We start from the raw sequence: 288,358 nt of genomic DNA on the forward strand, positions 1-288,358 counted from the left end.
CTAGTCTATACTTATTCTCTCAAGTCTTTGGAAAGATGTACATATTTATATTATGTCATATGATAATAGATGTAACGTGCTATGAAGTAACAGGGGTGCCTTGCGGCAACACAGTGTGTGAACCACTGTACTGGACTAGTGGCACAAAACATTTTCAGATGGGGGTCCAGTCGCGGCCAATACATTATTTTGGGGGACCTTGCCTGACACAAAAAGGTTTGTGAACTAAAACGGCACAAAACCCAACAACATGCCACCATGGTGTACTGCATGGGTGCCCACACCTTTTTTTCTTTTTTTACTTTAGAGCTATTTTCAAAATGACCAGCTCAACAAGACCTACCCACAAACAAAATAGTTCAAAAATAGTTCAAAAATGTACCTGAAGGGGCTTTGGAATAGCGGCGCTGGCATTACATATAAGACTGGAATGGGAAATAGACGGGGGGAAATGGAATTGGTAGTTCTCTTTTTTGTTTTCCTTTTTTGTAACTTTGTAATGCTACTGACGTTTGTGTGCAACACTCTTGAAAACAAAGTATTGCATTGTGGCTGTGGGTTTGAGCTGACAGGCCCTTTTTTATGTCAATCAATCAAGCCACCTTAATTCAAGTTGGCAGATACCAAAAATAGTTTTTTCATACCTGAACTATATATTCTTAGGAGCATGTCATATGGTCTATCTAGTACCTGCACAGCCTTTGTGATCTACTAATATATCGTGATCTACCTTTTGGGTGCCCCTGGTGTACTGGTTGTACTGGTTATACACATCAGACCCCCCAACTGCGCTCTTGCTTGCGTGAAAAAGGAAGTTTGGATATGCAAAGTGAGTCACTGATTACCGCGCGTACGTCCTCTCCTGCTGCTTCCTCTCTCTGAGTCACCTCTGGATTGTGATGTAAATATGATGAGGGCACCATGAATTTAGTAGTCGTTTGTTTACCACCACAATGTTTATGGGACAAATGTTCATATCCCGTTCATTCTGCCCATTGTCGTTTCCCCCCTCCCCTTTCTTTGGCTGAGAGATAAATAGAACATGGACATATTTAATACCAATTTCTTTCCCATGTTGCTCACTAGAATCTTTTAGCTATTGTACCTATCATTGTCACACAGGATGAAACTTGATAAAAGTGGAGCACATGCGCACGCACGCACGCACGCACGCACGCACGCACACACACCAACCATTCCGAAGGTCGGCCATCTTTATCTCATTAATTCATTAATAAAAGCACACATTATCAGTGACTTGGAATATAAACTCTGTGGACGTTGGGTTAAGGGCATCCACGCCATGCATGTGGATTTCAAGTTTTATTTAATTTCAAGTGAACCTGTAACCATGTGACAATAACCCTCGGATCAGGAGCATTATACCAAATTAATCACACCTGTGGGTGCCGACGTCACTCTATAAGTGCGTCCCACACCCACACACTCTTCCTCTTTTCTTCATCCTGGTCAGTAAGAGCTTATACCAGCTTGTGATTTTGACTATCATTCCTCATTGTACTGGATGCCTGCTCTGAGCTGCCTTCTCTGTGGCACCCCCTTGGTGTACCGTGAGGCTGTATCATCATATATGTTGTTTATTGCAGGCGACGATTGTGTTCGTCGCGTGTGATACACATAACTCACGTTCCCGTTGGTGACAGCTGTGCGCTCGTTGCGCGTGAGCGTGAGTCGTGAGATATACTCACATTCCTATTTGGTAAGTGTGTATTGTGTATGTTTTCTCCCTGCAAGTATAGCATAGCCTACACTGGCAGCACTCCACACAGCACTGGAGCGGCTTCTGTTAGCCTGGCTCTGCTGTAGTTTACACTGTCGGCTACGACCGTCTTCTTCTTTGTTGGTATGCATATTGGCCTCCCGCATCTTGGACAGTGCGCTGTCGCCACCTATGGAGTGTTGTTGCAGTCAGGCTTTGCCTTGTTTAGAGGTTTTTTGTTACTGATTTTCTTGCATTTGAAGTGGTCAAACTGGCAATAGAATACATATTCAGAAGCATCTTCCATCAACATGAAAGGGATTCTTTTTCCACCGAAAAAATACTTTTAGTTACTCCACTGCGCCCTCTACCGATATTGCCAAGAGAAAACCCTCATACAGAATATTTTTCCTCCGGTGAAAAAAAATCCCTTTCTGGCCAAAAAGTACCGTTTATACGTGTGGTGGGGGGCTCAGAGTGCTTCCACTAAGGAAAGTAGGCTTTCTAATGATACACCCCGCCTTTGTATTGGTGAGAAGCAAAAACGTTATTTTTATTTACGCTAAAGACGAGAGGCTGGTCTGACATTTATGCGAGCCCCGGAAGTCATCGGTAACATTGCTCTAAATGCAACTGCATTAGAGCTATGGACCAGAGCTAGGTTAGGTGGTCGGATGGTTTGGAACACAAACAACGTTTTGACATTTTCAAGCGAAGAGATCTCCCTTTATTGCACCTGCTGACGGATATAACTCTCACATGGAAAACATTCCATGGTGTTTCTGTTCATTCACTAATAAAGTCTGGCCGGCGGCCATCCCAGAGTGCATTGCATGATGTGAATTCTTGGAATTCAAAAGGTGAGAATTCTTCCGTGTTGTCTCAGCTGGGCCTCCGCAGGAAGGCTCTGTTACTTACGCAGCCCCCACTTCCTGTATCATCATTTACACAACAGAAGAAGAAGAGAGCTGACAAGTTGCGTTTCTAAACTCTTGTCATATTAAGAACGGTGGGTGCATGCGGGTGAGCTTGTAGATCTGCCGTTTTTCAAAATATTCATACGTTTGAAAACTTCTGCACAATGACTACTTTTACCTTTTGTATGTTAACTACATTTTGATGTCCATTATGTATTCTGGACTTTTACTTATATAGAATATTTCTATACTGTGAGTACTTTTTCCACCACTGGCTGTTTCATAAGACACCTTTTCTGCTCTGCGTAAACCGAGTGTGTGTGGGAGAATACCAACGAACTCTCCTCAAAACACGCTGGTATTCCTAAACGTAACCTAAGTAAACTATGCTTAAACGGTTAAACCTAACCTTATTCCTAATCTTTACCTCAGTAAAACTGTGCCAAAACCTAACCCTATTCCTATCCCAGTAAAGCTATGCATAGCCCTAAACTTATTTCTAACCTTTTTCTCAGTTAAACAAAATAAAGAATACAAGGACCGCCGCACCAAGCGGTCGCCGGTCGGTGTGACGTCGGTGGAAAAAGCACATCTATTTAGCTCACAGCACGTCACATTGCGTCGTGTTGTGAGCTTATTGCGACCAAAGGTCGCAATTAATATTGCAATTAATATTGGCCATATTGATTGTCATCAATATTGGCCAGCAAATGCAGCAACTCTACATCTGACCTCAAACCCTTAGATCTCCATATATGGATATAGGTCAGAACATGTTCTGACATTCCATATGTTGATCCTTCCCCATCCATCCTTCCTCTTTGATGTCTCCCTTTTGACTTATACCTGTCCATTCAAATTTCAAACTCTAGACGGGCCTGCCCCAAAGTTATTAGTGCAGCCACGCCCAGCAGCCGGCAAAAACTAGATTTCTCAACAGGCACGAAAATGAAGGCCCGGCCCTACCTAGGCCTTCATCAAACCCTGTACACTCAAGAGAATAGGGACTTTAAGCAACGGCGGTTTTCAGGACGACTCCACTAGGCGGAAGTACGGCTGCTATGACGCAATCGCCGTAGCAGTCAAAATCGTTAAGCAAACAGCCGTCGGCGACGGGTTCCCACCGCTTTTTGGTTCCCATGGTGACGACGCATCTATGCAGCATGTGTCAAACATAAACACAGACATAAAAAAGAACACCCCGTCACGCGTCTGCTAACTTGCCGATAACTTGCCGATAACTTGCTTCTTACATGCGCTGGACATGATCAGCAGTGGAAAGGGAAAGGTGCTGGAGCAATCTGTGTTATTCTAAAACAGTTTTTTTTTAATGTTTATTTATTTGGGCAGTTCAGGTTATACAATACACATGAGTCATTCAATTATCGTGTCGCCCCCTTTTTTTTAAAGACAGACAAAAATATATCACCTACATTCAATACATATATAAAAAAAAAAAAAATCAAAACAAAACAATAAAGTAGAAATAAAGGGAAAAAAATGATCATTGGTTATTTTTGTATTAGTTCATTAGAGAAATACATCAGCTATACAAAGACACATCAAGCGTTTCCTTGTAATGTTTCAAAACAACATCAGTTATAGTCAGACAAACCAGCACGCAACCTCGCCCTTTTGGGTGAGGTCGTGTGCACGCATCCGCATCTCATGTCTTTTTGAGTACGGCAGTACCGCTGGGTGACCTAAAGTGGCACTGTTGAGCAGCCTAAAGGGCTACAATACAGCTGTTGAGCTTCACACTGACCTATAACAATAGCACAGTACAGTACACACACACACACACACACACACACACACACACACAGCCTGAACCGCTCAGTTCACACGGGTGTGATTTAGTTTTGGCTGATTCTACACTTGGTTGCATACTGAAAATAACTCACTGCTATTTTCAGAGCACAACACCCGAGCGCAACCATATATATTTAGTTTTAGTTTTAGTCATCAGAGCTTAGTTTTTATTTAGATTTCTTTTTTGCTTTTTGTTGGGTGGAAAAAGTTGACGAACATTTTTCATAGTTTTATTCGCCGAAATCAACACTGATCTACAGCATGTTTTTAAACGTAACGTTATCCCGTGTTTGACGGTTTAAATGTGTCTTTAGGTCAAGCATGTGTGACATCATAAGGACATACTGGAGGCCTTGCGAGCTGGCTGGCCAATCAGGGCTTGTATTGTAGAGGAAGTTGGTCTTGGTCGTAGCTTGTTAGATTTTGCTAGTTTGGGGATTTGAATCCTGAAATGTATCAGTTTTGGACCGTGTGTGTGTGTGTGTGTGTGTGTGTGTGTGTGTGTGTGTGTGTGTGTGTGTGTGTGTGTGTGTGTGTGTGTGTGTGTGTGTGTGTGTGTGTGTGTGTGTGTGTGTGTGTGTGTGTGTGTGTGTGTGTGTGTGTGTGTGTGTGTGTGTGTGTGTGTGTGTGTGTGTGTGTGTGTGTGTGTGTGTGTGTGTGTGTGTGTGTGTGTGTGTGTGTGTGTGTGTGTGTGCGCGTCCTTAAAATAGTGTTTGTTTCCGGTTGTGCCACTATCAAATCATACCAAAAGAAGTTCAACTATGTCATTGTGCAATGATTTTGTGCTGTCCATCACAGCCTCAGACAGATAGACATAAGAATTCTTCCCTTTGTCTCAGCTGGGCTCTGGGCTCTCTCCCCCCAACACGCACGCACGCACGCACGAACACATACACACAGACACACACACACACACACACACACTATACACACTTCCTGTACCATCATTTAGACCACTGTTCCCCAAAGGATACATGTCTGGGTCAAGGACCCATTTTTATAGGTCAGTAAAGTAAATATCCCCTTTTTTAATACAAATTTGGGTACTTATTTCAAAAGATTTTGAAAATGTTAAAAAAAAAGAAGAAGAAAAGAATCAAAGACATGAAACATAAAACAGACATATTAAAAAAAGAAATCTTAAGAAGTTGTGAAAATAGCCAATCTGCAAGCTCACATGCCCTGATCTTGTAGATTGACTATTTCTTCACTAGCCTGGGTCCCCTGATTCCACTAGAATTACATTTTGTTACTAGTTACTAGTTACTAGTTATTCACACTAACCACTTATAGGCCATTTGTATGTAGTTACTTTACTTCACTGCTGAGTAGCCCCATTGGACAAAGGGACTGGAAATAAGTATAGGCAGATTGCAAGCGCTTGTTGTGCCAAAGAGTACATCTGTATTGATGCCCTGGAATCCTGTCCAGTCATCGATTGTCCCTCTGCATTGCACATTTATATGTTTTTTACGCGGACAGATATGTATCTATGCGTTGTTGATTGATTAGGAGCTATTTCCGGCCATGGCAGGCTCGTTCCATTGCCATGCCATGGACTTGTTCACAGCAAAACCAACCCGCAGGACCTGAACATGGCGTTTCATGTATTGAATATCATGTTCAAACTCTTGTTCAAAGGCTGTAAGAAAAGTTGTGCCTTTTCTGATTGTTGAAATTGGGTCTTCCAGTTCATTTTTTCCCGTATTAAAATAGTCTTTAGACTATTTTAATATGGGACATTGGACTGGCTGGAACATGCAGTCACCCCTGAATCAGACACCTTTAGGCTATCCATTCTTACATAACTCCTGGGCCCGCCGTTAGCTTATATTTTTTACGTCTCTGTGGCAATTCTTTGTTATAGTCCCCCCCAAGTCTAACGTAACACAATCCACAACAATGTTATTTTTAGCCATAGAAGGTGATTGTCACGCTGTTGGATGGTGGCTGGGGTTGGTGTGAGAGTGTCCCTGTGTTCAGTGGCTCAGCGGCGGAGCTCAGCTTCCCCGGTGGTGAGAGCTGTCCTCCATGTGGCTCTGAGCTCGCATAAAATGTATTTTTGTTGACAAAAACCAACTGAAGTTTTAGTCGACTAAAATCGTATGATATTTAGTCGACTAAAACCAGGCTAACACTAAAACAGTTCAGATGACTAAAATATGTCTAAAACTAAATGAAGTTTTATTCCAAAGACTATGACTAAACTAAAATGGAACTTTGCCGCTCTGGGCATATCTGAAGCTGCTTGGCCATAGAGCTAAAAGGCTCATCTATAGTTAGTCGTACCACAGTGTGGCAAACTAGACGTAGCCAGTGGTTCCTAAACAGTGGGCCAGGACCCATTTGTGGGTCGCGGATGCATCTTTATGGGTCCATTTATCTACTTTTGTATCCTACATTTTGTTTATAATTATTATTATTTCAAAACATTCAATTTCAATAAACATTCCCAAAAATAATCTAAATTTGTCACAAATTAAAAACTGCATAACTACACATAAAAACTAAGCTATGATGACTAAATATTTGTTTGACGAATTTTGTCAACAAATAGAAACTAGAGAGATCCAGTAGAATTAAAGACAAGTCATTTTATGCTTGGTTGTAGCGCGACGCTATTTTCAGCATGCCACCAAGTGTAAAATCTGCCATTATGACACCATCAAGGCACCGCCAATTTCGTCGACTAAATTAACTAGAATTAGTTGACTAAAATCTTACGCATTTAGTTAACAAAAACTAGACTAAAGGTAAAACATTTCAGATGACTAAAATGTGACTAAAAACTAAGTGTATTCCAAAGCCTATGACTAAAACTAAATCAAAATTTGCTATCAAAATCAATACAACGCACAGGCTCGCGAGGGGTTAATGTCTTCAAAAAAGGTCATTTTGGGCCCAGGGCCATGACCGTGCCTTAAAAGTAATCAGGAAATCTCAAGAAGAGTCAACAATCGAGAGGAGCTTATTTGTCACTCACTCATTCTCTCACTCGTACAGGTGCAAGCAGCAGGGCATGTTCCGCAAGACCGTGCTTAACAGCAACCGAATATACACAAGATAATAAATGGAGAGATAGCACTGGATGAAACTAAAACAATAAAAAAAGAGATACTGTAGATAAGAAATAAGATAGACACGCACTCTAACCGTCGTTAAAAAACCTCTTAGCAGATTTTGTTTTGGGGCTGGGGGGGGGGGGGGGTATTTAGTGCAAGTAACAGTGTGAGCCAAACACTGGTGATTTACAGATTAAAAGACGCAGGTGGGGAAAAAACTCCTCCTTGAACCCTCACTGTCACAAACAATCCATTACTGGGGTGGTGTTGACCCTACTCAAACACCTGCTGCCGTATCCTAAAAAACATACAGGTGAACCGCAATCTCATTTCAATCTCCTGATTGAAATGCACAGAGGCAGTGTTCTGTGTGGAACGCCCCAAGGTTCTAAAATGTAACCTTGGGGTGTTCTAACAAGTTCTAACAAGTTATAGGGGAGGGTACAAGTGTTATAGAGCATTTTGCAGATAGTAGTCTCCACTTCCGCTTTATATTTTACTCATGATAGAGCTTCCGTTGCTCCAGACTGTATGCCGGAAGCATTTGAAAAAATCACACCCGTGTGAACTGAGTGGTGTAGGGTTTTATATAGCATGATCAGCTGTGGTCTGACGTAATGTCTGACGTAATGAAATAAGGTAAGGTATTATGTAGCCTGATCAGCTCTGATCTGACGTAATGAAATCACACCCGGATGTGATTTCACAACTGGCTTTTTCTGTGCAGAGAAAATGACCATGGTTGCTACGGTCATCCAGTTCACCCGGGTGTGATTTAATTACGTCAGAAATTATTTTGAACATAGCAACCATGCTCATTTTTTTCTGCACACAAAAGCCAGTTGTAGGAGTGGTTTACACCACTCAAAAAAGAGGACAGACACTGACAGTCTGGCAACACAAGACTATGCAGATAGACTCCTTTCATGCCATCAGGACGGTTTTATTTGAGAGTTAAATATCATCTCTCTCTCTCTCTTTGGGTAGAATCTGGGCAGGAGAGTTGAGGAGTGGAAGGATGAAGGTGAACCAGCGGATGAGCAGCTGCACAGAGCTTCACTTAGCAAGTTAGCATCTCCAATGTTTAAAAAGAATATTGTGGAGTCTAGGGACGGGATCTAGCTGAGGACCATTTAGCCCACTGTTTCCCAAACAGTGGATCGGGATCCGTCTTTGGGCTCGGGGGCCATGGCGGGACCCATCTTTGGGGCTTGTAGATCTGATATTTTGTTATTATTTTGTGTCCCGGGCAAACGTCTAACTTCTCGCGTGGGTCTCGAGCTAAAACTTTTTTTTTTTTTAAATATATGTTTATTGGTAGCAGGTTTCAACAATTTAAGTTTAGTTTGAACATACAATTTCTTTCCATTTTCTTTATCCCTCCCCCCACAGTTATCGTCATCATTAAAACAATATTAAAAAAATAACATGAATAATTGAGTACAGACACACAAAAACAACAACAAAAAAGTCCAGTCCAATCAAACAACCATGCACATTTGACCAAGTGTAAACAATAGGACACAAAAAAATAATTTAAACACAGATGACAAAAACAATATAAATAACAAAAAACAAAAATAAAATAAAATAATTACAATTATGAGTTGGGTTATTCGAGTTCAAGAGATAGTCACAAGTTATGTTAGAAAAGATTGCGTTGAATCGGAATGTTGTCATACATCACCCTCTATAATTGATATACTCCTTTATAACAATTCTATCATTATGAGAAAGCAAAAACAAACACATAGTAGGCCTATTGACTCAATTAGTCTGTCGGAAGTACTCTCAGATTCTCAAAATAGGTAATAAATGGTTGCCAGCTAGAAAATAAATTCTGTTGAACCTCTAATTGTAAACTTTATTTTTTCCAATTTTAAAAACCCCATAATATCCTTAAGCCACATAGCTATAGAAGGAGGAGTTGGGGATTTCCATCCCAACAATATTCTACGTCTTGCTATCAGTGTGGCAAATGCCACCATATTAGACTGTTTCTGGATTAGAAGTTCAAAATCTGATGGTACCCCAAAAATAGCTATGTATCTGGGGTGACGGCTCCAAACGAACCTCAAATATATCAGACAAAATCTCAATTTTTTTAGTCCAATAGTATACCAGCTTGGGGCAAGACCAGAACATGTGTGTGGGATTAGCTGGTGAGCGAGCACACATCACATTTATCATCAATTCCAGGATATATTGTGGCAAGGTTAGATTTGCAGTAATGAAGTCCATGAAAGACTTTGAATTGAATAAGGCCTAGTCTAGCACATGATGTTGATGTGTTGACTCGATCAATGAGCTAAAACTTTTGACGCGTCAGTGCCAAGCACACAGACATGGTCGTGTTTGCCCCTGGCTAGTGGTAGCTCTGGCCTATAGCGCTAGAAGGCGTTCTTTTTAACGCTATGTTACTTTTCAGCCGCTGACCGGCCCGGCACGCCCGCACACCTCCGGTAGCGCAGCCTCTGTACAGTGGTTCTCGAACTTTCATAAAAAATGTCAAGCCCCGGCCCCTATAACTCTTGACAGTGTACAAATGGAACCAAATGGACCCGTAACACACCCATGCGGAGGCATTTGGAACCCACTGGTGTAGCAGAGTGTTTCCAGTGAGCCAACATACACAATTGCAGCACACTGACTTTCATTAGCATCGGTAACACCTGTGAAGGAAGTTGGAAGAGTTATTTCCAAAATGGCGTATGTGCATAGTTCCCATATTAGATCCCAGCAGTGACTGCCTCCCCTTCGCTGACCCTCTCAGCTTTTTCAACTGTCTATAAATAATTAATTAAGTAAGTGAGTAAGTAAGAACTAAATGACATGCAAACAGTAGGCGATGGCCCACTCTACTTTCACTTGGGAGGAAGCGGATCAGAAATGGCTGGGATGGATGGGGTTTGGTGGCAGAGGGATGTGGTTGTCCAGATGTCAGACGGGTCAGCTGGATGTGGGTCATATGATTTGGATTGGGATGTGTGAGCTGACCAATAGACAGTAGAATGAGTTTTGGCCTGGGCTGAGCAGGAGGCATGGCATTAATAGAAGCTGTAGCTGTCTGGGGTCACAGAGGAGGTCGGGGAATGACGACACGCAGAATAGGGGCTTGGATGCATGTAGAATGGGCTAGACCACGGATTCTCATACACTGGATGCATATAGAATAGGCTAGAAATTATGCTCGAAACGTTTTCACGTCAAGGACCCCCAAATTGATATGCGTTTAGCTGCGGACTGCCATCTAGAAATGAAAGAATAAAATCACTTTTAACAATTTTCTAAAATGTTCAGAATAATAGCAGATGTACAAGCTTGTAGATCTGCTATTTTTGAATAATGGGATAATGGTTAAAATGGTTGTAATCCTATATTAACAATATATATCACCCGACTTTTGTTTTATATGTTTAATTCGCCGTTTTTGATAACTTTTAAGACATACATGGTTTTCCTCAGACAACCCGTGATACTTCACACGTTTGGATCACGTGACGTGACAGGAAAAAACCCACTGATGCTCGATTCGCAGGGCTTCTGGGAAATAGAGGCACAATGCAAAGTCTATGCTGGGTAATGGCCGCATCCATCTTGCTCTGTTCTCCGTTGTTGTTTGGGATCGTGGTGGTATGTTTTAAATTCCTTACTTGTACTCGTCGTAACAGAATATCTGTACATTGCAGTATTGACACTTTTTTTTTTAATATATATTTTTATTAGGTTTTTTCCATTTTAAAATACAAGACATACATGACCACAAACAAAACATAGGAAATAAAACAAGAGACAAAACGAAACAGTAAACAGAACAAGCGGAAACAAAACAAAACAGACCCTCACAAGTATCCACCCACCCTCACCCTCCCATGCCCCGGGGGAAACAGAATAAGTTACTGAGTTTGAGATTCATGCGTTCAAATAATTAAGATTAAATGCTAGCAATAGTGGAAGCAATGTAAAGAAAATAAAGTATTGACACTTTTACTTGAGTAAAAGGAATGTGAGTACTTCTTCCACCACTGTTAAAAACACACCAGGAAACACCAGGAAACACCAGGAGATCAAGCACTGGGAATATACGTGAGGAAATCAAGCACTATGAATATACACCAGGATATTAATAAGAATACAAGAATAAAATAATAATCAAATAAAAAAACGATATAGACACAGGACTGACGGGACTTGGACTCTTTCATTTCATACATTTGTATCTAAACTCTGAGCCCGAAATTAACACATGGCGATTGACAGAGCCGTGCCGGTGAACAGAATTAACCCATTCAAACTGTGAAAGCATCTGTGTCATTTTAGATTTGAACTGAGGGCATTATTTTATACTTTGGCCAATCGGCACTACGAGCCTGTACTAACGGCAGGATTTGAATTCACTGTTGCTCCACTTAACCCGTTGAGACCTGAGAGCAGATTCTACAAAAATGTCTTCTAAATCCTCAGTCGTGCTCAAACGTTTTCATGTCTAGGACCCCCAGAATGATCTGTATTTGGCCGCCGACCGCCATCTGAAAACCAGGGACAAAGAAGCAAAGATATAGGCCAGAGCTACAAGATTTGAGTGAAAACATTTGCTGTGAAAGAATTCAAAGATTTGCACACATTTTCAAGATTTTCCAAAAAATAGCAGATCTACAAGCTCGTAGTGTGGCACAAGTGCCACGTTATGAGCTTGTATATTTGCTTTTTTTCAACAGCTAAGGTTTAAAAATAATGGTTAAAAGTGGCCACTTTGTGGTTGACATACAAGTCATACAGTGTCGAGAGACTCGGTATATTGTGAGCTTGCAGATTGACTATTTTCAAACAACCGAAATGAATATACAGTAGAGATGTTCTTCTACAAAGTAACTAGTGACTAAAGTTGTCAAATAAATGTAGCGGTGTAAAAAGTACAATATTTGGATCCGAGATGTAGTGGAGTAGAAGTAAAAGTACTGAAAATTGGAAGTACAAATACCTCAAAATTGTACTCGAGTACAGTGCTTGAGTAAATGCACTGAGTTACTTTCCACCACTGGTTCCAGGGATGGCATGGGGCATGGGGCTGGGGATGGGGGTGCAGTCGGTGGTGGTCACGGGACTGTGTCACCGGCCTGGGGGTCAGCAGTGACACAGTCATCTGGGGCAGTAACGCACAAAGAAAGGCCCACATTGTCAGCCGGGCCACGGCCCCCCGAAGGGCCTGGAGAAACAGAGGGGCTACGCTTCGCAAACACTGGCCCTCCTCAGTGAGGAGGCTCTTCTGTTCATGGAAGAGCCGGGGAGAGAGAGAGAGAGAGAGAGAGAGAGAGATAGATATTTATACACCGGCAGCGTGTCACCGCTGGCTCTCCCTCTCTGTCACCCAATTTCTCCTTGATTTGTTCAAGAGTTAGCCAGTCAGTGCAGTACACGCAGGGTGGCCTGGCCTGCTTGGGTGCTAGAGAGAGTGGCCGGGGTGTCGGAGGTTCCAATAGAGAGAGTGGCCGGGGTGTCGGAGGTTCCACCACCACGGAAGGCATTAATGTCCAAAATGTTATACTTACAATTTTCACCTATAAAGATGTCATGTCCAAAATACAGATGCCATGTTGAAAAGTTGAAGTCACTGTGGACAAGAGCATCGGCTACATGTCTGAAACACGTCATGTGAAATGAGAAGGATCAGCTAGTTCAGACTAGCCAGTATTTCACACATCTTTGCATTGATTTATTTTTTTAAAGATTTGTTTTAGGCTTTTTTGGGGGCTTTTTCTGCCTTTATTGATGAGTAACAGGACAGGAAATGGGGAGAGAGACGGGGGGAAGACACGCGGCAAGGCCGTCGGGATCAGGACTCGAACCCGCGGCACGCCGTCAGGCTGGCTCAGCAGCCTAGGTGCCCAGACGGTTGAGCTAACCTCGAACACGCAACACGCTGTGGCATGCGCCTGGACCACTAGGCCACCAGGCGCCACCTTTGCATTGATTTTGAGTTCATGATCTAAGTTTTTGGTGCCCATTCTGTGTGGTCAATGTAAAATAACCTGCTTTGCCTACGTACATGAAATTCAAACGAGCCGGCCGTCTAGTGTTATCGGTGTTCCCGTTTCAGAACCTCAGTGTGTGTGTGTGTGTGTGTGTGTGCGTGCGTGTGTGCGTGCGTGCGTGCGTGCGTGCGCGCGTGTGCGCGAGCGCACCGTTTTGAAGTGTTGTTGAGCCTTAATAGACTTTTTTGTTTGGCTCCAGATTAACAAAAACCTTTGTGTCACTTGCGGAAATCAGATGACCTGCCGTCAGCTGACTGAGGAATATTCAAAGGAGGCACTATGTGTGTGTGTCTGTGTCTGTGTGTGTGTGTGTGTGTGTGTGTGTGTGTGTGTGTGTGTGTGTGTATGTGTGTGCGTGTGTGCGTGCGTGCGTGCGTGCGTGCACATTATTACATGCGTACGCATGTAATAATGTGCTTGTGTGTAACTGTATGACTTTGAAAGTGTCCATGCGTTCATATTTGTCTGCGTGCGTGTGTGTTGTGTTGTGTTGTTTTTGCGCTGTAGAATCTGATCCACTGGGAGACCAATAAGACTTCTTCTGCACAAACCACTGTCCTTTAGGTTATTTCAACTCCCTGTGGGACTATAATACACACACACACACACACGCACACGCACACACACACACACACACACACACACACACACACACACACACACACACACACACACACACACACACACACACACACACACTCTTTTCCTGCATCTCTCTCTCTCTCTCTCTCTCTCTCTCTCTGCCAGAATGGTACAACACAGTAGAATCCAGAGTGTTGAAGTGGGACTCCACCAATATTTAACATCAAATTGTGTCATTCTGTCAGTGAGGATAGTGTTAAAATGTGACTTAAAACACTTTGGGCTATTGTTTTAAGTGTTTGATAACACTGATGACAGGCCAAAATGTTCACTTCCGGTTCATTTCCAGTTGTATCAGTCTCCTGCTAGCCTAGTATCATTCAGACGTTGGCGAAGAGCGCCATCTATCGTAAACCACTCAAAAAACCATAGGATGCAATATTGCGTGCTTGGCAGTCACGCATTGGATTTGATGCGACATAATGTCAGTCAATGTGTTAGGGCAACCGGTTAGGACACGGTTCCCCAATACTACACTACAAAATAAAACAAAATGTAATATTTTAAAAAGGTTTAAAGAAATCACACCTTCAATTAAATTCAATTAAAAACTTTTCCAGTGTTTATACTTTTCCAAAGTATTTCATAAATAACATTTTAAAAATCTAATTTTCTTAAAACAATACATAAATAATAGTTGTTATACATAAAATAACTTGTGAGCTTGTAGATCTGTTGTTTTCACTAGTTTGTGTCCCGGGGCAAACGTCTTAGTTTGACTTGTGGGTCTCGAGCTCTGGAAATCGCTGGTTCTGTTTTAACGATCCGCTCGCTTGCATTTGTGAATGGCTAGGAGCCTAAAGCTGCCCGGCATACCACGCTACTTTATAATGGCTAGGAGCCTAAAGCTGCCCGGCATACCACGCTACTTTATAATGGCTAGGAGCCTAAAGCTGCCCGGCATACCACACTACTTTATAATGGCTAGGAGCCTAAAGCTGCCCTGCATACCACACTACTTTATAATGGCTAGGAGCCTAAAGCTGCCCGGCATACCACGCTACTTTATAATGGCTAGGAGCCTAAAGCTGCCCGGCATACCACGCTACTTTATAATGGCTAGGAGCCTAAAGCTGCCCGGCATACCACGCTACTTTATAATGGCTAGGAGCCTAAAGCTGCCCGGCATACCACACTACTTTATAATGGCTAGGAGCCTAAAGCTGCCCTGCATACCACACTACTTTATAATGGCTAGGAGCCTAAAGCTGCCCTGCATACCACGCTACTTTATAATGGCTAGGAGCCTAAAGCTGCCCGGCATACCACGCTACTTTATAATGGCTAGGAGCCTAAAGCTGCCCGGCATACCACGCTACTTTATAATGGCTAGGAGCCTAAAGCTGCCCGGCATACCACACTACTTTATAATGGCTAGGAGCCTAAAGCTGCCCGGCATACCACGCTACTTTATAATGGCTAGGAGCCTAAAGCTGCCCGGCATACCACGCTACTTGTCACAAGATTAGCTAACATTGCCAAAGTGTTTGTATTTTGTATCCAGAGACCAGAGGGCCTGTGAGGTTGTGTGACAACTTGAACCCAGTTGAGTCAATGAGTTGAGTCACAGGCTGACAACAACCCAACATGGCTGCGTGCGTGCGTGTGCGTGTATGTGTGTGTGTGTGTGTGTGTGTGTGTGTGTGTGTGTGTGTGTGTGTGTGTGTGTGTGTGTGTGTGTGTGCCATAGATGTAGTGGTGGAAAAAAGTACTCTTTTTTTAGTTTAAGTATCAATACCGCAATGTAGAAATATATGTTACAAGTAAAAGTATGGAATTCAAAATGTACTTGAGTGAAAGTACAAAAGTATTGGCATCTTCTGAATGTACTTAAAAGTACCAAAAGTAGAAAGTACTCATTGTGCAGAATGTCTCATTTACGATTTGTCCCATTTATGTGTCGACACATTGTGAGCTTATAGATCCGCTGTTTTCAAATGGCCGAAATGTATATAGAGCTGAAGTGGTTCATGTATGTTTTGTAATAATCAAAATAAATAATCAAAATAATAATAAAATATCTAAAAAGTAACTAAAGTTTTCAAGTAATTGTGGTGGAGTAAAAGTACAATATTTGCCTCTGAGATGTAGTGGAATAGAAGTAACAGAAAGTACAGAAAATTGGAAATACTCCAGTAAAGTAAAAGAAATACCTCAAAAGTGTACTCAAGTAAATACGATACACGTATACGACCTATGTGGAAAATAACCCAAGCTTGTAGACCGGAGCATTTTTTTTTGCTATTTTCGACATTGAGCATTTTGTGAATAATCAAAGTTCAAACTCAATAAGGCTGCTTTGCTGTGTCTGTCTGGGCCAAATGAACAGAACTGCCCTGATCCTTTTTGGACAGATAATTTCATAACCTTCATAACATTTGCCGTTTTCTTTTCTTTTTTTACTCCTGTTTCAAACATAATTGGTTCGACAAGCCTGAAAATGAAAATGCTAGTTGGATTATATTCACGTTGAGCGTTAGTCACGAGCCTCGTCGTACCACTGATCTGTAATCACAACGGTGATGAAAAAAAACAAAAAAAACGGGGCGGAAAATAAGATTTCATGTTACCCGCTTTGAGGAGAAGCTGAGATTTCGGCTATAAATAGAATTCCTTTAAAAAAAAAAGAAAGAATTTGGGTTAAAATTGTGCCGCGACCATTTTAAAGGGAGAGAGAGAGAGAGAGAGAGAGAGGGAGAGAGGGAGAGAGAGAGAGAGAGAGAGGGAGAGAGAGAGAGAGAGAGAGAGAGAGAGAGAGAGAGAGAGAGAGAGAGAGAGAGAGAGAGAGAGAGAGAGAGGGAGGGAGAGAGAGGGAGGGAGAGGGAGGGAGAGAGAGAGAGAGAGAGAGAGAGAGAGAGGAATAAGGCTGCCGGTGAATGGCGGATATCTGTGAGCCTGTAACTGTGTGCCCACACACACACACGCACACGCATGCACACACACACTTCCAGCCAGCAGTGTAAAGGCACAGACCACTGGAGGACAGGAGTGGCACTGCAGGTTCCCTGCTCAGAGATTGTGGCATGCATGGTCGTTCATAGCACACACACACACACACACACACACACACACACACACACACACACACACACACACACACACACACACACACACACACACACACACACAGTCACACACACACACTCACACACACAGCTCTCTCCCCTTTGCTACCCTCCCCGTGCTCTCTCTCTCGCTCTCTCTCTCTCCCTCCCTCTCCCAAGTAAAGCCCCCCTCCTTTCTGCTCTCCCTCGCTCCCTTTTCTTTCCTCCCCTCCTCCCCCCCCCCCCCCCCCCCCCCCCCCCCTTAGAGCTTATGTAAACTAGCTGTGGAGCCAGGGCAAGCTGAGGCTATTTTTAGCCCGGGCACTGCAGAGCAGAAAGTGGCTGTGTGGGTCACGTGTGCACAGCTGAATCAAAGGGAGTATCCCAGCACTGCGCTGTAAACAAAGGAAGGTCAGTGGCAGAAGGTGAGACACAAAACGCCTCTTTGTGGGAGTTTTTTTCTCTCTCTCCCTTCTTCTTCTTCTTTTTTTTCTCTCTTTTTTTTACTCCTCCTCTCCCTGTGGCGTGTACGTGTGCGTGCACGGCCGCATTTTAGCCCTGCGTCCTCTCGCATCTGTCTCTCACTCTCTCTCTCTCTCTCTCTCTCTCTCTCTCTCCGGCAAACGATTCGCTGACATAGAAACGCATCGGCGTGAGCACATGCACCGACTGCATGCAATACACCCATTTCCTCTAGTTGGCCAGATACGTAGCGTGCACACACACACACACACACACACACACACACACACACACACACACACACACACACACGCACACACACACACACACACGCACACACACACACACACACACACACACACAGAGCAGCCGTTTCGTTTTCCCACCACCGGCTCTGCTGTAGACGGGGAGGTGGGGGGGGGGGGGGGGGGGGCATGAGACTTGATAAAAAAAGGGTTTCTTCTTTTCTCTCTTCTCTTTTTTTCTTCTTTCCTTTTTTGCGACACGAGGAGACATTTTGCTGTCTAATCATGAGAAGGAGGACTCCCAGCCACAGCCAGCCCTCCACTTCCTCCCTGTTGCTGCCTAGCCTAGCCGGGCCTATCAGCACGCAGCCTAGCCTAGCCGGGCCTATCAGCACGCAGCCTATAGCCTAGCCGGACCTATCAGCACGCAGCCTAGCCTAGCCGGGCCTATCAGCACGCAGCCTAGCCTAGCCGGGCCTATCAGCACGCAGCCTGTTGCTGCCTAGCCTAGCCGGGCCTATCAGCACGCAGCCAACAACACACCAAGGCATGCTAAATCCATCAAACAGCACATGACCTGTTTCTGTTAGCCCCCACCGCCCCACCCCAGCCCCCACATGCATAAACAGTACGGCACGGATCCCACATTTGATGAAATGGTGCACTGTCAAGATATGATTCACTACGGAACTGACATAACTACTGTCCACACGGCCTCTATACTGTTAGCCGCTGGAGTACAAGCAGTACCTCTTGGTTATGCTAGTCATGCTGTCATCGGGATCATTCTGATGGGAGTCAAATGTATTATAGCAAAATGCTACCCGGGGGACCCGGGGGGTGGTGGTGGTGATGGTGGGGGGTCTCTGTACTACTACATCACATGAGATTCTTTAAGAGTTTTTCTCAGTGTAGTTAGCTCAGGTTGTTTAGCCTCTTCCTGTGGGCCCAGCAGCCAGCCAGCCACACCCTGGGCCAAAGGCCATGCTGGTCCACCTCCACTGGTCAAACAAGCCTCAACTTTCACCTCACGTGGAATGTGGTTGGAGGGGGGAGGGGGGGCACAGGGGGTCTATTTTTAGAAAACCTTTTTATTTTGCCCTCACAAGCACTTTGTTTACTGAGACAGTTTGAACTGTTGGTTGTATCATCAGGGCCCCGGCCTGATGACACAGTGGTTTTAGCTTTAGCAGGCTATAGCTAGCTGTACATTTTGGACTTGAGTTCAGTGCTTTGAGACACGCGGGCCTTTTGAGACATTTTGTTTTGAGTGGCAGTTATGTAACCTAGCTGTTTTAGAAGCACGGTCCCCCCCCCCCCCCCCCCAGACACACACACACACACACACACACACACACACACACACACACACACACACACACACACACACACACACACACACACACACACACACACACACACACACACACATACAAATAGGTCCAGGAACCAATGTAAAACCCAGAGGCTGCAGGGCCAAATTGTCATAAGTAGTACTGGGGACTCCTGAATGGCTGCCCTCCCTCCCACACCCTCCTGTCTAGTGAAATATATCAATTCTATCAATTTAACTCATTCGTCGCAGAGATCGTCTTTTGACGCCTTTACCTACTTGAGCCCTCGAGATCGTATTTGGACATCTTTTTGAATATAATTGATATTGACACACACACACACACACACACACACACACACACACACACACACACACACACACACACACACACACACACACACACACACACACACACACACAGTTACGTGCATACATACGGTAGTACAGATAGCACTACCGCCGATGCAGGATTGTGGTGTGTGTGTGTGTGTGTGCGTGTGCGTGTGCGTGTGTGTGTGTGTGTGTGTGTGTGTGTGCGCGTGTGCGTGTGCGCGTGGGTGCGCAGAAGGATGACCAGGCTAGTGTATGGGAGAGTCTGAGGATGGAAGGTTACAAGTACTGCCTGGCCTAGGATATGAGTGAGCGAGAGAGAGAAAGAGAGAGAGAGAGACAGAGAGAGACAGAGAGAGAGAGACAGAGAGAGAGAGAGAGAGAGCATATCGACCGACTGGGGTTGCCATGGGAACCCAGCTGCTAAAAGCAGGCAGGGTCAGTGTGGAAGAGAGCTTCTGCAAAGGGGAGCGAATGGATGCCACCTGGAGGCCAGCCTCTGTACTACACAAACAGGCAGCACACACTCAGCCAGTGGCGGTGGGCAGTCAGTCTGGCCTGCTAGAGCAATATTTGAACTACATGTTACCCCCCAAAATAATAATCATATCTGAAGTGCATGGGGACCCCCCAAAATAATCATGAACTGAGGACCCCCCAAAATAATCATATCTGAACTGCATGGAGACCCCCCCAAATAATCATATCTGAACTGCATGGAGACCCCCTAAAATAATCATGAAATGAGGACCCCCCACTCTGACAGGCACTTGGAGATTGTAGCCATTACATGTACATTGACTCGGTTCCACAGATAGTGTGAAAATAGCCGATCTACAAGCTCGCACTGCGAGATGTGAGACCCCCCCTCCAAAAAAACTAAAATGGGGATACCGACCCATAGTATTGGAACCACTGTGCTAGTGTGTCTCTTCCCCCTAGCCCTCCACCTCCCCCTCCGTCTCTCTCTCTCCCTCTCTTTCTCTCTGTCTGTCTCTCTCTCTCTCTCTCTCTCTCTCTCTCTCTCTCTCTCTCTCTCTCTCTGGCTCTCTCTAGCTTTGACGACATTTCATTCAGAGAATTGACGGCGTCATGTGACCGTGACCCAGCACAGTAACGGGAAGACAAGCCAAGTCCAAGTAGACGCTGACAAAATCCAGAGGATGTCACCATGGGCCTATGTAGCAGGCAGCCCAGTGAGCTGTCATAGGCCTATGTAGCAGGCAGCCCAGTGAGCTGTCATAGGCCTATGTAGCAGTCAGCCCAGTGAGCTGTCATAGGCCTATGTAGCAGGCAGCTGTCATAGGCCTATGTAGCAGGCAGCCCAGTGAGCTGTCATAGGCCTATGTAGCAGGCAGCCCAGTGAGCTGTCATAGGCTTATGTAGCAGGCAGCCCAGTGAGCTGTCATAGGCCTATGTAGCAGGCAGCCCAGTGAGCTGTCATAGGCCTATGTAGCAGGCAGCCCAGTGAGCTGTCATAGGCCTATGTAGCAGGCAGCTATCATAAGGCCTATGTAGCAGGCAGCTATCATAAGGCCTATGTAGCAGGCATCTCTCATAAGGCCTATGTAGCAGGCAGCTGTCATAAGGCCTATGTAGGAGGCAGTCCAGTGAGCTGTCATAGGCCTATGTAGCAGGCAGCTATCATAAGGCCTATGTAGCAGGCAGCTATCATAAGGCCTATGTAGCAGGCAGCTATCATAAGGCCTATGTAGCAGGCAGCTGTCATAAGGCCTATGTAGCAGGCAGCTATCATAAGGCCTATGTAGCAGGCAGCTATCATAAGGCCTATGTAGGAGGCAGCTATCATAAGGCCTATGTAGCAGGCAGCTATCATAAGGCCTATGTAGCAGGCAGCTATCATAAGGCCTATGTAGCAGGCAGCTCTCATAAGGCCTATGTAGCAGGCAGCTATCATAAGGCCTATGTAGCAGGCAGCTATCATAAGGCCTATGTAGCAGGCAGCTATCATAAGGCCTATGTAGCAGGCAGCTATCATAAGGCCAATGTAGGAGGCAGTCCAGTGAGCTGTGATAGGCCTATGTAGCAGGCAGCTGTCATAAGGCCTATGTAGCAGGCAGCTGTCATAAGGCCAATGTAGGAGGCAGTCCAGTGAGCTGTCATAGGCCTATGTAGCAGGCAGCTGTCATAAGGCCTATGTAGCAGGCAGCTGTCATAAGGCCTATGTAGGAAGCAGTCCAGTGAGCCCATCATCCTGATGGAAGAATGTTGTCCATCAATCTATCTTACCCGTCAACTGTCATTGTTTTATTTATTTTATACATTTTTTACCAGCAGAGTCAATATGCTAGTCTGACGAGAATTCTGATTGGCTGCCTCGTCTCTACGCAACCAGACACTTTTAATATGCCATCGTCTAAACGGTCGCACGAGCAGTGCCACCGCCATGATACCTCAGAATTATTTAGGCTAACTTATTTCAGCATAACAGTGCAGCGCAGCAAAACAGTGACACCCACTGATTTAATAACACATAGTAACACATTTGAGTCTAGGTCGAGACACTGTAACCCCGGACCCCCACGCAGACTACCGCGGTCCCCCATTTCTTCAAATACATTCCTTCCTTCAATAAAACGCCGTCCCCCTATTAATTACCGTGGGTGCCGTTGAATTAAGCAATTAAAAATACTCCTTTTTTTATTAGCCGGTTATTTTTTATTTTTAAAGTGAGCGTTACGGTACCTTGGCTCCTGTCTGCCTGTCAGCTGTCACATCAGCGTGCAGATGCCGGGCTCGTGCACAACACATTGAACACAACAACAAAGTGAACAAACTACACGTTGAAATGACATCTACCCTTAGACAGTGAGTAATGGAGGCAAGCTGTTTTACGCGTTGTGAGCTTGTAGATCAGCCTTTTTTGCAACGAACGAGACTGCACGTTAGTTGTTGCTTAAGCGACAGTCTGCTGTTTTCAACCTGAAGACACAAAGGGACAACCCAGATAGAGCTTTGAGCAACCAAAAGAGCTTCACTCTAAGTTCTTCTGACTTGTTGAAGTCTCTCTCTCTCTCTCTGTCTGTCTCTCATTGTGAATGTACCCCTTTGAGGTTATAATTGGCTTGAGTTAAATTGATCACTGTTGCACTGTTCATATAAGCTGCATTGATATTATTAGAGGACATAGCCTACCATATATTTTATTTTATTTGTATTATTTGCAGCTGAACTTGTCATTAGCCTAACTGTAGGCCTAGATACAGATATTTGAAAGTTAAATGGATGTGTTGATTTACATTTCATAGCACAATTCTGGAGATAAGGCAGCCGCTGGTAATTAACTGATAGTGAAATTGTAGATCTGCTATTTTCAAAAGATTTGTATACATTTGAATCTTCAATCTTCTTTTACTTTTGATAGTTTAAGTAATATTTTGATGCCAATACTATGTACTTACTCAAGTACATTTTGAATTCTGAACATTTACTTCTAACTTGTAACAGAGTATTTCTATAGTGCAGTATTGATGCTTTTACTTAAAGGAGCATTCAGTGATTTGAGTGATTTGGAAAACCACCCAGTCCGCCCCGGTAACAAAATGTGCACATGCACGCTCTACAGTGGGGGGAAGTGCAACAGGCCAACAGCATGTGCATCATGGCCCGCCCCCACTCGATCATGATTGGAGGAAGGCCCCTCTCATCCTGATTGGATGAAGGCTTTGCCACCCGCCACCAAAACTGAAACTAGGGTTTTTTGACCCCAGGGGCTCACTGGGGACAGGGAGGAACTCCTTATATGGTCAGCACACTCTATAGTAGGGAGGATTATCCAGAAAAAAAGAAAAAATAAGTGATATTTAGATTAAGTCAAATCACTGAATATACCTTTAAGTAAAAACCTTTGAGTACTTTTTCCATCACTGGAGTTATGCAATCCGACGTGGAGGATACTGTGTAAACTCCCACACCGTCTGATATTGCTTATTGGTTATTGGCATTTGATTAGGGGGGAAACGTGGAAGAGCTCATTTTCACTGGGTCAGCGCTTCACTTCCAAACCGGAACAATCTATCAGCCATCAGTGCTGTGGCTGTTTTATGGGACGAGGGCTTTGGAAAACCCACTCAATAACTGCTGATTGGTCTATTTTTACCTGCATTTTCTTTAAATACCACCAGGCTTGCACACACAGTGGCTGACAGCTAATCTATTAATGTTGGGTTGGATTCTTTTTTTCACTCAGAGTTAAAGTGGATTTCTTTTTTTTTTTACTTCCATAGTATGAGAATGAACCCATTAAGACCTGGAAGGCATCAGTGTCACCTTAGCTTTTAAACAACCACTTTAACCATTATTTTAAACTTGAGCTATTCATTATAATTATAAAAATAGCAGACATACAAGCATGCGTTACAAGCATAGAAATGCTTCGAATATATAATGATATATTGTTTCACAGAAACGTTTTTAACTCATATCTTTTTGCTTCTGGGGGGTCCCTGGAACAACATATTTTCAGATAGGGGTCGGCGGCCGAATACATATAATTTGGGGTCCTTGTGACATGAAATAGATTGAGAACCACTGATACAGAAACAAGATTTTCAGAAAACTGTCTGTATGATTTAGAAGATATTTGTAGAATCTGGTCATGGTACGTCTGGTACGATGATGGCCTGAAAGTAGCTGATCTACGAGCTCAACGCCGCCGCGTTGCACTGCTCACGTGCTGCTGCTTCTGCTGTTGGGAGCTTGTAGATCTGTTATTTTTGGTGCGCCGAACGAACACCGTGGCTGCACAGAATATAAATTAAGAATTAGAGTTTGGGGTGGAGAGCTACCATAAGGGATTTGTGTCGGGCTTTCATGTGCGGTTTCATGCAAGGACACACACACACGCATGCACGCAGTACGCCTGCATGCACGCACGCGCACACACACACACACACGCACACGCACACACACACACACACACACACACACACACACACACCATCTCCTCAGTGTTGGCTCACACAGAATTCGGGGGACTTGGAGGAGACTATTTTAAGCAGCAGACCCGTAATGCAACGGTCGGTGGTTAGATGCTGTGCAGAGACGAAAAGGGCATTATGATGTATTTTTACAATTTTCATACAACACCTTTCAAAAAGCAGGAGTGGACGCGGCCTGGTGGTTGAGATAAAGCAGGCCACGTTGTGTTTACACAGGGTTCGCTTTGACTTTCAGGAGTGTCTCCGTTCCTGGCTCCTATATTTAGGAAGTGCCCACTGAGCCGGTGATAGATTGTAAGATCCGTCCCGCAAAGAGAGAGAGAGAGAGAGAGAGAGAGAGAGAGGAGGAGGAAAGGATGAAAGAAGGAAAGAAAGAGAGAGCAAGCACAGTGTTCTGTCTGGGTGGAGTTTAGATGAATAACCTCCCCAGGCAGGCCCAGATCTTTCCACCAGGTGAATAGGCTATGCACACTAGAATAACCCTTCCTACTTCCAGGCCCCTTCCCTACCTCTTCAAAGGTGTTACCGATGGTACTTGAAGGCTCTGTTCCATTTAGTGTACAGTGGTTCTCAAACCTTTTTATTTATTTCAAGGACCCCCTCAACTCTGAGAGTGTACAAATGTAACCAAATGGACCGTAAGGGTCCATTTGGGTCCATTTGCACAATAGCAGCACCCTGACTCTGTTTGATCATATTTTGTTTACCTCAAATGTTTTAGTGTTAGTCTAGTTTTAGTCAACTAAATATCATACGATTTTAGTCGACTAAATCTACAGTTGATTTTGTAAAATCAACTGAAAATAGCCGATCTGCAGATGTCAAGAGATCAACACCCGAGCGCAACCGAACATAAAATTAACTCTTCTCCACTATATATTTTAGTCTAGTTTGTATTTATTGACAAAGCTTTCAGTATATTTAGTCATATAGTTTTAGTTATCATTGCTTAGCTTTTAATACGTTTTCATCAGTGAAAAAATGTAGTCGACGAAATAAAATCGTCATAGTTTAAGTCAACTAAATCAACACTGACGACAAGTTTTAAAATGGCTGCAGCTGCTGTGCAGCGCACCAGAGGCTAAAGTGAGGGCGAGGATAGCAGGCCAGGCCGCTCAAAATATGGAAACTATCGATCAGGACTCTCTCTCTCCACTGTAAATTAAAGATGGTCTACTATTTGTGAAAAGTCAAATGAGCACATGAGGCTGCATGGGCAGGCATGTTGTCACTGATGTGGAGGTTGTCTGAATGGGCAGGGGCAGGCAGGCATGTTGTCACTGATGTGGAGGTTGTCTGAATGGGCAGGGGCAGGCAGGCATGTTGTCACTGATGTGGAGGTTGTCTGAATGTCCCGTCCAGGCTTTTTCCTCCCCTTCATTCTACAGTAACATTGGCACAATATAGGCTCTATGCACACTAGAATAACTCTTCCCTACTTCCTTCACAGCTGTACCCGATGGTACTAATGAAGGCTCTGTTCCATTCAGGTCAAACAGAGTCAGGGTGCTACTATTGTGCATGTTGGCTCACTGGAAACACTCTGCTACACCAGTGGGTCACCAGTAGGAAACACTGCTACACCAGTGGGTCACCAGTAGGAAACACTCTGCTACACCAGTGGGTCACCAGTAGGAAACACTGCTACACCAGTGGGTCACCAGTAGGAAACACTGCTACACCAGTGGGTCACCAGTAGGAAACACTGCTACACCAGTGGGTCACCAGTAGGAAACACTCTGCTACACCAGTGGGTCACCAGTAGGAAACACTGCTACACCAGTGGGTCACCAGTAGGAAACACTCTGCTACACCAGTGGGTCACCAGTAGGAAACACTCTGCTACACCAGTGGGTCACCAGTAGGAAACACTGCTACACCAGTGGGTCACCAGTAGGAAACACTCTGCTACACCAGTGGGTCACCAGTAGGAAATACTCTGCTACACCAGTGGGTCACCAGTAGGAAACACTCTGCTACACCAGTGGGTCACCAGTAGGAAACACTCTGCTACACCAGTGGGTCACCAGTAGGAAACACTCTGCTACACCAGTGGGTCACCAGTAGGAAACACTCTGCTACACCAGTGGGTCACCAGTAGGAAACACTGCTACACCAGTGGGTCACCAGTAGGAAACACTCTGCTACACCAGTGGGTCACCAGTAGGAAACACTGCTACACCAGTGGGTCACCAGTAGGAAACACTCTGCTACACCAGTGGGTCACCAGTAGGAAACACTGCTACACCAGTGGGTCACCAGTAGGAAACACTCTGCTACACCAGTGGGTCACCAGTAGGAAACACTCTGCTACACCAGTGGGTCACCAGTAGGAAACACTGCTACACCAGTGGGTCACCAGTAGGAAACACTGCTACACCAGTGGGTCACCAGTAGGAAACACTGCTACACCAGTGGGTCACCAGTAGGAAACACTCTGCTACACCAGTGGGTCACCAGTAGGAAACACTGCTACACCAGTGGGTCACCAGTAGGAAACACTCTGCTACACCAGTGGGTCACCAGTAGGAAACACTGCTACACCAGTGGGTCACCAGTAGGAAACACTGCTACACCAGTGGGTCACCAGTAGGAAACACTCTGCTACACCAGTGGGTCACCAGTAGGAAACACTCTGCTACACCAGTGGGTCACCAGTAGGAAACACTGTCACCAGTAGGAAGAGTTATTCTGTGTGCATAGAGCAGTGGAGCCATTTAGGATGGACAATTGGACATAGGATTGGATTTTTTTTGAAAAGCACTACACACAAACAAATGTGATTAATCATGTATTATTGACCACTTTTCAGCACATGGGTAAAAAGTGACATAACATGAACAGCAGCCCCTGTGATGACCACAGAGTGGCCCCGTGTCACTCGACTCGTTAGGGCTATTTGTTGCAGGGTTGTTGTTGGCATGTTTTTTTGTTTTTTTGTTTTTGATTGTTTGTTTGCTTGTCACTCTCTGCAGTTGAAAGGAAATTAGCTAATGAAATGATGCCTCCCTGAACTGCTCACTCGGCAGCCTGGCCCATTTTCCGGCCATTCAGGTGTTTTTTAACTCTATCTCTACCGCTAGCTGTTAGCATAAACCCCAGCTCCAGGGGCCAGCATACACGCTCACTTTAAGAAGACAGTGTTTGCCCGCCCCCCACACACTCTCGCTACACACACTACCGCAGCATTGGAACACTCACACACTTACCTCTCATCAGAAGCGTTTACATGGCGCCATCGTCGCAGTACAAAGGCACAAATTAAATCCGAAATGTGGATGGCAGAAACTGTGAATATACTGTGAATATATTTGCAATCCCATAGTTGGAACGGTGGGGCGTTGTTATGGGAACCGGACCGCTTCCGTAGGCATCAACCATTATATAGATGGAGTCTACGTTGGGGTACATATATATACGGACTTGGGATATGACGCCACCTAGCGTCGGCGTACGTATATATACGTACCTGGGGACGGTTAATAACCCCCAAAATGAAGGGATATTTACTCCCAGTGTTTTGAAAAGCAGCAGTGCTTTAGAGTTCTGGTGGAAGGAGGAGCTGGATGACCCATGCCTTCCAGCCCAGTACTGAACGCTTTTCTGTCCTGTACTGTTCACCCCCCCCCCCCCCCCCTCCAAGTAGCAGATCTACAACCTTGTAGATTTGCTACTTCTGCTACTTTTGTGTGATGCTGTTGGTAGTATGATTTAGGGTGGAAAAAACCCACAAGAAAGTTTAGAAAATGGAGTTAAGAGGTTTCCGCCCCGGCAGACAACATTATAACCAGGGCCAAGATGAGTGTGAAAAAAAGGAGAAGGGCCGGTCCAGAAATAGTGTCCATAACAGAGGCTATACATAGCTGCTCATACTGAGTGACCCAGGAGATGACCGCTGTGTGTGTGTGTGTGCGTGTGCGTGTGCTGTGCGCGTGCGCGCGTGCGTGGCAGGCATCCCGATGCGATGCAGAGCGTCCGGAGCAGAGATGCTAAATACATAACACAACCAGGGATCAGGTTGGCATGGTGGTCTCAGGTCAATCCATTACGGGTTCCTTTTTTCTTTTGTCTTTTTTATCCCACGATTTTGCAACCCATTTTTTTCACCCAGTGTCAATTATCTATGTAATCCTGGGCGCTACACTTCCTCTGCCAACCTGAGGGGGCAGCGGACTGACCTCATCCTACGGAAGAGGACAGACTCCACTACATCTCAGAGACAATTACTGTACTTTTACTCCACTACAATTATTTGAAAACGTTAGTTACTTGTTACTTTGTAGATCTTGATTATAATACAAAATATACATTAACCACTTAAGCCCTATATACATTTGAAAATAGCCGATCTACAAGCTTGTAGATGTGCTATTTTCAAACATTTTTTATACATTTTATGCATTTGACAACTTGTGAAATGAGACATTCTACATAACGAGTACTTTTCATACTTTATTGAAATATTGAGATACAAGGTTGCCGCCCGACAGCAACGATATAAATATTTCTTAGAATTGGTTTAACAAAAGGCCTCCAGATAGGGCGAGTGAATTAAACAAACAAAAAGGACCGCAGTGCAAAGACAGGCCTTTAGACTCACTAACCAGATAGGACCACCACACGCACGCGCGCATGCGCACGCACGCACGCACGCAGGCACGCACGCACGCACGCACGCACGCACGCACGCACGCACACACACACACACACACACACACACACACACACACACACACACACACACACACACACACACACACTTCGATCCACTCGAGATCTCTTCTGGCTCACACCGCTAGCCCTGCCGACTTGACAACAGGACAAACAGAATGGAACACAAAACCTAGCAACAGAGGCATTAAATGCCAAACTAATGTGTGCCCATTACTTGCTCAGACTAGGACTCAAAACAAGAGTTACAAAGGCAGAAAAAATGGGAAAAAAGAACAAGAAAAAAACAAGCCCCAAAACCACACACCATCCATATTCTAGGGGTGGAACATTTAGCCCAAAAAAGCAGATCTATAACAAGCTCATGCCATGAGCTAATTTGGGACAAAGGGATACAGTGTAGAATGGTGGTCCTAAAAGTGGTGCCCACTGTCCGGGGACCCCCAGGGGTCCTTGCCGGGGTTCCAGGGGGTCCCCGGTAAAATTAATTTAAAGATGGAGTGCTGCGCCCCCCCTTCCCCCCAAAAAAACATGATCATCAGGTACTATGATTATACTAGGAGGAAGATCTTTTTTTCAAAAAAGTGTACAGAAAGTGTTAAAATTATGTTTGTATGTTGCCCACCCACCAGTGCATTAAGTATACCTGGTTTTCACGTTAGCACCACCCACCTGAACTTAAGCCTCGCCCACAGTTGTTGTATGATAATGGGGAGGGGTTAGGGGAGGGGTTAGGGTTATGATGTCACTAAAGTGGTGCATTTTCGATTGGGCCTTTTGAATCAAAGGCTTTCAGCTTTCAGGAAGAAACAAAAATACACAGGGAAGACATTTGAATATTATAACCACACCTTGGGGTCTATTAGACTCAGTAATGTTAACTCCATAGAAACATACAAAACAGAAAAAGTACAAAAATCATGGCACTCCATCTTTAGTACACAGCCTAGAATGAGGATGTGGCTCAAATATGAAGGGCTATCACTTCCGGGTCGGGCGGAAGTTGTCTCTTCTTCTGCGTTTTTCGCGCAATTGCCTGACACTGGCCTCTCGATCCCGCCTAACAGGAGGGAATGTGTTAACTGAAGCATTGTGCATAAATATCTGAATTAATCTTTTATTATTCTTTATTTTGTATTGCTATTTCTATTTTGATTAATTTGTATATTTTTTCCCTACATTGACTTGGTCTGACTTGGTCTTTAGTTTAGTTATGTTTCTGTTTGCCAGTTCTGTTTTTTCTGGCATTCTAGATTCTACTGTTTATTATCTTAATGTGAAGCACTTTGGGCTGCATTTTTTTGTATGAAAGGTGCTATACAAATGAAGTTATTATATATTTTTTTTTACTTTTGAGGTATTTCAAAATGTCAGTACTTGTACTTCTACTCCACTACATCTCAGAGGCAAATATAGTAGTTTTTACACCAATGCAATTATTTTGCATTTTGTGTTTCTCTGACTCCGACACCCCCCCCCCGCCCCCCAACCGTGTGTGTGTGTGTGTGTGTGTGTGTGTGTGTGTGTGTGTGTGTGTGTGTGTGTGTGTGTGTGTGTGTGTGTGTGTGTGTGTGTGTGTGTGTGTGTGTGTGTGTGTGTGTGTACGTGCGCATGCGTGCGGGAACTATATTTGGCTCTCCACTGTTCTACCAATAGTGCCGTCTGTCACATGCCAGTCAGAGTAATTATAACCTTCATCTCTTTCTTTTTTTTGGCACAAGGAAGGCTAACTAAAAATACTCCCATTGTTGCAGAGATGAGGTGAATGGTTGAAGCTATCTTCTTGTCTATGTGCCCGACGTGTGTGTCACCCATTGTATAGTGTATAGTGTTTCCCAAACGGTGGGTCGGGACTCGGGACCCATTGTGGGTCGCAGACACATTGTTAATTTGTTATGGGTCCCCCTGGTTTTTGTTTTCTACATTTGGTTTTTAATTATATTATTAATAATTATTTCAAAATATTTTCAAAAAAACATTCCAAAAAACTTTTCATGAGTAATAACAAAGTCCAATGATTTTTTTTCAGTAATCGAAGAAATTCTATAAATTACAACAAATATTTAAGAAGTAGTGAAAATAGCTTCGCGCCACGTTGTGAGCTCGTATTTTGGGTCCCTGGTAAATTTAAAATTTTGGTTCTGGGTCACGGTCGGAACCCTGCAGTGCTGTAAAGACACTAAGTACATTTACTCAAGTACTGTACTTAAAGGACAACTTTGAGGTATATACTGTATATATTTTTGAGTGGTGTAAACCACTCCTACAACTGGCTTTGTTAGTCTGTGCAGAAAGAATGAGCATGGTTGCTATGTTCACCCTGTTCACTCGGGTGTGATTTCATTATTAGTTTACGTGTCTGTCTGTCTGTCTGTGCTCAAAAAATGAGCATGGTTGCTACGGTCACCCAGTTCACCCGGGTGTGATTTCATTACGTCAGACATTACGTCAGACCACAGCTGATCAGGATATATAAGACCTTACACCACTCAGTTCACACGGGTGTGATTTTTTACTTTACTGGAGTATTTCCAATTTTCTGTACTTTTAATTTCGATTAAACGTACATTAACAGTAGTAAACACACATGCGTGCGTGCGCGCGTGCACACATATGAGACAGAGAATGTGGACTTATTTCTTTAGAACACTAATACGCTTTAATTGTGTGTTTTCTGTTTTAAATCCACTTCACAGCACAGTCAGAAGTAATTTTTGCTCCTCCTCCCTCCCAATCTGTGCTTATGAGCTAGTTAGCATTAAGATTCCCAGCAAGGGCTTTACCCTATATAACCTTATTCTGGGCCAAACATTTTTGGTGAAAATAGCCAAGCTACAAGATCTACGAAACTTGCAATTTGGCTATTTTCGGCAAAAGGGACGACGGACGTAGCACAGTATAGAGCGCCCCAAGGGACCCCCCCTCCTGATAACTAAGTATATAGGGTTTAAGTAGTTAAGGTATGTAATCCACTTCTTAGATGAAAGGGTTTACACATGTTCCAGTTGTGGTACCAAAAAAGCCACATAACCCCCCCCCACCAAGAATCTGGATTAAAGACCAGCTTTAAATATGTTCTTGAGCTGCCAGAAAACAGTGTTGCCATGTCCGCTTATTATAAGGGACCTTGGGCTTGATTTTCTGTAAAGTCGCTTGTAAATGTTGGTAGTTTGCGGTTTTTCGGGGCTTGTTTTTAAAGTGTAGTTGCTTATTTGAGCTTCCTTCCTAATGTTGTTTTTTTCAGTGGTTCAGTGGTTCTCAAACTTTTTCAGGACCCCTCCCCCCTCCAAGTATGTATTTGTCCATGGACCCCCCCATCTGAAAATATTTTGTTCCAAATGTCCCTGACGTCACTCGCTCATCCCCTGGTTCCAAGGGGTTCGCGGAGGTTTTTCCTCTACTAGACTGGTACCCGACTGTAGAGCACCGAGTTGGTAACAATGGAAGTTGGAGATCCATGCCCCACCCGGCTATGCAATACCCGTTGTACCCGTGTCAGAGTACCCGTTCCACCCACCTGTCTGTGTCCCTTTATTCCTATATATGGAGTTCTGTGTCAGGCATGCCCAAATATGGAGTGTTGTGATGTCAGAACAGGCCATAAGGAGCCTGGGCCCTGTCCAGAGCCCGGGCAGAGGCCTTTTGTGGCGGTTCTGGACAACCGTGGGTCCGACCGACTCGACACCGGGCACTACATTCCCTGTGGGGGTGTGGGCAACGTGTGTCGAATTAGAAGTCGTGGGGCGAACGGTTCTCGAGTTACGTGGATTACAGACGTTCACATGTACATATGGAGTTCTGTCAGGCATGCCCAAATATGTAGTGTTGTGATGTCAGAACAGGCCAGCTCCATATATGGACCCTGGGCAGGGGCCCTGTCCAGAGCACGGGCAGAGGCCTTTTGTGGCGGTTCTGGACAACCGTGGGTCCGACCGACTCGACACCGTGCAGTGCACTCCCTGTGGGGGCGTAGAACGTGTGTGTCGAATTTGAAGTCGGTTGGGCGAGCAGCCGTACACACGTACAGACAGACACACGGAGACATGGTACATTTATAGATAGATGGAGAATAACATGGGGTCATCTTAAAATTGTCTCTTAAGAATTGTGGTCTAAAAATAAACAAACTGTCCCGGCGATATTGTCAGGGAGGTGGCTCTGTATCGTTTACGATAGTCAGTCAGTCATATTTGATACAGTCTGTTTCTAGCAAAACTTTTAATTAATTCAGCAGTAGTAACATTAGCGTTTTCTTGCAATCAGTTGATTCTTCATATCCATATGAGTGTCCATATATCCATATTTGTTTATTTTTCAAACACAGTTCTTTCAAACAGTGCTCTATATAGCTTGCTGCTTAGCAGAAATGGAAATTATTATTATTTTTAAGATTCCAGACTCTAGTATTCAGAGATTGTGGAATAGTTGTCTGCCTACAGGAGACTAGTTTTCATAGACATGGTTGCTTATTTCTCTCGCAGAATCTGGCAACACTGCCATAAAAAAGGCTTGTGTTGTGGGAACTTACTTCCATGCTGGACTGAGGTGGATTGATCCGCCCTGGTACATACATGACATAACACTCTACACTAACTGTCCCATTAATGACAGCGTACTGTACTGTACTGTACTGTACTGTACTGTACTGTACTGTACTGTACTGTACTGTACTGTACTGTACTGTACTGTACTGTACTGTACTGTACTGTACTGTACTGTACTGTACTGCGTGCGCTCTTTACAGGTTTGTTTTATCAACTTTACAGGGTTCAAGTGGTACTGAATTTGCAGCTCAACAAAAGCTCATTCATCCTAGCGTATGACAGGACAATTTCACGACAAGTTAAAATCTCAGCGACACGTTTATTGTGACCGTTTTTTAATCACAATAACAATTAATTAACGATTATCGTTGTCCCATCCTTAGTTATAGCACCCCCCACACACACACACACACTCACACACACACACACACACACACACACACACACACACACACACACACCTAGACGATATAATAATACAGTACATGCAGGGAACGGTGATATAATATACGATAAGTCTCGATTCTAAGGAATGCGTCAACCTGTCGGCTAAAGTCGAGACCCATGTGTATATATATATATATCACGCGTATACAAAGGTACATATTACAGTGTAATTTCATAGAATATTATGTTAGTCAGCTGCAGACAGACAGTGTTTACTATTGTGGAATCTCTCTCTCTCTCTCTCTCTCCCCTGCTGTATCTCTGCAGTGGACTCCACCACCATCGTTTCCTCACAGGCTGGGCTTGTCTGCCTGCATTCTCTCCCTCCGATGAGTACCATACCGCTCTCTTTCGTCCCCTGAAAGATCCCCCCCCCCCTCCCGCCACTATTAGTATGCCTTTGTCTTGATTGATGGTCGTTATTTTGGGCACGTCATTACAGGGGGCGAAAATAGCAGGTCTACGACGTACTAGCTCATCATCACGGCGGGTTGTAAGCTTGTAGATCGGTGTTGGTCCCCCCCCCCCGACACACACACACACACACCTCTTTGGACTTGTAAAGCCTGATTTATGCGGTCGTCGCATGCCACAAATAGCAGATCTAGCTTGCAGATCTGCTATTCTTTTTTACCGGGCACGACAACCAGGCGGCACACAGCTAAAAGTGTAAATCGGGGCTTTAATTAGAAGTCGTTGCTCCCGGTTATAAGAGCGTGCCACTAAAATACCTGGGATGTAATGTATTGTAGGTGCCTCTGCTGCTGCTGCTGCAGAGAGAGAGAGAGAGAGAGAGAGAGAGAGAGAGAGAGAGAGAGAGAATTGACACACAGAGAGAGAGAGAGAGAGAGAGAGAGAGAGAGAGAGAAAGAGAGAGAGAGAATTGACACACAGAGAGAGAGAGAGAGAGAGAGAGAGAGAGAGAGAGAGAATTGACACACACAGAGAGAGAGAGAGAGAGAGAGAGAGAGAGAGAGAGAGAGAGAGAGAGCCGGCAGCAGCCGCTGCTTACTGCTGCATATGCTCTCAGTAGTGGAGGAGAGGCAGTAACAGCAAGCTGTCTAACCTCCACAATAACCGCCTTATGTAATCACTCGGCTAGAGACCCAAAAATAGCTCAGGATGAGCACACCTGCCCTCTTGTGGCCACATGCTGCTACAACTAGCAAGCAGAATTGGCACTGCTAGAAAAAATCAGACCGGTCTGAAGTGAGTGGTGCAACAGTGCCCCCTGTTGGTACTCTAAACATAGGGACATAGGGACATTGTTCCTTGGAGTGGTTGCACCAGTAAACAAAAAAAGCAGTGGTGGAAAAAGTACTTGCATGTTTTACTTAAGTAAAAGTATCAATGCTGCATTGTAGTTACAGTTAAAAGTCCGGAATTCAAAATGTACCTGAATAAAAGTCTAAAGGTATTGGTATCAAAAAGTACTTAAAGTACCTAAAGTAGAACGTACTCATAATGCAGAATGTCCCATTTCACAAGTTTTAAGATGTATAAAAAGCTTTTGAAAATAGCTCACAATGCGTCACATTGTGACACATTGTGAGCTTGTAGATTGACTATTTTCAAATGGCTGAAATGTGTATAGGGCTGAAGTGGATAATGTATGTTTAATAATAATCAAAATCTACAATGTAACTAGTCATGAACCAACTAAATGAAAAAAGCGGCACTTTCTCATGTTTATTTGCAAATGCTGACGCGTTCCGGCAGAGCCTTCTTCAGAGCATACTAAAAAGTAACTACAGTTTTCGAATAAATGTAGTGGTGTGAAAAGTACAATATATGGATCTGAAAGTAGTGGAGTGGAAATAAAAGTATTGGAAATTGGACCCTAACCCTGAAGTACAAATACATAAAAATTGGACTTAAGTACAGTACTTATAAGTAAATGTATGTAGTTACTTTCGTTTCCACCACTAAAAAAATAACTCGTTCCGAGTCTTCTTCACAGCATATATAACCTATCTGCTCCCATTATAGCTAGCAGGAGACCCCCGTAACATATTTACCCCACATCCCTGTCTAGCGTTTGGACATTTGCCATTGTCTGAAGTGTAAATGCTGAACGAACCAGGGTAGTGTTATAACAGTTCTTTCAGTCAGCTAGCTAGTAGCTACCAGGACATTTTGACCCCTTTTCCACAGGGGTTGAACCGGTTCGGTTCTTTTTTCCTGCCTAATATTAAACCAGTTCAGAGTGTTTCCACTGAAAATGAATTGGTTCAGAACCTAAAAGTTGGTTCGTAACTGGAACCAAAAAATGTCACACGAGTGTGATTTTTTTATATACTGCTTATGCATTCCTTTTGTGTCATGGCTTATGGTATAGCATTTTAAAATTACCATTATGTTCTCTGTGTCTCTTCTCTGCAGTTTCCTGGACAGAATTGACTCTGTAAGACAGAGCAACTACACCCCCACAGACCAGGTAGGTTTTTTCCCAGGTTAATTGACTTGATGTTGTTGAGTATTACCTCCAAAGGGCTTTTTGTTTTGTGTTTTACCTCAACATCCTCTATCCTTCTACCCTTTGCATTTCAGGACCTGCTGCGCTGTCGAGTGTTAACTTCAGGGATCTTTGAGACGAAATTCCAAGTAGACAAAGTGAACTTTCAGTAAGTGCTCGCTCAGGTCGCACCCTTGGCCACAAGCCACACGTGACAGGAGAGAGTCGCGTGACAGAAGACAAAACCACACGACAAAAGACAAAATGAAATGCACTGACATAAATACGTCGTAGAGGCTACATTGGCCACTCGGGCCACACGCAAATACCCCCCCCCCCCATATTAAGCAGGGTAACTTTCCATAACTCACAAAGTTCGGAAATAGGCCTCAAGCTCGCAATGTGTCGTGATGCGACGCGTTGTGAGCTTGTAGATTTGCAATTTTCCAAATATTTTAATACATTTTATACATTCGAAAACTTGTGTAACCAAGTACATTTCGACACCACAGCCCTTTTACTCAAGCAAAATGTTGAATTCCTGACTTTTTACTTGTAATCTACATTGCCGTATTGATACTTTTAAATGGTAAATGGTGCATTTATATAGCGCGTTAATCCAAAGCTCTTTACATAGATTGTGCATTACATTCACACACACGCACACACACACACGCACGCACGCACGCACGCACGCACGCACGCACGCACGCACGCACGCACGCACGCACGCACGCACGCACGCACGCACGCACGCACGCACGCACGCACACACACACACACACACACACATGGCGGGGGAAGCCATGCAAGGCACCAACCTGCACATCGGGAGCAATTAGGGGTTCAGTGTCTTGCTCAAGGACACTTCAACTTCAAAACCTCACGGTTTTCCCATCCGGCCATTCTACCGGCTACTCTACCTGAGCCACTGCCACCCCATTTTACTTAAAGTGGTGGTAAAAGTATGTTTTTTTTACGTAGCCACGTTGTTGCTGATACGTCAACAGCCAACACAGGCTTTTCTCACTGTTGAAAAACAATGGGCCAGTTCGAGACTCGAGAGTGAAACCTATGGTAAAAAGTACGCTAATTTGATTCAGTAGTCCACTATGTCAGATTCAGTAGTACAAAAAAACTGACGGCTGTGTGGGGTGAGTTTAGTGAATGATATGTACGTTGCCGGGCAACGGCAGTAGCGCATTGATACGACATCAAACTGGTGTTTTTTTTCCCCCAACCCGCACCGCAGACCAATCAGAAGCCCCGGTCGATTTCTACCTTTTACATGTCCCGCCCACCTTGAAGATAGGACCCTTTCCAGGACTGACTAGCGAAGTGACAAAACGAATCACGGAACGCAGCGAATCAGGCTGTGAACCAGGCTAGATTATTACAGCATGGTACTCACGTGGTCACATGTTGTGCAGACGTAACACGCAGCAGTCCAGAGCTGGTCAGTTTGACTCTGGGACCAGCAGGGGTTAATACGGAGCGCTGCTCGTAGCCAATGGCCATCTGAGGACATGTTGTGTAACTGCTTGATTGATGCCATAGATGAGATGTGTGACCAGTGGTGGAACGTAACTATATGTACTTAAATACTGTACTTAAGTGCAATTTTGAGGTATTTGTAGTTCACTTGAGTATTTCCAGTTCTCAATACTTTTACTTCTACTCGACTACATCTCGGATTCCAAATATTATTTTTTTACTCCAATACATTAATTTGAAAACTTTAGTTACTAGTTAATTTGTAGATTTTGATTATTATTACAAAACATACATTAACCACTTCAGCCATACAGTATATACATTAAGGCCATTTGAAAATAGCTGATCTACAAGCTCACAATGCGTTGCGATGCATTTTTTTTTTTAATTAAAAAACTAACAAAATATAGTTAAATATATATTTTTTTTGTAAATTGTAACTTTATATTCATTTATACACCTTTATATTTTTCATTTTTCATTTCATTCATGCTTTGTAATGAACAGTATTGCAACATTACATGATTGATGCGGCGCCTGCTGACGCGAGTGGTCCAGGCGGATGCCACATATAGGCTTTGGCCTGACAGCGTGTTGCGTGTTCGAGTCCCGTTCATGACGACCTTTGTTGCGTGTCTCTCCCCTTCTCTCTCTCCCTCTTTCCTGTCTATCTTCACTTGTAACTATCAATGAAGGCAAAAAGCCAAAAACAAATCTTAAAAAAAAAAACATTACATGATTGACATGAATAACATGCTGATGCTGTTTGGCTATATACTCCAAAATGAGAAACTAAATCATATAGTGTCTAGAAAAAGATAAGATATTTTTTGTTTATATTCTATAACTTAGCCATTGAGTTCTCACAATTTACAATTTAGGCATTTAGCAGAAGCTCTTAATCCAGAGCGACTTTAAGTAAGCAAGAACAAAAACACACAGATGTGTACCCAGATATTGTAGGCTATTATTGTACAACCTATAATCCTTGATGTCTGTCCCCCCTTCCCCAAATGTGTTTGGTACCCCTTTTTTTGCTATACTTTTTCCCTGCTAGGAGAGCCAAAAATCGCCTATGGCGCTGCGACACATTGTGAGCTTGTAGATTTACATTTACATTTGAAAACTTTTAATGTAAATGGTACTTTAAGTACATTTTGAAGCCAATACTTTTGTCCTTTTACTCAAGTAAATGTTGAATTCCGGTCTTTTACTTGTAAGAGATACTTTTACTTAACTAAAACATGAGTACTTTTTCCACCACTGGATGTGACCCACTTCCCTGTTCACACAGACACAGCAGTCTTTATTATGCCACCTGAATAGCCTTTGTGGCGTTTTTCTTTCTTTCTTTTTTCTTTTCTTTTTTACATCATCCCAAATGATTCACATGTAACCTCCTACAACACCACGGCTGCCCCTGGGAACATTGTGTTACTTTAACCGCTTATGCGCTACACTACATAATACTTCTTTGCCAAAAAGTAGTCACAGTAGCCGATATACAGGCATGTAGATCTGCTATTTTCAAAACAGAAATTGAAGATTCTTTTTTTTTTACTTCATGAAAGTGGTCCTTAGTGCAAGGAAATAGGAAATAGAAATGTCCCTTGACATTTCTTTAGTGTTCTTAACGGCCCTAGGTTGAGACCGTGCAGCTGTTTTGGTGAAGCAGAATTTGCCAATCGTAATTTTGCGTGTCATTTATACATTTATTTTAACCCCCTTTTCTCCCCAATTTGGTCGTTAAAACTGTTGATTCCTCCTCAGTGGCACACATTTCTGTGTTGTCACTGCTGTTTTATCCTACTGGTCCACCTGCCAGCGAGGAGCCTCCACCAGGAGGATGGATGTAGTCGGAGCCTTCGTCCTACTCCTCCCGCCCAACACTCGCCGCTGACAGGTGCCGCCCCCTCCCTGCCCGAGTAACTGTAGTGGCAAATTCCACCGTCCCCGCCCGGCTTCCCTCCCCCGAACACCGGCCAATTGTGTTCGTATAGCTAGACGGTAGTGGCTCAGGGGTAGAGTTTCCGATAGAGCGGCCGGATGGGAATCGTGTTCGATCCCGGGCTCCCCCAGAGTTAGTGTTGAAGTGTCCTTAAGCAAGACTCTGAACCTCTAATTGTTCCCGATGTGCAGGTTGGTGCCTCGCATGGTTTCCTCCGCCATCAGTGTGTGTGTGTGTGTGTGTGTGTGTGTGTGTGTGTGTGTGTGTGTGTGTGTGTGTGTGTGTGTCTGTGTCTGTGTCTGTGTCTGTGTCTGTGTGTGTGTGTGTGTAATGCACAATCTATGTAAAGCGCTTTGGATAAAAGTGCTATACCATTTATAGACACTCTACAAAGCCGGATGCAACGTGGTGATAATCTCAGATTATGTCCATAACTGTTGATATATTGAAGATACTGTGACTCACCAGGCCTTTACTTTGCCTTTAAGTTCTTCACCAGATAATTGTCTTCTTGCCATCTTTATTGTGTAAATTGTCAATTTAATTTCAGTATACTGTAGGTCTCCCTCAGTGCATTATCCATTCATACCGAAACAAAAGTAACATATAGCCAAACAATATAAACGTAGGGTAAGTGATTTCCTTTGGTTACAATACGTGTTAAAAAAACTCTATATTGTGATAGTACTCATTGCTATAGAATGTTTGTTCAATAACAGGAGACTCCATGTCTCTCCAGCTTTGTATTAACTTTATTGCTGCCGCTAGGTGGCAGCATAAGCACACCTAAGGAATGCCACCCGTCCACTCTAACTCTACGATCCTTGTTTCCTTGCCGGGTTATTCAGGGAGGCTTTTGTTATGAGCACAGTGATCAGTCGCATTAGCTCAGACCCCTTAGCTATGATTACAACCAGTTACATGTGCACAGCGAATGAGCGATGCGATACAAACTCACAAATGATTTACGATCGTCGGATGCGTGATGGCTCACCATGGACAGCGCTCGAACCTTTTGAGAATCCTGTTATAATTAAATCCGGCTCAATGGAGCTGGATTTAAAAATCCCATAGCTGGTGGGGACGGAGGCTCTCCATACTAATCGGAGTAATGCTAAAAGGTAGGTAACGATAGCCTAGCTACGTTTATAAACGTAGATAGCAGCAAAAAAGTTAAACAGAAAATGCATTTTCAGGTCGGGATACCAATTTTATCCAATCAGGATAGAGAACGCAGTCAGGATACAGATTAAACAAGTGGAATTGTACTGTAAGTGATGAATGAGCAGACAAAATTGGAACTGGAACACTATAAAAAATTATGCTGATAAATGGCTACTTTCCTGATTGGCTGAAAGTTTGTCACCTACCTGAAAATGTATTTTATGTTTATGTATAGGTTATTCAAGGTTGTGCTTTATTGTTACATCTTGTGTACAGGTACATAAGAGTAATGGGGAGACAGGGAGAGAGACAGGGAGACCCCTGTTACTGAACAAACACTCTATAGCAATGATTACTATAGGATATAGTGATTTAGCCTTTTAACATAAACCTTTTGTTTTAACCACATCACTTACCCTAACGGCTTTGTGGATTTCCATCAAAATAACTCATTGACCCATGTGTTCATTTCGCCACTCTCTCAAGCTCACATGCTTGGTGGCGTGGTGCTCTCTGTGAACACTAGAGGGCGTACTGTAGCAGTAGTTGGTGTCTGGCTATGACCTAATATTTTCTTTTTGTCTTTCTTTGCAGCATGTTTGATGTAGGAGGCCAGCGGGACGAGAGAAGAAAATGGATTCAGTGCTTTAACGGTGCGTTCTTTCCCCCCTACGTTCATGTTTTTTATACCTCTTAAACCATTTTGACCTGAGATCAGATTCTAAAAATGTCTTCTACATCCTGACAGTTTTCTGAAAAAGCTATGTTTCTATGTCAGTCGTTCTTCGATTTTTCAAAAATAGCAGACCTACAAGCTCGTAGCGCGCCACCGAGTGGCGCGCTACGAGCTTGTAGGTCTGCTATTTTTCAATAGCTAAAGCATAACGTAATGCTAACACCAAAAGGGGTTCCCGCCCAAAATGGGTTAAACCACATTATAGAACTTCAACTCTTGAGGACGTAAAATGAAACCAAATGGACCCGTAAGGGTTACGCTCTCAAGAGTTACATTATTGTTAAAAATATGCATTACTCAATTTACAAGTCTATACACTTAGAGAGAATGAAGAAGAATCATATTGGTCAACATTTGCCTGTTATCTCTCTTATGGTTGGTCAACACAGCATGGAATTGTGGACAAATTCTTATACGATAACAATGTTCTTTAGTTTTAGGTCTGGGGGGTACTTAAGTAGTAAGTACAATGTTGACGTATTTGTATATTACTGGAGCATTTCAAATTTTCAATACTTTTACTTCAACTGCATCTCGATCTCAGATCCAAATATTGTACTTTTACTAAACTACATTTATTTGAAAACTTCTACTAGTTACTTTGTAGATTTTGATTATTATCACAAAACATACATGAACAACTTCAGTCCTATATACATTTCGGCCATTTGAAAATAGCCGATCTACAAGCTTGCATCGCGACACATTGCAAGCTTGTATATCTGCTATTTTCAAAATATTTTTATACATTTGAAAACTTGACAGACATGCACATTGAGTACTTTTACTTTTGGTACATTTTAAACACCGGATTTTTACTTGTAACAGAGTATTTCTACATTGCAGTATTGATACTTTTACCCAAGTAAAAAAAACTGAGTAGCCTACTATTTCCACCACTGAGGACACATACTTTGCTAATATCGTCGCTTTTCAGTCGGAAGATACTGATGTTTTTGTTTTGTTTTTCTTTAATGTGTGTGTGTGCAGACGTCACCGCTATCATCTTTGTGGTGGCCAGCAGCAGCTACAACATGGTAATAAGGGAAGACAATAATACCAACAGGCTACGAGAAGCCCTGGATCTCTTCCGCAGTATTTGGAACAACAGGTCAGTGCAGTGATAGTTATGTCAACAATCCACTGGAGAATAGAAAAGACGGTAATAGAATGGAACATAATACAGTTGGAGTTGGTTCTTTTTAATAATTTGAGCCACGAGAGACGCCACCATGCGAGCTAAAGCGAACGAGTTGCCAACTCAAGCGAACTTCGCAACGTTCAACACGGCAACTCGCTCGCTGTAGCTTGCTTGGTGGCGTCTCTCATGGCTCAAATTCAAGCGGCTCAGCCCCCGTTCGAGATGCGACCCCCCCCCCCCCCCCCCCCTTATCAATGAACACAGCGGAGGGAAGAAAACGGGGTGGCTTCTGGGAACGGGAACTACAGTCATGCACAGAGCCTATTCCAGCGCTGCTCATCCCGTGTCTGATTCTGATGTATGCATCTCCCTCCCCTCGTTTCCTTTCCAGGTGGCTACGTACTATATTCTGATGTATGCATTTCCCTCCCCTCGTTTCCTCTCCAGGTGGCTACGTACTATATCTGATGTATGCATTTCCCTCCCCTCGTTTCCTCTCCAGGTGGCTACGTACTATATCGGTCATCTTATTCCTGAACAAGCAGGACATGCTGGCTGAGAAAGTATTAGCTGGAAAATCCAAAATTGAGGACTACTTCCCCGAATATGCTCGCTACACCATACCAAATGAAGGTGAGTGCTCCCACTGGGACTTTTTAACCACACAAATACTATTGTCCCTAATCTGGGGTGAACAACATTTGGCGAAAATGGCCGATCTACAAGCTCACATCACTTTGTGGTGCATTGTGTGTGAGCTTGTAGATCAGCTATTTTTTGCAAGAAGGTGGTGTAGGGGAGGGTTGGGGGACCCTGGTCCACTAAGTATATAGAGCTTAAGTGGTTAAAATGGCTTAGTCATTTGGATGTGATACTAGATCTTACTGCTCAATAAGCATTTTTATCTTCAATCACAAATTTAGCTTCCAACGATTATGAAAACAAGATAGTTCAGATGAAACAATCATTGTGCCACATTCCGGCTCGCAATGATGCTCTTGTTGTGTCTCATGTTATGGACCCAAAGCACCCCTTTCATTCACAGAGGTGGTGGAGCCCGCCTCCCCAAAAGCAGAATGTCACTGTCAGTTGTTAGGCTGTGGCATGTTTAGATCAACTCAAGCCAGGAAGACAGAAACAGAGGAAGGTAAAACCAAATCAGCTGCAACAGCAAGCACTGTGAAAGTTGTGTTACACGTTGGCGTGTTGTGCAGCGCACCACAAGGCAATACGATCAATTTGTTTAATCATCTGGAATTCAAATACAAAGTGGTCTATGATCAGACAATAAAGGAGCAAAACATGTAAGTGAGCAGTTGTGTTAATGTGATAATCGGGATAATGATAATTTAATCAATAATGACTGTAATAATTGTGATTATGATCTTTGCTATAATTGAGCAGCCCTACTAATCTGCACTTCTGCACATGATCTGAATCTGAGTTGTTTGTCTTTGGGTTCTTTCAGCATCCCCTGAACCTGGTGAAGACCCAAAAGTGACGAGAGCGAAGTTTTTCATTCGCGACGAGTTCCTTGTGAGTATCAGTCATGATTCATGGATTGGCTCTGTTGCAATTGACTGCCAGTATTAGTTAATTAATTCTTCTGCCAATGCCAAGGCATTTTCAGTGCTCTTATTTTGAAGGCCATTTGGTCCCGCGCCGTGAACCGGAAGTAAAAATGTTATTTTAATTCACCCGAAACGTACATTTTGTAACCACAATAATCAAGGCTTTAGTTCTGTGAATAAAGCTTGTTTAGTTATGTGCCTTGAATAAAGCTTGTTTAGTTATGTGCCTTGAATAAAGCTTGTTTTGATCAAAAACCTGAATCCGCGAATCCGAGATAAATGCATTTTTAAAAAAGCTGTTTACATGGAGGCAAACCTTTTCACTACCGGTTGATTTCCTGTTTACTCGGTTGCCTAGCAACCCAGAGCCTTTCATACGGTGGTGAACAATTTACAATTCAGGCATTTAGCAGATGCTCTTAATCCAGAGCGATTTTCAGTAAGCCAGAACAACACATGGTAAAAGGATCATAAATAAGTTAAGAACCTAACATCCGTCTAACAGTAGAATATCTGTACAATGAAACTATAAGTATAAACTATAGAATTCTAAGTCTACATAATATGCTATCTAAATTACATAATTTTAGCCTTCGTATGTGCTACGGCAAGTGCTGCAGGCGCGATTTAACTTAATCAAGAAAAATCTAAACATTACGCATTTTTCATCATTGGCAATATGGAGAGCTTTTTGACGTATTTTTTGTCACTGGCATTCAATTTAATATCATCATTTTGTCTCTCTCTCTCTCAGAGGATCAGCACTGCGAGTGGTGACGGCAGACACTACTGCTACCCTCACTTCACCTGCGCCGTCGACACCGAGAACATCAGGCGGGTGTTCAACGACTGCCGGGACATCATCCAGAGAATGCACCTGAGGCAGTACGAACTCTTGTGATGAGAGAGAGAGAGAGAGCGCCCCCTGGAGGCAAAGCCCCTCTGTGTTTTTTCACCATTCTGCATCCTCGACAACCCCCTCCTTATCACCACCACAACCCCCACCCCCCGCTGCCCTTCCCAAACAAACAAACAAACAAACTCCCGACCAACCCCCCTCCCGTTCTCCTTCCTGTCGAGGACTATGAAGTACTACTGAAGTGTGTCAAATCCTCTTCTCCTCTCCTCTTAATTTAGCTTTTCTCTGTCTTTTTCTTTTTGTAGTTTTTGTTTTTATTTTTAGGAGCTTGGTTCACCCTTCCCCCCCATTTCACCCACGTGAAGCCTAATTTACACGCCGTGGCATGACAGTGTACGACAGTGTGGGGCGGCGTGCCGACAGACAACACCGTCGTTTACGGAGTAGTATATTATATTAAGCTTAAACGGAAGGCAGGGGAACAACGTTTAGCTCTCGAATGCCTTGTTTTTGTTTTGTTTTGTCATTCCACTAAGCCTTGGGCTACCTCCTTATTCCCTCCCCCCCTCCCCCTCCTTTTGTTTTCGATCCTGATGTTGGCTTTGTGATTGGACCTGGACTGGTGGGTGTGGACATGTAAAACACACCCCCAGGACCTCAGCGTGGAGGCTGTGTGCGTGTGTGTGTGTGTGTGTGCGTGTGTGTGCATGTGTGTGTGTGTCTGTGTGTGCAAGCGTGCATGTGTGCACGTGCGTGTGTATGACCGTTAAAACAGTGAGAGGGTGGGAGCATGTGATGGTGCAAGCGGCTGCCGTATATTGTCCGTGTGTCACTTTGCCAATCGAAGCTGGCATCACCACCATGACCTTTGCCCCTCCCACCCCACCATAATGATTCCCCTGCACGCTCACACACGCACACGCACGCACGCACACACACACACACACACACACACACACACACACACACACACACACACACACACACACACACACACACGATGACGGCTTGTTAACAGTGGACACGGAGGGGCGAAACAAGCAGCGGAGATAATGAAGAGATATATACTGTAATGCACTTTGCATCAGGTTCCTTAATAACTTTGTTCTTTTGTTGGAGGAGGCATACACACAATGTAGCATCACACATATTTATTACTCTGTCACAATGTAAGCGTGCCGAGTCGCAGGTGGACCGTGAGGCGTGTGTGTGTGTGTGTGTGTGTGTGTGTGTGTGTGTGTGTGTGTGTGTGTGTGTGTGTGTGTGTGTGTGTGTGTGTGTGTGTGCACGCACGTGGGATGCACACATGTGGAGCCTAAAAAAGCCAGATCTATACTTTGTCGTACGGCAGTGAGTAAGACGGAGCATGGATTAAGCATAAGTGTGACTGTGTGTGTGTGTGCGTGCGCGTGTGTCAAGCGAGTGAGAGAGAGAGAGAGAGAGAAACGTTAAAAGAAAGAACGAAACAAAGAAAGAAAGGGACGCACACGAGAAGGAAGGAAGGACCGGTGGTGGAATCTATTGGAATGAAAGGTTTTGACGGACAAGAAGCCTCCTGTGCAAACCACCACAATCGCTGCCCGCCCGCCGCTGCTTTCCGCCTAGAAGCGTGTCTGCCAACGAAGAAAGACACCTTTTTTTTCTTTTCTTTTTCACGGGACTCGGCCACGTCTTGTTCACACAAACCATCCTTTTTAATTTAGCTCAGAAACAGTGGTTCTCAAACTTTTTTCTCCTTTCTTTTTCAAGAACCCCCCCCCATAACTCTGAGAGTGTACGAATGCAAATGAACGGACCTGTATTTACGGGTCCGTTCATTTGCATTTGTACACTCAGAGTTTACAGACCTGTAGGGGTCTATTTGGAACCCCCACAAGGAACACTGAGGGTCTCTGGACCCCCAACTTTGAGAACCACTGGCTTTGGAAGATTATTTTTTTCCTTTTTCTTATTCTTCTTGATGGGGCGGGAGAGGGGAGGGGATGGAGAGAAAAAATGTATTGGGTTTTCTTCTTTTTTTTTCCTTTTTCGGTTGAACTTGTACACTGTGCAAGGCTGATTTATCCTGTACAGACTGTAAAATGTAATATTATTTTGTACAACTTTATTGAAAGAAAAACGAATCTACTTGTAGATCTTTGTGCCTTGATTATGGCTGTACCTGTAAAAATGAGCTCAGATGTAAGTATGTTTTTGACTGCGCTGTACAGCTTGATGTCACATCTCTATCGGGCAGTGGAGGCACTGCGGCGGTAGGGGACTTTCTCTGTAGAGTTTAGTTTTTTCTGGTTTATAAAAAAAAGAAAAGAGGAAATGCTGTTTAGTAAAAAATAAAAAAATAGGGGAAAAAAATCCTACAAAACCTGTATACATTATGCAAATTAACCACTTACCTGCAGTAAGGACCACATGTTGCAGCGTCATGCCTTTTTTTCTCTTTCTTTCTTTCATTTTTATTTTATTGTTATTTTTCTCTTCCTTTTTACTTTTGAATTTCACAGCTTTAAGAAAAAAAAAAGAAAAAGAAGAAAAAAAAAGAACATTGGAAATCCATTTAAAAGTGTCCAAAATTGCAACCTGGTGTTGTTTTAATAGGAACCAACGTTTTATTTTTATTTTATTTTTTTGTTTTGTTTATTTTTTGTTTTCGATATGCTGTATGTCTGAGATGTGTACGTGCGTGTGCCCGGTGCGTATGTGTGCGCATGTGTACATAAAAACAAAACGTTAAGATTCACAGACGCATTTTTTGTGTGTGGGGCGTATGCGCACGCACTCATGCGTGCGTGCGTGTGTGTGTGTGTGTGTGTGTGTGTGTGTGTGTGTGTGTGTGTGTGTGTGTGTGTGTGTGTGTGTGTGTGTGTGTGAGCGAGCACGAGTGTCTGTTTGTGCGTAATCTTTTATAAATGTATGTACATGTAAATTTATAGGTCTATATAAATATATATGTACAATTATACATGTTTAATTATGTGTGTGGCCTAGGTGTACATACCTATGTATGTATACGGTAAATATGTATACATACACACATAGGAAAGCATGTTTTAGAATGGAGGTGAATAAATGAGAGCGTGCAATATTAGTAATTCTTTGGTCCTTTTGGAGCCATATAAAGCCTAATTTATACTTTGTCGTACGACGGTGTATAAATTAAGCGACACCCGATGGCACAGGCGCTATGAATGTGTGAGCAGCATCCAACAAGACAAAGCTATTTTCCTTGTACAAACGGCATCGAGCCTAATTCATGCTGCGTCGCACTGCGGCGTCGCGCGGCTATTCTCCACTCGAGGCGCCGCCGCGCGACAAAGTAATGGATTTGCCTTTAGTCTTTTCGTCTGCTACAGTACACAGTAAAGTCCTCAGTGTCATATTATAGAGCTGTAACTCTCTTTGAGTTACCCGTGTGAGGATTCTACTGCGTACACGTCTAAATCCCCAAAAGAGTGAAACTGATTGGAGGTGTGAAACCTTTGTTTGGCCTGGGAGGATAATTAAATGACATTTTTATTTTTCTTTAAATAAAGAGGCACATTAGAGGAATTGCTTTATTTCATATCATGGTTGTCCACCTGTTTTTGTCGGCGGTGAGCTGTGTTAGGGTGCAGTGGGATAGGATATGTTGTTGGAGTGCAAACCCGAAGTTGAAATCTTTTGTTTTTAACCCAACCATCATACATTTTGGGCCCATGACCACCCGGAAACGTCGGGTAGGATCTGGTTCAGGCCCTATGGTTCCAATAATGGTTCAGGCAGAATTTGAGAACTCTAATGTGGTGTTCAGGTGCAATAGTATACTGCAGCATGTCAGGGTGCAGTGCCAGTTTAGGATGATGTGTTTCCTGTTTGGTTCATTCACGCAGACTACTACTTTTAAACAATTCTACCAAATAGTACTGTTGATGATTCTTGTGTCTACTCACTGTGGTCGCTGATGCTGAACCACCAGCCGCCAACCCCCATGTTGGCCTGGGCTTTGACCAGGAGTCACAAGTGCAAAGGTTCATCCCCAGATGCCCTTTGAACAAGCAAAACACTGGTCCGTTGGAGCCCCCCTGAGTCGAGGCACCGCTGGCTGGAGCCGTACCCTGGCTGGAGCTGTACCCTGGTCTCTGTGAAGTTAACCATAATCTCTGCCAAAACAAGAGGGTCGAATGGGAGTTATGTTTTCATCTTATTCTGTCTGTTTAGCAACATAATTTAAGAATTGATGGTGGTTTGGAGGTTTATATGACACCCAGGTAGGGGTGTACATGTTTGTGCTGCTATTGATGACACATTGTAGGCCAGGAGAGATGAGAACACACAACACAACACAACACAACACACAGGCCCTGAAGGGCCCTTTAGGGACAAGCCCCTGGGCTGTGGCAACAGTTGAGCAAGCAAACATGTTTATACTGAGCTTTACAACAATCAGAATGTTAGAAGGAGGCACTGAAGGACTCAAGGAGGACACCCTAACACTTTATTGCTAAGGGCTAGATCAGCGAGTCTCTGGAACCCTGTCAAGGACCCCTGGGGGTCCCTGGACTCCATTTTGATCGAGAACAAGTGGGGGCGGGGCTGGACAATTAAGCCCTATCATAGTCCAGATTTGGTGAAGAGGTGGCCACCTATTCGGTGGTCACTTCGGTGGTCGCCTTAACAGAAAACTGGACTATGGATAGGCCTTTAGCATACAAATGTGTGCCAGATTACAGCTTTTTCTAAAATGAAATATCATAGGCCGCCTAACATGCTGACATTTTCACATTTCCCTCATACTACTAGCTAATGTTGGCAAGTTAGCCTGATTGCTAGCTACATGTAAACAGACTGGCCGCTCAGTCAATGTAAAGCTCTTTAAACTCAAAAGCAAAACTGTAAACTGGAACATCTGTGTCATCCACGTCGTTAGGTGGCGCTAAGAAAAAACACCACGGTTCTACTAGGTTTTTAGAGGTTCTCTTGATGGTTCTAGGAGTGCAGCGGTAGTCCACTAGATGGTGCTGTCTGATGAAGATCAGTGAGAGAGACGGTCTAGTAGTGGAATTTAGCAGCAGAATTAAACAGCAAGGTAGCTGTCTGGGACATAGGCCTGGATTATATAAAAACAACAGTGGTGGAAAAGAATACTCAAATTGTTTACTTAAGCAAAAGTATCAATACTGCAATCTGTGGGATTCAAAATGTACTTGAGTAAACGTATTGGCATCAAAATACGTAAAAGTACCTATAAAGTAAAAGTATGCCTACTTTACTTACTTATGCAGAATGTCCGAATTTTAGTATGTAGTAAAAGTTAAAATCCTTTGAAAATAGCAGATCTACAAGCTCACAATGCGTCACATTGCCTCTAGATGTTTTTGATTATCATTACAAAAACTCAACAAAATGTATCCGAAATCAGAATCCTACTTTTAATCGCCTTCGTTCCCTGTACCTAAACTATAGCCTATATCTGCTTCAATCTGGTGCGCTCACTGTGGTGCTGCATGTTGTGCCTCGCCCAAAGGTTGTTTTTGGCCTCCCTTATTTCCTCTTTCCAGGTGGGGTCCATCTCAATAATACTTTAGGAATGAGGCCCTCCTGGTCCATTCTGAGAACATAGGAGCCATCAATGTTTATAATGGTACTAGAAAACATTCATGCAACATTCATCAGCACTGGTTCCCAAACAGGGCCCCAGTGCATGCAGGATTTTTGGGGGGTCGCAGCCTGAAAAGTTTGGGAACCTTTGCACTATAGATCAGTGATACTGGAACATTTAAATTTCAAGGACCCCCATAACTCAGAGGCCCCTTTTCCAGCTTTTTTGGCCTAATATTGAACCAGCCCAGCGTGTTTCCACTGAAAATTGGTTCAGAATCCTAAAAGAATTGGTTCGGAACAGAATTCTGTGAAAGCACCGAGGTTCCAAGAATCTGGAACAGAACCAGTCCTAGAACCAAAGTTCCTTTGGTGGTATAACAGACCCCTTTTCCACCGCTTGGTTCCCAATGGGAACCGGTTCAGTTCCATGAGCCTCCAAAATTGGATGTTATTTTATGAATTGAGTGGGCAAAACCATACCTATATTAAATTGTTATCACCATGAAACTTCCCCAGTTGATTACTTACACGAAGACAATGATGTATTGTATTTTTACAACTTTTTTTAAATATGCAAATGAGGCATTATATAGGAAAATATGCAAAAAATGTAAAATATTAAAAAGCTACTACTGTGTAAGGGTTTATCATCATATATTAATTTACTTATATTTATCCTATAAACAATTTAATATAGGTATAGTTTTGCCCACTCAATTCATAATTAACATTCCAATTTTGGAGCTCTGGCTCATGGACTAAGAACCACAAAGAATTGAACCGAAAAGGGGTCTGTCTGTGCTCTGTGTACGCTCTCAGAGTTACAGTTACAGACCTCTAAGCCTAAGGGTCCATTTGGAACCTCCTTCAGGAGCCCTGAGGGTCCCTCGACTTCACTTTGAGAACCACTACACCAGGGTTCCAGGGGGTCACCTGGAAGCTTCCCCCTAAAATAGCTTTAAACTGTTCCTCATTTGGCTGGGGACCCCCTGGCTGGAACTGGAACTCCTCAGGGACACTGCTGGCCCCACTTTTGAGAACCACACTGGGTCATCATCACCGTACAATAGTACTGTGCGTGTGTTCTGTATTGTTTCCCTGCGACCAGCAGGGGGTGTCAGAGGTCAGGCTACCGTACAACCACGCCACATACCTGTTGAATATTTACAACATTAATTTGTAAGCAAGAGAGCGAGAGGGGGAGAGAGAGAGAGAGAGAGAGAGAGAGAGGAGGGTTGAGTCACTCACACTGTCGAAGAACAAAGTCAAATCTAGGTAATAAAGACCAGTCAACCACAGAGCAGGTAAAGCGGAAGGCAGGGAGGGAAGACAAGACAAGACAAGACAAGACAGGTGAAAGAAAAACACGGCCACTTCAATGTTGTTTTAATCCCTAAAAGAAAAACTGCTGTGTACGCCACCACAATGCCTCTGGGACCGTGGAAAAAGAAAAACAAGGCGAGCAAGGAGAGCTCGTCCCATCTGGTGGAGAACGACGTGCTCAGTGGTGGACACCCAGGTGGCGGTGCCTCGTCCTCGGGCTCCTCCGTCAAGTCGGCCCTCGGTATGAATGGCGCCGCCAGTGCCGGCGGACTGCCGCCTCCACCTGCCAACCTGCGGCCCAAGCTGGTGTTCCACACGCAGCTGGCCCACGGCAGCCCCACGGGAAGGATCGAGGGCTTCACCAACGTCAAGGAACTGTACTCCAAGATAGCAGACGCTTTCAGTATCAGTCCGCCCGAGGTGAGTTATTCTAACGATACGAGGAGGACAGGCTGAACAAAGTTGTTGGAACTAAAAGAAGTGCAGTTTTGACAGCTAGCTGGGGTTTGGTCGGGGTGTGTGATGATGATGGTTATTTTTGGTGTTTATTATTAATATGAAAATATGAATACTGGAGAATACTACCAGCAGGTGTTTGCATAAAGGCGCGCCCCATAAAGCACATACAAGATCATAATAAATACTAGCCTTACAAACCCAACACACTGTACACACATTGACGCATTCCTGAGTTTTTTTTAATAGTTAACCACTTAAGCCCTAGTAGCAGTAGGCTACTACTACACACTTTGTCTACGAGATCTGCTGTTTACACTGAAAATGGAAAAACAAAAACAACAAAATGATTACACTTTCGCCCATGACTTGCCCAAAATAAGGGACCCTGGGTTGAAAGTGGTTTAAATAATTAAATTAAAAAGCTCATCTCATCAGCAAACCAAATACCGGTAGGCTATTATGTGCAGGAAATAGAATGGATTGTGACATTTCATGAATCATGATCACTGATCAGATAGATCCAGGATTTATATACAATCAATTCGGACTTTTCAAGGGAGTACCCACACCTGTTGTTCAGTTCAACCTATCTGTAATCTGAACTAAAATACTAGAATAGATTTGTCCTGGCTAATGCCTAGAACTATACGCACCAAATGCTGCATGCATCATGCATGTGTGTTCACGGGGCATAACGAACTTTAATAACCAAGTGCAAGTTCACTGGCCCGGAGCTCTCCCCCTCCCCCTCTCCAGTCCTGACTTGCTTTTTGTAGGCCTACTTTTCAAAACAACCAGTGAAGAATGGTAGTGGTGGAAGAAGTACTCAAATAGTTTACTTTACTTCAAGTAAAAGTAGCAATACCACAATATAAAAATACTCTGTAAAGGCCTGTGTTCAAAATGTTAATTATTACTTGAGTGAAAACACAAAAGTATTGGCATCAAAATATAGGTTACTTAAAGTACCAAATTAAGTAAAAGTACGTAGCCTACTAAAATGTTTGAAAATAGCAGCGTTGTGAGCTTGTAGATCAGCTATTTTCAAATAGCCTATGTATAAAATAGGGCTAAAGTGGTTAATGTACTTAATAGCCTACCAAATAGGTAGCCTAATAATTGATATAGTAACTAAGGAAACTAGTAAGTTTTCAAATAATAGTAGTAGAGTAAAAGTACAATATTTGCCTCAAATTGCCTCTGAGATGTAGTGAAGTAAAAGTATTGGAAATTGGAAATAGGCCTACTCTAGTAGCCTCAATTTACAAAGAACCTAAAAAATGTGGTTCTTCCTTACTTTCCACCAGTGTGTGGTGGTGAATGGTGCTATGCTGCTTGCCCTTTGTCAAGCCTCTGAGCATGGGGACCAGATAGGCTGGCCAGACGGCCTGCTATCACCCAGAGCACTCAGAGCACAGAGGGATACGTTGATGCAGGAGCCATGGCTGGCTTGTTGCTCACTCCTCCACCTTCCCCCACACAACCAAACAATGGATTCCAGTTCCACTGTGGTGATGGGAAATCTGGGAATCAGGGCCATTTGTATTTGCCCAAGTGCAGTAAATGTGTGGGAATTTGGCATTGGTGCATGTGTGTATATTCGTAGGCTACCGGGATTGTCCGTTAGCTAATGTCAGTCACACGTGGGTCATGCCTTATACAGTAGGACCTCAAGATGTATGATGCGATTTTCCTACCCATAACTTGCGTAATAACAGATAACAGTGTACTGTGTATGTAATAAAACATTAAAAAAATATCTAGGACAGTGGTTCTCAAAGTGGAGTCCAGGAACTCTCAGGCTTTCAAATGGACCCTTGCAGGTCTGTAACTGTGAGAGTTGGGGGTCCTTGATATTAAAAGGTTTGAGATCCACTGATCTAGGAATAAAATAAATACAAATCCCATTAATTATTGTTAAAGTGCAGCTACAAGTTAGTATAAGAATCATGTAAAATTGTTGAACTAGTACAGTAAAGGTCCCTGCACACAGAGCGCGTTTTTCTGATTTTTAGCGGTGTTTCTCAATCGGTTTTCCGAAAAACGCGTCCAGTGTGCAACCACCTTTAGACTATAACAGTGGTACGACATAAACTGATGATAACTGATAGAGTCATACTCGATAGCGATGCCAGCATTTTAGCCACTATCAGCAACTTTTCTGATACTGGTATCGGTATCGGAATAACTCTACTCACAATATAGCTGCTGTCCTGTGTAGTGAAGGGCTGGTTCGGTGTAGCTATAGAACCAATCAAAGTCTTTTTGAACTGGAGAAATGATCCTGATCAGACTCTCATACCGCACTGAGGTTTTTTGAACAAAACCCCACCAGCCATATTTATCTGTGGAACTAGCTGTTCCATCACAACACGTCTAGCAATGATCATAATCACTCTCTCTGTCTAGGCTTGTTGTTCTTTCAACAGTGCATTGTGGATTAGCACATTGTGTAATTGAAGCGTTACAGGACATCTTGTTTGTTGTTGTTCTTCTTCACCAAACTATTGAGAAACGTTCTACCTTTGTTCTGAGCTGTATGTTAAGTGACATACTGTACATACCACTGGGCTTCTGGCGGCAAGCTGATTTGCCTACAGTATCCATGTAAACATACTGTAGAGCCAGGACTGATAGATAGGCAGATATATCTGCCATTGTTTGACTTTTTGGATGACACGATGAATTGAGTACATAAGACCACAATGAAAACAAGCCCCTAGGGTGTTTTGTGTTGTCCCATAGCTTGTTAAATAGTACTATTTTCAAAGTGCCAATCAATCAACCAATCAATCAATAAATCAATCTTTTTCCTTTTGTGATAACTATAGCTTGTTAAATAGCACTGTTTTAATCATCATCATCACCTTTATTTATACTCAGAAATACAGTTGAGGGCAAGCCCTCATTTTCAATGTAGCCGAGGTTACAATTCACAAATACAGTCAAAACAATACAACACAACATTAGAGGAACTTAAATGCAGAACAATCAGTAAAATAAATCAATTGAAGCAGGAGCAATCACGGTGAAAAATGTTCTGGAGCATTCCTTTGAACTGACCGAAGTATGGCAGGGAGCTCAGTTTTAAGGAGTTTTGAAGTTCATTCCACGAGGTTGGGCCATTGACAGAAAAAGCTGTCTTGCCCAACTCTGGGCAAGACAGCTTGCCCAGCATTCTAATGAATCAATCAATGAATCAGCATTTTAACCACTTCCAAACTAGTGTCCTTCTCATAGGTTTTAAAGCGTTCTAAACATATTTAAAAAATAGCAGATCTACAAGCTCACAAGGTGTCACAACTTTTTCCGATAATCAGTGGTCTACCCACTGGGGTACCCATAGAGTGACCCAAATTCGTTCAGGCTCTCTGAGTTTGTGTATTATTATTATTATTATTATTACATATTCATGGAGTGAGAGACAAACGGAGAGACAGGCAGAGATACAGTGTGATGTGATGGAGGGTGTTGTAGAATTCAACATGGTCCTCCAGAGGAAGTCCCGCACGTCCGGAGCTGTGGGCACGGCCTCATATCTGCCCTGATAACACCTCCTCCTCCAGCCGCAGTCCCCAGGGAGCCCCCTCCTTCCACAAACACCCCCACAGCACAGCACAGCACAGCATGCTCTGGAAGAACCCACGTCAACCTGGGTCACACATCCAGAAGCAGCACACAGCAGTGCTGAGATATTATCCCATTGAGACATTTTACAAATGTTTTCTGAAATCAAGTTATCAGTGGTTCTCAAACTTTTTTATGTCAAGGACCCCAAAAATGATATATATGTGCCGCCAAGCCCCAAGCATTAAGCAAAATAGCCCCAAGTTATTTTGTTCCAGGGACCCCCAGAAGCAACGATTTGAGTAAAAACGTAAGCTGTGAAAGGATATATATTAAAAGATTTGCATACGTTTTCATACCAGAAAACCATCAAGAATACCGGATCTACAAGCTTGTAGCGTGGCTATGAGCTTGTAGATCTGTGATTTTTCAACAGCTAAAGTATAAAACAATGGTTAAAGTGGTTAAAGTCTAAGGTGACACAGATGCGTTCCAGGTCAGTGTTCCATTGGAAAGGGCAAATATGGAATGGTTGGCACACCATGCCCCTGAGGCTGCTGCTTAAAACTGCTTTATAAATAAGAGTTTATAAATAGATGGATAGAGATGGCCGGCATTATTCTTTTTTACTCAAATTTAGAAGTGAATTCCGTTCAGTTCGGTTCACGCTTCTCTCTCTCTCCCCTGCAGTGCGTGCCCCCCCCTTTCTCTCTCTCTCTCTCTCTCTCTCTCTCTCTCTCTCCCTCTCTCGCGCACTTTAAAAAATCACAAGCGAGGTATAAAGTAGTTGTGTCATCAGTACATCACATGGGTATGGCCAATGATTAGCCTCCACCTCATCTTAAACCAGAGATGAGCTGGCCTGTTCCTTTATATCAATGTACAGGTTGACAACTACTTTATATCTTGCTCGTTATTTTTTTGAAGCGAGACAGAGAGATAGAGAGAGGGAGAGGGAGAGAGAGAGGGAGAAGCGTGAACTGAACGGAATTAACTTAAGTAAAAAGGCATAATGACGGCCATCTCTATCCATCTATTTATAAACTCTTATTTATAAAGCCGTTTTAAAGATGCACGTTATTATACATTCTGGAAACAGCCAGCCAATTGGGACTCTAGCAGCGCCTCGGGGGGGCGTGGTGTGCCAACCATTCCCAAATCATGCGCGTGAGCCATATTTCTTGTATTGACTGTTGGGTTTGGCGGTAGATGTTGGACTTTGGCTGATGCATCAACATGGCAACATTACTGTACAACACCTTGCAGGAACAGAACTGGCCTTCCACTTCTAATGAAAACTGGAAGATAATGTGTAACATGATCTCCAAAGTCACTCAAGTGAGCTACGAAAAGCCATAACTAGGGTTGTAAAGGGAAGGAATAGCTTAGTAACTCTTGAGTTTACCTGCATACTTTCTTATTACCCATTATGTAATGACCGGTGACGCTGATGTCTTCTTTCTATAAATGGTAAATGGTGCCTTTTTATCCATAGCGCTGTACATACCATGTGCATTACACATTCAAAGAATTTCACACATGGACAGTACGAACCTGCTCATTGGGAGCTTAGAGTATATATGAATAGAGACGGCACCCGAGTTCTCCTCCCATCCACTTGCATTAAGTTGCTCAAAAGCGCATGAGGCGATTTCACTGTGCATTCTGGGTAGGAACAGAGTGCATTCTGGGATGGATTGGGCCCAAACACATGAACGCGCTGCCGTTGACTATCATTGCAGGCATTCAGCGTTCACGTGTCATCGTGAACGTGCACAATGATAGTCAAATGATAGCCACGCTGCAATATCAAATTCGGCCACTATGTCCATTTCGCCTCAGGGTTTCATCCGGGTGCCGTCTCTATTCATATATACTCTAAGATTGGGAGCAGTTAGGGGTTCAGTGTCTTGCTCCATGACCCTTCAACACTAACCCAGTGTTGAAGGGAGCCAGCGCTCAAACTGCCGCTTGAACTCCTGTTACCTCCTGTCAAAATTAGATTACATTACAGTGCATGCATGTGAATTCGCTGTAATTATCTGTTGCTGGGCCTTTATTTAGAACTTTGTTTCATATTAAAGTCTTACGTCATTGCGTGAACAGTATGAAGCCTTTACAGTACACACTACACAGGTCAAAGTCTGCTTATTGTCCCTGCAGTCGTTTGAGGTGTGGCAGCCAGCGTGACTTTGCAACATGTCCACCTGTTCTCCCTGCTCCATAATCACTGGCCACAAGTCATTTGTTTAGATTTTGAATAGCCAAGCTGTCATCCCCTCCCTAGGCTGTGACAGAACTGCATGTTTAGAGTTTTTTCCTTCGCAAATTCCACAGGCTGGTTTTAGGCAGTGGTGCAAAGAATGGGTTAGTTAGCACCCGTTCCGATTTAAGCGCACACCCAAACATTTCTTAATTAAGCAGGAGGATTAGCTGAGGTATTACCGTCTCATTTGATGGAGACTGTCTACTGTTTGCATTATCCCTGGCTTCTACAATCACCTGAGCCCAATGCCATGGGCGTCTTAAAGGGAACAACATGCTATGCTGTGACAGAACTGCATGTTAGAGATAGTGCTTACGAGACATGGGACCATATGATTTCCATGTTGTGATTATTTTAATTTTAATTTTTTTGTATCACTATAAAACTATGGAATCATATATCCACCCATCCTTAGAAAGTCCTTAATCCTTAAAATGTACAGTGTTTTCAAATAGGGCCTATTAGCTCCCTGTTGATACAATAGTGGAAGAAAAGTAACCGCCAAAAAGGACGTGTGATAAGAGACATTTTATGCTAAGATACAAAAAGTGGCAAGAGTGCCACTATCAGTACATAGGCTACAGTGTTTCACTTGCAAAAGTTCTGGAAGTCAAACTGAAAGGAATTACAACCAGACATGTTTGAAGTTTTAAAGTGCTGCTATTTGTGTTTCTTCCAGGGCCCATAGCCTACAGTATGTCTGCACAAAACCAGGGATTACTGGAAAATATAGGCTATTGCAGATATTAAGTATAGATTACAACCTTCAAAGGAATAGTTGAGATTACATGATTTGTTATTGAAATACAAACTGAGGGTAGCACGTGGAGACTGGGGAGAGCTAAAAGGTTGTGCTGATTTAAGCTCTTTCTCAAGAAACAATAATTATCCTTTATCTCCAATAAAACACTTTTTATCATAGTAAAGAAAAGGGGACATTGTATGCTATTCAATGCAAACCAATGTTCAACTCAAGTGTGTGTGTGTGTGTGTGTGTGTGTGTGTGTGTGTGTGTGTGTGTGCGTGTGCGTGTGTGTGCGTGTGTGTGCACGCGTGTTACTGCATTATTATTATCTAGCTAGAAAGTCATTCAGAAGTTGTTATGCAACGTTATGTGAAGGAAAAATAGCGACTGCTGCCAATAATCGCCTAATTACACATGGCAAACAAGTAGAATAGATAAATAAATATTAGATGAGTGCACAATTTGGCTTTTATACTACGTCAGTGTTCTGAAACCGAGCGGTACAGTACATTCCCAGTCACAGGTTTTATAATGGGCAGACCGCTCCGCAGCTGAGAGACAGACCTCAGGTGTGGCTTAAGCCATGATTGGAATAAAAACGGGACTGATAGCGACTAAGTGGTTGTTTACCAGCAGATCAGACGGAAGGGTTGCTACGCCACAGCAGCCTTCTGAGGTCACCGGCGGGGAAGAGTTCTCATTGGCCGGCCCGCTCCGGAGAGAGGGCTGATGATGTCGCAAAGCAGGAATGGGAGCTTGACAAAACAGCTACTGTTGATAGAGAAAGAAGAGTAGGGTTCTACTCTACTCGGATAGTTGTCATCACCTGCGTGGAATGGGTGTGTTTGTGCCTCTGGACTTCTTCTTCTAACTAGTTACTTTGTAAATTTGGATTAATATTACAAAAGCTACAGTAACCACTTCAGCCCTATATACATTACGGCGGCCGGGCCATTTGAAAATAGCAGATCTATAGCTCACAATGCATCGTGATGAATTGTGAGATTGTAGATCTTCTATTTTCAAAATATTTTAAACATTTGAAAACTTTAAAATTAGTCATTCTGCATAGTGAGTACTTTTGGTACTTTAATTTTTATACCAATATATTTGTACTTTTACTCAAAGTATTTTTCTACACTGCATATTGATACTTTTCCATCACTGGTTGTCACCAAGATTCTCGTGCTGTTGTTAAAGAATTGTATGTGTGTGACATCCGCAGTCTGGTGAATGATTACAAATGAAAGTGCTGATCAGTGTCATTCCTTGTGAAGAAATGAGCCGTGTATGGTGGTGGTTAAGAGAGCTGTTTAGAGAGTTATTCAATACATGTCTTTTAATCAATAATTAAATGCACCGCTACTTCCCCTTCTTGATGCGGTGTCTGGCATGGTTGAGGTCAGCAATTCCTTTTGGTGATAACAACACTAAGCAGAGAATACTGTAGGACAGGTAAAGAATGGACAAATATAGCATTTCATTGTTAGACGTAAATCCATGACTCTGTAACAGTAAGCCACAATAAACCACTTAAGCCCTATTTTATATACTTCTAAACATTTTCAAAAACAACCGATCTACAAGTCCCAACCCATCACAAATGTGTTTTAGAACATTTAGAAAATGTTCACCTATAATGACATGCCCAAAGTAGGTAGTACTAGGGACGCCAGGTTGAAAATGTTCACCTATAATGACATGCCCAGAGTAGGGAGTACTAGGGACGCCAGGTTGAAAGAAAGTGGTTGATCCTTTGACTTCTCTTTTGTTCCTGTCATCATCAGAAGACCTGTTGAAAGGCGGTAAAATGAACAGTCGAGTGGGTTTACCCAAGGAACTGGTTCCCCAAGCTTTGTGTGATAAACACTATCTCATTACGGGCCAGGTTTCAAGGTAGTCAATTAATGTCTTTATCTCTCTAGCCTAAACTTCCCAGTACAAGGACGACAAGCCTTTTTTTGGTGTAGTGTAGGTAATCAGATTACATGTTGGTTGGTGCGGGTGTGGGGGAGGAAGGAAGGAATACAGTGACAACTTTACTTAATTCTGTTTTCCATCTGGCTCTTTCCAAGTGTATTTTCTTCCAATATGTCGTTACGCATATGACTAGTAAAAATCACACCCGTGTGAAGTAAGTGGTGCAACTCCGTGTGGGGGTCCCCGGGGTGGGGGTGGGGGGGGAAGCTCCAGACCCACAGGAACGCACCCAGGGTGCCGGCCCGATTCCGGCGAGCCGCCCCGCGTCCGAAACGGTTGAGTTACCGTGTGGGGGTCCCTCTACTGTACTGTACTGTACTGTACTGTACTGTACTGTACTGTACTGTACTGTACTGTACTGTACTGTACTGTCACTGTACTGTGCTGGCACACCCGAAATCACCATATATACAGTTAATATGTGCGTGTGTGTTTGTGTGTGTGTTAGGTTGCGCACAGGTGGTGAAAAACAACCATGCTGTTTTCGTGCTCATACCCAGACACCCAGTCACCCAGCCAGCCACCCACCCACACACAATAGTCACTTAAGGAAGTGGTTGCACCACTTAAAAATACAAGAGTTCTACATTATTGAACATGTAAATGACTGCAAAGGCCAGCAGATTGTGTGTACAGTCAAAATGCCCCACTCGTCAGTGTCACCCCTGCCTTTCTTAAGCACCCATCCACCTTACAGCAAATGACATGTGAAGCGACACTGGCGCGCAACATCTAAGTATAAATCTGGCTTAACTGCATCAATGCATCCTAGGCTGTATGGTGGTGGTGGTGGAGTGTAAATGCATGCAAAAGCCAACAGTCTTCTGGCATAATGGGGTGAGGGGAGCAGGCGGTCTACACTGCCACTCGTCCCACGTGCTCAATGCTCATGGGTAATGCCCCTCCAGAGGGGAGGGGAGGGGAGGGGAGGGGAGGGGAGGAGGAGGCGAGGCGTTCAAGGGGACTCTGGCGTGGCGAGAACAGTGGGCCTAGCCGTAGAGAGTGACCGTTCAATTACAGTCCCCCTCTTATCCTCCCTTTTCCCTTTCTCTGCTCCCCCCCCCCCCCCCCCCCCCCCCCTTTCTGTAATCCCGTTCTTTTATACTCTGGTAACCAAAGGCAACGCTGCTTGTGTCTGTGTCAGCTGGTGTGTGTGTGTGTGTGTGTGTGTGTGTGTGTGTGTGTGTGTGTGTGTGTGTGTGTGTGTGTGTGTGTGTGTGTTCGCTTGCCTGTTAGTACACAATAGGGGGCCAAATACTGCCAGGTTTTGGCTGCCTTATTATACAGTATGCTGCTCGCTTGGCGCAATGCAAAAGTCTATCCTCTTGATGAACCCGTACGGATGAATCCTCCTTTTTTATTTCTACACATGGTAAATCATGGACAGGTGTTTATTCACAAAGCCCTAGGACGGTGGTAGGGCGTTGCAATGCAAAAGGGGGGTCTGGGCCGTGGCTCAGCGGTCCAGGCACCTTGGCCGCTAGTCCGAGTCTGGCAGTGTGCCGCGGGCTCGACTCCCGATCCCGACGGCCTTTACTGCATGTCACTCCCCCATCTCTCTCCCCCATTTCCTGTCAGCCTACTGTCTGCCTCTCTATAAAAAATATTAAATAAAGGCAAAAGCCGCAAAAAAAACATTAAAAAAAATAAAAGAATGCAAAAGGGAAGCACGCACATCCAAACAATTCTGCGTGTGCGGAACAAACATATGTACAGTTTAGAAGGAAGGAAGTCCACACACCGATCTTAAACTCCCATGCCCTTTAGTAACAAACGGGTACAACGTTTCAACCCTTGTGGGTCTTTGTCAGGTATGTCATACCTGACGTTTGTAATTGTTGGATAAGATTTTGTCCACAATTCCATGCTGTATTGATGTGGCACCATTAGGAGAGACAATATGCAAACATTTATCAAAATAGCAATTGGTTTTTTTTATTAAATAATGCAATTATGTAACTTTTGAGAGCGTAAGATTAAACCCAATGGACCCATAAGGGTCCATTTGGTTTCCTTTTACACTGAATTAAATCAAATTGTAAATGAATCAAATTGTAAATCGAATCAGAAAATAAAACAAATATAAATGAAATATGTTTTCTTGATTTCTATTTGCATGATCACTCTCCTCTTGTAAATAAAACACCTTTTATTTTATTTTTTAATGTGATTAACAGGATTCCTCAAGAGTTGCTGATCGCATCTAGTGCCTAGACAAAGACAGCTGCCATACACTACACTATGTTTTATGGTCTTAAATTGATCCAACAGGGGGAAATAAAATGTATTTAATTATAGATAGATACTTAGATAGTGGTTAGTTAAGTTACACAGTGGGTTTTTTATTGTATCATGATTAGCATACAAAGACTAGTGTTGATTAACAACTTTCAACCGTATTTGCTCATTTGGGCATGGCAATATCTAGGGAAATTATTTCAAAGAATAGCAGATCCACAATGTGTTGCGATACAGTGCTGTGTTGTGACTCTGAGCTTGTAGATCTGCTATATTTGAATGAAAGTGATTGAAGGAGATAATGCAGTGTTCACCAGGCTCCTCCTGCTGGCTTTCACTGGCAATAAAGCAGTGGTGGAAAAGAATCTCCCATTTTTTACTTAAGTAAAAGTATCAATACTGCAATGTAGAAACACCCCGTTAGAAGTCAAAGTGTTGAATTCAAAATGTACTTCAGTAAAAAGTTTCCACCACTGCAATAAAGACTTAGAAATCAATCAGGCAACAAGTATATTGTTGCTGTCGGGCAGAAACCTCCATGTCCATATTCTAACATTTTGTGTTTTTCGTAAATGAATGCCCTACTTTAGTGGTTTTCATATCAAGGCACATTATTTTTTCGGCATTTGATGTGATTTAGCCTTGCAGACCCAAAACTAAAGAATAGTTTATAATCATTGGATAACATAGCATACCATGCTGTATTGATAGGAGAGATAACAGGCAAATGTTTATCAAAATAACAATTGTTTTACATTCTCACATTTTTCTTTTAAATGAAGTTATGCAAATGTTTAACAATAATTTAACTCTTGAGAGTGTAAAATGAAACCAAATGGACCCTTACTCGTCCATCTGGTTTTCATTTCAAGACAACTGGTTGAGAACCACTGCCCTACTTGATCATACTACAGCATCACCGTCACGCAAACGTATCTGTTACTTTTGATTTGTTTTCTTCTTTTTTTTTTTCCTAAAAAGTAACAGTTTTGGACATATGAGGTTTCCCCCACTACAGAGACGATAGATATCATGTTCCCAGTGATCACATTTACCACCGTCTATCACCGTCTTCTCTGCCAACATTTACCACCGTCTATCACCATGTCAGTCTATCACCATGTCAGCTCTGCCAACATTTACCACCGTCTATCACCATGTCAGTCTATCACCATGTCATCTCTGCCAACATTTACCACCGTCTATCACCATGTCAGTCTATCACCATGTCATCTCTGCCAACATTTACCACCGTCTATCACCATGTCAGTCTATCACCATGTCAGCTCTGCCAACATTTACCACCGTCTATCACCATGTCAGTCTATCACCATGTCATCTCTGCCAACATTTACCACCGTCTATCACCATGTCAGTCTATCACCATGTCAGCTCTGCCAACATTTACCACCGTCTATCACCATGTCAGTCTATCACCATGTCAGCTCTGCCAACATGTTGATCACATTTACCACCGTCTATCACCATGTCAGCTCTGCCAACATGTTGCACCGTCTATCACCATGTCAGCTCTGCCAACATGTTGCACCGTCTATCACCATGTCAGTCTATCACCATGTCAGCTCTGCCAACATTTACCACCGTCTATCACCATGTCAGCTCTGCCAACACCGCATATTTCCATTTGTGACGCAGCGCCCTATTTCAATATCAGCTGGCCTGGCACTGTAGATTTCCTTTGTTGGAGTTAGAAACCAGTCTCTACCTATATTATTATTATTCAATGAGTGACTGAATTTTATCAACAGCAATACATACACAACACCACATGACTTTGTGAAAGCAGACAGTAATACAGAACACACCGTCCTGTGTGTCCCCAGCCGGAAAGTTTTGATTAATATAATCAAAAAACGTTTTAACTCAGCGTCTATTAAGGAAATATACCGGTAGCTCATTAAACAATAAGGTGCAGAGCCAATACATCAATGTCTAGAACATGGACTAAAACACATGCACTTTAAAACACATACATGTATTTTAAAACACATGTGCTATAAAAACATACATGTACAGTATTATAGTGACATATTTGGGAAAGGAGAGGCCCTCCTTTCCTTATCTTGATGATTTCTATTTGCATGCTGATGGAGAGATCTCATCTCCTATATTAAATAAAACACTGTTGTTGTTTTTAAATCTAGCTTGGTTTTCAAGCTTTGATTGACAGTGGTTCTGAATACAGGTAGGTATTGATTTCTCATCTAATGCCTAGACAAAGGCAGCACCTATTATACACTGCACTAGATTGGCGTAGCTTGTGTGTGTGTGTGTGTGTGTGTGTGTGTGTGTGTGTGTGTGTGTGTGTGTGTGTGTGTGTGTGTGTGTGTGTGTGTGTGTGTGTGTGTGTGTGTGTGTGTGTGTGTGCGCGCGCACGCGCAAGTGTGCGTACAGTATGCATAATGCATGTTCCTTCCTGTGTGTGTGTGTGTGTGTGTGTGTGTGTGTGTGTGTGTGCAGATCCTGTTCTGCACTCTCAACACCCACAAGATCGACATGGAGAAGCTGCTGGGCGGTCAGATCGGTCTGGAGGACTTCATCTTCGCCCACGTCAAAGGGATCAGGAAGGAGGTGGAGGTGTTCAAGTCGGAGGACGCGCTGGGCCTGACCATCACTGACAACGGAGCAGGCTACGCCTTCATCAAGGTACCCACCACGCCAACCCTATTCAACTGCTATTCAACGAGAATAGCACATCTACAAGCTCACAACGTGCTGCGTTGTGGAGGAAACCTTGCAAGGCACCAACCAAAGTCGGATTCACACTATGGTTCTGGGTGTGCACTCGGGACCACTTAGACAACCAGTAAGGCTATCCAACGTTGAAGCTGCCACTACCTACTGGTGAAAAGTGGAACTGCAGCACGTTCATGGAGGTGGACGTCATGTGCGTAACGTGCGTCACCCCAGGACCTCAAATTTGACGTCCGGGCTTAACTTTCGCTCACTCAAGCCATTGAGTTATAATTATACTTCTGGCAGTCTTCCGGGTGCTTCAAAACGCCACTGAGCAACTTCCACCGGTTCGGTCTCCATCCTTTTATTACTCTATGGCTGCAGCTAGGACAAAAATCACACCTGTGTGAAGTGAGGGGCGCTCTTATCATCATACATCATCTCATTCCTGCCCAACACAAGTTGTGTCCTCACTTTTGTCTTCAATGTTTGTGTTACACAATGTTTGTGTTTACACGAACACTCAAAATTGTCCATTCATTGTCAATGGCATTTAGGTTTGCACACACACTAAAAACTGGACATAGGAGGACCCTAAATGTTCATCATTATAACTTAACTTACTTAAGACAATGTCAGGAACACCCGTGCTGCATGTTAAAAATCACCCGTGGCTTCCTGTGAGGTTAGGGTTAGGGCTTGGGTAGGGTGTTGGTACAGTATGTCTAACTAAACAGTTAAGTGGAGTGTACTCTGGTGCGGTAGAATCAATAGCCAATGTGAATCATGGCCAGCGGGGACCAGGCAATCGTATTCGGGAACAGTTCGAATCAATCGGACTCAGTGTGAATCCGCCCTAAATGTCTGCCCTGAGACTGGAGGTTGGACGTTGGAAGTGATGAAATGAAAGGTCTGGCACCGTTATTATGTATTCACATTTGTAGAATAACTTTGTTTTGATAATTATATAACATTCTTAATTCATAACAAATTCTCTAAGCACTTCTACTTTTCAGATATAATACTACACTGCTGCCTTCATGTAGGGCAAGCTATAGAACATACTACGATCAATATACAATAGATTACACTCCAAGGTGATGGGTACAGTTGGGGGGGGGGGGGGGGTGTCACAGTGTCTGCCTGTCGGGGGACTGGGGTCTTTGCGTAGGAAGCGACGCTTTAAACGCTTTCTTCTAGTACATATCAATTTGGGGGTCCTCCTCCAAGGGAAATGGAAAATGGGAGATGGGAGGGAAATGTTTGAGAACCACTGAATGATATTCTTCTTCCTACACATACGTATCATGTCCTAGTAAGTGAGCAAATGGGGGAAGGGGATCAACGTCACAATTGATTAATTTACCGCTTGTGCTTCCCCCTCTCTCTCCCCCTCTCTCTCCCTCTCTCTCTCCCTCTCTCTCCCCCTCTCTCTCTCTCTCTCTCCATCTCTCTCTCTCTCTCTCTCTCCCCCTCTCTCCCCCTCTCTCTCCCCCTCTCTCTCCCTCTCTCTCTCCCCCTCTCTCCCCCTCTCTCCCCCTCTCTCTCTCCCTCTCTCTCCCCCTCTCTCCCTCTCTCTCTCCCCCTCTCTCTCCCCCTCTCTCTCCCTCTCTCTCCCTCTCTCCAGCGCATTAAGGAGGGCAGTGTGGTGCACGGGGTGAAGGTGATCTGCGTGGGTGACCACATCGAGAGCATCAACGGTAAGAACATCGTGGGGACGCGCCACTACGAGGTGGCCCGCATGCTGAAGGAGCTGACCAAGGACAAGTCCTTCACTCTCAAACTGGTGGAGCCCATGAAGGCGTTCGGTGAGTCAACATGGGGTGTACAGGAGTAGTTCTCACGTTTTTTCATGTCAAGGACCCCCAAATTCACACGTATTATCCCACGGACCCCCCATTTGAAAATGTATGCCAATTTCAAGGAACCCCAGTTTTACAGGGGGTCCAATGGCCACGGACCCCCGAGGTTTATGAGGTTTTCCACCCGACAGAGACGATATGCAACAAACAAAATCTAAGAATTAAGCAACAGAAGATGAGGGTAGTGTGTTCACTGTGTTGTCATGAATAACATGATTCATTATGCCTCATCATGTTATTTTTGATCAGGTGATCTCTGGAATGTTATGCTAAAAATATTTTTGTTTTTGTTTTTAGGGACACACACAACCACAGTTTTAAATCAACATACAGTAATATACATTTTAGAGAAGAATAACAAAATTGTGTAATGGAGAAATTATTTTCCACAAATTGCAGTTTCAAAAGATAACATAATTGTCAGGAATGGAAAATGTCACATAACAATATCAAATATATATAACCCAGTCACAACATAAAAGTATCTCCTCAGTATCTTGTGGACAATGAAAATGGCCAACATGTACATACTGTACGTACCCTGTGACAGCACAGCAGTCATTCATATTTTGTCCTTATTGAATGATCAGAAATGCTGGAGCCCAGATCAAAGGGATCTAAACCTGCCAGTGAGAACAAGATTGGCACAGGAAGAGGGACCCTGAGACTGCGTTCCAAGGGTCCTGCTACTGTGGAGGACGTGGTAAGTGACTTCCCTTGGTCCAGCAATGCTTTTCATAGCTGCATTATGACTTTGATAGATCCATCCTTAAAAATATACATGCAGTGATAGACAATTTGCACATACACACAAGTGACTCAAATAAAGGGATATTCATGACATCTGGTAGGAATGATGATCAGCAGGCTGCCCTGAAGACATGCTTGACATAACATATATTGGTCTGTGTTTTGTTTTCTAGCCCACAGAATTTGAGGAGAAAGCGGTGAGGAAAGTGGACGATCTCTTGGAGAGCTACATGGGAATCAGAGACACTGAACTTGGTGGGTAGATTTTTGTTGCCCTCTTTTTTTCCTTCAGTTGGTTGACTAAGAACAACACTCCACAGCAGGGCCTTAGGGAGTAATTACATCAGAGACATTTACATCAGGGTACATCACCCTATGCAATATTGTGGTTTAAAGCTACAATCCATAAGATTTATGTCCTCACGTGACGGGGAGAGGTAATTGCGACTCTTTAACACCTGGGATTCGAACCGGCGTCTCCTCAAACAAGAGCTAAAATCCACCCACGGTTAAGGGAGATATTGGGCTTATGTGCGTCAGGCAGTGTTACTATTTTGTGTTCATAAGATAGCTAACATTTCCGATCATTCACTACTTATGTCATTTTTGTCAACATAGATTTGTCAATGTTGTGTTTACATTATCTTCCAAAATGTATTTATTTTGTTATTCTCGCTATGAACCACTTCCATGTTCCAGCTGCAACTATGGTTGAAGTCGGCAAAGACAAGAACAACCCAGATGAATTCGCCATGGCCCTGGACGAAGCCCTCGGAGATTTTGCCTTTCCGGACGAGTTTGTGTTCGACGTTTGGGGGGCCATAGGAGATGCCAAGCAGGGACGATTTTAAGGTTGAAGCACCCCTTTATACTGCATCATTCCCAGCATGTGCTGGGCTTTTTCTTTAGCCAACTGGACAAATTTCAACCAGCACAACAAGGAGTGCGAAGCGTGTTCTCGGGGGTAGTGCTGCACTACCTGGATCTGACAGCTTAATGCAGTGACTGTGGCGAGAGGGGGATCTAGGCTGTGTAAGGCAAGCCTGTGATATTTGTGAAATTTGGATTGCAGTTCCATCTCCGGAACTGGTCTTGGATGGTTAAAAACCTAGTAGGCCGTTGTGTTGTTTACCCCATGGAAGACCGCATTGCTACAATGGTATTCACTGTATACACGCACACTGCTGTCATCTTGCCCAAAGCACATTAATTTACACACTGGTTACAAATGGTACGCATGCAAGATCATTCATGCAGTTTTTAATCACGCTTCTTTATCTTATCTTTCTGTCTGGTAAATTTGAATATACAGTTATACACGTGATGTATGTATCACACGTTTTTATATTATGTGCAAATGCTACTGAGATTTGAGCAGCAGCATCATGTAATTAGTGTATAATTATAGTGAACATACCAATATATCTCACAGGTCAGCCTTAAAGCCTAATTCATACTTTGTTTGCAAGCTGGTGTCACATGCCCAAAATAGCCAATTTACAAGCTTTTAGATTGGCTATTTTTGGAGTTCAACACAATGTGCAGCCAAGTACAAATCAGGCAGTACAGTTGTCTTTTTATTGGTGATGATTTTGTGTCATGCTTCCATGGAAGCCCAGCCCATATGGACTTAAAGGACACTTTTACTTACATTTTACATGGTTATGGACTAGTTTTGTAGAATTCATGAATATATCTGTAAATGCTCTCATTCTGAGGGGGACAAACTTGATGTTTTATTGATGCCAGTTTATCCTGTTTTGAACTGAATGTGATTTTTAATGAATTCCCTCTTCATGCCCTTGCCTTCAATCCAGCTGGCAGTAGCTGCTGGAAGCATACTGCATATAGACGAGGCTGTCGAGTAGTTCAGTGGTTCTCAAACCTTTTCATTTCAAGGACCTCCATGGTCCATGTGGTTCCATGTGTACACTATGGAACTCTGAGGGTCCCTGGACCCCTGCTTTGAGAACCTCACTGCATTACACCAGGGCTCCACCGGGCGCGTCAGCGTCGCGTCTCCGTCACCGGCAGAGAATGTTCCCTTTTTAATCAATGAAGGGTGGCTCCACTGCCCGCGTTGCGTTGCGTGACGCGTGCATTAAAATTGAACCGGTGCGGTTTTTGACGCACGCGACGGAGACGCAACGCGTCCGGTGGAGCCCTGGCGTTAGTCTGTTGTGAAAACTTGGCATTTTGTTTTGAATGTTTTTGGCAGAGGTGTTGCCAGAACTTCAACTAACATTCCATCCTTTTAGGCTATGTTCAGAACTTCAGACTGGCAGCCCGAATCCCATTTTGGGCTATCGAGATTTGAATCAGATTGCTTTTACTGTATCAAGTCTGGACTGTACTAATCACATTTGAGCCACGTTCCGTGGCGGTTTGAAGGGAGGGAACCAAATCAGATATGTCTGCAGTCTGAACAGAGCCTGTGTGTCACGTTTGTATGTCACTTTGGAATAGAATTATAGATGCTTTTTGTCTTAATTTATTTTTTCCACAATAGATTTGATATGCTGGAAAGATTTTTTACAGTCTTGACCTTAACTTTAGCTCCAATTCCACCAGCTTCTCTCCTGTCAAAGGTGTTCTGTATATGGATACTTGTTATCCAATGCCTTGTGCACACCATCCATCAGAAGGAATTTAAATAGTGACAACACTAAGTAATGTTTCAGGTTATTACTCAACTCAAGGTACAATTGTATATTGTTTGACAATCCAGGGATCACTGATGTTATGTTGGAGAATAAAAAATTACATAACAATAGTCTGTATTATTCACAACACTGTTTACCATGAAAAGAAGATACAGAAACCACAAACCATTCAATACAACAAATTTTATTTGCATACTTGGCTGTGTACGTGTATAAAATACAGCATGTGACAAGAGACACTCCAGCGGTTTCTTGATCGCATCTTTACAGAAAGTTTAACAAGGCCATTAAAAAGAACCACCGGTTTATCACTTCACAAGCAGCAGGGAGAAAGAAAAACAAAACATGATTCATAAACCATTTTTTGAAAAGTACAGGATTCTCCCCCACCTACACCATTCTAGTAAAGTTAATACAAAATTACAATTCCCCCTTGACAGATGGGATCAGTCTCACCATTATTATAATTTCAGTACTGTAGAGGATTTGGAAGCACATTTTGTTAGTCATAAAGATAGTATTCTAACAATATGATTGAAGTACCTGAAGAAGCAGGCGTGGGTTAATATGAAATACTGCAGGAAGCTGGGCTAACTTGAGTAGTTTTACAACCTCTACAAACAGTAGGTATATAATATGGCATTATATTCAAGTACAGTACATCTCAATTGGACAGTAGTTAAGAGAAAGACAATACACAAACTGAAATTCTTAAGAGCTCTTAGTATTTTGAAATGGGAAATTCATAAAAGAGTAGATGGAATCGGTGTATTGGGTTTGTATAGCTTCACTACCTGGCAATGATACAAGTCCAAATATTGTAGCTCATTTATGTATGGTCAAACATACCTCAGTGCTCGCCTCATACTGATATTAGTGACCTGTTGATTTGTTTCATCAAGGGTAATATGACATGAACAACACAGCCATATCACTTATACGTTCTCTTTAATATAGGCAGAATCAGCTTTGTTTGCATTTTGTTCACATGCGGAAAACGTGAACGAATCACAACTTCCATTTTGCCGCTCACGGAGCAGAGTTAACAGAATTGGACCGCCATAATGGCCAGGTAGGTCTATAAACCAAAGTTACACATGACCGCTTTAAGCTGCAACGGCTCAAAGTGTTGAGTTTGAGTTGGGCTTGCCTTGGGACAGCAAAATGGACTCAACTTGAAAGCACATGAACTTCCAACTCATCTAGAAACATTATTGAAGTAAAATGAAAAAACAAAACAAAAGTGAGAGGTTTTGAAGGAAGGGGTGAAAAGGCTGACTTGGGACCAGGCTAGGATAGTGTGAAACATAGACCTTGTAGACTCCTGCCCCGTCTCTGGATCCTAAAGTTCATCCCCGCTGTGAGGCTGCCTGAACGCATCGCCCGTCAGCTTCTCCTGAGCTTCTTTCATACCGGATACAACTGAGGTGGAGGAAACCAAGGAAGTTCACATTCCAGGTAAAGCCACTTTCAACATGGTGTCCCCATCTTAGAATTTGAATTTTAGATCTATACAACTCGTAGATTGAATTGTGAACTTGGGCATCTTGTAGATGCACTTGCTATCCAATGATATTGAATAGTGAGTTCTAGACATTATTTTTGCGTAACATTTCTAACTTGGCAGATATACTAGCACACAACATGGCAAGCCTATAGTTGTATTTGTTACCTTGATCTGCATTGCTGTAAAAGTACTTGTAGTTGGGGTTCCCATTCTTGTTGGTTATCTCAGGATGGACTATGCCACTGGGATCTACAAGGAAGAAGTTAAGAGATAATTAACTATTCTAGACTACGCATGTATCACACCTCATTAAATGGCGTCACATATCTAGTGTCATGTTTTATTACTTAGTCAAACTTGCAAAACATGACATTCTGACATGATCACAACGCTGATGATGGAGAAATAAAAAGGCTATTAACCATAGACCAGAGTCCCTATTTTGGGCCAAAACTTGGCAAACAATGGCTTATCTACAAGATCACAGCATGTTGCAATGAGACACGTGAGATTGTAGATCGGCTATTTTTGGGGAAGAAGCAAAAAAGGAGAGGGCCTACCATAGACCTCTGGGGGACTCTGTTTGATTTGGATGGCTAAAAGAAATGTCTAAAAAAGAAACACTGCAAATAAGCTGGCAGACGGGGCAGCTGCACAGTCTCTCACTTGTTCCCAAACAATGTTTACAAGGAAGAGTGATAGGAGCGCCTCCTTACCAAGGAAAAGAATCCTAGGAATGTATCCGCCATCTGGGCTGAACGTCTCATCCTTGGGTTCCTCCTCGTCCTGTCGAAATAAGACACTAATGACGCTCTGAATTCCACATCCAACCACACAGTTTGTTTACTCGCAGAGCGATAAAACGATGAAAAGAAGGAAGAGAGAGACAATATTCATTTGTGCAGTAGAGATGAAAAGAACAAAGATTATTCCATTCTCAAACTAAACCAAATGAAAAGGTACAAGTACACGACACCCAAAAAGGAATGCAGTCAATTTGTGTAACATGCAAATAAATCAATAACAGCACCACACACACACACACACACACACACACACACACACACACACACACACACACACACACACACACACACACACACACACACACACACACACACACACACACACACACACACACACACACACACACACACACACACACACACACACACACACACACACACACACACACACACACACACACACACACACGATGGTCCTGTTATATCTGAACGAGACCTTTGCTGCAGCCAAATGTTCTTACTTCCAGGTTGACCATGACAAAGTTGTGGGCAAGTTCAGAGATGTCTTTGGACTCAGCAAATTTTGGCTTCAGTGCTGCGAGAAGTGCACATAATTAAGCATGTTATTATTACATTAAGCATATTGTATTTGATCTACAAGATATTTTTGTAGATCTTGTAGATCAGATGGTTCTATTTTCGCAATTTTTGAGACACAGTTGAGTTGCCAAGTATAAAACAGGGATAGTTCATTACTCGCTCCATGGAGACTTGAATTCATAGATATTTTTGGTCACATTTCTAAGCCAAAAGAGGAAAAAATAAAATATATATATAAACTGTCCCTTTAAGTAGTTAATGGTAATATCCACGGCGTCTACCAAATCCATGATAAAAACGATGTTTTGTTATCGCTACCCTATTACTAATGAATGCGACTTTTGGAATTTATGGCCATCTTGTAGAATTTGTGCATGGCTAATATTCCTCTTGTGGTATTAAGAGGGTTGACAAATAATGACTCCGTTTATGGCCCATCTTAATCTCTTTCTGGTTATGTCAATATTAATAATGGAACATTTCACCTTTGCAGGCTCCACACCAGGTCTTGTGGATGATCACCATCATAGGCAGGCCACTGTCGAAAGTAAACACATGAACAGGTTGTCACACAAACAAAGTCAATACTAGCACAGAGCCAACATACAATCTAATATCCGCACTGTGTTGGCACAACATATAGCCCTGGACATTTGGACATACAGGAGTACATAATGTAATGCTGTGTGCACAGAAACACCTGCTCTCTTTCCATGAAACAATCCTGCATTAACCATGGGAAAGAAACCTTATTTATATCGTTGCTGTCGGGCAGCGACCTCCTATCTCAATATTCTACTAGATCCTACAGCATCACAAAAGCATATAAAGTAGCAGATACCGTATGGCGTATACAAGCTTTGCGCCTAAAGATCTGTTCAATCTGAAAAGGAACAGCTTCGATGATATTAATTTCAACTATTATAATATCCTGCTCTTCCTTTACGATGTATGCAGTTGAAGGTGAGTTAATACTATGATGAGCGATTGTGATTTTAAAAAAAAAGGGAGTAGAACTGAATGGAGAACGTTTGTAGATACACAAGAGGACAGTCATTGAAAAATCAACATTGGGGAAAAGATGACCCCTGCTGTTAAGTTATAATTAAGCAGGTATTAATGAAAGGCTTTTGCAGGCTGGAATCCTCAGACAGATATTACACTATGTACCATTATCATTGAGTTAATTAAAAGCGCTACTAGCACCACCTGCAGTCTGTGATGCTCTTTACACTCGGACTAAAGACATTTGAACCAACCAATGTTTACATGCGTGCACTGACACTAATGGGGCAACTCGGCATTCTATTTTGATAGATCTTGTGGTACCAATGTGTGCTGCCTATTTTCATGCATTTTATGTTCCTTTCCCCATGCTTTTTATTCTCTTTTAAATTTACTCTTAAACTGTGAAAGCATGCATAAATAAGAAAGTCACGTTACTTTTACCTTGTATCCGTGTTGTGACAATAACATTTGACTGATTCATTGATCGAAGTACTGGACAGACTGACCATCCTTGGAGCCCTGGCCTGCTGTGACGTAGTGTAGTGTGGTGCTAAAAAGCTCATCAAATAAAGCGTCGCAGTCCCGCCCCCTTTCATGACGACGCCAGGCCCAGGAAATGAATCCCAATGCATTTTTCCCATAGACATTTCAAAAAGTATTTATTTAAAGACCTTTTAAGCATCGTACGAAGCCAACTCGAGTCGTGACAAATCATGACAACAAACACAATATTTTGGACCAAATAAATAATTACAAAGAAGAAAAACAACAAAAAGTGTTGTAACCTGCCGTTTTTTTCTATTTTCTAATTATTTGTTTGGCCCAAAACATTGTGTTTATTGTCATGATTTGTCACGACAAGAGTTGGTTTTGTCCGCGGCATAAACGTCTTTAAATAAATACTTTTTGAAAAGTCTATGAGGAAAATGAACGGGGATTTCTTTTCCGGGTCTCTCGAGGGGGCAGGACTGCGACGCTCTATAACAACAGCTACAGTCCTATCGTAAAACACAATCAGTCCTACTCACCTGGCCTCTGCTTCTTTCTTCCCATCGTCCAAGGTCCTCCAGTTGATGTTGTCTCCAAAACCTGCAGAGAGGATGAATCAATACTTTGATGATACAATGTGTGTATAGTATATAGTAAGAGAAATCTATGAAAATCTGGGAACTAAATCGTTACCAAGAAATTTCTTCACCAATGTGTTTCTAAAGGTGTCTAATAACATGTACTAAAAGTTTGAAATTCAACTCCCGTGGGAAAATTGAGTTATTAGCATAATATGTGACCATACCCATAACATCCTATATAAGGCAAAAAAGTCCAAATTTCATCATTCTTCAAGTAGCATGTGACATATGAAACTAGGGTGATTTCATGATTCTGAATCCATTCCAAGCATTAGTTTTGCACAAAAAACACTCCTTGGGAGGAAAACGGCCACACAAACGTGATGAGGTCAGCACATTTGGTCAACTGGATATGACCTAATTTAGCCCAAGGAGTGTTTTTTGTGCAAAACTAATGCTTGGAATGGATTCAGAATCATGAAATCACCCTAGTTTCATATGTCACATGCTACTTGAAGAATGATGAAATTTGGACTTTTTTGCCTTATATAGGATGTTATGGGTATGGTCACATATTATGCTAATAACTCAATTTTCCCACGGGAGTTGAATTTCAAACTTTTAGTACATGTTATTAGACACCTTTAGAAACACATTGGTGAAGACATTTCTTGGTAACGATTTAGTTCCCAGATTGGTCAAATACCTGATAAAATGCCCTTACTAATAGTAGTGCATCACACACCATTTTGCCCACTAGCTCACAGCTATTGTCCACACAAAGACTTGGTGTAGGGGGAGCAGAGTCAGCAGACCAAGTATAGAGCCAAACCAGGTCATCTAATCTAATTAATTAGTTTGCTAAGTATAGAGAGTTTAAGTGGTTAATGTAAATCTTTTAATGATTAGAAGATCTACATTAGAATCTACATTAGAATCTAATCCATTGTTAGCTCTGGTCCATAGCTCTAATGCCATCGCATTTAGAGCTATGTTACTGTCGACTTCCGGGGGGCTCGCATAAATGCAGACCAGCCTCTCCTCTGTAGCGAAAATAAAAATAATGTTTTACCTACTCACCAATACAAAGACGGGTTGTGTAATTAGAAAGCCTAATTTCCTTACTGGACCCACTTTGAGCCCCCCAGCACACGTATAAATGCACTTTTTGGCCAGAAAGGGATTTTCTTTCACCGAAGGAAAAATCTTCTCTAGGCAATATCGCTAGAGGGCACAGTGGAGTAACTAAAATTATTATTTTTTTCGGTGAAAAAGTGCATTTATGTGTGGCGGGGGTCTCAAAGTGCATCCACTAAGGAAAGTAGGCTTTCTAATTACACAACCCGTCTTTGTATTGGTGAGTAGGTAAAACATTATTTTATAGATACAGAGGAGAGGCTGGTCTGCATTTCATGCGAGGCAGGAAGCCAATCAGTTCCATAGACGTATTGCATCAGCAGCAAGAGCAGTAAGGCTATGGACCAGAGCAAATCCATTGTATGCCATTACAGGGCAATGTTACATAATGTCACTCTTTTTGTACTCTCTCCACGGCACCATGGCCCCAGGTGAAATGGAAATACAGAGCGGGCCACAAATGAACTGGGCTGGGTGAGGTTTCATGCTTGTATTGGTTTTAGATTTCTGGGTTAAGGGTGTGTCTTTTTATGTACAATGTTGCTTTGCAAATTAAGGCCCTTCCTGGGGCAAAGAGCTCTGAATGGGAAGTAACTCGATAGGAGGCAAACAACAGAAATTATGACTTTGTACTCAACTCACCTGCAATAATTTCCTAATTCAGTTCACGGCTGCCCAATTAATCGAATATTTCTCTTTTTCGTTTCACAATTACATAAGTGACTTTACTTAGTTTGCAAATGGTTGCTATCTCCATATTCTAACTTTTGGCTTTTTTTTGGCCCCTACTTGATCATACTACATTGTGTCACACAAATGCATCAAAGGCGTTTTGAGCTTGTACATCTGCTACTTTTACAAAACTAAAAAGGGACTAGCATTTTATTCATCATTGTGAAGTCCTACAATCCCGGGACCCCCAGGAGTCCATAGGGCTGGTCCAGGGGGTCCCCAAGCAAATGATTATTGGTAAGTTAATCTTCAACATTATTTACATGTAAAAGTTCAATTAAATATAACCTACAAGAACAGGTTCTGTACTTTAATCAGAGTTCCACTGTAAGTATCTCTCTATTAGCTACAGTACATAGACAGACATTAAAGGAATTCTGGACCAAATGACAGACTAGATCATCCCAAATCATGTCTAATCTAACAATAAAAAGATTGGGGTCACAAATCTAATCAACATCGTCGTCCCTGAAATTCAAAGGTTTGAGAATGGGCTGTTCAGGATGCAGGCTCTGTGATCCAGGATGTCAATGAATTACACAATAAAATCCTCAGTATTCATTTATTCATTTGTAACTCTGGGTTGAGTCTGGAAGGGTACAGATGTAATGTAACCAAACATCTGGTACCCTCTCAGAGCTGAATGATGCGATCCAGGATGTTGATGAAGAATTAAAGAGGAGAATTATTTTCTTTTCCCTTTTTTCCCCCTTCCCAAAATGGTCATCATTGCTACCCCGGTATTATTCTGAGACTCGCACAGGTGACCCAATATAACACTCAATATTAAGATAAGAATGTGCACTTTAAATATCACTTACCTCTACTTTGGTTTGCAGCTACAACCTTGTTAAAAAAGGACAGAGAAAATAAGACATGGACAGAAGACAACAAGACAATGTTGAGCCTAGAGGACTGCATCTTTTTACAATGGTAGCTTGATGCTAGCTGCTGTCTGCTGCTGCTGCAGAGCGACGAGGAAGAAGACTCCATATCCCATGGCTGGGAATGAGTAGCGCTGTGATTGGGTAGTGGGTTGCCAATAAATACAATTAACGAATGAATAAAATAAACACTATTTGAAATTATTGCGAACTTTAATTGTCAAATAATTGGTTGAAAAACAAAGATAAGGCACTGTGCCACAGTTAGCCATTATAATTAAAGCTGACCTGAAACCCCCACCCCTTTTCCCCCTCACTGTATATGTTTCCCCCCCAAATTGTTACCTCCTCTATGATGATTTCCTGATTTTAGCTATATAGAAGAGTAATAGTATATTTGTACGTCTCTAATTGTTATGATGAATTGAACATGGTGGGCCCTATTGTAAACAAGTGTAATACTTTATAGTCTATACTTGCCAGCCCATAGAGCCCCATTGTGAACCTGGGACATGTTGAGTAGGCTACACTAAGGTTTTATGTTCGAAATGTTGAGTATAGGTCCCAGCAGGTAGAAACTGCCAGATGCTAACTTGCATACATGTTGAGCAATTTTCATAATTGGCATAATATGTGACCATACCATTAACAACCTATAGAAGGCAACATTTGTCATCATGCTTTATGTGATTGATTGATTGATTGATTGATTGAAATATTTATTAACAGAAAAGCATGATGACATTTTGATTTTTTTTGCCACGGCCCAGGCCCTTCTTCTTGTTAATGGTATGGTCACATATTATGCCAATTATGAAAATTGCTCAACATATGCAAGTTAGCATCCAGCAGTTTCCAACATTTCATAAAGCTTTGTTGTACTCAACATGCCTGCATGGTTCACTTTCTGGCAAGTGGACTATTATGGTGTCGTCCACAGTTAACAGTTTTGTATTGAGTTGTGCTTGAAATGTACTGTAATTATCCATCAATCAATCAATCAAATAAACAAACTTATTCAAATATTTAACAACGAAACTAACGCTGCAGGTGCACATTCCTCGCGTTAACAGTTGTCTGCCTTGACAACCAACTAGCCAATCACAGCTGCGGCCCGTCCCGCCAGACCATGGGACCTGGAAGCTATCTTCTTCTCGTCAACCAATGAACGATGATGGCGAGGCGCTCGAGACTCGAATTTTCACAATAAAAGTATTTTGTAGTTTGTACCCTTAAACCTCTGATTTAACTACATGGGTTAATGTTATGTAAAGGGTAAAGCAACTAAAGGCGCACCCCCGGTATAAATATAAAGTGTGTGTGTGTGTGTGTGTGTGTGTGTGTGTATGTGTGTGTGTGTGTGTGTGTGTGTGTGTGTGTGTGTGTGTGTGTGTGTGTGTGTGTGTGTGTGTGTGTGTGTGTGTGTAAACGGATCTCTGTAAATAGAAATTGATTTATTGGAGAATTGTAGGTAGCCCTGACACTGGACCAGGGCTAAATTGTACACCATACATTTTGTTTTGATTGTATTGTTGCACTTTTTGCTATGGCAATGTAAACCTACCTATGTTTAGATATAGGCGTTTTGCCTTCTCATGCCAATAAAGCCCTTTGAACCCCCCCCAGTGAGCTGTGGCAAGGAAGCATGCTAGGGCCTTTACTGTTCCTAGTATATGTAAACAACATGACATCAGCTTGAAGTTGTGACTGCAACTTGTTCCTGTTTGTTATGATTAGCCCATGCACAGTACATCTTAGTCTATATACTTGAACTTGAGATACAGTGTACGTGATATGTATTGTGTACTGCCGGTACTGTAGCATACTTTATAGATAGGCTACGAGAGACATCTAGGCGACAGCAAGGTCAGCCTTGCTGCAGTAGGCACGTTCTTCTGTCTCATATCTTATTGTTACGTCATTATGATCCAGCACTATATATGTTTCCTGTTTGTGTAATGAACTTTGTGAACCTTAGCGTGATACTGTCTCGTGTCTCGTTAATTTGTTCTCCCGGGTACCCGCCGGCCACCGCCGCAGTCGCCGTACCAAAGGAATACTTCAACAGGATTGTCACACACCACCCAGCCTGCACACACTACCTGTCTGTCAGAACCAGACGAGGGTCCAGTATTTAGATTACAACACTGTTCGCAGATGACTCAGCACTGCTGGTCTCGGAAGAACAATTAACTGCAGGTTGAAAAGGCCCTCAGCTCTGAACTCGTTAGAATCTGCACCTGGCTCGCTGATAACAAACTATCTTTACACCTGGGAAAAACTGAATCCATTCTTTTTGGATCAAATAGTAATCTCAGCAAGGCAGATGGCTTCTTGGTTAGAGTGGGTGACAATATTATCACACGAAAAGATTAAATTCCTGGAGGCAAATCTTTCCGGTGATAAAAATGGCCACCAACGTAATAAAAACAGTCAACCAAAGAACAAGTTTCCTATACCGGATCTCCTCACTGGTCAACAAAAACACCTTGAAGACCCTAACAGGAGCCGATCGTACAAGGTTTCTTCGACTATGCATGCACCTCTTGGTACCACAGCAGTTCAAAGGCCCTTAAAAGAAGGCTCCAGACTTCCCAAAACAAACTGGCCAGGCTACTATACTGGGCCTCACCCCCCAAACCCACCTCACCCCTCCCCACTTTGACAGGCTGGAATGGCTTAGGGTTGACGACAGAGTACAGCATCTTGCAATGGGTCTGGTCTACAAGATTCGATACACCACTACCCTGCATGTACCTGTCTAATTAATCTAATTAACTTCCTTAATGTCAATGAAGTCCACACCCACAACACCAGAGGGAGTTCAACAAACCATCTGCAACCCAGATTCGGCACAAAATAAATTAATTTCGCTCCTATGCCACAAAAATGTGGAACGCCCTACCAACTGTCTTTAAGACAAGTGAATCCCTTGACTCCTTCAAAACTGCTCTCAAAGGGCACCTACGGACGGCTGCAATTCGAAACTGGCCCCTGTAAAATCGGAATCCCCCCACCCCTTTTTCCCCTCACTGTATATGTTTTCCCCCCTTTTTACCTCCTTTATGATGATTTCCTGTTTTTGGCTTAAGTGTATATTTGTAAGTCTCTAAATGTTATGATGAATTGAAAACGGTGGACCCTCTTGTAAACAAGTGTAATGCTTTATGTTATGGTGTCGTCCACTCACAGTTAACAGTTTTTGTATTGAGTTGTGCTTGAAATGTACTGTAATTCTGCTAATAAATTCTGTTAATAAATTCTGTTAATAAATATTTCAATCAATCAATCAAAATTGAATTGTGTGCGCATGTTTTTGTCGCCCCCTTGTGGCATTCGTACGCTCCACACGTCCGCATGACGTCACAGATTAAGCATACACCGCGTGTTGCTCCAGCTGCCTGCAGTGCTAACTAACTAACAACCCCCCCAGTGTGTGTGTGAGAAGATATAAGAACCTTTCTGCTGCTCATACACCACTGATCATCTCAGGTAAAAACAAACATTCACGTCTTTAATACTTATCGATCGTTTTATTTCTAATGATCATTTATGTGTTTTAGACGCATTTAGACGTTAAGAACGTTAGGTGGTATGGTGGCTAACTAACTAGCATTACATTAGGTGTGTGTGGCTGGCTATCTGCTAAGAGAGCTGGTGGTTGGTTTTGCTAGTTTGCTGCCTCACTTTAGCCAAAATGCTATCGTGAAGCTAGCCCCGTACTTTAATAGCAACTTTAGCTGACCCGAGCAGAGTTATAAATGTGGGTACCCTAGGGGTTTTAAACCACTGTTGTCATCATTATTTGTCTGTAACTAAAAGGACACTGTTGACACGTAATGGATTGCTAGTACTATCAGTATGGCAAGTAACAGCGAGCAAAACTCAATGTATATGGGGCTAAGCGCAATGCTTCTCATTAGCAGTCTGCTAGCGTTTCATGTTATGTGTTGTAGTTGTTAAAACAACTTGGAAGTCCTCTTTTGTGATTGTGATAGCCTCTAAACGTTGTGTTGATGATAATTTGGCCAGTAAGCTACACATGTGACTTGTCTCCCTGAAGACTTAATTCAGCCAGTCAGCTGTTTGTGGAGAGCTGTGTGTGTGTGTGTGTGAGAGAGAAGAGAGAGAGAGAGAGACAGACAGAAGGCCATTTAGCAGCTGAGTAACTAATACTAATAATCCCATCACTTCTCTTCCCTACACAGCCATGAACCAGGAGAAGCTCGCCAAACTCCAGGCCCAAGTTCGGATAGGTGGAAAGGTACAGCAACACAACCTCTTAACCAACCACAATGTTAACTAAATGCCGCAAAAACTAATACTATAAATCTGTTGCAAATAACAGGCCTGTGTTCAAAATTTGACTTGGGTAAAAGTGTTGGTAATTGCATCAAAATATACTTGCCGCAAAATTACTCAAGTTTGTAGATTGGCTATTTTTGAACAGCTGTAGTAGTAATGTATAGTTTTGTATTAATACTAATCTAATTCTGCAAAGTAACTAGTAACCTAATATTAAAAATAATCCTAGTTGAGTAAAAAGTACAATATTCAAACTTATATTAAATATACTTGAGTAAAGTTGCACTCAAGTACAGTACTTTCCACCACTGCCAACCAGTAACAACATGTTGGGGGTTGAGCAACAGGTTTATAGAGGCCCTTGCGCTAAGAACCTGATTATTTTACAGTAATACATGGCTGTTCAAGTTATGACGGCAGTTCTACATTTTGGTTCGATTGTCACTGAAGAAGACCTTCACGTTATACTCTAAAATGAGCCTTATTGTTGTTTCAATTCTCCTTTTCGGTTAAAAGGAGTTTGACGTAACGCAGCAGGTTTTCCTCCTGACCTCAGCATTCCTTTTATAGCCTGAGAGCATGACCCCTTTCAACAGTGGCTTGTGATAGTTTGCCCTTTTTTTTTTACTGGGCAGGCAATTAACCCATTCATCCACTAGATGGCACTACATGATTTCATGATGATGCGCTCCAAACGGAGAGGGCTGCGCCTGCTCTTTCTCCAATCTTTGTCCATATTTCTGTATGTATATATGTGTGTGTGTGTGTATATAAATGTGTATGTCTCACGTTTAAGGTTCATGTTTATTCAGACCTCTGAAAGGGGTGTAGGGATCACTTAAATGAGAAAAATAATGGTGTCAACAAAGCCCAACATGTTTGTAACACTGAATTCACACCACCAACAATAGCATTGTGTATACAAAATGTCTGAAACATCCACGTCACCTTCGTGTACATGCCTAGTCCACAGCACACATCTAGTTCATACCACAGCTACCATCTGGTTGGATGTCTAATTTGTCTCTTTGCAGCAGTGGAAAAAGTAGAACTTTTCTCAACTTTTCCGCATGTCTTTTTTTTTTTTGCTGGCTATACCCTCTGCCAAAATGTAATTGCTCATCACCATGGACAATGCATGGAACCTCTGTACTTTCTCAGAATGCGGAAGCAGAATACCTGGTGTGAATAATGGCAAAAATAGACCTTTTTCTGTATGTCCCCACAGAAATAACCCACCACGAAAAACAAACTTAACGGTGTCCGGTGTAATTTTCCATAGCAGATAAGAGTAGCTGATACAGGACCCGACACGACCATTTGTGGTCTCATTATGATGGACGTTGTGTGTGTATACTGATTATGCTAAAACTGGGTGGCTGTGGCTCAGGAGGTAGAGCAGGTCGTCCAATGATTCCTGGGTCGGCGGCTCGAATCCCGGCTCCTCCTGTCCATATGTCGAAGTGTCCTTGGGCAAGACACTGAACCCTACATTGCCTCCAATGAGTTGGTCGGTGTGAGCTCGCCACCATTGGTGTGTGAATGTTGGAAGTGAGGACGCTGGCGTCGACTGTTCGCCGCTTCACCTCCTAATGTATGAATGAATGAACCATTGTAAAGCGCTTTGAGCACTCGGAAAAGCGCTATAAAATGCAATTAATTGGTCTGGGATTCTACATGGGGTTTTTTTTTAATGTTTTTTTTGCGGCTTTTATATTTTTTATAGAGGGACAGACAGTAGGCTCACAGGAAATGGGGGAGAGAGATTGGGGAGTGACACGCTGTAAAGGCAGTCGGGATCGGGAGTCGAACCCGCGGCACACTGCCAGACTTGGGCTGCCGGCCAAGGTGCCTGGACCGCTGAGCCACGGCCCAGGCCTTCTACATGGGTTTTGCCTGTTTTTACTTCAGTCATCCATCTGTCTTCTTGCATTTGTGCTCTCCCAGCACTAATGTGACTGTCTATTCCATCCATCCTTAGGGAACAGCTCGTAGGAAGAAAAAGGTGGTTCACAAGACGGCAACAGCTGACGACAAGAAACTCCAGGGGTCATTGAAGAAACTGTCGGTGAACAACATTGCAGGAATAGAAGAGGTAAAGAAACGATCTGTAGAACAGATCTCATTGTGAGAAACCTGGTCGTGTTTTAGTTTTGGGCCACACAAAAAGAAAAAGTAATGTAACAATATGATGGATTACATTGATATAATTTGCTCGCTATACAATGCGTTATATTAACGAAAGCTTGAAGATTTGCTATATTCGGTGAAGATATTTGGTACAGTAGGGGGGGGGGGGAGTAGCGGATCAAGTACAGAGCCCTGTGGGACCATAGTCAAATAAGTATAGAAGGCAGTGGTAATTAAACAACTGTATAGTCGTGCACATATGAAATGCGTATTAAACAAAGATCCTATCTTTTCATATGACGTCTCTGTCGTGTGGAAACCTTACTTCATGTCTAAAACTGTTACTTTTCAGGATTCAAATAAAAAAAATGGCAAAAGTAGCAGATCTACAAGCTCAAAGCATGTTTCGAGTTTGCATATCTGCTACTTTTTATGCTTTTGGTGACACTAGTATGATCAAGTAGGTCATTCATTTAACAGAAAAAAACAAATAATATGGAGATAAGAGGACGGTATCAGCCTGACGGCAACGATGACTTAATTGGAAGTGCTTGTACTCGGGCCAAGTAGAATCACTGATGCTTCGCTCAGCCTGTTAAGAGAATGAGCTCCTTTACTCACAGGAACACCAGGTTACTTTTAATGATGCCGTTAATCATTCTACTCATTCAACCCACTTTATCATAGCTCTCAATGTACCCTTCGCAGTGCGAGGAGTTGCGAGTTTGTAGTTCGGCTATTTTCACAATATTTATCTGCTTAATCTGCCTGGGGCAATATGCATTGCAAAGGCAGATGAAGGCTGGCTATGAGAGGCTAAGTCTAAACAGCGACATTGATCTCCTTCCCCAGGTGAACATGATAAAGGACGACGGCACAGTGATCCACTTCAACAACCCCAAGGTTCAGGCCTCTCTGTCTGCAAACACCTTCGCCATCACGGGCCACGCTGAGACCAAGCAGCTGACTGAGATGCTGCCTGGCATCCTCAGCCAGCTAGGAGCCGACAGCCTCACCAGCCTGCGCAAACTGGCAGAACACTTTCCTAGGCAACGTAGGCAGACACACAAATGGAACACACACCCACACACACACACAGACCATCAGGGTTCCAGCTGGTAATGGAATTTTTGTGTCATCATAGAATTTTGAGAGAAATGGTTCTGGAAGCTGGGGCACATTCTAAACTCATGGAAATTGTGACCGTTTTTATAGGTGAAGTCATATAAGTCGCTGAATTTCAGAAATAATTTATGGGTGTCTCAAATGTATGTTGAACAACTTAAGCTCTATTGCAAGAATATCTTATCTGCCAGCTTGATGAAATGCTTTTGAGCTAAGCGTGTAGATATTTTCTCTTTTTTTTCCTTCTCTTTTTTGCCTATAATGACATCCAAAATTTGCATGCCAGGCTGACAGTCTTTAATTGTCTCCTTTGTTCATCACATGTCCACTGTTCCACAGCGAGGGTAGAAAACACTACACTATTATAATCATAGAATCCGTTTAGAAATGTTCTGAACTGAATGATTGTACACACTTGTCGATGAGAAAGCCTTAAAGTTTATGCAATGGAAATAGTTCACCACAAAAAAAAGAGAAAAAATCATTACACACCCCATGAAGTCGGTCATCAAATTATTGTCTTAGGAATGCGACAAAGATCTCCACAAATTCAAGGCTTCATGGGGGTGTGTAGTTGATGAACTTCTCCTACTCGTGAATTGTAAAAAAAAAAAAAGTGTATTTTCATATAAGGACCTGGCAGGGAACTTTGACGTAATGTGCACACATTAAAACAAATGGTAGTACAAATAGTATACTATCAAGGACATTTGATTGAGTGTATTTAACTAAAGCAAATTTTTTTCCCCTTTTTTATACATGTCAGCAATGGACATCAAAACGATCAAGGAGGATAAGGCTGAGGAGGACGATGATGATGATGTTCCAGGTAGATGAACACACAGAACATGATTTATCATTATGTTCCTGATTGTACACTTTTAGTTTGATGGATTTGTAAAAAACTAAAACATAAACATAAGGAATAGGCTTTAGAGTTTTCTAGCAATTAAAGTATAATGCACAATTCCACCAGTAATTATGAACATAACGTCTATTGCTGTCGACAGTGAATACAAGACTGATGTCAGCCTGCCTACAGCTGTGGGTATATGGATAATACATGTACAGTCTATGAACAGTGACTGTAATGAGTCAATATACAATTTATCTATCCTAACTGGGCATCATGGTTCCGTAGTGTACATTCCAGTAGTCCATGTGCCAGAGTCGAGCAAGAGTTGTTAATCTCACTAACGGAGCACAATGTATGGGGGTCAGGCCTGCTTGTGGAGCTTGATGGCTGTCGAGCTCCACAACTGTCGAGTTGCTTTGCGTTATACCGGGGGACAGGTGTCACTTTCCATAGGTAGTCGTGATCTGATTTTACAATGAATGTATTTTTTTCCATGTCACAGATCTTGTGGAGAACTTCGATGAAGCTTCTAAGAACGAAGCCAACTGATGATGCGTTGAGCGCCGCTGCAAAACATTTTCACCACTCGTGGGCTTACAAAAGGCCGGGTTTTGTTTTTCCTGTCATGGGAAATGGTTGTTATAGAAGTGCATTGCCTCACCTCTGGAGACGTCAACCACTTCAGTGTATATCCAAAACAAACAGCACACAGATAACAGTATATCAAATATAGAACTTTTGTCTTCATTTAATTAGGCTGTCATCATATTCCGAATGAGCAGGATATTATGTGCAGCTCTTGTCATTCTGAGGACCACAATTGCCTTGGAAATGCTTTCTAAGTGGTTTGAACCCAGCGCTGTTAAATGTTACTAGTATTTAATATGTTATGTTTATTAATAATACAAATAAAAGGTGATTGAATTTTCTCACATACCATAGAATTGTGTTTGTGAATTTATTAACAGTGTGGGATTTGGTATGTATCTATCTTTCTATAAGTACTATTTATACTTTGGCCATTTGAAAATAGCCGATCTTCAAGTTCACATCACCTCACATTGCAATGCGTTGTGATTGCAATGTGTTGTGATTGTAGATCAGCTATTTTCAAAAATAGCACTGACAATATTTTGGAAAGATTAAAATTTTGGAACAAATGGCCATTTCCCAATAAAGGGACTCCACTCTGTCATGGTTAAGTGGGATTAGGCCTTTGAGTAAATGTGTGATTTTAATAAATGTAATAAACATTGATAAGCACACAAGAAGGCACAGCCACTGGGGAATCCCTTCCCTGGTACAGTTCATCGAGCAGCAGGCAGCAGCATCAGACTGGGTAGACTTCATAGATGATCACGTATTTAACAGAGGTCTTCGCTCTGAACCGTTACGTAACACTAATGCCGTTTGAATTGATCGCTATCGGTGACGTGTTCACGCGTGGTCATTTGCTGCATCGCTGTCATTCACTACGACGAGCTACCGCGCAAGGAGACAAGGTTATTCATAGGCGGGTAATTAAAACTAAATATCATAAATGCCATTTGCCTCACTCCGCGGTGTTGTAACTTGTAACTATAGACACGGTGATGCTTGCGCCGCCTTTAAGACACTTGCCTGGTGTCTCTTGTCTTTTCTGCGGTGGCTGGAAGTAGCCTGGCGGTTCCCAACTCCTCCCCCCCCCCCCCCCCCAAGTGTGCCTACATCATCCCATAGCCCAGAGGGACGGCAGCGGCTTGATTCGTTGGGTTTCTGTTGCGTACTATAGCGGTTGCTTTGACAACTAAAACCAGCCAATCGCAGCGCGACAACGCCCTCCCGGGCCATGGGTTCTATGCGCTGCCTTATTTTTTTCCTGTCCATAATAAACCTTGGGGGAGGGAACGCGGAGTCCCGTCGCACCAACTCCGCCAACAGACTGGACAGCATTCTTTACTTTATCCCCACTGTACTCTCTGAGCTTGGTAGCTAGCCTAGGTGGATAGTCGCTAGGCAGGTGGGTGCTAGGTTGTTTACACGGGGGCGACGTACGGTACTCGGAAATAGCATCCAAAGGCGATTGTTTGAGTGCTCGGGATTAAGGAGGCAACACATCACCATCATGACGGATACCGACGGAGGTGTTTGGCGGTGGCACCGCGCGTAAAGATGAGGATTCCTCCGGTGAGTGAGCGCTTGGATTGGTTTATATCGTGACATGGCCATATCATATCATTGCACTGTTATTACACCGCCATTGCAAGCTGTGAATAATAAATTGAGGGTTGATCGACCCCCCCTCCCTCCCCATGGCCATGAATGATACGATAGCAGCAGGTGTTGGTTATCTGTCTCTGTGTATATGTAATTTAATATTATGGATAGAATGGTGATTCTGCATGCTCTACGGGGGGCATTTGGATTATTACAATAGTTCACATATGTTATTATTGTGACATCATCTCCAGTAGAAAACACTATGTAGCGGAGGTGGCCAGCATCAATGGTCATTTAAAATGGGGAAACAAACTGGGAAAAGTCGAATGGAAAAACGTATAACGGTGTCTCTTCTCTCGCCAAGAACAGAACAGAACAGATCTACAGTCGCATCGCGACGAATTGCTGTAGCTTGTAGATAAGTTATTTTCGGCAAGTGACACGAACAGTGTCTGGGTGTGATTGTGATGATCGGCGGGTCTGTGGCGGTGTGACTGGCCGCGAGTCAGCCACTGCTCATCGGCCAGGGAGCGCCCGCAGCACCGCTGCTGCTGCTAGTGGCTACATTGTATCCAGTGTCTGTCTCTGTAACAAAAGTGTTACTTGGATACGATCAGCGGCGCTCGTGTCTGCCCCGTTACATTGTTTCCCGTGTGTCTAGACGGCACTCGGCTTTTATCTCCCCCCCCCCCCCCTTTTTTTTTCTTTAACTATTTTGGGAAACTTGCTCGCGACCGCTCTGGTGTGATTTGGGGGAAATATTGACTTGGCGTATCAGTCAAGCTAGCAGCTAACATTAACGACACCATCTGTGTGGTGCTGCTACTCCCAACTTGGACCACAACAAAATAAATAAATACATGATCTCTGATCTGTGTTGGAGTCTACCATGCAGCTACACTAATGGAGGCAGCCGTTTCCATATGTTGCTTTCCATAGTCTACTTCTGATTCTGATGACCTCACCATACTACCTTTGATCATACAGAAGCACACAGACAGCTGCTATTGTGTTTGCATAATCCAAGAACCTACCCAGGCAACGATTTTATTTTAGGATGCGTTTGTCAATGTATAGCCTAGCTCTTATTTCCTCATGTTATGCCACACCTAATCATTTTAGGCCACAGGCCTTTACTCAAGACTTAAACTTAGATTTATGAAGTAACCGGGTCTGACTTTAGTGCTTTCTGAAGTGCCAGGTCATAAGGAATTTAAAGTCACTATAGGCAGCAGGATGTAAAGACATTTGCAGGACAGGGGGATCCTAAACTAAAGTGCCATTTCTTTCCTCAGCCCACAATAACATTCAACTTATTGACAAACAGATAACTATTGACATAACAGTCGGAAGCTCTGACTCAGCCATGGACCGTGGTGGTGCACTGGCCCTGTCCTCTTTGCAGGGCAGCCCCCATGGAATTCTGGGCCCGGCCCAATGACCACACATATATCATATCACAATTAATTTTCATAGTAGATCGGGTACACTAGGACCTAGGGACTAGGTAACCATGTGAACCATAGAGTCCCTATTATGGGCATGTCATACCTCTTAATAAGCAAACTGTTGCCAAAAACGGTAGATCTACTACTGCAGGCTCTGAGCTTGGAGATCTGGGGGGGGGGGGGGGGGGGGGGGCAAGTTCAGACACCTGACGGACCCCGGTCAAAGAATGATATAGTGTTTATATTTGATGCGATTATCAATAACATATGATTATGATGAAGGAATCTTCTGAATTCTTATATTAGTTATTTCACACATATTCCCTCATTCAGTTCGAGAGCCTGTTTGATATATATATCTCTGCCATGAATAATAACAAGACAGTAAAGCATTCAGATGATGATATATCATGGCCAAGTTTCTTACATAATGGCAACAGAAGTTGATATTAAAGTGCCTCTGAAAGTAGCTTTCAAAGCCAACAGAAAGACTTGTAGCCCGATCCAACAGGCGTCCATGGTAGTAATGCCTGTAGCTCTTGCTAAATTTATGTCTACAACAGTAACCCAGACTTCAAAGATGTAGGTTAGCGTATGCCTTCAGAAAGTATTACGCCTGTTTTCCCTGATGGGGCCTGGCAGCCTGTTTTCCCTGATGGGGCCTGGCAGCGTGGCTTTTGCTGTTTTCTTGTCTCTCAGCGTTTGGATGTAGTAGATCAAAACATGAGGCAGAGAAAGAATCCCATAATATCTTCTGACGTCTCGCTGTGAAGCAGGGAGCCTGAGAACTGCTTTGTGTGACAGAATGATGACCACTCTATTTAGCTTTCTTGGCTTCAAATCTCTGTGGATTTAAACATTTTTTATCCCCCCCGCCCCCCTTCTTGCATGTCAGAAAAATTATCGCTTTTTAAGCACCAAAGCAACCGTGACCTGCTATTTCTCTAGAGGATATTAACTTGTGGTGGCATGTTATTCTTTTACCTTTGAGATTCTTTAGTTCCTTTTTAATCGCTAGCACAGCAGTTGTTCCTCTGACATATAAAATGCAGCCTACAGTATAAGCCTTCTAGGGAAGAGTATAGGGCATTAGGTAACTTCCAGTCTTGCTCCCAGACAGTTGCATTCCCAGTGAGGGCGTAAAAGGTTACATAATACAATGTCATCCAGTCAGTCATGCATTTCTTTTTAGATTGTTAAGAAGTGATGTCAGTCAGTTCATTTTTTAAAGGGAGAGGAGGAAGTAATCATGTGTGGTTTCCTGTGTCCACCCTGTTACTGAAGCGGACAATATTCTGGAGCACGGGAGAAAAATAACAGGAAGTGAGTCTGGGAGAGGACTCGGGACACCACTTTCAACCTGGCGTCTCTCATTCTTGGCAGGGGTCATTGTCATGTTGGCAAGTTGTGATGGACATTTTCATCAGAATTCCATTTTTGCCACAGACATACAAAATGAGTGGACAATAATATTACCAGAAACGCATAAAGAGTGACCTGAATGACCATTTATTTATTTATTTTACAGGGACAATGCTCATTAATCAACACATCAGTTTTCACATCCATGTAAATGGGCCAGAGTTAGCCAGAAGCTAATTTACATCTGTAGTCCCTGTGCAGGCTCTTAAAAATGATGATAAAACTATCCATACAAAAACACATTACAATACAGTACAATACAGGATAAATATAAACATTGTACAGGAGACAGAACAACCGCAGAGTGAATTGAGAAATGACACCAGTGATAAAATAGAGCTGATAATTACTCGTAATTACAGATTTGATTTGTTTTTAGCCACCTCTTCAGGTTGAATTTGAAGGTCAAATAATTGGATGTCTCTCTTACTTCTGTAGGGAGACTGTTCCAGTGATGGGAGGCTCTAACAGAGAAGACTGTTTTACCAAACACACTACATCTGGTTGGTACTTCACAGTCCCCTCTGGTAGTTGCCCAGTCCCCTCTGGTAGTTGCCCAGTCCCCTCTGGTAGTTGCCCAGTCCCCTCTGGTAGTTGCCCAGTCCCCTCTGGTAGTTGCCCAGTCCCCTCTGGTAGTTGCCCAGTCCCCTCTGGTAGTTGCCCAGTCCCCTCTGGTAGTTGCCCAGTCCCCTCTGGTAGTTGCCCAGTCCCCTCTGGTAGTTGCCCAGTCCCCTCTGGTAGTTGCCCAGTCCCCTCTGGTAGTTGCCCTTCTTGCTCTGTCACCACTGTCCGTTCGACCTATGAACTGTTTCAGTGGTGGAGGTGCAAGTCCATTTAAGATCTTAAAAATGAGACGAGCATCTGCAAAATGTTTAAAGCTGTCAAAATTAAACAAGTTGTACTTTTGAACTATGTGCCAATGGTGGTAACGGTTGGGCTTTTGGTCAAGTGTTTGTAATATCTCTTTGTAAAGTGATTCTATGGGTTTTAAAGTTGTCTGATTTGTCTGCAACCAGGTTGTGAAACAGTACGTTACCATAACAGGTCTGTAACTCGGAGAGTGTTCAAATGGACAAGGTTCCAGTGGTTCCAGTGGTTCCAGTGGTTCCAGTGGTCCACACTCTCAGAGTTAAGGTTTTTTTGCAAATAAAAGTTTTGAGAACCACTAGTACTAGTTGGATGCCATCGTGTCGTAGTAAATAAGTGTCACATATTCTGAAAGAGACTTGGCATTCAGTAAGTGGGTCTTATGATCAAAATAAGAACATTCTAATGATGTGTAAAAAGAGAAAATAAAACATTTGCCACTGACACATTGTCCATATTGGTGGAAATTGCAAGTTTTTTGTAAAGAAGATTCAAAGATTTTCAAAAATAGCGTATCTATCTATAAGCTAATAACGAGTGGTAGTGCGACAGGTTATAGATCAGATAAGTCCTTGCTCTTTTTTAAAATAGGGCTTAAAGGGATATTTCACTTTTAAACATGACAGTTTTTAAAGTTGCTTGATTAGATATTCAGGTATTGGACTTATTTTGTTTTCAGACACGCTCCCCTTCCTATATAAAGTTAAACCTATTGTAACTTCAAATGTTAACCATGTTAGATCATGTTCTTTGGGAAAATCTCAGGAATTAAATCAAATGAAATGCAGGTAAAATTCATGAAAAAAGTAATTGAAAAAACACGTCTCCTCACGCATTAGGACAATATCAGTTACCAGAACCAAGGATGTGTAGGCCCCTACGTGTTGTGAACCAAGGATGTGTAGGCCCCTACGTGTTGTGAACCAAGGATGTGTAGGCCCCTACGTGTTGTGAACCAAGGATGTGTAGGCCCCTATGTGTTGTGAATGAATCTGACATGGTTCAAATGGAGTTTGTCGTTACAATGGATCTGTATAGATCAGGAAGGGGGCCTGTCTGATAAAATGAATACTGAATAAAGCAACTTCTATCTTCTATCTTGGGTGCTCACAAAAGCCAGAGTTGACGTTAATGTGACCTCCCAAACATGTTAGAAAGTGAAATATCCCTTTAAGTAGTTAATATCGCTTCATTCAGTTTCATTGCCATTCCTCCGTATCCAGCCAGGCATGGTTATCATATTAGCACAGCGTTGAACCATTTCATTACCATGTCTGGCTAGTGGCTACTCCATTGAAGTCTATTTCTGGTTGTGGTGAATGAATGGAGACGTCCAGTTAGCTTAAATCCAGCATGAAAATTAATCAATGGTTCGGCTCTCATTTCCCATTTAATGTTACTATTTGAACAGGCTTCAGGTCTGTATGTGCAGTAATTGCCCTCAGCGTCTGTCCATTTAATCATGTTCCATTTGTCTCCTGTAGTCAACAGTATGTTGATACTTTAAATGGTAGACCAGATGGGATTAATTAATATTTGATGGCCTTTGTAAGGACCTCTGACATTAAGCTAACTTCGTTTTTAAAGCCACGAGTGGCGTGCGGAGGCTCTTAAATGTAGCGTGCTTCCTCGAGTCATGCATGTTATTAGCAGCGATACATACTGTACATGCACGCATGTACAGTATGTACACTATGTGCTAAACACATAGGCCTATAGGTTTTATATTTTTCATTTAGACCTACACTGTTTATTTTATAATCCATCCTATCCATTGTGTGGCAGGGTAGTCTATATAGCCTATGATGTGTGATTCCCCTCATTTATACTGCATTTGCGCATATAAAAATATAAAAAATTAACCTTTCATATAGAAAACACAATTGTATTGATAATTGCTGATGGGTGGGTAACACAGGCAGCAGACATTTCCTTAATGATTAATTAAGTTTCAATTAACGATTATGAATATAAAAATAAATAGTATCCCTACATTCTACATTTAATTGAATTGCATTTAATCAATCATTAATGTATTTCGACCAGTCATTGGATGTCTTCTTGCTATTTGATCCTCCTCATCCATCAGTAGCTGAAGGATGTTGTACAGAAGCCTTTCTAGACATTGTGAAACCTTTAACAAACCGTCACAGATGGTGCCCTCCCTGCATTTGCAAATGTATACGTCTGTGACAGTGACAGACAAATGTTGCGTCACACACACACACACACACACACACACACACACACACACACACATACCTTCTTTTGAGCCTCATCCTGAGTTTACACGTCTAAAAATACAACCACTTCACTTTGACGAAAGATGCATTATTCAGTGCCTCTGCAGTGAGCAATTAAATCTTAATTAGGGAGTGACTCCTGTCCTCATGTCGGTGGTGTTGGTTTGTTTCCTTCTCACGCTGTGCGAGCTGGGGTCTGAGGAGTCGCGGTGAGTGTTAGGGGGAAATTATTTAAAGTTGAGTGAGGAGTCTGACGGGTCCGGTACTTCTTCATGCAGGCATGGCAGTTCTGGCATCTCTCTCTCTCTCTCTCTCTCTCTCTCTCTCTCTCTCTCTCTCTCTCTCTCTCTCTCTCTCTCTCTCTCTCTCTCTCTCTCTCTCTCTTATATATATATATATATATATGTACCCATCCATCGTTTTCCTCTATACATCGCCCTCTCAATGTATTGTGGTGTGTTTCACACCACAATTTTGGTAGTTTGTTTTGGTAGCCCAAAAACACCCCCGTCTACTAAAACAAACAGTGAGGGCAGTGTGTTTGTGCAGGTAAACACCACCACACTACTCATGTGGCTGATGATGACTGCTCCTACAGAGCCAGCGATGTGATGATGGGTACAAATACAAAACATTTGTGTCATGCCACTCCACCAAACATACATTAACTGCAATTGGTTTTCACCTCAAGGAGAGGAGATTTACTGAAGCAAGGGTTGAGGTCAGTGGTGGAAAGTACATGTCATGTACTCAAGTACTTTGCAATTTTGCTGAACTAGTCTGAAGTATCTCCAATATTCAATATGTATTACTTCTACACCATATAGGCAAATATTGTATTATTTTTACTTGACTACAATCATTTGAAAACTTTAGTTACTTTGTAGATTTTGAAAACAACAACACATACACTTCAGCACTATACTTTGGCTATTTGAAAATAGCAGATCTACAAGCTGACAATGTGACGTATTGTGAGCTTGTACTGTTCTATCTTCAAAAGATTTTTATACAATTTAAAACTTGTGAAATGGGACATTCTGCACAATGAGTACAGAGTATTTCTACATGGCAGTATTGATACTTTTACTTAAGAAACAAATGTTAGTAGTTCTTCAGGTCAGATGAGTTCCACTGACTCCCTGGCTGCCTGGTGTTCATGTTCCATGTTTAAGGATTAGATCAGGTGGACATAATTAACTTTAACCAGATTAGATTACAAAGTGCTTAGTATTTTTACTTTTGCTCGCTGAATGAAAAGGCTCAGTCATCCTAAGGCCCAATTCTAATGGTTTCCCCCCCACTCACCCCAGGAAGTATGTGTGTGTGTGTGTGTGTGTGTGTGTGGGGGGGGGATCTAAGAATGGTCTGTTTTTTTTTAAAACAAAGATGGCTTACAGTTAGGGAAATACCCAGGTTGGTGTTAGGTTTTTGGGTTAGAGGTAAGGTCTTGTGCATGTGCGTGTGGTAGCATTTCATTCATGTACACATCCCTTGTGTCACTCTCAGCGCATCATGGGGTCTGCCTTAGCAGATAACTAGGCTACAGATATGTTTTGGCATTAGAAACTATCCCACGAAACCGGTGTGGTTGTAAGTTACCAATGAATGGCACAGTATTGGCTCAGTGGCATACAGCATGCCACTAAATAAATGATGTCCATGCACACTGGGGTAGGGCTGTCACGATTACAAATGTAATATATAATATAAGTGAGCCTTGCCGAGCCATGAGACCCATAGGGCAGGAGCCTATCTCCTGTTTCTGTAGCGTGAGCCAGCTTGATGTACAAGTACACCCCCTGGACATGACGCTAGTTGTATGTCGCAGGGACTTACCCACAATCCAACCCTTGATGCTGAGTGCCACCACATTTTCATGACAAATCTTGGTCATGAACATCATGGCATCATGACTAAAATATCCAAAACCCCACATTACACGCAGAAATCCCAGGAAAAAGAAACAAGAAGTGTTTCCTAAACATCATTACACTAAGATCTGTTTGCAAAAGGGGTGAAGTGGCCCTTTAAGTTGACGATTAATTGTCACACAAATAATTGCGATTAACAAATGAATAGTATTTTTCTGCATTGAAGATTGGATTGTCCTGTTTGCCTTTAGGCTTCGTAATCACAAATTGCACAGGGCAGATATGACAAATAATTGTAAATATTTTTCTTTCCAATTGTTTTTACAAAATAGTTGATCTGTAAGTTTATAACGCGTTACAAAGTGACATGTTGTAAGTATGTAGATTTCTTTTAATATATATTATAAATATATGGACATTTATCAACATGGAAACGATTGACGATTGTGCAAAAATAATTGTGATCATCTCAAATAATTTGCGATTATAGGTGATTATATAATAATTGTGACAGGCCTACACTGCAACCATGTCAGTTGCTGTGTTTGGATGAAGCTATCCACCACATGATATATGATGTTTTCTTTAAAACAACTTGGCATGATAAATCCCTCTGGGGCCTGGGCTTTATCAAGTGTTAAACGGACATGTGTTGGAATGTTTGTGTTCCATACTGTGTCCTCTCCCAGGTCTGTTGTTATCTGTGTTCCATACTGTGTCCTCTCCCAGGTCTGTTGTTATCTGTGTTCCATACTGTGTCCTCTCCCAGGTCTGTTGTTATCTGTGTTCGATACTGTGTCCTCTCCCAGGTCTGTTGTTACCTGTGTTCCATACTGTGTCCTCTCCCAGGTCTGTTGTTATGTTCCATACTGTGTCCTCTCCCAGGTCTGTTGTTAACTGTGTTCCATACTGTGTCCTCTCCCAGGTCTGTTGTTACTGTGTTCCATACTGTGTCCTCTCCCAGGTCTGTTGTTATCTGTGTTCCATACTGTGTCCTCTCCCAGGTCTGTTGTTACTGTGTTCCATACTGTGTCCTCTCCCAGGTCTGTTTTTATCTGTGTTCCATACTGTGTCCTCTCCCAGGTCTGTTGTTATCTGTGTTCCATACTGTGTCCTCTCCCAGGTCTGTTGTTATCTGTGTTCCATACTGTGTCCTCTCCCAGGTCTGTTGTTACTGTGTTCCATACTGTGTCCTCTCCCAGGTCTGTTGTTATGTTCCATACTGTGTCCTCTCCCAGGTCTGTTGTTATCTGTGTTCCATACTGTGTCCTCTCCCAGGTCTGTTTTTATCTGTGTTCCATACTGTGTCCTCTCCCAGGTCTGTTGTTATCTGCTGCAAAATGACTGACTGCTGTTTACTTTACTGCACTGCTGTATTATTTATGTTCTACTTTGGCACGAGGAGAGAATGAGGTTCATGCTGTCTTGAGGTTGTAACTTTTCATTCATTCGGCCTCGTATTTATTTTCTCTGAAATACACTTGAGGGCAAGACCTTCTACTGTACTACTGCTTTGTACTCGACTGTGGCATTTGGCTCCCGTGCCCGGGGTTCCGAAAGGGGTCTCTGATATGTCACGCTTTTTTGGGGGCGTGGCTGATGATGGTTTTGTCGCTGCCTGCGTGTTAGCGCATCTGCCATCTGTTCGCTGTCTTCGCTGCGCTGTGCTGACGGCGTGGCCAGAGCTTGCATCTTAAACTAAGTGGAAAATGTGTCGACTCTGTACCTGTCCTACCAAAGCCTCCACTCTGCTCCACCATGATTGATCTTGTCCTTACGTGAGTGGCACTGAAGTCAAGATGTTTGCAGTAAGCTGGCCTTGTGTTCAGTCGTGATCGCTTGGTGCAGTCGGTGTAGTTCATCATTCTGCAGTGCTAGGTTTTAACAAACAATATTTAGGGACCAAATATCGATACTGGTGCAGTATGTATATGTCACAGTATTATTATTGGGCCACATTCTCTAAAGTTGGCTTAATTCTACAATGCAACAATATGTCTTTATGTCTGTTTTGTACACTCACTCTCAGAGTTAAATGAACACTGAGGTTATCACTGCTTATACTACTGTAAGTAAGTATCAGGGTGGAAACCAAGGGCTCTCGAGCCATGTGGCCGATAATTCAGGAGCCTATCTCCTGTTTACTTTGCGTGAGGCAGCTGGATGTACAACTACACACCCTGGAAAGCACCAACAAACATTGATGCTGAGTGCCAAGCAGGGAGGCATTGGGTACCATCTTTATAGCCTTTGGTATGACTGGGCCAGGGATCGAACCCTCAACCCACCCCCCATCTCAGGGTATTCTAACCACAAGGCCACTGAGCTGTGTGGACAATGGACGGACACACTGGCTAGAAGTGTGCTATAGAAGTGTCTATTTGTACGTCCCTAAATGTTTTGATGAATTGAACAAGGTGGATCCTCTTGTAAACAAGTGTAATGCTTAATTGGGTCGTCCACTCACAGTTAACAGTCTTTGTATTGAGTTTGTGCTTGAAATGTACTGTAATTCTGCAAACTGTTAATACATATTTCAATCAATCAATCAGAAAGCCAGTGAGAAGAAGGGCTGTTCTGTGTTCTAGTGAATGGTGTCGTTATCCCCCGCTTTGTCTCAGGTGCGGGCGCGGGGAGCGTGCCAGACTGGATGAAGTGAAGGCCGACACAGAAACCTGCAGAGGGCACAGCGCTGCCACCCGGGACCGAGGAGGACCTCTGCTCTGCGCAGGTGAGGAACAATTAAACTGAGACGCGTTAACATTCTATCACTGTCGGGCTGGAAACCTCATGTGTCCACAATGTCCCACATTGAGAACCACCGCTATAACAGGGTTGTGTCTGGAGTAGTCTACCCAAGAAATACATTTGTTTATTTCTATAGTTCTATCACAGGGTTGTCTTTGACACGTGTAGAGGCTTTAGTTTGTAAAACATTCCTTAACGTTAACGTTGAATCCAGAATCCCCAAACGAAGTAAAGACTTGATGAATGGAAGTAATCAGAGCTCCATGTAACAGCAAAACTCTATCAAAGATCCGTCCATGAAGTCCAAAACACTGCTCATATTATCATTTAGACTGTTTTTAAAGTTTTATTTAATTTGTTTCTTCTGTGGTGATATTTCAGTTGGTAGAACAGTCGTGAGTCAAAGTCAACAACGGGTTGGTAAGCGATAGAAATAAAGTAATTTCTTGGGTGAACTACTCCTTTAAGTTTGGGTATAACGGCCCTGATATGAGCTGTCTACATAAACTATTGCTGTCTTCAGCACAAACGCGCAACTTTGTATATCTCGTCTCGTAGAAGGAACTTCAACAATACTTTTGTGTATTTTGGTTGAAACTTATTTTCGTCCATTGACAACACGCATGTCGATACAAATGCAACTTTTATGAAAAGGGAAAATCCAGAGGGAAAAGCGATCATAAAAGTTTGGAGTTTCTACTGTTTTCAATCAATAAAGCCCTACTGCAATATTTAACTCCCTTAAAAATAAGTGTATGATGAAACCTCACAGCCTTCAGAATTGAAGGTGTAAAGTCTGCATCATTGACAAACTCGGCACTACAAAAGGCTTGTTGACTTGCTGACATTAAAGTGTGTGGAGTAGAGAGACAGAAGACTCTCTGGTTTACACACCGGTGGTTTTCAAACGTGGGTAATTGAAAATCTCATGGCACACCTGTATTTGTGGGGAAAATAGCCGATGTACTACAAGCTCACACACGTGATGCGTTGTGAGCTTGTAGTACAGCTAAGTAGTAAAATCTGTAGCTTAGCAGCTTGGAGCTTTACTGTAAGTATACCTTGTAATTATTATTGCGGTTTTGGAAAATGTGTGAATCGATGCAAACTGTTTCGCACACCCGGATTAAAAGTCTAAAAGCAAGTGAACGGTGAACATCAACAATAGATCTATAACCTGGCGCACACTGCCACTTGCAAGGTACAAGCAGGATGATTTTTCAATTAGAGCAACGTTCCAGTCATGCACGAGTCACGGCCTTCCTTAGGCAAGAACATGTGTGACAAATAGTGAGGCCAGGTGGTTAAAATACTGAATAGAATAGAATTTGCCTCTGTATTGGGGAAACTACTGATGTACTGAATTAAAAAAAACTATACTTTTTGAGTGGTGCAAACCACTCCAACAACTGGCTTTGTTAGTACCCGTGTGTGTTTGTGCCTCTATGGGTGAGCATGGTTGCTATGGTTAGTGTGTGATGTCACTGACATAGCTGATCAGACTATATAAGACCTTGCACCACTCAGTTCACACGGGTGTGATTTTTTTTATATACACCTGGACTTGTCTTGCGGCACTTTGGGGAGCACTGCTGTACACAATATTATGTAAATATATAGGCATGTGCAGTGGTAAGTAAGTACATGTACTCAAGTACTGTACTTTTGAGGTATTTTTCTTTACTTTACTGGAGTATTTTCAAATTTCTGTACTTTTACTTGTACTCTCAGAGGCAAATATTGTACTTTTACTCCACTACAATTATTTGAATACTTACTACTAGTTACTTTGTAGATTTTGATTATTATTACAAAACATATATATTAACCACTTCAACCCTATATTAACATTTCGGCCATTTGAAAATAGCCGATCTACAAGCTCACAATGCCTCTATGTGACGCATTGTGAGCTTGTAGATCTGCTACTTTCAAAAGATTATTATACATTTGAAAACCTTAAATGGGACATTCTGCAAGTACTTTTACTTTAGGTACTTTAAGTACATTTTCAAGCCAATACTTTTGTACTTCTACTCTTTTAATTGTAACATAGTATTTCTACATTGCATTATTGATACTTTTACTTAAGTAAAAGAATGTGAGTATTTTGTCCACCACTGGGCATCATGTGTGTTGATCTCCTCCCTGTAGGTTCACGGGGCCGCCGGCAAGGTGGGCGGGGCTTGGTGACCCATGGAGAATTACTTCCAGGCAGAGGCCTTCAACCTGGACAAGGTGCTGGACGACTTTGAGCTGAATGAAGGTGAGCACGTGCAACCACTTCATTAATACTATTATTATTTAATTAAAAAAACAAACCTCTACAAGCCCCCTAACCTTGCGTCACCAGATTTTCCACTTCGGAGGAAAGCCTGGTCTGTGTTCCTAAATCGCCCGTGTGATCTGGTCTAGGCGTGGCTTAGACAGGAGGATAAAAACAAAAAAATAATAACCTCTGCGTCGCTTTGTTTTGGTCTCCCCGCTCCCATAAAGTTATGGTCGCCCCTGTTTGTTCTTAGTCTCGCCAGTCACTACGAGTTGGAATAAAAGATGGATATACCAAACAAACTATTCCAAGAAGTACTTGTAGAGCCTTGTCGGATTCATACGCTGCAATGCCACATCAAGGCTTTTATTGGGCACGCCCAATTATGATGCAGGCAATTATTTATGGTAATTCTGATTCCGGTTTGGGGGTTCTGGCCTGATGAATATAAACTAGACTACAACATGACATAAGTTAGTTATCATCCGCTCCCGACCGGATCATAAACCCCAAATGGTATGCCTCCCAGGCTACAAGGTCCCGACATGTCACACCGCAAGCTTGGCCTTGGAGATCTGCAATTTTGGAATCATTCTCAAAAGTGCCTACTAGGGACACCAGATTGAAAGTTAACATGGCCGAAGTCTGGACTGGTGACATGATCAGTATGTTTGTTCTACAGACCATTGTAAATGTACAGACAGTTATGGACAATGAATATTGTATTATGGATATGTAACATAAGATTAGGACGATGGCAGACAGGTTTTTTTTTTTTTTTTTTTAAGCAACAAGAAGACATTGACAACAGAATATGATACGTGATTACCCTGCACTTTTTCAAAAGACGGCGGAGAGGGTTAACCATTTGTGAGCAATAAATCTTCTGTTCCCGTCTATTCCTCCAAGACATGAAATGGAGGAGGAACACATCAATCGATGTAGCTTTTGATTGATAGATCTGAACCCGTTGCTCGCTCGTTACATAAGAGCTACGGCAAGGAGAAATGATGAGCGGTGCTGAGAACGCAGGTGTGTCAGACAATCTGCGACTTTTGAGTAATATTTGCGGGAGGTAAACAAGGGTGGGAAGAGTGGGAAAAGGATTAATTGGATTAGCCGTTTCCCCTGGGCGCGTGTGGCTGCGTGTAATTGGTGCAAAGCAATAGAGTGGAGGGGATGATGCATCCCCCCTCTTCACACTTAGCCTCGGTCCCAGGCTTACTCATCTGCGAAGAGAAAAGCCTGGTCACAACCTAAGGGAGAGACGCTATTGGCGGAAGTGTCGGTCCGGAACATCCAACAAATGTATTTCCCCCGGATACGATATTATTCTGACCAATCACAACACTTGTTTCATTCACAGAGAATGTAAACTGATTTGTAAAGCATCAACGTCATTTCCTCGAGCGGTACTAACGCCAAAATCCTGCGACTTCCGCCCAAAACAAATGATAGCCTCTACAGTCTACAGCTTAGGTCTTGCCCAGCGTGCTTCACACTTCACTCTGCACTGGGGCAGGACACATGGTGTCACTCTGCACTGGGGCAGGACACATGGTGTCACTCTGCACTGGGGCAGGACACATGGTGTCACTCTGCACTGGGGCAGGACACATGGTGTCACTCTGCACTGGGGCAGGACACATGGTGTCACTCTGCACTGGGGCAGGACACATGGTGTCACTGGGGCAGGACACATGGTGTCACTGGGGCAGGACACATGGTGTCACTGGGGCAGGACACATGGTGTCACTCTGCACTGGGGCAGGACACATGGTGTCACTCTGCAGTGGGACAGGACACATGGTGTCACTCTGCACTGGGGCAGGACACATGGTGTCACTCTGCAGTGGGACAGGACACATGGTGTCACTCTGCACTGGGGCAGGACACATGGTGTCACTCTGCACTGGGGCAGGACACATGGTGTCACTCTGCACTGGGGCAGGACACATGGTGTCACTCTGCACTGGGGCAGGACACATGGTGTCACTCTGCAGTGGGACAGGACACATGGTGTCACTCTGCACTGGGGCAGGACACATGGTGTCACTCTGCACTGGGGCAGGACACATGGTGTCACTCTGCAGTGGGGCAGGACACATGGTGTCACTCTGCACTGGGGCAGGACACATGGTGTCACTCTGCACTGGGGCAGGACACATGGTGTCACTCTGCACTGGGGCAGGACACATGGTGTCACTCTGCACTGGGGCAGGACACATGGTGTCACTCTGCACTGGGGCAGGACACATGGTATTGGAGTAGAGGGGAGCATTTTCAAAGGGGGCTTCCAGGGGGTTTGTTTGTACAGTAATTGCACAGTCAGTAAACAAACATTGTGTTTGTTTGTTCCAAATGCGTCCGGTTATTCTATGGGGATGAGATTTTTCGCTGCTTCTTCAAAGGTGACCCTTGGATTGATGGCTCTACTGGGCACGCATGCACGCACGCATGCACGCACGCACGCATGCACGCACGCACGCACGCACGCACGCTACGTTACTTGACCCTCAGTGTGACTTCAGTGTGTGGATTTAGGCTGCGACTGATTATCTGTATCCTTTGCCAGAGGTCCAGCACGGCAGATTAAAGCGAGATCTATGATTATTTGCGCGGCGGTGTCGTGGGCCGCAAATAGCCGATCTAAAAGCTCACATTGCTCACAATGCTCACGGCGCTGCAGAGCGTAGTGAGCTTGTTGATCAGCTGTTTTTGCATGCTTGACTGAGGACCTGGTACAGCGTATACTCAATACAGCTTTGCGTGGATTCCAATCTGGGTAGAACAATGGTGCAGTTGTGTTTGACTTTTTGGTGTGTGTGCGTGCGTGTGTGCGTGCGTGTCTGTGTGTGAGTACTTGTTTTACTGTACTCGTGAGGATATTTGGCTCTTAAATATAGTCCATACTTGTGAGGGCCAAATATCCTCGCGAGTACAGTCTGGAATGTGAGAAATAGACACTGGGAGGACCATTTTAGTAGTCCTCACAAAATAGCTTTTATAATGGTTTAAGAGGTCTTTAGAGTTAGGTTTACAACTATGTGAAAAGATTCAGATTGGGTTTAGGATTAGGCATTGAGGTTAGGTTTAGGAGTTTAGGAGAATTATGCCAATTTATACTTACTTGAGCGACACCAAAAATAGCCGATCTACAAGCTCACAAAGCTGTGTGTGTGTGTGTGTGTGTGTGTGTGTGTGTGTGTGTGTGTGTGTGTGTGTGTGTGTGTGTGTGTGTGTGTGTGTGTGTGTGTGTGTGTGTGTGTGTGTGTGTGTGTGTGTGTGTGTGTGTGTGTGTGTGTGTGTGTGTGTGTGTGTGTGTGTGTGTGTGTGTGTGTGTGTGTGTGTGTGTGTGTGTGTGTGTGTGTGTGTGTGTGGAAGTTGTTTTAAGAATTTCCTCCCACATTCCACAGCATTCATGTGTCAGTTTGACTGATGGCCCCCAGGGGGAGCAGAACAGATTGGCCCATTTTCAGAGAACTTCCCAGTTCGTCCACAACACTTAATTTCCCAAATCGGTGCCAACCTCATTTCTCCAACCATCCCCCCCAGGACTCCAACACCCCACCTACCCTCCCTCCTGCGTCTTTAATAGCGCTCACTAAGTGAGACATGGCTTCCGTTGAAATACATGTTGTCATTGGTTTGCGACAATCTACTAATTTCTAGCGTTTCAAGTGAAGTGAGCTTTTTATGGTTGTCCATCCTTCCGTCTTGTTTCTCCGTAAATTAACGCCTATACTACAGCAAAGCCACAGAAAAGCATCAAACGTTTGCTTTTGAATTTGAGTCCTGAAAAGTAACTGTTTTGGACATATGACGTTTCCACCCCACAGAGACGATATTATACTGTATGACACGTCAAATAGTTACTAGTCTGGCGTTACCAGACTGTTGCCTCCGCCATTTAAATAGTTACTAGTCTGGCGTTACCAGACTGTTGCCTCCGCCATTTAAATAGTTACTAGTCTGGCGTTACCAGACTGTTGCCTCCGCCATTTAAATAGTTACTAGTCTGGCGTTACCAGACTGTTGCCTCCGCCATTTAAATAGTTACTAGTCTGGCGTTACCAGACTGTTGCCTCTGCCATTTAAATAGTTACTAGTCTGGCGTTACCAGACTGTTGCCTCCGCCATTTAAATAGTTACTAGTCTCGCGTTACCAGACTGTTGCCTCCGCCATTTCAATAGTTACTAGTCTGGCGTTACCAGACTGTTGCCTCCGCCATTTCAATAGTTACTAGTCTGGCGTTACCAGACTGTTGCCTCCGCCATTTAAATAGTTACTAGTCTGGCGTTACCAGACTGTTGCCTCCGCCATTTAAATAGTTACTAGTCTGGCGTTACCAGACTGTTGCCTCCGCCATTTAAATAGTTACTAGTCTGGCGTTACCAGACTGTTGCCTCCGCCATTTAAATAGTTACTAGTCTGGCGTTACCAGACTGTTGCCTCCGCCATTTAAATAGTTACTAGTCTCGCGTTACCAGACTGTTGCCTCCGCCATTTAAATAGTTACTAGTCTCGCGTTACCAGACTGTTGCCTCCGCCATTTAAATAGTTACTAGTCTCGCGTTACCAGACTGTTGCCTCCGCCATTTAAATAGTTACTAGTCTGGCGTTACCAGACTGTTGCCTCCGCCATTTAAATAGTTACTAGTCTGGCGTTACCAGACTGTTGCCTCCGCCATTTAAATAGTTACTAGTCTCGCGTTACCAGACTGTTGCCTCCGCCATTTAAATAGTTACTAGTCTGGCGTTACCAGACTGTTGCCTCCGCCATTTAAATAGTTACTAGTCTGGCGTTACCAGACTGGTAATGCCAGTTACTAGTCTGGCGTTACCAGACTGTTGCCTCCGCCATTTAAATAGTTACTAGTCTGGCGTTACCAGACTGTTGCCTCCGCCATTTAAATAGTTACTAGTCTGGCGTTACCAGACTGTTGCCTCCGCCATTTAAATAGTTACTAGTCTGGCGTTACCAGACTGTTGCCTCCGCCATTTAAATAGTTACTAGTCTGGCGTTACCAGACTGTTGCCTCCGCCATTTAAATAGTTACTAGTCTGGCGTTACCAGACTGTTGCCATTTCCAAACGCTCCGTACAGTCTGGGCCAACGGAAAAAGTCTCATGAGTATCCGGATACAGCGGAAGTGGAGCCTCCTCGCCACTTCTGTTTCGTCTTTACAGTCGCGCATATTTATCCTAATATAAATAGAAAACATCTAAGACTATAGCTTGTTGCTTAGCAGAAAAGGAAATAAAAAAAAATATTTTCGTGAACGGAAATGGCAGCTTCCGTTACTCAGCCCATGGGGGCTATAGGTCCAGACTCTATATAGCATTCGGAGATTGTGGAATAGTTGTCTGGTAACGCGAGACTATATAGTTACAGATTCAGCCACCATGCGGTATTTCTGGTTATTTATGCTTTCTATCCTTTCAAGTTATGTTTTTAGTTAGCTTTTAGTTATTTTTGTAGTACAAAAACCAAAAGGTATTTGCGGCCTTTTGACAGTCAAAAGGTTAGTCTGACAGTATTAACTAATATTTGTGAAACCTAAAAACTTCAATCTAAAACATCACAGTAGGGTTAGCGTATATTTCATCCACTCTAAGCCTGATTTTATACTGGCCTTGCACCCAAAATCCACAAGCTCACAATGTGTCGTGGTCCGACGCATTGTGAGCTTAAAGATCAGCTATTTTTGGTGCAAGACAAGACACCGGCAAGTTCAAATCAGGCGTTGCCTCCTGTTTTCTCTCCCAGATGAGACGGACTCTCCCACCACGCTCTCGGACGCCAAGTGGACCCAGATCCTGGCCCCACCGGCTCACCTGCTCTCTCTGAACCCTGCCCTGACCCACGCCGACCTGAGCCCCCAGGAGAGCAGCCCGTTGCCCCCCTTCAAAACAATCGGGGACCCCGACGGCTCGCCGGCAGGGGGCGACCCCAAACGTCTCCTCCCCGGCGGCCCCGACTCTGCCCCGTCCTGGGGCGACGAGCGATCGGCGGATGTCCACAGCCCTCCTCTCCCCCAGCCCAACATCGGAAAACTGGTGGGAACCGACGACCTTTCGCCGCCGTCTCCGGCGCCGGTGCCTGCGCCCTCCAGTGGCGTCCTGGAGAACGGCCGCCCCAGCAGCCCAGAGCTCAACGGGCTCAGCCCGGAGAGAGACGGCGGTGGCTCCTCTCCTCTTCCGGTAGGATTGTTACAATTATTACATAATCGACTAATCGCAATTATTTGAGATATCGCAATGATTTTGTCCTAATCGTCATAATCGCGATTCACAATGATGCGCGACCTGATCACATCTGATCACCCCCCAATGGGCACTGTTCTAGTAGCCTGGCTAATAAGCCAGACTCAAATCACACTGTCATGTGGTATTTGAGTCTGGAGATGCTGTGTATGGATCTTGTTTCCCGGGGGGCGGTTTCAAACATTTTCTCTTTGACACAATTGGTCAGAGCTACTGTCAGTCAAAGGTCTCAAGCATTGAACGTCTCTGTACCAAAGCCCGCCCATATTGCATACCGTGTCCCGATTGGCCACACCAGTTCTCTGGTGTAGGAAATGGGCGTACAATTGAGCCTCTCCAGACCGCAATCCGCCGGCAGGCAATTTTTTTTGCCAACGGCTGATTCGGTCTGGTTTATTAGCCAGGCTACTGTTCTATATTCAACATTCTACATCAAATACATTAAATAAATAAATTAAACACGTAAGCTTGTAGATCAGCTATTTCCAAAATTGCAGTAATTTCTTGGTATATTTCAGTTATTTGTCATATGCCCTGTGCACTTTTTTATTACGAAGCCTACAAGGCAAACAGAAATTTTACCTTGTTTCAATGCCAAAAAACAATTAGTTAATTACAATAATTTTGTCAGCCCTATCTTCCGGATGTCCAGCCCGGCGCCTCAGACCAGTGTCCCCATGGACCCACGCAGGAGGAGGAGGAGGAGGAGGAGGAGGGAGGTCTCCGAGCGGGTCACACTCACTTCACCTTCGAGGACGGGGGCGGACTGGACGAGCGGTGCCCGACACCAGAGTCGGTGACTGTGGCAAGCAGCGAGGTTCACGAAGAAAAGGCCATTCTCCTGCAAGATTCCGGTCACGGAAGACGACGACGAACGGGAACCGCGAACGCCGCCGTCGAACTAGTCCAGAACGGGGGCGGAGGAGCGGCGGCCTCGGACGTCAACGGGAACGAACAGAGCTGTATGTCTCCCGACTCGCGGCTCAAAGTGGACGAGGAGAGGATCGCCAAAGAGGGACACACAGCTGCCCAGCTCTCTGAGATGATGAAGCCCCTCCCCAACGGCGTGGTGGAGCACGAGAGACTCGACTGCAAGGCAGATGAGGAGGAGGAGGTCATCTCTCCCAGTCCTGTTCCCTCCAAAGAAGACTCTGTGACGGAGGAGAAGGAGATGGAGGAGAGCAAGCAGGAGAGCGGCGACGTGGGAGGAGGAGGTAGGCGGTGTCACGATTATTACATAATCGCAATTATTGGAGATAATCGCAATTATTTTTCGCTATAGTTTAAAAAAAAAATCTAAAATAGCAGAAATGGCAGATCTACAAGCTTGCAACACATCACTTTGTGACGTGTTGTAAGCTCACAGATTAGCTATTTCTGCTGTTTTGTACATTATTTAAACATTATTAAATGTGTCAGTGAGTGTGTATTTAAGTTGTTTGTCATATCTGCCCTGTGCAATTTGTGATTACGAAGCCTCAAAGGCAAACAGAAATACAAATTGTAACGTTCCCAATGTTTAATACAAAAAACACAATTAAATCGTTAAAGGTGTAGTGAAATGAAAAATATTTTTCACACTTTTAGACCACATCCGTGGTCATCATATGCGCATACCTAACAATGGATGCCCAAAAAATGGGTACATTTTCATTTTTGTGTATTTTTATATCAAAAGTCCATAATCGAATTTTAATTTCTTTCTGAAAACGAAAACGTACTGTGTGATGACGTGTCGAGGCCCACATCGATAAAAGCCAATTAAAATGAAGCTCACCCGTTTGATTCCCCATATCTGTGCGTCCAGCTGCTACTGATTATAGAAATCCTCTGTTTTTATTCCCATTCAAGATAACATCCAGACAGTGTATTACGGTACAGCTGGCCGACTATCTGACTTGTAAACAAACACACTCCATGCGTCCTGCGTGTAGCATAGCTACCGTACCGCCCCATCGCCTGAAGGGATGCAACGCTCTGATTGGTTCCGAAACTTCAGAGCCAGCGTTTCAAGCTGAAACTTCCTAATAAAATGCCCACCGTTTCTGTTTCACTACACCTTTAATCACAATTTGTGAGTCTGGGCTCTATGCACACAGAATAACCCTTCCTACTTCTGGGCTGCTTCCCTACTTCCTCCACAGGTGTTACCGATGATACTAATTAAGGCTCTGTTCCATTTCCAGTGAGCCAACATGCACAATAGCAGCACCCTGACTCTGTTTGACCTGAATGGAACAGAGCCTTCATTAGTATCATCGGTAACACCTGTGAAGGAAGTAGGGAAGGGTCCCAAGTTCTTTCCAAAATGGCGTGTGTGCATAGAGCCCATTAATCGCCAACCTAATCTTGTAATCGTGACAGGCCTAGGATCAGGGGTGAGCGGCGGCGTCCAAAGCAAACCGACCAACAGCAGCAGCCGCCTGCAGCCGGTCAGTGTGCCGTACGGCGGGGCGCGGCCCAAGCAGCCCGTCAGCCTCAAGCTCCAGATGCCCCGCCCCCTCTCTGGCCACCAGGTCCAGAACCACCTCAGCCCTGCACCCTCGCCGCTCGCCGGCAAGAACAAGAACTCGGAGTCGGGTCACTGTCCAGAGCTGCCGGGCCCCGCCGGGGCCGCCGGAGCCGCCGACCAGGGCGCCGCGACGAGCCGAGATGGCGTCGTGGACTCACTGTCGTGCCCGATGCCTCCTCCTCCTCCGCAGAGCCCCGACAACGACCTCCAGGCGGGCCAACAGCAGGGGGCGCTAGTGTCCAGGAAGGCGGCGATCAGCGCCCTGGGGGAGGTGGCCCCCGTGTGGGTGCCCGACTCCCAGGCACCTGTCTGCATGAAGTGTGAGCTGAAGTTTACCTTCACCAAGAGGAGACACCACTGCAGGGCCTGTGGCAAGGTCAGTGTTCTCTAAGCGGTAACCAGAGGTCCTTCAGGCCATGGGGAGGCTCCAGTGGGTCCCCGGTTTAATCCGTTCTCTTTGAAGAGAACGGATCTACAAGCTCACAACACGTTGCGCGATACGACACGTTGTGAGCTTGATACTTTCGAAAAATGCTTACAAAGGTTGTCAAACGATTAACAAACTGCGTAAACATAAGACGAAAGCAAGTGAGAACAACAAACGCATGCACGACACACCGTTGAATTAACTTCAAGGAGCAGTTTTTGGGAACTTGGGAATAAACCAGGGAACGAGTCATTGGAGTAGAGTTTGATGAATGAGGCCCATTCCATTTGAGAGCTGTGTGTGTGTGCGCGTGTGTGTGTGTAGGTATTGTAGCTTTTCTAGCCATGCTCACTGCAACAGCAGCAGCGACCAGTGTTGCCATGTCTTCTTATGAGCGACTTTGGGCTTGTTTTTGTGTAGTTGCGGGTTGAGCTATTTGGGGATTGTTTTTAATGTAGTTAATTTGGGCTTGCTTCCAATTCATTTTTATTTTTATTGTTCACAAACATTTGCATGTCAAGGCCCAATATATTTGAATATATTTTACTTTACTGAGGACTTAATTTTTTTCTTAGATCATTATGAAAATATCAGATCTACATGCTTGTAGATCGGATACTTTTTCATTAAAGTGCTCATGTGGCCGCTTCTTTTGGGCTTGTTTTCATAAGACCTGGCTGCTTATTTCCTCTCGCAAAACCTAGCAACAGCGGCGGCCGTTCCTTCCAACACAGTGCCTGAAAGCGGAGACGTGCCGCTGACACTGCACTGCTCTGGAAAGACGGCCGGACTGCTGTGAATGCTGCTTAATTTCCCCTGGTGGTAAACAAACACGTGCACTCTGCCACTTGAGCTGGGAGGAGCTGGCACAGCAATAACACTGACAGACACCAGCACCGGGCAAAGAATAGACACAGCACTCAATAACATGACTCGACTGTGTGCGGTAGTAAACCTGCAAACAAGCCGGCCATGTTGAGGTCAAGCTATTCTTCCATCAGTTAAGTCAGGGGTTCTCAACCCGTGGGTCGCGACCCCTCGGGGGGTCGCCAAATTATTTTAGGGGGTCCCCAAATTATAAAAAATAAAAATAAAAAATGATTTCAAAAAAAAGAATTATTTTCACGATTTTTCATAAATAGCAGACCTACATGCTCGTAGCGCGCCACTCGGTGGCGCGCTATGAGCTTGTAGATCTGCTATTTTTCAATAGCTAAATTATAACAATGCTTAAAACACCAAAAGGGGTTCCCGCCCAAAATGGTTTAAGGTTATTGTAGCAGTCAATTTATATTGGGGGTCGGGAGGGGGTGGGGCGGGGGTCCCGAGACATTGCCAAAGCATTTCCGGGGGTCCCCGGCCAAAAACGTTGAGAACCCCTGAGTTAAGTGGTCACTAACAGTGGTGGAAAGTAACTTAAGTTAATTTACTCAAGTACTGTATTTAAGTACAATTTTGAGGTACTTTTACTTTACTGAGGTATTTCCAATTCTCCACCACAATTATTTAAAAACATCAGTTGCTAGTTACTCTGTAGATTTGAACTATTGAAATTAGTGACATACATTAAACTCTTCAGTCCCATTTAAACTTTGGCTATCTACAAGCTCAGAGATGCGACACAATGTGAGCTTGTAGATTTTTATTTCATACACAATAGCTTGTGACATGGGACATTCTGCACAATGAGCACTTTTACTTTTGGTACTTTACGTAGGCTATATTTTGACGCCCATACTTTTGAATGAACCTCTTGAGCTCTATATTTCAAATACACTATAGTAAAAATCTACAAGATCTACAAGCTCACAACGCATCGTGTTGTTTGAGTGTTGAGCTCAGCTTGCTTTTGATTTTTTTTTGCTATTTTGGAAAATAATAAAATAAATTATATGTATTCCCTCTCAAGTTATTTTCTCATAATCAAATAAATAAATAAATTTTAATACATTTTCCACCATTGTCGCATACTGAGTTAATTAGCCATATGCAGGTGTTGGTGAAGTGCAGGATATCTATGTCCATACATAGAAACAGTTTTTTTTCTGCAAGCTTGATTAATACTCACTGTCAAACTTGTTACAAATATCTTTTTCATTTTCTGTTGAGCAAGTAAAACCATTGGTGCAAATTGGATGTTCCATATTGTTGCTTAGTCAGGTGTGTGTGTGTGTGTGTGTGTGTGTGTGTGTGTGTGTGTGTGTGTGTGTGTGTGTGTGTGTGTGTGTGTGTGTGTGTGTGTGTGTGTGTGTGTGTGTGTGTGTGTGTGTGCGTGTGCATCACATACACGGGATGACCTTTCAGTAATATGCACATTGCACCAGGACGTACAGTATAAACGTATACACGCCGTGCACACATTACTTCTTCCTCTCCTTTTCAATTTTGCTTGCCTTTTCAATCTTGTCTCTCTCTCAGGTGTTCTGTGCGGCGTGCTGTAGTCTGAAGTGCAGACTGGTGTACATGGACAGGAAGGAGGCCCGGGTCTGCGTCACGTGTCATTCTGCGCTGACCAATGGTGAGTCGCTTCACAGTCACACACAGCGGATCGTTCAGAAACTCGATACGTGAACTACGGTAGTTGGAATAACGTGTTCCTTCCATGCGCTACGTCCAACCGGGGAAACTCCCCTCTGTCAGGTGAAAAGAAGCGGCTTGGACTGCTCATGCACCGAAGGAAGCATGAGGTCAGTCCGTTGCTCTCCCCAGGTAGGCAGAGGGAGTGTAGCGCCCAGGATTACATTTGATAATTGACACTGGGTGAACAAAATGGGTTGAATGTCCGCACACGATATAGTTCTGCTCCACGTCTTTTTTATTTCAACCTAAATAGAAAGACGGGGAGCAGAACTATATTGTGTGCGGACATTCCACTTTTTTCTTCATTCAGTAATTTTTTGGGTCCAGCACCGTATTCTGAAACTGGGATGTGCATATCGTTTTCCTTCTGAACAAAATGGGTTACAATAATCACAGGATAAAATGGCAAGTAAAACAAATAAACTCAATACGTGGCTAAACCTCCCGCACATACACTAAGACATAAATGGACCATGTCATCATGAATACAGTAGCGACAGTCCACACTGAGTTCTCAGCCTTTTCAGACTTGCATTCCCGACCTACTGTATTCCAAATCCCCCTTTTCTACATCCTTTTCTTTGAAAGTTTTTGTGTTCCATGAGCCCCCTACACACCAAGTAAAGCTAATGCATTATTTTGTTTTTATTTCAATGTAATATGCTAATGAGATTTTTCCATTACATTTTTTTTTACATTTTTAATAGCTTCTAGAAGCTCGAAAATAGAAAGCGTGTTTTTTTTCTCCCTGGACCTCAATTTTGAAGCAGCTTTTTAAATCTGTGTTCTAGCCTTCAGTTTCAGATTGTGGTCCGTCTTGGATCAGTGGAACTATCGTCGTAGTATACAAGTAAGTTCTTACCAGAGTAATCTAGTAAGAGAGTAATGACACTCCCGTTGACTCTCATTGTAACAATGGAATGCGGAAGTGCTCATTCTATCTCAATGGAATAGTTCCAGCCATAGGAGCAATGTTTGGAACTATCGCCCATAGGTACCCGCTTTGCGGCGAGATCAAAGCGTGTCACCACTCTCTTACTAGATTACTCTGGTTCCTACATGGCTGTGTATCACAATGACAACGTATTATGTTAATGTTAATAAAATAAATAAATAACTGCATTTACAGCAGCTTGCCTTGGCAGGCATCTAATTATGATGCCAGTGAAATGCCAGCAGTCCATGAGAGAGAAAAAACAACAACGCCACAGTCATGAGCATGAGTCATGAATCCCAAGGACACAGCAGAACGCCTGGTGCCTTCATTATGTAGCTTCATGGCTACCGGCACCAAGGCGGCCAGTCTCACTTTGCATGGGGGGTCGGTTAGAATGCTCATCTGTCCTGCCTGCTGCTCGTTAAGCGCAAGAGCATCAGATTTGGGGCACATTTAACCTTAAATTCTGTTATTTTATGCATCATAATGTCCTCAACTCTGAATAGTTTTTTGCAGATTAATCTGATTTCATCGCAATCCATGCCCGTCCATCTACATGCGTTGTAATTTAGATAAACGTTTTACTGTTTAATGCAACCATTCATTTATTTACCAGTTGGGAATGTCGTTATTGGCGAACATTTTGCTTGGCAAGTGAAAAACTATGACAAATTAAAAACGATCACAAAGAGGAAAAATAGACAGACAGGCAGACACAATGAAGAATTTACATGAGTTGGATAAGTATGATAAACCCCTATGAATGAAAAATGTGTTTGTCCAATTCTTATTATTCAGTTTAAAACCTAAGGTGTCTCATTCCAAAAAATGGATAGATATTTCCCTAGCTATACCTTGAGCCTCTTCCACACGTGATATTATATATTCTATTAAAATACATACCCTTGAATGGACTTAGAGTATACGCTCTTTCTAGTGTCATGTCCAGGGGGTGTACTGTACATTAATCTGACTCACACAGTGTGAGTCACACTACAGAAACAGGAGATAGGCTCCTGCCCTATGGGCCTTGTGGCTATGCAAGGCTTTCTTACTCTTTAAAGGAAAGATAGACAATGTATCATGTTGATATTCAAATGTGAAATTGTATTTTTTCTGAAATTTCATTCAGTTTGTGCTTTATAAACACTTTTAAAAACAAAATATTATATTTATATTATTAACTTATTATTATTACTCTTACCGTGTCAATTTTTAGACGCATTTTTTCACATTACTCCTCCAGATTCTGTCCAAAAATTGTTACACACTATCTCTATAGTCATGTGCTCAAAGTGGATCTGTACAATATTTCATATTCCATCCCAATTGGCTAACATTGGCTTTCAAAGTTTGCAGGATTGGCGCGTTTTGAACAAAAAGCCTCAAATCATGAACGCAGCTTACAATTTACGTGAAATCTTTCACGCACTTTCCTACTAGGCTGAGGAATATATCCCACCCTTTTCATATTGGCCTGTTATAGCACCACCAACAGGTGGATTTTTGCAAAACACATTTTTGGAACAAATCATCCAATTGCCATCAAAGGCGTAAGAAGAAATATCACCCTTTTCACATTGGCCTATTATAGCGCCACCAGGAGGCCACAACCTGACCTGGCCTGGTGGAGACCTGTGCCCCAAGGGGCACTTTTTCTAGTTTCGTTCTGCTGTATAGTGTACACTACAATAAAGTTACCTTGACCTTGACCTTGAATGGAGTTTAATAGGAGAGCAATGTTCAGCCATGTAAAACATAAATGGTAACCGTCAGGTTTCTGTGTCAATTGCTAAAAATAGGACTCCTTTCCACCGTAAGATGAAGTAAAGTAGACCACTGGTTCTCAACGTGGGGTCCGGGTACCCCTAGGTGTCCTTGAGGGGGTTCCAGGGGGTCCCCAGCTAAATGTTTGGTGTACAAATGGAACCAAATAGATCTGTCTATTAAAAAAAACACATAACATGCATCACGTCCACATCCCACAATCAACACCTCTCGAACTGTGACACACTCATGGATTAAAGTTGTCAGTTTGATGTCAGTCATTTTTATAAGATTAAAGATTATTAGAAGGAATCAAACCGGCAATATACATGCTGTTTAGAAGCATCTTCCAAGAAATCCCAATGGTGTCCGATATTTCATAAAAGCAAAAGGTCAAAGCCTCAGTCTGTGATTTCTTCTAGTTGGCTTTAGAACGATTTTTGCAAACCATTTATTCACCCAGTGTCCGTTATCAAATGTAATTCTGGGCGCTACACTCCCTCTGTCAACCTGGGGAGAACAACGGACTGACCTCAAGCTTCCTTCTATGCATGAGGAGAAAAAAAAAAGGTTCAGTCATGACTCTCATGAGATGTAGTTTTAGTTTTTTCTGCCTTAACGCCTGCTCTCTTTCCCATCACCTCCTCTCCCTACACCTGCAGTTCACTCCTGGGAGAGCCAGCAGGTGAGCGGCTGCAACCAGAGCCCCAACCCCAACAACCCAGCGGAGTACTGCTCCACCATCCCGCCACTGCAGCAGGCGCAGGCCTCGGGGGCGCTCAGCTCGCCCCCGCCCACTGTCATGGTCCCCGTGGGGGTCCTCAAGACGCCTGGCTCCGAGGGTACGCAACCACCCGCCCCCACCCAATGGACGCGCCCATAAATCCAATTACCACTTTATTTTTAGTATTTGCAACCTCTTTGAAATGTGTAGCCGTGATTTCCCTTCTCCTCCTCCTCCTCCTCCGCGTGTAGCTCAAGTATCAAGTGTTTCAACCGTGCGTGCGTGCGTGTGTGCGTGCGTGTGTTTCTTTCCCCCTGTTAGTTCTGTCCTTGGTTTTTGCTGCTTGCAGTATTCGTGTGTTTTGTTGTACTCTGGGTCGGTGTATTTTTTTATTATATATGTCTGTGCTTGACTGCTTGTTTGAGGGTGGGTTTGTTTATTCGTTGGAACAAATCACATCATTTATTTACTGCGGTGGTTCTCAAAGTGGGGTCCTTGGGGTTCCCTAGCTAAATGATTGATAGTTGGGGACCAAATGGACCCTTTTGGGTCTGTGACTCTGTGAGTGTACGAATGGAACCAAATGGACCCTTTAGTATGGGTCTACTTGGTCCCATTCGTATACTCTCAGAGTTATGGGTAAGTGGCCTTAATGCATAAAAAGAAAAACGCATTTTTTGCATTGAAATGAAAAGGGTTGAGAACCACTGCTCTTCAGTGTTGATTTCGTCGACTAACCGTGACGAAAAATGTTCGTCAACTACCTTTTTTCACTGACAAAAACTAAATAAAAAATGTGCCATAATGACTAAATCTAAGACTATATATACTAAAACGAAACTAAAGTGTTAAGGAGGGACTAGTGCAGAAGAGATTATTTCATGTTTGGGTATTTTCAGCATGCAACCATCAGGCATTACGACGACATCAAGGCCCGCCAAAATGCATTATTCACAAAATCTACTGTAGATTTAGTAGACTAAAATCGTACGATATTTAGTCAACTAAAGCTAGACTAACATTAAACATGTCAGGTGACTAAAATATGTCTAAAACTAAAATAAATGTTTGCTGTCAAAATCAACCCTGCTGCCCGTCCCTCCCTCCCTCCCCTCCAGGGTCACTGTCGCGTGAGCAGAGGAGGGTGTGGTTTGCCGACGGCGTCTTGCCCAACGGGGATGTGGCGGAGGAGGAGTCAAACCCCAAACCTCTGAGTGACGATGAGCCCGCCCCCTCGTCCCCCTCCTCCAATAAATGTGCTGCTGCTGGCTCTGAGTCGTCTGAGGTAAGCCCCGCCCCCTCGCCCCCCTCCAATAAATCTGCTGCTGCCACTGAGTCCTCTGAGGTAAGCCCCGCCCCCTCATCCCCCTCCAATAAATATGCTGCTGCCACTGAGTCCTCTGAGGTAAGCCCCCTCGTTGTGACCCTCCTCCAATGAATATGCTCCGAGTCCTCTGAGGTAGGCCCAAGGGGCCAGTGAGGCTATTCAACGTTGAAGCTCTGGGCCCTAGTGGTAGGAGGAGGGACTACAGGCGGACCCGTGGATTCATGACCGGGAAACCCTGTGCAGCTGGGCTTTAACACGTAGGACCATCACTCCCTACGTCACCCCGGACCTCAAATTTGAGGTCCGGAGGAGGTACTTCCGGCAGTCTTCCGGGTGCTTCAAAACGCCACTGAGCAACTTCCACTGACATGAATAGCTGGGGGGGCGGAGCTTCGCGCCAGTTCAGTCTCTATCCTTTTATATACTCTATGGGTAGGCCCACCTGGCGGTTACCGTCGCCACCACGAGCGGTGGTGGAAAAGTAACTAAGTGCATTTCCTCGAGTACTGTAGGCCTACTTAAGTACAATTTTGTTTGTGTTTGTAATTTACTTGAGTATTTCCAATTGCCAATACTTTTACTTCTACTCACTTTACATCTCAGAGGCAAATATTGTGCTTTTACTCCACTACAATTATTTGAAACCTTTAGTTACTAGTTTCTTTAAAGATTTGTATTATTATTACAAAACATACAGTAACCACTTCAGCCATATGTATACATTTCGGCCATTTGACAATAGCCAATCTACATAATGAGTACTTTCGGTACCAAATACTTCTGTACTTTTACTCAAGTACATATTGAATTCTGGACTTTTTTTTTGTATTTGATACTTTTTTCCACCACTGACCACGAGTCACCTGCACACCATTAATGTTACAGCTTAGTGCCATTAGATTAGCTTGTTAGGACCATGTTGCCACACATTGTGTGTTGCTAGGAGTTACTAGCTCTCATACAGAGGCTGCCTTTGTCCAGGGCTCGTGGTGAGAAGGGGTCAACAGCTACTAAACAAGGTTCAAAAGGAGCATTCCACATTGGCTTTGGCAGAGTTAACGGCTGTGTCCACACCAAGCACTGGAACTGTTCTGTAATTACTGTATATTGCTCACCACTGCTGCTGTGCTGCTGTTGTTGTGGTGGTGGTGGTGGTGTCATGGATGGCTTAAAGTTCTAGTTATACAGTAGTGCTTGCTTGGTGTGGTGGATGGCTCCACAGTGATAGCAGTAGCACTTGACCTAAATGCTTGCATATGAAAGAAATACACACTGTTTACACAACTGTTAGAATAACGCCTTGAAAGCTACAATCCCTGTCGCGTTTAGAGTTCAGTCCGGTTTGCCATTTTGCTTCAAATAACGTTATTGACACCTTCATTCTGTAGCTATCGTACCCGGCATCTAAATGTCGGCTAAATGTCTCAATAGAAGAGTAGGGAGACCACATCTAAATGTCTCAATAGAAGAGTAGGGAGACCACATCCATCTAAATGTCTCAATAGAAGAGTAGGGAGACCACATCCATCTAAATGTCTCAATAGAAGAGTAGGGAGACCACATCCATCTAAATGTCTCAATAGAAGAGTAGGGAGACCACATCCATCTAAATGTCTCAATAGAAGAGTAGGGAGACCACATCCATCTAATTGTCTCAATAGAAGAGTAGGGAGACCACATCCAGCCATTATAGATGTGCTAGTTATATTGTTTCAACACAATGGTTTTGAACTTCGGCCACATTTGTACTGTACCACCATCGCTTCAAATGGACCCTTATGGGTCTGTAACTCTGAGAGTGTATGAATGGACCCAAATGGACCCTTACAGGTCTGTAACTCTGAGAGTGTATGAATGGACCCAAATGGACCCTTACAGGTCTGTAACTCTGAGAGTGTATGAATGGAACCAAATATACTCTCAGAGTTAGATTAACATTTTACAGTGTAGATTGGGGTCCCAGGGATAAAATAAAAGGTATCAAATGGGGCTCCGTAGCCTAATGCACACCAATCAGGCGGTTCTTGAAATGAAGAATATATTGATCATCATTGATCTTGGTATTAACGTAGTCTACCGTACAAAATTAAATGAAATCCCAGATGTGTAGCTTTTAATGATTCACTTGTACAGAACAAACAAAGCAGGGCCTGTGCTTTTTTTAATGCAGCACAGTGCATGCAGGATGCTGAATGAAAAGCGTTGGAACTACTTCATGGACAGTTGAACTGAGTGGTTGTCACAATGTCACAGCCTTGACGACGTTTCATCATTGTATCTATGCTGCTACCATGCTAGTCACACAGTCGGTCCGTCTGCACTTCAAGAATGTTTTAGTGGTGGAAATCAGTCACTAAGTACATTTACTTAAGTACTGTACTTAACTTTGGGGTATTTGTACTTTACTTGAGTATTTCCAATACCTTTACTTCTACTCCACTATATCTCAGAGGCAAATATTGTACTTTTACTCCACTACAATTATTTGAGAACTTTATTTACTAGTTACTATATATGGATTATTATTAGGAAACACACTAACCACTTCAGCACTATACATATTTTGGCTATTTGAAACTAGCAGATCTACAAGCTCACGATGTGTCACGATGTGACACATTGTGAGCTTGTAAATCGACATTTTGAACTTGCTAAATGAGACATTCTGCACAATGATTACATTTATTTTTGGTACTTTAAGTATGTTTTGATGCCAATACTTTTATTCAAGTACATTTTTAATTCCGGACTTTTACTCGTAACAGTATATCTATATTGCAGTATTGATACTTTTACTTCAGTAAAGAATTGAGTCTTTTTCCACCACTGGAATGTTTCTGTGACATCTGTCATTCCTACATGACGACCATCACCAAAGTCACGTTGTTGCAAGCTCAGCAGTACAAGCGGACCGTTTCACCAGAGGATGCTCTTTGACTGTTTTTCAATGGGCTAAGGCTGAGCTCACACCTTTCATGCAATTCTCTGCTCGTTGGATGCTCGTTGGATGCTCGTTGGGTAGTGTCATGGCCGCCCAATGTATTACCAATGGGAGTCACGTGCTTTGACCCAACATTGTGTTGTATGAGGGGGAGGGGGGGCAGTCAACACACAGCCAACCATATATCTATGCATACAACAGCTTGTAGGCGCAACATCCACCCAACGTCCACCCAACACAGAGGGTGGGGTTAACCACCAACCAATAGGAGAGAAGGGCTGTTTTGTATCCCAATGGGCGGAGTTTAGTTGTAGTCTCCTGAGCCCCGCAGAAAAGTCCGACTGGAGAGTGACAGAGCTTTTGAGAAATGATGATGTCACCGCTTATTAGCGCATATAATTTTTACTATAATTAGGTGAGAAATGCAGCTTGTGCCTGCATGGAAACTACACAGATATCTATCCAAGTGTTCATGTTTATATATCACTGTTAACAACTTTAAAACGTATTATGTTGCATCAACTGCAGTGAGCAAAGGCTCTGCTCTGCTGCATCCAATAATAAATATATCAGCCTACTAGTCCAGTGCGGACTATTTCATTTGCATTGGTGCCGAGTGCTAAGCACAACCGATTGTTTTAATTCAAAGTGGTATATATTCTGTGAAGTTTATATTTTCATTGGGTGTACAAGTCATGTTTTTAATATGCCTTTATCAAATGATATAGAGAGATGGGTAGTGCCCAAGTCCTGTTAGCCATGCAGCCTATATGATCTGTGGTGCAGGCCTATACACTCTCTCAATTAGGGATTTTCCCAGAGGTTAATTTCACTGATGTGTACAACCTTTATTCAAATAGTTTAATTTGTATTGGAGTGCGAAGCTTGAACAATAGGTTCATTGCGGACCGCTACGGATAAACTGTGGATATTAACCTACCAATAAGGACCCAGGCCAAATGCCATTGCGCAGTAGCCTACACCAACAAGTCTATGCGTGGTGTGTGCATAGCCGCATGTGAAACTATATCGTGCTGTATTTTGCTCTCCATTTCATGGTCATGGTCATGCGAGGAGAGAGAGAGAGAGAGAGGGTGCAGAGAGAGAGAGAGGTGTGAATGGAATCGCATCGTGCGTATATGGCACATCTCTCTCATGTTTAGGTAATTAAGGGCGCACCATTGAATGCATGTCACTGTGCCTACATGCTGACAATGTGCGCGCGTGAACTTGTATTAGCCAGCCTACACATTATAACGTGACATTTATTATACAGCTCGAAAATATAGCCACTCTACAAGCTCACAACTTGTTACTTCTATAGGTCTGACTCTGCTATTAATTTATGTGCAGGACTTGCCAAGTCGCCAGAGCAATGGTAAAGTGTCTATCATTTTTAAATTGAGAAAAGTCGAGAGTCGGGATTTTGCACATAGTGTGACATGCTGACAGACAATGAAAGAAACATGTTCCACTTCCACTCACAATTTAGGTGGCTTTTAAAATGCGGTACTTATTCCTTCATTAAAAAATATGATTGGCACCTCATAAGTGTAAATATAAAAGCAAGTATAATATAGCCTACAATATTGAAACCTGCTACTGCAGTGATTTTATCCTGTGTTCAATGCGTTTCTGCGTTTGGGTGTGGACATGATGATGATGATGAAATGACGCACGGCTGTCTCCAGTCATTTCAACAATCAGTACCAGATTTAAAGGCACTGATTCTGTGTGTTGGCTTGTTCAGAAGAGGATGACGTCTTTCGAAGAAAGTTTGATTCATTTAGCAAGCCAGTGCCCCATTCTGTATGTAAAAAGCCATCCGTTTTATTATGACAGTGTACAACTCCACATATCGCCGTATTGGTCACCAAAAACTACACGCAGATAAACGTGGGTCTGTTGTTTTCCGCATTCCGCTCTAGCGCACCGCCCACTTCCCGCAAAGCCTTGTGGGAAATGGATGCATCTAGGGAGGGACGGCCATGACACTACCCAACGAGCATCCAACGAGCATCCAACGAGCACAGAATTGCATGAAAGGTGTGAGCTCAGCCTAAGGCTGAGCTCACACCTTTCATGCAATTCTGTGCTCGTTGGATGCTCGTTGGATGCATGTTGTGTTGTGTCATGGCCGCCCAATGCATTGCCAATGGAGGTCACATGGTTTGACCAAACATTGTGTTGTGTGAGGGGGAGGGGAGCTTGACTGCGCCCCTCCCCCTCACACAACACAATGTTGGGTCAAACCATGTGACCTCCATTGGAAATGCATTGGGCCGCTGGGCGGCCATGACACAACACCCAACGAGCACAGAGAATTGCATGAACCGTGTGAGTGCACCCTTAGTGGTGTGCTTAGCAACAAGCAAGTGCTCACTTCTGTTTTCACCAGTTCCCCTTACTGCATGATTTTCTTATACATTTTTCACCTAATTTATTAGTTTTGCCAAAATGTTTGGTTTTAGGGTTAGAACGCAGACATTTCACGTAGTCCCTGTCACTGCTTTTAATTATTCCTCCCTTTAAAGCAGTGGTTCCCAAGCTTTCTAGCTCAAGACCTAAAAGAGAAACGGAACTAGACGTTTTGCCAGGACGCAAACTAGTGAAAATCTAATAAAATTTGTTTTCTAATTTATGGATTTTATTATTCTTTTGTTCTTTATGAAATTACTGGAAAAATCTTTGAATTTTGTTTTTAATTCATGAAAATGTTTTTGGGGAATGTTTTTTGAAAATGTTTTGAAATAATAATAATTAAAAACAGTGGTGCCTCATCACCTAAAACGGTATGAATAAGCCTCAGATACTCCATTCAGAACAAGCGTCTGTATTTGTAACCTCTTTCTCTCTCTTCCTCCACCCGACCCCTCCCCCACCCCCCTAACCTGCAAATAGGCGGCCCGTGCCCCTGCACCCGCCCCGGTGGTGGGCAGCCCCGTGGGCAGCTCCCTCAGTCTGATACCGGAGGACGGACTCCCTCCCATCCTCATCTCCACCGGAGTCAAAGGAGGTATGGGAGGCCACAACATCACAGGTGCTTGCCTTCATCCTCACCATTCACGCTGCCTCCTCTTCATTGCACCCTGAGCTACGTTCGTTCTTTCGCCGCCCATCCATTCGGTGGGCGTGTTGTATGTACAGTATGTGTGTTGTTGTTTTGCACCTGCCTTCATGTCACGGCTCTCATGTTCACCGCCACTGCCACTCATTGCCGATGGTAATGGGGAGAGGGATGACTTATGTTCACTCGCAGAGAGGAGCCATGATGGACAATAAATGGGTCTTTGTTTGTAACTGTTGCGCGGGGGAAAGGGAGGACTCGCATAGCCAGGGCGATCTGAGATCTCCGTCCGTGTGGAAATGTCCGGTGACTTCTAAACTCTATGTAGGGCTAGAAACAATTTCAGAAATTAAAATGCACAAAGACTTCATACTGGGACGGTATCAGGATTTGTTTTCAAAGCAATATAGGCGTATGTTCTTTTAGCAGACCGTTCTTGATGCTGTTCTAGCCCGTACATTAAATTTAGAAGCTCTCCAGGCGTATACGTATAGTTGTAGATCTCTGATCTGGCCACGCGAGACTAAGGGAAATGCAACACTGTTTTTCTAACTTTGGAATATCCTCTGCCCCGTCTCCTCCTTCTTTCACCCAAATCTCTCCTTTCAATCCTCTTTTCCTTCCTCGCCCCAACCTTCCTTGGGGCGTCCATCTCAACCCCTTCCCTCCCTGGTGGCTCCACGCAGACTACGCAGTGGAGGAGAGGCCGTCAGAGATCATCCTCATGCAGCAGCTGGAGGAGGGAGGCCCGGACCCTCTGGTGTTCGTACTCAACGCCAACCTACTGGCCATGGTGAAGCTGGTCAACTGTGAGTTCTCCCCATTGAGACCTGAGAACCACATTCTACAAATATTTTCTAAAATCGGGAGTTTTCTGAAAAACCTGTGTCAAGATTAAGAAAGAGCTTTTTGGACAGCTGTTTCTTAACACTTATTTACACATAGTTGTGTGTGCCAGTGTCCCTCATGGAAAATTAGACACTCTACGAGCGCCCACGAGTCTGTCTGTCTCAGAGCTCGTACATCGTCTCATGTTCGACTTGCGACGCCGTAGTCATATTATTCCACGTGACACGCTACTGTCTGTTGTTTTCTGACATCCCGCTCCTCGTCCTCCAGATGTAAACAGGAAGTGTTGGTACGCCACCACTAAGGGCATGCACGCCGTGGGCCAGGCGGAGCTGGTGGTCCTGCTGCAGTGTCTGCCCGACGAGAAGACCATCCCCAAGGACATCTTCACCCACTTCGTCCACCTCTACCAGGAGGCCCTCACCGGTAAGGCACAACACCATACACCTCTACCAGGAGGCCCTCACTGGTAGGTAAGGCACAACACAATACACCTCTACCAGGAGGCCCTCACCGGTAAGGCACAACACCATACACCTCCACCAGGATGCCCTCACCGGTAAGGCACAACACAATACACCTCTACCAGGAGGCCCTCACCGTTAGGTAAGGAACAACACAATACACCTCTACCAGGAGGCCCTCACCGGTAAGGCACAACACCATACACCTCTACCAGGAGGCCCTCACCGGTAAGGCACAACACCATACACCTCTACCAGGATGCCCTCACCGGTAAGGCACCACACCACACACCTCTACCAAGAGACCCTCACCGGTAAGGCACCACACCACACACCTCTACCAGGAGGCCCTCACTGGTAAGGCACAACACCACCAGGCTCAAACCACTCAATCCACTTATAAATGACCTGTGGCCGATTCTACAAAATGTCTTCCAAGTCCTAACAGTTTGGGGAAAAACGTATGATGCTACGGTTTATCAGTGGTGCTCAAACATTTTCATGTCAAGGACTGTGACTCTGAAAGTGCCGAACGCTAAGATTGTAATGATAATATTACACCAGGATCACATCTTGAAATTTTTATTTTGAGCCAATAAACTAGTCTGCTCCGCTGCACAGCAGAGGAAATAATTGAGGTAGGAGACGGCAAACATAAATTCTTTCCACTAGTTGTCGCATGTCAAGGACAATGGAGGACCATCGTCAGGATTTGCAGTTTGCCCTGGTATCGTCCATGGTCCAACCCATAACTCTAGTTCTTACACAGTGACAGCAGTTTGCTCTGAGTGAGCACGTGTGAATATTTCACACGTAAGCCCTACCGTATTTTATACTGCGAACATAGCAGATCTACAAGCTCGTAACGAGTCGTGTTATGAGCTTTTACAGTAGACTGCCTATTTTTGTAAGCCTTTTGAACATGTTCGCCTATAGTGTCATGCCCAAAATAGGGACGCAAGGTTGAAAGTGTTTTTGAGTGGTGCAACCACTCGGAGCTATGTGTGTGGGTGGGTGTCTAGCTGGCTGGTTGGTTGGCTGGGTCTGATCATGAAAACAGCATGGTTATTTTTCACCACCTGTGCGCAACCTAACACACACGCACATATTAACTTTATCTATGATGATTTTGGGTGTGCCAGTACAGTACAGTAGAGCAGGGTTCCCCAATTAATTTTCCTCAAGGGCCATATTTTGACTAGGGTACCAGGCTGGGGGCCGAGGCTGCACGCATGAGGATGAGGTCTTGCCCTGAAAATTCATTTTCAGGGCAAGACCCCATTTGAAAAGGATGCCCAGTTTGACATGCATAGGCTACTGACCCCCATTTAATACCATTTATATCTGGGACCCCCTCAAAAAAAAATCTTCCAGGGGCCACAAGGGGGCACTCCGCGGGCCGCAAATGGCCCGCGGGCCGCCTATTGGGGAACCCTGCAGTAGAGGGTACAGTAGAGGGACCCCCACACGGTAACTCTGTCATTTATCAACCGTTTCGGACATGGGGCGGCTCACCGGAACCGGCCCGGCCCCATGGGCCATTCCTTCTTTTTCTTTTTGAAAAGACAGGGAAGGAGAGACGGGGAGTGACACGCAGCAAAGGTCATCGGTCTGTGACTCGCTGTCAGTCTGTATCATAGCCTACATGTGTTATGCGCCTTAACCAATGTGGTGGGAAAAGTACTCACAGAACGAAAATACATCGCATGGATGCAACTGGGACGTATCCTCAGTGATGTATCCCAAGGTCATCGGGGTTTCGGGTCTCGCGAACATCATATGCCGGGACTGAGAGGTACTATTCTGGCATATGGAGGGACTAGGCTCTGTGGGTTGACTCCTGTCCGGGCCCCTCCTACGTCACCAGGTCCACTCCTGCTCTCATTTTTGAGTGGTGTAAACCACTCCTACAACTGGCTTTTGTGTGCATAAAAAAATGACCATGGTTGCTATGTTCAAAATAATTTCTGACGTAATTAAATCACACCCGGGTGAACTGGATGACCGTAGCAACCGTGGTCATTTTCTCTGCGCAGAAACAGCCAGTTGTGAAATCACATCCGGGTGTGATTTCATTACGTCAGATCAGAGCTGATCAGGCTACATAATACCTTACCTTATTTCATTACGTCAGACATTACGTCAGACCACAGCTGATCATGCTATATAAAACCTTACACCACTCAGTTCACACGGGTGTGATTTTTTACTTAAGTAAGAGTATCGATACTGCAAGTAAAAGCACGAGTAAAAGTATTGGCATCAAAATATACTTAAAGTACCAAAAGTAATCATTATGCAGAATGTCCCGGCTCAAGTTTTCAAATGTATACATGCATCTTTTGAAAATAGCAGATCTACAACCTCACAATGCGTCACATCGCGACACATTGTGAGCTTGTAGATCCTCTATTTTCAAATGGCCAAAATGAAGTGGTTAATGTAAGTTTGGTAATAATAATCCAAATCTAACTAATGTTTTCATATAATATGTAGTAGAGTAAAAGTACAATATTTGGAGCCGAGATGTAGTGGAGTAAGTATTGGAAATACTCCGGTAGTGGAAAAGCTCATTAGCTGCGGAGGTCCTCAGGTGATGTTGTCCATCTATCACAGAGAGCTGCTGCTGCCCAAGTTAAAGTATGAGCTAATATAACCCCAGCAGTACTGACGTAATGTCCCAGCTCTGGGCTGGAGCTCTGTGGAGACGGCTGGCCCTCGGCTGCTCTGGTTTAGGAAACCAGGTTAGCGTGGCACAGCCCAGTCTCTGGCCTCCACGGGAATACCCCCCAAAATATGGCACAAACATTAGTGTCACCTTGTAATGATGTGTGAAATGATTTTCTTTTTTTAGAAAGGAGAGAAAGTGTTTTTTTAGAGGTTTAGAAGTTAAACCTCTATATTGTAATAGTAATCATTGCTATATCAGTAACAGTCGCCCCGTCTCTCCGGCTCTTATAAATGTTCAGGGTGTTCAGGTCATGATAGGGACCAATGGCCTGACGGCGTGTCGTGGGTTCGAATCCCCATCCCAACGACCTTTGCTGCGTGTCACTGCCCATCTCTCCCCCCATTTCCTGTCAGTCTACTGTCCTATAAATAAAGCCCCAAAAAACTAATCTAAATAGGAACCAATTTCATAATCAAGAGAAAGCACTCCACAAAGATCATTTACTGTATCATCTTACATTTTTATAGCGTTCCAGATCCAGTTTTTTTGTCTGATCATTTTCATCTGCTCAGCTTCCATAGGGCCCCCCACCTCCCCTTTTGTCCTGCATTCGGCCTCCACACGCTGCGAAGTGAGCACCAGCTAATATCGGGTGACTTTGACGGCTCTCTTTGCCTCTCCCGGGCTGGTTCTGGTGGTTACATGTTCACAGCTCACGTGCAAACTCAAGGGCTCTCCGCGCTGCAGAAGGGGGGAAGCCGGGCTCGCGTTGTCACTGTCGTTTCAGATCTACGCAACGTCTGTCATTCTGGTCCCACGCGGTCTCCTCGCCATTTGCTAGGGTTGCTGTTTTTTGGCCAGGTGCTTGAAAAGCACCTGGACTACATTTGCTACTACCTCTAGTAGCGATGTAGAGGACACTTTTTCATGATTGGCTGCCTCGTCTATAGGCTGCTTCTAAGCCAATGGGAGACTTACCCATAAAACCCATAGTCTGAACGGTATAAAACCCATACTCTGAACGCTGCAACGTGAAGCCGTGAGCTGAGGCAGAGGCTGCTGCGGCACACAAACTGATTATAGATGTTCATAAACGAAAGCATTCTGCACCTGGCAGTTATGACTAAGTCATTCTTATGTATTTGTATTATTATTTTATTTACGTACCATCTGACACTCGTAACCTCTCCCCAGATAATTAGTAACACGAAGCCCCACATGTGTAATACAAGGTTGCAGGTGGAGCTCGCACCGGTGGTTATAAGCTTTTATAAGTGCTGAAAATAGCCGACCTACAAGCATCCGCAACACGTCATGAGCTTGTAGGTCCGCTATTTTTGGATTAGGCTTTAAACCTAATTGTAATGTTATGCCTCGTCGTGTAATGTCACATACGAGTCACGACTCGGCATGTTTTTCAGTCGGAAATGAGATGTTTTCACCGAGGAGCAAAAGTATGAATTAGCTCTGAGTGACCATCAGCTCCCTGCGTTTGGAGCAAAAGTATGAATTAGCTCTGAGTGACCATCAGCTCCCTGCGTTTGGAGCAAAAGTATGAATTAGCTCTGAGTGACCATCAGCTCCCTGCGTTTGGAGCAAAAGTATGAATTAGCTCTGAGTGACCATCAGCTCCCTGCGTTTGGAGAGGGTGTTTTTTTCCCGTGGTAGATTAAGCCAGTCTTTTATCCACAATAATCTGGGAGAATAAATTGACACGTACTAAGCCACGCAGCCACTTCATATTCAGCCCTTCAAAGGATGATGAGAATTAGAATTCCAATTCCTTGTCTTCTCTGCCTTGCTTTTCCTTTTCTCACACTTCCTCCATCCTCCACATCCCATCCCCCCCCCCCCCCCCCGCCTCTTTCTAACATCTCCACCTTTCCCCTGTCGTACATATATATATATATATATATATATATATATATATATATATATATATACTGCAACATTAACTGCTTTCAACCTTCTGACCCTATTTTGGGCTGGCGAGTTCTTTTTCAGACATTTTCACCATTTTATAGGTGAACATTTCAAAGAATTCTAAACGTTGTGTGTGTGTGTGTGTGTGTGTGTGTGTGTGTGTGTGTGTGTGTGTGTGTGTGTGTGTGTGTGTGTGTGTGTGTGTGTGTGTGTGTGTGTGTGTGTGTGTGTGTGTGTGTGTGTGTGTGTGTGTGTGTGTTCCACTATTACCATTTATTTTCAAATAGGGCTTAAAGAAGTAGTTCACCCCCAAAGAATGACTTATTATGTGAAGCATTGAATTCATGGAGATTTTGTTTTGCAATAATAAGCCAATAATTTGATAACCGGCGGAGACTCTTCGCGTGCGGTGAACTACTCCTTTAAGTGGTTAAGCCACATTTTTTCCTCCTCCACCAACTCCTCTCCTTATTCCCATCCTGCATCCTCCTCCTCTCTCACACCTCCCCATCTTTTCCTCACTCCTGTCGTGTGTGTGCGTGTGTGCGTGCGGGGGTGAGGGGGTTATGAAAGTGGCCACGTGAGCAGCATGACGCTAGTGAGAAAGGACACGCGCTCCACTCACAGAATCTACGCTGCGGTGTCCTTGAACTGCCGTCCTCTGGTTGTGGCCGCGGCAGGAAGCCACCAGTCGGTCGTACCATAGTGCCGCTGTCCAGTCAGAATCCTTGTATCTCCATGTCGTTGCCGTCAGGGCAGAAACCTCTTATATTCTAGCCTTTTGTGTTTTTCCCTCCTTAATCATACGACAGTGTCACACAAAAGCATCAAAAGTAGCAAATCTGCAACCTCGAAATGCTTGTCGATCTGATACTTTTGATGCATTTTGAATTTTAATCCTGAAAAGTAACAGTTTTGGACATAATGAGGTTTCCACCCGACAGAGACGATATTTCTTCTTTTTATTTATTAATCAATGCCCTATTTCATACTTTGATGTGCAAAAGTAGCAAAAATAACAGAACTACAAGCTACAAGGTTTCCATCCGACAACACAGATATGCAGTTAGGTTGTAAAAATAAATACTATTAGCCTAAACTTGGATAAATGAAAGAATAATCTTTTAAAGTAATTTTTACTCCACTCACCGATTAGGCGTAATGTCCCTGCATGATGCAACGGCCTTCATCCCGGCTCTCACCCTCTCCACTGTCCATCTGAATAAATCATTAACAAATACACTCCCTTCATCTCCTCCCATCAGCACTTTTCAATGCCATGTGCGAGTGAGTGCGGTCTAGCCAACACCAACTCTGGACTCCTGAATCGCTGCCCGCCACACTCACTTATCTAGCATCAGGGTCTTGAGCTCTGTCGCATCGCAGTGCATCTACGTAAACATTTTAACTCATTCGAAACATTTTCTAACTATTTGTTTTTTTAATTCAGAAATAGCAGATGTACAAGCTTGCAGCTTCTGTTCTAAACCACTGTTCTAAAGAGTTTGCTTAAAAACTGGTGTTGCTATGTGATATACAGTATCAGAACACTGTGCTCCCGTCTGCTCCCATCCATCCAGGCACCGTGCTGAGCCACCTGAGTCACTCGTTCTTCACGCAGAGCTTCCTGGGCAGCAGGGAGCACGGCGGCTTCATCTACATCAGCCCGTCCTTCCAGTCGGTGACGGACCTGCTGCTGCCCAACCCTCCCTACCTGTTCGCCGTCCTCATCCAGAAGTGGGAGACGCCCTGGGCCAAGGTGTTCCCCATACGCCTCATGCTGCGGCTGGGGGCCGAGTACCGATGTAAGTGGAGAAGGCAGGGGGTTGATGGGGCCAGGACACTTTTGCCACGGACACATTTGTCCGTGTACGGACATATTGATGAACCCTGATGATGGCGGTTAGCTAGTGAGACTGTTTTTTTTTCCGGTCACGTGATCCAAACGTGTGACGTGTCACAAAGTAGCTGCGGAAAAACTCATTATGTCTCATAAGTTATCAGAATCGCCCAATAAAACAAATGCAACATAACTCGGGAAACTTGTGTTTAGCAGAGAAACTTTTTCGTGCCAAGGACGCAGGGATTTAAAAAAATAAAAAATGTTCTTATTAATTTGAAATCAAAATGATTCACTTTCATGATTTATTTTCTCCAAGAATTGTAAAGAAATAAAAAAATAGCAGTAGCATGTACAAGCTCGCAGCATGAGCCATGTCATGAAGCCTTGTGAGGGATTTGGCTCAAGAGGCACTTTATTCTGACACCAAATCCCCTCCTGCTGCCTGATCTGCCTACCTCGTATTGGCGTTGCCGTACTCATAAAGAGTTCCTGGCTCCGCCCCTGCTGAGGAGATTCCTGAGACAGGTTTTCAGGCTAATTAGATCTCCAGCAGATGCATCAATATATGGTGATTCGTTTCCAGCTGTTTTGCAGAGATAAGGCCAAAAATAGATGTTCATAAGGAGCTTTGTAGAGTTCTGCTGAAATCGCTGTCTTATTTTTCGCGCTTCTGTGGATTAACCCCCACTACTGTCCCTACAGGAGGCACAGTATTTATGTCTGTGAGATTCTGTGCTTGGTTAAGCCATTAATACTTGAGGCTACAAATGCCTCAGGTATTATATATATATATATATATATATATATATATATATATATATATATATATATATGTGACAAGGCTTTCCCGGTTTTAATGAGTTAATGTTTGATGTCAACACAATACAGACTTAGGCCTGTCACAATTATCACATAATCGCCTAATAAGCTTGTAGATCGGCTATTTTTGCTGAAGAGGGATGGTGTAGAAGGAAAAAAAGATCAGATCAAGTACAGAGCCAAAGGTCAAGTTTACTGAGAAGTATTGAGGGTTTAAGTGGTTAAATGTCAGAAAACACACATAACATGAATCCAATATGTAATGGCGGGGTCCCTGCTTCATCTCTCTCTCAGCTTAGGCAGGGGTTCTCAACCTGTGGGTCGAGACCCCAGGTCCACACATGATTTTTGGGAGGTCCCCAGCTGACATTAAAGTGAAAATGTAAGGACGTTTAAGACATTTGTAACATTTTTAACACCAGAAAGAAAAGAAAAAGACCCTGTAGAGTGGACTTCTAGTCTGCTCGTCATGTTTCAGGGCTGACTACTGGTGTAGTGTGAACTAGATACCATATTCTCAATATCAACTCTCAATTACTGTGGCTCAAGAGGTAGAGCAGGTCGTCCAATGATCCATGGGTCGGCGGTTCGAATCCCGGCTCCTCCTGGCTACATGTCGAAGTGTCCTTGGGCAAGACACTGAACCCCAAATTGCTCCCGATGTGCTGGTTGGTACCTTGCATGGCTTCCGCCGCAATCGGTGTATGAATGTGTGTGTGAATGGGTGAATGTAATGCACAATCTATGTAAAGCGCCTTGGATAAAGGCGCTATATAAATGCACCATTTACCATTTACCAATTAATATATAGCCTACCAATCAATCAACTCCAAAGCAAGACTAGCGAAAATAATGCTATCTTTGTTTGTTTTGGTGAGAAGCTCCGTGTTGCCAGATTCTGTGAGTGAAACAAGCGACCAGGTCTATGAAAACAAATCCAAAAGAAGCAACCAGTTTCATCACTTGAGCCCTATTACATCAGCTATTTTTAAAAAGAATCATGAAAGCAAGCCCAAATAAGCAACTACACTTCAGAAATAAGCCCAAATTATAAAGCAACGGGCAACTATGAATATTAAGCTATGTTACAGGAAAACTAGCCTGCCATTTGTGGATTTCCGCAAAAAAAAGCATTAGCACAAACCGCCACATTGGTAGAACCACTTCGGTGTGACAGCATGCGCCCTACAGTAATGTGATTCTACCTTCTAGGTTGATGTGTGTTAAACTTGGATGATGTAACAACTGAACACTTTATTTTTCCAGTCTATCCCTGCCCGCTGTTCAGTGTACGGTTCAGAAAACCTCTCTTTGGAGAAACCGGTCACACCATCATGAATCTACTAGCAGTAAGAGCTTTGTTTTTCACTTATTTCCCATTGTTTTTTAATCCCATTTTGTCTCTCACTACGCATGGAATTGTGGTTCAAACTATTTCTTTGTGCCGTAGGACTTCCGTAGCTATCAGTACTATTTCTCCGTACCGTAGGACTTCCGTAGCTATCAGTACTATTTCTCCGTACCGCAGGACTTCCGTAGCTATCAGTACTATTTCTCCGTACCGTAGGACTTCCGTAACTATCAGTGCTGTTTCTCCGTACCGTAGGACTTCCGTAACTATCAGTGCTGTTTCTCTGTGCCGTAGGACTTCCGTAACTATCAGTACACATTGCCGGTGGTGAAAGGTCTGGTGGTGGACATGGAGGTGAAGAAGACCTGCATTAAGATTCCCAGTAACCGCTACAATGAGGTGAGACACTAATTTAAAAGCCTCACAGTTCCTCCTGTCTTGTATCTCGTTAATTGTTAATCGCCGTTAAGAAATTCTTCAATTAAACTTAACAGTTAACAATTAAACGAATATTCTGCAGTTCATTGGGTGGTTTTCTGTGACTGTAATGCTGTCTGCATAACATGCACACGTGGCCGAGGAACGCACATGTGGGCCGGTTAAAAAAGAAAAGTCCCCCGCACCGCCACAGAAACGTCTCTGCTTTTGCATGTGATGTGACAGACAAGACACTTTTCATTTAATTTTATTCCTCATACAAAGATGCCATTGCCTGGCCCTGTATCTCAAATGGTCAAATAAATATTTGATTAAGGAATATAATATGCCTTTTGTATTCTTTCTGTATATCAGCAAAATGTAGATTTTTAATTATATTAGACATTGAGGGAAATTAAGATTCTCAATTTTGTTTTAAATCAGCGCTTATGAACTAACTGGTTAATCGATCGATAAGGTTATCAATTATTCATTAATGAATTAATAAATAATTGACATCCCTAATTTAAACACCTCTACTGTACCGTTTTCCGTCACAATCCCAGTCTATTGATGTTGATATATTATGATTAATTGATTGATTCTTTATTTAAGTGTCATGCTTCCGAAGAAGCCCAGCCCATATAAACTTACAGGACACTTTTTACAGTTTACATAAACAATGACAATAAACCGACATGACATTTTGCAAACAATGATCAAGTGAATACTAAATTTACACCCAAGATTCTTGCAAGGCAGATTACATAATATACAAAATAAAATAAAATACACCATTAGGCCTGTAACCGGAGACACATGGACCTACTTGAAGAGCTGGGATTGTCTTCTACTCCAGGCTCTAGAAACAAACTGTGCTGTTCTAAATACTTCATTATTAAATAACCACTCTAACTTCTGAACATCATCTTCCCAGAATATATATATAAGTGGCACATCTGTTATCCGGGCGCTTGTGGCGTTGGCTTGTGCGTTCCTCAACCGCCGGTTGATGAGTAAGGGTCCTTTTACATGGCCAGGAGGACTGTGACAAATAAACCAGTTTATTATTTTAGTTTTTAAAAAGGATTGGAGAGCTTAACCACTGTAACCCCAGCCAGGGGGAACATTCACCAGAAACAGCAGATCTACAAGTTGCTGTTTCTGGCGAAGGAACCGAGCAGAAGAATTACAGAGCCAAATTGTGTGGCTTGGCCAACGTGTCGTTTGGCCACCGTGTCGTTTGGCCACCGAACGCAGCGACAGATGGAAGCCCAGCAACATGAAAACGGGGACCGTTTGACAACAGCATGTCGACGCCCGGCCTTTTAACGCAGCGAGTGGGCTAAAAATGGCTCCCGATTTTTAATTTTCAAGCTGTGAAGGACATATTCAAAGAAACGCCATCCGTCAATGAGTCACTGAAGGAAATTAATAGTTATTTTTTTATTTATTTTTTTGCGAGTAATGATATCCGTGCTATTCATAATGTGTCTGTGTCCTCGTCCAATCTGTCATCTCGAACGCAACCCACTTAACAAAAAAAAAGAAAAAAGAAACACTTCACCCATGTGCCCAACGCAATTAAGGCTTAACCCATTTCAGTCCCCAAACACCCTGTCAAGCAGCTTAACCCATTAAGACCGGGAAAGTGTCATTTTATACTTTTGGCTAATAAAAAATAACAGATGTACAAGCTCATAAGCGTGGCACGATGAGCTTGTAGATCTGCTATTTTAGAAAAATCGGAACATTTGTGCAAATCTTTGAATATCCATGTTTAAAAGCAAACATTTTCAACTCATGTCTTTGCTTCTGGGGGTCCCTGGAACAAAATGTTTTGAGATGGGGATCGCCGGCCAAATTAACGCGTACAAGTTTGGTTGGTCCTTGACATGGACATTTTTTTGAGCACCACTGATGTATATTACGTTTTATCAGAATTTGTCAGAAACATTTTGTAGAATAGGGTCCTCGCGGGTCTTAATGGCTTAATTATACACAGATAATGTTTGTCCTTTCCAGCTCATGAAGGCGATGAACAAGTCCAACGAGCACGTGCTGGCCATGGGGGCGTGCTTCAACGACAGGGCCGACTCACACCTGGTGTGCGTTCAGAACGACGACGGCAACTACCAGACGCAGGCCATCAGCATCCACCATCAGCCCCGTAAAGGTAACTACTAACTAACTACCACCAGCATCCACCACCAGCCCCTTACAGGTACTAAGTTAACTACCACCAGCATCCACCACCAGCCCCCTACAGGTACTAAGTTAACTACCACCAGCATCCACCACCAGCCCCTTACAGGTACTAAGTTAACTACCATCAGCATCCACCACCAGCCCCCTACAGGTACTAAGTTAACTACCACCAGCATCCACCACCAGCCCCTTACAGGTACTAAGTTAACTACCACCAGCATCCACCACCAGCACCCTACAGGTACTAAGTTAACTACCACCAGCATCCACCACCAGCACCCTACAGGTACTAAGTTAACTACCATCAGCATCCACCACCAGCCCCCTACAGGTACTAAGTTAACTACCACCAGCATCCACCACCAGCACCCTACAGGTACTAAGTTAACTACCACCAGCATCCACCACCAGCCCCTTACAGGTACTAAGTTAACTACCATCAGCATCCACCACCAGCCCCTTACAGGTACTAAGTTAACTACCATCAGCATCCACCACCAGCCCCCTACAGGTACTAAGTTAACTACCATCAGCATCCACCACCAGCCCCCTACAGGTACTAAGTTAACTACCATCAGCATCCACCACCAGCCCCCTACAGGTACTAAGTTAACTACCACCAGCATCCACCACCAGCCCCCTACAGGTACTAAGTTAACTACCATCAGCATCCACCACCAGCACCCTACAGGTACTAAGTTAACTACCATCAGCATCCACCACCAGCCCCGTAGGTAACTATTAGTGTTGTAGTCGAGTCCACCTAAAGCGAGTCCGAGTCAAGACCAAGTGTGGGAGGGGTCCGAATCGCCGTGTAGGTCCTACACTCTATTACTTAACAAGACAGCTCTCCTATGATGTTAATGTGAATGGGCTCCTCATAATATCCTCATAACATTTATTTCGTTGCATTGTAGGGACTCTTGACTTGGGGGTGGGGGGGGGGGGGGGGGTCCCGAGTCCCTTGATCCGAGACCGAGTCAAGTCCAAGTGAAATTATGTGCGAGACCGAGATGAGACCGAGTAAATGAAAATTTGGGCTTGAGACCTGACTCGAGATCAGTGCCTTACCAAAGTTTGTTTCGGCAGCAGTTCTTGCACGTCCAAGATTTTTGAACCATCATAATATAAACACCACCACAGAGTGTGGTTGATTGGTGAGAAACTCCTTTGTGATTGATATCCATTTATTTATTTCTGCAATCTGCCCACAACACAACACACGCTGGAAGAAAAACAGTCTGAGGAAGTCCAAAGCTCCCTCTGAGGGACTACCAACACAACCAGATGGCAATGAATGAATTCATAGAGAGAGATATGGCACACTTTGTCTTTTTAGCCAGAAATGGAGAAATCTCCACATTGGAGGTTGATGAAAACAAACAAACGGTGGAGATCCAGGTGGCAGAATCAACGTTCCAGCCTTAGAGTGGACAGGCTCTAACATTCAGCCTTAGAGTGGACAGGCTCTAACATTCAGCCTTAGAGTGGACAGGCTCTAACATTCAGCCTTAGAGTGGACAGGCTCTAACATTCAGCCTTAGAGTGGACAGGCTCTAACATTCAGCCTTAGAGTGGACAGGCTCTAACATTCAGCACTCAGCCTTAGAGTGGACAGGCTCTAACATTCAGCACTCAGCCTTAGAGTGGACAGGCTCTAACATTCAGCACTCAAAGACCTTAGAGTGGACAGGCTCTAACATTCAGCCTTAGAGTAGACAGGCTCTAACATTCAGCCTTAGAGTGGACAGGCTCTAACATTCAGCCTTAGAGTGGACAGGCTCTAACATTCAGCCTTAGAGTGGACAGGCTCTAACATTCAGCACTCAGCCTTAGAGTGGACAGGCTCTAACATTCAGCACTCAGAGTGGACAGGCTCTAACATTCAGCACTCAGAGTGGACAGGCTCTAACATTCAGCACTCAGAGTGGACAGGCTCTAACATTCAGCACTCAAAGCCTTAGAGTGGACAGGCTCTAACATTCAGCACTCAAAGCAGAGTATGAAACAAACATCAAGTATGAAAACATTTTGTCTGCAGATAACTTGTTCTCAGGGTGGGAGGTTCAAATATGATTATTTTTGGGGGGTCGCGGCCTGAAAAGGTTTAAAACCTGATGTACGCCGTTCACAGTTTTTACTCCAACTAGGGCACCTGTGTGATTTATGCAAATCCGTTAAAAAAACGTTTGAGGGGGGGGGGGGGGGTCATGTCGATTTCTGGGTCAGTGGAGCCTATGGGTGGAGCCCAGAGAAATCTTTCTGACGGACTCATCGCTGCCTGTATCTGCACACTGCACAGCACGGTAATTGTCAACAAGATGCAGCTGTGAAAGTTTGCGTGTGAACACTGCTCATGAGCAGTGCGCGTGAGCTTAAAAATCAGATACAGATCACATACATACATGCGACAGCACATTTTCATCCATCAACACATTGTGAGCTTGTAGATTGGCTATTTTAACTATTCAAAGATGTCTTTCAAAATAGTAAAAGGTAGGTTAGGGATAAGGGTTTAGCATGGATGAAAATAGAGCCTTAAGTGTACTATAACCTTGTAGTGTTCCCCATGACCCCCCCCCCCACCCTCAAAATCGCGCCGCGGGCTTTGCATGCGGCGCATCGCATGCGGCACATCGCATCCCCCGCACACTGTCACCTTTTTCACCCTCGGTCTGTTTGCATGCCTGAAGTTGAATTGAAAGTTATTACGGTTAAATTGTCCCTTTCTTGGTCTTTGCAGTGACTGGCGCCTGCTTCTTTGTGTTCAGCGGGGCTTTGAAAGCCTCATCGGGGTACCTGGCCAAGACCAGCATTGTAGAAGGTGAGAACTATGTCTGTGGATCTTTAAACCCCTAGCACTGTACACGTCGAGGTGTGACAACAAATAGCGAAAATAGCTATTTTAGCTCACTTTGATATTGTTTAATAGTATTTGAAAATCTTTGACCATATAATGTCATGCCCAAAATACGGATCCCAGTTGGAAAGGGGTCAATATGGCTGTTGACAAAGGTTACTGGTCTATTCACAAAATGTAAACGGTGCAGGTGTAAATCCTCTACATTGTGCCACACTTCATGCAACAGTGAATCAATATTGATGACGGATACATAAAGCGGATGGATGGGGGATAATTGGATATATGGATATGGAATGATTGATTAAGCATTACACCATGAAGGTTAGTTATAGGTAGCCTCGGAGACCGCAGGCATTTTATAACAACTTTATTGTAACGTATAGTGATTCATGTATAATAATATAGAATAGAATATTGGTAAATCGATTCATTTGATTAACTGTAGCACTCCGATACATTATACAACTTATACAGCACATACTTTAAATAATTTATCTGCCAGTTTCTATTTATCTGCCAGTTTCTATAAAACAGTCTGCAGCCAGCGTTTTTACTAATCTTGTACACAGAATATTTTGTTCTACCAAATATCTATATCAAATATCTCAAAAGAAAGAAGATAATCTTTACTTTCATCGGGAGGATAAAGTGTGTTTCTGCAATGTTCCTTTCTTTTAGTTATTGGCAGTTGAATATAGCTAGTTTTCACCAAAAAACGCTATCTGGGAACAGAAAGCAGAGAAAAATTATTATGTTTGTGAAATCCTATAATTGAATTTGATAGGTGATCAATTTGTTTTGATCAAGTTTTATTCCGGTTGTTCTCTGATCCGGAAGCCGTAGATTAGCCTGCAGAAGGAAGAGCGCACTCTGTCGTAACACAGAAAACACCAAATGACGTCTATAGACCTCAATGGCAGTAGATGAGCATTGCTGTTTTTTCCCTCCCTCTCCACATGGTGGTGGTGGTCAGATGGCGTGATGGTCCAGATCACGGCGGAGACCATGGACTCTCTACGGCAGGCCCTGAGGGACATGAAGGACTTCACCATCGTCTGTGGGAAGCAGGCTGAGCAGGAGGACAACCAGGAGCACGTCCTCGTTCAGTGGACCGAAGACGACCACAACTTCAACAAGGGGTGAGAGGAACGGACCGGGAGCCCCTAGGGCCACGCAGGGAGACAGGTCCATGTAGGGAGACAGGTCCATGTAGGGAGACGGGTCCACGCAGGGAGACGGGTCCACGCAGGGAGACGGGTCCACGCAGGGAGACAGGTCCACAGGTCCATGCAGGGAGACAGGTCCACGCAGGGAGACTGGAGTTACAATGTGAAATGATCTTGCGATCGTATTTTTAAAGATGGAGTGCAGACGGTTGAGCTAACCGTCTGGGCCTTAAGATCGCACTTTTAATGGCGGTGGATGGCGGGGAATAATTTAGTTGACGGACCACAGGTGAGCCAAGCGTTGCCTAGATATCAGTGAGACCATTTTGAATCAATACATATAAATTATAAAAAGACGTCAACAGACGTTCTTGGCACAGATAAAAAGATGTTATTGGCAACCCGTGCGCGCATGCATATCAATTATCAATCTGGGGGAACCCATTCTGTAAAAAGAAATATGTAAATACATTTTATTCAATGTATTGGAGGAAGATGAACAAATAATTGGTATATACTGTATGCTGTAGTATACAATAAACACATGCTGGTGTGATGACACATGCCTTCTCCAGACTCCAGACACGTGAGGCATGCACGTGCAATGTCGTGCATTATGTTGAGTCGACGCATGCAAAACTGGTGTAGAATTCAGACGAGAACCCGTGAGCTCATTTCCACGGGCGGTGCACGCTTCATGCATGGCATGCTGCGCGCCGCGGCGCGGCATAGCTCCAAGCTCAGACTGTGCTCTGAATGCAAATGTTCCACGCCTCGGTCAACTTGAGCCCTCTGGAGAAATCAATATAATGTCTATATAATCCGCTCTTACTGCAGGCCGCTGTTATCTGCCAAACAAAATCTGACTCCCAACTTTAAGTATAGGTTGGTATTAAAGCGTGTCTGTGTGCGTGTGCGTGTGCGTGTGCGTGTGTGTGTGTGTGTGTGTGTGTGTGTGTGTGTGTGTGTGTGTGTGTGTGTGTGTGTGTGTGTGTGTGTGTGTGTGTGTGTGTGTGTGTGTGTGTGTGTGTGTGTGTGTGTGTGTGCGCTGTTCATACAGTGTGATCAGCCCCATCGATGGCAAGTCCATGGAGTCCATCACTAGCGTGAAGATCTTCCACGGTTCCGAATTCAAGGCCAACGGCAAGGTCATCCGCTGGACTGAGGTACCACGGCTGAGCGACCTTTCACAGCACAGCAAACCATAACATTCTGATTATATTGTTTATAGGTAGAAGGGGAGTAGAAGTAAAAATACAGTAAAGATTTCGGTTAACAGCCTTTGTATTGAGTTTGTGCTTGAAATGTACTGTAATTCTGCAAACTGTTAATACATTTTTCAATCAATCAAACAGAAAATTGGTAATACTTTATAATTATAAGTAAAGTAAAAAAAAAGTTTTAAAAAAAGAAAAAAACCTACTTATTGTAAGTCGATATACTTAGTTATTTTTCACCACGGGTTCTTGGCATTGAAAAGTCTGTGAACCAACCTGGTTTAAGGCCCGAGACCAGATTCTGCAAATGTCTTCTAAATCCTGACAGTTTTTTGAAGTTTTTTTCTATATCAGTGGTGCGCAAATGTGTGTGAGCATGCTGTTAAACTGCTCCGTTGTAACTACCATCGTGAACGTTGTGTGTGTGTGTGTGTGTGTGTGTGTGTGTGTGCGTGTGCGTGTGCGTGTTGCGTGTGCGTGTGCGTGTGCGTGTGTGTGTGTGCGTGTGTGCTCCTCAGGTGTTCTTCCTGCAGAGTGAAGACCAGCCCAGCGGTCTGACTCTGAGCGACCCGGCCGACCACAGCCGGCTGACGGAGAGTGTGGCGCGGGCATTCTGCGTGGCACTGTGCCCACACCTCAAGCTGCTCAAGGAGGACGGCATGGCCAAGCTGGGCCTGCGCGTCACCCTGGACTCGGACCAGGTACAGTTCTTCTGACTGATTGCTGCAGTGCTGCTATGCTTTGGAAGAGTCCAAGCCATCCCACATTATGGCGCTGTCAGGGCAGAAACCGCCGTACTTATATTTTATGTTTCTTTCTTATTTCTTTATTGTAAATTAATGTTCCACTTGATCGTACTACAGTGTCACACAAAAGCATAAAAAATTGCAGATCCACAACTCTAAACGTGGCGTGAAGCGACGACATTGAGCTTGTGGATCTCCTACTTCTACAGTAGTTTTACCTACCTTAGCCTACTGATTTCAGGTCCATCCATCCATCCATCTTCAACCGCTTATCCGTAGTCGGAGTCGTATTTCTGTGGGGCTTACATGGGTCCCATATGGTTTCAAGGTGGGCTGAACTATATGGGCCTCAAGTGGGTCCCATATGGTTTAGAGGTGGGCTAACTATATATATATATGAGTATGAGTATGAGTATGAGTATGAGTATGAGTATGTGTATGTGTATGAGCACGCGTTGTGCCCACATCAAGTGACCTTTTGACCAATGTGGCCCTCACCCCAAGTTGAGTTCGACAGGCCTGATTTAGACCATACTGTACACATGTACACAACTATACGGCCTGGGGGCCACATGCGGCCCCACCATCACTTAATGTGGCCTGCAAGTTAATATCAGAATACTGATTTATTATTGATTTCAGCTGTTACAATTCCAAACATGCAAACATGACTCTCTTTAATTACTTCAGTCTATATATGTAGCTTAATGATTTTAATTTAGTTTAGTTTAATTTAGTAAAATGAATATAACTATAACTAAATGCATTTGAAATTAAATAAAAAGGTTACTTTTCAGGATTCCAATTCAAAAATAGAAACAAATATATATTCAGGATTTCAATTCAAATGTAGCAAAAATAGCTGATCTACAAGCTCATAACGCTCAACACGTTTTGAGCTTGTAGATTTGCTATGACTGTTCCGGAATCTAATATTTTCACCTTTATTGCTGCTTAATTAATTGATTTGTTCAATCGTGCACAATTTAGGTATTTATCAGACCTAAGGCCCTGGAACGGCCTATAACAACTAAATGGTTACTACTAAGCAAAGTACTCGGACATATACTGTTTAATGCTAAAGCTTGAAACTGTTACTCCAGTGTTTAAATAATCCAAACCGGTGTCTTTTACATTATTTATTGGTCATTTCTTTACACATATAATTAACGCACACGTTGGTAGGACTATGATTACAAATGGATGGATTCAGTTTGCCTGTAGGCCTAAACTCTAGTTTATGAGAATAGCAAGACTCAAGCAAGACAGTAATAGTTGGTTAGACTGTGTCAGTCAGACTTTTGTCAGCTAGACTGTGGTCTAATGGTTTGTCAGGTAATTAAAACCTGTTTGGATGACAAAGAAACAGAGCAAATAGCACATTATGTTTACAGCTATTTAACTGATATTGTCAATGATATAATGTTAATACAGAAATAGTGGCGTCTCATACCTTTAGTCCATTTAGAAGTTAGATCGTGTGTTTACACGGCTCAATCTTGGTTGCAAAGGCCTAAGCCTTGGTCAGTTAACTAAGACTTCTGCCTCCGTTGGTGTTTTTACAGAAAGAGGCAGAAAATAGCCTTGTCCTGCCGTATAACCTCCTGAGAGGCGGACCTGCTCGGGGGTCGGCTTCAAGATAGCTAATCTGGGAACTCATGGCTCCATATAGGGTGCCATGATGCATGCAACCTATGGCAAAAGGCATCAAATGGTATGAATAACTCCACACCTCCCACTCGGTATTCTGTCTGTAAAGACTAAGAAAACCGCTAACAACCTAAATTAAGTCATTGCAACTAAAAGGTTATACTAATAAAACAATTACACATTTCACCCAAAAGCTAAATAAAGAAGCAAATACATATTGTCCATAAAAAGGTTCAAATATGCTAAAAAATGGGGCGGACGCTTGTTGACGTCTTCCGTGTTGCCAGTACCCGCATAAGAATGCACCTATATACGACCCCCAACTAAACAGTCCCGCCACACAAGTCCACACGGCGGTGGGCTTGTGCATCAGTCCTGCTCAGCGGTAGCCGTATGAGCTGCACCTGTAAGTACTGGCTTCTCTGAAGCACACTGCCAGCCGGCAGTGGGAAATCTTTCTTAGTTCATTGTTCCTCTACTGGTAGAAGAACCACCAGCCTCCTAACATCTCTGTGGAGGGTGGTTGTGGGGCAACTCCTAACGAGCTGTTCACGTTTGGAGTGGCCTGTGGTGATGGGAATGCTTTGGCACGTCTTCACCTTTACGTCTCGGACGACTCCTTTTCCATCTGGACATGCCTCCACGACTCGGCCTAGTCTGAACTGGCCTCTGAGCGCATTCTGGTCTGCCATCCAGACTAAGTCTCCTTCTGCGACGTTCCTAGCTGGTGTGTGCCACTTCTTCCGGATGAACAGGTCTGGCCCTGCCAGCTGGCTCCAACGTTTCCAGAACTTGTCCACTTCGTTTTGAATCGCTCTTAGACGGACAAAGGGGTACACAGGAGACTCGAATCCTCGGGTGTCTCCACTGTGTCCAGTGCGTCCCAGCAGGAGAGAGTTGGGGGTGATAACCTCAATGTTTTCGTCCATTAGCTGGGCTCTGGCTCCGATGGGCCTCTCATTAGACAGGTTGGCAGCTAGGTATAGGAGTGTTTGGAACTCCAGTGCTGTCAGGTTGCCTTCTTCTCCCACGCTGCTCAATGCTTTCTTCATTATGCGAACCGCTGCTTCTGCTGCTCCATTTCGATGGGGAGAGTCTGCTGGGTGTATCACCCAGGACCAGTCGGTTCCAGTCTCTGCTGCTTTCTTTTGTACTTTTTCCTTGTCGATTCCTGCCAAGAACACGTAGAGTTCTTTCAGTGCTGGCCTAGCTCCCACGAAGTTGGTTCCAGGGTCAGACCAGAGCTTTCTGGGATGGCCTCTCAGAGCGGTGAAGCGTTGGAAGGTTTTCAGGAAGCCTTCAGTCGAGAGATCTTCTACCATGTCTGCATGTATTGCTCTTGACGCCATGCAGCAGAAGACTATCCCCCATGCTTTCTTGCTTGTTCTTTTCTTCACTGCGTCTCTGATGGTGTACGGGCCGAAGAGATCCAGCGTAGTGTATTCAAATGGTGCAGCCGGCTCTGTGCGTTCAACAGGGAGATCGCTCATGACCTGTTGGCACATTTTCGCTCTGTTCTTACGACAGTGCATGCAGGAGTCGATCACTTTTCTAGCAATTCTTGGTCCTTGCACTATCCAAGCTTTCTTCCTTATTCTTAGGAGGGTTCCAGGCACTCCTTCATGATTGACACTGTGGGCTTCCTCTGCTAGAAGGGTGCTGATCCGCTCACTGTAGGGAATTAAGGGTACTCCAGGCCTTCCTGCGGCCATGCCTTGGACTCGGCCACGGCACAGTAAGAGTCCTGAATCTTCGTCCTTGTGAACCACGAGTCTGTTTAGAGTGGTTACAGGAAACTCTGCTCCTTCCTGTGCTGCGAAGCACAATTCTTCGAATGCAGTTTGCCTCTCTGCCACTGACAGTACCTCCCACTTTGCTGGTGTACGGGCTCGCGTCTTCCTGTACAACCAGATCTTCAGTACTCTTCTGATGGCAGCGATAGCACAACAGAGCTCTCGTAGCGAGCTGTATTTGCTTAGGTCGACTTGATTTACGAGGGCCGCGCCCCAAAGTTTCTTTGGTTCTTTGTCTGCTTCCACTAGTGAGACAGCGGTGTCTGGAGAGCCTTGTGGCACGTCATTTTGGTTTCTGACTTTCTCTTTTTCCTTTTCAGGACTGTCTGTTGTCTGCGTCTTTTTGGCTTGTGCTCTGGTAGTGACGGCTGAGAAGGCCTTCCTTTGCAGCTTGCTCACGACGTCTCTGGCAGCAGTAGCCACTTCAGATGCAGATTTCATCGGCCATTCTTCTTCAGGATCGGCTAGGAAGTCAGGACCACGTTGCCACTTGGAGTTCTCCCCGAGCAGTTCAGGGGAGCAGTTGCCTCTCGTGACTAAATCGGCGATGTTGAGGGCTCCAGGTATCCACCTCCAGTCTTCTGCGGGGCCAGCCTTCTGGATTTCTCCGACGCGATTAGCGAAAAAGGTTTGGAATCCGTAGCTCTCTCTCTGGATGGCACCTAGCACAGTTTGGCTGTCCACGAAGTGGAACCACTTCTCAACTTCTATCCTTCCATGCTTCAGCATGTAGCCCTTTAGACGGGAGGCGAACACAGCTCCACAGATCTCTGCTTTAGTTGGGTCGCCTCTCTGGTCAAGAGGGGTTAGTTTTGCCTTGGACTCTACCAGCCTGGTGACTATTCCATCTTCAGTCTTCCATCGCAGGTACAGTACGGCTCCATAGGAGTCACAGCTTCCATCTGAGAAAGTGATGCCCCATGGTTTGCCCAGCCAGCCGGCGGGCGTGATACTTCTTTGAAATTTGATGTTGCTCAGTCTTGCGTACTCTGCGAACAGTTCTACTGCTTTTTCACGGAGCTCTTCAGATAGTGGCTCGTCCCAGGTGTCTTTCGTCATCTTGCCGGCTTCTTGGAAGGCTCTTCTCACGAGTATAACTCCCTTCTGCTTCAGCGGTGACACAAGGCCAATCGGGTCATATATTCCAGCCACCTGACTTAACAGCATTCTTCTAGTCAAAGGGTTTGGCGTTTCCTCTATGACTTCCTCTTCGTTCAGGTCAGCTCCCATCCTCATTTTCTGCTTTCTTTGGGAGAAATTGATGGAGCCCATGATGAAGAGCTTATCGTCTTGGACGAGGTAGCCGACTCCCAGAGCTTTGCTGTCTTCTCCCGTGAGTTGGTTAGGCAGAATCAGTGTCTCTGGTTTCGTTTCTGTCGCACTGGGCCTCCCACTTTGACCGGATCGGACCCAGGGCTTGAGGTGGAAGCCACCGGTTCTCAGGATGGTTTCTACTCCCTTCAAGGTCTGTTCCAGCTTGTTCAGGTCATTGTTCGATGAAAATATGTCATCCATGTAGCTGTTGCATTGGATAACTTGTCTTTCTTCTGCAAGGTGAGCGAACTGAGGCAGATTAGCAGTTTCCCTCATGGCCACTTGCGCGATGCACCCAGCTGGTTTGTCGCCCATGTTCACCCTCACGACGGCATAGTCTTCAATTTCCTCCTGTGGCGAGTCTCTCCACAGGAAGCGGTGAACGTGGACTTCTTCCTCTTCAAGCCACACTGAGTGGTACATCTTCTTGATGTCTCCAATGGCTGCATGAATTCCTTCCCGGAATCTGAGCAATACAGCTCTGATGGGGTTAAGCACGTCTGGTCCTTTCAGTAGGATGCTGTTCAGGCTTACACCTCTGTATTCCTGGCTGCTGTCCCACACTATCCTCACCGGTGTGGTGACAGAGTGCGGGTTGGGTGCTGTCAGGTGACTCACATACCAGACTGCTCCATTCCAATCTTCCATCATGGATTTCGTTAGCTTCTTGGCAGCTCCTCTTTCAATCATCTCGTGGATTTGCCTGGTGTAGGCTTCTTTCCACTTTGGATCCTTCTGGAGACGTTTCTCCGTCCTCAGGAATGTCGATTCCACTGCTTTGCGGTTGTTGGGGAGCGATGCTGGTGACTCCTTCCATGGATATTTCGTGTCCCAGTGGGGTTCTCCACTGTGTTCATCTTTTTCCTTGTAGGTCAGGCCAGCTTTGATTATTTCGGTCTCCCTTTCATCTGCCAGCGACATCTCTTTTCCTCCTGGCGGGCAGCTACCACAGCGGCAGCCTCCACAGGCAGGTATGCAGGCAGCTCCAACGCTGTCCCACTTGAACCAGGCAAAAACGTCTTTGCTGCTGGCCGATGTGGTTCCTATTTTCACATCGTGCTCATTTAGGTCTGTTGTGGGGTATTCCTCCACTCTGACGGCAGTCGTTCTCATAGAGCGTGCAAAGTGAGTTGAGGAGTGGCGTGTCATCATCTCTACTTCTTCAAAGAGGTCTGGATGTGCCCCGGACACTGTTTTCCCCAAAGGCCCATCCCATAGCACAAGGTCACCTGACATCTTCATTCTTTGTGGTGCCAGGCGTCCCTCTCTTGTACTGATGAGTAGGTCAATCCTCCCTGGACGGGTTAACTCTCCCGGCTGGGTTCCTGGGAAGAACTTTTCCAGCTTCTCAGAGTCTATCACTCTACCTGCTGTGGTGATGTCTTCAAGGCCATAGCAGATCATCTCATGAAGCCTCAAGGTTTTTCGTGGGGTCCACACTTTTATCTTCACAAGGTATCTTCTTGTTTTGACTTTGGTTGCCATCTTTCCGACACCATACACGACCAGTGTGATGGCCTCTCCGGCCAGCCCAAGTCTTTCTGCAGCTCGGTGTGTAATATAGTTGGTGTCTGAGGCAAGGTCTATCAGGGTGCCAACGCAGTCGCCTCCGTTCGTTGTGACGTTCAGTATCATCATCAGGACTGGGAGCTCTTTTACGCTTCTGTTCTGTGCCAGGGAGGTCACTTTATTTGTGAACGCCTTCACAACAGCTTCACGTTGCTGTTCGCTTAGATTCAATCCATCCAACAAGGTGTTCTGCTCTTCTGTTGGGCCTCGAGGTCTTCCTTCCCTCTTTCCTGTTTGAGTTTCCTCCTTGGCCTCTCTGGCGTCCTTCCTTGCCTGCTGTGGCTTGCTGAGGCAGAGTAGGAAATTATGGTCAGCTGGGCCACCTCTCTTCCTGCACTCTTCTTTCGAGCAGAGAAATCTTTCCTCGCACACTCCGTCAGCTTTGTGTGAGCGCAGGCATTTGGGGCAAAGTCCAGCTTTCTTCACTTTAGCTCTTCTCTCTGTCGCGTTAGCCTTCCTGAAAGCCTGGCAGTTGAAAAATCTGTTTCCATGTGTCACATCACCGCACATAATACAGGGGTTTCGCTTATACTCTGCTTTTACTTCACTGGCAGTGGACTTTGTGTACGACGACCTCTCTCTTCCTCTACCTCTGGGCCGATCATTTTGTTGAGATTTTACGGCCACGGCAAGGTTTGTTGTTGGAATCAGATCATCATCCATCATCTCTAGAACCTGCTCTTCTCTCTGCAGGAAAAGCAAGAGCCTGTCAAAGTAATTATCAGGTGTGACGCCGTTGTACTGATCTTGCTGGAAAAATAGCCACTTCTCTCTGATGTTCACAGGCAGTTTTCCCTCTATGGAATTGACAGTCATCGGATTGTTGATGGCGTGCTCCAACTGAAGATCTCGTAGGTCACTCAGTGCTCTTTGTATCAGTTGGATCAAGTTTATAGTTAGCCTTGGTTGGTGGCCCCTGATGGCTGGCACTGCATCCAGGTCCTTCATTATCAGACGGGCCGTCAGCGTTTTGTTGCCATAACGGTTGTCTAGGAGCCGGAAGATATCAAGTGTCCCTCTGCAGTGGTCCAGTCCAAGGTCTCTTCTCAGTTTTCCATCCACACTGTTCAGCAGGTAGAACTTCCTGCAGTCATCTGAACCGGACGGATCGCCTTGATCAAGAACATTCTGCCATTCTTCGCGCCAGCGCCAGTAATCTCTCCTGTCGCCGCAGAATCTTGGTGGTTCAACAGCAGCAAGTTTTATCTTAGGCCTCGTGACCTGGGATCCCCCAGAACTTCCTTGCATCATGGTTTGGCCTCCAGAGGGCGCTGCGTGGCTGTATGCTTGCGGTGTGCTGCCAGGATAACCCCACTGGCTTTGTGCTCCGCTGGTGGGTGGTTTCACATCGGGTCCAGACTGGTACTGTGATGATAGCGTTTGGCCTTGACTGGCTCCGCCCATCACCCTCTGTGAAGACGTTGCAGCTTGAACATGCATGGCCGGGCCTCCTCCTGCTGTCATATATGTCACAGCTGGAGTTGTAGGGTACTGCTTGCTACTGTCGCCTTCCGGATGCCCTTCTTCTCCACCTTCTTTAGACCATCCTCGGAGATCTTGTCTAGGTGGGAAACTGAGGACCGTCGCTTGACTCACTCCGGATGAATCTGATCCCTCATCAATCTCCAGTCTCTCCCACTGGCTAAACATATTTTCTTTTGCTTGCTTAAGACGGGCATACCCCTCTTGGCTTTTTATAGCATGCTGTGTGGGGATCTTATCTTTCCATTTAGCCACCTGTTCCCCCAGTTCATATAGTTTACCTTCCAAATCATCTCGGTTACTACGCCTGACCTCTGCGGTCGCAGGGGTGGCGCAGAGAGCTTTGATGAGGTCTATATTTTCTTTGGCACTGCTTTCTACAGACTCGGTCCATGGTTTTGCGTGATACTCCCACACTGCTTTTCTTGCCTTTATCTCCACATCTCTACATCTCTGGGTACAGATGGTTAGCTTGCCATGAATCTCCTCTATGGCAGTGGCATTAGCGTCAGCGTCTGCCTCAGTGAGAGCGTCGATATAGTCAGTCGTAGCATCGGATAATTTTGCATAGTCTTTTCGCAATGTTTGCCATCCGTTAGTTAAATCATCCTCTGAGGTATGCTCGCTATTAACGCTTGTTTCCAGTTTGGTAGCATTCCTGGAGAAACACGATTGTGCTGTGGCTCTACTCTTTTTAAGCGTTTCTAGTTCAACTTGCGCCATGTTTGTTGTTTTACGCTATTATGATTTAATAGGTGGACAACGGATAGCAATGTCAAGATAGGCCTATTTAGAAGTCTTGATGCACAGTTTAACACAATCAGTAGCTTCCTGGAGTTAAGACAGTTTGGTTCTTGAAATGAATGCAGCAGGTCTACAAGCTCACTCAGCGTGAGGTCACTTCAAAGTCAGTTGGTGGCTAGCAGCTCACTGCTAGGCTATCTCCCTGCTAAGCTATCAGTAGCTAAAAGCTAGTTGAATATAGCAGATCTACTAGCTCAACGCTAAGCTATTCTAGGTGCTGCTACCAGTCAGCTGCTAGCAGTTTACAACTCTCTTGCCCCAGAGTAGCTAAGTCAACATGGCAAGAGGCAGTCATAAACCCCCTGCTGTGAGCCCTGGTCAGGCAGTTGGAGGGGGGGGGGGGGGGGGGGGGGGGGGAGCAGTTCCTTCTCTCCCTCCAAATTCACTCAAAATGGACTTTATTTTGTCCAATATGAGATTAAAACAGCTTGTTCACTTCCCTTTACGTAGAGCGTACAAGCTTGTCAACGAGGTTCAGCGTGGATTGGATCCAGGATCTGGGGTCTCCGCTGTCCAGGCCTGTAGGCAGGAGGGCCGCTCCCTGGAGTGGTTGGTGAGAAGGTGTCCTTTGTCCTTCAGCTGTCCTCTGTGCTGACTTTCCTCTTTAAGTCGCTTTAATAGCGCTAAAAGGTTTTAATTACTGTTCCGGAATCTAATATTTTCACCTTTATTGCTGCTTAATTAATTGATTTGTTCAATCGTGCACAATTTAGGTATTTATCAGACCTAAGGCCCTGGAACGGCCTATAACAACTAAATGGTTACTACTAAGCAAAGTACTCGGACATATACTGTTTAATGCTAAAGCTTGAAACTGTTACTCCAGTGTTTAAATAATCCAAACCGGTGTCTTTTACATTATTTATTGGTCATTTCTTTACACATATAATTAACGCACACGTTGGTAGGACTATGATTACAAATGGATGGATTCAGTTTGCCTGTAGGCCTAAACTCTAGTTTATGAGAATAGCAAGACTCAAGCAAGACAGTAATAGTTGGTTAGACTGTGTCAGTCAGACTTTTGTCAGCTAGACTGTGGTCTAATGGTTTGTCAGGTAATTAAAACCTGTTTGGATGACAAAGAAACAGAGCAAATAGCACATTATGTTTACAGCTATTTAACTGATATTGTCAATGATATAATGTTAATACAGAAATAGTGGCGTCTCATACCTTTAGTCCATTTAGAAGTTAGATCGTGTGTTTACACGGCTCAATCTTGGTTGCAAAGGCCTAAGCCTTGGTCAGTTAACTAAGACTTCTGCCTCCGTTGGTGTTTTTACAGAAAGAGGCAGAAAATAGCCTTGTCCTGCCGTATAACCTCCTGAGAGGCGGACCTGCTCGGGGGTCGGCTTCAAGATAGCTAATCTGGGAACTCATGGCTCCATATAGGGTGCCATGATGCATGCAACCTATGGCAAAAGGCATCAAATGGTATGAATAACTCCACAATGACAGAAATGTGACCCTCTGGAGTAAGTGGAAATATAGTGTCCCTCTCCATCTTGCCCACCCCTGATTTAGACCACAAGGTCAATTACAATTTACAATTTAGGCATTTAGCAGACGCTCTTAATCCAGAGCGACTTACATTAGGCCATGGATGGGTTCGATCTCAGGCACCGCCAACTCATCATTATGAGTAGCACAGCTTGGGGCCGGCAAGTCGTGCGTTGAGTTCTTAGAGCTGATGGTAGGTGTGGCGCTCCACCTCAGCATTCCATCTCCCCGGGGACTAGTGCATTGTAACGGGGATAGATTTCCTCATTCTCGGCAGATACCGACAAGCACTCTCCGACCGATTTATTATTATTATTTACTTTTGTCTTATAGTTGACTGTAAACAATGTCCTGCAAGGTTCCTGATTCTCTCCCTCGTGGCCTTCCAAGTGCACGAGGGTGAGACGACGTAAAAGGTCACCTTGGCAGTACAGTACGGTTGCACACAGCAGGTGAACCTGCTGCCTGCATTGTTTTTGATGTTCACACAATGGCAGCTTTGCCAACGCAGCAGAGCCAAGGGGGGAGAGAAAGAGAGAGAGAGAGAGAGGGGGAGAGAGAGCAGCTGCCACACACCGATAAGAAAGATAATAAATAGACGTGAATATTTCTTATTAAAATACCTTTAGTTTTTTGCTAATTTCTTTTTTCTTTTCATCCCACACCCCGGTAGTTTGACACCCCTGCTGTAACAGGCTTCTAAAAGTTAAATTAAAGGTATTCCATGAGTGTATTTCTGTAATTCTACAATAACAAATAAGACTTACTTTACTTTGCCTTCATCTTCTTGTTTTCTTTTTTTTTTAATGTTTATTTTTTGTGGCTTTCGCCTTTATTTTATATTTTTTTATGGAGGGACAGACAGTAGGCTGACAGGAAATGTGTAGAGAGATGGGGGGAGACATGCAGTAAAGGCCGTCGGGATCGGGAGTCGAACCCACGGCACACTGCCAGACTGGATTACCAGCCAAGGTGCCTGGACCACTGAGCCATGGCCCAGGCCTGCCTTCATCTTCTTAATCAGCAGCATTACTTACTTAACACATTTTAAGCCGTTACAACCGCAACCGTGTCATTTTAGATTTTAGCTTCTTTTGATTTTGGCTATTCAAAAACAGCAGATCTACAAGCTCACAGCGTGTCACTTTGTGGCGTGCCGCACTCTTGTACAGTGTTGTCCCTGAACGCGTTCACAAACTCGTTCATATTTTCACCCGGGGCGCACACGCTTATCCGACATACCATAGGACCGACATGCGGAAAATGATCGGATTAAGGTTGGCGAACATGCGCTAAGGTTGGTGACCGGATTAAGGTTGGCGAACATGCGTTAAGGTTGGCGACCGGATTAAGGTTGGCAAACATGCGTTAAGGTTGGCGAACATGCGCTGCTCCGTGCTTGCGGTTATGGTTAGGTTAGGGTTTGGGGTAGTTTGTCATTGTCGGACCAATCGTATGTCGAAACTAAAGCCTGTACCCTTTCACCCAAAATATGAACTGGCCCTGTCCTGGTAAAGCTGAAGCATAATAAGCCCAAATGTCCCCACCCAAACACTGAGGTAAACTTGTTGTTTGATTAAACATAAAGTGCTACCGAAAAATAGCTTCCAATAGCTTGTTAACAAAACATCTCCCACAGTGAAGCCTGATTTATTATTCGTCATACGACAAAAATAGCTGATCTGCAAGCTCACAACTCGTTGCATCCGTGACACGTTGTGAGCTTGTAGATCAGCTATTTTCAGCATGCGGAAATATGCAGGTTTTGCTTTCACAATAAAAGCATATCAGCTTTCACAAGTTCATTTTCACATGTCCCATATAAAGACAGAAGCAAAGTGGAAAAGGATTTCGGATTCTGTGGCATTTAAACATTGTGGGCACCTCAATGTTAAATTGGCTATTTTTTTCCAAAATGAAGGAATTAATTTGTATAATGGTAATGGACATATTGTAAAAATTGTCACTTTATTAATCCCAAAGGGATTTTTTTTAAGGTTTGGACTTTATTCCCAATAGGAATAAAGTATGTGGTTCTATATGGGCTGTGGCAATACTTTTGACAATAGCTAGCAGCAACTATATTAACAACTGTATTGGGAATAAAAAATAAAAATAACTAAACTAGTTTGGAACCATGAACTTTAGTTCAAAATTTTGACTTATGAAGATTCATTGCACAGAACAGTAGGCACTGACTCAACGGTGTGCAGATGCAGTGCACAGAACAGACTCAACGGTGTGCAGATGCAGTGCACAGAACAGACTCAACGGTGTGCAGATGCAGTGCACAGAACAGACTCAACGGTGTGCAGATGCAGTGCACAGAACAGACTCAACGGTGTGCAGATGCAGTGCACAGAATGGTAGACGCAGTAAGACAGCTTTCTCCCACAGCCAGTGAGTCAGGGAGTGCACTCAAAGTGTCCCCAAACAACAAAGTGTGTGTTCCTGTATGATTAAAGTGATAGTGCTGACCGAGACAGCTGTCAGTTTCCCAGACACACAATGCCCAGTGCGTCACTCACCGCTGTCTCTAAGCTCTTAGCTTCACAAGAAGTGACACAGTGACAGGTGGTGACGCCAGGGTGACGCTGTGTCATTGAGACTGCTTTAGTGACGGATTTAGTGATGATGTCATAATGGTGGTGTCCAAGCTACTACGGTGCCTACCTGCCCAACCCTGACTTCAACAAAAATGTTTTCTATCAATTACGCAGTAAACGACATGGCCACCGGGAGGCTGGCTGGTCAGAAGGAGACTCAATTGAGACTATTTAAATTGAGATCAAATTATGTGAAAAAAAGAAAATCTCCAGGATTCAAGGCTTCATGGGGTGTGTAATTGATATAATAATAATTATCTTTAACAAATGACGAGATCTACATCTACAAGCTCACTTCGACCTTGTCTGCTTTTATTTTTTTTATTTTTTTAAATATCAAAAATATTTGGAAACTTGGATAGATTTTCTTTTTACGTAACATCTTCTATTCTGGGGGTACCTATTTTCAGATGGCGTCCATGACGGCCAAATACATAGCTATCAGTTTGCGAGTCCTTTACAATTAAATCACACGTCTGTCTGTCTGTCTGTCTGTCTGTCTGTCTGTCTGTCTGTCGTACTGTACTGTATGTACTGTACTGTACTGTACTGTACTGTACTGTGCTATTGTTATAGTGGTCAGTGTGAAGCTCAACAGCTGCCTTTAGGCTGCTCAACAGTGCCACTTTAGGTCACCCAGCGGTATTGCAGCTGTCCATACTCAAACATACATACATACATACTGTACATACTGTACATACATACACACATAGCTGTTCATTGGAGTGGTTAGGCACCGCTCAAAAGGTTGGAGAAGCACTGTCCTAAATCCAACTCTGTGCTGCTGTCCCCTGTTCTAGGTGGGCTACCTGGCGGGCAGTAACGGCCAGCCGCTGCTCCCCCAGTACCTGTCGGACCTGGACAGTGCCCTGATCCCTGTCATCCACGGAGGGGCCTGCCAGATCAGCGAGGGTCCCGTGGTCATGGAGCTTGTCTTCTACATCCTGGAGATCATCTCCTAGGGAGACGGACAAAGAAAGACTCCAAACATTAAAAAAGAGGCCATTGAAAGAGTTCCTCCTCCGTTCTCTTATAGCTCTTTTACCGGGGGCGGACCACACCACACACCCTGGCTCTACGGCTCCTCGGCTCTCACAGGCTGCCCTCCTCCACATCCCTCTCCATCCACTGGGCACCTCAGACTGCCTGAGGAAGGCCGTGCTGCTGGTGGTGACCAGCAAGGAGGACCAGCTTTCACATCCAGGTCTCCTATGATGCACCCCGGTCGTCATCATCTCCTCCAATCTGAAGAGGCACTGGGGATGTTTAGGACGTTCTGAGCAAAGGGATGTCCGTCTGCCTGTCGTTTACCGTTAACTGTAGCCCCAGCCGGCACGCACCGCTGCAACTTTACCGCGACATTCTCTGTAAAGATGAGGTGCTGGTTTTCATCTACCCTTAAACGGGATGGCTCAAATGGCAATCGCTAAATATTTGTTTTTAATACCTGCGAAGCGGGCCTGGTTTACTGGTAGACATTCAGATGGTGTCATTTATCGCTCACAAAAAAGTTGAATTATTTTTTTTATTACACAGTAAGAGTGTTTATTTACACACTTTTGGAATTCTTCAAAAATTGCTCAAATATCAGACCTACAAGCTCACAGCGCATCGTGATGCGCTGTGAGCTTGTAGATCATCTGTTTTTCGCTGCGTGTTGCCATCATGCACCGAAATATAAAACAGGGCTCAAGTGGTTAGCCCTTTAAAGTGTTTGTTGTGTGGCCTGTGATGTCCACACTCCAGGCTAACAGGTTAAGGATACATTTTAAACAAGATTTGTAGAAATACCCATTTGTTTCCCTTCGGGCAAAACTGATATACTCATCAATATCCTCTCAACCGTTCCAGTTCCACCATGGTAGCCACAGCTCTGATATACTCATCAATATCCTCTCAATGGTTCCAGTTCCACCATGGTAGCCACAGCTCCCAAGGGAGCAGAAGCACTTAACCTGGGCTAAACATCTGCAAAAGGCGTCCTTGTAGCACAGACGCAGCTGTGAGACCACCAGGGTGACGCATCCCTGCCATGTCTGGACTCATCATCACCACCACCACACAACAAGCACCCACAGTCTACAGACACAAGGAGAGAGAAAGTGCCTCTGTGTGGCCATCCAGTTCAACTGCACCCCCTTGGTGCAACAGTGCCTGCAGCAGCAACTCCCCTGGAGGACGCAAGCGGAAGTACAACAAGACACAAAATGTATACTTCTTTGGGCTTTAGACGTGTCTCTTTTAGCTTTATCCGTTTGATCACCCCAGATGCTTTATCATTTCACGATGGCGTATGGACGCCTTGGACGGCCCTATGGTTTGATTGTGTTTGTACATAATAATATTACTATTTTCTGGTCAGAACAATGGCTCTGCCACACAAACGAGTTTGGGACTCGGTAACGCACTAGCACTCGGACCCTGAGGTACAGAAGGGGACGGTGTTAAATGAAAAAGACGGTGACAGAACAATAACAAATATGTCGACTCTTTCGACTGGCATTCTGTGAAAGTCAGCGGAACCTGAATACTTCATGTCATTCTCCAAGAACCCCTTTGTCTTAGGCCCTAACATATGCTTCATTGCACGCCGAGAATAGCTCACAATGTTTTGCGGATGCACCGCGTCATGAGCCTTTCTCGGCACACGACGAAGCATAGATTCGGCCCAAGACATGAACTCTGCTAACAAAAAAAAAAACAAGGTTTCAATGCTTTATCCGTAACTCTTTGAATCACAAACGAGGACAGAGGACAATAAAAATATCCTTTCCATCCAACAACCCCCCCCCCCCCTCCCCCAACACCTCCGGACCCCACAGCTTCCTATAAAACCGCACTGAACTATTAGCATTAACCCACCCGGACCGTGCAGCGAGGGAACATCATCCCAGTGATGAGCTCCTCTCATGTTTCATTATCTTAACATCAGCAAAGCTCTGTCTTTCTACGTCAGTGGTTGGGGTGTGAAAACAAAAACAAACAAAAAAACATTACTGTTGACGTAAAGTTTAAAGAAATAAACTAAACGAAAAGAAAAGAACACAAAAAATGCAGAAGCAGTGCACTGGATTCAAAGCCATTACAGGAGAGACGACACTGGCCGAGGGAGTGGACAGCAAGTCTGGTTACAACAGCCCAGAAAAAATAGTAAATAAATTCATAAATTTAAGAATTCATGAAAATAGCTAAATTAGCAGATCGACAAGCTAGTTGTAGATCGACTATATATATATATATATATATATATATATATATATATATATATATATATATATATAAATCATGTACTTTCAACTGAAATAGTGTTAAAACAGAACTATGTAACTTTCCTCTCCTACCCAGTATTTGAAGTGATTTTACTATTGAGCTACCTGCTTGCTCAGGGGATAAATTGAGTCTTGACCATCAGGTAAAAATTTGTGTCAGATCCTGTGTCTAGGTGAGACCTTTGGCACAATCTAAAATGTCTCAATAGAAGAGCAGGGAGACAAAATACAACCACCCCAATTGTATCAGTTATATTGTATTCACATAGGCCCCTTTTCCATCGGTTGGGAACCGGTTCAGTTCAGAACCAGTTTTTAGTCCATGAGCCAGACCTTCAAAATTGGAGCGTTAATTATGAATTGAGTGGGCAAAACCATACCGTATATTAAATTGTTTATAGGATCAATATAGGTAAATTAATATATGATGACCCTTCCACAGGAGTAGCTTTTTGAGTGGTGTAAACCACTCCTACAACTGGCTTTGTTAGTCTGTCTGTCTGTCTGTGCATGAAAAATGAGCATGGTTGCTATGGTCACCCAGTTCACACGGGTGTGATTTCATTACGTCAGACATTACGTCAGACCAGAGCTGATCAGTCTATATAAGACCTTACACCACTCGGTTCACACGGGTGTGATTATTATTGATATTCATCACACATTTTGTAATTTTCACCTACAGTAGGCCTATACGTGAATAGGTAAAAAATACATTTATAGTTCTCACCATGAAACTTCCCCAGTTGATTACTTACACAGACAATGACAATTAGGCATTATGTAGGAAATATGCAAAAAATAGAAAATATGAAAAAGCTACTACTGTGGAAGGGTTATCATATATTTTCCCACTCAATTCATAATTAACGTTCCAATTTTGGAGGTCTGGCTCATGGACTTAAAACTGGTTCTGAACTGAACCGGTTCCTAACCGGTGGAAAATGGGTCATACTGTACTAAATGGGTCATACCAACTACAGATTGGACAAAATTACACTGTGTTCATAAATGTGTTCATGATGATGAACTATACATTGGCCAATGCATGGTATCTAATGCCTTGTGGTGCATAGATTTGGATTGTCCTCTCCCTCAGTGATATGGACCTGATTTAAAAAATACTCAAAGAATGTATTTCTCCTCTTGCTGTTAAAATCTGTAAAATGTATTTTGCTGTTCCTTTTATGACGGACCTATGGTTAGATTCACATTGGGGCGAAAGCAACCCAACGATGTAATGCAATTGTATAATCATCCACGACATATATTGTAAAGATGTTACATCTCTCCAACTTAGTCATTGATTATGAAACCGCAAGAGGCTAAATAATGAAATGGTACAATATGTAAATGCAGATTGAAAAAGTCCAGCATCTTATTTGAGAATGAGTCATTGTGTCATTACAACTGAGGAGGAATCTCTCCACTTCCATTAATCAGCATCATTCAAGACAATCACAGGAATATTGGCAGAAGAGCCAACGCAAAGTTACTTAAGTAGAACTTTCAAATTCACCCCTTACTGCATTAGACTTCATTTACATTTTATGGACCTGAAATAGTTAAGGATCTTCTGGAGGTAAATGTTACTGAAACTGATTACAGGGTTCCTATACTTTTCTTTTTCTTTTTTTAAATTATCAATTATTATTACAATTAAATTATTAGATTATTTCCATACTTTTCGGACTTCTATTTCTGGACTGAATTTGAAGATATCGGTTCCTTGATTATTTATGCAGACATAGCAGTCTCAGAGTAATATGAGCTTGTTTTATGCAATTGCCGACCCTGTTACTTAATTTCACATATTAACAGTATATGTACAGCATCTTTTGTGGAGCAATATTGAAATATATGACTCATACATTTCAATATCACGCCACAACACATTAGTATGTGAAATGTTGAAACGGTCTGCAATTGTACAATCTGAGAATCCCATCGTCAAATATTCGTGAAAACAGCGGCCCCTGTTGTTCCTGGAAAGTTGACCCGAGGCAACAGTGTCTTGAGAGACTAGCAATTGTATAAAACAAGCTCATCTCTATTTCAGAAATGAGTATATTTCCTATGCTCATTTTTTAGCAGGTCCAGGGTTTTGGAGATCTGTTAACATTCATATTTGTCTGGACTCTCTCGCTCTCTGTCTCTCTCTCCCTCTCTATGCTCTCTCTCCCTCCCACCCATTCTTTTCCAGATGTGTAGGGACCCTTGTGGATAAAAGTGTTAAACATGTAACCAGAGATGATGGGTCAGAGCTTCTGGGTTAAGTACTGTGATCCTGTTCTCTCTCCGAGTCCTGAGTTGAGCTTATCCTCATCACTGTGTTCTCTCTCTCCACTGCGTGACAACATGCCTGTCTGCCTGTCTGGGGAGAGAAGCTTAGGTTCCTTTATAACAAAGACAACTAATGGGTTTATTTTTCTGAGTCTGTTTTCTGTTACGTTCTTTGGCATTGAGGTGTGCAATATCCTTTATCCAAGTGGTGCAATTGTTTTGATGGTAGCATTCTTCTTTTCATTTCAGAGATGTTCAAACAATGATGGCATGCATGCATACAGATAAATTAATTTGCAGTGGTAACACAAGCAAACAAACGTTGCAGTTTGACAGTATTTTATTGTTTGTGGTGAAACTCTTAAACAGGAAAAAAATCTATTTATACAATCCTGTAACTGACTTTGTTGAAATCCTTTTCGGTTTTTTTATTCAACATTGAATGAATCAAAAAGAAACCAGATGTATGACAAGCCAAAAACCCTGTACCCCCCCCCCCCCCTCTCATTACACTACAAATGTCAATTAAAGTGGTCTTTATCAAAATTCTGTAGTATATGTATATTAAAACTTATAGACATTTTAAATGAATCCTCGTTTTTGCAATTGTATTGAGTTGCATTATTATATGTTTTATTTAAGCAAAAGTAGCAATTTTGTTTGGCTCAGATTCGGCTCAAACAAGGGGTTCAATTAATTTCACTCCGATGCGTGGTATTCAACTGTATAGCCTACTCTCTCTCGCTCTCTCTCTGGCTCTCTCCCACAAACACGCTGTTAAGTTACCGCGACTAGACTACATTTCCTGTCAATAATAATTAGTGTAAAATGTAGTTCATTGGGAGGTAAAGGGTGAAGGGTCAAATTCTTCAAATTCTCAAAACAAGACCTAAAATTACCACAGGCACTTTCAAAAGAGGGCAAGATAGATGGAGTAAAGGTGGAATACAAACACAACAGCTCCATCCACATGCACTTTATAGTGGAGGTGAGTGAAGTCGCATGAAAGGAATACCAAGACAACAGACAGTATCAGAAAGATGGACGGACATGCCCACGTGAACTTTACCACTTGAATTTAAACATTAAGAGACTATTTAATCAACTTTCCCGAAACCCGAAGCTGTCCCACTCCCATTCATCACAGCCATGTAGCCTACAGACGGGCACAACTATATGTGAGTAGTAGCCCTACACCCTCCAGTATTAGCTCCGTTATATTTGTACGTCTTTAAATGTTTTGATGAATTTAAAATGGAGGCCCCTTTAATATGTAAACAAGTCTTACTGCTTTTTCTGGTTTTATCCTCTTAGCAGTTTTTGTATTACATTACTGTATTATTTGAGCAGTACCCATTCTGTCAATAGTCAATCAATCAGTCAGTAGGCGGGGCTTTGCAGTTGCACCTGATGTTAATATAGATTTAAAAAGGCATGCAGGGAGAGCAGCCCATTTATTCATTTTGTAACTCGCCAGTCGCCTCACTGCAGCAGGACAGGTAGGCCTATTGTTTGATGTATATATTCATACATTTTTATCCACCAATAGGCCTACTTAACACTATTAGTTGTAATGTGCATTATGACACCAAATGTAGAATCTTGTTTTACAATGAAACATCAAACAAACATTGTTCCAAATGTTAACAACTAAATGTTAAACTTAAACCACACTCACTGATGTGTATGGTTTGTAGATCTAACCCCACCAAGCCACCATAGGCTGTGCATGTATATATTAACTGAAACATTACATTTAGCCTCGGACCGTATGAAATTAACATTTTATAATACCAGTAAGACGCCTTAAGGGCGAGAAGCGACCGCAGGTGGCGGGGAAACGACAGACTTAAAAAAAAATAGTAAATCTGGCAATGTACACACACATACACAGAGAAAGCCATATGAATTGATTGATTGATTGAATTAATGAAATTATTTAAATGCACCTTTGCACAAAATACAGAAATGCAACTAAGAAAGTACAACTAAAGCATGACAACTTTCAAGCAAAGGCTCTTGAAAGCACACGTGAGGAGGAAAAGGGCAGAGGAGATGTGCACACGTTGTAATGTTTGTCTGTTGTATCAATAACTTGACAGGATCTCCAGACTTTAGGATAACAGTGAATCATTGTCTCCACCAGGCCGAAGGCATGGGGAGAGAGTATGTTTTGCACTCCGTCCGTCCGTCCGTCCGTCCGTCCGTCCGTCCGTCCGTGTGTGTGTGTGTGTCCGTCCGTCCGTCCGTCCGTCCATCCTTCCGTCTGTGAACAGCTAATCTCCGGCACCATTAACCCGGTCGATGCCAAATTTTGCACACACACTCCCTGGATGCCAACGATGAACCTCTGCCCCAAAATTTCCAGAACGGCCTGTTATAGCGCCACCAGGAGGCGGCTTTGTGCAAAACAAGTTTTTGGACAGTACACCTACAGATTTTGTCCAAACATCACGCAAATTGGTCTCTAGAGCCATTCAACGAAACGGGTCTTTCAGATTTCTCAGACTCCATCCTGATTGGCTAAGATTGGCTTCCAAAGTTCGCAGGAGTGCTCAGTTTCAAACAAAATGCTGCAAATCATGAACACATCGTGTGATTTCCGTGAAATTGTGCATGCACATTCCCACTAGGCCGAGGAAGAAATGCCACATGAACATTTTCAACTCAGCCTCATGGTGGTGCTATAACTGGCCGAAAAGTGTTTTTACCTCTAACTGCACGGATCTGTGGATAACTTTGTATGCCAACTCCCTAGAGGCCAAGGAAAAACCTTTGCCTGGAATTTTTCACATCTGCTCTTTATAGCGCCATCAGATTTTATCCAAATTTCACGCAAATCGGTACACATGCTCTTCATAGTCATGTGATCAAGACGGGTTTGTTTGATTTCTCATAATCCACCCTCATTGGCTACGATTGGCTTCTATACTTTTCAGGAGTAGCCCGCTTTGTACAAATCGCCACAACTGCTCAACGCCGCGTCCAATTGTGGTGAAACTGCATGCATATTCCCACTAGGCTTTGGAAGAAATGCCACTTGACAGTTTTCAAATCAGCCTCATGGTGGCGCTACAACAGGCCAAGCCGTGTCACACACACACGTTTATATTGCTCCTAAACATTTTGCCAAACATCACACACACACTCCTATCCTCCTGGTGGAGACCTGTGCCCAGAAGGGCACTTTTTCTAGTTTACTGTGTGTTCTCAGGTAGCATGACATACAACAACTGCCCGGCATCCGGTATCACGTGACCCATGCGTGTTCCCCGTACGGGTACTCTAGCAGCCCAATATACTACATCCCTCTTCTTAAGTTACTTTTTTTTCCTTTTACACAGTTGAAAAAACAAATTCCCATACCTTTTCTTTAACACAGTTGAAAAACAAATTTTCTTTTTCTTATCCTCCAAACTGGCAAAATCACAGAACAGTAGCAAAAGTCCACAAGAAAACAAAAAAATATATTCACCATGTACAGATACAGCTTCTTCTTCTTCTTCTTTTTTTTTTAACGCAATAACATTTCAAAACCACAAAACCATGCAGTCAATAACAAAAGTTGCAGTGCAAAATAAACTCAAAAGTCCACTTTTGTGTCCCTACTCTCTGAATCTCGCTGGAGTTCTGACTTGTCGCCCTGATCTAGTGCGATATGGTTGAGTAGGAGAGCGAGCAGTGTCAATGTGTTCCTGCGGAGTGTGTGCTGAGGTGTGTGCATGTAAAATGTCCTGCTCAGAAAGCCTTGGGTTGTCACAGTTCATATCCACATCCACGTTTCGCTCAGCATCAGAAGATGGAAACTCTCTCTCAGCAGTCCCTCTGAGATGTCTTCTGTTACTTCTGAACATCCTGCCTTCAGGTGTACGCACCATATAGGAACGTTGTTGCTCGTGACTCCTCAGAACTACAGCTGGCTTCCAAGTGTTTCCAGACTGAGACTGCATTCTCACATTTTCTCCAGCATGCAGCTCAGGTAGGTGTTTGGCATGACGATCATAGTAGATTTTCTGTTTAGCTTGCTTTTCTTTCAGCTTGTTGTGAACTTCAAGCGCACCCTCAGGTGTGAGTAGTGAGGTGGACGCTGGCAGTTTTGTCTTTAGCCGACGTCCCATCAGCATCTGGTCAGGCGACAGGCCCACACCTTCCAGTGGTGTATTTCTGTATTCCAGAAGCGCTATGTATGGGTCGCCTGACTTTTTGAGCAGTCTCTTGACGGTTTGCACAGCTTTTTCTGCCTGTCCATTTGACTGTGCATATCGTGGACTTGAGGTGACATGACTGAACTCCCAGCTATGTGCGAAGCTCTTGAATTCCGCACTGGCATACACTGGGGCGTTATCGGAAATCAAAAGGTCTGGTATGCCATGCCTGGCAAACATGGACTTCATGGCTGTTATAACACCCTTAATGGTGGTGTCGCTCAGCCTCATTATCTCCGGGTATTTGGAGAAGTAGTCGACACATAGAAGATATTCAGAGCCACTGCTGTGAAACATGTCGGTGCCAACCTTCTCCCACGGTCTAGTCGGCAGTGGATGTGAGATCAGCGGCTCTTTTTGATTGTTACTTCTGTGCTCATTGCAGACAGCACACTGCTACAACTTGTTCAATTTGGGCGGACATGCCTGGCCAATAAAGAACATCTCTGGCCCTTTCCTTACATTTGACCACGCCCAAGTGTGACTCGTGTATCTTGTCAAGCATCTGTGCTCTCATTTGCTGCGGCACAATGAGTTTCTCAGATTTGAATAGCAGTCCTGAGGCAAAACTGATCTCCTCTCTGAATGTCAAACGGTTGCACGCTGTCTGGCACAGCAGACCTGTCTTTTGGCCATCCCTGCATAGTCATGTTCTTTAGCTCCTGCAGTACAGGGTCTTGTGCAGTTGCATTCCTGAACATCTCCTGCTTTTCCTCTGATATAGGCAACTGTGGCGTGATCCAGTTCACCTGCAGTTCCTCTTCCAGAAGATTCTCCTTCTGCTCACATAGATAAGCACGGCTCAATGCATCTGCAATGTGAAACTCCTTTCCTGGCTTGTATGCCACTGCAATGTTGTACTTTTGAAGTCGCAGCAGCATCCTTTGCAGCCTCATAGGAGCCTGATGCAGTGGCTTCTTGAAAATGCTTTCCAGCGGTTTGTGATCGCTTTCCACCTGGACTTCTCTGCCATATACATATTGATGGAATTTCTCACATCCATATACTATGGCTAGGAGCTCTTTTTCAATCTGAGCATACCTTCGTTGACAATCTGTGAGCGCCCTTGAGCCATATGCCACAGGTCGACCATCCTGCAGCATCACAGCCCCGATGCCCTCCGAGCTGGCATCCACAGACAGCGTCACAGCCTTGTTGACATCATAATATTTCAAAGTGGGAGCTTCAGTAATCAGTTGCTTCAGCTTTCCATAGCTCTGCTGCTGAGGCTCCTCCCAGTTCCATTCTGTTTCTTCCTGCAGCAGCTGCCTTAGAGGTGCAGAGACTTCAGATAAATTGGTAAGGTAAGGTATTGAATCATCCCCATGAACCTCATTAAAGCTGGCTTGTCAGCAGGTGGGGGTATTTGTACAATGGCTCTTATCTTCTCATCATCAGGCTTTAGCCCCTCTGCACTCAGTGTATGGCCAATGTACTTGACTTCTGTCATCTTGAACTTGCACTTGCTCTTATTGAATCGCAGGCCATTCTCATCTGCTCTCTGTAGTAGCTTTAACAGCCTCTGATCCTGTTGCTGTAATGTGTCCCCCCACACCAGCAAATCATCAATGATGTTGACCACGCCGTCTAATCCTTCAATCATTTGGGCCACAGCTCTCTGGAACACCTCGCTCGCTGACGAGATGCCAAAGGGAAGCCTCTTGAAGCGATACCGTCCAATGGGTGTGTTAAATGTGCACAGCTTGGAGCTCTCTTCATCCAGTTTTATCTGATAAAACCCTTGGTTTGCATCTAAAACGGAGATATATTTTGCATTAGGCATGCGTGACACCACTTCCTCCACTGTGAGGAGTGGATAGTGCTCTCTTCTAATTGCTTTGGGATCCATACAAATCCTGATCTTCTTGGGTGTGACTACTGTCACCATACTGTTCACCCACTGTGTAGGCTCGGATTGCCGTATGATTACATCCGACTGCTCCATTTTATGAAGCTGCTCAATTACTCTGTCCCTGAGAGCAACTGGGACTCTCCTTGGTGCATGTATCACTGGCCTCACTTCCGGGTCAATCTTTATGCTGTGCTCACCTGGTAAGCAGCCAAGTCCAGAGAAGAGATGTTCATATTTCTTCTGTATGTTGTCTTCCTTCTCTGTGCTGTACAGCCTCTTCACCATTTTCAGCTTCGTGCTCGTTTCCCTTCCCAGGATCGCTGGTGCCTCTTTTTCAATGATCTCAAAATCAATCTTGTGTTTTTGGCCCTTGTACTGACAGGTGACTGACGTTTTGCCCAAGGGCTCCATCTTGTGGCCAGAGTATGCCACTAACCTGCAGCTTGATGCATGCAGCTTTCCACTGACATCCAACATGTGAAACGTTTTGACATGACGTTACAGTCAGCTCCAGTGTCAATTCGAAATTTGACTTTCTTTTTGTTTATCAGCTCTTCAGACCATCGGTCTTGGTCACTCTTTGCATTTTCAACAGCATCAATGCTTTTCATCTCTATTGTTCCAATGAACATTTCTTCTGTCTCACTGCTGTCAGTGTCATGAGACTTTTCCACAACATGCATCTTCTTATGTTTGGGTTGACTGTTTGCACGACACATTTTTGCATAGTGATTTTTTCTATCACATTTCCTGCATGTTTGTCCATAGGCTGGGCACTTTCCTTGCTCATGCTTGTAGCCACATCTGTCACAGTCAACTTTCTTTTCACTTGTCATGGGGCTCTCTTTTGTACTGCTACCTCCTTTTTTATAGGCTCTTGTTGTGCTAACTTTGTGCACGTCGACTTCATCGTGCAAAGCCTTCATCTGTGTGAACGTTATCTCGCTTGCACGGCACACATCGAGTGCTTTATCCAACGTGAGATCCGCCTCTCTGAGCAATCTGGCTCTTACTTGATCATCACGTATCCCACAGACAATTCTGTCACGTAGTAATGAGTTGCACAGGTCGCCAAATTCAGTCTTTCGCCTTATTCTTCAGGTCTGTGTCTATTGTTTCTGACACGAGTGAAAAACATGTGCCTTATGTACGGCATGTTCTTTCGCGGCTCACAGTATCCTTTGAACTTCTGTTTCAAAACAGCAATCTTGATTTTCTCCTCTTCGGTGAAAACAAATGTTACTCACTTTTATGGCTTCTTCCCCCGCCACATGCAGGAATGTCGCGCACTGCACCACTTAAGATTTTTCTGCCACTCCGGTATCACGTGACCCATGCGTGTTCCCCGTACGGGTACTCTAGCAGCCCAATATACTATACACATAGAGACACTACCAAACTGATCAGAGTTTCAGGGAGCAAAACCTCGGCGATCAAAGCCCGATCTTGCGTCAGATCGGGGTGTGTAGGGGGCCTAAGTCGAGGAGTACAAAACAAAGGTTTCAAGAAACGATCTGGCATCGCACGGTGAGAAGAGCATGACTTTATAGACTTGGAGGTGATGAGCTGATGCCAGGCAGGTGAGGTAGATGAGGGAACTGCTAACACTCAGATCAGCCAACGCAGGGAAGCTGGAAGTACCCTCACTAAAAACGCCGGGACAACGCTCCACACGTCCCAAACTCTTCTCCCTTCTGGCCCCAAAACTGTGGAATGCACTTCCCGTTGCAATCAGAACTGCAGCATCACTCCCGATCTTCCGCCGTAGTCTGAAAACCCACCTTTTCAGACTCCATCATGGCCCATAGCACTTACCCTACCCCCCTTAGACAGCACTTCTTAGACTTATATAGCATTTGAAACAGACTTATAGCATGTCATGTAGACAGCACAATAAGTGCATTGTATGTAGTCATAGCACTTCATAGTATATATGTACAGCCAGGGCCGCTTTAAGGGTAGTGCGAATGGTGCGGCCGCACAGGGCCTCGCGCAGTCGAGGCCTCGCGCTAGGCAGTGTTTTTTTTTAAGAAACAATAATCGCATCGCAGCCCGTTCCGTCGCAGTTGATTTTTCACCTATTTAAGCTGCGGTCGGCTTGGAGCCGCCCCCCAGGGGGGCCTCCGACGGCCGCGCGTCGCCTCCTCCTCCCAACCGGCGTCACTTATTCAGCCTCCCGTTAAGCAACGCCCGGCCGTCCGGTCGTGGGGCCCCCTGTTGTCCCCCTTTGCGCTGCGCAGTGCCGTGCTAGCTTGCGCTGCAGAATTAGAGCAGATCTACAAGCTCACAATGCGTTGCAGCGCGACGCGTTGTGAGCTTGGAGATCGGCCGCGCCACCGCGCAACGCAGTCGAATTATACACACACTGGAAACGAAACAAAAACAAGTTGAACACATGTAGGCTAGTTGAGTGCACAACCGCTCCCGGTCACAAACAAAACGACTCGGCAGTCGGCACTCGAGTGAAGTGAAAAGGTATGCCATCATGTCATGTAGGACTGTGTGTGGACAAAAAAGGTTTTATTTCAAATAATTAGTCACACATGACTATGCGTGAGAGAGAGAGAGAGAGAGGACCTCTCTCTCTCTCTCTCTCTCTCTCTCTCTCTCTCACGCAAAAGTAAGTATTAATTAATTAATTAATTTGCGCGCGCGCTAACGCGCGCGCACATTGTTCCCCCCGAAATATCGCACAGGGCCTCGCATTTCTCCCAGACGCCTCTGTGTGTGTGTGTGTGTGTGTGTGTGAACCATCCGGTCCCATTGTTTGCTCAGTCCGGTCCAGTCGAGGTGAAATGAAATGAAATGAAATGAAATGAAATGAAATGAAATGAAATCTATATTTACCCAGGGTATCTGGGCTAAGCTCAAGAACTTGTTTCCAGCCAGGCCCTGCTCATAGAACACATTTCATCGTAGTGGTTGATGCCTTGTTCAAGGGCATTTCAGCGGTGGTAATTTTAACGTGTCGGACGGCTGATTCGAACTGGGAACCTTCCGGTATCTAGACCGCGCCGCTATCCGTTCGGCCACCGCTGCCACATGTTGCAGGTGACTTTGACCTGTGAGGGAACCTGCCTGTGTTCCTCTGTTAGTATATGTGTGTGCATGTGCTGAGAGGATGACGCTGGAGCGGGCCTGTGTGTTTACCTATGAGTGATGTACTATTAACGTGATCTTAACTTGTGTGAGAGTTATGTGCAACATTTAAGATTAAATATCATTTTCTCCTATATTTACCTATTCACTCTATATATAAGGTAATAATTCCATAATAGCTTTAGTGGTAAATATATATATATCCATTAGGTGCATATACTGATTTTCCAGGAATAATAATCTCTTCCAAAAGCCAGAACTGACACACATCAATCAACAGTCAAATGATTACAATAGTTTTCACTTATAAGTCAAGCTTATGTAGGTCGTCTCTGCCTCTGTGGGAAACGTCTGCCCTGAGACGTTTGTTTAGGGGAATTAGGTGTTTGGTTGGGAGAATGGGTTGTGAGGGTGGGGGAATGTGTTTCTACAGGTTCAGGTGGTTCATTAGCACACCTTTGTCTCTGTGTCCACTTTAATCTTCACTCAGTCACTCGTTTTCCTTCCTCCAAACTCCAAAGCTGGCATTGCAAACGTCCTTCAACAATGCACTGCAGGTTCTCGTCGCCAATGTGTTGTGTATGTGGCCTATGAACACAACTAATAAGGAAATAAAACACTGGAGAAAAGGGAGATCAGGTTTATAGTACAGACACACATCAATCAAGGGTATACAATGCAGCTGCGCAGGACCTAAGAGCACCTAGCACAAGGCAGAGTGGTCTGCCACATAAAGTAGTCCCTGGCTAAGCACTACACACTACAATGAGGATATAGTCACCTTTACAGTCAAAGCCATATTACAGGTCCTTCTAACCAGACTCAATCTCTCTCTGTGGTACACTAACACGTTTCCTCCTCATTGTCTGCACCATGACCACACTCCAGTTACAGAAACACTGTCACATATTCTTAATGGCTGCTATGTATATAAGGGAATGTACATTGCTAGGCACGACATAATTTTTGACCTATTAGCTAAGGACAGTTCATATGTTTCATCATCTGCCAAAATGTATAAGCATGAAGTAAATGGACTAAACAGAGAGAGGACTGCTTTTCCTCTCCCTATAGAGCCCATAAACAAACTTACTAAAATACTTAGAAGAAAGTCGGAGGCAGACAGGCAAATGAAGAGGGTTTCGGAGTTCCATTTATTTGCAGAGAGTAGAAAACAGCATCACAGCCATGGGCGTGAGCCCCATAGCCTACATCCTTCAGCCTGAACGGCTTCAGGACACTGACCCACAGACAGACAGTTCTGACAGTTTATAAAGGAGCCCAATACACATGTGAATAGCTCAAGCAGACAGTCGTTTGACACCCAAACCAAATGGTCCAAGTCACTAGGTGTGGTCACAGTAAGAACAAAAGACCTCTGTCTAGAATAGATAGATTATTAAGCTATATTAATGTGAATTGTGGTTCCATCAGATACCACAAGCACTCACGTGTTTCAACTGCCATGTTCATGCACACTAATGAAAATGATGCCTTTTCAGATGTCACAGCTAATACACCAGATATTGTTGTTGTTGATGAGGACAGTAGAGCAGTGACCATTTTGGAAGTGGCATGTACATTTGACCACAGTCTGGAAAGGCATTCCTTACCAAGGTGCTTAAGTACCAGCGTCTTAAGCTATTATACAGCTTGGCTACAAATGTAAACTACTTGTGTTCATATTTGGAACAATTGGAAGCCTCGGTAATGCCCAAGCCGAGAGCTAAGGCATCGGCAATATCTACCTAGAGTACATGCTGCAGGTGGCGGTAAATCATTCTGCTTTGTGTATCTTGCCTTGCAGAAAGATACAACTGTACTGCTACTGTTGTGTACAGTAGCCTGGGGAACCGACCGCTCCCGAGCCAATATATTAATCACATATGTGAACATGTGCTGTACATTCAAATTAAACGCAGCTCTTCAATCAGGCTGCTTCCCACAGACCCTGAAAATGGTTTATCAAGCCACTCGTCTTTGGTGTGTCACCTAGCTCTGGTCCATATAGTTAGAGAAAATTAGCTAAATGTGTGGCAAATCTGCAAAAAAATGCTTTACCACTAGCTTTCTTCACAAATGTGTTCATAAAGGTGTCTACAATCACATATAAATTTGTTCCAACCCAACTCCCTTGGGAAACTTTGTGACAGCTGCTGAAAGTTGGGGTACCATAAACATCCAATATAAGGCAAAATTCACAAAATTTCAATATGAAAGAATTAGTTTTGCACGAAAACACCTCTTGGGCCATCACATTTGTGATGACGGCTATGCCATTTTTAGGCGAAGGAGTGTTTTTTGTGCAAAACTAATGCTTGCAATGGATTCAGAATCATGAAAACCCCCTAGTTTGACACGTCACATGCTACTTAAAGTATAATGAAATTTGGACATTTTTGCCTTATATTGGATGTTATGGTACCCCAACTTTCAGCAGCTGTCACAAAGTTTCCCAAGGGAGTTGGGTTGGAACAATCTTTTCTGTGATAGTAGACACCTTTATGAACACATTTTTTTAATTTTTTTGCCACATAAGGACATGTGTGTGTGTGTGTGTGTGTGTGTGGGGGGGGGGGGGGGGCAATACGAACTTATGTGGGGGCCAATAAGGGCTTGTGGGGGGCCAATAAGGGCTTGTGTGGGGGGAAAACAAGGGCTTGTGTGGGGGACCAATAACGGCTTGTGTGGGGGGCAAATAAGGACTTGTGTGGGGGGCAAATAAGGGCTTGTGTGGGGGGCAAATAAGGGCTTGTGTGGGGGGCAAATAAGGGCTTGTGTGGGGGGAAAATAAGGGCTTATGTGGGAGGCCAATAAGGGCTTGTGTGGGGGACCAATAAGGGCTTGTGTGGGGGGGCCAATAAGTGCCATTGGCCCTTCAAGACGAACATTTGACAAGTAATGATAAATGCCACTATCATAATGAATTATTCTCTGAATTATTCTCTATCATATTTCTTATTTTACTGTCCAATGACATGAAATGGCACAAGGGAAGGACTCCACAAAAAGACCACCCCCAAAAATCGGCGCGCGCTACGCGCGCCCACACATGTGCCCTTTTTTGGAGTTTGAGCCCCTGCCCCCCTAGTGCTCTCTGCACGGCCCTGCTCCGTCCGTCCGTCCGTGTGTCCGTGTGTGTGTCCGTCCTTCCGTCTGTGAACAGCTAATCTCCGGCACCGTTAACCCGGTCGATGCCAAATTTTGCACACACACTCCTGGATGCCAACAATGAACCTCTGCCCCAAAATTTCCAGAACGGCCTGTTATAGCGCCACCAGGAGGCCGCTTTGAGCAAAACAAGTTTTTGGACAGTACACCTACAGATTTTGTCCAAACATCACGCAAATTGGTACACAGTCTCTCTAGAGCCATTCAACAAAACTGGTCTTTCAGATTTCTCAGACTCCATCCTGATTGGCTAAGATTGGCTTCCAAAGTTCGCAGGAGTGCTCAGTTTCAAACAAAATGCTGCAAATCATGAACACATCGTGTGATTTCCGTGAAATTGTGCACGCACATCCCCACTAGGCCGAGGAAGAAATGCCACATGAAAATTTTCAACTCAGCCTCATGGTGGCGCTATAACTGGCCAAAAAGTGTTTTTACCTCTAACTGCACGGATCTGTGGATAACTTTGTATGCCAACTCCCTAGAGGCCAAGGAAAAACCTTTGCCAGGAATTTTTCACATATGCTCTTTATATCGCCACCAGGAGGCCAACATATGTAAAACACTCCTTCAGATTTTATCCAAATTTCACGCAAATCGGTACACATGCTCTCCATAGTCATGTGATCAAGACGGGTTTGTTTGATTTCTCATAATCCACCCTCATTGGCTACAATTGGCTTCTAAACTTTTCAGGAGTAGCCCGCTTTGTACCCGTTTTGTACAAATCCACAACTACTCAACGCAGCGTCCGATTGTGGTGAAACTGTGCATGCATATTCCCACTAGGCTTTGGAAGAAATGCCACTTGACAGTTTACAAATCAGCCTCATGGTGGCGCTACAACAGGCCAAGCCGTGTCTCTCTCACACACACACACACACACACACACACACACGCACACGCACACGCACACGCACACACACACACACACACACACTCTAAACATTTTGCCAAACATCACACACACACTCCTATCCTCCTGGTGGAGCCCTGTGCCCAGATGGGCACTTTTTCTAGTTATGTATTGTATTTGGAACATTTACACTACCTGTCACTATTTATTTTCCCGTTTTATATTACTTAATGACTCATTATATGTCAAATGATATTCTGAAGTTATGCCTAATAAAAACAGTATTTAAAAAAAATATAAATCTGAGCGATATATATATACATACATACATACATACATACATACATACATACAACACACACACACACACACACACACACACACACACACACACAGTACAGCATAGTATAGCATATATGTATAGTTTATATGTATAGTGTCATTATATAGATATGTTCTAGTTATAGTTTATATGTATAGTGTCATTATATAGATATGTTCTAGTCACGTTCTTAGCTTACGCATGTTTCGCGATAAATGCATTTTACATATGTGATGTATTCCCATGCTTTTTGTTCTTGCTTAATGTAAGTCAGTATACAAAATCACTAACCTGATATGTGGAAGAAAATTCAGAAACATCCAACATATCAGAAGCAAACAAGGACAATTACTCACCACAGAAAAAGAACAAGAAGATCGCTGGACAGAACACTTCAGAGAGATTCTCAACAGAGATCCCCCTCCACACCCAATAGAAACACAAGAAGCTGTAGAAGATCTGGACATTGACATCAACCCACCAACAAAAGTAGAAATAATCGAGGCCATTAAATCACTCAAAAACGGAAAATCCCCAGGTGCTGATAACCTAAACGCAGAACTCTTTAAAGTCGATCCAGAGCTAGCCGCAAACATCCTACTCCCACTATACACCAACATCTGGGTGGAAGGGAAGATACCATCGGACTGGACAAAAGGAGTGATCGTTAAGGTTCCAAAGAAAGGCACACTATCCGACTGTAACAACTGGAGGGGCATCACACTTCTTTCTGTTCCCAGCAAAATATTCTGTAAAATCATCATACACCGTATTACACCAGCAGTTGACAAAGTACTTCGCGATGAACAAGCCGGTTTTAGGAGAGGAAAGGGATGCGTCGACCAGATATTCACTCTCAGGAACATCATCGAGCAGTGCAGTGAATGGCAACGACAGCTATACATAAACTTCATTGACTTCCAGAAGGCTTTTGACAGCATCCATCGCGATAGTCTCTGGATGATCATGAGAAGCTATGGAATCCCCTCCCACATAGTTAAAATCATCCAACAGTTCTATACTGGCTTTTCTTGCACTGTGGGAACAAGCATCACCAGCTTTGATGTACAATCCGGAGTCCGCCAAGGATGTGTGATGTCAGCATTACTTTTCAATCTTGCAATAGACTGGGTCATGAGGAGAGCCACAGAGGACAAGGCAAGAGGGATACGATGGACCCTGCATTCCACCATTGAAGACCTTGACTTTGCGGATGACCTTGCCCTTATGTCACATACACACACACATCTTCAGGAAAAAACGGACAGACTACAACACTATGGCCAACAAGTCGGACTGATCGTTAACAACAATAAAACCAAAATCATGCCCATCAACACCAGTACACCAACACATATAACAATAGAGGAGCAGGTTTTGGAGAATACAAATCACTTCACATACCTTGGAAGCATCATTCACCATGATGGGGGAGCTAGTAAGGACATTCAAAACCGGATCAACAAAGCATACACAACCTTCATAAGACTTAAGCAAATCTGGAAATCAAAACAATATAGCACAAAAACAAAACTCCGGATTTACCAAAGCTGTGTACTCTCAACACTACTGTACGGTGCAGAATGCTGGAAAACAACAGAAAACGACATCCATAAACTATCCACTTTCCACACATCATGCCTGCGAAAGATCCTACACATATTCTGGCCCAAGACCATCTCAAACATAAACCTCCTCAACATCACCCAACAAGACAACATGCACAGTATAGTCAATAAACGCAGGTGGACCTGGATTGGACATGTGCTCAGAATGGACATCAATGCTATACCAAGAGTCGCACTACACTGGACCCCAGAGGGAAAGAGAAAGAAAGGCAGGCCCAAAACGACATGGCGTAGGACGGTCGAGAAGGAGCTCCAGCAACAACATCAGAGCTGGGGGACCATAGAGAAGATGGCCAAAGACAGATGCAAGTGGAGGAACTTTGTTGCTGCCCTATGCGCCAGCCGGCGTAATGGGGATAAGTAAAAAAAAAAGTAATGTAAGTCGCTCTGGATTAAGAGCGTCTGCTAAATGCCTAAATTGTAAATTGTAAATTGTAGGTGTGCCAAGCTGGACGCTCACATTCCCACTCACAATAGAGGGTATGCGCATGACATCATCATACCTGGAAGTTATGCGGGAACACCTACTAAGTGGCAAGAAACTATTTTTCTGGCCTTGACAGCCCATACATCCAAACAGAAAAGTCGTATCTGATTGCATTAAACAACATTAAACAATGTTAAACTCACTTTTCCTGTTGCTTTGCCACTCGATGTGCCATTCACTTTAAGCATGCTCATACCCTCTATAGTCTCGCGTAGCCAGACAACTATTCCACAATCTCCGAATGTATGATGAAGCGTTTGGAAATCTTGGAGGCAACAGTCTGGTAACGCGAGACTACACTCACAATTACAGACACACCATTTTAGTTTTAGTTTTTTTTTCCCATATAACTTGCATTTAGTTGAAATCTAAATGAGTGGTTCTTCTCCACGCAAATAATTGGCAGCTAAGATTTTGAGGTGGCTATAAACAGGAAGTAGGCCTATAAATGGGAAGTAGGCCTACATTAGGTGTGCAGGCACTATTGTGTATTCAAAATTTGTCAGACCACACAATATCCACCCAACCTAAAGAATGATTTAAAAAATGGTTAAAATTGTTTCAAACTAAAGACATGAAAAATAAATTAAGTTTTTTGTGGAGGGCTGGGGGGTGTCCTACTGAAGGCAGTGAACTACTTATTCTAAACAGAAGATGGTGATGCACTCTAGGGCAGGGGTTCTCAACCCGTGGGTTGCGACCCCTCGGGGGGTTGCCAAATTATTTTGAAGTCTAGGGTATAGCATGGCACACTGCCCAAAAGACCGGTGTACTCTATAGCATCAGAAGGCTGGTGTACCATGGGTGTACCATGACACCAATCTTCTGCCGTCAGTGACTGATGACATCACTGAAACTCGCCTTAGTGTGTCATCAGGTGAGAAGTTTAGTGCTTGCAAAAGAAAACTGCTCTCAGCAGCGCACAGGAAATGCCCAAACAAGGTTTCAAATGGTCTCCATATATGGACATGTTACATTTGTGACACGTGACGTCAAAAAAGTGTCACAAACAAAACATTTTTGCTCCTGTCAACATCGCATTCAATACATACTTGTGCTCAATACTTGCTTCAGTGATGACAGACATAATGCAACTATGTAGGCTATATAGTTGCTGGACAACCACAGCGTTTGTCATTCTAAAGAATACTGTAACTTCCAGCTGTGCGCAACTCATTCTTTATCAGAGATTTACAGCAGTGCAATAGTCTGTCCTAACTAATTTGATGACATGGAACAGCGTTTCAGACTAGTTTCTTCCACTCAGAGTCTGGAGATGCTGTCCTTTCAGCCAGAGGTAAAGACAGAGACCGTATTTGTTGCTAAACCAGAGAACCAGGTCCTGTCCGGTGAACAGAGATTGGACAATGGATCCCGTCGAGGATTTGACTTCTGGCAGAACAACGGCCGTGAAAGCTGGAGCAATCAGAGATTGGAGACCTGTCAGAGTGAAGAGCCACCATCGTCTCATTTACAACAAGTGGGGACAAAGTCAGTGTTTCTCCACATAACGGAGGACCAGGTCTGGTCCAAGGAACAGAGATTGGACTTCTGGCACCAAAAGAGGCCCAAATGCAAAGACTGGCACGAAAAGAGGTCCAATCAGAGAATGGAGTTCTTACGGAACAAGTGGGCCAGTGAAAGAAAATGGAGATCATTACTGAGGACCACCGACATTGAAGAGCTGCCATCTTCTCAGTCACGGGTTCCCAAAACGGAGCACCAGTTGATGTATGAACAGAGATTGGACAATGGTCCCAGAACGAGGTCCAATCAACACAAACGGAGATCCAATCGGAGAAAGGAACGTGAAAATTCATCCAATAGGAAATTGGATAGAGATCTTTCCCGGTCGTTTGCAGCCCTGTTGTTGCGCTAACGAGTCCTACTGGTTTGTGTGTGGAAGGCAAGTTGCGTGTGTCTTGATGGATATGGGAGCCGATTCCCCACTACATCAACAGGGGGGTTAGTCAACAAGTGACGGTGACTGCAGAACACACAAGTGGAAATTGACAAAGAATATTTTTTGGTTTCTTTATTTTTTTTACGGGGTTATTGTACACAGGGGAACTAAATCTTTTTAAACCACATGCACCGAGGGCATCATCTGCCTAGAGATCCCTGAACCTGATTCAAAGACTTGTTGCATTTGTGTGTGAGTACTCAGAGATGTTACCCAAATATGGAGATTGATTTCACCGGCTCCAACTGGCCTCCAATTACCCACTGCACAGGGAAGCCACATAACACTGTTATTAGACCCTGTCTTGTTTTTTCAAGGAAGTACCTATATCTTTTTGAGGGGTGCTAGCCCCTCCTATATACAGCTTTTGTCCCTCAAATTTGCCATTGACAATGAAAGGGGAATTCAGGTCAAATGTCCGCTAAATCTTGTCCCCACACGTCTCAAGATTTGCCATTGAAAATGAACGGAGAAATTCGGTCAAAATTCCCCTAAATATGACGTAAATGAAACATCAAAACATTAAACGCCATTGACAATGAAGGAAAGATTTACGTCATATGTAGACGAGCAAATCAGTTAACCAATCACAGGCAACGGGCATTCTGATAGGCCAGTATGAGATGATGCATGATGATGTATGATGATAAGAGTGCCCCTCACTTCACACGGGTGTAGTTTTTTTATGTTTAACCTGATTAGGACCTCCCCAAAGTATATGTATATGGCTGCGGACCCCCATCTCAAGATGTTCCAGGGATTCAAAAATAGCCAAAGTATAAAATAATGATAATGTGGTAAAATTCTAAAATGACACGGTTTGATTCATTAACATTCATGTTACTAGTGCAGTGCCTGTTGTCAGCGGGTGCTACAACATCGTCCCGTCGCACAATCACCTTCCTGATGGTGTTCTACATACCTTCATTACAGGAAGGACTCAGCTTAAATTACGATGGGCCCTAAACCCGGCTCGAAGGACCATGAAAAGATTACTGTTTAGGAATATAGGAACCGCCACAGTGGTACCTGATAAAAACATAACCAATATCCAACCTCAAGGCCTGGACATCTAGTATATACAGTATAGAATTTAATATTTTATTATTGACCTGGAGGGTCAATGTGCTGATTTATGTCTGACTCCTCACCCAAGACCAATCTGGTAAGGTAAAACTTGCCAGGAGCCAGGGGCTCCCCCGGAATTATTGGTCTTAAAAGCATGCAAGCCTCTCTGCCACGACATGGTCACAGCACAGGGAGAGGAAAAACTTTTGCTTTAAGCTAATTGTTAATTCTTTCCTAATTTACAATTTCAATCTTATGCCTTTGTCACTATTTATTAAAGGGGGTGTAAGTAATGTTTTACAGCCCAATTGCATTGAAATAAGTAGGTGGAGAGTTTATGTTCCCTCCAGATGTTATTTAGCTCTATGGACAGAAACACCAGAAGCTGAGAGTCAATCAGACGAGTCATGGTGGGGCACAGACAAGCCAAGAAGAGGTGCAGGGCAGCGATTAAGACATGAGGTGCAAGGACGCTGACAGTCAAACAGACAAACCATGACAGGGCAAAATGGGGAGAGAAACTCAAGAAACCATTGTTAGATTCTGTCTTATTAATATGGGTGTTTATTATTATGGGTGGTTGCTTATTGTGTTGCTGTTTGTAGTCATGGCTGCCAGTTCCCACCTGATGTTGTGTGGGAGTCCAGAGCGCTCCAGGCCGTAATGAATAACTGCTAGCTTGCATAAGGTTTTCAGATTAGGGCACAAGTCTAAGATGTAAAGGTCATCAGGTTTGTATGAACCTCCAAGGAAGATGACACTCTCTCCCACCATGCAACAGCACATCCTATACATCTGTGAACATGGGCCTTTTCCCTTGGCCGTAACCTCCTCCCAGGAGAAGGTTTCTGGATTGAACTTCCAATGATCGTTGAAGTTCTGGTCCCGGTTGTGGCCACCAAATATGTACAGCTCTCCATTGTATGCAAAAGCTGAATTACTTACACGTCCTCCTGGTCGAAGCTGTGCAGAAGGCGTGCTTAGCCAGTAATTGGTCTCTGTGTCAAACACTGTGACGTTATTGTTGTGGTCCTCAATCCGGCCCCTGTTGCAGTTTTTGTAGCCTCCAAATACAAACATCTTTGTCCCAATGATGGTGGCAGTGTGACATTCTGAAGCAGGCGCTGGAGTTCCTCTGGTATTAATTAAAGACCACCTCATAGTGGTGGTGTCCAACTTGTAGATGTCATTCATGCATCCAGTCCGCTGGGCATATCCTCCGTAGACATACATGGCTTTCCCCAAGGCACAGGCTGAGTGGTAGCACCTCGCCTCTGGAACAGTCCCATAAATCCTGGGCTTGAACCATCTGTGGGTGTCGACATCAAACACATAAAGCACATTGGAGTACTCACTTCTGTAAGTAACGCCGCCCCACATGTAGATGATATCTCCTATGAGTACCGCTGTGTTGCGCCAGCGCATGGCATCCTGAGGGGGGCCGTCCCGTCCAGTTGTCACTGGGGACAACTTCAGCCAGAGCAAGGACACTGTGTTGAAGACATACACATCAATCTGAACGTTGTACATGTTACCGTCCCCTCCAAACGAGTACACCTTGTGTCCTACTGCCACAGCAGAATGACGGCCTCTGTTTGGTCCCCCCTTCAGATGCACTGTCCAGTGAAACATCTTCTCCACCAAGTTCTGAAAGGCTTTAACGAACCTTGGCACCGTAAAGAACTATGAACCTTGCTCTGTAAAGAACTGAGTTCTTTAACGAACGCTGCTGCGTAAAGAACCGAGTTCTTTAATGAACCTTGCTCGGGGAAGAACTGAGATCCTTAACTAAACTTGCTCGGTAATGAACCAGGGTCTTTAGCGAACCTTGGTCAAACTGAGTTCTTTAACAAAATGTAATATGTAAAGAATTGATATCCTGATCAAACCCTGCTCCGTACAGTTACTTCCCAAGCGCTACCTTTATATATTGGTATTTCTCCACAGATGTCACTCGATGCTTGGCCATTTCCCTGATTGGCCAATCAGAGAATCCGCTGTCTGTTCTCTGTAAAATGTATCACCATAGCAACCCCAGCCCGGGAAGACTTGAAAACGAGCACTAAACTATTCCATTGCAAATAGAGTAGCACAAAAATGGATGTGGACTGTACCTTTTGAATGAATACGTCACCAATGTTCAACCTAAATCCCATTGTTCTGATGTGAGGAAATCAATCAATAATACTAGAAAATACGGTTCCTGAAGAAACGGTGTGGGCTCGAGTAGCTCATTACTCGATAATGATGTATTGATCCACATGAAGTGTATCAGCGAGATAATTTACCCTAAACAAACATTAAAGTCCATAGACTTGGCTGGGACGGGAAATTATAATTAGGCTCTCAAACATTAAAAGTCCATACATAGACTTGGCTGGCCTATGACGTAATTTCTGAAACCCATGCATTGGAGGGGCTAGCGCCCCTTAAAAATACTTTACGCATTCTGCGTATTTCTTCCTGAACTGTTGATGTCAACGAATGATGACGGAAAACATGTTGTACACGTCATGGAGTGTACGGAATGAGCAGTATTTAGGAATAAGGGTAGCGTGCCTTTGTCTCAATATACAATTCCTCTCCTCTCATCTGAAAACATTGCATAAATAGCAACACTAAGGTAAATTTAAGAGCCTGTATAAATATGCAACCTGTTTGAAATGTCATAAGCAGAACCAAACACCTTTTAGTAAATGTTGCAAAGGAAGATGAAATGACTTGGCTTTGATCAGCCTTAGGGTACAACATAATTCTGACATTTCTACCCAGTTTTACAAAACATGTCTTCTAGGTTGGAGATCAATTTGATCCGATTATTGTCCCGGTGTGAGTCCATAGCTTATGAGAAACGAGTGGAAACGGAGTGGAGATTAGAAAAGTATCTTTGTTCTCTGGAGGAGATGTTGGCGGCTTTGAGGAAGAGCCAAAGCAAACCCACAGCGGAAGTGCTGACAGACTACACAAGGAAAGTAGATTTCCTCAAAGGACTTCTAGATGCAGAGAAACTGTCTTCCCCGATAGGGAAGGCCTTAGCCAGTCAGTGCCTTGCTCCTGGACGGACACCCATGATGGCCAGTGAGAACATACCAGCCACGAAGACTATCCACGTGCACTGTACAGGAGAGATGAGGAAACAGCTACTGGGCACAGGAATGTCTGGTGGAGACGCCTCAAATACAGACTTGCGAAACAGAAGAGGTCTGCCTCTGGAGGACGAGCATCGGTCTGCCGCGGAACTGGACTCTGCCCTGCAGCATCAACATGTCATGCACGAGCAGCTCGCCGAGGACATGCTCCACCTGGCCAGGAACCTGAAGAACAACACCCTGGCAGCCCAGAACCTCATCAAACAGGACAACCAGACCCTGGGGCAGTCCATGTGTCAGGCAGACCTGAACCTTGAGGAGCTGAAGAGGGAGTCGATGCGACTCGAGCAGCACACCAGAAGGTCTGTCAACTGGAGCTTGTGGCTGATGCTTCTCCTGGTCTTCTTCAGCTTCATCAGCATGATCCTCTTCATCAGAATGTTCCCCAGCCTCAGGTGACCGATCTGTACACCTCCAGGTGACGACTGTGTACCGATCTGCACACCTCCAGGTGACGACCGTGTATACCGATCTGCACACCTCCAGGTGATGACCGTGTATACCGATCTGCACACCTCCAGGTGATGACCGTGTATACCGATCTGCACACCTCCAGGTGATGACCGTGTATACCGATCTGCACACCTCCAGGTGACGACCGTGTATACCAATCTGCACACCTGCAGGTGACGACCGTGCAATATCAAGAATGCATGGAGGCAGATTGACTTTATTTGAAATGTCACTGGAGGATAAGATTGAGTAGAGTGTAGTCCGACAACACCGTTGCTCCCGACATGCGTTGCCGGTTACAAATCACCCGTGGTCGGTTACAGATCTCCCATGCTGCGGGTTACAAATCACCCATGGAGTGCGGTTAAGGTTAGGTTCGTGTTTGGGTAAGGCATCGGACTATAATGACTGTCGGACTCTTGGTATGTCGGAACAAATGCCTGCACCCACGTGTGCATGCGCTTATTAGATTGGCTATTCTTCTACTACTGTACTTCTTGAAAGCCTTTTTTATCGTATATTTTATATATTGACACCAATACTTTTACATATGTAACATTTTGAATACAACAGTTTTACTTGTAACAGAGTAGAAGTATATTTTTACTCGTATAATTACCACCACTAATTAATTTGACCTTACAACTACTGCTATGTTTTGTGTCAGAGCAGTAGTCCTACAGTTTCACCGTTTGTCCACTTGATGGGGGTAGTACTCCCACAAACAGTACTGACCATGAGACTGACTTGATATGTCAGTATCATTGTCAGTTTGATTGATTGATTTGAATACTTTATTAACAGTTTGCAATTAGTACAGAGATATGATTTAGAATGGTGCTAAAAGGATAACACAAGACAATTCATTAAGACAATTCAATTTGACACACAATAATACACAATAACTAGAAAGTCTGAGGACCAGGGATGCTGTAGGGGGGTCGCCAAATATTTGTGTGATAGGGACTTTATTTGGGGGCGCTAGCTCCTGTTATACCCAGCTTTTGGCGTCTGTGTAACCACAAACATTGAAGCCAAAAGTGACGACAAAAATCACACCCGTGTGAAGTGAAGCGCTTTTATCATTATACATCATCATACATCATCTCATGAACAACTGTATTTATGTGATTCGTTAGCCGATTTGCTCTTCTAAATATGATGTAAATTTTCCCTTCATTGTCAATGGCATCAATGGCATTTAATGTTTGTTGTCAGAAATGTACATCATATTTGGTGGACATTTGACCTAATTTCTCCTTTCATTGTCAATGGCAAATATATGAGACGTGTGGGGACAACAAATTTACGTCATGTTTGGCGGACATTTGATCTAATTTTTCCTTTCATTGTCAATGGCAAATATGAGATGTGTGTGGACAAAATTTACGTCATTTTTGAGGCACATATGACCTAATTTCCCCTTTCATTGAACTGAATTTATGTTATTGGTTAGCCGATTTGCTCGTCTACATGTGACGTAAATTTTCCCTTCATTGTCGATGGAATTTAATGTTTGTGTTGGCATAGATTTACGTCATATTTGGCGGACATTTGACCTAATTTCTCCTTTCATTGTCAATGGCTGAGACGTGTGAGGACAAAAGCTGTATATATAGCTATAGCGCCCCTCAAAAAAGTGAAAACGCAAATTGTGATTGGCCGGAATGACATTTGTGATGATTTGATTGGTTGAGCACGGAATGTGATGTATGATGTATGATGATACATGAGTGCCCATCACTTCACACAGGTCAGGTGTGATTTTATATGAACAGCGTTGTGTGTATGTAGGGAATGTGTTTGTAGCACGGAATGTGATGAATGATGATTTGATTGGCTGAACACGGAATGTGATGTATGATGATAAGAGCACCCCTCGCCACAGACAATACATTCGACGAAAATAGCAGATCTACAAGTTCACGATGCATTGTGAGCTTGTAGATTGGCTATTTTCTGCAAAGAGGTTTGGTGTTTAAGGAAAAAAGAGCAGACCAAGCAGACCGAGCCAAAGGTCAAGTTTACAAAGTATTGAGGGTTTAAGTCGTTAAATGTGACAATGTAGTGGTCCATTCATCTCTCTCTCAGCTAAGGGGTTCTTGACCTGAAAAACGTTGAGAGTAGTTCTCCCACAAACATTGCAATTTGCAACTGAATGACTGATAGCTGTAGGCCTAATTAAGGGACCAAGCCCGAAGGGACTTATTCATTTTGTCCGGATTTCTTCTTCCGCCAAAAGTAGCAGTTCTGGCTTAACCATGCAGTCAGTTTTCACGAAACTTGGATCTTTCATCAAAATTCTCGAAAGTTTCTACACGTGAACTTTGGACATATTAGGACAAAAAAAATCGGGAGTAAATTTTTTTAAGTGAAAAAATGAAGGTTTTATGAGCCAATGAAAATTGCAGTTTTATGAACATTCTTCTTCTGCCTCTAATACATGCATGCAGAGTCACATGTTTATGAAACTTTACAGTATGGTAGTAGAGGATCATGCCAAATAGTGCTGAAACCAGTCGTTTGTGCCTTGAGCATGTGCCTTGAGCAGTTCCCATGATGTAGCCTGCTGAAACCAGTCGTTTGTGCCTTGAGCATGTGCCTTGAGCAGTTCCCATGATGTAGCCTGCTGAAACCCAGGTGGCTGGTGACAGATGCATGAAGAAAACGGTTATTAAAACGGTTGTAATCTCTTGAGCAAAAATAATTGATAAAAAATAAACTCGGTAACCTAAATGTAGGAAGTAAGTCGACAGTAAAGAACCTAGGGGTTATTATCGATTCAGATCTGAATTTTAATGCGCACATTAATCAAGCTACCAAGACAGCTTTCTTTCATCTTCGAAACATTGCACGTATAAGAGCATATTTATCTTTAGATGATGCTAAAACATTGGTCCATGCTTTTGTATTTTCTCGATTAGATTATTGTAATGCCCTCCTCTCAGGCCTGCCAAAGAAATCGACGGATAGACTCCAACTTGTTCAAAATGCGGCTGCTAGAGTGTTAACTAGAACTAAAATGAGAGAACACATTACTCCAGTTTTAACATCACTGCATTGGCTCCCAGTGGTTTTTAGAATAGATTTTAAAATGATTTTACTCGTTTATAAATCCCTAAATGGTCTTGCACCTTCGTACCTCCGTGACTGCCTACCTAGATATGTCCCTAACCGCCCCCTCAGGTCCTCCGTACTGCTGGCCTGCTTGAAGTGCCTAAAAAAATGCGCACAAAAAAATATGGTGAGGCAGCTTTTTGCTTCTACGGCCCAACAGCCTGGAATAAATTACCATTCCAGCTCAGACACGCACCCTCTGTAGACATTTTTAAATCTCAACTCAAGACTCACCTCTTCACTCTTGCTTTTAGTTGAGTTTTAATATCTGCGTTCCTGACTGATTTGCTGCATGTTGTGTTTTTATTTATTTTTTCTCTATGTTTTTATACTTTTATTTTGTTCTTTGCCATTGTTCTATCATTTTAACTACTTGACTGTGTTTTATTGTATTCTATTTTTGTGTCCTGCCCTGTGAAGCACTTTGAGCTGCATTTATGTATGAAAGGTGCTATACAAATAAAGTTTATTATTAAGGGACCAATAAGTCACGCAGTGAATTTGGTCACTTATTGTTTTTGTGTTTATTTTTCTTCTTCTCCTTCTCCTTCCGCCAAAAATAGCTGTTCTGACTGAACCGTGCAGTCGGTTTTCGCGAAACTTGTCAACATGATAGAGGACCATGCCAAACGTTGACTACGCGAAGCCCATCATGATTGGCCAAATGGTGGCGCTATAGCACTCAATTGAAAATTGAGTGCGTTTGACCGTTAGCAATGACACTTTGATACACATATGTGTCTCCTCATGCCGAACAACTTTCGTGTTCTGACTTTTGACCTCTGACCTTTAGATCACCCGCCATTTTGAATTATATGAAAAACAGTTCAAATGTATTTCCTCCCAGGATCTTTGATCAAAATGCACGAAAACTTCTACACGTGAACTTTGGACCTATACGGACAAGAAATCGTAGTACATTTATTTTAAGTGAAAAAAAGTTTTTATGAGCCAATGAAAATTGCTGGTTTGTGAAAATTCTTCTTTTGTCCCTAATACATACATGCAGCGTCATATCCTTTTCAACTGTACAGTTTGGTAGAGGGTCATGCCAAATAGCACTGAAAGCAGTCATACTCCAATAGGTCAAAGGGGGGCGCTATGGCAATTTTTTGAAAATTAAACCTTTGAACAGGCATAACTCATGCCTTGTTTGTCCGAAAGTCATGGAACTTGTTTCCACTTGTTCCTTGACTCATGGGGAACATGTGTCACTTTGATCAGTAAGCTCCGCCCTCAGATCTTCTGCCACTTTGAGCAGTTTAAAAAACACAGCTCAGTCAGTAGAGCTCTTGCCTTCGGACCACAAGCTCTTATTGCGTATTGTCTTCTTTCTTGGTCCCGCCTTATCGCTGTGTGTGTGTGTGTGTGTGTGTGTGTGTGTGTGTGTGTGTGTGTGTGTGTGTGTGTGTGTGTGTGTGTGTGTGTGTGTGTGTGTGTGTGTGTGTGTGTGTGTGTGTGTGTGTGTGTGTGTGTGTGTGTGTGTGTGTGTGTGTGTGTGTGTGTGTGTGTGTGTGTGTGTGTGTGTGTGTGTGTGTGTGTGACTGACTCCAAGAGAGAACTTTCAACTATCCGCCTGCTCTCCTGTGGAACCATCTCTGAGGTTTGGTCCAGGAGGCAGACACCCTAAGTTTACTAATAATAATACATTTTATTTATAAGGCGCCCTTCAGGGCACTCAAGGTAGCCATACAACAATATACAAACAGTTAATAAAAAAAACACAGTTAAAAGCACTAGCAAAACATATATAGTACAGCTTGCAGCACAAAACAGAGGACAGCCATAAGCCTGCCTAAACAGGTGGGTTTTGAGGACTACAGGGGCTGCCTGTCTAAGGTAACGTGGGAGTTTATTCCAGGTCGTATACGAGCCGGTTCTTAAAGACGTACGCAGGGAAGCAGCTTTCAAGACCTGTGGAGGGGCATTCCATACCTTTTTGGTTTTTGACACAACATATTATAATGACATAGTTCAATGTTGAAAATGAGTGGTATTCCCCTTTAAGGGTCCTGCTCACGGATAGTTTGACACAAAAATGTGGAAATTCAAGCTGGGCTGAGAACTGAAGTTCCCCCCCGCGGGATGGAAGGATCAAGGGTCAAAAACCAAAAGGTATACGGAATGCCCTTCCACAGGTCTGGGGAGCTGCATGCCTCTGGTGACATCTTTATACGGAATGCCCTTCCACAGGTCTGGAGAGCTGCATGCCTCTGGTGACATCTTTATTAAGGGACCAAGAAGTCACAAAGTGACTTTGGTCACTTGTTGTTTTTGTGTTTTTAAGGGACCAAGAAGTCACGAAGCCAAAAATAGCTGTTCTGGCTGAACCGTGCAGTCGGTTTTCGCGAAACGCGGTAATCTGGTAGAGGGCCATGCCAAACGGTGACCATGCGAAGCCCATGACCATTGGCCAAAGGGCCAATGAAAATTGCTCGTTTGTGAAGATTCTTCTTCTGCCTCTAATGCATACATGCAGCGTCATTTGCTTATGACACTTTACAGTATGGCAGAGGGTCATGCCAAATAGCACTGAAACCAGTCTTACTGCAATAGGCCAACGGGTGGTGCTATAGCAATTTTTTGACTCATAACTCGAGAAGTTTGTACGTGAAAAGATTTACAGCAAAACACACTGTAGTAATGGATAGTGACATGCCCAAAACAAGGACACATACTTGTGTCCTTGTTGTTACTGTTAAGAATGCATCAACTGACTGTGTCCAGATAGATCAGTTGGTTGAGCTCTCGCCTTCGGACCACAAGGTCGTGTGTTCAAATCCGGGTACCTATAACTCAACCCGTGAGTCTTATTTGTGCATATTGCTCTTGTTGCGTATTGTCTTCTTTCTTGGTCCCGCCTTATCGCTGCTTGCAGCTATATTTATTATTATTATTGACTGGGCCCTCTTCAGTCTGTCAGACCGGTTCTGACAGACTGGTAGTGTGTGCAGGCTGGGTGGTGTGTGATAATCCGGTTGAAGTATTCCTTTGGTACGGCGACGGGCGACTGCGGCAGTACAGGCAGTACACAATACATGGAATAGTGGCATAGCTTCGCTGACCTGAGCGACAAATAGCAAATCTACATGGTGTAGATTTGCTATACTAGTTTTAGGGACACTCTGGCTTGCTCGCATACAAGCCAGAGTATCCCTAAAACTAGTGCACGCACGTGTACGCACGCATGTACATGTACACGCACACCTCGCTCATGCATGCCCTGTATGAAACGTACACTGCACAATCAGTGCCGCTGCTGAGAATCAAGGACAAATTCATAGATAAGTTCTCTCCTAGACCAAATATTCCCCTGGTGTGTGTGTGTGTGTGTGTGTGTGTGTGTGTGTGTGTGTGTGTGTGTGTGTGTGTGTGTGTGTGTGTGTGTGTGTGTGTGTGTGTGTGTGTGTGTGTGTGTGTGTGTGTGTGTGTGTGTGTGTGTGTGTGTGTGTGTGTGTGTGTGTGTGTGTGTGTGTGTGTGTGTGTGTGTGTCAGTCACGTGATGAAAGATGAAAATATACCGAAAATGACTGGTCCCTCGTCTGGTTCTGACAGACTGGTAGTGTGTGCAGGCTGGGTGGTGTGTGATAATCCGGTTGAAGTATTCCTTTGGTACGACGACTGCGGCGGCGGACCCGGGAGAACAATAACGCGACACGAGACGGTATCACGCTAAAGGTTCACAAAGTTTATTACTCAAACAGGAATATATTTATAGTGCTGGATCATGACAACAAGATATGATACATAGAAACGTGACATGATAATGACTAATGCAGCAAAGCATTAGGCCTACACTGTATCTCAAGTACACAGACTTAGATGTACTGTACATGGACAACAGTTAGTATACTCAAACAACCACAGCACCAGGGATGAAAGAAGTACTCACATTCTTTACATAAGTAAAAGTATCAATTCCACAATATAGAAGTGTTACAACTTAAGTGCTGTATTCAAAAAATTGTATTGGCATCAAAATATACATAAGTACCAAAAGTAAAAGTACTCATTATTGTAGAAAGTCTCATTTCACAAGTTTGTCTGTCTGTCTGTCTGTTTGGGGTACGAACAGCTGCTACAATAGAGGGTATGCGTGTGACATCATCAAACCAGGAAGTTATGCGGGAACACCTACTTTCTGGCCTTGACAGCCCATACATCCAAACAGAAAAGTCCAACATGATTGTATTAAACGACGTTAAACTCACTTTGCCACTCGATTTGCCATTCACTTCATGCATGCGTATACCCTCTATACAAATCTGCTGCATGCCAGATGTTCTTTTAAATACAAATTTCAGCTAGGTAATTAGCTTATAATAAAACAAAATGTAAGCTGGACTATATAATGTACATTTTATTACACAAGAAAAATGTCACAGTTGACATCTCATTTCCTTGTTGATTTCAGTTTAAAAAAAATTAATTTATTTTACAAATTAGCAATAGCAATAGCAGTTTTAGCATTTCTGCTTTATTTTGACAGGATAGTGAACAGGGAAATGTAACAGCAGTTAGAGACAGCATTCGGGGAGGGAGGGAGAGAGAGAGAGAGAGAGAGAGAGAGAGAGAGAGAGAGAGAGAGAGAGAGAGAGAGAGAGAGAGAGAGAGAGAGAGAGAGAGAGAGAGAGAGAGAGAGAGAGAGAGAGAGAGAGAGAGAGAGAGAGAGAGAGAGAGAGAGAGAGAGAGAGAGAGAGAGAGAGAGAGAGAGAGAGAGAGAGAGAGAGATCTATAATGTTTTGTGTTTGTGAATTACAGTTTGACAATGGCTGTAGACGTGGTGGGGTTAGTGGGGCTGTTGGTCTTCTATGTCTTGATCCTGGCGATGGGCATCTGGGCGTCTAAGAAGTCCAGAGAGGAGGAGAAGAGGTGTGAGGGTCCCAGGAGTGAGGTCACCATCTTAGGGGGACGCAACATCAACATTTGGATTGGAGTCTTCACAATGACAGGTGAGCAGCATCCCATTGTCTGTGTGTCGGACATTATAGTGGTTCCCAAAACATTTAGCTAAAGACCGCCCCAAAAAGATAGTTTGCCCTGGACCAACTAGTGAAAATAGCAGATCTATAATTAGTTTTCTAATTTTTGGAATTCATTAGATTTTTCTTTTATTTCTTAATACAATTACTGACAAATGTTTTTAATGTTTTTTCAAAATGTTTTGAAATGATAATAATTAAACATTTTGTGGCGTTAGACGCTTCTAGTTTTATACATTTGACAACTTGTGAAATGAGACTTTCTACAATAATGAGTACTTTTACTTTTGATACGTATATTTTGATGCCAATACAAATTTTTGAATACAGCACTTTTACTTGTTACACTATATTGTGGTATTGATACTTTTACTTATGCAAAGAATGTGAGTACTTCTTCCATCCCTGGTGCTGTGGTTGTCTGAGTATAATAACCGTTTTGATTTCTTCATGTATCTGTCACCAGCCACCTGGGTTTCAGCAGGCTACATCATGGGAACTGCTGAGACTGTTTACACTCCCTCACGTGGTCTCGTCTGGGCAGTAGCACCCTTGGCCTATGTAGTAACTTTCCTCATAGGTAAGAAACATGGCATTCATTCCAAATTCAATGAAAACGTATTGCCCTAGGGCTTGCCATTACAATTTACAATTTAGGCATTTAGCAGACGCTTTTAATCCAGAGCGACTTACATTAAGCAAGAACAAAAAGCATGGGAATACATCACATATGTAAAATGCATTTATCGCGAAACATGCGTAAGCTAAGAACGTGACTAGAACATTTTATGGGGGAGGGGGGGGGAAGGAGCTGCTGATATCGTCAACCTTCTTCTCAAAGTAGTTGACAAAAACATCAGCAGTGAGGGATGAAGGTTGAGTGGGGGGAGGGGGCTTAAGGAGGGAGGAGAAAGTGGAGAAGAGCTTCCTTGGGTTAGAAGTACAGGATTGGATTTTGGTGTGGTAGAAGGAGGTTTTAGCAGTAGTTGGAGGCTTATGCAAAGGCTAACATAACATGTAGACAGATGCCAGTTGACTTGTAGACCTGGCATCCTGTAGTGATTATAGTTTCAATGTAGAGATAATAGTTTTTATTTTTATATATTATACTGTGTTTAGACTGATGGGTTCATGGTTTACCTGCTATGATCCAAGATGATTTACGTATTACCTCGTGTTTTCTTTGCTTACTAAAGCAAACCCATTAAAACCGGGAAAGCATCTATGTCATTGTAGAAATGTGCAACGTTATTTTCTCACAGTAAACTAGTCTCTCAAGACAGACTGGGGGCGCTGTTTTTCCGTTATTTGCAGATGGGATTCTCAGATTGATAATAAACAATAAGTGTTTTGATCCACTCTGTCTCGGAATCTGGCATTTTCCTCCATTGTAAATGCGCAACAGAACCCTCTCTCTCTCTCTCTCTCCTCGCATGACCATGAAATGGAGGGCAAGACCATGAAATGGAGAGCATATAGTTTCACATGCGGCTATGCACACACCACGCATAGACTTGTTGGTGTAGGCTACTGCACAATGGCATTTGGCCTGGGTCCTTATTGGTAGGTTAATATCCACAGTTTATCTGTAGCGGTCCGCAATGAACCTATTGTTCAAGCTTCGCACTCAGCACCAACACAAATGAAATCACCAGTCCGCACTGGACTAGTAGGCTGATATATTTATTATTGGATGCAGCAGAGAAGAGCCTTTGCTTGCTGCAGTTGATGCAACATAATAAGTTTTAAAGTTGTTAACAGTGATATATAAACATGAACAATCGGATTGATATCCATATAGTTTCCATGCAGGCACAAGCTTCATTTCTCACCTATTATAGTAAAAATGATATGCGCTAATAAGCTCCGTTTCGCATGACTACACAGCTCCACTGATCCGGATATTTTTGAAAATCTTCACTTATTTATCCGTTTCCAAAAACCTCCGTTTGAGTGGCCAAAAACGCTGTTTGCGTGTGGCTGAAAGGCCCAAACGCACAAAATAATGTGCGTTTAGCAAAAGATCCATATACGTGTGGCCTGTAACCCTAACCCACAGGCATGGTCCTTCTCAGCTTCAATGATGTTTTTCATACCAATTGTTGCATAGAAGCATCATGGTTTTGTTATGCGTACACACCCATGGTACTGTGCCAAGAGAACTCACAAATCAAAACAAACGCACGCACACGCAGTCAAGTTGTCTACCGATGTTAACCATCTCAAACCCTCAGCCTAACCTAACCTCCCACGGGGAAGCACACCTAAACCTAACCTAAGAGTCTGTTTAATTATTTAATAATTTCGCAAAGTGTAACATGCAGTGAGGACGGAACGTTTGTTCTACCCCATGGGTTCTCTGGGGTCCTAATATAAGGAGCGCAGCTTCCGGTTCCCCATAGTTACATTCTGGAAAGAAAAGCAAAGCTTCAAATCTTTTCATTGCTCCGTCTTTATCCCTGTTTATTCAGGTTCAGTTGCTAATGAGGTACTCAGCAGCCCTGAGACCCGTAACAGAGGCTTGTCATGTCAGCTGTCACTCAGCTGTCACTCAACTCAATGAAGGCCAATGGAAGACCTATTTGGGCTGTAAAACAATCTGCCCATTTTTACCTATTTTGTTTTTCCATAAGAGTGGCCATTAGAGAGTTTTGTGTGCCAAATTTCATGCTTGCATCACAAAGTGAACAATTCTCATGAGAAAAAATAAACAGTACAACTTGACAGAGTATATGGTACAGCATACAGACCACCAGCCCTCATGAACACAGTAAAAATAATGGTTCTCCTCTGCCAATCAGCAACACCTGCACTTGATTGAAGAGAAGGGTTGAGACGAAGAACTATTTAAGTCCATAATGATGGGACTTTTAGGGGAGCGGCCAGGATAAATTATGGTTCATCGTCTCAACACTTCTGGCCAACCTTGGCCTTGACCATGCCCTGCAGTAACGTCACCGAAGGAGAGCAAACAAACAGGAGAAGGGCACACACCAGTACTGGTGAGGTGCTGCTGACCTTGGTAAATAAGTATTAAAGTAAAGAAGAGGCTGCACACACTCGTAGCCACGATGCAGGTTTTATTTAAATGAAAAGCAACGTTTCGACCTGGAAAGGTATTTTTCAGGGAATGTTTTGCATCTTCTTCAGGGAATCGGGGAAGGTCATCAAAGGAGAAACAACAGAAGTCATGTTGCTCTTACAGTAGTCGAATAGTCAACTAGTCGACTAGTTGGGGAAACCCCTATCGTGCACAACGAGTTCATTCTATATGCTCTGTCCCAACAGGAGGCTTCTTCTTTACCAAGCCAATGAGGGCCAAGCGTTATGTGACCATGATGGACCCGTTTCAGCATCGCTACGGCAACGCCGTCACCACCACCCTGCTGCTTCCCATCCTGCTGTGTGACCTGCTGTGGGTGGCCCTCATCCTGGCAGCCTTAGGTCAGTCATACTGCTGTGGGTGGCCCTCATCCTGGCAGCCTTAGGTCAGTCATACTGATGTGGGTGGCCCTCATCCTGGCAGCCTTAGGGGGGGGGGGGGGTGTGGTGGTGTGTGTGTGTGTGTGTGTGTGTGTGTGTGTGTGTGTGTGTGTGTGTGTGTGTGTGTGTGTGTGTGTGTGTGTGTGTGTGTGTGTGTGTGTGTGTGTGTGTGTGTGTGTGTGTGTGTGTGTGTGTGTGTGTATGTGGGGTAATTAAATACAATTTTGAGGTAGTTTAGTGCAATTTTCAATAGGCTACTTTAACTTCTACTCCACTACATCTCAGAGGCCAATATATTGTACTTTTATTACAAAACATACACTAACCACTGCAGCCCTATATATTTCAGATACGACGCATTGTGAGCTTGTAGATCTGCTATTTTCAAAAGATTTTTTGTATACACTTTTTGAGTAAAGAATGAGGGTGATTTCCCACCACTGGTGTGTTCTCAGGGATAACATTCAGTGTGATCCTGGACATTTCTCCGTCCTGGTCCATCGTCCTGTCTGCAGCCGTTGCTATCACCTACACCCTGCTGGGAGGCCTGTACTCTGTGGCCTACACCGACGTCATCCAGCTCCTGATCATGGTCGTCTGCCTGGTGAGAGCAGATCATATGCTTGATTCATGCTGCTGCACTAGTAAAACCATGTATCTACTGTACAAGTGATACAAGTGTTGAAGCCAATAGTTGGCCTTATTGGTGTTACCCGACAGCAAAGATCTGTTCAATCAAGTAATCAGTGGTTTTATTATTTCTTTCTTTGTTCTCTTCCCAGTGGCTCACCGTTCCCTTCCTGCTTCTCAACCCAACATCATCATCGGCGTCGTCCCCGTCGTCGTCATCGTCATATAATACAGTGATTCTCAACCTCATTTGTACATTCTCTGAGTTATACAGACCCATTAAGGATCCATTTGATTAGTTCCTACCAGTCGATTATCTGGGGACCCCCTGAAACCTCCTCAAGGACCCCTGGGGGTCCTCAAAAGACCCCATGTTGAGAAGCACTGATCTAATATGACACTCACCTTTACAGTCACAGTTCTGGATTGGGGAGCTGAAGCTGCAGGATGCTGGGAAATGGATGGATGAATTTCTCTTATTGGTTAGTTTTTATTTTATTTTATCCTATAGGCCTACGTAAGCCAGCTGGTTCTCAAAGCTTTGCATGTCAAGTATATTTGGTCGCAGACCTCCATCTGAAAGTATTTTGTGCCAAGGACTCCTATGCAAGATTCTGTTGTAAAGAAGAAGAACAAAATAGATCTACAAAAAGCTGATAACCGAGTTTGATGATATATTTACACATTTTGCCGGCGACAACCCTGGAACCCCCGGACCACACTTTGAGAGCCACTGTTGTAAGAAACATCACATCGCTGTGTCTTATGACTTGTGTATGTGTGTGCGTGCACACGTCTGTGTGTGTGTGTGTCTGTGTGCGTGTGCATCCTCTGAAGGCCCTGGGTAGTCTCTCGTACCAGGTGTTCTACCAGCGGGTGCTTTCTGCTGCATCACCTGGTCAGGCTCAAATCACCTGCTTTGCTGCCGCCATCATTGTCTTCATCATAGGAATCCCCTCAGTCATCGCAGGAGCAGTGGCTGCTACTGCAGGCATGTGAGAAACACACCGTATTGCTTTATAGAGGGTATGCGTGTGACATCATCATCATACCCGGAAGTTATGCGGGAACGCCTACTGAGTGGCAAAAAACTACTTTCTGGCCTTGACTAGCCCATTCATCCAAAGTCCAAACAGAAAAGTCCTATCTGATTGAATTAAACAATGTTAAACTCACTTTGCCACTCACCTTACCACTCGATTTGCCACTCACTTTATGAATGCGCATACCCTCCATTATGTAATTTTGGTTGACTGATACATTTAGCGGTAGCAGGGTTTTTTATCCTATTTTTAAAGAAGAATATTGGATAGGTCTACTAACTTTCAAAATTGAAGATTTTTGTTAGTTTTGTAAACACACAATACAATTTCAGTTAGTTATTGTTTATTTGTAAAGCCTTGTTTTTAGTTTTTATTTCAGTTAAAGCTGCACTATGCAACATTCCTCTTATACCCCGTTTCCCGCGGCACCAAGTGCTGCATTTCTTTTTACCATTGAGCTAATAGAGCTATAGTGTGGAGTTTGCATGTTCTCCCTGTGTCCCCTAGGGTAGGTACCCTCACAAAAAACATGCAGTAATCCTGGTCTCTAAAACTACCTCCCCCTGGCCAGCCGGGGCGCCTGATGGAGGGGAAAGGAACTGGTCGGAATAACGTGTTCCTTCCACGCGCTACATCCGGCCGGGGAAACTCTCCCCTGTCAGGTGAAAAGAAGCAGCTTGGACTACTCGTGCATAGAAGGAAGCATGAGGTCAGTCTGCTGCCCGCCCAGGTTGGCAGAGGAAGTGTAGCGCCTAGGATTACATTAGATAATTGACACTGGGTGAAGAAATGGGTTACAAAATCGTGGGATAAAAATTATACAAGGGAAAAAAAAGAAGAGAGACAGGGTGACAAAATACAACCAGGATTGTAATATTGTATTAACATACTCATAGGTTACCGTTGTCATGGAATTCTCGATCAATCAATAATCGATGAGGCAATATACTGTATAGGAGTCGAGACAATAATTGTATTCTCAGCTGGTGAATGGTGATGCTTTATGTAACATGATAGATATGGTACGGTAGATCTGCCCAGAGCACAGGGCAATCACAGTTATACTGTAGCTGCTTCAAGGACAAGGTAAACCATAACATAACCATAACACAAACAACGGCCACTAGGCCAAGTGCAGACATCCAAGGCCCCCACAGCCACCAAAAAGCACATGTCTTATAAATGATGGTAAAATATGATGGTTAGATAAGCAATGATATAAATTCTTCCTCGCGGTATATAATGCCGCTTTAAGTTAAATGTTTTTTGTTTGTTTTTTCAATTATATTTTCGTTATTTAATTAGTTTGGGTCAACTATGATAATAACCCTGCATGCTTCTCATCACTCGGTTCCCCTTCTCAGACTGGAACCAGACCCGGTATGGTCTTCCACCTCCGTTTGAGCGCGGGGAGGCAGCTAATGTGCTGCTGCTGGCCCTGCAAAACCTCACTCCATACTGGGTGTCAGTGTTGGGCATTGGAGGCTTAACTGCGGCCGTCATGTCTTCCATGGACTCTGTCCTGCTTTCTTGTGCATCCATGTTCACTCATAATTTCTACAAGAACTTCATCAGGAAACAGGTTGGCATGACGAGTTTGATGACAGTTTGATTTACATTTGGGGAGAAAAGGGATTAAAAGGCACACAAAAAACCCGGAACCGGATCCAACATCGAGGAACCAGAATTGTTTCCGGAACCAGTTTTATCACACTGTCAGAGCTGGTATTTGGACTTTCTGCTATACACTTAGGGTGTTCTCAAACTTTTTATTTCCAAGTACTACCGTAACTCTAAAAGTGCACAAATGGAACCCTGGGTTCCATTTGTGCACTGTGCAGTGTTGACAACTTTTAGGATTAGGATTTTAGAAGATCGGCCTCAGGTTTTAATGGGTTATTTAATAACTTTCCTACTCTCTCTCTCTCTCTCTCTCTCTCTCTCTCCAGGCGTCAGACAGGGAGTGTGGATGGGTCATCCGCGCCAGCGTGTTGCTGGCGGGCGTGGCCGGCACAGGATTGGCCTTCGCTGGAGAAAGCGTCAGTGCTCTGTGGCTGCTGAGCGGGGACCTGCTGTACTGCATGATCTTCCCCCAGATTGTGTGCGTGCTGCACTGTAGGCGTGCCAACGGCTACGGCGCGGCGGCCGGCGTCCTCCTGGGTACCTTCCTGAGACTGCTGAGTGGGGAGCCGGTGCTCCACATGCCCCCCGTGCTGCTGTTCCCTGGCTGGAAGGAGGACGAGTCCACCGGGGGGATCGTTCAGTACTTTCCTTTCAGGACTTTGATAATGCTGCTGACGTTGCTTGTCATTCCCTCAGTCTCCGTGCTGGCCCGCCTACTGTTCGCCCACCGCGTGCTGCCGCCTTCATGGGACATCCTGGGGTCCTCGGGGGAGGAGGAAAGCTCCTTCCTGGGACCTATGAGTGTCTTGGCCTCGGGGGAGGAGGGCGAGGACTCAGAGGTGAAAGGGGGAAAGGGTGTCAACAGAGTGGAGAGAGCAGAGGTGATCGACAACACCTGTTTGTAACACAGATTCACCTCGTGAAAATGACAACTTCTGACGCACACATGCAATCCTATTGTCTATTCCGCTCCCTCTGTTCATTTGAGTACACATAAAGGCATACAGCAACAGTAAATCCACTAGATAGAGTATTTTCTATTTATATAGTAAAATCAATTTGCAATGTTTCTTTTTAAATAATCGAGTGATTACATCAATCACACTCGTTTAAAGTGAGGGACGCCCAGATTTTGGGGGCATGTTGAAAACTACCTCAGAATTACAGTACAGTACTTGAGTAAACGACATCGTTTGTTTGATACATTGCCAATACTGTATAATATACAGTATGCACTTAACATGAATCCACCCAATGCATTCTCAATGGCATTGAGAATGCATTGGGTGTTTAAGTTAAATAACTCAGAAACTACAAATCATTTCAAAGTAAAAAGGTCCAGCATGTGTCTCCACAGTAAGCTGAATTATAAAAATCACACCCGTGTGAACTGAGTGGTGTAAGGTCTTATATAGCCTGATCAGCTGTGGTCTGGGTGAACTGGGTGACCGTAGCAACCATGCTCATTTTTTTACGAACAGACAGACAGACAGACAGACAGACACGTAAACTAACAAAGCCAGTCGTAGGAGTGGTTTACACCACTCAAAAGTGTGAATGGCGTTTCTAGGTGAAAGTGCTTTTTTGACGTGCCAATATCTGCCATTGAGCCCCATTGTGAATTTCTCAAATTTGAAAGCACTATATTTCTAAAACTATGAAACATTTCAAAGATTTCTTTTCAGGCAAACATGTCCACCGTAAGATGAACCTAAATAGGTTTGAATGGGGTTTCTAGGTGTAAGTATGTAGTACTAGTAGCATGCCAAAGTTTGTGCTATTGCCATTGAGAATTCATTGGGCGTTTAAGTTAAATAACTCCGAAACTACAAATCATTTAAAAGTAAAAAGTTCCAGCATGTGTCTCCACAGTAAGCTGAATTATAAAAAGTGTGAATGGAGTTTCTAGGTGAAAGTGCTTTTTTGACGTGCCAATATCTGCCATTGAGCCCCATTGTGAATTTCTCAAATTTGAAAGCACTATATTTCTAAAACTATGAAACATTTCAAAGATTTCTTTTCAGGCAAACATGTCCACCGTAAGATGAACCTAAATAGGTTTGAATGGGGTTTCTAGGTGCAAGTATGTAGTACTAGTAGCATGCCAAAGTTTGTGCTATTGCCATTGAGAATTCATTGGGCGTTTAAGTTAAATACGGGGGGGACATATTTTGACAGCAGAAACTGCCTGTCATAATTTCTCCCCCCTCCCTATTCCAAAGCCCCCCCTGGTACATTATATATTTAAACTATTTTCAGCAATGGTACACTTATTTTTTCAGTGGGTAGATCTTGTTGAGCTGGTCATTTTGAAAGTAGATCTGACGTCATAAATGTGTGGACACCTGCTGTATATTGTTGGTACTATTGATACTGTTTTCTACGTTTTGCATATTTGTGCTTTTATCGGTCTCATGAGTCATGACATGCTGTTTTTCTAACTTTTAAAGTATTTATCATGGTCCTTCAAACGTGTATTAAAAGGTTTTAACAGAAAAATCCACTCCAGTGAGCCATGGCATCTTTTTCCTCAGGCCTTTTTGCCGAAGGCCCGTGAACCTCTAGTATTCAACAAGCTCATAATGTGTGTCGTTGTGGGCTTATAGGGCATAGCAGTGGGCATAATTTTCTGGTTCCACATTCATTTTTCCCATATAGATTTACAAACATATTATTTCTACCTATTAAATGTTTATTTTTCAAACACAGTTCTTATATGAAGCGACCTAAAATCGCCCTATGGAGATTTCAATGCAAATAAAAAAATACATGAACCTGTGTGTTGGTGCCCTCTACTGAAAGTGACGTCAGACTTCGGTGCTTTATACAACTTCATCATAAGGAAAAATAAGGTATTGTAGGCCTACATCTATCACTTATAAAGAGGGAGAAATGGATCTATAATAGTACACCGACTTTAGGTCAGGCTCAATCTGGGAACTCATCTGCAAAACAAAGGGAAGTCTGTCGCGAGAGACTAGGTTAGGCTAGGTTATTGATATTAACTTATAATAACATTATTATTTAATAAATATGAAAAAATGTAAGCTGAACAATATAAAATGTACATTTTATTACAAAAGGAAAATGTTATAGGCCCTATACATATTTCTTTTTTTTACAAATTATGTTTTTGCATTTCTGCTTTATTTTGACAGGATGGTGAACAGGTGATATATTTACATGGCGGGGGAAATATTTTTGACAGATGCTGCACAGCAGTTACAGCAGTGGTAAACAATACATTGCTGTCGTTAGAAAAGTCTCCCACCTCCATATTCTCTATATTCTAACTTTTCATGTTTGTTTGTTTTTTCGTAAATTAATGCCCTTACTTGATCATCATCAAAAGTAGTGATGCGTTTTTTGCTTGTAGATCTGCGGCTTTCTACTTTTGAATTTGAATCCTGAAAAAGCAACAGCTTTGGTTTCCGACAGATGAAGAAGTGCTGCTTCGGTCGTTAATATGGCAAATGATGCTCTTTGGAAAGGGTTTAGTTTCAGGACAAGAGTCCTAAATTAATTTCCTTTGTAGGCAAGAAGGTAAAAGGCAGCTAGCTGATGAAACTGGACCACTTCGTTCGCAATCACTACGTTCGCAACAACCGTGTATACAGTGAGATATTTTAATTTTTGAGTGGTGCAACCACTCCCTTACGGAGCTATGTGTGTGGGTGGGTGGGTGGCTGGCTGGCTGGCTGGCTGGGTGGGTGCGTCTGAGCACGAAAACAGCATGGTTGTTGTTCACCACCTGTGCGCAACCTAACACACACGCACATATTAACTGTATATGTGGTGATTTCTGGTGTACCAGTACAGTACAGTGACAGTACAGTACAGTAGAGGGACCCCCACACGGTAACTGTCATTTCTCAACCGTTTCGGACGTGGGGCGGTTCGCCAGGATCGGGCCGGCACCCTGGGTACGTTCCTATGGGTCAGTACAGTGACAGTACAGTACAGTAGAGGGTACAGTAGAGGGACCCCCACACGGTAACTCGGAATCGGGCCGGCACCCTGGGTGCGTTCCTGTGGGTCTGGAACTTCCCCCACCCCCACACGGAGTTGCACCACTCACGGGTGTGATTTTTTGAGCGTCCATTAATTGTCCATTCAGACGAACCAAAGACGAACACAGCGTCTACTCGAGTATACTGTACTGTAATTCTGAGGTAGTTTTCAACATGTTGTAGCCTACTACAACAGCTCAGTTGAAGGTATCCTATCAGGCTGTGTCACGGCCTGGTATGGGAACTGTACTGCCCGAGAAAAGATCAGCCTACAGCGAATAGTGCGTTCGGTGGAGCGCATAATGGGAGGCGAGCTCCCCAAGCTGAGCTCCAGGCACTGGACAACAAACGGTGCGCAGCGTAACCAAAGCACCAGCACATCATCAAGGACAAGCACCACCCAAGTCACAAACTGTTCAACCCCTCACAACGCCCACGGAAGGACAAGGGGGCCTACCGCAGTATCAAGAGCTCACCACCTGGCTTTAACAGTTTCCACCCGACAGCCATCAGATTTCTGAAGCATGGCATGAGTCTGCCATCAGGACGCTGAGCAAGGCATGAGTCTTGCTCAGCGGCCTGATGACGGGTGATGCCTTGCTCAGCGGCCTGATGACAGGCAATGCCGATGACAGGCAATGCCATTAGGCTGACCTTAGACCTTCTTTTTGCTCTTCCTGAACCACTTATACCAGGGACTAGTTGACTTGGACTTTAGCTCTTCTTGAACCACCCGGGGACTATACGCACCTTGAACAATGTTGCACCTTGAACAACATTGCACCTTGAATAACATCCTGCACCTTATGCACAGTGGGCTGTGCTACAAGCTTCTAAATATCTGAAACCTGTACTTTTTTTGTGGAAAAAGCGCTCAAACTTTCTTCTTTCCTGCCTTGATCTCCTTAACCCACCCCAGCCCTTTCTCTCTCTCTCCTTTGTTTTCTTGGGAAAATAACACAATGGGGATTCTTGGGGAACAATGCACAAAAACAAATTTAACTTTTTTACTGATGTGACAATGAAGCCGATTCTGATTCTGAACATGCCCCCAAAATCTGGGCGTCCCTTACTTCACACAAGTGTGTCAATGTAATCGGTTATAAAAAAAACATTGCTAATTGATTTTACTTTACAAATGTGTTACAAACAGGTGCTGTCGATCACCTCTGCTCTTTCCACTCCGTTGACACCCTTTCCCCCTTTCACCTCCTCACCCTCCCCCGAGGCCAAGACACCCATAGGTCCCAGGTAGGAGCCTTCCTTCTCCCCCAAGGCCCCCAGGATGTCCCAGGAAGGCGGCATTACGCGGTGGGCGAAAAGGAGGCGGGCCAGCACGGAGACTGAGGGAATGACGAGCAACGTCAGCAGCATTATCAAAGTCCTGAAGGGAAAGTACTGAACGATCCCCCCGGTGGACTCGACCTCCTTCCAGCCAGGGAACAGCAGCACGGGGGGCATGTGGAGCACCGGCTCAGCAGTCTCAGGAAGGTGCCCAGGAGGAAGCCGGCCGCCGTAGCCGTTGGCACGCCTACAGTGCAGCACGCACACGATCTGGGGGAAGATCATGCAGTACAGCAGGTCCCTGCTCAGCAGCCACAGAGCACTAACGTTTTCTCCAACGAAGGCCAGGCCAGTGCCAGCCACGCCCGCCAGCAGCACATTGGCGCGGATCACAATTCCACACTCCCTGTCTGACGCCTGGAGAGAGAGAGAGACAGAGAGAGAGAGAGTATAGAAAGGACACGTTCTTGAGGCCCATCTTCTAAAATAAATAAACAGTTTTCTGAATAACTTTTGTTGCTTTTCTGTGCTGCTCAAACCTTTTCATGTTAAGGACCCCCAAAATTATATGTATTTGGCCCCTGACCCCCATCTCAAAGTATTTTGTTCTAGGGACCCCCCAGGAAAGTTTGAGAACCACCAGACAGTGTGATAAAACCAGTTTCGGAAACGATTCCAAATTTGATGGAACCAATTCTAGTTGAATCCGGTTCCTCCGGTTCAGAGTTTTTTGTGTGCTTTACCCCCTTTTTTCCCCAAATTTAGCCGTTATGCCAACCTGTTTCCTGATGAAGTTCTTGTAGAAATTCTGAGTGAACATGGATGCACAAGAAAGCAGGACAGAGTCCATGGAAGACATGACGGCCGCAGTTAAGCCTCCAATGCCCAACACTGACACCCAGTATGGAGTGAGGTTTTGCAGGGCCAGCGGCAGCACATTAGCTGCCTCCCCGCGCTCAAACGGAGGTGGAAGACCATACCGGGTCTGGTTCCAGTCTGAGAAGGGGAACCAAAACAGGTATACTAAGTGATGAGAAGAAGTTGATAGTTGACTCAAACAAAATAACAAAAACTATAATTGGAAAAAAGCGGCACTATATACTTTTTTTAAAGAAATAAAATGTAATTTTGTCCATGGTGTTAATGAAGCAATATTACACGAGAGGGTGTGGTTTAACGTGATTATTGCCACGATAGTGATGCGGTCAGGAACGAGACGTAGTCGAGTTCCGCAAGCCTCACTGAAGTGGCAATAATCACGTTAAACCACACCCTCGAGTGTAATATTGCAATTATACAACAGCTACCCTTAAAACTAAGAAAATCATTAAAAAAACATTTTTTTAATGACCGATGTAGTCACTACGACCACAAATGTCCCAAGAAACTAGCTAGCCTAACCACCTAGTTTGCTGCGCTCTGGGAAAACAGAGCAGCTGAATTCTTTGTTTTGATTAGGTGTGGAGTGGTGCTCGTTTGATCCACGGCTAGAAGGCTGTTTCAACCAATCAGCTTGCTTCCTCGAAACGACCTGTGGTATAATACAAGATAACGTACAATTGTGGTGGTTGTTTTTTGTCTCACTGCTTTTCTATTGAGACATTTAGATTGTGTCAAATGTCATGACCTAGACACAGGATCTGACACAAATGTTGACCTGAAAATCAACATTCAATGTATCCCCTGAGCAAGCAGGCAGGATTGGCCTGCCTGCTAAAACCGGGTTCAAATCCTGGGTAGAAGAGGAATGTTTTAACGGAAATACAAATAAAAACAAGACTTTCCAAACAAACAATCACAAACTGAAACTTCATATCATACAGAAAATCTTCTTAGTTTAGTAAGTTAGTATACAATCAATATCTTTCTTTAAAAATAGCAAACATAGCAGATAAAAAAAGAAACTGCTATGGCTAAGCAGGTCAGTCAACCTGAATAAAGCAATACGGTGTGTGTTTCTCACATGCCTGCAGTAGCAGCCACTGCTCCTGCGATGACTGAGGGGATTCCTATGATGAAGACAACGATGGCGGCAGCAAAGCAGGTGATTTGAGCCTGACCAGGTGATGCAGCAGAAAGCACCCGCTGGTAGAACACCTGGTACGAGAGACTACCCAGGGCCTTCAGAGGATTACCTATACTCACTCATTCTTGAGATAAGGGACAAAACCTTTTTCAAATCAGATTTTATTTTATTTTAAGAACCATTAAAATGAAATGGATGTATTTGTAGACACAGGTCTCAACTACCAATCTTGAGAAGGAACAGGTTTTTCGCATAACATTTATTTCTAAAATGGGACATTTATGCACTTTATAACTGATTTATGTCAACTCCGTCAGACACACTAAAATCCCTTTTATTTTAATTTGATAATTTCAACAATACTATAAAGTCCTCAGTTATCTTATAATGGCTTTTAGTAGTCAAGTTAAGTAATACAATTAATTTAATATTGTTTTATTCCAATATCACACTATTATGAAATATCCCATTTCTCAAATCCTTCATTTTCAACCTTTACTTTCAATATTATAACATAAAAACCATGTTAAAAAAATAAAAAGCATCATTAAGTAGTATTTCAGTTGGTGTTTCAATACATAAGCACAAAATATTTGACATTGAATCATCTATTTCTTTGGAAATTAACAAAAACATCATGTGACCAACGTCTGACGGAGTTGACGGACATCTGACGGAGTTGACAAGTTGAACTGATTTAGGTTCTAGACCACCTAGGATCTTGATTCTGGTAACTAATCCCACATTTTCATGGATGAGGAATACAGTGGTACTATTTAGATTTGCCCTGTGACCATGGCAGCCATTTTTCAAAATGGCCGCCACATGCTGTTACTTTACAATAACTCAAGTTCTACACCACCTAGGATCTTGATTCTGGTGACTAATACTACATTGTCAAGGATGAGGAATACAGTAGTACTATTTATATTTATCCTGTGACAATGGCAGCCATTTTCAAAAATGGCCGCCACCTGCTATTTTACCAATTAGTCAGGGAATATTATCAGAATGTCAAATCTGGGAATACATTTCTTACCAAGAATTGTCTTGTTTGTAAAGGTGTCTACTAACATATCCCACATTGGTTTCTATTGAACCACCCTAGGGGAATTTTTGACAGCTGCTGAAAGTTGGGTACCATCAACAACCAATATAAGGCTAAATGTTCTAATTTTCATTATGCTTTAAGTAGCATGTGGCATGTCAAACGAGGGGGTTTTCATGATTCTGAATCCATTCCAAGCATTAGTTTTGCACGAAAAACACTCCTTGGGCTAAAAACGGCCATAGCCATCATCACAGATGTGATGAGGTAAGCACATTTGGGCACATTTGGGCAAGTGGCTATGGCCAAACTAGGGGGTCTATGGCCAAACTAGGGGTCAAACTCCTTGGGCTAAATTCGGCCATATCCACTTGCCCAAATGTGCCCAAATGTGCTGACCTAATCACATTTGTGATGACGGCTATGGCCGTTTTCAGCCCAATGAGTGTTTTTCGTGCATAGCTAATGCTTAGAATGCATTCAGAATCATGAAAACCCCCTAGTTTGACATGTCACATGCTATAAGCATAATGAACATTTTGCCTTATATTGGTTGTTGATGGTACCCCAACTTTCAGCAGCTGTCAAAAGTTCCCCTAGGGTGGTTGAATATAAAGCAATGTGGGATATGTTAGTAGACACCCTTCCAAACACATTGGTGAAGAAAATTCTTGGTAAGGAATTTATTACCAGATTTGATTAATATCCCCATACTAAATAACGTTCTAATAATGTTCTAGACCACCTATAGACCCGACTTCACCAACAGAGACCCGGGTGACACCTAAACAACAAGTTTGGACAGCCCCACGAATTAGTGTTACGGAAAATAGCAAGTGTCTTGGAGGCAGCCAACATCTGTTGAGGCGATGGGGTGGCCTTTGAGAAGTTTGCGCTTCAAGTACAGTCACTGGTAGGCTAACAACCGTAGGCCCAGAGGGAGACACAGCACTTAGATGCGGCTCACAAGTTGCACGACTCCTCAACAAGCTGCCACCAGAGATAAGAGTTGAATTCCGCCGCACAATGCTCTGCGGCCCAGGAGCAACCAACACCCTGTTGGAGTTCTCGGAGTGGTTGAAGCACGAGTCCTAGCCATATAGCCTGTGCAAAGGCAAACACCTTGAAGTCCTGCTTGAGGTGAACAGTGAGCGAAAGACTCTGCCTCAACGGAAAACCTGAAGATCTGCCTTCAGAACTATCAGGCAGGATGTGCAGACACTGAAGGCATCAGTGTCGTTCTCTGTGTCCCCAGCATGTCAACCAAAGCAATGTTACCAAATCAAAGGAGCCTTCACCTCAAGTCACCTGGGGCTGGGTGAGCAATCGTATCCTGTATCTAGCCTCACAACTAAATACAGACACTTGGCCAGACTGCCGCTACAACGGTTTGAAAGGGTCAAACCCCTCATCCTGATTGGGGAAGACCACCCCACCTAATCACACCAACCGAACAATTGAGGTTGGGGCCTCCAGGTGGGCCAGCAGCCATCTGCACAAGACTGGGCTGGACCCTGCAGGAAAGCAATCTCCAGCCAAGACAATGTAAGAGCCCCAGAACACAGAGCTCATGAGGACGGAGAAACACTGGCAGGAGGCCACCAAGATACAACGCCCAAGAGACCCAGAGTGTGCCACCGCTCGCAGTAAGGAGATCAACTGCTGCAGCAACGATGTCATGAAAGGCAAGTCTCTACCAAAAAAACCCTGAACCTAATCGGGGTGTCAAGAGACCAAAGTTTCTCCCCCACAGTTCCCTACAGTGGCCAGTGAAGTCAAACTGTGCGTCTGTGCCTGAAAGGGACAAGTCAAAGTCCATAAAGCCCACCTACTGTAATGTCCTGTCAGTAGCAACTCAACCTGCACCTGAAATAAGCCCTGACCCTTCCCAGAGAAAGTTCATCCTTGAAAATGTAATGATTAGTCGCCAGATCCAAGATCCTTGGTGGTCTAAAACTTGAGTTATTGGTAAAATAACAGCTGGTTGGTGGCCATTTTGAAAAACAATGGCTTCCATGGTCACAGGACAAATCTAAATAGTACCACTGTATTCCTCATCTTTTAAAATGTATGATTACATTGATTAGTCACCAGAATCAAGATCCTAGGTGGTCTATAACTTGAATTATTGGTAAAATAACAGCAGGTTGGTGGCCATTTTGAAAAACAATGGCTGGCATGGTCACAGGACCAATCTAAATAGTACCACTGTATTCCTCATCTTTTAAAATGTATGATTAGTCACCAGAATCAAGATCCTAGGTGGTCTAAAACTTGAGTTATTGTAAAATAACAGCAGGTGGCGGCCATTTTGAAAAATGGCTGCCATGGTCATAGGGAAAATCTAAATTGTACCACTGTATCCCTCATCCTTGAAAATGTAATATTAGTCACCAGAATCAAGATCCTAGGTGGTGTAGAACTTGAGTTATTGTAAAATAACATCAGGTGGCGGCCATTTTGGAAGATGGCTGCCATGGTCACCACGAGACAAATCTGTGATGGCCCTATAGCCAAAAATGTTCCTTAAGGCATGCTCTAACTGTCTGCCAAATTAGAATACTTCCCATTATTCAAAAACTAACATTTTATTGTTTTGGGAACACTTTTGTCAACTCCGTCAGATACATGTCAACTCCGTCAGACACAAAACCTGATGGAGTTGACGTCTGACGGAGTTGACAAAATGGCATTTGTTTTCATCTTAACCCTCTGTAGTACAATTTATCCATTTAGTTTTTCTTCAGTTGTTAGCTAAACCTAACCCTAAACTAAAATACTAAACATTATTTTGGAATTCTTAACAAAGATCATAATAATGTCCTGACGGAGTTGACATGTAAAAGCTGTGACCACATTGATATCAACATTGTTTGTTTAAAATATCAAACAATTGAATGCTTGTCAGACCAGGTGCTCCACTGTTGCAACAAATATAAACAGGACTTGGAAAAGGAGTCTTCAGGCTAAATCTGTCGACAATATTTTCTGATTAATTTAAGACTTTCAAAAAACCTGACGGAGTTGACGGAGACGTGGGACACACATTTGATATGAGATATTTAATTTAAAATATAAATTAAAATTAACTGTGTATATTGTTTGCTATGTTGTTGACAATCTACTTTCATTTAGTATGTATATTTATGTGATTGTGACAGTATTAGACAATTTTTTGGCAGTTTGAAATTGTGACAACTTGCTGGGGACAGGCTAAATACAGGCCTTTTTGGGTACAGTGCCTGCTTTTAACTAATTTAGATGGCATATGAAAAAATATATAATGAAATTAATGGCATAATAATACACAACTGTATTACATTTAACTTTGCAAGTGCTTTTATTTTTATGAATTAATTTATTTTTAACATAAATAAGGCTCTTATGTGTGGGACATGTTTTTTCCACTTTTGTCCCTCATCTCAAGAATGAGTGAACTATAAGCAAAGAAAAACATTAAAGGTTATGAACAGGGCAAGTGTGGGGGGGTGTCTGATGTGAGCTGGGAGTGAATTCCAAAGGGGTATGTATGCGAGTGTCTGCATAGTTGAGTCCTTGACGTACATTTGTAGTCAGGACTTGTGTACTCGTGTTGTGTAGTAAAGTATATAGCCTCGGGAGGCAACGGTTCGCAAGCCTTGTGGCACATATAGGGCAGGATGTACGTGGCGGCTTGCTGTAAATGTACATTGCGTGTCTGTGCCCAGTTATGGTCCACCTATGGCGATATGGGATGTTGCGTCATGATCCTATTTGAATCCAGGTGTGGGGGAAACAATTACGGTTCAGGAGTAATAGGCCAAGATATGAAGCGGACTGTTATAGTGCCACCATGAGGACAATTCATAAATAATTGAGGGGTGGAGGTTCTTCCTTCGCCTACTGCTTGTGTCATACTCTGCATCGATGCGTTGTGGGAGCTAGATCTGTTATATTTGTCCTTGTTTTTGTGACCTTTGTGACCTTTTTGACCACCCTCAATCAAGGTAAGTGAAATTATGTCTCTGCTGTAAATCATGTCACGTGTCAAACTGTAAACAACCATGAAATGTACAACTAGTAGCCTATACTTATACTATGCCTTCTGGGCTGGACAATAAAACGCTGGACTCTTGACCTCTGCATATATGCAGAGGTCAAGAGTCCAGTGTTTTATTGTCCTGTAGATAGACAGTTCAGGTAAATGCACTGGGGGAAAAAACCTAGCTTGCTCCATAACACACAAATAAAATTATTTTATTTATTTGTGTTTTATATCATGTATTTTATTAAATGACTATTAGGTTAAGTCATTTACTGCCGGAGTAAATAACCCACCCCCTGCCAGCCATTCTTGAACATTTTAGTACGATTGAGCCCCCGGGGTTTTCTCAGCGCGAACATCCGTTCCCTAGTTATGGTCCATTGAAAATAGCTTGTCTGGTGAGATACAGGCATGTTTTGTTTTTGTTTTTTTATATCAGGTGATTATGTTTCACTGAGAGTCAATGGCGGTTAAGCCTTCCCTGATGAAGGCTTAACCGCCGAAACGTTGGATTAATTTGTCTTAACCTGCTGCGTCCTAATAAAGTATTGTCACTCTGGCTATTGGCGTGTGCGGCCACTGTTATTCCAGATTCTCCTTTTTATAAATATTACTGTTCCTACAACTGATCATTACAGAGGCAGTAAATATCTATTTCCGTCTTTTGCCAATTCAAAATGTATGCAAATGCGTTGTCCTAGTTGTCTATACAATTCTTTTTAAAGAAACAATCACATGGACTCACAAAAATCCTTTCACTTCATTTGATTGTTGGTGCGCCACGCCACAGCATGCTGCAGGTCATGTTGCAGCTGACCTGCAATACGATCTGCAACAGACGACCCATGTCTAAGCATGTGATTTATCTACTGATTTTTCAATGTAGCAAATACTAACAGGTCAAAAATCTTGAACGTTGCATTGCATTGATTGTAATGGACACTTTATTTGTTTTGAGGCGGGATACGATGAGGACACTGTAACTTTGCGTTTTAGTTTAGATCATTGTATACTGTAGGTGTGTACATGTATAGTGTTGTCCTGTATTGACCATGCTAGTAATTGTTTTTCTTGCCTTTGTACTGCTGCATACGACAGTACTTTCACGCATGACCATTTGTAAGTTTAACAGAGAATGGTGCGAAACGTTTTTTTTAATCACAGGGTAATAATAATAATAATAATAATAATAATAATACATTTTATTTATAAGGCGCCTTTCAGGGCACTCAAGATTGCCGTACAAGAACAGATTAAAAACAGTCAATACAGAACACAGTTAAAAGCGAACAAAAACTTAAGTACAGCGTGCAGCAGAGACAACAGAGGTCATCCATATGGCTGTCTCTAAACAAGTGGTTTTGAGGTGGGTTTGAAAAATGGTGACAGAGTCCATGTTTCTTAAATCAGGTGGCAGGGAGTTCCAGAGGTGAGGGGCAGAGCGGCTGAAGGCTCTTGACCCCACTTATTGAGTGACACATGGAGTGAGTCATTGAGTCCATTGAGCAGCAGTTTTGTGAGCGAAAATGCCTTGTTGATGATGAGATGAGAATATGGAAATATATGGAATATAGAATGGCAACAGTAACTCCAATAACCACTTTACTTTATTTGTTTATTTAGACGGGACAATGCATATTAATGGACATTACATGAATACCGGATTTAGCAAAAATGTTCATTTTCATCCGCAGTCGACCCCCACATAAAAACAAAACAAAACAACCAAACTAGTCTATACTTGCCAGCCCATAGAGCCCCATTGTGAACCCGGACATGTTGAGTACACCAAGGTTCTATGTTAGAAATGTTGAGTATAGGTCCCCAGCATTTAAACTGTATGGATGCTAATTTGCATATGTTGAGCAATTTTCATAATTGACATATGTGACCATACCATTAACAACCTATAGAAGGCAAAAAATGCAACATTTAATCATGCTTTATGTAGCATGTGACGTGTCAAACTAGGGGGTTTTCATCTTTCAGTTTTACAAAAAAACAACTCATTGGACTAAAAACGGCCATAGCCACCCAAATGCGCTGACATCATCATATTTGTGATGACGGCTATGGCCGTTTTTAGCCCAAGGAGTGTTTTGTGCAAAACTAATGCTTGGAATGGATTCAGCATCATGAAAAACCCCTAGTTTGACATGTCACATGTCTACATTTTTTTTGTTAATGGTATGTTCACATATTATGCCTCTTGTGAAAATTGCTCAACATATGCAAATTAGCATCTGGCAGTTTCTACATCCTGGGGACCCATACTCAACATTTCTAACATAAAACATTGGTGTATACTCAACATGTCCGGGTTCATATTCTGCCAAGTGGACTAAACAGTACCTTACATTAGGAAACAAACCCATTTTGGACTGAGGCCGATTCTAAAAACACCTTCTAAATCCTGACCTAAATTTTCGGAAAAACTTCAAATATTTATATAGCACCATTTTTTATTTTTTTATTTTTTAATAAGTACATACTGTAGCCTACAGAACCCCAAAGGTTCCCGAAGGATTAACCCCTGACAGTTATAAAAAGTATTTGCCCCTGCTTGAACTTTGACACAAGTTCAAGTTCCTCCCCACCAGAGTTGGGGTCCGTTGCGCATGAGGCGATTTCACTCAGGAACAGAGTGCATTCTGGGATGAATTTGCCCCAAACTCATGAACACGCTGGCCGTTGACTATCATTGCATGCGTTCACGTATGAAACAGCGGCGTTCACGTATGAAACAGCGTTCACGTGTCATCATGAACGTGCACAATGATAGTCAACGGACCAGCGCGTTCATGACTTTGGTCCAGCGCTGCAATACCAAATTCGGCCACTATGTCCATTTTGCCTCAGGGTTTCCTCCGGGTGCCGTCTCTATTCATGTTCTGTTGCTGGCATGTTCTCCTCTCCTGTCCTTGTTCTGAACTGAATAGAGCGTCGAAGTCCTGATGTCACTCGCTCATCCCCTCGATTCCCCTGGTTCACGGAAGTAATTTCTCTATGGATAATAACATGGGTCATCTTAAAATCGTTTCATATAAGCATTGTGGTCGGTGGTCCAAAAATAAACAAGCTGTCTCTGCGTTATTGTCAGGGAGGTGTCTCTGTATCGTTTGCGACAGTCAGTCACTCATTGCGAATGCACTGAGCCCTAACTATGGAAGCCAGGCAGAACATGTCTGTCTGTCTGTGTGTCACGGTGTGACACCACCCGCCACCAGAGGGCGCAGTTACTATGGAAGCCCGGCAGAACTGCGCAGTTAGCTGTCTAACGTGTGTGTTGTTGTGTTACCGATTATACTAATTAAGGCTCTGTTCCATTTAGTGTGCAGTGGTTCTCAAAGTCTTTAATTTCAAGGACCCCCATAACTCTGAGAGTGTACAAATTGACCCAAACGGGCAAAACCCACTCAAGGACACTTTGAGTGTCACTGGTGTAGCAGAGTGTTTCCAGTGAGCCAACACGCACAATAGCAGCACCCTGACTCTGTTTGACCTGAATGGAACAGAGCCTTCATTAGTATCATCAGTAACACCTGTGAAGGAAGTAGGGAAGGGACCCAAGTTCTTTCCATAATGGCGTGTGTGCATAGAGCCCATTGTCTCTTCAGGAGATATTGAACCCTATAGATTGAGGTTAAACAATCTACTTGACACCAAGGAGGATAGCCTACATTTCACATAAAAGTTGGCTAGGATATCACTTACAGGGGAGAAAATCTTTCTTCCTTCCCAGCAGCAGCAAAAAACAAAAAAGTGCTCAAAAATAAACTATAATACAGCAATAAAACATACAATAGCTGCAGTGATAACAAACACTCGCTCACAAGCACATCCACACTCCACCCATAAACAATAACAATACAACAATAAACTGTGCTCGCAAACACACAGTGACAGTGACACTGCCATGTCTCACATCGTCACCATGCCCATCACATGTCACCTGCCCACAAACACACAGACGCACACATGCACAAACACAAGCCACTTTTTGCACTCTCTCTCTTTATTTTTTGAATCTTTATGGTTTCATTATTATCCATGCTGCTGCACTGTCTGAGGGAAGCCAAACTAAAATAGGTTTTACAGTATACTCTCATGTACCTACACAAGATGAAACAATAAAGCACAACCTTGAACCTTCTTGCAAGCGCTGCAACGATTTGCGTGTGCAATTCAGTAGAATACCCTGGGTAAGTTCTTGACTTGGACTTGTGGGGCTTCATAACAAGTTGAGGGGAAAACATGAGAGGATATTAATCTCTTGTTAATCCAGAGTCGATCTACTCTTTACAATTTACAATTTACAATTTAGGCATTTAGCAGACGCTCTTAATCCAGAGCGACTTACATTAAGCAATAACAAAAGCATGGCATACATCACATATATTTAAAGTAGTTATCATGAATCATGCATAGACTAAGAACGTAACAGTGGAGTATCTATGTAAACTATACATACTATACTATATAATATATTATACATGTGTACTATAAAGTGCTATGACTACATAAAGTGCAATTCTAGAGCTGTCTACGTAACAAGCTATAAGTCTGTTTAAAATACTATCTAAGTCTACATAATGTGCTATCTAAGGGGCTAGGGCAAGTGCTACGGGCCATGGTGGAGTCTGAAGAGGTGGGTTTTCACCACTACGGCGGAAGATTGGGAGTGAGGCTGCAGTTCTGACTGTGATGGGAAGTGCATTCCATAGTTTTGGAGCCAGAAGGGAGAAGAGTTTGGGACGTGTGGAGCGTTGTCCCGGCGTTTTTAGTGAAGGTACCTCCAGCTTCCCTGCGTTGGCTGATCTGAGTGCGCGGGAGGGTTTGTAGGGTACGATCATACTTGTGAGATATGGGGGGGCCATGCCTTTGGTTGCTTTGAATGCCAGCATCAGAGTTTTGTATTCTGTGCGGGCAGCGACCGGGAGCCAATGGAGGGGGGTGACGTGTGAGAATTTTGGCTGGTTGAAGACCAAGCGGGCTGCGGCATTTTACTCTTGTTGTGTATCAGTCCTGTGTTTAGTGCTGCTATGACACCTGCATTATATGGGATCAATGAGTGAACAGTGGTTTTTAACCTTTTCAATATCAAGGCCATTATTTATTTGGCACTTGAGCCACGGACCAGGGACCACCATTTGATATTTAGCCGCAGATGTAGCCACAGATGTTGTTGTCGTTGGATAACATTTTGTCCACGATTCCATGCTGTATTGATGTGGTAGGAGTCTAGGAGATAACAGGCAAACGTTTGTCAAAATAACAATTCTTCTACATTCTCTAATTGTATAGACTTCTTGTAAATTATGTATGCAGATGTTTAACAAGAATTTTACACTCTCAAGAGTTAAATATCTATAAGGGTCCATTTGGTTTCCAACTCTCCATCATTTGGCTGGGGACCATCTGGAACCCCCTCAAGGACCACCGGTGGTCTCCCGTCTCCAGTCCACTGGTTGAGAACCCGGGGAAAGCTGAAAGACACATCCCAGACCTACTAGGCTGCGTGCTGGATCATAACGTTGAACAAATCTGCACACCAGTATTATTAATTTATTGATTGATTGAATAGTTTATTGAACATCCTACTATAAATGCACCACGTCTCTGTCTGTCTGTCTGTCTGCGTGTGTGTGTGTGTGTGTGTGTGTGTGTGTGTGTGTGTGTGTGTGTGTGTACGGTTGTAATGCACGTAACTCGAGAACCGTTTGACCCACCGACTTCACATTCAACACACGCGTTCCACACCCCCGCAGGGAGTGCAGTGCCAGGTATCGAGTCGGTCGGACCCACGGTTCTCCAGAACCACCACAAAAGGCTCTGGTCAGGCTTTGCCAGTGGGCCTAATGAGGCCAACTCCTTTCACCTGGGCCAGGCTCTGCCAGTCGGCCTAATGAGGCCAACTCCTTTCACCTGTGCAATTTCCAGCCTCTGCCTCAGCCAATTTAGGCTCAACCAATCAGGCTCTGCCAGTGGGCCGAATTGATTGCCAAGAACACTTTTCAGTTTGCAGTCTTCACACAGAACACATAGACACAGAACTCCATGTGGGACACCGGCTGACAGGATTGATTGAATAGTTTATTGAACATAAATGTAAAAACAGCAACAGAGTACAGTCAAACACTCAGTTCAAAAGGGATAGCACCAAAAAATGTCCTTGCGGTCAGGTCATTCCATGCCTGGGTGGCCGTGTTGTAGAAGGAGAATTTACCCATGTTTGTTTTTAAGTGGGTGCTACCAGATCATTGTTCACGCTCCCTCTAGTATTGTTGCTGTGGGTGTCACTCACTTTTTTTAGGTAGTTATAGTCATTAAGGTCCGATATGCAAATATTTTAATGGTAACGTTTCCAGTCACCAAGTCTCTTCAGGACAGGTGTCATAATTTAGGCCAAGCATATCAGTCAACTGGGAAACGCGTCAAGATGAAAGTGACCAGTGACCTCTCTGGCGTGTAGGAGAAAAGGAGCAGCAGGACACAGGAGATCCCAGAGATTACGCATAAAGGCAAAGAGACAAAGAGTTGGATGGATAACCAGTGTGCCTCTACCTATAGGAAGAGCTAGGTGTTCCCCTCCTGATGAGTCTGACCCTTATGACAGTTTTAAAAAAGAGCAGTCATCGATCCATTCATTGTGAACGCAGCACTTATATATCTCACCTCTCAAATGCTGTTGTTCATTGTCATGTGATACTCACTAACTGTGTTGTGTACATGAACAATGTATTGTACACATTCTGAGTTGCAATCTCTACATCCTATACTTGCATCGGTTGTGTGTTTCATGCTTACTGGAAGGCAGGCTGCTGGTGCGACCCCTGAAGTTTCTCACGGGGATCAAGAAAGATCTTATCTTTTACATATACATAATCTCAAACAAAGACAAACTAATTTCATTATCCACCCTCTCCCATGGCTATTCACATAGGGGCATATCAGGTCAGTCAGTCTGGGTCTGTGTCAAGTGTACGACTCCTTATGCAAATCACATGCCCCCCCCCCCCCCCCCCCCCCCCCCTTTTTTCTTGAGGGGCGCTAGCCTTTACCTCCTATGTCCAGCTTTTGGTGTATGTGCACAAACCTTGTCTCACACAAACATTAAATTCCCATTGACAATGAATGGACAATTTTACATCATAGTGTCTATTTTACGATGATAAGACTTCACACAGGTGTGATTTGTTTTTACATCCAGAGACCGATAAATAAAACAATGATTTATGTAATAATTGCTACCAGTTCCCTTCGAAAAAAATGACATCTTGTGTAGTCCTGAGCATCTGAAGTGATTAAATGACAAAGGGGTAGTAACTGGCAGTTTTTTGTGATCTTCAATATTAATTATTGTTATTTATTTAAATAATAATGTGTTGCAATCAAATGAATATTACCTTACAACAATCTTCACAAAAATCAGGGCATTGTCCGAGAAATGAATGTGATCTAAACTAAATCATGCTGCACAACAGTGTGTGTGTGTGTGTGTGTGTGTGTGTGTGTGTGTGTGTGTGTGTGTGTGTGTGTGTGTGTGTGTGTGTGCGTGTGCGTGTGCGTGTGCGCGTGCGTGCGTGAGGGGGGGGGGGGGGGGGGGGGGGCTGGCGTCCTGATTGGCTGGTCAGAAAGGCCACAGCCTCTAAAAGTATCAGAAGAGGTAGCAGCATCCATTCATGGATCTAACTTATTGAACAGCTGACAGTCATCATGGACAAGCAGTGGATAGCATGTCTCTCTGCTATACTTCTGACTGTGGCACAGGTAATCATGTGGATTTGTTTGGTTGCTTTTCTGCTTTTTAATTTCATAAAAATATTTCTACAGTTGTTTTTACTAAGAAATAACATTTGATTTTGCCTTGATATTTTCTAATTTCTGCTTCTTTCCAGATTCAGTATGCCTTAGCCACAGGTGAGTGTTATTTTGTATTGACACACATTATCACGCACGCACGCACGCACGCACGCACGCACGCACGCACGCACGCACGCACGCACGCACGCACGCACGCACACACACACACACACACACACACACATACTTGCTGTTTTCAAATGTGATGCGTTCTATGGTTCTGTTAAAGTGAACAATTAAGTAATATTTTTAAAAGATGCCTATTATCAGTCCCCATGAGAGGACTAGCTACATCAGATAATTGTCAGAAGTCAATGTAACACTTTCCTGACTATAAAAAATACTGTGTAACAAAAGCTTGGATCTTCAAACAAGCTCGAAACTCTGCACGAAACAAGAAAAAAACTTATCGATCTGCTACTTTTGATATTTTTGAATTTGAATCCAAGTTTTGGACATGATGTTATAAACCCCTGTTAAGTTCCAATTTCCAATTTCATTCGGATTTGAACCTCGGATCACACATGGGAAACCTAGCACTCCCTAAAAGGGGGGTCACTGCGTGGCTCTGCCATCAGCCAGAGGGGCACCAATTAACAAAGCTCTCTTAAACATAAGTAACTTCAAGGAGTGTTTACATCTCCAGATGAAACCACAGCCGGATACTAAGCTTTGAGTGGAACCTTGGGAACTAAACAGAGGTCATTGCCATGTTGGCTTGTGGTGGACAATTTTGTCAACATTTAAATGTATTATTTATACAATAATATTACCAGAATTGAAACACATAAATAGACAGCCCTGAATGACCATAACAGGTCTGTAACTCTGAGTCCTTTGAGAATCACTACAGTACTAGTGGACTCATAATATATGCCATAGTCGTAGTAAATCAGTGCCATACATATTCTGAAGACTTGACATTCAGTAATTGGGTATTAAGATCATATTAAGAGCCTCATAATGGTATGTAAAGCTGAATCTAAAATTTGCCACGGACACATTTGTCCATGTACAAACATATGAATGACCCCTGGAACTAAATCAACAAGGAAGTGCAACTGAATGAATGGCCCCGGACTCTTGCAGAACCTTGATTTCTGATCTGGAACTTTGGAAGGCCTTCCGAAGCATAAATAATGTCTCAGTCAGTTGTGTGTTAAAAGAGCCCAAACCATTGTGGTGCATTGAAGTTGAGTTAAAAGAGCCCAAACCATGGTGCATTGAAGTTGCTCTGGTGAAGGGAAGGCGTTTCCTTTATTTTTTCTCTATTACATGTGCACTTATAGGTTATAGTTAATAATTTACTAATGTATCTTTTCCAGGTTGTGTTATTACTTCAATATCATCTCCCTCTGCATCGTCACTGCAAATTGCATGGGACCCTACGACCGATGCAACAAATTATTTATTGGACCTCCGAGTTGTCAACTCAACAAGCAGCGCTCCAGTTGTGGTGTATTCTTCTTGGCCCAACAGAAAGGTCCAGGGGCTGAGATGCGGTCTATTGTATGAAGTCACACTGAAGGCTTTCAAATCTCACACATCGTTATTGTGTCAGAGCACACAAAGCTCATGGACAGGTACAATTAACAGCCACGAATCACATTGAATGAAAAAGGAGAAGTTGCTGCACAACTGAATAACTATAAATCGTTGGTATTACTTTCCTACAGTGCCGGCCGCGTCCCAATTTACCCTTTCCGAAGCCATTTCCAGTACCTCCATAAAGTTTGAATGGACCACGGTGAAAGCGGATGAGTATTTTGTGGTTGTGACGGACTATTTGACCACAGTGCAGATCTTCAACCAGAGCTTCACAACCACCAGTGGACAGGTGGATGGTCTGACTCCATCTACAACCTACAAATGCTATGTTTACCCCTCTAATAAAGGAGGCATGGGAGCCAGGAGTGGATCTAAGATCATCACAACATGTATGTCATCATCAGAGTTTTAATGACTATAGTGAATGAATCATTTATGTATTGTAGTTGGAAGTTACTACAATATACCACTAATCAATGTGTCAAGCCAATGTGAAAACTATGTAATCTAGGAATTACCCTTTCTTGACATTTTGTACACAGCTGGGTTTTGTAAATGCACAGATATAACAGTCCATATTCTTTCCTCACAGTGGTACAGCCACCAACAGCTGTGAATCTTATGCCAACGTCAAAAAGCACAGCCACAGTCACATGGGCTGCTGTGAGCAATGTCCTGATGTATCAGGTGACCCTTAGTGACAACGATGACTCCAGCATCGCCCAGATCGTCCAAAGAATTTCAGCTACAACTATGGAGATCACTGATCTGCAGCCTTGCTCCAATTATACAGTCGGCGTGTCATCAGTCAACAACTTCCTTGTGGCTGGCGAGCCTGTTAACATCTCACACACAACCAGCAGTGAGTTCATCGTTTAATAAACGATTTTTACCCAGGATGCTAGAATCAACCATTCAATATGTTGACCACATTACTGCAGCGCAATGGATCCTAGTGTTCATTTAAGCTAAGTTAACAGTAGATTTGACTGTATCACAGTGGCATATGCCATCTCCGTCGTCTCTTCCTCTTCCTACTGTATCACAGTGGCATATGCCATCTCCATCGTCTCTTCCTCTTCCTACTGTATCACAGTGGCATATGCCATCTCCGTCGTCTCTTCCTCTTCCTACTGTATCACAGTGGCATATGCCATCTCCGTCGTCTCTTCCTCTTCCTACTGTATCACAGTGGCATATGCCATCTCCGTCGTCTCTTCCTCTTCCTACTGTATCACAGTGGCATATGCCATCTCCGTCGTCTCTTCCCCTTCCTACTGTATCACAGTGGCATATGCCATCTCCGTCGTCTCTTCCCCTTCCTACAACAAATATTAAGCACCGTTTATGTGTGCCATACATTACGGTCCAACTAAAAAGTGGTTTCTCTAGTTTTCTTGGGTGTCCTTGTATTTTAGGTCAAAACTAGTAACTAAACTAATATTTTTCTCTTCTGTTTTGTACCCTTTTTAATGTTTATACGTGCCTTTGTAATGTTGCTTGTATGCGGACTATGGATGGGATTGCATTCTTGCTAAATCCGGTGTATTTCCACTACATTTTGTATGTAATGTTCATTAATATGCACTGTCCTGTCCGAATAAATGTTTCTCTTTCTCTCCAAGTCATAACCAAAGTGAGTTCGATCTCAGTGAACTACGACTGTACTGCGAGCACTGTGACGGTGACCTGGGGAGCTGTGTTTGGGGCCAACTCCTACAAGGCCACGGTCATCGACGGCACGGCCGCAGAACTCAACTGCACCTCCGCCTCCACTAGCTGTACCATCAGCAGTCTGAAGTGTGGTGAGAGGTACCAGGTCCGCGTCACAGCCATCTCCGACGACTGCCAGAGCGTCTCCAACACCTCCACCTTCTTCGACACAGGTGCGTGTGCACATCACATGGAACTGTAGATGTGGCAGGTGCATTCACGCTTTGTCACCTGCCTGTCAGTCACACATGTGCATGTGTCCAGTGGTGTGAATTAACTAAGTACATTTACTGTACTTAAGAACAATTTTGAGGTATTTGTACTTCACATGACTATTTCCAATTTTACTTCTACCCCACTACATCTCAGAGGCGGACATTGTACTTTATACTTCACTACAATTATTTGAAAACTTTAGTTGGCCTTTGTAGATTTTGATTATAATTAAAAAATCACACCCGTGTGAACTGAGTGGTGTAAGGTTTTATATAGCATGATCAGCTGTGGTCTGACGTAATGTCTGACGTAATGAAATAAGGTAAGGTATTATGTAGCCTGATCAGCTCTGATCTGACGTAATGAAATCACACCTGGATGTGATTTCACAACTGGCTTTTTTTGTGCAGAGAAAATGACCACGGTTGCTACGGTCATCCAGTTCACCCGGGTGTGATTTAATTACGTCAGAAATTATTTTGAACATAGCAACCATGGTCATTTTTTTATGCACACAAAAGCCAGTTGTAGGAGTGGTTTACACCACTCAAAAATATACAAGTTAAAATTAAGTAATACATTTGAGTACTTTTTCCACCACTGCTCAGGTGCCTCTCTTACACATGGTTACTGTAATCATGTCTCGTCAAGTCAGTCCATTGAGAGCCTATAGCCCTGCTCGGGTTCCTCTAGTGGTGTCCTGTGCTGTCTTCCCATTCTTAGCAGCGGAACACGCCCGTCATTTGCCACCACGAGCTGAACTAGAGTTCACACCAGAAGACAAACATTCATTTGAGTGTGTGTTACCTAGACATGAATACAACAGAAGCGTATGTTTTTTACGCTTGAGACAAAGAAATGTAAGCAATGTAAGCCAGCTCTTTGTAGGGTTAGATAACTCTGGGACAATAGGTTTCAGTGATAAAAATAGTCTCAGTTGGTTTGGTGGTCTGGTGTTGAAGGTATACTTTACTCAAGATTTACACTGGTCTGGATACTGTAGCTTATTTGTCATCAGTGGATTTTGTACATAATCCTTTGGTCGTATTTTCTATATTGACATTGGAGAGGCCTGCCATGGACTAGAACTCGATCATTTAGGAATAAAGGAAAAAAAGAAGGAAAAAAAAGATTTTGGTGAATACTTTTACTTCTTGTTAAAAGGTGCAAACAAACAAATAATTTGGTGTATTGGTGCATTAGATGTATTGCCTGTTAGCTTAATTCCCCCAACTCCCTCCATTTCCACAAATGGAGCAAGCTGGTCACAGTCAAGCTGGTCTCACACTTCAGTCACACATGCCAACAGTATTAACCGTTCAACTCTACACCATTTCATGTGGACCACCATTTCATATGCTCAACAGACATACCATAAGCATCTGTGAACAGGTTTTCACTATTCATCAATCATCAGTCATCATCACAGTGACATATTAAGACTCAAGTAGGCCCCTAGGCCAATTACCTTTTAATAATACTCAAGTAAAGTACAAATCCTCAGAATCTTTACTTAAGTACATTTACTCAGTTACTGTCCACCTCTGCATGTAATTCAGTACAGGTTTATATGTATTGGATCTTCTAATTTTGTGTATCTTCAGGATCTACCTACAGTATATGAGCGGTTAGGTTCATTATGTATCATGTCCATAGGCCTATAACAAAAGTGCAGTATAGGCTCTAGTCTGCTTCCGGGGGTTTGTGATCTCAGAGTTGGCCATGCTTGCGTCGACTGTTCTGGAGCTTCACAGGAGCTGAGCCACACTGCCAAACATCATTGCAATAAATGGATTTCATCTTGTCAAGTGGTTGACTGAACCGCCATACATTGTTCCTATAACTAACTAATGAGCTGTCTCTTCCCCATGCTCTGTAGTTCCCTGTGCGCCTGCTAACGCCTCAGCATTCCGGGAGTGTGCCAGTAACGTGGTGGTCTTCAGCTGGGAGGCCACCCACAACACCATCCACTACTTGGCCACGTCTGTGAACAGCGATGGGGTGGAAGTTAAATGCAGGACCACCAGCACGTCATGCTACTTCACAGACACTCGCTGTGGTCTGTCCTACAACTACACTGTGTACGCCATCAGTACAGAGTGTAACAGCGAAGTCAGCCCCCCTACAATAGTACACTCCTGTGAGTACTAATTCAAAGGTTTGGTGAACAGATACAAAGTTAATTTATTATTAGGAAGTCATCAAAATCTCTATTACTTATTATCCTGACAGAAGGATGTTACAGGTGAAATAGGGAAATGTATGTGTATATGTTGCATTATGCTGAAGTGCCTAATTTTCCATATTGTCCCTCCTCCCCCTCTCTCTTCTAGCTCCATGTAGACCAACAAATGTGATGACGTTGTCAGACTGCCAGTCTGACAATCTGACCACAAGCTGGGATTTTGCATCCAGTTCCCAATCCTACCTGGTGGAGGTTTATGGGAACAACGGAGACGCATATAACTGTACCAGTAACAGTGACAGCTGCGTTGTGGCTGGAGTTCCATGTGGTGAACACCTCAGCGTGTGGGTCACTGCCATTGCCGGTGAATGCGCCAGCAGGGTGCTGGGACAAGTGGCCTTGGCCGGTAGGCACTGGGAAATATGACTGTACAATACTCAATACACACTCAATACAATAGTGACAATAATTTATGGGTTCAGAGACATTTGGTGGGCATCATCTACATTTCAGACGTGTTTACTGCTATATTATGATGATGAATACTTCTCTTCTCTCCGTTCCAGCACCCTGTACTCCCACCAACGTGTATGTAGCGGTAGACTGCAACCAAAATTCTGCATCCGTTAACTGGACATCGAGCAACGGAGCTGTGTTCTACATTGCTACGGCTCAGCACGCCAACGGCATGGTGCACCACTGCACGTCTCAATCAATACAAACAAATTGTATCATCGAGGGCCTTGACTGTGGCCAGGATTACACTAGCAGTGTCATCGCAGCTAACCTTGAGTGCAACAGCACTATCTCTGAACTGGTGGCATTTACAACAGGTTAGACCTTTGCCTTCATTACATTCTCCAAAAACCTTGACATCATACCATGTCAAAACAACATCTAAAAACATTTGTATTTTATCCATCCAACAGACATTACGTACCCATTCATACTAGTGATGCACAATATTATCGTTAGCATATCGATATCGTCCGATATTTCATCAAAAATGCAATATCTGTATCGGACCGATATCAAAATATTTCTGGTTTTTTTTTTTCCAACGATATAGACCGATAATTTACCGATATTTCACTGATTCGAAAACACAGGACATGATGTTAAGTCTTTATAATTTGTACGTTTTTATAGCGCTTTTCCAAGTGTTCAAAGTGCTTTACAATGGTCCATTCATTCATACATTGGGAGATATGTAATATATCGGTATTGGACGATTTGACCCTACATATATCAGATATCTGTCAAATTTCTGTCAAACTTTAATTCATAGTTCATACTCATGCATTCAACGGCACATTATCACACACAGCCAAAGATAGAAATTCTAAAGTCAGTAGTAAACAACCTTCAGTCAGAGTCAGGGTTTACTGAACTAAAATGTTTAGTCTACTGTTTAGGACAGTTTGATTGATTGTGATGAGGAAAATGGCATGGTATAGCTATGAATGAGTCAGTCATGTCTTCTATCACCATGTCTCTCTGGAAGATCTGAGAGAGTTGCTACAATGATAGCATAACAATAAATATTACTCGGCGAACTGCATGTGAACTGCATTTTGTTATTGAAAAAGTTAAAGTAGCCGTTGTCTCACAACACACATCCTGTTTCCTAATTCTTCTTCCTGCCCTTTTTCTCTTTTCCAGGACCGTGTTCTCCGAGCAACGTTCAAGCGGTCGCAAACTGCCCGTCCGATCACGTTGATATAAGCTGGGAGCACCCACAGCCCACAGGCAGCTACACTGCAGTCCTACAGGACTACAGCAGCCCTCAACTCAACTGCACCTCCGACACACTCAACACATGTGAAATCCTCTCAGTGCCCTGTGGGAAGGCGTATGACGTCATTGTCACCTACAGTGATGGAGTGTGTTCCCCCGCCTCAGCACCCATCAACCTGTACTCAGGTACTGGAGCCGGCCTACATGAATACATACAATAAAATAAACTTTTCACAGGATTCCTTGGATCACAGAATCAGCATCATTGCTCACATCACAGGTTTACAAAAGTAAACAGTGGGTGAACAGTTTTTGTGATAGTTCTATTGTTTTGATATTTCCATTGAAAAAAAGAAAGGGGACAAGGGGGGATATAGAAATAATCAAGAAAACAAACGTATCTACAATTTACATATATTAACTGACAAGATTATGGTGCAGGAGCATACAGTAGCAGCAGATGTGTACACAAATTGGCACACAGCCTATTGTGTGTAAAATTACTTAGTCACTATGATATGTGTTACCTTTCTAGTTTCAAATAAGATGAGCAGACATTTCTTCTTTTTCTCTTCGCAGTCCCGTGTGCCCCAGAGAATGTTAGTTCCAGTCTGGTGTGTCCCAACACGGCCCATGTGACCTGGACAGGAAGCCCCGGTGCCACAGATTACAATATGACAGCAGTGGGAGAGGATGGACACATTCATTACTGCTCCGCCAACAGTACCAGCTGTCAGATATCCAACATGCACTGTGGCCAGAGCTATACCATCACAGTGACACCATATGCTGACTCGTGTGCTGGGATTCCCAGCATTCCTTATCACTCCATTGCCGGTAAAGAGAGACAAGACTTTAAATCTAAAAGCTATGTAGTAATCTGAACTAATTTGATCAGACTAATTAAGATTTGCTCACATACGGATAATGATATGGAAACATGAATGAATAATTTGTCTCTCCACTCCCTCCATCCGTCTCTCCAGGTCCCTGCCCCCATAGCACCGTTTCTGTTTCTACAGAATGTGGGCTTAGCACAGTGTCCTGGTCCCCTGTTTCAGGAGCCGAAACATACATAGCAACAGCAATAGCAACAGCACACGATGGACACAACCACAACTGTAACTCAAGCGTTGCAAACTCCTGCTCTTTCACTGATCTACACTGTGGTGAACACTACTCTGTCAGGGTTGTAGCTGTTGACAGAGGTTGTCACACCGAACCGATGAGTTCAGCTGTGGAGCTGCAAACAGGTGAGAAGGAGATCAACAGACACTGCAGCTTTTGACCTGGTCATTCCCCCTACTGGACCTACTGGTTAATTAGACTGAATGGCTTAAAATCTAGAAATGGGTGAATGCGTGAATTGAGTGAAGGGAGGAATACATTGGACACTCCACAATGTAAAAGTCTCACTTCGTGATCCACCAAGTCACTGTGTAATGTTTACCTCTGTATCCATGCTCTCTTTGCAGCGCCATGTGTTCCTACCATCACCTCGATAGCTCTCGACTGTATCAGCAACACTGCTGGTGTGTCCTGGACTGCCAGCAAGGGGGCAGTACAGTACTCTGTTTCTGCCTGGAGTAGTCAAGGCAATGCCACCTGTCAGTCCTCTGATCTTAGCTGTACTCTTAACATCACTTGTGGCTCCAGCTATGGTGTACACGTGAAGGCTATTAATGACAACTGCTCCAGTGACCCGAGTCAAGCCCTGTCATTCAGCTCAGGTAAGACATGGAGAACATAATGTATGCACACCAAAGACCAAAAACACTGTTATGCTGCTTTTGAGCTCTTGAGTCTAATCATAATTATCTTCAGAAAGACTGAATGAATGTATTCAAAAGTAGGTAGGATCGATGAATGACTGATATGCTACTGAATTAATTAATCCGATAATGGTCGATTCAGGTAAAAGAGGAAAGTTGTGTGATCATTGATCCTTTTATTCCATACATATGTATTTATTATCAACATATTACACAGAATTAACACAATTTGTCACCCTTGGGCCTTGCCTCTTCCCAGCCCCGTGTGCCCCAGTGAATGTTAGTACCAGTCTGGCGTGTCCCACCTCTGCCCATGTGTCCTGGGTAGAAAGCTCCAGTGCCACAGCTTACAATGTGAGAGCAGTGAGTTACGATGGAGAGATACATGACTGCTCCACCAACAGTACCAGCTGTCAGATATCCAACATGCGCTGTCACCAGCCTGGCCAGGGCTATACAGTCACAGTGACACCTGTGTCACATGCTGGCTCATGCGTTGGAAAACCCAGCATTCGTCGACACTTCAGTGCAGGTACACAGAGAGAACAACACTTCAAATCTAAAAGCTAGTAATATGTACTGATCTGAAATACCGGTATCCTGCAGACTAATTTGATTAGACTTATTACAATTTGCTCAACACACGTGTTATTTACTCAGTTGAAAGAAACAAAAAGAATAATCTTTCTTTCTCTCCACTTCTTCCCTCCATCTCTCCAGGTCCCTGCCCCAATATTACTGTTTCTGTGTCTACAGAATGTGGGGGTAGCACAGTGTCCTGGTCCCCTGTTTTAGGAGCGGACATGTACATAGCAACAGCAATAGCACATGATGGACATAACCACACCTGTAACTCAAGCTCTGCAAACTCCTGCTCTATCACTGATCTACACTGTGGTGAAACCTACTCTGTCACTGTTGTAGTTGTTGACAGAGGTTGTCACAGTGAACCAAGTCCAGCTGTGGAACTGAATACAGGTGAGAAGATGTTCACCAAAGACACATGCTGCTGCTCTTGACTCGTCAGGTCATTTTGCACTGTCGGTTGATTTAATTAAACTGAATGGCTTATAAAATGTAGATATGGATGCACGTGTGACTTGAGTGAAGGAAAGGTCTTACTTTGTAATCCACCATGTAATTTGCGGAGCCATGAGGCCCATAGGGCAGGAGCCTATATTGTTTCTGTAGCGTGAGGCAGCTTGATATACAATACACCCCCTAGATATGATGTACAAGTACACCCCCTGGACATGACGCTAGTATGTTGCAGGGACTTGATGCTGATTGAGTGCCAAGCAGGGAGGCATTGGGTCCCATTTTTTCAGAGTCTTTGGTATGACCCAGCCGGGGATCGAACCCCGACCTCCCAGTCAATTGGTCAGTCATTGCTGTGTGCAATGTTTAACTCTGTTTCCATCCTCTCTTTGTAGTGCCATGTGTTCCTACCAACGTCCAGGTATATCCTGACTGTATCAGCTTCGCTGCTGTTGTGTCCTGGTCTGCCAGCAAGGGGGCAGTACAGTACTCTGTTTCTGCCTGGAGTAGTCAAGGCAATTCCACCTGCCAGTCCTCTGATCTCAACTGTACTCTTACAAACATCACCTGTGGCTCCAACTACACTGTAGATGTGAAGGCTATTAATGGAAACTGCTCCAGTGACCCAAGTCAGACCCTAACATTCAGCTCAGGTAAGAGATGGTGAACGTAAATATGGTAAATCAGTAGTTTTGCTAATCTACTCGTAGGTTTTTGACTTGTGGGTCAGTACATTTGAGAAAAAGCTGATGCTGATGGGACGAGGAGTGCTCGTTTTGTTTCTGCAAAGCAGGTGTGCCAACAGCAAGGCCTTGAGGCTCATAGGAACCCCCGAGCGAGCGTTGGGGTTAGAGTTAGGAGAAGGGGTTTACGTTTAGGCTTATATGTTCTGATTGATTAGTGACATTAAAAAACAAAATGTTTGTCATGTAGAATGTAGATATTTTACTGGTTAGTGCCAGCTTTTCCTCAAATTCCCTAATCCATCAGTGAGTTTTCAGAGTTACTAGGAATTGTCACATTTACTGTCTGTAAAATATACACAAGGAAGACCAAAAACACTGTAAGGCCGCTTTTGGTCTCTCCGGTCTAATCATACTCTCTCTCTCTTCAGTAAGATTTAAGTGGAATGACTTCATTCAAATGTAGAGATGAATGCTGAATTAATTAATCCCATAATGGGAGACACGAGTAAGGAGAAATGAAGTTGTTACTGTGTGTGATTATTGATTTGGAATGTCATTTAATTCTCCACATAATGTAAACTTATATTATCAATATATCAACATACATTTTTACCCTTTTCTCTTCCCAGCCCCGTGTGCCCCAGTGAGTGTCAGTGCCAGTCTGGCGTGTCCCGACACAGCCCATGTGACCTGGGTAGGAAGCCCCGGTGCCACATCTTACAATGTGACAGCAGAGCCCCAGCCCCAGAATGGAACTGTTCTTCTTCTTATTATAATTATAATTTTTCTACCACTAACTGCCAACGGTACCACAACCAGCGCTCACATACCCAACATGCACTGTGGCCAGAACTATACCATCACAGTGACACCATATGCTGACTCGTGTGCTGGGATTCCCAGCATTCCTTATCACTTCATTGCAGGTACACAGAGAGGACAATACTCCAAATCTAAAAGCTATGTACTGATCTGAAACAGTCTCCAACAGACTGTTTTAGCCCCTCCTATGTCCAGCTTTTAGTGTGTGTGCAAACACAAACTTTGTCCTAACACAAACATTAAATGCCATTGACAATGAATGGACACGTTTTGAGTATTTGTGTAACCACAAACGTTGCGTAAAACACAAACATTGAAGACGAAGGTGGGGACACAAATTCTGATTGGCCGGAATGAGATGATGTATGATGATGTACGATGATAAGAGAGCCCCCCTCACTTCACACGGGTGTGATTTTTGAATAGACTAATTAAGATTTGCTCAATATAACTTTTATTTGATCAGTTCTATGACAGTCATGAACAAAAGATGAAATAGAATAATCTTTCTTTCTCTCCACTTCTTCCCTCCATCTCTCCAGGTCCCTGCTCCCCCAGTAATGTTTCTGTGTCTACAGAATGTGGGGGTAGCACAGTGTCCTGGTTCCCTGTTTCAGGAGCAGACATGTACATAGCAACAGCAACTGCTCATGATGGACATAACCACACCTGTAACTCAAGCTCTGCCAACTCCTGCTCTTTCACTGATCTACACTGTGGTGAACACTACTCTGTCAGTGTTGTAGCTGTTGACAGAGGTTGTCACACCGAACCAAGTCCAGCTGTGGAACTGAAAACGGGTGAGAAGATGTTCACCAGAGACACTGTAATGTTGCTTTTGACCTCTTAGGTAATTTTTTCTGTTGAAAGTATACTTATTTACATATAATGTATGCAAATATATGAATGTATGTCTGAAATTAGTAAAGGGACAAAGGAAAGAATAAGCATCACCACAATAGAATAACCAACCCACAATGTAAAGTCATTTAGCAATTCGGAATGCATAAACAACCATCATTCCACTCCAACCTTGCACTTTTACATTTACATTACATTTAGCTTCATGGTGTTTTGGAGTCCAGGTTTGTTCTCGTTTATAGGCAGTTCATCATAGTATTGCTGTGTAATGTTAAACTCTATATCCATCCTCTCTTTGTAGTGCCATGTGTTCCTACCAACGTCCAGGTATATCCTGACTGCATCAGAAACACTGCTGTTGTGTCCTGGTCTGCAAGCAAGGGGGCAGTACAGTACTCTGCTTCTGCCTGGAGTAATCACGGCAATTCCATCCACCAGTCCTCTGAACTCAACTGTACTCTTACAAGCTTCACATGTGGCACCAATTACAGTGTAGCTGTCAAGGCTATTAATGGCAAGTGCTCCAGTGAACCAAGTCAGGACCTGGTATTCAGCTCAGGTAAGAGATTGAGAATGCACATGCATAGGGCAAAAACAGTCACACAAAATACTGTCATTTTATCACGGTGGCAGTAAATAAACATTGGGGGGTTTTTTGGCAGTAAAAAAACATATTTTTTTACTAAAAAACATTGTTTTTTACTGCCACCTCTAGATTATCAGGTGAATTAAAACCGGTCCACTCTTTTCTCCAGTCCCTTGCCCACCACAGGATGTACATGCTTGGGTGAACTGTTCGTCTGATGCCATGGGGGTTTCCTGGAATCCCAGCTCAGATGCCCTCTACTACACAGCTCTTGCCACTGGCGGCGGAAGTCTTTTCACATGCACGTCTTCCGACGACACATGTTTCATCGAGGATCTGCCCTGTGGGAATACTTTCTCTCTACAAGTCATGGCTCACGCAGAATACTGTGACAGCCAGCTCAGTCTACCAGTCATCGTCTCATCAGGTATGGGCACGGTCATGACACAAAATATCTCTGAATGCTTTCGTTCATTTTGGTAATAGTGGTGATGAATCTCGTTTGCATGTCAAAACTCTCAATGCTTTTAGCCCGTCACCCAAAACTGAAATTCTCTCCCCCGGACCTAAACTAGTGAAAATAGCAGATCTACAAGCTTGCATTACGTTGTGAGATTGTAGATTGGCTATTTTCACTATTACTTAAATATTTGTTTTCTAATTTAATGAATTTCTTTCTTCATGAATTTGTTTTTTCAAAAGGCCACTGAGCAACTTCCATTGAAGTGAATAGTGGGCTATCGCTCCTCAATACGTTCTCTAGATTATATTGTAGCTCTATGGTCCAGACGAACCAGTGATATACAGTATTCTAACCAACCATACTGCCTCCCGTGTGCATTCTCCAGCTCCAAGCCAGCCCCAAGGCCTCCGTGTCTTCTTGGACTGCTTGACCAACACGGCCACCGTATCGTGGGACGAGGCCTCACTGGCAGAGATGTACACAGTGACGGCCGTGGGTGGAGACCACACCACAAACTGCACTACTTCCACCAGCACCACCTGCATGGTGGATGATGACCTGGCCTGTGGTGTCCTCTATACGTTCTCCGTCACCGCCACCAACAGCCTGTGTGACAGTCGTCCTAGTTCCACCATCCAGTTACAGACAGGTAACATCCCCACAGAACTCAGCTTTCTCTGCACGGAAATATACACATGAACACACACGGAAATATACACATGAACACACACGGAAATATACACATGAACACACACGGAAATATACACATGAACACACACGGAAATATACACATGAACACACACGGAAATATACACATGAACACACACGAAATATACACATGAACACACACGAAATATACACATGAACACACACGAAATATACACATGAACACACACGGAAATATACACATGAACACACACGAAATATACACATGAACACACACGCGCAAACACCAATAGACTAGATGCTCTATATCAGTGGTTCCCAAACTTCTCAGGTCGAGACTACGTGACAATAGCAGATCTACAAGCTCATAACGTGTCGCTTCGCGCCACGTTGTGACCTTGTAGATCGGCTATTTTCACTACTTTCACTACTATTTTCACTACTACTATTATTATTTTTATTTTATTTTTGTATTTGTTTCTTTTGTTTTGTTTATTTTTTTAATGTTTTAAATATATATATTTTTTAAATGTAGGAAAATAAATTTAAATTTTTACTTGAGTCGTGACCCATACACATTTTGGAAACAGTGCACTATAGAGTAGAGTCAGTAGAGTCAGTAGACCATCCTTTTAAGTGTTTCTCTTAGAAAAGCAAACTTCAAACGTGTAGATCTTCTTCCCTTTAGCTCCATGCCAACCAGTCAACCTCTCAGTTGAATACAACTGTGCCAGCCTGTCTGCACTACTGTCCTGGACTCCCGCCACTGATGATGATGTGGAATACCTCGGCTGTGCCCAGGATGACAGCGGCAACATGCTGTGCTGTGACAGCTTGGACACAAACTGCACCATAGAGAGTGTTCAGTGTGGAATCTATTACAACTTCACTGTACTGGCCTCAGATGGGATATGCAACGGTTCTGTCAGTGACACAATGCGGATGGGAACAGGTAGACAATCTAACAGTTGATCTTGCTTCTCAAACACTTGCTGGGCCATTCAATATGTTTCATTTTATAGTTTAGAAACTGATATTTTGACTGGATTATGCAATATTCACACTTTCCATCCAAAAACCTTGATGACAGCTGATGTACCGTATTAACGGCGCGACGCGTGTTTAATCACCCTGAAGGTGATTTATCTATCAACAATGACCACCGAGCCATACATTATCCCGCTACTTAATACACAAATTAATAAATTGACCCAAAAGTGACAACAAAACATTTCCTTGCTTATGATAATTAAAGTATTCCAAGTTGGCCCCGCAGACTGAGCGCAACAAGTCGCCTCGGAAACAAGGAAGTGAGTGTTGATTAAATGGAAAAACAAATTGGGTACTGCATTGTCTATTTCTCGCTTCAAATGTTTTCAAAAACATTCTCAAAAGCATGTTGTTTAGTTAAATGACATTGTGTGTTAGTTTACATGGCTGTCATGTTGGGTACAGCATAAAATTCAAGCAGCGCAGCGGCTGCATCCAGGTGCTCCGAGCCTTTGATTAGACATCAGTCTGTTATAGAGCGGAAAATAACACACCACTGAATTTGACGATTGACCAATCAGAATCAAGCATTCAACCAAGCCGTGTAATAATAAGTAATAACCACTCTCTCCTTTAGCTCCCTGTCCTCCAGACAGTGTACAGGTTCGGCTGTTGCCACATCGGTTGCTGAGCCAGATTCTGCGTTTCAGCTGGACAGAGGTCCCCTGTTCAGATGTCCAGTACCTGCTGACCGTGACGGGAAGTCTTTATGGAGACAACGAGATGTTGTTCGACCTCTCGTCCGCTTGGACAGCCTCGACTGCCTATGAGATTCCCCTGCCCTGTGGTTCATCTTACGTCTCCAGTGTGGGAAGCAGGACCTGCGGTGGCAACAGCGCCCGATTAAGGACTATCAGCGGAACTTCAGGTACCACCGGTGCATTGAGGATGTACACCGTGTGTTTTAGCTGTTGTTCAAAAGCCTCTTTGTGCATTTATGGATGGATTGTGCTGCTCAGGCAGATTTATCGCTCATATTATTTACTTATCATATAACATCCATTCCACTCTCTCCACAGCTCCTTGTCCTCCAACAGGAGTGACGTACAGCGGTGACATCTCCTCTGCCACAGTCTCATGGAATGCTTCCGCACATGCCATCACATACAAGGTGTATGATGACAGCGTCCCGCCAAAGTCCTTGATGTGCAGCACAGGCAGCCTGACCTGCTCCATAACCAATATCCAGTCCAGTCACCTGGTCGTCACAGCCAGCAACGAAGGAGGGGAGAGTGGAGGAACACGTGTCACATCTGGTACGCACCTTTGTTCACATTCATGTTAAGAATGTTTCTTAGCACTGGCCCTCCCTGGTCCTGGGGATGAGATCTGCTGTTTCACAATATATCACTTAAACAAAACAAAAGTCAAATAGCAAAACTTATGTGATTCTCTGTTCTCTACACTCACAAAGATGATCTTTGACTGTGACACATCTGTTGACTGTTGACTGCGTCGTTGGCCATGGACATCACCTGTAAACCTCAGGTACTGGTGCTGTGGAAGGAAAGAGCTTCATCTTCACTGACCTGCTGAACCCAGATGAAACCTGAACCCAGGAACCTACTTCAATGCTCTATGTGTTAAAACAGGTTAAGGGGGGTCTTCTGAAGATCAGCTGTGTAGAATAAGGAGATCTCATTTACAGTTTGCAAATAGTGCAGTGGTACGATTGGTGCTAAAAAGATAAAACAAAAAGCTCTAAGGGCTTGTTTCAATTGTGGTCCTGTGTAATTGATTCTTCGAGACATTTAAATACATACAATATCATACAGGACCTCATCAACACTAGTCGCAATTAAACATATTGTTTGTACAGTAAACAGTTGACCGGGGGTCATTTCTGATGATTAGATTAGACTTTAGTACTATTAAATTGAAGACAGAGAGGTGTTCCTTTATGGCAGTGTTTCAGAAACCAGAATGGTTGTGTAAGCATCCGTTAAGATCCCAAAGCCAAGTTTCCACAACATGTCTCAAGGTTATATAGAACAGCGGTTCCCAAACTTTTGAACCCTAACCCAAAAGAGAAATCAGATGTTTGCTCGGGTGAAAATAGTGAAAATAGCAACAAAAAAAAGAAAAAGAGAGAAGAATTTGTTTTCTAATTTATGGAATTACTTGATTTAATGTTTTTTTTTACTTTTTTTTCATTAAATTCTTTAGAAAAATCATTGCATTTGTTCCTAATTTATGATCAATTTAGCATTTCTTTGGATTTCTTTGGGGGGGGGGGGGGGGGTGTATTTAGAAATAATAATTAAAATCTAAATGTAGGAAATGAAAAATAAATATAGCCCCCCACTCATGAGTCAAGACCCATAAAAATGCGTCCACGACCCACAAATGGGTCCCTACCCAGTGTTTTGGAACCAGGGATATAGAATATCTATAGAATATATATATTGGGATTTAACCACAAGGTGTAAACATTAGGGTTAGGGTTGTAGATCTGTTCCAAATATACGCACAAGGAATTTTCCTCTATGCTTGAAGAAAATAAAGTATATAATTAATTACGATATATGTGGGTAAACAGTGTGAATGTTTTATATTTGTGTGTTTTCATACTTTTATACAATTCTGTTTTGCAAATGTAGATGTTATAAAAGAAGTCTATTCATAAAAAGTCATATCAGGCAGTGTTTTCCAGGTGCAGAATGTGATTATGAAGTGTTTAACTTTGACATTGTATATTTAACAATATTGAAATGTACTCCAATAAAGCAAATGAAAAATATGTAAATTTGTCATTCTCTCATCAAAAATCGTTGACATTATGCCGTTTTGCCCTCAGTGTCCGATAGAAGCGTTTTTCATAGTCTAATATTTTCGGTGAAGAGCAAACCACCGCTCTCCCCAGCCCTTCTCTCTGTTTTTACTCACCACCGCTCCATGTTATATTACAGCTCCAGTGGTCACCTCACCACCGCAAATCCAGACTATGAATAGGCCTAGAAATTAGTGATGCACCGAATATTCGGCTGCAGAAAATGGCTAAAAATGCATTTTCCGCCTATTCGGTTTTGGCCTGGAAAGGCAGAAAATATATCACCGAATAGTGTATGCAATTAATGCATTCAAAAGAGCTGAATAAATGTTTTATGGACCCATAATAGTTATTATTATTTAAGTTAAGGTACGGCCATGACAGCAATGGTAGGAAAAAAGATATATAATATTAATCATATTCGGATATTCAGTATTCGGTTTTCGGCCAACTGTTTCCTGTATTCGGTTTCGGCCAAGAGTTTCCCTTTCGGTGCATCCCTACTAGAATTAACCACCCCCAGGTACTAACGTATAATTAGTTTTTCTCTGAATTTTTTTATTTTGAAACCTAAAATGAAACAACAGAACACAGGCCGGAAAAGCTTGCCCCAGCGGCATTCTGCCGCGTGGGTGGAGCTTCTTTTCCATCCACCAGCTGTCTAAAAACAAAAACCCGGAAAAGATGCCGGCAGACAGCGGAAAACGGCCGTGCCTGTCTGCCAAGGTCTGGCAACAGCTATAGATAGTAGGGATGTGCCGATGAGACATTTTGTCCGATATCGATATCCGATATAATTAATTGCTGTTATGGCCGATAACCGATATTACCGATGTCAATATGATCTCATTCTGTATTGAAATATTATAATTTTGACCATTCTGAAAAATACATGTAACAGGGTGTCTGCACTGCATGCTTAGGCAAGTCAGATTTAACTTTAATACCTTTATATTTAATATTGTGAGCTTGTAGATCTGTTCAATCTGTTACTTTGGGCTTGTTTATCAAATTATCTGTAAAGACAGACCGATTAATCGGAACGATTAATTAATCGGTCTGATTGATTAATCGAACCGATGCCGATTAATCTAAAAACAACTAAAATTGGCCGATACCGATGTGTTTGCCGATTAATCTCCCATCACTAATAGATAGATATCATGCACATAGTATTATGATTGATTGAATACCCAAGTGCTTGTGTAGGCCTACTGAAATTTAGTGTAATCTAACATAGCCTACATGATTAGGCCTACCCTTTTCCACCAAGATATATAAATAGTAGTAGGCTACTACTGACTGCTGCTAAATTATCCTCACAGTAGTGAGTCAGGAGGTATTTATATCTGAGCTTGTATTTCGAAAATAACTGGCCTGCCTGATACCTTACATAACGTTACGTAGCCTATACTCTCTAGTACAGTTGGTCGAATACATAGGTTGAATGAAGAATGACGTACAAGTTACGTTTTGTTTTTTGCACTTACCGCTCCAGCGACAGAATCCCATAGCATGTAGGGACGACCGCGCTGTGATTGGATAATTATGGAGGCCAGCAAACCGCTGAAGATTCCGATAGGTAAAAACGGTCGCTTGACAACCACCTACCCAATCACGTCGCGACCAGTGCCGTCCACCACTGTCTCTACGGATGATGGGATATCCACTACCACCAGTGTTGCCATGTACACTTATTATAAGCGACTTTGGGCTTGTTTACTGTGAAGTTGCTTATAATAGTTGCGGGTTTTTTGGGCTTGTTTCCTAGTGTTGTTTAAACGAGGGTTTCATTTTCAAGACAAGCAGCCCACATTAATATAGATTTGTCTGCGGACCCCCATCAGAAAATATACCCCCATACAATATTTGTGTTGTTAAAATGTTTTAAATTACATTTTTCTTTAAAAAAAAATGTGAGCAAATAGCATATGTATGTTACATACCGACACCATCCATACATGTGTTGTGCAATGTACACTGTAGTTTGTACCCGGTTTGTACATGTTAAAGGAGAATGGCGAAGGGTTCGCTTCTTTTGGACTTGTTTTCGTAGACCGGTTTGCTTGCTTCTCTCGCTAAACCTGGCAACATTGCTCCTCCACTACTCCAGTGCAGCATCCGCCGCGTTGTTGACGCTACCTCCTCTTCAGAACAGAGAACAACCACCATCTATTTTTACGACGGCGGGAAGTCGGGAACAATTCATTGATCGCACACACACGTTAATTAAACAACGTCCCCTCGAGATTTCCGACACCCTCGACGATTGAACATCGATGGGGTTCTAAATCGGAGCTACAGCGGACAGTGGAAGCTTTAGGAAGCGGCGTGGCCCGAGGTGGATGATCCATCCATACAGCCACACAGTAATGGCTAACGTCGGGAGTCAGCAGATAGCACAGGCCGTTACCATTAGCAAGCCGCCCGGCGCTAAACATGGTAACGTATTGCCCCTGTGGGGCAACGAGAAGACCATGAACCTGAACCCGATGATTCTCACCAACGTGCTGTCCTCCCCTTACTTCAAAGTGCAACTGTACGAGCTCAAGACCTACCACGAGGTTGTGGACGAGATCTATTTCAAGGTAGCACAAGTGCTAGCTGGTCGACATCATCTCCCGCTCGGCTAGTTCATGCTAGCTAGCATGCTAACGAGGTGGTGTTGTTTGTTAAATGCAGCTAATGGTTAGCAACCAAAATTACAGTATAACTATAGGGAAGGAAGAATGTGATGTACAAAACCCTAGATTGGCAACTATATTCGTGTATGTTATGTAACGTTATTGTGTGTGTGTGTGTGTGTGTGTGTGCGCGCGTGCGTGCGTGTGCGCTGCACATAAAAAAAACCTGAGGTCCAAGTCTAGTTAGCAGGCATATAAACTGTAAAAAGAATGGTCTTCCTTTAAAAAAATAGTGTTTTATTATTTTTCTATTTATATCGTCTTCCTGGGTGCATCTGTGTTTTTTCTTAACATGTTAAAGGCAGTGGTGATAACAGTCTGTTAGCATAATGACAATCTGTCTTGAGAGATGAAAGAAACGTGAATCAACGATGATTGCTACACTCAACATGATGCTTTGTTGAGTAGGCAATATTGTACGTTGAATGCTGGTTTCTTTATGCTGTAGCCTCTAAGGCACAGGTAGTTTTGCTTTCACAGTCAACGATAGATTGCATCTTTGCAGCCTGTTTATTACGTAAATGTAATGATTCCCCACTTCACAGGTGACTCACGTCGAGCCTTGGGAAAAGGGTAGTAGAAAGACTGCGGGCCAAACTGGAATGTGCGGAGGGGTAAGTTAGAAGTACGTGCTTTCTGCCCTTGCTCCAAATTTTTATTTGTTTGGGGATACATTAAGATTAATTAACCCCAAAGTATTATCAAACTCATGATCCTTTTGACATTTTTAACAGGTGCGTGGAGTCGGGACTGGGGGTATTGTTTCGACCGCCTTCTGTCTACTCTACAAACTGTTCACCCTCAAGCTGACAAGAAAGCAGGTGATGGGCCTGATAACTCACACCGACTCGCCCTACATCAGAGCACTTGGCTTCATGTACATAAGGTATTGTGCTTTTTACGTTTTGGAATAACATTACCATGTCCACTTTGTACTCTTGAATGTCCTTTTGGTTTCATTGGTCATGCATGCTCATACGCCGCTGCTCTTGTTTCCAAACAGATACACTCAGCCCCCTCCAGATTTGGTGGACTGGTATGATGGCTTCCTGGATGATGAGGAGGTATGTCGCCACGGGTAATAATTTAACATTTCTTCTTATATCAAGTGTAACAACACAGGAATTGCATGACACCATGTTTCAAAGCTGTCCCCACTCCCACACCGTTGTGATGCTCATAGCTGATTTTTCACCTTTGCCTTCATTTGGCTTAATTGTCCCCCAGTTCCAGTCCTCTAAAGTCGAGTAGTTAGTTACTTGCTCACTACTGCAGCACTGCTGTTTTTCTTACCAGGGTAAGTAATAAGTACATACGTGATGCAGAGTACATTTTATAAGCCAATGTGATCTGAATTGATTAATTTAATACTTTATTAGACATGTAAACAGCACAAGGTACAGTCAGACATTTGAGCTAAAAGGATAACACAAAGTCCTGGGGACTTGTTTTCATTGTGGTCTTATAAATGAAGGCATGCCCACTTGACTGTCTTTGACAATATATCAGGACTTGTTGCACAACACTATACTTGTATCAAGCATACACATAACGGACATCTCACTCACAACTATTACATTTATTTTGTTTGGTTTATTTATGAAAGCTAATTTGAATACCAGGCTGTTGCAACCAGGCCTAATTTCATGTTCTAATGCAATATATTTGAACTGATCATATGCCGATCCTACCCAACTGGCTAATTCCCCTGTTCTTTTCTTTAGATGCCCAATGTGCAGCAGGTGAATTGGATATTGTATCTCAGCACTGTTGGTTTGCGTGTGTGAGTTCAAAACGGCTGTTCTCTACCATATACAAACTGATTTACTGTTCAACTGGTGTGCAATTACCTATCTGCTCCAATCTGTACTTACACTGTGGGCTAGTTTTTCTACATAGCAGCTGTCTAAATGGGTCATTTTGCTGGAGCGAGAAGAAGGAAGACATGGTTTTCCCCATCCCTTCTTTCTTTGGCAGAATGGGGTTGTCTTTTTGAATGCACGCCCCTTCCCTTCATTTCTGGTGTTACATTACCGGAAGGATGGACCTTGAATAAAATATACTAGAATATTTAACCATCACTATAGACAAATCCACGGAGCGGTGCCCTGGTACACCGCATTTATGACTGCGTCATTACTGTAGGTGTACCATTAAGCGCAGCTTTAGTTTACACCTCAGCACTGATTAGCTACACCTGGCATTTGTCTGGTGTATTTTGGGTATGTCATAATGGGCAAAAAAAAATCAGATCTACTAGATTCACTTTTTGTTGCGGTTTTTGGATTAGTGCCCACTTTGTAAATACAGAGACCGGGGACAGCCAGCCAGTCAGTTCAGATAAGACGAAACGCTTTGGCCGTTATATTTCTCTTTCATGTAGAATTTACACTGCATATTCTTTATTGAAGTATGAAATATTAAGCTAGATGAACAGAGGTGAAGGTTCAGTACTTGGTCATCACACATTTGGATTCAAGGCAAGAATTGATCGAAAAGGGAACCAGTGAGCTTGGTTGAACAATTACTTTTGTGTTTGCTGACGTCTTTATAGTAAGTTTCACATGGCTCATCCTTGTCTTCTCTATCCCCCAGGAACTTGACGTAAAGGCCGGAGGTGGCTGTGTCATGTCTATCGGGGAGATGCTGCGCTCCTTCCTGACCAAACTGGAGTGGTTCTCCACTCTGTTCCCCCGTATCCCGGTGCCTGTGCAGAAGATGATCGACCAGCAGATGAAGGCCCGACCTCGCAAGGTCCCCGAGAAGGAGGTGCAAGAGGAGGAGGAGCAGCCCGTAGCTATGGAAACGGGGAGGCCAGCAGAGCGCCCCCACCGCTCCAGGTAACCCACAAAATAACCGATTGAGAATGAACATTCATAACCTAGAAAACAAAAATATACACTCCTTTTCTTCACGCACCTGATGAGAACATGGGACATTTTCATTGTAAAACAAGCATCATTTTAATTGGACTTGACATCATGGAAGCAAAGGATTAATCATGTAATATTTATGAAAGACTGAAAAAGAGAGATGAGTTGTCTCAGTTTCAGAGGCAGATTTAGTGGGAGCACAGATTTTATTGCACCTGTTGGGGCATAACCATGCCCAATTCAAACCCAATATCAAGAAAGTTTACAAAACTTTAAGAAAGGACAGAAATTTGGAAAATAATTTCTAATTATTCAGATTACTGAGTCTTGGAAATAGCTCCAATGGAAGATAGTGTTCGCCATGCATTGCACTGGATTGCATTTTATGACTGTACAGAAATAGGTACCACCGTCATATTGAGTTGGCTTGACACCAGACGGCGGTAGCAATAAATTAATCCGTATGGACCACTCTTACTAATGTTATCCTCTTCCATCAGGACTCCCAGACGGACACCAAGCCCCAGGAAATCGCCCAAACGGTCGAGGAGCAGAAGCCACCACCGTGAACGAGAACGCCACGGTCCCAGCTTTGACCGCGAGCTGGAGAGGGAGCGTGACAGACAGAGAAAGGAGAGGGAAGGTACTGGTAAGGAGAGGGAAGGTACTGGTAAGGACAGGGAGAGGGTGGAGAAAGGAGGGGACAGAGAGAAACGGCGGTCACGCAGCATAGAGAGGAACCAAGATCGTCGAGAGCGCCGCAAAAGTCGCAGTGGCAGCCGGGAGCGAAAGATCGAGCGCAGAGACAAAGAGAGGGACGGAGGGGAGAACGACAAGAGCAGGAAGAAGGACAGGGATCACCATAAAGATCATAAAGGCAGTGACAGGGAAAGGTCCAAGGACAAGAAGAGCAGGGTGGAGACTGACGAACGCAGACACAAAGACGACAGGGAAAGGCACAGGGAGGAGAAAAAGGCCAAGCTCTCCAGCCGGAGTAAGAGCAGAGAGAAGAGGCACAAGGGCAGCAGAACAGAAGGCCCAGAGGAGAAGAGCAGGAGAAAGGAGGGTAGTCCCAGCCGAGAGAAGGACAGGGACAGAGAGGCAGAACATCGCTCTCACAAACGCAGCCGCAGCAAAGATAAGAGCCATCGGCAGCGAGAGTCCAATAACGAGCACGGTAAACACAGTGAACGCCCAAGCATCGACAAAGCATCCCCTTAATGCAATATAATTTTCTACGCCCCCTGTTTCTCTCTTTCTCTTCCATTTCTACTCGATCGTAGGCTGTCACTTGTGTTGAAGGAGCTGAAATGTTAGCACGACAAAACACCTGTATGTCTACTTTGGCCAATGCAATGTTTTGTGTTGAATTTCTATGCCTTTCTCACCTCTCTTACTCTAGACCATTGTTAGTCAACGGATTTGAAACGAAAGGCATTTTAATTTTCTAATGGCTTGTTTGTTTTTGGGTTTGTTAATTTTGTTTTCACCCTTGAAGTTTCTTGGCTTTGTACATAAATGGATCTGAATGTTTAAATCCTCTAGAGCAGCCTGTGGGGGATCAGTTTGTACCATGCAGTGAGCCCTGCTGACATTGTGTTATTGTGACATTGGGTATTGCTCTGTTGTATTTTGTTTTCTAATAAAAAAAATGAAAAAACCAATGAACTTTTACGTAAAGACTCGTGTCAGATTAATTTAACCCATTTAGACCTGTTGTAATTTATACGTTGTTAAATCCGGGATCTACCTCTGTCATTCGTTGTTGCTATACATGTAGCAATGGCATTGTTTGGTTTCTTTAATAAGAATTTGAAGGTTTTCAGAAAACTAGTCACTAGACAGTTTTCTGAAAACCTTCAAATTCTTATTTTACACTAGTGTGTAAATGTTAAATTGATGACAGGAAAAAATAACACATTTTTGTATCAGTTAATTTTCAGTTTTATTTGAGAATATTGCATATACATTCATGAGGCTGAAGATAAACATTCTCTGTACAACTGTACCATTTATGTATAGTTTATTAAATACACTTTATAAAAGTGATGAATATTAAAGTATGAAATCGTCAAATATAAAACACAGAAAATATACAATTTTACATTTTTGTTCATTAAAGCATCAACAGATGCTACAGTAGCCATTTCTTAAGCCATTAAATGTTTATACCCTGTGGTTAAATTATTTAGTAGCTAATAAAGCCTGAGATAGGCTATATGCTTAATTTATACCCTCGAGGAATGCTATGGAAAAGTGATAACATCCATAACAAATGTCCTTTATTCTAAAGTCTTGGCTTTGGGACGTCAACATTTTGCCTCGCGTCGCAGAATGGAGGGGACTATGTTCCCAAATCACTCCTCAAGTTCAACGATATCCCACGTGCGCGTCGCAGAATGGAGAAATTCCATTAGTCGCGAGTGCAGGACAATTGGCACTGTTGGAGGATCGCACACTGGGATGATTGGGACCGGCAGGAGGAAACCCTCGGAACAGTGGGGATTTAATTACATTTAAACAACAAACTTCTGTCCGTGACTAGCCATGGTTCACATGACGCTCGTACTTCGTGAAGTAGGCTACTGTTACAAACCGTTACAATTGGTCAAGACAAGGTAATCAAGGTAATCAAATGCATAGAAATGAACCAAACCTATATCAGTCACAGTAGAATACACACACAGTCACACACACATGCACACACACACACACACACACACACACACACACACACACACAAATCATTCAATATACAGTATATACACTGAAACCAGGGACGTATTAACCCCCACGAGGGCCACTGGGCCAGTATGTGTTTTGGGGGCCTCCATAGTGCAAATCTTTTTTCTTATCATCTTTTTGACCTATAACAACAGCCAATGAAGGTCCCCAGGAGCTCTTTTCAGGGCCTCAAATCCAGTACAGCGCAGCCGGAGTCCAGTTTCCCTGAAGGGCTGCACACACGTGCAGCATTGAAGTAGGTTTTATCTGAGTTCAGGTCAGTGAGGATGAAGCTTTCCTTCCACAGTCAGTACCTGTCCAAAGGTGATCATGTCCATGTCATTTATTAAGTGAGAAAGATCTTCTTCTCCTCCTTCGTCCTCCTGAGTAATGAAAAAGGCATCACATAACATATTTGCCATCTGTGACTTTTGTTTACTTGATATTCCGTCCGGGCAACTCATCAATCGAAAGAAAAAACATTTATAATGAATATGATTTGACCATGAATGGATCTGCTATTAGGCAGTGGTGTAAAGTAAGTTAGTACATGTACTCAAGAGTACTTGTGAAACGGGACATTCTGCATAATGATTACTTTTACTTTGGTGTACTTTAAGTATATTTTGATGCCAATACCTTTGTACTTTCACAGAATTTTACTTGTACCTTTTTTGCATGTATCGATACTAATACTTAAGTTAAAAAAATAAGGTATTTTTCCAACATTGCTATTAGGCAGGGTTAGGGAGCACGCTACACCTTCCCTACAAAACAGGGGCCTTCTGAATCCCACCCGTGGTTGATAATAAAGCCAGATCCAAAACAACAGGTGTTTAGCTGTGATGGACGAACGGTGAGCAGCAATCCTAGCCACAGCAGTAGCATGAGGCAACAACACAGCAGGAATGAGCAATGCAAATGTCCCTGTTTAAATGGGGTGCTCTATTTGTGTAGTGTGTGTGTCATTGGAGAAAAAAGGAGTCTGAACAGTAACAGGATAGGTGTTCACCAAGGAAGAGTGGCTACCTCGGTGTTAAATAGGCTACGTATACGGTATTCTTTCCAAAATGTTAAAACAAATATTTGGAAAATGTTTTTAACGTGCCTAAACATTCAACATTTAAAAAAGATGTCAAAAGAATATTAATATTTCTACAATTTGCTACAAAACGTATATCCAGTTATTTTGGACCATAAAAAAGAAGTTGAAGTATAAAATTAAGTCGATAATGATGTACCGTGCATGATCACATACATCATGTATACTTTATAATGTAAAGTAAAAGTATACATGATGTGATCATGCACCTATCATGTATCTGTCTGAGCAATGGGGCCACCAGGCAGCAACTGCAAAGAGTTTCTTGACTGAACTTGCTCTGCACATTGAATTTGTGGCACTCTGTGAAGTAACAGTTCTGACATCTCCGGTCCATGGGACAAGCTTATTCAGATCTGACACACCATGTGACATTTGTGAACTAGATCAGTGGTTCCCTAACGTTTTAGCCCGTGACTCAAAAGAGAGATTAGACATTTGCCCGGGACCCAAACTGGTGAAAACAGCAGATCTACAAGCACATAACGCGTCGCTTCGAGCCGCGTTGTGACCTTGTAGATCAGCTATTTTCACTATATTTCTTAAACATTTGTTTTCTAATTTATGGAATTTCTTTGTTTTGTGTTTTATTTTTGTTATGTTAATTTGAAATAATAATAATTAAAAACAAAAATAACAACAACAAAAAATAAAGGGACCCATAAAAATGTGCCCGCGACCCACAAATGGGTCCCGACCCAGTGTTTGGAAACCAGTGAACTAGATGGCAAAATAGAAACCTAGCAATAGTCTGGGCTTCCATTACCAGCATAGAGGGCCAGTGCTATGAAGCATTCTTAACATGAATGTGAACAAAGGTGCGTACCAGATGTGACATGTGTTCCTTCACTCTCCCCTCCTTCGTTGCTGGCTGTGACGGCCAGGTGACTGGACTGGATATTGGTTACGGAGCAGGTCAGGCTGCCTGTGCTGCACAGCAGGGACTTTGGCGGGACGCTGTCATCATACACCTTGTATGTGACGGCATGTACAGAAGCATTCCATGAGACTGTGGCAGAGGAGATATCACCGTTGTACGTCACTCCTGTTGGAGGACAAGGAGCTGTGAGGTGGAGGGGAGGGGGGGTTGTGGTTTAGTAATTTTGTTTTTGTGATAACTCTGCCTCAGCTGAGCAGCACAATCACACTTCTGAGCAATATGTAAAAATCTCAGTGTACCTGTTATTCCACTGATAGTCCTTGATGGACCACTGTTGCCACCACAGTTACTGCTTCCTACACTGGCGAGGAAAGATGAACCGCAGGGCAGGGGCATCTCATAGGCAGTCGAGGTTGTGGGATGGGACGAGAGGTCGAACAAGGTCTGGTTGTCCCCAAGGAGACTTCCTGTCACAGTCAACAGGTACTGGACATCTGAACAGGGGACCTCTGTCCAGCTGAAGCGCAGAACCTGGCGCTGCAGTTGCTGTGGCATCAGCCGTACCTGTACACTGTCTGGAGGACAGGGACCTAAAGGAGAGAGTGGGAATGAATACATTAGTTGTCACAAGGTGAAATGTGAATACAGAAACCATCTTATGGAATTGAATGGCTCAGCAAGTGTTTGAGAAGTACAACTGTTACAGTAGATTGTCTACCTGCTCCAATCCGTACTGTGTCACTGACAGAACTGTTGCATGTCCCGTCTGAGGCCAGTACAGTGAAGTTGTAATGGATTCCACACTGAAGACCCTCTATGGTGCAGTTTGTGTCCAAGCTGTCACAGCACACCATGTTGTCACTGTCGTCCTGGGCACAGCCGAAGTATTCCACATCATCATCAGTGGCGGGAGTCCAGGACAGTAGTGCAGACAGGCTGGCACAGTTGTACTCAACTGAGAGGTTGACTGGTTGGCATGGAGCTAAAGGGAAGGGAGATTCAGGGGTTTGAAGTTTGCTTTTCTAAGAGAAACACTTTCATATAAACTATACATTGGTGTTTGCGTGTGTGTACATGTTCATGTGTGTGTTCAGAGAAAGCAGAGTTTTGTGGGTATGTTATGTTACCTGTCTGCAACTGGATGGTGGTGCTGGGACGGCTGTCACACAGGCCGTTGGCTGCACAGATAGAGAACGTATAGAGGACACCACAGGCCAGGTCATCCACCATGCAGGTGGTGCTGGTGGAAGTAGTGCAGTTTGTGGTGTGGTCTCCACCCACCGCAGTCACTGTGTACATCTCTGCCCCTAAGGCCGAGTCCCACGATACGGTGGCTGTGTTGGTCATACAGTCCAAGAACCCGGAGATGCCCTGGGGCTGCCTCGGAGCTGGAGAATGCACATGGGAGGAAATTTAGTTCAATGAATGATTGAGGAGTCAGACATGCAAGCTGGATTCATCACCATTACTATTACAAAGAATTAATAAAGTATTTATAGTTACAGGTTTGGTGGCATGACCGCCCATACCTGAAGAGGTGTTGACTGGTAGACTGAGCTGGCTGTCACAGTATTCTGTGTGAGCCATGACTTGTAGAGAGAAAGTATACCCACAGGGCAGATCCTCGATGGAACATGTATTGTTGCAAGACGTGCATGAAAGAACTCTTCCGTCACCAGTGGCAGTAGCTGTGTAGTTGAGGTCATCTGTGTTGGGATCCCAGGAAATCACCATGGTGTCAGAAGAACAGTTGAGCCAGGAACGTACATTCTGTGGTGGGCAAGGGACTGGGGAAAAGAATGGATTGTTTTCATTAGACGACAATCTGGAGGTGGCAGGGTGAAAAGTATACAGTGTAAGTGTTTTCTTTGTGTGCAACCATGTCCATGTGTATATTCATCTCTTACCTGAGCTGAATACCAGGGCCTGACTCGGGTTGCTGGAGCAGTTTCCATTAATAGCCTTGATATCTACAGTGTACTTGGAGCCACAGGTGATGTGTGTAAGAGTACAGTTGAGATCAGAGGACTGGCAGGTGGAATTGCCTCGACTACTCCAGGCAGAAACAGAGTACTGTACTGCCCCCTTGCTGGCAGACCAGGACACAACAGCAGTGTTGCTGATAGAGTCAGGATATACCTGGACAATGGTAGGAACACATGGCACTACAAAGAGAGGATGGATAAAGAATTAAACATTGCACAACAAAAACGAGATGTCATGAAGTAAAACATTTACACAATTTGATTCTGGGGAGAGACTCAGAGCAAGGTGTCTTAAAGAAATCAGTTTATATGCCGAGTGGAAACATGATGTGTTGTTCATAGTAATTCTCAATAATTTTCAATCTAATTCAATCTAATCTAATCTAATCTAATTAAACTCTCTCCCAGGGACATAACCAATAGGTCAAAATCAGCATCAATCCGATTCCGAATTCACTCCAGCACCTTATGAGAACAGCCACTATGTGGTCCCTTTTGGTCATGTCTCATCATGGAAAAAGGCGCTGCCTGTTCTTTCTTTTTTAAAGCGCCTAGTTTGAACCCAGCTTTACAGTGTCTGTCTTTAGTGAAGATCTTCTCACCTGTTTCGAATTCCACAGCTGGACTTGGTTCACTGTGACAACCTCTGTCAACAGCTACAACACTGACAGAGTAGGTTTCACCACAGTGTAGATCAGTGAAAGAGCAGGAGTTTGCAGAGCTTGAGTTACAGGTGTGGTTATGTCCATCATGAACAGTTGCTGTTGCTATGTACATGTCTGCTCCTGAAACAGGGAACCAGGACACTGTGCTACGCCCACATTCCGTAGACACAGAAACATTACTGGGGGAGCAGGGACCTGGAGAGATGGAGGGAAGAAGTGGAGCGAAAAAAAGATGAGGAGTCAGACATGCAAGCTGGATTCATCACCATTATTATTACAAAGAATTAATAAAGTATTTATAGTTACAGGTTTGGTGGCATGACCGCCCATACCTGAAGAGGTGTTGACTGGTAGACTGAGCTGGCTGTCACAGTATTCTGTGTGAGCCATGACTTGTAGAGAGAAAGTATACCCACAGGGCAGATCCTCGATGAAACATGTGTCGTCGGAAGACGTGCATGTGAAAAGACTTCCGCCGCCAGTGGCAGTAGCTGTGTAGTTGAGGTCATCTGTGTTGGGATCCCAGGAAATCACCATGGTGTCAAAGGAACAGTTGAGCCAGGAACGTACATTCTGTGGTGGGCAAGGGACTGGGGAAAAGAATGGATTGTTTAAAAAATATATGTATTTAAAACATTAAAAAAAGAAACAAAACAAAAGAAACAAATACAAAAATAAAATAAAAATAATAATAGTAGTATTGAAAATAGTAGTGAAAGTAGTGAAAATAGCCGATCTACAAGGTCGCAACGTGGCGCGAAGCGACACGTTATGAGCTTGTAGATCTGCTATTGTCACGTAGTCTCGACCTGAGAAGTTTGGGAACCACTGATATAGAGCATCTAGTCTATTGGTGTTTGCGCGTGTGTGTTCATGTGTATATTTCCGTGTGTGTTCATGTGTATATTTCCGTGTGTGTTCATGTGTATATTTCCGTGTGTGTTCATGTGTATATTTCCGTGTGTGTTCATGTGTATATTTCCGTGTGTGTTCATGTGTATATTTCCGTGTGTGTTCATGTGTATATTTCCGTGTGTGTTCATGTGTATATTTCCGTGCAGAGAAAGCTGAGTTCTGTGGGGATGTTACCTGTCTGTAACTGGATGGTGGAACTAGGACGACTGTCACACAGGCTGTTGGTGGCGGTGACGGAGAACGTATAGAGGACACCACAGGCCAGGTCATCATCCACCATGCAGGTGGTGCTGGTGGAAGTAGTGCAGTTTGTGGTGTGGTCTCCACCCACGGCCGTCACTGTGTACATCTCTGCCAGTGAGGCCTCGTCCCACGATACGGTGGCCGTGTTGGTCAGGCAGTCCAAGAAGACACGGAGGCCTTGGGGCTGGCTTGGAGCTGGAGAATGCACACAGGAGGCAGTATGGTTGGTTAGAATACTGTATATCACTGGTTCGTCTGGACCATAGAGCTATAATATAATCTAGAGAACGTATTGAGGAGCGATAGCCCCCACTATTCACTTCAATGGAAGTTGCTCAGTGGCGTTTTGAAAAAATAATATATTTATTTCTTTCAGTAATTTCACGAAGAAATAAATTCATTAAATTAGAAAACAAATATTTAAGTAGTAGTGAAAATAACCAATCTACAACAAGCTCACAACGCAATGCAAGCTTGTAGATCTGCTATTTTCACTAGTTTAGGTCCGGGGGAGAGAATTTCAGTTTTGGGTGACGGGCTAAAAGGATTGAGAGTTTTGACATGCAAACGAGATTCATCACCACTATTACCAAAATGAACGAAAGCATTCAGAGATATTTTGTGTCATGACCGTGCCCATACCTGATGAGACGTTGACTGGTAGACTGAGCTGGCTGTCACAGTATTCTGCGTGAGCCATGACTTGTAGAGAGAAAGTATTCCCACAGGGCAGATCCTCGATGAAACATGTGTCGTCGGAAGACGTGCATGTGAAATGACTTCCGCCGCCAGTGGCAAGAGCCGTGTAGTAGAGGGCACCTGAGCTGGGATTCCAGGAAACCCCCATGGCATCAGACGAACAGTTCACCCAAGCATGTACATCCTGTGGTGGGCAAGGGACTGGAGAAAAGAGTGGACCGGTTTTAATTCACCTGATAATCTAGAGGTGGCAGTAAAAAACAATGTTTTTTAGTAAAAAACAATGTTTTTTTACTGCCAAAAAAAACCCCAATGTTTATTTACTGCCACCGTGATAAAATGACAGTATTTTGTGTGTCTGTTTTTGCCCTATGCATGTGCATTCTCAATCTCTTACCTGAGCTGAATACCAGGTCCTGACTTGGTTCACTGGAGCACTTGCCATTAATAGCCTTGACAGCTACACTGTAATTGGTGCCACATGTGAAGCTTGTAAGAGTACAGTTGAGTTCAGAGGACTGGTGGATGGAATTGCTGTGATTACTCCAGGCAGAAACAGAGTACTGTACTGCCCCCCTGCTTGCAGACCAGGACACAACAGCAGTGTTTCTGATGCAGTCAGGATATACCTGGACGTTGGTAGGAACACATGGCACTACAAAGAGAGGATGGATATAGAGTTTAACATTACACAGCAATACTATGATGAACTGCCTATAAACGAGAACAAACCTGGACTCCAAAACACCATGAAACTAAATGCAATGTAAATGTAAAAGTGCAAGGTTGGAGTGGAATGATAGGTTGTTTATGCATTCCGAATTGCTAAATGACTTTACATTGTGGGTTGGTTATTCTATGGTGGTGATGCTTATTCTTTCCTTTGTCCCTTTACTAATTTCAGACATACATTCATATATTTGCATAAATTATATGTAAATAAGTATACTTTCAACAGAAAAAAATACCTAAGAGGTCAAAAGCAACATTACAGTGTCTCTGGTGAACATCTTCTCACCCGTTTTCAGTTCCACAGCTGGACTTGGTTCGGTGTGACAACCTCTGTCAACAGCTACAACACTGACAGAGTAGTGTTCACCACAGTGTAGATCAGTGAAAGAGCAGGAGTTTGCAGAGCTTGAGTTACAGGTGTGGTTATGTCCATCATGTGCAGTTGCTGTTGCTATGTACATGTCTGCTCCTGAAACAGGGAACCAGGACACTGTGCTACGGCCACATTCTGTAGACACAGAAACATTACTGGGGGAGCAGGGACCTGGAGAGATGGAGGGAAGAAGTGGAGAGACAAAAAGATTATTCTCTTTCATGTTTCATAGAACTGATCAAATCTTAAATGGTCTAACCAAATTAGTCTGTTGGAGACTGATTGGAGACAGATCAGTACAGCTTTAAGATTGTATGTATTGTTCTCTCTGTGTACCTGCAATGAAGTGTTGAGGAATACTTGGATTCCCAGCACACGAGTCAGCATATGGTGTCACTGTGATGGTATAGTTCTGGCCACAGTGCATGTTGAGTATCTGACAGCTGGTACTGTTGGTGAGGCAGTAATGTATGTCACCATCCTCTCCCACTGCTGTCACATTGTAAGATGAGGCAGTGGCGCTTCCTACCCAGGTCACATGGGCTGTATTGGGACATGTCAGACTGGCACTGACATTCTCTGGGGCACACAAGACTGGGAAGAGAAAAAGCAGAAATGTGGAACGCATATTAAGAGTTAATAGACGAAATGGCTCGTTATGTTATTTTAAATTGAATACTTCTAGCAGGACCGGACTACATCCTAAGAATCTACTACACAATGTACACATTAGTTCTATTTGTGAATTTAAACATACAACAGTCTGCGATCCTTATAAAGTTCTGCAATCAATGGCGTTTACAGTCTCATTTCTCTTTTACCTAAATCTTCCATTGTGAGACGCGTGCTTGCATTTATGGATTTTATGCATTCAGACATTGAGCCGCCATGCAAAAGAGTTTTCATAAAAGGTTATGTGATGAAAAAAGAAAATAATAACTAAACCATAATTCACTAAAGAGTTTTACTTTGCAGTGTAACTGCTCAAGAACATGACACCCATCCATAAGCATGCAGGCTCTACCTGAGTTCAGGTTGATGGGTGTTGAGGCGGGGGAACACACTCCATCACTGTAGGTGACAGTGACGTCATACGCCTTCCCACAGGGCACTGAGAGGATTTCACATGTGTTGAGTGTGTCGGAGGTGCAGTTGAGTTGAGAGCTGCTGTAGTCCTGTAAGACTGCAGTGTAGCTGCCTGTGGGCTGATGGTGCTCCCAGCTTATATCAACGTTATTGGATGTGCAGTTTGCGACCGCTTGAACGTGGCTTGGAGCGCAGGGTCCTGGAAAAGAGGCAGGAAAAGAAATTAGGGTGTGTGTTATGTGTCTGACTGACATACTTTATGAAATATGTAACTTTACTTTATAATGGAAGTCAATGGGGCTCGGATAAGGCTGAAAACCAAACTTCCTGCTGTTTGATCCCGAGATCCACATGATTCGATTTATGTTATGCTATCATTGCAGTTGGCATGACCTTCCAAAGAGTGAAATGACTAAAGAGACACAGTGACAGAGGAGATCACAGACTCATTCGTAGCCATATCTCTCATGTCACAATCAATAAAACTCTCCTACAGTAGGTCATCATTTTAGGTCAGCAAACAATGACTGTTCAGAAAGTGGACTTTGCATGAGGATGTGCTCTTCTCTGGGTATGGGTGTGTTCAATACTATGACACTTTGAATTCATGAGTATGAGTCACAGGGCAGTATAGGTGGGTGAGTATGAAAGCCACCCACCAATACCACATGTAGTACATGTCTTTAAATGTTGTTTTGATATGATATCAGTGTCATAGATAAAAAAAAATAGATGTCTCATTGGCCGCTGCAGTTCATTGGAGTCATGTGTATCAACGTGAGGACGGAAGTGCGGAAGGCATGCTGCCACACAAGACTACTGGTGGCCAATCACAGCGCGTCTTTTCCGGGACATGTCAGACCTGAACGTCAGACCTGAACGACCTGAATGTCAGACCTGAATTGCCAGAATGTTGCCTCTCGTAAGCGGCAATAGTTGTCTGGCTACGCGAGACTAGTGAAGCACCAACGTGGAAGCTTGCCCTCAAATTGAGTACACACGCCCCAGAGCCGAAGGAGGCGTCTACCTTTCTATGTCTATGGTGCAACAATGGTCAGTGTCATGGTTGTCTACCATGTGATGAGAAGAGACATTCCATGTAATGTGGACAAATCTTCCCTCTGTCCTCCTACCTGTTGTAAACCCCACATGTTCAGTGATGGTGCTGTTGCACTTCAAGTTAGTGGCGACGACGGTGCCATTGTAACTTTGGTCACAGTCGAGGCCGTCGATGATGCAATTTGTTTGGAATGACATGCAGCTGTGCACCATGCCGTTGGCGTGCTGAGCCGTAGCAATGTAGAACACGGCTCCGTTGCTCGATGTCCAGTTGACAATAGCAGAATGTGGGTTGCAGTCTACCGCTATAGTAGACACGTTGGGACTACAGGGTGCTGGGAGGGTGAGAAGAGAAGATTTTCATCAATTATCATCAATCATCATATGATAGTGGGCCCTATTTTCATCAGTGCCTTACCCCTAAACTTCTTTGCTTTTTTTGTTGTTGCTTTTTTTACTATTTTGAAAACATTATACAATTGTTCAAAGGCAATCTACAATACATTGACACGTTGTGAGCTTGTAGATTGGCTATTTGAACTATTCAAAAATGTTTTTCAAGGCCCAGGCTGGCCTAGCGGTCTGGGCACCTAGGTTGCTAATCACTCCCCATCTCTCTCTCGTCCCATCAGCTTACTGTACACTATCAAAAAGGCAGAAAAAGGCCCAAAAATATATGCATGATATTAAAGGAGTCATTCACCAAAGAAATTACTTATTTTCTATCAATTACACACCCCATGAAGCCTTGAATTCATGGAGATTTTTTGTTATTTCCAAAGCCTATAATTTGATGACCGGCTTAGTCTCCGGTAGGAGACTGAATAATTGCAGGTCAATTGAGTCTAAACGCCATTAGTTTGGGGGAACTAATGCTGTAATAGATGTTAATAGAGCGTCGCAGTCCAGCCTCCTACCCTGGACCAGGAAATGAAACCCAATGCATTATTCTCATAGACATTTCTTAAAGTATTTATTTAAAGACGGTTACGCCGCGGACAAAGCCAACTCGAGTCGTGACAATTCATGACAACACAAACAATATTTTGGACCAAACAAATAATTAGAAAGAAGAAAAAAACGGCAGGTTACAACACTTTTTTTGTTGTTTTTCTTCTTTGTAATTATTTGTTTGGTCCAAAATATTGTTTGTGTTGTCATTAGTTGTCACGACTCGAGTTGGCTTTGTCCGCAGCGTAACCGTCTTTAAATAAATACTTTAAGAAATGTCTATGAGAATAATGCATTGGGTTTCATTTCCTGGTCCAGGGTAGGAGGCGGGACTGCGACGCTCTATAGGGGACATATTAGACATTTTCCAGTGCCTACCAGTCACAGCCGCTTGTCCCAGCACCCTGTTGGCACATTCACCGGCAATGGCAGTGACCCACACGCTGAGGTGTTCACCGCATGAAACACCAGCCACAACACAGCTGTTGGAGGTATTGGTACAATGATATTTGTCTCCGTTGTTCCCATAAACCTCCACCAGGTAGGATTCAGCACCGGCCGCATCATCCCAGCTCGTGGTCAGATTGTCAGACTGGCAGTCTGACAACGTCAACACATTTTCTGGTCTACATGGAGCTAGAAGAAAGAGAGGGAGAAAGGACAATGGAAAATTAGGCAATGCAGCATAACAACCTGGGGACGCCTTCCATGATTGCTTTATTGGCCCTGCACCCACTGTCGAGGTGCGTGTAAATAGGTATGCTCAGTGATGTGTGATGATGACATAGGACCACAATGGAAAGTAGTCCCTATGACATTTTTGTGTTTCAAATAGTTTTAATATTAATGTCTGACTGTACCACTTGCTGTTTACATACAGTTTTGACTAATAAAGTATTCAATCAATACATGTAGCTTTGTCAATTGTTTCCGTGTTCTGTATAGTAGTTTATTGTCACACAAATCTATCAAAAAGACAATAAATTAGTACTCACAGGCGCGTACTATTGTAGGGGGGCTGACTTCACTGTTACACTCTGTACTGATGGCGTACACAGTGTAGTTGTAGGACAGACCACAGCGAGTGTCTGTGAAGTAGCATGACGTTTCGGTGGTCCTGCATTGAACTTCCACCCCATCGCTGCTCACAGATTTGGCCAAGTAGTGGATAGTGTTGTGGGTGGCCTCCCAGCTGAAGACCACCACGTTACTGGCACACTCCCGGAATGCTGAGGCGTTAGCAGGCGCACATGGAACTACAGAGAATGGGGAAGAGACAGATTAGTTAGAATCACTGGGTTGTGTGTTGTGGCGGGGAAAACTAAGACAACATTCCATGTTGAATTATTGTTCGGACACTTAGAAATGCATGGTTTGGTTAATCCACTTCTAAAGTAGGCTAGTCCGTTCTCAATATAGAAAATATAACCATTGATGACAAATAGGCTACAGTTTTACAAGCTTTACAGTATCCAGTGAAAGTCCCAGTAGAGAAACGCATTGTCTGTGTGTGTTATCTAATACAGCCTACAGAGAGCAGGATCCTTTTATCTCTTTGTCTTCTTAAAACATAAGATTATGTCACATTCATATCTAGGTTACACACTAGAAGAATGTCTCTTCTAGATGGGCTCTTGGTCCCCGGTCACGGTGACAGTGTGCCTTTCTCGGTATAGAAACGTCCGAGAAAGGCAGAGTAATACACTTCTATGTTCTTGAAAGGTCCATGTGATTGTGCCCCGCCCCCGCACCACACACACACACACACACGCACCTGTGTCGAAGAAGGTGGAGGTGTTGGAGACGCTCTGGCAGTCGTCGGAGATGGCTGTGACGCGGACCTGGTACCTCTCACCACACTTCAGACTGCTGATGGTACAGCTAGTGGAGGCGGAGGTGCAGTTGAGTTCTGCGGCCGTGCCGTCGATGACCGTGGCCTTGTAGGAGTTGGCCCCAAACACAGCTCCCCAGGTCACCGTCACAGTGCTCGCAGTACAGTCGTAGTTCACTGAGATCGAACTCACTTTGTTTATGACTTGGAGAGAAAGAGAAAGATAAACAGAGCTTTTTAAAGAGTTTTGATTAAAATCTCAGTGCATCAATGCAGATGGTGGAAACCATGCTGATAATCAGATGATCAATAAATACTCACTGCTGGTTGTGTGTGAGACGTTAGCAGGCTCGCCGGCCTTCAGGAAGTTGTTGACTGATGACACGCTAACTACGTAATTTGAACAAGGCTGCAGATCAGTAATCTCCATAGTTGTGGCTGAAATTCTTTGGACGATCTGGGTGATGCTGGAGTCATCGTTGTCACTAAGGGTCACCTGATACATCAGGACATTGTTCACAGCAGCCCAGGTAACCCTGGCTGTGCTTTTCGATGTTGGCATAATATTCACATCTGTAGGTGGCTGTACCACTGTGAGGGAAGAATATCCATTGTTAGATTAGTAGATATGCAAATGCCTCAGTCTGTACAAGTACAAGGTCATTAATTGTAGAATAGTTTGCACGCTGACATTATTAACCAATTTTGTATTTTGGGCAACTAGTCATTAAAACTCTGATGCTGCTGCATGACTTACGTGTTGTGATTATCTTAGGTCCACTCCTGGCTCCCATGCCAGCACTATTAGAGGAGTAAACATAGCATTTGTAGGTTGTAGATGGAGTCAGACCATCCACCTGTCCACTGGTGGCTGTGAAGCTCTGGTTGAAGATCTGTACTGTGGTCTTATAGTCCAACACAACCACATAATACTCTTTCGCCCCTGTCACGGCGGTCCATTCAAACTTTATGGAGGTACTGGAAATGGCTTCGGAAAGGGTTAATTTGGACCTAGCCGGCACTGTAGGAAAGTAATACCAACGATGTATAGTTAGTAAGTTGTGCAGCAAGTTCTCTTTCATTCCATTTGTGATTCCAGTGATTTATTTTTATGTTAAGTTTGAAATTAGAATTTTACCTGTCCATGACATCTTCATGCTCTGACACAGTACCGTGAAAGACCGGTAAGCGCTTATTGTCACTTTATATAAACGTCCTGGTCTCAGCCCCTGGACCTTTCTGTTATTTAAAACAGAAGTCAGCACAACTGGAGCACTGCTTGTTGAGTTGACAACTCTGACGTCCAATAAATATTGTGTCGCACCAGTAGTAGGGTCCCAAACAACTTGCAATGACGATGCAGAGGGAGATGATATTGAAGTAATAACACAACCTGGGAAAGGGAAAAAATAAGTATACAGCTTATTACAACTAAGGAGTTTTTAGAATCAGACTCAGGTCTAAATGGTTCAAGTAATATATCACAGCAGAGTGCACATGTAATTGCAACAAATAATTGGAATAACAACAAAATAAGACAGATCACTCACCTGTGGGCAACTGAGCCTGGGGGCAAAAGCAAGTGTAAATGAGAAAACATCACATGTACTTAGTGCAAACAAAGATCTAATTTTATGTCTGAGTAAAATCACAGCATTTATGTTTGAGTATTTGAATGAAGCTTTTGTTTGTTTATTTTAACATTATACTACTATATTCCCATAGCAATCATTGCGTGTTTGTTGAATTACAGGGGTCTCCTGCACATCTTTCCAGCTCTGTTGTAGACAGAAGTTACAGAACATACATTTCCATAGTCGGAATATCAATTTCATCCAATCAGGAGAGAGAACTCATGCAGGATACAGGCTAATCAAGTGGAATTGGAAGTACTTGGAAATGAATTAATGAGAAGACAAAATTGGAACTGCAATGCAAGCTGATAAATGATCTCTGCTGTGTTCGCTCTCCTGATTGGATGAAATGTGTAACCCAACAACTGAAATGTATTTTCTGTTTACCAAAGAGTTGGAGAGATGGGGAAAGCCCTGTAACTGAACAGACACTCTATATTTATGAATATTCCATTCATATTAACCTTTTAAAACATTCAAGTTTTAAATACAGTCAGCACCTTTTTAAAAGGCAAATAAAAACAAATCCATAATGTATTACCTGTGCCAGAGATAGAAGTATAACAGAGAGACATAATATCCATTGCTTGTCCATGTTGGTGACTGTCAGGTAGTCAATGCGTTTGATTCAATTTCACGCTTAGCTGCTACTTTTAGAGGCTGATCACCACCTGTTAGCCAATCAGGACGTCCCGATGGAGAACATGTGCCCTACTCTAAGAATGTGCCATACACCCAACATCACCCCCCCCCCCCCCCCCCCCCCCACCCAATGGTTTACTGTTACGTTAGATAATATCCTCCTGAAAGGAGATAATGCTGAAAGCATGTGATGGCTTCATCTTTTCCTTGAAACAGTAAAAACCCTGAGGAAGGAAAGAAAGAAGAAAGAAAGTATGAAACCCGATAAAGGTTGTTTTTACTCTTTAAATTTGTTATGTATATCCGTCGGCTGGCGGGGGCCCTGGGGCGGGCCTACTTTACGAGTATTTTCAATACTTTTACTTCTACTTCACTACATCTCAGATAAAATTGTTGCACTTTTACTCACTCACTACATTTATTTGTTACTAGTTACTTTATAGATTTAGATTATTATTACAAAACAAACATTAACCACTTTACACCACCCTATACACATTTAGCAGCCATTTGAAAATCAAAGCCTTGTGAGCTTGTAGATCTGCTATTTTCAAAAGATCATCTTGGAAGCGCTGTGTTATTTATCAGGTCCATGTGTATCCGATTGACCAGTGACAAGGGTCATGTTAGTCAATTGAAATGAGTTCTGGAGCTGCAGCTGTCCCTGCCCTGGACCCTGACCATTGTCAGATACAGGCGTTCTATGCCAAAGGGCTTTGCCAATAACATGAAGACTGATTAACAATTTATTGAGGCTTGGTTTTTGTTATTGTTTAGAGAGGCGCCTGTAAATTCAAAATATTATTCTGGCCCTAATGCTGTCAGCTATCTTTCAAGGTTTGTTATTTGACCTGCATAAAGACATTTTGTCCACATCTTGAGGCTGTTGCACATTTATTTAACATCACTATACAAAATGATACACAATTCTGATCATAATAAACTATTGATTCATAAAACAGATCTATCAGCAGGTCTTGTGGAACATTTGTTTCCCACATGTATTCCTCATACAGGAATTCTCTGATTTCTGTGAAAATAGAATAGAAGGAATATTTGTTCCTCACGAGATGCTGTGAGGCATACAGTAAATATTCCTTCTATTGCTCAATATGTAGGATATATCTATATTTTGCTTATCTTCATCAGCATTATTAGCTAACACTTAATAAGTTTCTGACTTGATTAATTCTTTTTTTTTCACTGATTCAATATCACTGAACTATATCATACTCTGACTCAAAAACTGTTGAAACTAAATTGTATCAATATTAAAGACCACAAAACATTACAGCGGCCATCAAATGCATTACAATGAAATGGCTAAAACCAGCCCCGCCAACATACAGTATGTGGGTGGAAAAAGTATGGGACATTTACCAGATGGAACAAATTACTTATGCCTGAGGCTTCAACCAAACATATTTAGTAAAAGATGGAGTCCTGTACTGCCTCTACTAATGAGGTAGCAGGTTTCGGAATCTCGAGTAACGACTCACTGAATTCACTTCTCCCCAGACCTTCTGATGTGCTCATACTCTTTCCTCTGTCTCCAGTCATGTCTGTTCTCGGTTTTGTTCACTTCCCATTGTGGTCGACGCTCTGTTATTTTTGTCTCGCTACTTATTTCCTTGTTTTATGGTGAATACTTGTAGTATTTTATTTCCTTGTTTTATTGTGAATACTTGTAAATGTATGTGAAGTTGTTTGTGTGTATGAGTGTATAATATATATGTATATTTTGTGAAGGTATGAAACAGCTGAGGTTGTGTAAAAAAAGAAAAAAAAGCAGTTGTAAGAAAAATGTATGCTTTTAATTCTGTGAAGTTGCCTAAACTGAAACTAAAAACAAAGTTAAAAAAATAAAATAAAAAAGACCACAAAACAGAAAAGATGGTATCCAACTATATAAAGTATTCTTTGATTTAATGAATTTGATTTATAGAATTGGGATCAATTATTAAATACATTCCTGGATATCATTGAGCCATTTTCAGGTCTTTGGGTGTACAAAAAACAAACTAAACTAAAAAAACAGCCCACAGTAGCTTCAGAACCTGTGATTTACATAAGGAGCCTTTCATGTTGAAAACACACTTTAGACACAAATGTCTGCCAAAGAATGGCCTTGGGAGAGGCTGACTTCGGGTGACCTCTGGGTGTTCACTCTCACTCTCACATCTCTATCTATGTTTGGACTAGATGACGTGAGATTATGTGTCCATTGTTCCTGCGTGCCTCAGAAATACAGCATTATATAACGGTAAATAATGCTACTCATCAGTGAAACGCAAGACATGCTACTGTGCTGCTTATATAAGGAAATTAGTCACGATGCACATTGGATATAAACCCTCTCCATGTGACTCTTTTTGTCTCCACCAGGCCGAAGGCATGGTGAGAGATTATGTTTTGCACTCCGTCCGTGTGTGCGTCCGTCCGTCCGTCTGTTACCAGCTAATCTCCGGCACCATTAACCCGGTCGATGCCACATTTTGCACACACACTCCCTGGATGCCAACGATGAACCTCAAAGAACGGCCTGTTATAGCGCCATCAGGAGGCCGACTTTTGAAAAACACGTTGTTTGATATTACTCCTTCAGATTCTGTCCAAAAATCCCGCAAATCGTTACACACTATCTCTATAGTCATGTGTTCAAGCCGGATCTGTCCGATGTTTCATATTCCATCCTAATTGGCTAACATTGGCTTTCAAAGTTTGCAGGATTGGCCCGTTTTGAACAAAAAGCCTCAAATCATGAACGCCGCGTGCAATTTACGCAAAATCTTTCACAGACTTTCCTACTAGGCTGAGGAATATATCCCACCCTTTTCACATTGTCCTATTATAATGCCACCAACAGATGGATTTGTAAATGTAGTTGTATTGTAAATGTATTGATAGGCTACATTTCCTGATAATTTCCCCTCTCAATTTATTATGAAACCTCATAAGAAATAAGTCAATTTAAACAATTTACAATTTAGGCATTTGGCAGATGCTCTAATCCAGAGCGATTTAGCAAGGAAGGCACAATGCAATATATCATCTAGGATCATATTCATAGGTAAACCAAGAACCTATCATCATCAGTCTAAACAGCTATAATGTAAAACAAATCAATATGTACATTAAAACTATACAGGTCTAAATGACCTGGCAGCTGTTATATTACATAACATATTACATAACATGCTATCTAACAGTAACTAAATATTTATCTAAGGGTATTCTATTGAAATTACAATTTTTGGGTCAAATGTGTTAGTTATGTAAGTGAATATGATAGGCTTTTCCGTGTTTGTTTGTATAGCCTGTGACAACGCCTGCACTTAACAATAAATCATCCCACCCTACTTCTAAGTTACGTTTTTTTCCATTATTTAATTTCATCCTTTCATCGTTTCCTGGTTCATTTTGATAAGATAAGAATTGATTACTTCCTCATCTCATTTCAGAGACTTCGCTTCCTGCTCTTGTGCGTTCCAGCCTTTTCCTCCTTCTCAGGTTCACTACCTGGTATTCTCCTTTGTCTTCTCATTGCCGGAATGGCTTGCCTACTTCTCACTATCCTTGTGTGCCAAACCAAACCTCTGCAGTAAAGTAACAGTAAAGACTGTTTTAACTGATTAACTACTGTACTAACCCTATACTTTGATACAGCGAACACTTTTAATAAACATTTTATAGACAAATGAGAGAGTGAATTGAGTTTCCATTGCGGCTAGTGAATAAATAAATGGTAAATGGTAAATGGTGCATTTATATAGCACCTTTATCCAAGGCGCTTTACATAGATTGGGCCTCATGCGCCAACCGTTCTTAAGAAGTTCTTAAGAGGAAATTTGTTCTTAGACCCACTTAGGAAGTTTTTAAGAAGGTTTTGGGATCCCTCAATCTTTTCTTAGCTGTGATTTGTTCGTAGGTAAGAACAGAATCTACGCACACTGTGGAGCACTCTTAGGGTGCCTTTTTCGTTCTTAAGTGCAATCTGAAAACATAAAGGAAAAACAGCGCCATCTGCATGATGCTCAAAGTTTGGTCTGAGGACCTCAAGGGGTCCTTGAGGAAGTTCCAGGCAGTCCACAGCGAAATATGGAACATTTACAACTTTAATCCCATTTTATACTTTGAAAATAGCCAATCTACAAGCTCACAAACGCGTCCCATTACTGCCCATTTTGAGCTTGTAGATCGGCTATTTTCGAAACATTTTGATAAATCTTCAAAACATTTCCCTAGCAGAAAATATTTTCATATGGGGGTCTGCAGAATGCATGTCAATTTGGGGGTCCTTGACATGAAAATGTTTGAGAACCACTGGTTTAGAGTTCACAACCCAACCCAACGCACCATACCCACCACATAACCCCCACCCCATGCACCCACCATCATCCCCCCCCCCCCCCCCCCCCCCCATGATTATTGAAAATATTGAAATTTTCTGTTAATTTCAGTACCTCCACAGTATTATTGGAGTCTGGTGTTCCACCATATATAGACTTTAGTTTAGGTATTCTTGACTTCACTCAACTTTATTTCTATGTGTGAGGTCCTGTGATTTCTGTGTGCTGCAATCACACACAGGTGTGACTGCAGGCAAGGCCATGGAGTCATGCAAAACCACACCCACCTGGGTGAACACAGGTAGGAAAGTGAATTCCCAATGCCTTATATGGGATTGGTGGGGCGGTTCCCTATGGTAATTAGGATGTTAATTAGGATATGTGGGGCGTCTACCTATGATAATTTGAATGAACTGGCACACCCCTTCAAGTTACGAGGATTTGGATTCATCATCATAAGAACATGCTTACGAACAATTCTGCCTACTTAAGAACGTTTCATGAATCTGACTGGACTTCTCTTAGGAATTCACTTAGGAAGAAATGTAAGAGGAAAAGTTAGGAACTTATTGGCGCATGAGGCCCAATTGTGCATTACATTCACCCACACATTCATACACCGATGGCGCGCGGAAACCATGTGTAGCCCCTAGAGGGAGGCAGAGGTAAATTGACATAAGTGACTACGGTATTTAAAGCCTTTCTGAACAGGCAGGTAGCAGGTCTGAAATCTGTGGGGCCTCACAACATTGCTGGTAGCATGTTGTTGAGACAGGTGATGTTGAGTGCCTACCTGTCAATTGGTAAGCCTGTTTGATTGATTTTGTATCTTCATTTTTACTGTTATCTTGTATGGTCTGCAATGAGTGTTTTTATATTGTCAGGTCTGTGCCACTTTTGGTGCTGTTGTCGTGAGGATGCATGTTTACCTGTCCTGAAATGTTTGGGGTGTGGCCTTCCAAGTAACATGTAGTATTGTAGTTAAACTGGAGCAATGTGAGTATTATTATACAATATGTTTGCTGCAAAACTGAGCAAAAAGTGGGTTGTTATGTTATATATGCTGTTGCATTTGATGTGTATTGTGTAACCTATGTCGTTGTTACCACAGCTACAGGTGGAGACTATTCTACCTGTCTACCTGTGTATAGCTGTGTGCATGTAGCCATTGAGGAGACTGCATGGGTAGCCATTAAGCGTTATCTGGTAAAGCAATCATTGATTCCCCTACATTTAGTTATATTGCCTGTGACATTTTATAGATGGTATGGTGGTGCATCGATGTGTAATCTTTTTATTATTCCTTGTGTGGTATTTTGTAATGGGCATAGTGAACCATGTGCTTTGTTTTGGATTGTATAATTGAACTGTGTTTTGTTTTGATTGTAGGTCCATGATTGAGGAACAAGCGGCACCCATACGGACCGCTGTTCCTTTCCCTTTGTTGTTTGATTTGTTATGATTTGTTCTCCCATTGCTAGTCCAATCTCAAACACTTTTAAACATTTTATATGCAAGTCTTTTGTAAATCTTTCTATTGAACAAAACATTTTGCTATTTTGTACCATACTCTTTGGTCCTTTCTCAATATTTATTAGCGGGGTTACACATGCAAGGCACCAACCAGCACATCAGGAGCAATTAGAGGTTCAGTCAGTGTCTATTTGTACGTCTCTAAATGTTTTGATTAATTGAACATGGTGGACCCTGTTGTAAACAAGTGTAATGCTTAATTGGGTCGTCCACTCACAGTTAACAGCCTTTGTATTGAGGTTGTGCTTGAAATGTACTGTAATTCTGCAAACTGTTAATACATTTTTCAATTTCAATCAATCAGTCTTGCTCAAGGATACTTCAATACTAACTCTGGGGGAGGCCGGGAGGGCAACCTTGTGGTTGCCATCCAGCCAATACCCCTGAGCCACCACTGCCCAGAAAAAACAGTCTCCAGTCCAAAGCAGACAATGCCGTGGGCAGGATGCCAAGCTAATGTTTGGGGGGGTCCTTGAAAATATTGCGAACCAGTACTTCTAATGTGCCATAGTATCATAGTAAATCAGTGCCATACATTATACTGAAGAAAACCTGGAGAGTCAAGACTCAAGACTGACATTTAGTAATTGGGTTTTATGATCAAAATAAGAACATTTTAATGGTGTGTGTATAAAACAGAAAATCTAAAATGTGCGACGGACAAGCCCACGTCAGTTTACATTACATGTTTTGCCCTTTTTGTCAGGTGAAACCTGATGCGACCTAAAGGCCTCGACAGAGTCCATTTAGGGTATTTAGTCCTTATAGTCCCTGTGTTGCTATTGTAGGCTTGCGTTGGTCTATAATGTGCAATCAACTATTCGTCCACTAGATGGCAGCTATGACAGATTAGATTGTAGTACAAAGACAATTAACTGACAGTGACACAAGTGCCACTTTATTTTTGTTATGAGTTGAGATGTAGTTAAAAACTGTTGAGTGAGTTTTACACTATATATTCAAAGTGTATACCACTGCCTGTTCTCGTCTGAACACCGCTGCCGTGGATTCCGTTTGGTCCTGATAATCACGGGGGCTGGATTGGGTCAAAAACTCATCCCTGACATTTGGCCCAAAAAATATTAAAGCAAGGGGGGCAGCCCATTCATTGGGCAGCTCACTGGACATTACGTCAAGTGGCCAGTCCAAGCCTGATAATCACAGACGAGTTTGCAAAGCTGTGCTTCCAACGATGATGTTATGTTGTCTTGTTTAACTTTCAATGTGATCTGTCCATGCCGATCGTGTTTACGTTTACAACTCAAGGTGCCGGCGGAAGTGTCATCCTCTTTCAGAAACAGAAAGAGAGGGTCGAGCAGAGGAGGAAAAGCCTTCGATCTTGCTCTCTGCTGCCAAAGGTTGCCAGAGGTTCTTTTCTCAAAAATGTCTCTGCTTGTGTCGAGGACCACTGCTTGCGCTGCTTGCGTTGCGTTGGATTGTGGTTCGTTCCCAGGCTGACGGATGACGCAAGGGAGCTGACGCAAAGGTAGAAATTTCTCTCACCCTCCGTTGCTTAGCCCTTTCTGTGTCGATTACGTTCGACTCTATAAAGCACTTAAGCTAATGGGAGTCGCCTAAACGCCGCCTAAGCCAATGGGAGCCACCTAAACGCCGCCAGCCAATCACGTAGTAGTGACCTAGTCATGATTGGCTGCCACCTAGACCTAAGCTATGACACCTTATATAAACACCGCAGCGGAGTGGACTCAGTGGAGCGCCTGATAACACCGCCTAATGTTATGAGCAAAGAGCAGGAAAGATGCACAACGGAGCTAGCATGTTTGTTTCACCTGACAAATATGACTGTAATATTTCTTGTTTAATTTCTTTAACCATGTCTGCATGGATGTCCTAGAAGTGACTAAAGCTTGAAAATCTGAAACATTGTCTCTTCAGGATCTATTGAATCGTATAGGTTGAGGGACAACAACAAGCTACTTGACACCAAGGATACATTCACAGATGAATGAATGAAAAACTTTATTCCGAACATGATAAAATTAGACAAAAGTCAAAGAATTAAAATAAGTGCAATATAGAACAAATAAAATAATATTCCCAAAACAAAAACAACAAAAAAACCAAGCCTCACTGGCTGAAAGTATAATTATTTTTCTTTCTTTACTTTTATATGTTCGGAAAGGAGTAGGGAGAAGTAAAAAACGTATATAACCCTACCCCTTAATAACTTATTTCAGCGTCATCGCTTGACGTCAGTACATATATACCAACATGGTATAAACTAAATAAAATAATTCATAACAGAGAAATTAAGTACATAAAACAGATAGGATAGTTTAGGTCAGGATAACACTTTATGAATGCCCAGGGGTGAAAGTGAGGGAGTAGCAAATTTATGTACAAAACAACAATGTGCCACAATAAATACAGCAATAATAAACCATACAATAAATACTGTAATCCACCTGCCCACACATGCACGGGCGCGAACACACACACACACACACACACACACACACACACACACACACACACACACACACACACACACACACACACACACACACAGGATTGCAACAGAGATGAGAGGACTGTTAAAACGGCAGCTAAAATCATCGGCACAGCATTACCTAGTCTCCACAACATCTACACCACTCGCTGTAAGAAAAAAGCCGATAACATCATTAACGCTAGAGCATCAAATCTCGCACCACCCGTGGCCCGTCTCAGTAACAGTTTTTTCCCCCAGGCAGTCAGGCTGCTGAACAGGTGACCTTGCAGGCTTGCACTGTATGCACTGACACTTTACATTGCACTTTCTTGTTGTCTATATGTTTGCACTACTGTTTGTTTGCACTATAGTTGTTGTGTTCTTGTGTATATTGTCTTAAGACTGAGAATGCTTGGAGCAAAATTAATTTCATTGTATTTATACGCTGTATTTATTTTATACATATGACATAAATAAACCTGAACCTGAACCGCCTGACGGAACAGCTAGCCAACGCCAACAAGAGAAATGCAGAGAACAGAACATCAGTCTATATGCTCCACTTTTGTAAATCTGACGAAGGCTTTTGACACTGTGACTGTAAGCCGTGAGGGCCTTTGGAAGATCATGTCAAAGTTCGGCTTCTCTAACATCTTTATTTACATGGTCCGTGAATTCCATAATGGAATGCAGGCACGAGTTGAAGATAATGTCACATCCTTGAGCCTTTCCAATTAGGAAATGGAGTCAAACAAGGCTGTGTTCTGGCACCCACTCTCTTCAGCATGATGTTCTCAGCCATGCTGACAGATGCCTCCCGGTCAAAGGATATTGGGATCGACCTGCGCTACCGCACTGATGGAAAACTATTCAATCTGCGAAAACTCCAGGCGAAGACAAAAGTGCAGACGACCACCATTCGCGACTCCCTCTTTGCGGACAAATCAGCTGGAAATGCAACAGAGCATGGATAACCTTGCCACAGCATGTACACTTTGGCCTTACCATCAGCACCAAGAAGACAGAAGTGATGCACCAACCTGCTCCTGGTGCCCTTACACTGAGCCCCTCATCAGTGTAAATGGTGAACATCTCAAGGCTGCCGAAAGGTTTGTCTACCTACGGTAGGTAGCACCCTACCACATGCGGCCACCATTGATGAGGAGTTCCTGCACAGGATAGCCCATGGAAGTGCTGCCTTCGGTAGACTCCGCACCTCTGTGTGCGGGAGCTTAGAGGGATCAGCCTACAGACTAAATTAAAAGTCTACCGGTTGTCCTCCCGTCCCTGCTGTATGCCTGTGAGACATGGACTGTAGCCGGCATGCGAAGCAGCTCAATGCTTTCCACATGAGATGCCTCAGGAGGCTACTCAACATCAAGTGGCAGGACAAGGTCCCAGTCACCGAGGGCTGAAATGGAGAGCTCAAGCGCTCCCAGCTAAGATGGGCTGGCCATGTCTGCTGCATGTCAGATGAACGCTTACCTGGCAAGAACTACAACATGGCAAGCGATCATGCGGCGGGCAGCGGAAACGCTATGAGGACACAGTAAAGGCCAGTCTCAAGAGCTGCGGTCTGGATCCTGGGACCTGGGAGGCCGATGCCCAACACCGCTCCAACTGGCGCTCTGCAGTCAAACATGGAGTAGAGGAGTCTGAAAAGCACCGCATCCAGGAAGCCAAACTGAAGTGTTAGCTCCGAAAGACCAGAGCCAGTTCCTCCCTCTCACCTAGCCAGCCCCCAGACATCACATGCCCTGACTGCAATAGGACATTCCGTGCACAAAGCGGCCTCATCAGCCATCTTCGCACCTACAAGATGTGAAGTTAATTGGTCATCTTCGCTTGCGAATGACGAACATCAACACCAATTTTAAATTGCTGATCTGAGGGCAGCTTTTGAATGCTGCTCTCAGGGCAGCTTAAAGGCTACATAGAAACTGCCTGTCATAATTTGCACCCCCTCCATATCTAATTATTGGACAGTATTAGGATGTTTATATTCATTCTGTATTCATCCTTAGGGCACCAAATCACACCTTAGAAAGCACGAGTGTCTATTTCAAACAGTGTTTTTTTTGACAGGAGAGTCATATTTTGACAGCAGAAACTGCCTGTCATAATTTGCACCCCCTCCCTATCTAATTATTGGACAGTATTAAGATGTTGATATTCATTTTGTATTCATCCTTAGGGCCCCAAATCAATGTATAGCATTTAAGCTGACTGAGGGCAGCATTCAAAAGCTGCCATCAGAGCAGCAAATAACATGGTTGTTCTGATATCATACTTAATAAAAACACTACCCACTACCTAGGAAGCTCAAGGAGAAATAGGGAATCTAAAAATACACACACACACACACACGTACACACACACGTACACACACACACACACACACACCATGCACAGTGCCAACAGATTGTGGAAATACCCTAATCCTACTATAAATGCGCCACGTCTCAAGGTTCAACTTTATTGTCAACAATACCAGTTACAGGGTAAAAGGCAAGTGACATTCATTGTGCGTTAAAAGACCATACAACAGCTACAGTCTAGTGTCAAATAATCTGTATAAAGAACTACGTGCAGGTTAAAACTAACATCTCTAAACACAACTACTGAGATCTCAGGTGCAAGATCTCAGGTGCAAAAATGCAGAAGGCCTTAGACATATGGCCATATAGTCCGGGCCTTGTAGTGTTCAGTGTCTGTTCATGAGTATGATGGCAGAGAAGAAGAACGTGTTCCATAGTCTCTGTGTGCGGCTGGCGAGGCTGAGGAACCCGTTGGCTGGCCGTGGCCGCCTAGATGGCTCAAACAGGCTGTTGCTGGGATGATGCACATCTTAACAATCCGTTTCGCCTTGGCCACACATCGGCTTTCGTATATTCCCTGGAGGGAGGGAAGCTCACCTCCAATTATACGCTTGGCTGCTTTCACTACCCTCTGTAGTGCCTTCTGCTGGCGGACCGTGCAGCTCCCGTACCACTCGACGGTTCCACCCGTTAGGATGCTCTCAATGGTGCAGTGTGTGTGTGTACGGTTGTAATGCACGTAGCTCGAGAACCATTTGCCCCACTGACTTCAAATTCGAAACACGCGTTCCCCCGCAGGGAGTGCAGTGCCCGGTATCGAGTCGGTCGGACCCATGGTTCTCCAGAACCACCAGAAAAGGCTCTGGTCAGGCTCTGCCAGTGGGCCTAATGAGCCAAAGTCCCCTCACCTGTGCAATTTCCAGCCTCTGCCTCAGCCAATTGATTGCCATGGCAACCCCACACCTGCAAATTGATTACTTAACCACTCCACTTTTCCCAGTCAGTTTGCACTCTTCAGACTCAGGCAGACTGGCAGATACAGATAGACAGACGGATAGTTAAAACGGGTGCTATGACAACGGGTATTATTAGGTTCCCAAGTTGTATCGTTCTCAAGTAGACCGGTGGCTGACGGGCACGTACAGGTCTAGTAAATAATAAATAAAAAAAACCCAACAACATATTAAATGATCCAGAATGTGGAATATTTATTTACAGTACCAAGAATGATTTAATTAGAATGCTACATGAAATTTACAATCTTTCCATATTAAAAAGAACATAAGAATACCAGTAACTGACATGAAAACAACAACACATGTGACTTGTCTCAGTAACATAAATATTTGCCCGTAGCACTATGAAATATTATTTACACTTAATTATACAGTTATAAGTAGAGACAACCCCCCCCCCCCCCCCCCCCACACACACACACACACACACACACGTTCATGTGTGCGCACAGGTGCTAAGATATCAACATACAGTACAAAACAACACTTCATGATTATTTTTTTATCTTTCTCCTTCATAGAAACAAGTCTGATGTCCACATTCTTGCTGCTTCTTCTCGTTTTCAAATAGCGTCAACACCGAAAATACCGATCTACAAGTCTGCAAGCTCTCAATGCCATGCGCTGTGAGCTTGCAGATGGCTATTTCCGGAATGTGATACCGGCGGACAACTAAGTGGTTCTCTTTCTACTAATCTTAGCGATTTCCGCGGCATCATTTCTGCGTCATGTCCGGTGCCCCTCAGGCCTCAACATTAAATAACCAGTTTAGGTGTGAACGCATTTCCAACGGATAAACTTCCATTGAAAGCCCAACACCGGACAATGTCCTGACCTGGACATTTTCCAGAGTTCATATGAGAAAGAAGCTTAAGTCAGGCTTTAGTCCTGACTAAAGACTTCCTCTATTCCCTATTGTGATGTCACATCAGGCTGATTCTGATTCTATGCAGTGTTCCTTTCATGTAAAGGTGTTCTCCCAAAATCTACTGTGTGCATATATAGGCCTACTGTACTAGTATGCCTCTGAATCATAACCAATTCATAACCATTTCTTAACTGAAACCTGTGTTTTTGTAACCCCTGTTTCCCTTTCACGCCCGAGACTAATGGGATAACCGGCCTTGACCATCCCTCGGACACCAACAGCAACGTCGGGTCTTTCCCAGGTCATTGATTCGGTGTGAAATGGGTATAAGTGACTTCCCCTGCATCTTGCTGAGTCCTCTTTAACTTTTGTTGATCTTAGTGGGACAACAGAGAATGTTCGACTCTGTACTTATTGAAGAATGATACAGGCAGAACCCCCGCCAACATGTGTCCACTGTCACAAAGTAAAGATTAAAAACAACATTCATGGTATGAGTACCAAATTAAAACAAAGGCTCAGGCCACATACTGTTAAACAGATTTTGATTTGCCTGTTTTTTAATTGTATGTTGTTAAGTAATTTGTCTTATTATTGTTGCTATTGTTTATCATTCTTTGTTATCATTTTTACTGCCACTACAATGTTGAGGAACCAAAACTAACTCATTTTACACTAGTTGTGCACTCGTATGTAAGATATATGTATCATGTAACGATACAAATCTTGAATCTTTGGAATCTTGCAAAGTGGTTTAAAGTCTTTATAGGTGGACAGTACGTAGCACTGTGATTCACTGATATTCCTCCCATGTCAGTGAGCTATAAAGGGCGAGGAGACGCATGTAAATGTCCCTATAATGGACCAGTTACCTCGCTTGTCAAAGCAGATCTGGAAATGTTGCCTTGAATTTCACTCTTTGACCACTAGAGAGCTCTGGTGTTCCACAGATGCAGTGGGTCAGATGGAGTTGGGTTGTGTGACTGTATGTGAGAGCTTTTCCAGGAACGAGGCAGCCGACAACTGCCAATATGGCACCCTCATCTCCCCTGGTCATTCTGCACCCCTTCTTGTGGACCCCTCCATTACATCAGAGTAGTGTGGCACCCTTTACTGACAGACACAGGCGTCCCTGAGCCTAGCGCGTAATGACCACCTGCTCGTAGGCCCCGGCTCCAACCCTGAAAGAGAGAGAAAAGAGTGTGAGTTTAGCTGACAGGAGACAAGTGTGGGTATCTGTTCTAAAAGGCCTCAACAAATACATTGTTTTCAATATATTTACCTCTAACATTGGCCACTCATCTTCCATCTAGACCAAATCACACAAATTGAAGAGTTTCTTTCCATATGGAGATATTTAATCACTTAAGCCCTATTTTATTTTATTAATACAAATTTTAAAATAGCAAATCTACAAGCTCACAACAATCTACAAGCACACGTTGAGCTTGTAGATCAACTATGTCAAACTGGCCCCCTCCATTGAGACTTTTAAATCTCGCCTAAAGACCCACCTTTATACCTTGGCTTTTAACCCCGGTTTCAACCCCCGTTGAGTTTCTATGGTCCATGTTTTGTATCTCCGTTTTGTATTGTTTTATTGTGTTTGCTGTTGTTCTCTGAATAGCAACAGTGTATTTAGTTTTATTCTTCTGTACAGCACTTTGTAAACTTTTAGTTGTAAAATGTGCTTCATGAATAAAGTGGATTGGACCTTAGTCTGCAGGTATACAAATGGACCCATAACATCCACTCTCAAGAGTTATTGGGGGTCTTTGAAAGTAAAACATTTGAGAACCATAAAGCAATGTTGTCAAAGAAACTCATTGTTACCACAGTTAGTTATTGTCAACACATGAGGTGGTGGTGGTGTTGTGTACAGTGTAGCGCCCACACACATCGTGAGTTACAAACTTACATAACAATAACATCACACCAGTGGTGGAACGTAGCAAGTCACAGTGATGGAATGTAGCAAGTATATTTACTCAAGTACTGTACTTTTTGAGGTAGGCTACTTTTACTTTAGTTAGTGGATTATTTCCAATACTTTTACTTCTACTCTACTACATCTCAGATCCAAATACTGTACTTTTACTCCACTACATTTATTTGGAAACTTTTTCAAAAGATGTTTATACATTTACTTTAATTAAGTACATTTTGATGCCAATACTTTTGTACTTTTATGCAAGTAAATGTTGAATTCCGGACTTTTACTTGTAACAGAGTATTTCTATATTGAATTATTGGTACCTGGTGTGTTGGTTTCCCAGCGCTGTGCTTCCACCCGGTCCAACAAACAGCCTGAGCCCCTCCTCTACACACACACACACACACACACACACACACACACACACACACACACACACACACACAGGATTGGATCAGATTCCTCTCTCTATAGATAGCACTGGCCGGGCTTTGTATAGTAGGCCTATAATAGAATATATACATTCTTTTGTTTAAAGCTGTACTGTACATAATAGTATATCTATATGCACATAACTACATATAGTACTGTATAATGCATTCTGCATATGATTCATTCTACATTACTTTATTTTATTCTACATTATAACTATGCCTCTATTTATTATTTAATTATATCTAACATGCCTATTATGTACATATTGATCCATACTACTGTTATGCAGTACATATTATATATCATGCCATTTTTACTGGTGATAGATTGCACAAGATATGTATGTCTGCAACTGGTTCATACCCTATGGCCTATGTGCTAACTCGATTAGTACAGACTAGTGCAGACGGCCAGGTCAGTCTTTAAATCTTTGGGTCTATTTTGATGCTGTTTTTATTGGTGACAGGAAGAATGCACATACCGCTGCGTCTATTTCTGTCTACCTATACATTATGCATACGTGACCTGCCCATGCAGACGCAGAGGGCCATGCAGACTGGGCCCTGGCCCACAGGTTAGTTGCCTATGGGCCACATTACCTGCCAGAATGTAAGTACCCTAAGGTTTTATGTTAGAAATGTTGAGTATGGGTCCCCAGCATTTAGAAACTGCCGGATGCTAACTTGCATTATGTTGGGCAATCCTACTATAAATGTGCCACGTCTCTGTGTGTCTGCGTGCGTGAGTGTACGGTTGTGATGCACGTAACTCGAGAACCGTTTGTCCCACCGACTTCAAATTCGACACACGCGTCCCACACCCCCGCAGGGAGTGCAGTGCCCGGTATCGAGTCGGTCGGACCCACGGTTCTCCAGAACCACCACAAAAGGCTCTGCAAATTGATTAGGCCGATAGTTAAAACGGGTGCTATGAGAAGTTGACAACGGGTATTATTAGGTTCCCAAGTTGTATCGTTCTCAAGTAGACCGGTGGCCGATGGGCACGTACAGGTCTATTTTCATAATTAGCATAATAAGCTGGGGTACCTTTACCATCCTACATAAGGCAAGATTTTCACATTTTCATTATGCTTTAAGTAGCATATGTGACAGGTCAAACTAAGGGGTTTTCATAATTCTGAATCCATTGCAAGCATTATTTTTGCACGAAAAACACTCCTTGGGCTAAATTTGGCCATAGCCACTTGCCCAAATGAGCTGATCTCATCACATTTGTGATGACGGCTATGACCTATTCTGAGCCTCGATCTTCTCTTCTCTGCCCATAACTCTATCTTTGTCTCCTCACTGCGGTGCTGCTGCTATGACAACTGAATGTCCCTTGGGTATTGATAAAAGGTCTGTCTATTCTAGTAGAAACACAACATCATCCAATCCAATCAACTGATGTTCCACCCATGCCCGTCTGCTAAATGAAGGACTACTGTGTAGGTGAGGCGTACAGTAGGTAGGTAGTTACCCTCTGCGCTGGAGTCCAGCAGACTGTGGCTGAAATCCTGGCTCTGAAGGATCTTCTCGATGATGTCGTCAGCATCCACCCTGGTGGCGTCCACTCTCTTCAGCAGGTGCTCTACAGAGCACTGCTGCTTCATGGGAGGTCTGATGGAAAGACGTGGAAGAGGTTACAAACGAATCACACTCGTGTGAAGTGAGGGGTGCCTTTATCACCCTTTTACCACCCACCACATGACATCACGGGGGGCATGCTTAAGGCAAACATAAACACTTGGCTGCCGCTAGCGCCCCAGTGTAAAATATATTTGGGGGTCGGCATACTAATTGTATCCGTTCAGGAGAGAACTCCAATCATCTTCAGATTTCTACTATTCCAGTTCCAATTTTGTCTACACCCATTTTTTGGTTTTGTTTCATCACTTCCAATTTCACTTGTTTATCCTGTGTCCTGTTGACTCCTGCATGAGTTCTCTCTCTTGATTGGATACAATTGGTATCCCGACCTGAAAATTAATTACACCAGCTTTAATAATACGTCTGGAATGCAGTCGCTCTATGATCATGAGTAAGGTCTATTCTACCTCTTTGCCGGGGTGGAGGGTCGTTCGGGGACGTGGTGGTAGCAGCTGGCGGGCATCGGGGGTGTGTTCTTGCCCCCCCCCTGCTCGCCGGGCTCCAGGATGCTGCCGATGCCGGTGGAGGCGGAGCTTCCTGAGGGATTCCTCCGGTGACTCAGCTCTGTCAGGCTGGACGAGCGCGAGTGGTTGGTGCTGTAACCTGCAGGTAAGGAGGACGCAACAGCTCATACTATGTGTGCTGTGTGAGGCTAAGCTATTAGCTGAAGGACACATTAAAAGTATATACTACATGTGCTGTGTGACAGTGTGAGGCTAAGCTATTAGCTAAAGGACACAGGAACAGTATATACTGTACTACATCTGCTGTAACCTGTTAAGAAACAGTAGGCTATATACTTCATATGCTGTAGGACGTATATACTGTGTACTCCACAGCTTATGCAGTTGTTGCTGCGAGACGTGAGACGTTTGATACGTTTGATTTGGGTGTCTGTGTATGTGCGTGTGCCTGTGCGTTTGAGAAAGACAGAGAAAGAGGAGGGAGAGAGAGAAAGAGGGGAGGAGAGAGAGAGAGAGGGGAGGAGAGAGAGAGAGAGAGAGAGCGCGAACGAGAGAGAACGAGAACGAGAGTGATAGAGATGCTGATGTGGTATGTGTGTTGCGTTTCTCTGTGATTACAGTATGTGTCTGTTTCTGTGCACGAGAAACTGGAGAGAGAGAGAGAGAGAGAGATGCTGATGTATCAGGGGTGCTTTCCCCTGTGTTTACAGCATGTGTTTTTTGCGTATGAGAAAGAGAGATAGAGAGCGTATGTGTGAGAGAGAACTAAAGAAGGAGAGAAGATAGAAGAGAAGAGAAGTTAGAGACGCTGATGTTGTGCGCATAGTCTTCTAGTGTGTGTGTGTGTGTGTGTGTGTGTGTGTGTGTGTGTGTGTGTGTGTGTGCGTGCGTGCGTGCGTGCGTGCGTGCGTACAGGTGGATCTAAAGATAAAGGGCCCCTGGGCTACACACATGCAAAGGGCCCCCCCTTGTTTTTGGAGACCTCCCTCTGGAAGCCTTATGGATAAACTGAGGGTTTAAACACTTGCAGTAACATGTATCATATGATGGTTTAGGACAGGGGTTTTCAACAGGTCGTCCGTGGTGGTATTGCATGTGGTCCCTGACCATGCATTTAGTAATGTAGGATTTGTAGATTTTATTTTACATTTTCTTTCTACTAGTTGAGAAACAGTGAACTGAATGATCTGGTGACATTGATGACCGTCCATGCAGTCAGTGAACTGAATGACCTGGTGACATTGATGACCGTCCATGCAGTCATTTACTGATAAGTGGGAGGTCAAGAAATTCAACAGAAAAAGGGAGTTAAAATCTCAAGAGGGGGAAGTTCACCGGAATGTCTGGATGAGTCATTATTATTAGGAAGTTATTAGTCAATGGACCATTGGTTGAGAGTTGAGACACAGTGGGATGTTGTATACACATGGGATGCATATAGCAAGTGATACAAGAGCATTAATCTTAGCCCATATCCCCACCCAACACAACAATGGTCCCCAGGTTGATTCTATGTCAGGGTGGCGGTCCCTCATTCACAATCAGTTGAAAACCACTGGTTTAGAACATTTGGGGTTATTTTATTGACATGATAAGCCCATTACTGGCAAAAAGTTCGAAGGTAATAACTGTTATTAACTTTGCACTTTTTGGGGGCCCCTAAGCTTGAGCCTCCGTGTGACAGCAACTCGGTCACACAGAGACTGAAGCTCAGGGGCCCCCCTAGCTCAGAGGCCCCTGGGCCTGGGCCCAACAGGCTCGTTGGATAATCTGTGTGTACGCGCATGTGTGTGTGTGTGGTCATGCATGCTACATGTATACCTGATATTTTTGACAGCTGGCTAGCATAGCTAGAGGTCCTGGAGTGGCCGTACGCTGCCAGCTCATCAGGGACGGATGCAGACTTCCTTGTAGAATCTAAAGAGAATCAAACGAAAAGTCAGCATTAGTTAGCGTGATACTGACCACTACAGTATCTTCATCTCTCACTGAAATTATGCTAAAATGAACTCAACCATACATCTTGATTTTGTGTGTAATAATTGAACATGTATGTTAACACAGCAGTAAGAAACATTTAATTTTATATGGAACAAAGACAGGCATTCATTTATACTGATATATAAACTTATAAATGTCAGTAAGACTTGATCTTAAGTTTTAAACACTTAAATCCTCTATACTTTTGTTGACCGGAATCCCCCATGGCTCTATACAGTACTAGGCCCCTTACTTATTTCATGTGTGTAACCCTTTTGGAAGATATTTCATACAGTACAGTGAGTACTGTTTCCCAAACAGTGGGTCGGGACCTATTTGTCGGTCACCGGCAAATTCCAGGGTGTCCCCAGCTAAATTTGTTAATAGAGCATCACAATAATTTCAACCACTTTATCCATATTTTATACGTTGGCTATTTAAAAAAATAACAAGCTCACAGCTGCGAATTTGTACCCTGGTTGGGACGGACAAAACATTTTCAGATGGGGGTCTGCGGCCAAATACATTTTGGGGGTCCTTGTCTTGACATGAAAAGGTTTTAGAACCAGTACAGTACAGTACAGTACAGTACAGTACAGTACAGTACAGTACAGTACAGTACAGTACAGTACAGATACAGATACATACTAATGACAGATAGGTGGTTGTCTCCCCCCTTGGTGTCCTCGTTAAGACACTCTGCCTCAGCCTGTGGGATTCCCAGAGTCATAGCAGTAGAAGGAGGCCTGCACAGGGAACACACAACATACAGTACTATAAATCAATAAGCAGTGTTTCGGTGTTCTTTAGCTAACTGAGCCGTTTTGCGTGAGAAAATGTTTGACAATGTTTGCATATAATGACATGCCCAACATATTAGGGACCTCAAGGTTTAAAAAAGCTTTGTTGCTTGGTACGCGGGTTCAACTTTTTAAACGTTCAGTACTTTTAACCCAGCACACATTGTCGATGTGTGTTTAGTTACGTCTGCTAATGAAAGAAAAGGTTGCCATAAGGCCCCGATCAGACAGGATGCATTTTGCAGGGTGCGCTGCTCTGCCATTTTTGTGCAGTCTGCAATACAGAGCAGCTTGCAGCGGCTTTTTTGCGAAGCAACCACATTATCACCCGTCACTCACTTGGCAGGCAGGCTGCATAAGGCTGATCTTATCGTAGCCCGGGTCGTGATGTAAGCAATGGAGCTAATTCATGAGGGCTGGGTTAGATTTAGGTGTACCAATGTGAAAGCATAGATAACGTTGACTATACTTACTATACTGTCAATTGCACATTGGCACACCCACGGCTCTGGGCACACCTACATCGAACACACCCATTTATTAATAGTATTTACTGCAGCTGATTGTACTGTTGCTTGCTGACCTGAACATTTTACCTGTACAGGAAAACAATCGGCCTAGGGCAAGGGTTCACAAACCTTAAAGGCTAACCATAGCTCTTGAAACAGGCCCCCAGAACCTCCCAAAATAATCACATTTGAACTGGTGACCCCCAACGGCCCAACCTGACAAGTACTTGGAATTCTAGGCATTACATTTAGTTTGATTGTACAAGCTTCACTCTCTCTGATAGTGATTATAAAAGTACGGCCTCGCCCCAGACCGCTGGCACCTAGGCTACTGCAATGGAGCCTAACAGTGCGCTGTGGGTTCGAGTCCCGTTCCCAATGGCTTTTGCTGTCACTCACCATCTCTCTCTCTCCCCAGTTACTGTCAGCCTACTGTCCTATCAATAAAGGCATAAAAGCCCTCCAAAAAATTGTAAAAAAGAAAAAGATCACCCTTGTGTGAAGTGAGGGGTGCTCTTATCATCATCATCATACATCAGCCTAACAAATCATCACATTCCATGCTACAAAAACACACAAAGCTGTGCATAGGAGGGGCTAGCTCCACTCAAAACAACGAATACAAACAAAAAAAACGGACGGCCTCAGCTTCTAAAACGCATCCTGTCTGACCTGGCCCTAAAGCGCCATCTATAAGTGGAAAGTTCTACCAGAACTAACAATCTGTTTACCAGAAATGACTGGGAACTCTTCAGCCTAATTTATACTTTGCTGTACGACAGTTTTGCACGCTGGAAATAGCCGACCTACAAGCTCACAAAGCATTGCATCTTCCACTCATTGTAAACTTTTAGCTCTGCTATTTTCAGAACGCGCCATCCTTGTACGACAGTCAGACATAAATTAGGCTTTATTCATAACATCCTCTGCGCTTTGGCAGACATAGCGAAAGGACAGGAAACCCCAGCGAATGTGAGCTACTGAGTTACATGAGACGGTATAGTGTGGTAGGAAGAAAAAGAGTCAATGCGACAGACGAGACGACAGCGAGAAGAGGGACAGACATACAATCCGAGGTTTTCCCACTAAGCTCCGTTGTAGCCCACACACCCACCCACCCACCCACCCACACACACACACACACACAAACACACACACACACACACACACACACACACACACACACACACACACACACACACACACACACACACACACACACACACACACACACACACACACACACACACACACACACACACACACACACACACACACACACGCACGCAATAAGTCACTTTCTAGGGAGGAATAATGACTGGGCAATTCTATGCAGTTTAGACATTAGACACCTCCTTGGTGACTGTGTGTGTGTGTGTGTGTGTGTGTGTGTGTGTGTGTGTGTGTGTGCGTGTAACAAAGGCAGATTGAGGGCGTGATCAAGTGCACATGGTCTAAGCTCTGCCAGGAGTGTGTTTATTACGTCATGACCTTGGTTGACTGGCCCTTGTTTGTCTGAACATGACTAGTGAGTGCTGAGCTGGTCCCGTGCTGCTCCTTGTTGCTCACTCCTTCAACAGTGGACAAGTTCTGCATGGGGCATTGTCTAAAGGCCAGACCGTACAATACAACCAGTCACTCGCAACACCTTGCAACAAAACAGCTTCAAGGCCAGTCCACACACCAATGCAACTCTTTGCATCATTACCTCTGCGATCTCATCAAACGTCATGTCCTCTCATGTCCCTGCCCCCTCAGGTCTGGTGATGCAAACCTCCTCGACTTCCCCAAGACCATTTGACAGAGCTTTTGGCTTTGCTGCCCCAACCCTGTTGAATGCACTCCCTAAAACGCTCAGAGATGCCTCCACCCTCCAATCCTTCAAAACCCACCTCTTCAATATTGCTTTCCCTAGCTAACTCTTTTCACTGTTTTAATGTTTTTATTCCTTAGCTTTTAGTGTGTTTTTCCCCCTAATAAAGTTGTTTTTATTTTTGTTGCTTCCTCTTGCCCCCCATGCAAAGCATCTTTGGTAGAAAAGCACTGTATAAGTTTGAGATATTATAAACATGCAATTACTTAGTTGCAACCATATCTCCAATGGCAGTTGGTTGCAAGTAGTTGCATGTTGCAACTTGGGGTTGCATTGGTGTGGACTGGCCTTTAACCCTGGTGCTGTGTGAGGCATTGTCTTAACCCTGGTGCAGTGGTGCTGCATGGGGCATTGTCTTAAAGGACAACTCCAGACTAAATAACATAATTTATACTAGGGGCATTTTCCTACTTATCTTGATCCCAAATTACTTGGCTCGTGTTGGATAACCAAGGCATGGATGTGTGTGTGTATTGTGTAATGACAGCTAATAACAGATTGATGGGGGAAAGAAAAACACATATGAATGCAACGAATAGCGTAAAAGCGTATGCTTATTTATGAGGGTTGCTGGGGAAGCTCTCTGTTATAGCTCAACAGTAGAAATGTCAGAACTGATGAAGACCATTTAGGGTGAAACATGTTGGTTTAATAAAGTCTGTTCCCTCTTTTTTCTGTCTGTCTGTCTGTCTGTCTGTCTGTCTGTCTGTCCGTCCGAGCACAGAAAGTTGCAACACGGTAACTCTGTTACTTCTCGACCGTTTCGGATGCGGGTCGGCTCACCGGAACCGGGCCGCCCCCCTGGGCGCGTTCCTGGGGGTCTGGATGTTGCAGGGACCCCGACACGGTACACCGCTCACTTCACACAGGTGTGATTTTTTAACTCTGAGTGCCCGGATGTCCTCTTGGTTGTTTTAACTCGTGTTTAAACCATGTCAATGAAATTACAAAAAAAGGGGTTTTCAGTTTGCTGACATACAGGATATGAGGTAGAAAGTTTCCTGTGTAGGTTTGTCTGTATGCAGATTGTGCTCAGATACAGAGCTGAAACTCTGAAACCACAGCTTGTGGTTTCAGTGTGAGAGACAGGTCTACACTTAATTTGTTATTAGTTCATTAGATGTTCATTATATTATACAAGTCAATGAATTAAGGAAGAGACAAGTCAAGTCAAGAGACAAGTCATTATTAATAAAGAGAGGGAGAATGCCAACAGTGTGGGTATGAAAATACATATTCTTACGTTTTGAAACAGGGGTCTCCAGACATGAGCTGTGTGGTGATAACAACCTGTGTGATAATAAGAAGATACAAACCAATGTTAGCTTGGGCAGCACAAGACGCTGTACCTCTGTGTATGCTGCACTGAATGTGCTTAGTGATACGGTTTGCCTTGTAATGTTTAGGGGGTTGAATCTTGTGGCATGAAAACCGGTTTTAGGGAAGCCTCAACAAGTGGTTAACACATAAACCACTTAAACCCTAAATACTTGGGTTCCCCAGGGGTCTATGCTTGGCTCTCTCCTTTTTACCCTATCTCTTCACTGAAAATAGCCCCAACTATAAGCTCACATGGCGGGTTGTGAGCTTGTAGCGTGGGCTATTTTCACCTAATATGACATGCTGGTCACAAATTCACAATATGAATAATGGAAACGGGAACTAGCTGAAAGAAGAAGTTTACCTATTATGACATACAATGTCATATGTCAGTTAATTTATTGGACCCAGGCAGTTCAGAACTAGCCTGGTAAACCCCTCCCCCTTGATCAGTCTGTAGAAGACAAAAATATTTTTTTCAAGGGGGAGGCGTTTACCAGGCTAGTTCAGAACTTTAGATGCTCTCCTACGGTATATCACCACAGGTTCAAGCATGCCTTTCATTACTGACGTGCCAGAGCATTACAGCTAAATGCATCATCCTGCATTTCCTGGTATTCACTCCCCTAGTTACAGACTGTTTATTGTAATGTATAGGTAAACTTCACTTGGTTGGGGGCATGGCAGTGCAGAGTATACGGTAGCCTCTGTATTTCCCTGTACTGATAGGGTACCTACCAACTGTACTGTGAGATTTCATTGGCAACCGTCATTTTTCAATTTCTTTGTTTTGCTTGACGTTTAATTTTCTATATTTCTGTTTGCCTTTACTGATGTCCCCAAAAATACAAGCTCACACCATGTCACATCATTACCCCCCCCCCCCCCCCCCCCCCCCCCCCCCCCCCCCATTCGTCGTACAACGTATATTGGGCTTAAACGGTTAATGATGTTTTAGCTTATCCTATCCTTTCTGGCCAAGAATGCCGCCCAATATTTTCACTAGATTGTGTTCTCGTTTAGCCTCTATACCCCTCTACTCCTCTAGAAAACCTGGTGATAAGGAGGTAGAATCATTGGACAGTATCAGGAAACACTTTGGGATAAACCAAACATTTCCCACAACTCCTGAGAAAGGAGTCGAGCCTGATTTATACATAGTTGCATGCTAGTGTTGCTTGCCGTAAATAGCAGATATACAAGCTCAAATGTCACATTCGTGATGGCATTGTGAGCTTGTAGATCTGCTAAATTTACTGAGCACGACACCGGCATGCAACTAAGTATAACTGAGGATTTATGCTTGCCTTGAGGATGGAGTTGTCCTGTCTAGTGTGCTTGGTGTCGTATCCCTCCAGCAGACATCGGCGCGTGGTACTGCCCGATCCAGCGAACTCCGAGAGGTTCAGGTCAGCAAAGCCCAGCTGGATAAAGTTAAAGTAGACAAATCATATTAGAATCGTTTATGTTCCATCAGCCTCCTGGAACACTACAGCCTCCATCAGTTATAGCAGTGGTTCTCAACCTTTGGGTCTGGGACCCCCAGGTGGGTCCCCACATGATTTTTTTGGGGGGGGGGGTCCCCAGATGACAGTGAAGTGCCAAGTTAAAGGACTTAAATGACCGTTTTAATACCTCAAAAAGGAAGAAAAGAAAAAAGAGTAAAGACCATTACTGCAACAACAGTAATCAACAAACTACAATAAAAACCAAATTGCCAAATTGCCAAAGAATATAAGAAAGAGGCAGAATTTGTGAAAAGAGCATATCTACATGCTCACAACGCCTCACTTATTGTGAGCTTCTAGATCTGCTATTTTCCCAATATGTATTTGTGGAGCCGAACATGTAATGCCTCAACTCCATTCCAAGTGCGTATCAGGTTATATGGGGCCCAGTTCAAATATGATTATTCTGACGGTCACGGCCTGAAAGCGTAGAGAACCACTGACTGAGTTATAGTATAGTAAGCCTAGAATTCTAGAATATCTATATGGCCTACATACTATAGGGTTACTTTAGTTCACTAAAACTAAAACTAAAATGAAAACTTAAGTTTAAAACCCCCCAGAAAATGAAATGAAAAAACTAAATTAACCATGCTAAACAAACTAATACAAAATAATTGCATGCAAAATCATATTTTTTTGTTTTCACCATCATATGATATCATGCATTATTTTATACCTTTAACAGCTTCTCTAAATCAAGACTTCTCTTTAAATAACAAGAATAGAACGATTTATGCGCTCATAACATGAACTAAACCTAAACTGAAATCCAACACCAAACTGAACAACTAATGAATATTTCAAAACTATAACTACATTCGCGGGAAAGCCACATTTTTAAAAACAAAAACATGGACCCATAATAACCCACGGTAGAGAGAACCTTCTTTTGTTATTGTTGCTTGTCTGCTTTTCAGTGAGTGCTACTGTATAACACAGAAAGGTTCGCTTCACAATAATCAGTAACCAAAGGCGGAAACTGAGTCTGAGCAATTACAAACAAACACTCCCTTAACAAAGAATGCCCTTGGAGGCTAGTACTCATTATCATATTAACTTTGTGATAAGAATGTTCTAATATGAATCATATAACACTTGAGTTATACAAATGCCAGCCTGGCTGCTCCTTTTCAAGAGAGCCACTTCACCTTTGTATACGTCTTCCCTCCCTTCATTTCCTAAAAGGACAAAAAGAGACAGCAAACATATTAGTGAGCTCACATTTGTATGCTTTGTCGTTATGTCTGGCTAGTTTATAAATTAAATATTTGAAAATACAAATTTAGACTATTTGCTATGAACATGGTACACACTAGTTAGTTCCTCTGTTAATGTATCCATTTGTAACTCATGTAGCCTACAAATGTCACCAAATAAACCTTTATGGGTCCATTTGGTTACAGTGAGGATTTCACTGTGTGTACTAGCCCTGGCAAACCTCACTTGCGAACAGTGACTCAGCTGTGGAAAGGAGGCTCTTATGGGGACTGTATGTTTGTTTGCAGTGTAAACAAAGCAGTGCTTAAGTTGCCATCCATACAAATGTACCTTGCGCACAGACACCCGGCACACACAAGGATCCAGGACTCCTGTCCCCGCATTGGCACTCATCTTGCACACAAAGGAGAACCTCTTCTTCCACTGCACACAGTTAGCCTGGACCGGTTCCCTGCATGGGAGAGAGGCCAAGCACTATTCAAGTACGTACACTAACACACACACACACACACACACACACACACACACACGCTCGCGCACACGCACGCACACGCTCGCGCACGCACACACACACACACACACACACACACACACACACACACACACACACACACACACACACACACACACACACACACACACACACACACACACACACACACACACACACACACACTTACTCTTAAGAAGAACGAATTGTAATTTGTTAAGGAACCGGCATCCTTGGGATCTCAACCCTACTGGGAGCAGCTTCGGTAAATGGAGAGACCTCCTCTAAACTTTGCTCAAATGGGTTAACGGACCACAAGAGAACGACCCTAGCGTCCCAATTCTGGGGTGAAGATTCTGAGACAATAAGAGATCTACAAACTCCCAACAACGTTATACTGTTTGTGAGCTTGTAGATCTACTATTTTGGCAATTCAATTTGGTGTAGATTTGGTAAATACTAGATGGGTTTAATTGGCTAATAATATAATACATACATTACATACAGACAACGCATCAGACAATAAAGCCTAGATTCTGGACAAACTAGAGGTTGTTTGAGCAATGGATAAAACACAACGCATACAGAACATTCATGCTGGCAGTTGCCATTAAAAACAAACACAAACACAAACACGCACGCACGCACGCACGCACGCACGCACGCACGCACGCACGCACGCACGCACGCACGCACGCACGCACGCACGCACGCACGCACGCACGCACGCACACACACACACACACACACACACACACACACACACACACACACACACACACACACACACACACACACACACACACACACACA

At 43.4% G+C, this 288,358-nt stretch overlaps 10 protein-coding genes and 1 long non-coding RNA gene across 18 annotated transcripts in view; 8 read left to right on the forward strand and 3 right to left on the reverse strand.

Moving 5' to 3' along the window:
* The window catches only part of LOC306912494 (guanine nucleotide-binding protein G(olf) subunit alpha), an 84,202-nt gene extending 35,061 nt beyond the window's left edge, over window positions 1-49,141 (forward strand). For both annotated transcript variants that reach the window (XM_079488763.1, XM_079488764.1), the window contains exons 6-12: window positions 36,608-36,662; window positions 36,776-36,849; window positions 41,881-41,939; window positions 43,013-43,133; window positions 43,666-43,796; window positions 44,632-44,699; window positions 45,489-49,141. In XM_079488763.1, coding sequence (XP_079344889.1) covers window positions 36,608-36,662; window positions 36,776-36,849; window positions 41,881-41,939; window positions 43,013-43,133; window positions 43,666-43,796; window positions 44,632-44,699; window positions 45,489-45,635 — 655 coding nt within the window. In that variant the 3' untranslated portion in view covers window positions 45,636-49,141. The remainder of the gene's footprint in view (window positions 1-36,607; window positions 36,663-36,775; window positions 36,850-41,880; window positions 41,940-43,012; window positions 43,134-43,665; window positions 43,797-44,631; window positions 44,700-45,488) is intronic.
* Window positions 49,142-52,410: 3,269 nt separating this feature from the next.
* gipc2 (GIPC PDZ domain containing family, member 2) lies at window positions 52,411-72,175 on the forward strand. The gene is made up of 6 exons (XM_079529467.1): window positions 52,411-52,913; window positions 66,230-66,415; window positions 68,073-68,253; window positions 68,898-69,010; window positions 69,231-69,312; window positions 69,757-72,175. Exons 1-6 carry the CDS (start codon window positions 52,596-52,598, stop codon window positions 69,906-69,908), a joined length of 1,032 nt encoding a protein of 343 aa, XP_079385593.1. The 5' UTR covers window positions 52,411-52,595; the 3' UTR covers window positions 69,909-72,175.
* On the reverse strand, window positions 71,889-79,527 carry txndc12 (thioredoxin domain containing 12 (endoplasmic reticulum)). Its single transcript, XM_079529468.1, has 7 exons — window positions 79,342-79,527; window positions 76,610-76,670; window positions 75,059-75,111; window positions 74,495-74,568; window positions 73,944-74,013; window positions 73,393-73,476; window positions 71,889-73,142 (listed from the first exon to the last, which is right to left on the reverse strand). Exons 1-7 carry the CDS (start codon window positions 79,511-79,513, stop codon window positions 73,063-73,065), a joined length of 594 nt encoding a protein of 197 aa, XP_079385594.1. The 5' UTR covers window positions 79,514-79,527; the 3' UTR covers window positions 71,889-73,062.
* Window positions 79,528-82,759: 3,232 nt separating this feature from the next.
* Window positions 82,760-88,764, forward strand: LOC306943412 (transcription factor BTF3 homolog 4-like). The gene is made up of 6 exons (XM_079529715.1): window positions 82,760-82,896; window positions 83,613-83,668; window positions 85,691-85,804; window positions 86,692-86,893; window positions 87,731-87,793; window positions 88,323-88,764. Exons 2-6 carry the CDS (start codon window positions 83,615-83,617, stop codon window positions 88,367-88,369), a joined length of 480 nt encoding a protein of 159 aa, XP_079385841.1. The 5' UTR covers window positions 82,760-82,896; window positions 83,613-83,614; the 3' UTR covers window positions 88,370-88,764.
* A 972-nt stretch (window positions 88,765-89,736) lies between these two features.
* zfyve9a (zinc finger, FYVE domain containing 9a) lies at window positions 89,737-162,609 on the forward strand. Of its 2 annotated transcripts, none has more exons than XM_079488942.1 (21): window positions 89,737-89,986; window positions 100,495-100,604; window positions 102,776-102,887; window positions 108,662-109,095; window positions 109,790-110,372; window positions 111,523-112,046; window positions 114,516-114,615; window positions 118,044-118,223; window positions 119,224-119,390; window positions 125,275-125,413; window positions 126,127-126,249; window positions 126,560-126,715; window positions 132,928-133,152; window positions 135,276-135,358; window positions 135,655-135,759; window positions 137,803-137,953; window positions 140,729-140,809; window positions 141,822-141,987; window positions 143,075-143,180; window positions 143,750-143,932; window positions 157,499-162,609. In XM_079488942.1, the coding sequence occupies exons 3-21, from the start codon at window positions 102,818-102,820 to the stop codon at window positions 157,658-157,660; spliced, it is 3,738 nt and encodes a 1,245-aa protein (XP_079345068.1). In that variant the 5' UTR covers window positions 89,737-89,986; window positions 100,495-100,604; window positions 102,776-102,817; the 3' UTR covers window positions 157,661-162,609. The 2 variants fall into 2 exon arrangements, with proteins under 2 accessions (XP_079345068.1, XP_079345069.1); XM_079488943.1 differs by having other exon boundaries at window positions 125,275-125,389.
* A 664-nt stretch (window positions 162,610-163,273) lies between these two features.
* Window positions 163,274-202,083, forward strand: LOC306912493 (high-affinity choline transporter 1-like). 4 transcript variants are annotated; one of them, XM_079488761.1, is made up of 10 exons: window positions 163,274-163,428; window positions 192,382-192,572; window positions 193,069-193,182; window positions 195,891-196,046; window positions 196,541-196,689; window positions 196,868-196,948; window positions 197,129-197,197; window positions 197,553-197,706; window positions 199,123-199,340; window positions 199,708-202,083. In XM_079488761.1, exons 2-10 carry the CDS (start codon window positions 192,389-192,391, stop codon window positions 200,284-200,286), a joined length of 1,704 nt encoding a protein of 567 aa, XP_079344887.1. In that variant the 5' UTR covers window positions 163,274-163,428; window positions 192,382-192,388; the 3' UTR covers window positions 200,287-202,083. The 4 variants fall into 4 exon arrangements, with proteins under 4 accessions (XP_079344887.1, XP_079344886.1, XP_079344885.1 ...); XM_079488760.1 differs by lacking the exon at window positions 163,274-163,428 and adding an exon at window positions 163,716-163,749; XM_079488759.1 differs by lacking the exon at window positions 163,274-163,428 and adding an exon at window positions 191,206-191,298.
* On the forward strand, window positions 183,685-184,449 carry LOC306943505 (vesicle transport protein USE1-like; the record flags this gene model as incomplete). The annotated part of the gene is made up of 1 exon (XM_079529887.1): window positions 183,685-184,449. The coding sequence occupies one exon, from the start codon at window positions 183,685-183,687 to the stop codon at window positions 184,447-184,449; it is 765 nt and encodes a 254-aa protein (XP_079386013.1).
* A 37,759-nt stretch (window positions 202,084-239,842) lies between the features above and the next one.
* Window positions 239,843-244,980, forward strand: prpf38b (pre-mRNA processing factor 38B). 3 transcript variants are annotated; one of them, XM_079529970.1, is made up of 7 exons: window positions 239,843-240,337; window positions 240,979-241,047; window positions 241,168-241,319; window positions 241,437-241,497; window positions 242,158-242,175; window positions 243,029-243,273; window positions 243,807-244,980. In XM_079529970.1, exons 1-7 carry the CDS (start codon window positions 240,095-240,097, stop codon window positions 244,525-244,527), a joined length of 1,509 nt encoding a protein of 502 aa, XP_079386096.1. In that variant the 5' UTR covers window positions 239,843-240,094; the 3' UTR covers window positions 244,528-244,980. The 3 variants fall into 3 exon arrangements, with proteins under 3 accessions (XP_079386096.1, XP_079386097.1, XP_079386098.1); XM_079529972.1 differs by having other exon boundaries at window positions 240,319-240,337; window positions 240,979-241,058; XM_079529971.1 differs by lacking the exon at window positions 242,158-242,175 and having other exon boundaries at window positions 239,844-240,337.
* Window positions 244,981-245,243: 263 nt separating this feature from the next.
* LOC306943976 (fibronectin-like) lies at window positions 245,244-260,842 on the reverse strand. Its single transcript, XM_079530559.1, has 24 exons — window positions 260,727-260,842; window positions 260,102-260,117; window positions 259,690-259,944; window positions 259,309-259,572; window positions 258,873-259,142; window positions 258,495-258,755; window positions 257,716-257,976; window positions 257,099-257,356; window positions 255,844-256,104; window positions 254,649-254,909; window positions 253,961-254,218; window positions 253,538-253,795; window positions 252,917-253,174; window positions 252,463-252,720; window positions 251,752-252,015; window positions 250,995-251,252; window positions 250,600-250,857; window positions 249,920-250,177; window positions 249,542-249,799; window positions 249,140-249,400; window positions 248,731-248,994; window positions 248,312-248,602; window positions 247,959-248,195; window positions 245,244-246,413 (listed from the first exon to the last, which is right to left on the reverse strand). Exons 1-24 carry the CDS (start codon window positions 260,778-260,780, stop codon window positions 246,370-246,372), a joined length of 5,586 nt encoding a protein of 1,861 aa, XP_079386685.1. The 5' UTR covers window positions 260,781-260,842; the 3' UTR covers window positions 245,244-246,369.
* A 4,998-nt stretch (window positions 260,843-265,840) lies between these two features.
* LOC306943457 lies at window positions 265,841-266,745 on the forward strand. The gene is made up of 4 exons (XR_013792406.1): window positions 265,841-265,979; window positions 266,061-266,172; window positions 266,288-266,382; window positions 266,566-266,745. It is a non-coding gene; the product is annotated as an uncharacterized lncRNA (long non-coding RNA).
* Window positions 266,746-272,907: 6,162 nt separating this feature from the next.
* LOC306943172 (EEIG family member 2-like) overlaps window positions 272,908-288,358 on the reverse strand; it is a 16,884-nt gene continuing 1,433 nt past the window's right edge. The window contains exons 2-11 of the mRNA XM_079529374.1: window positions 287,386-287,506; window positions 286,986-287,015; window positions 285,634-285,750; window positions 284,250-284,296; window positions 280,473-280,570; window positions 279,666-279,761; window positions 277,788-277,983; window positions 277,211-277,350; window positions 275,620-275,683; window positions 272,908-274,544 (exon numbers count right to left, since the gene is read on the reverse strand). Of these exons, the coding sequence (XP_079385500.1) occupies window positions 274,502-274,544; window positions 275,620-275,683; window positions 277,211-277,350; window positions 277,788-277,983; window positions 279,666-279,761; window positions 280,473-280,570; window positions 284,250-284,296; window positions 285,634-285,750; window positions 286,986-287,015; window positions 287,386-287,506 (952 nt within the window). The 3' untranslated portion in view covers window positions 272,908-274,501. The remainder of the gene's footprint in view (window positions 274,545-275,619; window positions 275,684-277,210; window positions 277,351-277,787; window positions 277,984-279,665; window positions 279,762-280,472; window positions 280,571-284,249; window positions 284,297-285,633; window positions 285,751-286,985; window positions 287,016-287,385; window positions 287,507-288,358) is intronic.

This window comes from Electrona antarctica (assembly GCF_951216825.1).
Source record: "Electrona antarctica genome assembly, chromosome: 19".
Lineage (NCBI taxonomy): Eukaryota > Metazoa > Chordata > Actinopteri > Myctophiformes > Myctophidae > Electrona > Electrona antarctica.

Coding starts and splice junctions, on each gene's coding strand:
- gipc2 (XM_079529467.1), top strand. CDS start 52,596: ATGCCTCTGGGACCGTGGAAAAAGAAAAACAAGGCGAGCAAGGAGAGC. Junction 52,914..66,229: donor TCAGTATCAGTCCGCCCGAG/GTGAGTTATTCT, acceptor GTGTGTGTGCAG/ATCCTGTTCTGCACTCTCAA. Junction 69,313..69,756: donor AATCAGAGACACTGAACTTG/GTGGGTAGATTT, acceptor TCCATGTTCCAG/CTGCAACTATGGTTGAAGTC.
- LOC306912493 (XM_079488761.1), top strand. CDS start 192,389: ATGGCTGTAGACGTGGTGGGGTTAGTGGGGCTGTTGGTCTTCTATGTC. Junction 196,690..196,867: donor TGATCATGGTCGTCTGCCTG/GTGAGAGCAGAT, acceptor TTCTCTTCCCAG/TGGCTCACCGTTCCCTTCCT. Junction 197,707..199,122: donor AGCAGTGGCTGCTACTGCAG/GCATGTGAGAAA, acceptor TCCCCTTCTCAG/ACTGGAACCAGACCCGGTAT.
- txndc12 (XM_079529468.1), bottom strand. CDS start 79,513: ATGGAGTCTTCTTCCTCGTCGCTCTGCAGCAGCAGCAGACAGCAGCTA. Junction 75,112..76,609: donor AAGAAAGAAGCAGAGGCCAG/GTGAGTAGGACT, acceptor TACTTTCGACAG/TGGCCTGCCTATGATGGTGA. Junction 73,477..73,943: donor TCCTAGGATTCTTTTCCTTG/GTAAGGAGGCGC, acceptor TCTTCCTTGTAG/ATCCCAGTGGCATAGTCCAT.
- zfyve9a (XM_079488942.1), top strand. CDS start 102,818: ATGGAGAATTACTTCCAGGCAGAGGCCTTCAACCTGGACAAGGTGCTG. Junction 109,096..109,789: donor GTGGCTCCTCTCCTCTTCCG/GTAGGATTGTTA, acceptor TAATTTTGTCAG/CCCTATCTTCCGGATGTCCA. Junction 125,414..126,126: donor GGGAGGCCACAACATCACAG/GTGCTTGCCTTC, acceptor GGCTCCACGCAG/ACTACGCAGTGGAGGAGAGG.
- prpf38b (XM_079529970.1), top strand. CDS start 240,095: ATGATCCATCCATACAGCCACACAGTAATGGCTAACGTCGGGAGTCAG. Junction 241,320..241,436: donor CTTGGCTTCATGTACATAAG/GTATTGTGCTTT, acceptor GTTTCCAAACAG/ATACACTCAGCCCCCTCCAG. Junction 243,274..243,806: donor GAGCGCCCCCACCGCTCCAG/GTAACCCACAAA, acceptor CTCTTCCATCAG/GACTCCCAGACGGACACCAA.
- LOC306943976 (XM_079530559.1), bottom strand. CDS start 260,780: ATGGACAAGCAATGGATATTATGTCTCTCTGTTATACTTCTATCTCTG. Junction 258,756..258,872: donor CGTCTCACACACAACCAGCA/GTGAGTATTTAT, acceptor TTTCTCTCCAAG/TCATAAACAAAGTGAGTTCG. Junction 252,721..252,916: donor GGACCTGGTATTCAGCTCAG/GTAAGAGATTGA, acceptor TCTTTTCTCCAG/TCCCTTGCCCACCACAGGAT.
- LOC306943412 (XM_079529715.1), top strand. CDS start 83,615: ATGAACCAGGAGAAGCTCGCCAAACTCCAGGCCCAAGTTCGGATAGGT. Junction 83,669..85,690: donor AAGTTCGGATAGGTGGAAAG/GTACAGCAACAC, acceptor ATCCATCCTTAG/GGAACAGCTCGTAGGAAGAA. Junction 86,894..87,730: donor AGAACACTTTCCTAGGCAAC/GTAGGCAGACAC, acceptor TATACATGTCAG/CAATGGACATCAAAACGATC.